At 44.5% G+C, this 231,689-nt stretch overlaps 7 protein-coding genes across 20 annotated transcripts in view; 2 read left to right on the plus strand and 5 right to left on the minus strand.

The window, feature by feature from the left end:
• The window catches only part of PICK1 (protein interacting with PRKCA 1), a 12,276-nt gene extending 6,158 nt beyond the window's left edge, over positions 1-6,118 (plus strand). For all 3 annotated transcript variants that reach the window (XM_081211919.1, XM_081211920.1, XM_081211921.1), the window contains exons 10-13: positions 747-839; positions 2,360-2,410; positions 2,877-3,021; positions 4,362-6,118. In XM_081211919.1, the coding sequence (XP_081068045.1) occupies positions 747-839; positions 2,360-2,410; positions 2,877-3,021; positions 4,362-4,615 (543 nt within the window). In that variant the 3' untranslated portion in view covers positions 4,616-6,118. The remainder of the gene's footprint in view (positions 1-746; positions 840-2,359; positions 2,411-2,876; positions 3,022-4,361) is intronic.
• Positions 6,119-12,360: 6,242 nt separating this feature from the next.
• SLC16A8 (solute carrier family 16 member 8) lies at positions 12,361-22,577 on the minus strand. Its single transcript, XM_081211117.1, has 5 exons — positions 22,064-22,577; positions 18,090-18,363; positions 15,864-16,007; positions 14,256-15,125; positions 12,361-13,290 (listed from the first exon to the last, which is right to left on the minus strand). Exons 2-5 carry the CDS (start codon positions 18,316-18,318, stop codon positions 12,905-12,907), a joined length of 1,629 nt encoding a protein of 542 aa, XP_081067243.1. The 5' UTR covers positions 18,319-18,363; positions 22,064-22,577; the 3' UTR covers positions 12,361-12,904.
• Positions 22,578-29,968: 7,391 nt separating this feature from the next.
• On the minus strand, positions 29,969-55,094 carry BAIAP2L2 (BAR/IMD domain containing adaptor protein 2 like 2). 3 transcript variants are annotated; one of them, XM_081211119.1, is made up of 14 exons: positions 53,035-55,094; positions 51,675-51,750; positions 50,621-50,707; positions 48,798-48,859; positions 47,252-47,323; positions 46,375-46,491; positions 43,890-44,036; positions 42,705-42,854; positions 41,633-41,771; positions 40,664-40,904; positions 39,231-39,302; positions 38,510-38,693; positions 33,374-33,414; positions 29,969-31,050 (listed from the first exon to the last, which is right to left on the minus strand). In XM_081211119.1, exons 1-14 carry the CDS (start codon positions 53,071-53,073, stop codon positions 30,975-30,977), a joined length of 1,503 nt encoding a protein of 500 aa, XP_081067245.1. In that variant the 5' UTR covers positions 53,074-55,094; the 3' UTR covers positions 29,969-30,974. The 3 variants fall into 3 exon arrangements, with proteins under 3 accessions (XP_081067245.1, XP_081067246.1, XP_081067244.1); XM_081211120.1 differs by having other exon boundaries at positions 51,644-51,750; positions 53,035-53,052; XM_081211118.1 differs by having other exon boundaries at positions 51,675-55,094.
• A 121-nt stretch (positions 55,095-55,215) lies between these two features.
• PLA2G6 (phospholipase A2 group VI) lies at positions 55,216-79,767 on the minus strand. Of its 3 annotated transcripts, none has more exons than XM_081211100.1 (17): positions 79,503-79,765; positions 74,820-75,065; positions 73,492-73,707; positions 71,997-72,180; positions 70,577-70,764; positions 69,505-69,601; positions 67,236-67,418; positions 65,878-65,986; positions 65,274-65,411; positions 64,413-64,503; positions 63,873-64,036; positions 62,652-62,802; positions 61,448-61,584; positions 60,039-60,193; positions 59,528-59,695; positions 58,716-58,789; positions 55,216-56,733 (listed from the first exon to the last, which is right to left on the minus strand). In XM_081211100.1, exons 2-17 carry the CDS (start codon positions 75,026-75,028, stop codon positions 56,589-56,591), a joined length of 2,409 nt encoding a protein of 802 aa, XP_081067226.1. In that variant the 5' UTR covers positions 75,029-75,065; positions 79,503-79,765; the 3' UTR covers positions 55,216-56,588. The 3 variants fall into 3 exon arrangements, with proteins under 3 accessions (XP_081067226.1, XP_081067225.1, XP_081067227.1); XM_081211099.1 differs by having other exon boundaries at positions 79,475-79,765; XM_081211101.1 differs by lacking the exon at positions 65,274-65,411 and having other exon boundaries at positions 79,475-79,767.
• A 5,145-nt stretch (positions 79,768-84,912) lies between these two features.
• Positions 84,913-110,061, plus strand: MAFF (MAF bZIP transcription factor F). 3 transcript variants are annotated; one of them, XM_081211906.1, is made up of 3 exons: positions 84,913-85,167; positions 103,796-103,868; positions 106,218-110,061. In XM_081211906.1, the coding sequence occupies exons 2-3, from the start codon at positions 103,833-103,835 to the stop codon at positions 106,629-106,631; spliced, it is 450 nt and encodes a 149-aa protein (XP_081068032.1). In that variant the 5' UTR covers positions 84,913-85,167; positions 103,796-103,832; the 3' UTR covers positions 106,632-110,061. The 3 variants fall into 3 exon arrangements, with proteins under 3 accessions (XP_081068032.1, XP_081068031.1, XP_081068033.1); XM_081211905.1 differs by lacking the exon at positions 84,913-85,167 and adding an exon at positions 85,259-85,593; XM_081211907.1 differs by lacking the exon at positions 84,913-85,167 and adding an exon at positions 85,846-86,353.
• A 4,801-nt stretch (positions 110,062-114,862) lies between these two features.
• Positions 114,863-156,343, minus strand: TMEM184B (transmembrane protein 184B). Of its 2 annotated transcripts, XM_081211123.1 has the most exons (10): positions 156,004-156,343; positions 137,005-137,235; positions 133,551-133,716; positions 129,386-129,476; positions 126,805-126,880; positions 122,564-122,655; positions 121,759-121,928; positions 121,062-121,256; positions 120,184-120,207; positions 114,863-119,110 (listed from the first exon to the last, which is right to left on the minus strand). In XM_081211123.1, exons 2-10 carry the CDS (start codon positions 137,206-137,208, stop codon positions 118,869-118,871), a joined length of 1,260 nt encoding a protein of 419 aa, XP_081067249.1. In that variant the 5' UTR covers positions 137,209-137,235; positions 156,004-156,343; the 3' UTR covers positions 114,863-118,868. The 2 variants fall into 2 exon arrangements, with proteins under 2 accessions (XP_081067249.1, XP_081067250.1); XM_081211124.1 differs by lacking the exon at positions 120,184-120,207 and having other exon boundaries at positions 156,004-156,340.
• Positions 156,344-166,630: 10,287 nt separating this feature from the next.
• Positions 166,631-215,109, minus strand: CSNK1E (casein kinase 1 epsilon). 5 transcript variants are annotated; one of them, XM_081211129.1, is made up of 11 exons: positions 214,940-215,109; positions 202,884-202,971; positions 185,184-185,294; positions 184,914-185,062; positions 184,035-184,263; positions 174,613-174,783; positions 172,895-173,043; positions 171,211-171,403; positions 170,730-170,869; positions 169,425-169,490; positions 166,631-167,683 (listed from the first exon to the last, which is right to left on the minus strand). In XM_081211129.1, exons 2-10 carry the CDS (start codon positions 202,957-202,959, stop codon positions 169,458-169,460), a joined length of 1,251 nt encoding a protein of 416 aa, XP_081067255.1. In that variant the 5' UTR covers positions 202,960-202,971; positions 214,940-215,109; the 3' UTR covers positions 166,631-167,683; positions 169,425-169,457. The 5 variants fall into 5 exon arrangements, with proteins under 5 accessions (XP_081067255.1, XP_081067251.1, XP_081067253.1 ...); XM_081211125.1 differs by having other exon boundaries at positions 166,631-167,781; positions 214,940-215,108; XM_081211127.1 differs by lacking the exon at positions 214,940-215,109 and adding an exon at positions 214,752-214,887 and having other exon boundaries at positions 166,631-167,781.
• Positions 215,110-231,689: the final 16,580 nt, after the last annotated feature.

Genomic DNA, 231,689 nt, shown 5'->3' on the forward strand with positions numbered 1-231,689 from the left:
CTTAAAAACCTCCAGTGAAGGGGGAGTTCATCACCTTCCAGGGAATGTCTGGGGTATTTCACAGAGACTAAGGCAACACTGCGAACCACCCTGAGACCCCCAGGTATAGGGCGGTATATAAATTCAATTAAAAATAAGAATAAGAATAAATGATTTGCAGTCTCCTTTGGAGGGCAAAAGTGAGGTGAGGCAGATAAGGCTCAATAAAAGGGGTAACAGTGTTGGATGACAAAGGATGGCATTAGGCCAGTTGTAGTACAGCTCTTTACTCACTGTTACGTGGGGCTTTTCATCTAGCTCTGCTTGTCTGCTCTCTCCACATCACCTCTCCCAGCTAGGCAGGGACACATCAAGGTCCATTAAAACAGAGGAAGCCAGATATGGGGTAGTGGTGGGGGAAGGGGGGCTCATAGACCTGGAATGCCTTGAACTAAGACGGGAGTAGGTGGAAGTGGCAGAAGGGTGCTAATTCTACGTGGCTTTGTATCGGACCAATAACAGGAGTGGTGAGCAGAGCCTCCCTCAGACTGGCTAATAGATGTGCCACAAATGTCCTATCAGGTCCTCTTAAGTGAGAGGGAGACTCCGTTGTGCATCAAGTGTTTTAACTATGCTGAGAGCTGACGGAAGGGTTGACATTCACAGATCACATCCACTTCTTGAGATTACTAGGCTTGTTGCATGCAGAAGAACCTTTTCTGCTCTGTTTGGTCCTACATTTTTCACCGTTCAGCCTTTCCTTACAGATGCTGACTGACCTGAACACTTACCTGAACAAGGCCATTCCTGACACAAGGCTAACTATCAAGAAGTATCTGGATGTCAAGTTTGAGTATTTGGTAAGCTGTTCATTTGTTGTTGTTAAGAATGCTCAAGAGGGTGGTCGGCATAGCCTGAAATACTGACACTAGTGGGTCCCAGGTGTTCTGGCAGTAGTGAACAAGGAGGAGCAATTACAGAAGGATCTGTTTGCTCACTCAGGCTTCCTAAATGGTAAGTCACGGAAACATTCAGAACAAGTAGACATTTCATGCAAGAGACCTACCGATGGCTTTGCCTTGCACTCCCAGGTCAGATATATCAAGCCAAGGGAAACTGGCAGCACCAGAAAACAGAACACAGCTTGTGTGATTGGATTGTAGTAGCATTCACAGCATGCTGTTGGTAGCTAGACAGGGTGCTGTTTCTTTCAGGTCTGCTCATTTTCCTGTTTTAAAATAAAAACAAGAGCTAGAAGAAGACCCAAGGGGATAGGACAAGGCCCCAGTGCAAACCAGTAGCACCATACAAATATGTACCATTCCAGAGTGTAGTGGTTCTAGGGGTTGCTCATGCGTAAGCCTGTGCCAACACCTGGCCGGGTTGCCTGAGTGAACCTTTCCTGTCCGGATAGCCACTCACCCGTGGCTGTCTCAATCGCTGGCAGAATCCGTCAGTGGGCGTTTCTTAAACTTCTTCCAGCAAAGAAGCTCTTTGACGCCTAGTCTCCACCTAGTCTCCCTGCGCGGAAGCCTTCTGCGCAAGGAGGGCGTAGGCAGCGGAGGACCCATCCTCTCCCCGCTGGTCCCCGGCAAAGAGTCATGTGACCGCCTCGCTGATTCCCCCATCTGCCCCCCTTCTCCACTGGAGCTACGCTGATTCCCTTCCCCAGAAGATGGGCTGCTTCTCCCAATCCCGGGACGCTCTCTGGGATCCCTCTGGAGCTTGCTCTCTCCCTCCGGCACTGATGGCAGTTCCCTGACACACAGCTGCAGCGGGTATATCTTCCTGGCAGCAATTCCATCACAGCATGAATGTTGAGACCTAAGAACTAGCTTTGAATAGGACATGTTTTCTTGTATTCAGGCGCAAATCTTACTTCTGTTTAATTTATTTTCATTCCCTCGGCTTGGGCAACCAGGAAAGAAGAGATGTTGTGAAATACCACCTCCTTTCTTTTTCAGGGTTTACATCTCTCTGGTCTTAGTGTGTGATTTCTCCTCATTGCCAAGCCTGACCATTGAGGACGCAGCACACTGTTACTTTTTGACACATGCGTCCATTCACTGTTTTTCTTTTTGTTTATTGACTGTGGTCTCCCTAGAATAAGTTCCCACGCTAGCATGTGCCTGTTTCCCCTTCCTATGTCCTGGGAACTGTAGTTCATTAAGGATACTGGGAACTGTAGTTCTATGTGGGGTAAGATTTGTTGGGTGCTTTCAATGCATGGTGTGTGCACAGCCACCATTGGAAGAAATGTGGAACTTGGAGAAATTAGAAGTGACAGTTCTGTCCATCCCCACTTAAAAGCACATCCCAATCTGTCTGGATGGATGGTAGGAGTAGTTTGTAACATTGGTTATTTCTTATTCCCTTTCAGTCTTACTGTCTCAAGGTGAAGGAGATGGATGATGAGGAATACAGCTGCATTGTAAGTACTGAGCACTAGCATGCACAGTGGTTACATCCCATCATAGTCCCATCTTTGCTTGTGGGCGCTCCTATTGCCTGCTTGCCTGCTTCCACAGACTTAAATGCAGGGGTGAGTGTACTATGCTCATGCTCACCAAAGTGGCGTTCTTCTGAATCTTGCATTGATGTGCAGATTGACACCATTTATGACAGTTCCCCCCCACTCTAAATTGTGGCTGAGGGAAAGTCAGTTTATGAACTAAGATTAGAACTTACTTCAAGCACTGTGGTCATTTGTACCTTGCCAAGCAAGCAGCTAACAGAATGTATAGCTTTTAATGTTTGGCTGTTGGCCAGCCAGGGTTGCAGCATGATCAAGTGAGAAGCTTAAGTTTGGCCGGGCACATTAGGGAAGCATTTAGCCATACATGAAGGCATTGCACGATTTGTGGTTGGTTGCTACATTGATGTCGTATTTTGGGCAGGCGCTGGGAGAGCCTCTCTACCGAGTCAGTACTGGGAATTACGAATACCGCTTAATCCTGCGTTGCCGCCAGGAGGCACGGACGCGCTTTGCCAAGATGCGGAAGGATGTGCTAGAAAAGATGGAGCTGCTAGACCAGAAACATGGTGAGTGGGGTTGCCTTTTCCAAAGACTAGTTTGTAGAGACACTGATGTCTCCCAACTCCCTTCATCCCTGACCATTAGCCATGCTGGCTGGGGCTGATGGGAGACTCCAACAACATCTGGAGGGCTGCAGGCTCCCCACCCCTGCCCTGGAGCCAATAATGTTCACCTGCCATCAAGCATGCTACTACTTTTTACCTAAGGCTGGCTGTGTTTTTCCCCACCCCGTCTTGAAGTACACCAGCTGCTCAGCCAAATGTGCCATTGCTCCAGTGCAGCGATGGGTAACTGGCAAACCAAGATCCAGATGTTTTATGAGCCAGCACCTGAGCCAAGATGTAGAGAGCCATGTTGGTCTTCACCGGAAACACACCCAGATTCTGGACATTTCTATCACTCTTGTTGTGACTTTTCCAGATCTCTGTGTGTGTGTGACAGATAGAAACTTATTTGCCTGCCTTTGCTGTAGTGGGATAAGAACGTTAATGTCGCTGGAACTAGAAAAGCAGAGGGATATTTCAGAGTAACTTTAGGACATCAGACATACAGTGTGGAGGGAGGTTGAATTGGAGAGGTGTCTTTGTTCTGGGGGAGCTCTCTGAGGTGAAGCTGAAAGCATAGAACACTGTGATGTGTGATTTTTTTTAAAAAAAAACTTTTCTTTTTTTTTTTGAAAAAGTGACCTTAGAGCTTAAGGAGTGTTGAGCAGCATGAACAACTGTGTCCTTGTTTAGGAGGAAGGGTGGGTGGAGATGCACACAGGAGCACCTTTTCAAAATGTTGTATCCAGTGCTTATTTTTCTAGAAAAAGAGGTGGCAGAATGCCTCCCTTGTTCTATTAGATTGCCAATGGTGGCCCCTTGAGACGTGCCGGAACTTAGTTCTGGGTGGAAAAAAAGCCCTGGTTGTATCCCATAACAACACAATAGGGTCAGGTATAATAAGAAATAGCTTGGTGGTGGAGCTGCTTCCTTTTGAGACCCCTGCACCTTGAGATCTCTCCCATGTATGTCAGCTTACCTTCCTTTTGTCTATAAACAACTGCTGACTCTGCTTGGTTGAATTGATCCATTCTGGATCCTTCACTTTGCAGTGCTGTATATATTAGACCAGGAAGTCATATCCATTGAGTTCCAAAAAGCCTATTTCCAAGGGCTTGCTCTTGGTTCCACAATCTTTGGCATTTAGGCCTTTTACTTTAAACAGTAAGTAGCATTTGAACTCATAAGCCAGGCTACTAAAAACATGGGTTGCAGTAACTGTGAGGAATCTGTAAGTTGGGTGCCGGCTTCCTACACACGTGCTGCACCACCCCTTAACCGCTGTCTGTCCTCTCTTGCAGTGCAAGACATTGTGTTCCAGCTCCAGCGCTTTGTCTCAACCCTTTCCAAGTACTATGACGACTGCTACGCAGTGCTGCGGGATGCCGACGTATTTCCCATCGAAGTGGACCTGGCACGCACCACGCTGAGCTATGGCCAGAAGGATGTCTTCACAGACGGTGCAGAGGATGAGGACGAAGAGGAAGGTTGTGGAAGCCGCGAGTGCAACAGGAAGGAGGAAGAGAATGGCGAGAAGCTCATTGATGATGCCTGAGCTCATGGACTTGATGGAGTGGGAAATCCCTTCAGAGACTGATAAATTCTATTTCTCTAGGCAACTTGTCCACATTGACTTTTTTTGTCTGTATAAGCCCAGTTGGGGAATCAAGATTCTGTTCTGGATGTGGGCAGTTGGGGGGCGGGCCTTGTGCCGAAAGTGCTTTTGCACAATCCCTCTTTCAGAAAACCCTTTCCTCCTTCCTTGTCTCTTCCCCAAATCTTACTTCCCATCCCTGGAAGTGGCAGGAAAGAGACAACTACCTGGGAGAACACCCTTGAACCTCATCCCATGGTGGCTCTCTGTGCAGAGAGATTGTGACTGAATGTGCAGGACACACACAAACACACCCTTTCATTAACTAAAATGTCAGAAATGGTTCTTGCAGTCAGCCTGACCTCCTTGTGCATCAGCTAAGTCCAAAAACTTGTCCCCATTCCTGCTTTCCAGTGTGTGAGAAGAATGGAAGTGGATAAGTTTGGTCTCCATCCTTCTTTCTCTTAACTTACCTTGCTGTTAGTAGGCGGGTCTTACAACATGCCCCTTCCCTACTACTAGGCATGGCTCTTATTAGACAAGAAAGGAATCAGGGTGAATGGGAGCTGGGTGAAGCCAGAACGATCAGCCTCTGAGAGACTGAGACCAATAAAGGGTATCGGAAGGACATCCAGGAGAATCAGTTTTTGTCTCTATCATCTCATCAGGATCAAGTCATTATGGACCAGCAATATGGGACTTGACACTGGGGAGGGATTACCCCGGTTTACATTCCCAATCCCCACTGGTTTTAAGGATCTCACAGCCTGCCTTTTACACTATCTTGCATAGGTGCTTTGCTGCATGAAGTTTTCTAAAACTTAAGCCTTATATAGTATTTAAGAAGGTGTTAGATTTGGAAAAGAGCAAACATCTTGGGGTGGGGGAATGATTATCCATGGAATGAGGCCCATAGATTTACTGAGGTTAAAGATCAAACAGCCAGTTTAAGCATTAAAGCTCTCGATTCCTACACCGCACTTTCATTACACCTACACATTTACTTTTATTCCTTTTGAAATGCTGCTTCTGAGGACAGAGAGCCTATTATGCGCCTTGACCAGTGTCCGCACCCCCCTCACTCGCCCACATGAATCTCCCGACACCAAAGGAAGAGGGGCGGGGAGAGAATGCTTGTTTGTTTTCTGAGGAATTATTCCAATCCTGTATCATTCTGATATTTTTTCATGCAATGGAATGGCATTTTGTCCTGATTAGCAAGAGTGATCTTTTGGTAATAAAGGGGTGTTGGTTTCAGCTTAACTCTTACGTAGATTGTGCCAACTGGCAAGGAGAGAAGCTACAGAAGAGCTTAAAATTTATGACATATATACTTTCCCCTTGGTTTTTTATTTCTGTTGTGTCTTTCTCTATGACTGGCCAAGAAAAGACCATGTGGGTCCAGCGTACTCTTCAGAGCGCTTTTATGTGTTGAACTGTGTGACTAATAAAGAAAAATGTGAACTTTGTTGTCTTACCTTTTTCCTCCTGGCTTCTTAAGCATTTGGCTTGTCTCTCCTTGATCCTTTTGTTCCTGGTCACAGGAAGAGACATGAAGGGCAGGCACTATTGATCAATTTTGCAGTCGGAAAGTATGGCACGGAGACCAGTGCAGTTGCACTTCTCCATATACAGTGGCACCTCGGTTCTCAAATGGAATTCCATTCCCGAAGCCTGTTCGGCTTCCAAAACATTCAAAAACTGAGGCACGCCTTCCCATTGGTTGCAAGAGCTTCTTGCACTCAGTGGAAACTGCGTCACACATTCTTGTTCCAAAAAATGTTTGAAAACGGAAGCATTTACTTCCGGGTTTTCGGCTTTCAAGAACCGAAACATAGGACAACGGAGGGGTTCAGGAACCTAGGTTCCACTGTATAGGACTGTCCCTTGGCTTAAAGTTCAGATCATCCCCTTCCAGATCAGGCATTCACCTAAGGATTGCTGTGCAACACCTTTCACTGGCTTAAAAGTTACATATACTTTGAAATGGAACCAATGTGCAAAGGTAAAGAGACCCCTGACCGTTACGTCCGGTCGCAGACGGCTCTGTGGTTGTGGTGCTCATCTCACTTTACTGGCCGAGGGAGCTCGCATACAGCTTCCGGTTCATGTAGCCAGCATGACTAAGCCGCTTCTGGCGAAACCAGAGCAGCGCACAGAAACATCATTTACCTTCCCACCGGAGCGGTACCTATTTATCTACTTGCATTTTGACGCACTTTTGAACTGCTAGGTTGGCAGGAGCAGGGACCGAGCAACGGGAGCTCACCCTGTTGCGAGGATTCAAATCGCTGACCTTCTGATCGGCAAGCCCTAGGCTCTGTGGTTTAACCCACAGTGCCACCCGCGTCCAATGCTTAGCAGTTCATAAATGCTATGCAAGTAAGAAACAAGCTGTCCTAATGTCTTTTGCCATGTTGAATATGCAGCTGGCAGTAAAACTGTGTAAGGAACAAATTAAAATGGCATGTAAGGAGCTTAGCAGAGAGTCTCTAAATCTCATTTCTTAGGAAACCCAACATGGGGTGCGGGATATGGTGGGCACCCATACATTTTCTGCACAAGGATCTGATACTGTTTGGCATCTTGAGAATCTGAACATTTTCAAGCATGTTTGCAGAGAAAATCCTGAGAGAGTATGTCTGTGTGAAGAAAGAGAGATTGGGAAATGAGATGGTGGCTCTAGTAGGCAAAGGCTGTGGCTGTAGTTCCACACTGCCTGCACCTCTCTAAGATTTTGGGCAGAACTGCTGAGACTTCTGGCCATAACATTGGTCTTTGTGAGTAGTGTGTCTAGCTGTAAACTCTACAGAATATGTGTGTGCATGATGAACATGCCCACAGAGGCTAATCTGTCCTCAAGCTCATATCTCATAGCTAGCACTGTAATATCTGCAGCATTCTCTTGGCACCAGGAAGCGGAGACTAGGAGAAACCAAACATAAAGACTTGTTCGTGGAGGCACTAATGACCATATCATAGCCATAGATAGTAACGGGCTTGTGCTAGGTTGTTAGGGAAACTAACAAGCTTTTGAAAGTGTCTGACCTGCTTGGATTCATTTTCATTTCTGCACGATTCTTCAGAGGCGTTTTGCCCTGAAATTCCCCACTAAAATACATTACATCCCCCCCCCCCAGTTCTTAATTGGGCTTTTGATGAATGTGGTGGTGTGCTTCGTCCTGCTCAGAAGGCAGTCAAGTCTGATCACAAAACTTGTTCTGGCCACTCAGTCAACACATCCAAGAACCTTCAGCTTGTGCGGGTCCTCTACTCCTCTCAGGGATGTCTGCAGGACCAGTAGATTGGCTACATGCTGTCAGGGTTAGTTGTCACAGAGGGAAAGGTCTGGGCTTCTTCAAGACACAACCTGCATGTCTGGCTATGTACAAAAGCAACCAAGCAGGAACCCCTGACAATTGCTGAATGGACATCCCCACTGTCTTGCTTGGATGTAAGGGAGCATCATCTTGCCCCTTGCAGTTATGGTGGTGAAAAGCCCATCACATGGGCATAACATTGCTGCTGCTCTTGCTGCTCTTAGAAGCTTTTAAACAGGGGTAGGCAAACTAAGGCCCAGGGGCCAGATCCAGCCCAATCGCCTTCTCAATCCAGCCCACGGACGATACGGCAATCAGCGTGTTTTTACATGAGTAGACTGTGTCCTTTTATTTAAAATCCACCTCTGGGTTATTTTGGGGGCCTGCCTGGTGTTTTCACATGAGTAGAATGTGTGCTTTTATTTAAAATGCATCTCTGGGTTATTTGTGGGCCATAGGAATTCGTTCATTTTTATTATTTTTTTCAAAATATAGTCTGGCCTCCCAAAAGGTCTGAGGGACGGTGGACTGGCCCCCTGCTGAAAACGTTTGCTGAGCCCTGCTCTTAAAGGAAAAAGAAACCTTGTAAAGGCACCATGTGATGAAAACTTCAGTCACCTAGGCTGCCATGTGCTATTTAGTTATTGCGGGAATAATTCAATCTGCTGCACTTCATGGCTTGTTAAAAACGAGCTCGTCGCTGTCTCCCTAGCTTCAAAACACTTTTTGCGGTGGCGGGGGAGAAGGGAGACTTCATTATGATATTTTTTCTGAGTGCCAACATGGCCCAGTGGCACACTCTCCCTCATACTGAGTCTGCCGACCATTGCATTTAGTGTCTGATCCTTCTGTGATGTAACAGTTCCTCTAAGGTGCTGCCCTGGGGCACCTGAGGTCAGGATGCTGAGGCAACCGGAAGGAGGGGATTTGGCAGAGGGTGCCTCTGGGAGACCTGGGAGTAAAGCAGATTAAATGTGATTTAGGCATGCCCAAGGAGGTAGCTTTCCTCCAGAAATCCAGGTCTTTAATGACCTCAGCAGCCCTTAACCTAATTTGTTTGCTGCTCAAGTGCATGGTTTCAGTTCAGCCTCTTGGCTGCTGTTTGCTGGTCACTGCTAACATTGGTTCCTTTATGTAAGGGGGGCGGGCGTGGAATTACAGCTTGTGCAACATTTCTTGGAGTGGATTATCGCTCAAGACATGGGGGTGTCTTCCTTGAGACCGCAGATACTTCTGTTAAGGAATTACCTGTGTGGGATGATTACCACAGAGTAACAAACATGCTTTAAATTGAGATGCAAATGTAACAGTCATGTACCAGTAGATGCTGTTTTCAAGCAGCAGCACTCTGAAGGACAAATGCTCCCACTAAATGTAAGAAGGGAAAATAAAAATGAAAATGAAACCCTCATAAACTGAGTTAACCGTGACAAGACGGTTAAGGGACCGCCAGCTAGTTTTGTTCTAGGTCCCCTTTCTAATTTTCTTTCTTCTCTTCACCCTGATTGTTTTTGGCCATTTTGGGAAGGGGGTACTGGTACAAAATACTTCAAAAATATCAGGCAGACTTCTGTGGCACCTGCCATTCTAGTTTTGTTTTGCACAGTTCATGAGATTTGGTTATTTCTATACATTTTAAGGATAATCTAAGAAAGTGAGAGGCAAGCAAGGACTCCACACAAGACTGTTCTGAAGCTACTGGGTCAATAATATTTACAAGATAGCAAATTACCCATGGCCAGTCCACATAATTAAGCAACAGTTCTAACAAAAGCTGTTCGTACAAAACTTCCTCAGAAGTTATACGTTACTGCCTGTATTGAACTATCATCCTGACAGGTTTGTGCAGGGGTCATAAGACACTGCCAGCATTCAGCTGTTATCTTGCACTTTCTGGTGCAATTTCCCATCCCTTTTCTTATCTGCCTTTTTGTGGTTAAAAAAATGACAGAGTAGTTGCACTCAAAGGTGTCGGATGGCAACCAAATCTGGAGGAAATAAATAGCCCATCTGGAAATGCTGCCACGTTAAAATAATATTTACATTGGGGGTTGTGGTTTGCAGTCTGCTGCTTTTTGTGCCCTCAATTTGGCTGAAGAGATCCTGTTGCCAGGAGCTGCGAAATTGCAAGTGATGTCCTTTCAAGAGGGCACAGCTGTAATGCAGGAGGTACAGCATAGTAATGAATCCCACTCGGTACCCAGTATGCTTATCAAAGCCAAAGCGCCGTATTTTTCACTCCATAAGACGCACCTAGTTTTTAGAGGAGGAAAACAATAAAAAATATATATTCTGAATCAAACAGTGGATGTATGATTTTTGTGGTTCATGCTGTGGCCACAGACATGATATGTGAGTTTGGGGTAGCCCAATGCAAAAATCCTGAAAATCTATGTGGATCTGTGCTATGTAACCATGTTTTTGCACCATTGCGGCCCCACAAAACAGTGGATGCATGATTTTTTTGGTGCAGGCGGTAGCCATGGACATGCTATGTGATCTGCTGGTGAATTTGGGGTGACCCAATGCAAAAATCCTGAGGATCCATGGGCTTTTACCTCCCCTTTCCCAGGCAGCCTCCTTTATCGCTAGAGTCCCTTATCTTCCTCCTGGTCGCTTGCCAATCAGCTGCTCAGTGGCTTTGTTTCAACACCCCCTTCCCTCTTTCTAAAAAAACAACCATGATCTGCTTTTTGCCCCTGGGCAATTTGGCTCCAGGGCCCACGCATTCGCTCCATAAGACACACAGACATTTCCCCTTACTTATTAGGAGGAAAAAATTGTGTCCTATGGAGCGAAAAATATGGTAACTTCAGCTGCGTAAAGGACTGGCTGAATTTCCAGGATTGTCTGGAAATGAGTTGGAATCAGGCATGTTTAGGATGTTGTGGTAGCTGCTGCAGCAGCAGCAGAGATTGTGCCACATTATGCTGTTGTTTGGAGATGCAAATTAGTAGCACTGGGCTGCCAAGAATGAAGGACTTGTCTGTGACTGAATCTTTGGTGCAGTACAAGAATTAAGTTAGGCAATTGTTTTTTATTGGATCTATGATGTGTGTGTGCGTGTGTGCGTGTGTGCATGTGCACACACAAGCTTTCAATTTCCAAAGGGTAATTCTTCCAGTAGAATGGAAGGTAAAGCAAATTCTGAATTGGCATACAAAACAGCACAAATATAGGGCATTACTCATGTGTGCTTAGTATTTCTACCTCTGGCTATAGAAAGGCTACAAGCAGCCCTGCTGGGTAAAGAACCAAGGATAGATTTATGTATCAAAGGCAGGCTCAGAAGATGCACCCACTTTTTCTTAACCCCTGCCCAGACTCCTGTGACCATCTCATACCATGCAATAAAAGGAAAGGCTTTTTTGTTTATAGATGATGGATGCTGCTTAGTTTGGCCTCTTTCCAGCCACAAACCTTTCCCACCAGAGGAGGACAGTAGCACAGTGGGGCAGAGGCTTTGAAGTTAAAAGTAGCTAGAGCTACCCTGGCCTGCGGCAATCCCTGGCCAATGGACTAGGCTGGCCATACTGCAAAAAGAATAACAAGGTTTCTTTCCCTTTAGGAGCTTTGAAAGAGCGCAACAACCAACAGGTACCGTTTTCCCTGCTGTAGCAACACTGAAGAACTTTTACCTGCCGTAGAACACCTTAAAGGGACAGAAGCCCTGTTGTGGATAGAACGCTAAGGGTGCATTTTTTGCCAAAAAAAAATAGAAGGCATTTTCCTCTCATTAGGGCTACATTAGAGGGCTGAGCTAATGGCATGACTTACCTGAAATGTTTGCATTGAACATTTACTTGGCATGCCTGAAAGCGTAATCATTCTACCGTCTTCCATCCCTGTTTTAGGCCAGAGGGAAAACCCCTCTCTCGTTACACAGTCTGGTCTACATAGCAGCCACCTGAAGTCCACTTAGGACTGGTGGAAGTTTCTTTCTCCAACAGAAATGTGGCCAATAGTTGGCATCTCCTTAGCTACATACCTTCTCTCTCGTTGAAGATTTGGCACACAGCCAGTCTTTCAAAATGGATATATGACTTTCCGATCTATATGGTACTCCTCTCCCTATTCTACATACGGAAACTGTTAAAGGCTCTGCATGCAGAAGGTCGCAAGCTGACATCTCTAGGTAGAACTGGGAGAGACCTTGGTCTGAAACTCTGGAGAGCGGCTGCCAGTCAGTGCAGACAATACTGACTGAAGTGGACCCAAGAGTTTGACTCAGCATAAGGCAGCTTGCTATGTTCCTAATATGCTCTACACCTTTGACAAAACTGGGAAACCATGTCCAAGGGTAAGAATTACAATGTGATGGCCTCCTTTGCTGAGCTCTGGATTAGTAGAGGTAGCTTAGAAAAAGGTATCAAAGATAGACTGATCATTAAAATCTCCTAATTTAAGTGTTTGTCAGTACATGGGGGACAACCCCCCGCTGTGTTGAAAAGCATTACATAATTCTGCAAGCCATTCAGGGGAGCCCTGTGGCTTGTATTCCTTCAAATTTCCATTCACAGTATAGTGGAACCTCGGTTTTCGAACTTAATCTGTTCCGGAAAACCATTTGACTTCCGAAACATTTGAAAACCGAAGCATGCATTTCCGGAAGCAATTACGTCTGGAAAACTCAATGCGGAAACCACATAGCATATTCAGCTTCCAAAAAGCATTAAAAAATGGAAGCATTTACTTCCAGGTTCTCAGCATTCAAAAGCTGAAACGTTCGACTTCTGAGATGCTCAAAAACCAAGGTACCACTGTACCATTGCGCCTTTACACATATAAACATCACTATTCTTGAGACTCGGTCTATCTCATCCCAGCATCCAGAAACATCAGTTTTCCATATACGCTCCTCCTTAGGCTGGACCAGACCCCATACAATAGCAACATTGTCTCTTGTTCATCAAAGCTGAGCTCCACATCGCTAAAAACTGTCTCTTTCCACTGTCTGGTCAGCACCGCAGCCCCCCGGTACCAAAGCTACACCCTCCCCTTCCGGCCTGCCAGCTCCATCCACATTCCTGTTCTCTGCAATGTGGTTCACTGCATCACCCCCTGCATTGTTAATGTTACGGGAGAGGTGGTGATTGTCTCCAGGGTGATCCTCTGCTTCCGGGACATCTGATTCTGCTTCCTCTGTTTCACTGCCACCTCCGCCTGCAGGAGGGTTCTCTGGCTGAGAGTTCTTCTTTTCCTTCCGGCTCAGGCAGCAGTAAGAAGCCACAGCCAGGAACAGAGACGACAACACAACCTCTGAGCCAGCCAGGTAGAAGATAACCTCGTATTTCTTGAGCGCATCCACCAATCGTCCTGGGATTTTTTAAAAAGAGAAACAGAGAGAACATAGCATATCTGTATTATAGCAACCTCCCACAATTTCATGTTGATGCCATATGAAAGCACTTCCTCAGAAACTGGAATCTGTGCTGCTTGAAAGCTCACAAAATGTAGACATCAAGGCAGAAAATGGTACCCACAGTCAGTATATTTTCCCCTCTCCTTAGTTCCATGCATTCCCCTGCCTGGTCACTGAAGCAGCAGAGATGGTAGGATACAACTATGGAAGGAACAGGATGAGCAAGTTGTTTCTTTAAGGCAGGGGTAGCTGACTTGTGGCTTCCCAGTGGCACACAATGATGGAAACTGCCATCCAACAACATCTCGAGGGCCACATGTTATCCACCCCAACTTGGTTTGGAAGTGAATCTGGGCTGGCCTGTACGCACACATCTCACAAGCCTCACTTCTAAGTCTTACTCCCCCAAGTTTCTAGTGCTTAACTCTGTTCTCATTGCTGCTTCAGTTAATGGTGATGTTAGGTAGCCCCTAGGGCTAGCAGGAAGAGGGACCGTGTGCTTGTGGAAGAAAAGCAACAAAGGGAGAGTGATGCTGAGGGTTGCAAAGGTAGAGATCAGGGTCCTTGGGCCACCCTGGAACAACACACTTGGTCTTGGGCTAGCCCTTATTTCAGCCTAACCTACCTTAAAGGATTGTTGTGCAAATAAAATGGGAGACGATCAGGCATGAACTCCCTAGAAGAAGAAGTGAGCTAAAAATTTAATAAAAACTAAACCCCCAAACCCTGGCTCCTAACCACAAATATACTGAGACTCATCAGTGGGATGGGATAGCTTTCTGCACATGTTCAAATACACCCTCCTCTTTATTATTACTTTTATGAATTTTTTGTCTTGGGGTTGGGCTCTTTCATGGAAGCCCCACCCGCAATTAAGCTCTGCAGAAATGAGTGCAGGTAACAGGTGCCCAAGACTTACCTGCAGAGGGTGGTCCGATGAGCACAGCAAAGGCCTCAATGAGCAGCACAAGCCCGATGGCGCTGGAGAACTTCTGGGACCCAATGATGGCCATGAGCACTTCAAACTGCAGGGCCCCCACCATCCCATAGGAGATGCCAAAGAAAATGCAGAAAATGACAAGGGCCGTGTAATCGGTGGCCCTGGCGCTGAAGATATCTGTCAAGCCATTGAAGAGCATAGCGAAGCTGAACAAGTAGGTCACGTGGGGCCGCACCCGCTTCAGCCCAGCAAGCACCCCACAGGATGGGCGGGCAAAGATGTCTATGAAACCAATGATGGACAGGAGGAAAGCGGCCTCTTTGTCTGGCACTCCTGAGTCTTTGGCATAGTTGACTAGCAATATGGTGGGCACAAAGAGACCTAAGACCATGATGAACTTGGCAATGGCGTAAATGACGAAACCCCGGTTTTTAAAGATGGAAAAATCCAACAGCTTCTTCCCTTTCTTGGGCTTCTTCTTCTTCTTGGCTTTATTTGACTTCTTGGCGCTCTCCGCGGTGCTGACGGCCTCTTCAGCCCTTCCTCCCATGGGCAGCATTTCTTTGGCTTCATACTTGTCCTGGGCTTCCTCTCCTTTCTTCTTCCTGTTCAGCTCCAGGGGTCTCATGACTGCTCCGCAGGTGCAGCAGTTAAGCAGGAGCCCCCCCATGATGAGGAATCCCCCTCGCCAGCCAAACTTCTCCAGCAAGACTTGGCCCAGTGGAGAGAGGGCGGAAAGGAAGACGGGACTCCCAGCCGCAGCGAGCCCATTGGCAAGAGGTCTGCGCTTGTCAAAGTAGGACCCTAACATGATCAGAGAAGGCTGAAAGTTCAGAGCCATGCCTAAACCTGTGGGGTATAAAGGCATTTGTCAGTAATAGGTGAGAAAATATGATTGTGGCTTTAAGAGATGTACAGTGGTACCTCGGGTTACAGACACTTCAGGTTACGTGATTTCGGGTTACGCACTGCGCCAAACCCGGAAATACTGGAACGGGTTACTTCCGGGTTTCGGCACTCATGCATGCGAAGAGGCACTAAATTGTGCTTTGCGCATGCGCAGAAGCACCAGATCTCGACCTGCACATGCGCAGACGTGGCACTGCGGGTTGCGAACGGTGCGGATTGCAAACGTGCTTCCAGCACGGATCACGTTTGTAACCCAAGGCTCCACTGTATAGGTTTCAAGATCCTGGTATATCAGCTTTACTGAGATCCCCACTGCACAGCCAATTCCTGACTATAGAATTCATCCATGCAATTTATAACACTTCAGAGTTATTTCAGACTATTATTTGAAGTTATATGTCATGAAGACAGTACCTCTTGATTGGGCTCCACTCAATCACAGAATTTGCAAAGCAAACACAGAAGCCTAGCTGATATCACCAATAATGCTCACACGTACCCCAAAGGAGCCCAAAAGGTGCATTTAGCATCACGTGTGTGAAAATGCTGCGAGCATCATGTTCTTTCCTCCCTTTTGAACTTTCACACCACTCTGACAATTTCTCAGGGCATCTCTCACTTCCAGATGCATTCCCACATGGCACTGCTTTCCATCCAGCCCCCTTGCCCAACGCTAACCTGTCAGCACACCAGCCGTCAGGTACAGCTCAATAATGTTGGTGGTGAAGGAGGCTAGAATCATCCCAGAGGAAGCCAGGAGCCCCCCAACTAGCATCACAGGCCGGCACCCAAACTGGTTCACCAAAATGCTGCTCACAGGCCCTGCAGAGAATCAAAGAAACAAGAAAGGGAGGAAAGGCCTGGGTTAAATAAAAAGGGGAGGAAAAAGCGAAGCAACGTGTGATTTCCTGTCACCATGTGATTGGCTGCATTATTATGAATAGAAGAAACATCTGCCATCCTTAAGAACAAGGGTGGAGGAACTTTTTTTCCCTGTTGAAGGTGACATTCCCTTGTGAGTAATCTGTTGTGAGCCACATGCCAGTGCTGGGCAGGGGCAGATCAAATGCTGGTGTAGTTTTCAGCACTACAGGATTATCTAGCTCGCTCTCTAGGCCACTACATAGGGACACGGGTGGCGCTGTGGTCTAAACCACTGAGCCTCTTGGGCTTGCCAATCAGAAGGTTGGCGGGGTGAGCTCCCGTTGTTCTGTCCCAACTCCTGCCTACCTAGCAGTTCGAAAGCACACCAGCGCAAGTAGATAAATAGGTACCACTGTAGTGGGAAGGTAAACGGTGTTTCCGTGCGCTCTGGTTTCCGCCACAGTGTCCTGTTGCACCAGAAGCAGTTTAGTCATGTTGGCCACATGTCCCGGAAAGCTGCCTGTGGACAAATGCCGGCTCCCTCAGCCTGAAAGTGAGATGAGTGCCACACCCCATAGTTGCCTTTGACTGGACTTAACCGTCCAAGTGTCCTTTAACTTTTTTGCCTTTATCTAGGCCACCACAGCTCTCTCCCTGCTTTCTTCTCTCTTTCCATCTCTCCATCCATTTCAGGTTTCTCCCTCAGTCCCTCCTCCATAAACACAGCTCCAAAGTGATTGAAGAAGAGTTTGAATTTGATATCCCGCTTTATCACTACCCAAAGGAGTCTCAAAGCGGCTAACATTCTCCTTTCCCTTCCTCCCCCACAACAAACACTCTGTGAGGTGAGTGGGGCTGAGAGACTTCAAAGAAGTGTGACTAGCCCAAGGTCACCCAGCAGCTGCATGTGGAGGAGCGGAGACACGAACCCGATTCACCAGAATACGAGTCTATCACTCTTAACCACTACACCACACTGGATTTTCAGGGAGATTGCCCCAACCGTCTCAGCTCCTTCCGCTTCCTTTTTCTCCTCCCTCTGGGGTCTCCCACTGCCAACACACACACACAGTGTGCTGAAAGACTCCTAGGCTCGTCATGTGGCTGCTGCATTTCCTTCTCCTCTCTACATACAGTATACTGAAGAGAAAGTGATTCCCAGAGGGGTGGTCCAGGAGTAGGCAAGAGTAGGCACACAACATCCACAGGGCCATATGCCATAGGTCCTGTGGTACCAATCAGGGTGGGCAGAATCTGTCAGAGGAGGAAGAAGAAGATAGTCCCAATGATGGAGATGGGGGAAGCCTGAGTAGCAAGTTGGGAGAGGTCTTAGCTCTGGGATTGCTGGACATCATATAAGGGGGTAGAGAACCATGTGGGCCAGTAAGGTTTTCATGATAGTTGGAGAGACTGGCGTCTAGTCATTGGGGCAGCTGAACTAGAGGTGGAAGGGAACTGGTCAAACAGACTTAATCTTGTTGTTGTGGATGCACTGTCATCTGCACCAGCACAAACAGACCCAGCCCACTCCCCAAATCGCACCGTCGCAAGCTCAGTCATCTTGCTTGGGAGAAGAACTGCATGAATGTCTGGAAGATGCTCTCTGGCACTGTTATACTTCATAGGCAAACAGGAAAGTAGCCTTGCACCTCAGACTTCTGACTGCTGGCTTTTTGGCTGCAAGCCTTTTGTTCTCTGCCCCAGCCATTGGCATTGCAATGTGCAAAGCAATGTCAAAGAATGCTTGCCAACATTCAACCACAGCAACACAAGAAAGTTTACTCAATTAGTTATTTGCTTTCCCGCCCTCCAGATCTGGGGGCCAGAAATGCTGTGGACTGCAGGGGTCTGGGGCACCAGGGCAGCTGAAGTTATAGGAATCCAGGAGGGGAGCTGGGTGAAAGCTCACTCTGCTCAGAAGAGAGGCCACTCACAATAAATCAGTGAGATCCTTGGCTAGATCTTTGCTTTCATGGCTGTGTACATTTTATCAGCACAGACAAGGAAGTGTTTCATGGGACAGAGTCGTGGGATCCTTACCTGTTCCATACAACATAGCCAGCATGATAGATGAGATCCAAGCTGTGTCACTATAGCCCACATGGAAGTCATGCATCAGCTCCTTGAAATATATGCTCACTGCCTTTGGAAAGGCATAGGAAAAGCCAGTGATGACAAAGCAACCAAACAGTATTATCCAGCCCCAGCCACCATCTGGAGGCTTTGCTCTTTCTGGCAGGTGGCCGTCCTCAGCATGGCCTTTCCCCATTGGTCAACCAGGGGAGGAACCCAAAGGCGAGCGAGATGAGTTGTGCTGCAGGAACAGAAGAGAACAGAGGATGCAGATACAGACAAGCAGCTCCCATTGTCTCCCTTCAGCCTCGTTTCTGTTCATGTGCTTCCCCTCCCTCTTTAAATCTGAAGTAGGGCAATAACTATGTCTGAAGGCAAACTCATGCTAACAGTGCTGCTCAACAAGGCAATAGCTGCAGTAAATAAATACTGTGGCATCAAAATGCAGCGTAAAGCAATGGGAACTAAGGACGATTAATTAAGAGTAAAATGCAACTGAAACACAATTTAAAATTCAGTTCAGATGTAAGAGGCCCAGTTTGTGAAACAAGTTGCTTGAAAGGCCTGGGTGAGTAAAAGGATACTTCCCCTTTCTCTGAAAATCCATAAAGGTGGGACCAGCCTAACCTCTCTGAGAAGGCTATACCATAACTGGGGTACCACTACTGAAAGGGGCCTCTTCCTGTTCCTTACCCACTTGGCTTCATTTGCAGGATCACTCAGAACAGGGCCTCTGAAGCAGATCTTAATATTCAGTCAGTATATAAGGGGAAAGTCACTCTTTCAGGGAATCTGGTCTCAAGCCACTTAGGTTTAAATCTCAATTCAACATCAATAATACAACCAAAAACCAATGAATTGTTGTATAACATATAGGACCTCTTCAATTTTTTGAGGGAGCTGGGTATGTTTAGCCTGAGAGGAGATATGATAGCCATCTTCAAATATCTCAAGCCTGTTTTCTTCTGCTCTGGAAGGTAGGGCTTGATCCAGTGGACTCAATTAACAAGAAAGGAGATTCTGACTAAACCTCAGAAGGAACTTTCTGACGGTAAGAGCTGTTCAACAGTGGAATGGACTTCCTCATGAGGTGGTGGACTCTCCTTCATTGGAAGTTTTTAAGCAGAGGTTAGATGGCCATCTGTCATGGATGCTTTAGCTGAGATTCCTGCATTGCAGGAGGTTGGAATAGATGGGCCTCAGGGTCCCTTCTAACTCTACATTTCTATGATTCTATAATACTTTCAAGGAAACAGCAAGAAGCAAAGAACTGGCATTTCTGGCACAGCTACTTCCTCTGGACAGTTAGGAGACATAGCAACGTATCTCCAGCTTGGAGCCGGAATATCTAGGCTCTGACACTTTCTCTTTCCCCCTTGAGTTTATTCCCCTCTGGTCCTTGGATTTCCTCTCCCACTCTTTGTCTAGCTTTAAATGTTAAAGTACCATGATCTGTGGTGTGATTAAAAACCATTAATACCATCTTTTGCTGAAGGCTCTGCATGCTGCTGTAATGCAGAAAACAATGGCCCCTTCTTCTGAAAGACCTTAAACGCAGACAAATAGGCCAAAAGTTGTGACCAAGAGCACAAATTAAGCAATTATTGTGTGAGTGCATGCCAGACAGATTATTTGCCTGTGTGCAATTGCTATGGTTGAGTACAAAAGTGTGGGTGTAAACAGGGGATTGGAAGGGGGCAGTGGAGGTGTCTCAAAGCCTTAAGCTGGTCAAGAATGTCTATGTAAGTTTGCTACCCCCTCCGCAAGTTTTCCAGTGCAACAACACATGACCTTTATGATACTGAGCATGCTGGCAATGGGGAGGTTATTATAGCATTAGCATCAGGAGGCCATGCTGCCAAATCCTGTGGCGTTTCATTGGCTGTGGCAACACCAACAGTGTATCACAGTACCGTAACTACCGTGGTACCTTATCTGTACCCAAGAGGGAGATGTGTACAGCTTATGCCCATTGCAGGGGAACTCCAGGTACTTCCCAGGCACTGGGCTGCCCCAGCACCTGTGGGATCAGCACTGGGCAAGTGCTCTTATGCTACGTTATCTCTGGGGTTATAAGAAGCCATATTTCCCACTTCACTCTCTATTTATCGCATGCAGCTGTGTTTCCATTCTGTTGCAGTTCGTCTTCCACCTATCATGACGTTATTCAGCTCACTGTCCACTACGGTGAAATTAAGTAACTCACGTAATTTATGTAACTAATTACATTTTTTGGTAATTACATTAGCATTGCATTATTCCACCCTATTCACTTCAGTGCAAAGGAAATAGAATGCGAATGGAGGGACGGGGAAACCTAACACCTGCAGTCTGAAAGCACCAGCAGCAGCCAATGCTGATCATATTCCTGGGATTTAATTCCATTCTGGACATGGGACAAATAGTAAGTAAGCATGGGCAATTTCTGCTCTAGTTTCCATTTTTCGCTAGAAATCTCTGGCATCCCAAGTTGTTTCTGGAGGAGAGCCAACACAGCAATACTGATAGAAGCTGCTGCACTGGGACTGGTTTCTGCACTAGATGTCAATTTAATGCTCAGGGCCAGTCCTACCATGAGGCAGAGTGAGGCAGCCACCTCAGGCAGCAAATGTTGATGAGCAGGAAAGAACTGTGTGTGCCTTGTGGCATGCCCTGCACTCTCTAAGCTACAGGTGCCATCTTGTCTTTTGCTTCAGGCAGCCAAATGTATTGGGCCAACCCGGAGGACACTTGTGCATTTTTGCTGTCATGCAAATGATTCAGCAGGGTGGATCCTTTTGCAATGATGTTTTGTAGACCATATTCATGGCAGTTAATACATTATAGTTGCCACACACAAAATTTTCAGTGGCACAATAAAAAAGCACTTGAGCTGCAAAGTTATCCGCTCCACACAAATAACTCGCTGTATTGTGAGCCATCATTTAAAATGGCCTTTGCATGGGATCTATAACATGCAAACCAGGAGTGGGGAAACTATGGACCAGATGTTCCTGGACTCCAACTCCCATCATCCATCGCCACTGACATGCTGGCTGGGGCCGATGGGAGTTGGAGTCCGACAACGTCTGGAGGGCCAAAGGTTCCCCAGACCTGATATAAATCTGCCTTAGAAGCTTGTTTACCCCCCTTTCTCTCAGTTTTGCTGGCCTTCATGGATATAGAGACAGGCTTCCACTTTACTTATAAATTGCCTCAGTCTGAAGGCTCCAGGAATATAAAAATAAGCAACACCTAACACCTGGGCAGCAGACTGAACTGGCACAAAAATCACCAGGTAACAGTCTTCCCCGTTTTGTATGTCTGCTTAAATTATGGTAATTATTTCCACATATGCATATATACATATAGCTCTGCGCATGCCATTTTTCATGCAGATTGGTGTCCTCTTTCGTCATCTTCTTCTTCTTGTTGTTGTTGATGTGTCTCCTCTTTTTTTTTTTTTTTGGCCACTCTGTCTTAGCCAGAGGCCTACATGTACATATCTATAGAGAGCATGTACATGCACACAGTCTGGCAGAAAAATAATCAGACTCCACGGGAGCAGAGATTTCCCTTCAGGTCCAGTAATCAATATGGCTCATATGCGCTCTTTTTAAAACAAGCCAAGACAACATAACCCAAGACACAAGGTTCTGCAAAATAAGGGACTCAACACAAACTCCAAATTTCGTTGCAAGACCCGGGAGGCCAGTTCCTGGGATCCCCAAACCTAAAACAGCAGAGACTCTCCACCTGCATGCACAAGCAGCACAAAGGAAAGCATCCAGGGCAAATTAACTTAGTCTTTAAGAGCATCCCTTGCTCAGTATGTTATGACACCAGTATTCATCCTGAATTGAAACCAGTTGAGCATCCTCCTTGGGTCACTAATTCCCAACGCATATAACAATGCTAACACCTGACATACAAAATAGCATGCTCCATATTAAAATACAGACCTTGGGTGGGCTGTGCCTTCCCTTTCACTTTTTGACTTCCAAGGAGACAGATCCAAGGAGTGCTTCCTGGTGCCTAGGGCTAGTGTGAAGAAGGACGGGACAACCTTTCAGAACTCACTCCATGACAGGCATCCAATGAGAACCCCTGGAAGAAGCCTTCTGATTTCTTGCATCCTTCTTCCTAGCCAGCAAAAACCTCAGCTCTCAAAGATCCCGAAAGCCTGGTGCAGATGGGGTCTTCTTGTGGTGATCAATAGCTGCTTCCAGGCCCTCCTCCAGAGTCCCCTTGGCTCTGCGAAGCCTGCAGCTCAAGCACCAAAGTGTTTACAGCATGGATGTGGGTCAGCAGCTGCTTATGTTTTAAAGTCGCTAAAGAATCATAGGTTGCTGATCTAGCAGAAAGAAACCACTTCTCCACTTTTAAGAGGCTTTCCCAGCCAATGGGAAGGAGCAGAGCCGGCATGCCTGGGCCACAATCCCCCATTAATCCAGCTTCTCCAAAGTGAGAGGTAGCTGGGAGAGGGCAAGAGTCTTTAAGCTTCCTCCCTCTCTGCTCTTGAGGTTTTCCTGCAGGGTTTGAGGAGGGGAGGGCATTGGTTCTGGCTCCCGAGACCAGGGCAGCCTTATGGGACATAATAAAGCTGCAGGAATGATGCTGGAAGGATGCCATCATAGGGCATGACACTGACAAGACACAATCTCAGAGCAGGGAACATGCAGAGGTCAAGATGAACATCCCAGGGAGCCTCATGCTTCTACATTGTCCTATGACAAGCAGTCGTGTTCAGGGTCAGATTCACCATAGCACTAACATCTAGACAACTGTCCCATGCATTCCCTAACCATGCCAATGGTAAGTAAAGCAACAGCTCCATCTGCAGACAATTTAAACAATGACTTCATGTTGCATTTCAGTGCACCTTAAAGGTAAAGGGTAAAGGGACCCCTGACCATTAGGTCCAGTCGTGACCGACTCTGGGGTTGCGACGCTCATCTCGCTCTATGGGCCAAGGGAGCCGGCGTTTGTCCGCAGACAGCTTCCGGGTCATGTGGCCAGCATGACTAACCCTCTTCTGGCGAACCAGAGCAGCACAGGGAAACGCCGTTTACCGTACCTTCCCGCTGGAGCGGTTCCTATTTATCTACTTGCACTTTGACGTGCTTTCAAACTGCTAGGTTGGCAGGAGCTGGGACCAAGCAACGGGAGCTCACCCCGTCACAGGGATTCGAACCGCCGACCTTCTGATCGGCAAGTCCTAGGCTCAGTGGTTTAACCCACAGCGCCACCTGTGTCCCACACAGATGCTTAATTAAGTGTTTTTCTGGATGACCCGTTTATTGAACATTCATCCTGAATTCATTTACGAAAAGCTTATGCCACAGTTGTGGAGCACTTGTGCGTCAGTGGCATTCATCTCTCATTGGAACTGATTTGCCTGTAAGGTGTTTACACACCTTCCTTCAAGTCAGTTGTTCATCCCATACTTTTCAATGTGTTTCCAAACCGCAAAAAGTCAATAGTGATTTTTTTTTATGGATTTTAATCAGTTTGGATTAGAATGGATTAAAACCCATTTGGATGAAGTCACAATTAACTGTCAATAACTCGTGAGAAAAACTGATGAATAGTTCCTTACTGCATGTTTCACATTCATAATATCATAGGGGAGGGGGGGCCAAAATAAGCTTCCTTTCATGGTGTGTGTATGAGAGAGAAAACGTCAAGATCAAAAGAAGGTATCTATATTATATGAATATTCAGAAATGGACAGGTATAGTCAGAAAGTCCATGTTTACTATGATGGCTACAATTAAAATTCCATGGTGTTTGACTCTCTAAAAATCTCCCTATCGCAAATTATGGGCACTTTATAGGCAAAAAACAGTGTCTTTTGAAAATGGTCATTGTTCTTTTCCCATCTCCACAGCAAGCCCCATGGTGCTATAGTATTGTAGTATCTTCGAGTGAGAGCCCTCTCTGAAAATACTAGTTGTATGCATTCATTACAGTTTCCCCATTTTGTGCAAGTTTTTCTTTCTGGTGTATTGCAAGAAGTAGTTAAGATGTCTTCATGTTTAAGTATTGGATGCTGCAATCTGCTCAGAAGTAAGTCCCACCAACTTCAAAATATATTGTGCATGGAATGTGACTGTTAACCCGTTGCAGGAGGGTTGTGGTTGTTGTTTTGCAAGATCAAGGTGTGGAAAAATGGCAGCCCTGAAAAGCGCACCTTGGGAGGGTGGAGAGATTCTGTTGGCACAATATTTCTGAGGGCAAAAGCAGTGGGGGTGAGGTTAGGCCACCGTAGGGGGGGAAAAACCCCAAGCTGGCACTCATGTCACCAATGAGCCCAGGTAGGTTTTAAGACCTACCCTCACAAGTCCCAGAAGTGAAAGGCCTTGGTTTCTAATCCTCGTAAGCTTCTTAACTTCTTTCCCTTCCTCACCCGCTTCCCTATCTATACATTCCTGTCAGGGGGGGGGAGTAAGAGCACAGGTAGGGAAGGGAGCGTGTAGGGGCTTTCAGAGCTCACAGACGGGGTTTAATTTCTATTAATAAGGCTAATCGGCTAAAGGAGCCACAGCAGGTCTCCCCCTGCTCCCCCTTCCACTCCTGGCTGCGAGGGCTGAGGCAACAATGGGGGGCTTGTGCAGAGGCCCACGTGAGGCCTTGAGATGCAGGCGTCTACGAGGGAAAGAAAACAAGCTCCCTTCTCACTCACTCCTCTTGACAGCAGAGAACCCAGTCCCGGCCACCACCACCGGGGAGATTTTCATTAAACCAGGTTTAAAAGGTGACTGACAGGCGCTACACCTGGCGCCACTGAAGGAGAAACCAAACTCCACACAAGTGGGGAGGGCAGGGCAGGTTTGTGTGGCAAGAGAGAGGGTGTGGTGTGCGCCAACCCAGCATAGTCTCTGTTTACTGTAAGGAAAAGGTAAACGTCACATCTAACAGTGGCCGGTTCACCAGCTGCAGCTGTTCCAAGAAAAGGACAGCCTTGCCGCTCTGACGCATGGCGCATAACCTTCCCAATGGATTACTGCAATGCATTCTTTGTGGGGCTGCCCTTGAAGATGGTTCAGACCCTGCAGCTATGGTCAGCTCCTTACGGATCATACAGCATCAGTCCTGAGAGAATTACACTAGCTGCCAACTTACTACCAAGCCAAATTCAAGGAACTCTGGAGTTCTCTCCTATTATTAGTATTAGTATTAGTATTAGTATTAGTATTAGTATTAGTATTAGTATTAGTATTAGTATTCCACCCATACAATGAAAAATATAGCTTGGATACTTTAAAAGCAGATTAGCCAAATTCATGAAGGCTAAGGGTATCATTGGATGACTGCCTTCAGTGCTGCCTGCAAGGGCTGGCAGTCTGAACTTGTTCCTCACCTGGCAATCAGCCAGTTGGACGCTCAACCCTGGTATGAAAAAATCAGCCAAAAATCAAGCCTACCTGCTGAAGCCTAGTTCCCTCTCAAAGTTATGCTTGTTGACTTGCTAACTGGATAGATCAGTTGGTTAGAGCATGATGCTGATAAACAAAAGAGGTTTAAAGACTCTCTCAAGGCAAATGTAAAATAATGTAGTATAAACACCAACAACTGGGAAGAACTGGCTTGCGGGTGCTCCAGTTGGAGAATAGCCTTTACCAAAGGTGTCATGGGATCTGAAGATGCTTGAACTCAGGACGCAAGGGAGAAACGTGCTAAGAGGAAGGCACGCTTGGCAAATCCACATCGTGATCAACTCCCACCCGGAAACCAATGTCCCCACTGTGGAAGGAGGTGTGGATCCAGAATTGGCCTCCACAGTCACTTACGGACTCACTGTTAAAACCGTGTTCATGGAAAACAATCTTACTCGACTACGAGTGATCGCCAAAGAAGGAGGAGGAGGTGCTGATATCTCCAAGGTTGCAGGTTTTCCTGCATTGCAGGGGTTGCACTAGCCAGCCATGTGCACCATGCACCTTCTCCTGGGAAGGAGGTACCATTTGTTGTTCCACCTCAAGTAGCAAAATATCATGGGCTGGCCTTGTAGACATTCCTTAGCAAAGGACCAGCTACAGGAACTGAGAGAAATGGGAAAGGACTGCTAGATTCTGCTGCCACCTGGTGGCGGTTAGACTGAACAACCAAAGGCATGTCAAAGGCACCAGGCTGCTTGTTTAGGTAACATAGGAAACTGCTTTATACAGTGGTACCTCGGGTTAAGTACTTAATTCGTTCCGGAGGTCCGTACTTAACCTGAAACTGTTCTTAACCTGAAGCACCATTTTAGTTAATGGGGGCCTCCCGCTGCTGCCGCGCCGCCAAAGCACGATTTCTGTTTTCATCCTGAAGCATAGTTCTTAACCCGAGGTAATATTTTTGGGTTAGTGGAATCTGTAACCTGAAGCGTATGTAACCCGAGGTACCACTGTACTGAGTCTTACCATTGGTCCATCTAGCTCAGCATTGTCCACCTCCACAACATCCTTTGCTTATTTAGCAGATTGGGAAGAAAGAGAAATACAGTGTCTCTTTCTGCAAGAATATGTTATCATTTCAACATGCAGACATCAGAAACATTATTTCTGTGTGATCCAGTTTTTCATCTTGGTGACATTTTGTCCTGAGATCAGTTTCATCTGTGCCACCATCTGGTGAGCTTTTCCGCTCAGGCCTTCCATGGCAACAGAGTCTCTCTGCTGGACCTTGAAGCTGCCCTGTGAGGGAAGGGGGGTGGTACCTGCACCAGGTAAAAGCAGAAGGGAGCTGTATCAGTCCAAGGAAGTGGAGCGGGTGAAGGAAAATATTGCTGTGAGCTTCAGCTGGTTTTTGTTCAAGGTAAACCTGCTAGGCAGGTCTGACGGGCTCATCCCTTTGTTATGTAAACAACGGGAAATAAATATTGCTGGAACATCTCACTGCTCAGAGAAGTGAGGTGCCACATAACAATATCCAGGCATATTTCTTGTTTATTTTGACAAGACAGGATTTGATCTTATTATTACAAAATACAAAAAAAAAATAATTAAAATGTATTTTACATGTTAAGAGAGTCATCAGGGCAGCATGTTTGAATAAGGTGGTTTGCTGTCCTAGAAAAGCAGATTTGTATCAGAAGATAGATTCTGAAGCAACAGGCAATGAAATGCATAATACAGTCCCAAGGTCGCAGCTGCACCACACATTTAAAGGACATGGCTTTCCTCAATGAATCCTGGGAACTGTGGTTTGTTAAGAGTGGTAGGAATTGTAGCTCTTTGAGGGGGTAAACTACGGTTCCCAGGATTCTTTGGAGGGAAAGCAGTGTGATTTAAATGTATGGTGTGAACATGACCCCAAACCCAACAACAATGCAAAACAATTGCCTTTCGCAGAAAATTTGTATATTTTCCTCTTGTGATAAAAGCAATAAACACATGACAACATGAGTTGTTTAGCTTTTTTTAGTTTTGCCCAAAGTTGTTGAGCAAGGTTGCAAAAAAAGGAAGTTTTTGAGCTATTTTTAAGGAAAATTGTCCAAAATGACATTGCCGGCATAGGTTGCCATGTGTCTGGATTTTCCCAGACATTTTTAGCGGTTTCCACCCGGAGACTGCTTCTGACTGCAGTATTCTGGCTATGTCCGGGAAATTCCAGGCATATGGCAACCCTAGCAAAAATGCAAAAGTCCAGCTCAGGGGCTCCAGGGTCACTTCCAGAGCTTATTTGTTTACTGCTCATTCATCCTGATTTATTCATACAGTCTTTGGGGAGGTTATAAGACGTCTACTGTTTATTGAGCATCTATTCTGATTTGTTTGCAGGGAGGTTACATGACTTTGCGTAAAGAGATTGTGGTTCCACTTTTTCCAATAATTTCCTCGTCACTTTCCTTACTGCAAAAAGTCTGGGGATTTTTAGAAGTGGGTTTGATGCACTGCACAGGATCAACAAATCCACTTTAATTCAGTAACCTTTTTTGTGATATTGTGACTGAATCTCACCCACAAAATACCAACAGTCTGGCAGTAGCCTCGGTGGATTTCTTGGTGTCTTAATTTATCTGTTAGAATGGTTCAAACACTGAGAATCTTCTCTGTGCAACATGCCCTGAATGTTTCGAACACTGCATTTTACATGGAGAGACATGTGCCTAGGGGGTGGGCCAATCAACTAATTTCACTTTCTCTCAGTTTCTCATCTTAAGTTCAGTTCTCCACATCAGTTTGCGATTTTAATCTATTCTTTAAAAAGTCCACATGAAAATTCATCTACATTTCAGTGTGAATTTCTCCTCCTATACAAATTTCTGTATGCAATTTCCCCTAACATAACGCATTGTTGTATGTTTTCTTCAGTAACATGTGCATCTTTATACACACATTATTTGGCTGCAGACATGAACTTTAGGAATTGGGAAAACATGAATTCCAAAGAATTCTTGAGTTTCGGTTTGCATATTGTTTTGGAAAATGCGAATTAGGAAGGTTTGCCTTTGAATGAGAACCGAATCAAATTTCTTCTCCATCCATGACCCAGAATGGGGATGGTTATTCCGCAAAGCCCAGTGGCTAAAGAATATCTCACTGCAATCATGGAAATCACCACTGGAAAGCCCCTGCAGTACCCATGGGTCATGCTTCCAGACAGGAAGCCATGTAACATTAGCCTGTTGCAAAAAACAAAACGACAGAGTCTTGCAGCACCACTTAAGATTATTATGGCTTAAGCTTTTTTGGAGTAGAGTCCGTTCTTTGTGCAAAAACTATAAGGCGCTGTTTGCAGGGTTAACCTTGCACCTTGTTTGGAAACTGCAGCTTGCGCAAAATGCAGCTGCCTGGGTGTTTAGTGGGACACCCAACTTAACACATATTCAAATAACTGTTGAAAGATCTGCACTTGACTGCCTATAAGCTACAGAGCCATGTTCAAGGTTTTGTTCTTGACATCTAAAGCTCTAAAGAACTTGGGGCCCAGTTACCTAGGGGATGACCTTCCTTGGTAGAACAAGTTGATCTTTTAGATCTTCTGAGATTTATCCTGATGATGTTTCCACGACCAGCAGATTGTCTCTTGGTGACGACACAAAAGCAGGCCTCTTTGGTGAAAGCACACCCACCCTCTCAGTGGCCTCCCTCAGGTAATTTGTGAGTCAGTGGCAGTGGCAACCTTCAAATGGCCCATTAAAACTTACATGTTTTCCCCAAGCTTTCCTGAACTCTGACTCTTAATTTGAGCAATTTCAACCACACAAGTTTGAAATTGTGCAAGTTAATTTCACGCAAGATGTGACTGTACTGAACTGTAGATTGGCAGGGACAGGTCAGAGTGAAGTGTGAGATGAAGGAAGCAGCTAGGCACACAGGAAATCTGGCTGCACGTTTCACCCTCTTCAAAATCACCATCCCTTTGCATCTTATTTAGGAGACAAGAGGCAAGGGAAATCAAGAACTGGCAAATCAACTTACATAGGAGGAAGAGGACAATTCTGCATTTCCTCCTAACCTTCTACAGTGGTACCTCAGGTTACAGACGCTTCAGGTTACAGACGCTTCAGGTTACAGACTCCGCTAACCCAGAAATAGTACCTCGGGTTAAGAACTTTGCTTCGGGATGAGAACAGAAAACGTGCTCCGGCAGCGCGGCGGCAGCAGGAGGCCCCATTAGCTAAAGTGGTGCTTCAGGTTAAGAACAGTTTCACGTTAAGAACAGACCTCCGGAACAAATTAAGTACTTAACCCGAGGTACCACTGTAGTTCTGTAAACATTGATACATTTGCCTTGAGATAATACCACTTTGCAAAGTGAAGTAGCGAAGGTGAAAAGGAAAGGTCTCCAACAACCGCAACTTGCTCTTCCCTTTTGCTTTCCGTGAAGTGTGTCTCCCCTCCCTGAAATATGAACTTCACAACCCAAAGGAGATATTTATTTATTTATTACTTTATTCTTTCTTTCTTTTCTTTCTCCCCCTCCCCCCCCAAAAAAACCATTTCTGTTAGTGCTACTAACAGAAATATAGTGGGTGTGTGTGTGAAATAATGCAGTGCAGCTAGATCTCCTCAACAATTTTAGAACTATTCCCAGTTGTGCTTATCAAAGCTGGTAGCACAGTGGTCTGTGATGAATGGGTGTGGGAGAGGAAATCCAGGCATCTTCAAACAAGGATGCCTTTTAAATCTACCAGTGGTGAGGAGCAGACAATTCTGCAAGTTACCTGAGCAAGGAAGTTTACATGGCAGTCTCTCAAGACCGACTTCCACGTAGATTTACTGACTGACCATTGAACATTAATGGTGCCCCTCAATGGTTTTAGAACAAGATGTTTTGTACAGCAGTCATGACTGGTTTGGATTATATCATGTTGACCAATATCGCTTGAGCTGTCCGTGTGGGCATGAAATCAACCAAGTATCCAACAGAAGATTTCTGAAGGCTTTTCCACAGACTCATTCTGAGGGCTCTTCCTAGATTGCCCCTACTTATGTCCTACACCAGATGACTGATCTCTGCTGTAATGTCTCTCAGTCTTCAGTCTGAAACAGTTGTTTCTCTGCCCAGTCCAAAGTCACTTCCAGACAGCCTGTTTACGGTCATCCTCACCCGTTTGCACAAAGTTTGCAGGGAAATTGTAGCGCAGAGCACAACCTGGCAAAATGCACGCTACAAATGGGAAAGAAACACACCTTTTGCACAGATGGGGGGGGGGAGAAGCCTTAAAAGAACAAAACAAAATGACCTTGGGACCTATTGACCACTACAACATGAGCAGGCATGGAAAAGGAGGCTAAAGAATTGCCCTCCACTCAGGCTGGCCACTTGGGGAGAAATAGCTTCCCCAAGAAAATGACAGCCTGAGCTCAGGGATGAGAAGGTTTGTCCAGGACAACTTTCTGTGCAAGCCACCCACCCTCCCCAAACCATAGCTGGCTTTCACCGGATGGCGGGTGCCGATCGGTCGTTGGTCACCGTTGGGCGCAATTTGACTGTAGCAAAAGGATTGGTACCTCTAGGAAGAGGAAAAAGAAAGGTGGAGATTAAATTTTTGGAAATGCATTCAAGCCAGCCACATAACTCCATTACAACATAAAGGCTACCAACACACTGGATACAATCCGTGGTCCTCAGAAAAGTTGCTGGTGTCAGATGAATTACTAGGTTAATAGATATGGTCAGATATTACTGGATATGGTCATAGCTGTCGACTGTCCCTTATCTGGCGGGAAACTCCCTTATCCCAGCGCCGTGTCCCACTGCTGTCCTTTATTGATGATGTCCCTTAAATTTCCCAGGTTTCAAAGGAAACAGCTCCTCTCCCTCCCTCCCTGCTGGCCAGGGTGGAGGGAGGCGCCAACTGTGTTGCTTGGCTGCGTTGCTCACCCAATAAGGAGTCTAAGAACGACTGGGGGGTGGAGCTTGCATGCCTTGTGCCGATCAAATCGGCCACGTTGCCTGGGGACTCGCCTTTGCTCAGCGCTTCCCAGCGGAGAGGTGACGGTGGTTTTCCTTGCTGCATCCCCTTTGCTGGGTTGCTGCGCTGTGGGAACCACCGCTTGAGGCTTCGTTTGGCTGCTGGCTGGGCTTTCTGCCTTTGGCTCGGAGGGGCTCAGAAGTCAAACATACCTGTGCCTGGAAAATCCCTTATTTTGGCTGCTGATCCCTTATTTTCGAGGCTGCTGGTCCCTTATTTTCAAATCTGTAGGTTGACAGCTATGGATATGGTCTTTCACAGAGTGTCCTAGTTTTGATGGACACTCAGGACCACAATATCTCAAGGACCGCCGCTCTCCATATGAACCTACCCAGACCCTGAAATCATCGCCTGAGGGTCCTCCACGAGAGCTCCATATGGTGGCAACATGAGAACAGGCCTTTTCTGCTGTGGCCTTTTCTGATGCCCTTTTAAATGTGTTATGGGAGGAGAATTATTGGGTTATCTTTATTCTTATTTTTATTATGTGTTTTATGTTTCTAATATTGTTATTCTATATTGTGAGCAGGCCTGATATCTACGGATGAAGGGTGGTATACAAATTTAATAAATCATCATCATCATATTCTGGGCTTAATAAGTTAGATGTGAACAAGCCCCTTTACACAAGCCATGTGTGAGCCAGGAAGTCTCTCATTAACCTTAGCTTCCGTTTTAGCCAAACAGTGAAACTATTGTTACTAGACAGTTTTGGAACAATTCAGGGTATCAAACCACTGTGCTTTAATATCCTGGCTTGTTCCAAAGCTGGTGACTGTAGTTTTCTAGTTCAGATGAAATGGGGAAACATGGTGAACTAGATCATTCCTGTTTTGATCAGGGTTTGCTTGAAGGCTCTGCTGCCTGGGCAGCCAAAAGGCTCCTTCATCTCAGACTATTAATCTATGAATATCTGAATGAGGTCCATCTTTTCGTGATATACATTATAAATCATCAAACATCACCATTGAATTAGGTCAACTGGACATCTCCTGCATTGGGAAGTGTTGGGTATTGTAACTCCAGACCCTCCAAGTGTCCCTATTTTCCAGGGACGTCCCTCATTTACAGAAGCCATCCCAGTTCCCAATCTGATCTTGCAGTGTCCCACTTTTCCTTGGGATGTCCCTATTTTCATTGGAGAAATGTTGGAGGATATTGGAGTTATCCAACCCTTGAGCTGTCTGAAGGCAATCCTGTATAGGGAAGGGTTTTTTTATGTTAAATGTTTTTATATATGTTAGAAGGTGCCCAGAGTGGCTGGAGCAACCCAGTAAGATGTGTGGGGTATAAATAGTAACATTATCATTATGGAATGGGTTGTCCCTATTTTCATTGGAGAAATGTTGGAGGGTATGTAACTCTAAGAGGACAAAATAATACTCTTTGAATGTGTGTAATAGGGGTGGGGAACCTCAGGCCCAAGGACTGAATGAGGCCCTCTAGGTCTTTCCATTTGGCCCTTGAGACTCCCTAGGCCATATCCCTTCCCAAACTGCACCTCTTCTCCCCAGACCACAGCCCTTGCCTACCTTCCTTGACTGTGTTTTGCATCACTAGAATGTGTTCTTGAGCTCTGATAATGCCATTCACTTGCCTGGGTGGAGGCTAGGCTAGAGGTGTGTGTGTGTGTGTTGTTTGTGTAGAAACTAGTCTACTGGACACACCCACCATTAACATGTGGCCCCCAGAAAGACATGTGGCCCTCAAGCTGAAAACGACTCCCTGCCCCGATGAGTGAGTGAGATGTGGCATCATCACATAGTCCGAATAAATATAGTTAAAAGCATCTCTTAAAAGAAATGGCCTTAACATATGCAGGGAGTATATTGTTCATGAGAAAAAGGACACAAACATTTACCTGGGAAACAGTTCTGGATGATGTTCCCTCCCTGCTGGCTTCTGCAGTGAAGAAGAAAAGAAAAGGAAAAAGGTGAAGGCTGAGAGAAACAATACCTTATGAATTTTCAACAGAGACAAAATGAGAAAGGGGCATGCGAAGCACACAGACGTGTATAGGTTCAAGTGGTGTCTGCACTAATGGTTCGCAGCAGGTCAGAAGCACATCCAATACACATCCAACCCAATTTTTTTTAAAAAGCAACCTCCAATTTACATTCGCTGATCCATTCCACTCAATATCAAACCAGGTTGTTCAGAGTTTATAGTTTTGCTTTTTTTAAAAAAAAGGTTACTGTTCAGTCGTTGCAATGAAATTTACTGAGGGTGTGTGTTTGCTTGCTCAGTTTGCATATATTCCTATACTGGAAGGGGAAGAGAAAGAAGCCTGTAGATCAGAGGTGGCTAACCTTTGGACCTCCAGATATTGTTAGACTCCAGCTCCCATCGCCCTGGCCATTGGCCATGCAGTCTGGGAATGATGGGATATACAGTTCAGCAATGTCGGTCACAAGTTAGCTACTCCTGCTCAAGAAAGACTTGCCTACTGAAACATGGATGACAAGATTCATTCATCACAGAATGGCCTCCTCCAATCTGAGCAAAAGGGACCTCTGCTGCAAGTCCAGAAAACTTGTCTGAAAAGGGAAGTCATGTCAGAATCCCTCCTACACATGGTAAGCTTACGAAATCCAGATCTTCCACACATGGGAGATTGTGACCTGGGAATACTTTCTCGTCTGTTCAAGCTCTCTAGATGTCTAAACACTTCAGCAACACACCCAAGGCTGTGTTCACACGAACAGAAAGAAACAGCATTAGGCCCTCCAGGCGTGGTTATTCCAGAGGTTGGACTGGTTTTCATTGGCATATGTTCTTCTGGTGCTCATATTTTGTTTATTTATTTGTAATACCTATTGCCCGTCATATATATAAAGGTAAGAAGCCTTCTGCATTCATGATCAGGACAGTTATACATGACTTCACTTTCAATACTGATTATGCCTGCAGAAATTTCCAGGCAACATACTGTTTTCTTTCCAATCAGTGCATTTCCTGCTGAAATTCTGTAACTTTTTACATTCCAAGGTTGTTGAATTTTTGCCCTGCTTTTGTCGTGCTGTAGTGCCCCTCCAGATGGCCATAATACAATAACACTGGGGAAGAATCACAGAGCAACTGGAACGTTGTGTGGATGGTCCAGTATAATTCCACAACCAATGCATTATTATTGACTCAATGACAAGTTGGCCCACAAATGCCAAACTGGGTGGAGACTTGTCGCCATAGCCCAACATAAGTGTATTCTACCTGGCAACAGCTCTCCCGAGACCTGCTGCATAAGGTGTCTAGCATTTGTGGACTTCTTCTTCCTCCATTGCATGCACCTCCCAAATTTCCTCAACTCTCTGGAGTAGATTTTCAGGGTGCAGAAAGGCAGCAATGGATACACCCCTATGCATTCAAACTCCACTAAGCTTTTAGCTCCATAATCAATCATTATTGTGTTTTCTGGTCATTCTCAATTTTTTTAAAAAATGGTCCCAGTTCCATCTGGGCACTGCCTGTCATAGCAGCATTTTATATTTATTTTATATATATATATATATTGCTGAGAGCTGCTTTGGCAGCCAAGGAGAGGAATATCAGGTCTTTGTCTTTTAACAGTGCAGGATAAGTTATTAATCTTCTTTAACCAGGAAGTTGTTAATAATAATAATAATAATAATAATAATAATAATAATAATAATAATTATACCCTGCCCATCTGTCTGGGTTTCCCCAGCCACTCTGGGCAGCTCCCAACAGAATATTAAAAACATTAATATTAAATATTAAAAATATTAAAAAGATCAAACATTAAAAACTTCCCTAAACAGGGCTACCTTCAGATATCTGCACCAACACTTTGAATTGTGCTTAAAAACATACAGGGAGCCAATGTACTTTCCTCATGTCAACCGCTCCAGTGGTGTCCAACTTTAGTAACATTATGAACATGGGAGTGTAAAGGACATCTTTTATTTCATAAAGTACATTTGTTAAATTGAAGTAGCTATTCGTGTGAACATGGCCAAACTCTCATTCCACAGCAAGCAGCAACACTCCCCCAACCCCCTTGTGTTTTCCATTCCTAGAAGCTGAGAATCCGCCAGACCACAACACTAGTTTCCTTTTGCTTCCAAGACAGCCCCTTTGGAAGAGATGCTCCATAATGCTCAGCAGAGGAAGAGAGAAAAGGAAGGCTTCTCCATCAGTTGGCCAGGTGGCCCCACCCAAGCCCACATTCAACACTCAGCGTCCTACTGTTAGCAGAAAGAGCTGCTGCCCCGGAGCCACCAGAAATCAGGCTGAGATGTCATGGAGAAGAGGAGTGAACTGAAGGGACCCTGGGGAGCGAAAGAGAAGGGACTGAGATGCTCCCGCTGTCTGGGTAGCAAAGCAAGGGACCAAGGTGGCTATGGATGAGGGTGGCATGGGATGCTATCCTTTGAGGTTGTGGGCGGCTACTGTAAACTGAAAGAGAAGAACATCTCAGAGAAGGACTGTCCTGAGTGAGGACAATAAGCAGATGTAACGGGAGGAATTGCAGAAGTACTGAGATGTCTATCTAGGACGTCTAACAGAGAATTGCAGGGGATTTCTAAATGCCATGTTAATTCCACAAATTAAATCATGTCCTGTTTGCATCAGAAGGGAAGCCTCCATTGGTCCAACGGATGCTTCCTGTCTGAAGCAAATAGCAGCTTCAGGGGAGATGATTTTCATTAGGAACAGGAATAAACTCTCCCTCCACGCCCTTTGTGGTGCCCTAAGCTGCTTGGACCACTGGTTACCTTTTTAAAACCATGCACAGCCATTCACTCATGTTACACTGCAGGCAGATCCATGCTATACATTTAAAGCACATCTATTGAACATGGCTTCCCCAAAGAATCCTGGAAACTGGTTGGTTAAGGTGCTGGGAATTGTAGCTCTGTAGGGTGGAAATTATGGTTCCTAGGATTTTTTTGTGGGAAGTAAAGGTACATTGAGTGTGCTTCAAATGTATGGTGTGTGGATCTGCCCTCAGTCGAGTTTGGTCCTAATCTTCAGGGTGAAGTACTAATGGTACTGTTGTTGCAAGAATAGGGTACCTATTCTCATCCTAATCCCTTCTTGTTTTCAGAACTTGTCATCTGGTTAGTTTATCTTCTCGTTAGGTGTCATGTCTCGTTAGGTGTCCTTCTCATCAACAAATTCCCAGTGGCTCTGCCAGCAGTTCGTTTTGCTGACCCTGCTGCTGATATTGGCTAGTCAGAGAGAGCTCCTGCCAGCTGCCCTGTTAACCTGTTATCTGCACGAGAGGGAAGGGTGGGAGCAAAAGCTCCCCCACCCAACAGTAGAAACTAAGAGGTCTGTCACTCGTGTGAGAGAACCGCATCCGCTCTACCCAGTGGCAGGAAGACAAGTTCAGCACGCAATGCAGCCTGGAAAACTGGGCCTCTGCTTGCTGCTGAAGGGAAGAGAAAAGGGAGCACTCCAAGCCATAGCACAGGGCATGGGCGAAGCCATGATTTATTTTAGTTGGGGAAGGCTTCAAGTTGGGGGGGGGCAGAACAGAGTTACCAGTGACACAATTGGTCAGTTAAGTATGTTTATTTATTTACTTGATTTAGGGAAGGCAACTGCAAGTGGCTACGCCCATAGGACAGGGGTGGGGAAACTGCAGACCAAGGGCCACATTCCTATCTGGGGGAACCTTTCAGGGGCCACATGTTAGTGAGAAGTCAAAGTGGGCCAAGCAATTGATATAAATTTTATCTTTGTACAGTTGACTTGTTTACACGCACGCACACACACACACACACACTTCCCTCTGTCCTCTCCATCCAGGCATTGTCAAGAGGCATTGAGGGGTGCGCAAAGGAGATGTGTCAGAGGAGGGGGGTTGTGGCCTGGGAACAGTCCCAAGGGTCGCACAGGGAGGCTGCATGTGGCCCCTGGGCCTGTGATCCCCCACTTACCCCGTCGCAGGAGGTAGGTGGCAGATTCATGCCATATGGGGGAAAACATCCACTGAGCTCCACTTCAAATCATAGCATCAATATAAGCAAAAGCAGAACAAGGCCATTGTCTAGATCAGTGTTTCCCAACCACTGTTCCGCGGCACACTAGTGTGCCGCGAGATGTTGCCTGGTGTGCCGCGAGATGTTGCCTGGAGGGAGGCGGGTGAGTCGGGCGGCGAGAGGCGGGGCGGCGGCGGCGAGGAGAGGCCGCCCAGCGCGGGGCTCTCGCCGTCTGCCTGCCTGGCTGCCTGCGAGCTCGGCGGGCAGCGCCTCCGTCCGCAGCGCCCGCCTCGTGGCTCTCATTCCCTGCCAAAGCTCACCCAGCCAAGCCGCGCTCTCCTTCCTGCCTCGCTTTGCTGCCTCCTCCCCCCCCCACCCCCAAAGCTTGGAGGTTCCCCGGCAAGGGGGAGGGAAAAAATTGAAACTTACACTTTCGTGCGTCCCTCCCGGCGTGACGCTGCACGCTGACGTCACGGGGCTGTAATGGTGGTGTGCCTCGAGATTTTTTTCATCAAACAAGTGTGCCTTTGCCCAAAAAAGGTTGGGAAACACTGGTCTAGATCATGTGGTAATTTCCTGCAGCTACAGATCTGGAGCTGAATGGCATACTGGTCGTTTGTTGGCAGCTGGTGCATTGCCTGAGTAACTTGTGAACTGAATCTGAGCCAATTGTCAGAAAGCACCAGGGGTGGGGAACCTGCACCCCACCCCCACCCCATATGTTATTGGACTCCACCTCCCACCAACCCTGACCATAGGGCATGCTGACCAGGGCTGGCTGGAGTAAGGTTACCAGACGTCCCCGGTTTCCCAGGGACAGTCCCCGGATTTACAAATCAGTCCCCTGACAAAATCCATCTATTTAGTAGGAAGTTGAAAATTGTCCCTGGATTCACTGAAAAAAATCTGGTAACCTTAGGCTGGAGCACAACAACCTCTGAAGGGCCAGAAGTTCCTCAACCCTGTTGTGCCTCATTAACTCATCCAAATCTATTGCTCTGTTCCTTTCTCCCACTCCCCAAACACCCCAAAATGGCATAAGCACTTACCTTGGAGTCTGAGGTGGCTGCGGCGCTTGCTGAGCTGCTCCGGCGGCTGCCTGCCCCCAGCAGAGCAGGAGAAGGCCCTGGAGACTGAGGTCTGCTGGGGTTGTGCCAGTAATTGCTGGCCGATGGGGTGCTGGGCCGATCCAGGAGCTCGTCTACGCTGCGACTGCTCCGCAGAGGAAACATTCTGAGAAAGAAGGGGAAAGAAAGGCTAGCAAAAGCTGTTGGGGTGCAGGGGGCACATCTGTTTATTTATTTGGCCTTGACTGGTTGGAGCCACAGTACCTGAAGGACCGCCTGTCTCCACATATACCAGCATTTACGCTGAAATTCCCGCCAGAGGCTAATGAACATACGAAGGATTTTTTCCCCAAGAATTCCACAGGAATTCTCCAAATAAATATATAAATAAATGACATGCCTAACTAGTACCAGGGAGGCAGCCTTTTCAGCAGCTTTTACAATGTTCTTCCTGGCAAGGCTTGCTGGGCAACCGCCGACGTCTTTCCAGAGCTGAGCAAAAACTTGTATTTCCCATTTCCCCAGCCTTTCAACTTTGGCTGACCTGTTTTGCTTTTGATGCCAGCTGTATAAATTTGCTGCTTTTAAAACATATTTTAATCCACGAGTTAATTTATGGGGGGCGCATTCAACAAGACTTTGCCCAAGAGCAAAAAACAGCACATATGAATATCACCATGGATGCAACTCAAGTTCACAGCACCTGGGGGTGGTCTCCTCGGGGTCTCTCGCCTCCTTCAGTGGCTTCACAAAAGCTTCAGAAAACCAGCCACTCCTGAAACCAAAAGCACATGACAACAGTCACCTTTTAGGTCCATTATCACCACACCTTTTATTATGGGAAGTTAGCTCCTCAGGCTTCCTATAATATAAAGGATACAGAAGATACAGTTATTAATTACAGGTCTGGGAGCCCTGCTCTCATTCTGCATTTAATGAGATTGAACTGATGAGATGCTGTGACAATAAAAAAACCTGAATCTCTTGCACTAAGTTTAGATGTTTTCTTTTGTTTTTAAGACTCAGAAACCTGGACCTGGAGAAATCACTATAATTCCTCCATATTTACTTCTTCTTATAAATACGTTCCCAGGCAGCAGAAGGGAAGTATAAAGGTAAATTTACAATGGTAAACTGTCATTGACTCTCCCTTTCCCCACATGGGGCTATCTAGGACTATCCTATAAAGCAGGAATGGGGAATCTGTGGCCCTCCACATGTTGTTGTACTACCAGACCCATCATCCCTGATGATGCTGGCTGGGGCTGATGGAAGTTGGAATCCAACAACTTCTGAAGAGTCACAGAGTCCCCTTCCTTCTTGTAAAGCAGGAATGATGAACCTCTGCCCCATGGGTGAAATTCGGCATGCTAGGCCTCCCCTGCAAGGCCATTTCCCCCCAAACCACACCCACCTGCCCCACACTGACTTCAGAAGTGGGTCAGATAGAGATGTGGCTGGTTGGTTATTCACACAGCCGATCCTTGAAAAAACTAGGATGGTGGGGAGATAAAGATCTCACACAGCAGGCCAAAAATGTTCCCTACGCTTGCTCCAGAGGCTGTAAAAAGGTCCAGGTATAGGACCCCTGGATGGGTAAATCCAGTCAAAGGTGACTATGGGGTTGCGGTGCTCATCTCGCTTTCAGGCTGAGGGAGCCGGCGTTTGTCCACAGACAGCTTTCCGGGTCATGTGGCCAGCATGACTAAACCACTTCTGGCGCAATGGAACACCGTGACGGAAGCCAGAGTGCATGGAAACACCGTTTACCTTCCCACTACAGTGGCACCTATTTATCTACATGCACTGGTGTGCCTTCGAGTGCTAGGTTGGCAGGAGCTGGGACAGAGCAACAGGAGCTTAGTGGGGATTCAAACCGCCAACCTTGCAATCGGCAAGCCCAAGAGGCTCAGTGGTTTAGACCACAGCGCCACCCACGTCCAGAGGCTGTAAAGTGCAATTGCCCCAATCTGAACTGATCCCCTAGATAAGCTCCAAGTCAAAGAAAAACATGTGTGGTGTGCATAAATTCAGAAGCATGGTACAAATTTCAATACGTGGTCCAAAGCCCTTAAAGCCAAGAACCTCCTCAACCTATTACTGTACTCTCACAGATCCATGTCTGAGCAGACTTACGTGGATGTACCTTCCAGCTTGCCATACAGCCAGCCATTTTGTGCTTCTGGTATCAGCACGGTGACTATATCTCCAATGCTGAACTGCAAAAGGGTCCGGTTGGAACCAGCAGAGTGGGGGGCTATGGCTTGGACTCTCAGCACGCTGTTGCTGCTCCCCTCTTTGCCCCCAGCTTCTGCTCTTCCTGCTGCCTGCTCCCCAAAGGAGCTGGAACGAGAACGTTGGCCGGTGGAAACAGAGCCTGCAAGAAATTACGAGAGGCAAGATCTCTTGGAGGATCCCAGCTTTGCTAGAAAAGTGGGCTATATGGTTCACATGAATTTATCCATAAATAGGTCAAATGACACCTGTAAAAGAAACCAAAACAACCCTGGACTTTGTCTTTGGCAGGGGTGGAGAACCTGTGGCCTTCCAGATGTTGTTGGGCAACAACTGCAGTTATCTGTAGCCATTGGCCATGATGGTTGGGGCTGATGGGTGCTGGAGTCCAACAACATCTAGAGAACTCCAAGTTCCTCATCCCTGGTCTATGGATTAGATAAATTGCCATATTTGTCTCTCATATATGTAATGCCACATTTCCTCCATAGAGATCATTGTGGCACACATGATTCTCTCCTCCTCCAACCACTGTATTCTCACAACCACACTGGTTGTTCGTTGGTAGGTTAGTTTGAGAGATAAGGACTGGCCCAAGGTCACCTTAATGGGGGCTGACTGGGGATTTGAACATGGGTTTTGCCAGTCTTAGTCCAACAATTTTGACACTACATTGGTTCTTAAGCGTCCCGGTCCTATGCTTCACCACTGTCTCCAATGAACCTAAGCACATCATGCCTACCCATATATCAGGAATTCCAAGACACCTTGGGGAAATGTTTCTTAATGGAGAGTCTTCATCCACTATCAGATGGGACACCCTGACTCCTCTTGAACCCAGGATTTTCCCTCTCCCCCGAAATCTCTTACCGATAGAGGGAGTTCTTTGCAGGGTTCTCCTCCTTGTTTCTGGCTGAGAGGCAGGCAACATTTCTGCCGTCTCCTGTGGGAAGGGACTGGCGCTTCGCCCTGCTATCACTGGACTGAAATCACCCAGAGGCCTCTGGGGCTGCAACAAGGAAATGAGAGGAAGAGTAGGCACTTTGTGAAAGCAATCCCAGGGGAGAAGATCCTTGGAAGCAATCCTAAAGGCATATTGCCAACTCCTGTGACACACTCTGGGCCAGACACCCATTTCACAACCACTAGAAACCCTGAACCACCAATCAACTTAATTGGGTGGCTGACAGGGAATTCATGTTTTATGAAAGGGGAAAATAAAAACTACCAATTTTCTCCACACCATGCCTAATGTTATTAACTTTGTATTGCGTTCCCTTTTAGGCTGCATATGCAGCATACCTTTAAAACACTCTCTGCACCAAAATAAAGGAAAAAAGGACCCTGGGAACTGTACCTCACACAGTTACAATCCCGCTTAACAGTTCCTGGGATTCTTTGAGAAGGGAAATGTACTTTAAAGGTTTGGTGTATGCATGGGCCAAAGTCATCTTTAAAAACAAAAACCCCAATGGATGGGGAATGTTTTTTAGTCTGAGATGATCTTCTGGGCAACCACCTTAAGTCATATGCCAGCAGTGGATGGGACAGAGGCCAAAGATGATGGAGCAATGAGTGTACATTTTACCTTTATACAGTTTCTACACACGCCCACATGCCTCCCTCTTCATCCTCCTTCTAGGGAAAGCAAGATGCAGTCACAGAGTTCAAGGAAACATTCCAGCCAAGCAAAAACACTCAAGGTGGATGTGAAACAAGGCCAGTGAAGGGTATCACAGAACTAGGGAGGGTGTGTGGCTTGGGAATAGTTTCAAGGGCCAGATGAAGAGGCCCAGAGGGCCACATTTGGCCCACAGGCCTGAGGTTCCCCAATGCAGCCAGAACTGCACACAGTGTCCCAATGGCCAACTTTGATAATTATACCCCAGTTGTGCCTCGTTTCATAAACCCTTCCTGCCCAAGGTTCCTTTCCTCTTCTTACCATCTCGAGATGGGAAGGAGCAGGAGCCAGAGAGCCAGATGCGTGACCCGGGCTGAGCGTTGTGCTGCTGAGCGAGGTTGGGGCAGGATTTCGGGTGGCTTCCAGCTGTTCCTTCCACAGCGGTGCCTTGCTCTGAATGATGGCACAGGCCTTCACAGGAGAAAAGAAGACAATAACAGAGTCTGGGAAGTATAATGACAAAGGGGGAAGCGGGAGGTACGACCCACATCTTATTCAAAACAGCAGTCCCAAAGATTGCAGCAAGGAGAAATCACCACTACCACCAATCTTTGTCTAATGGAAGAGGTCCCACAAATTTCTGCCTGGCAAGTAAAGTTGTAAAAATGGCCACTTGACGCTATATTTAAGAGATTCAGACACAAAACCAAACAATGCATTTGGAATATATACATTTATGCAAACTGGGTGCTTGTTCGTTCAATATTCAGTGTTTGGTTATGTTATTTGTAGGCAATTTGATTTGACTTTGCAGAATTGCTTCCCCTCCTTTCTCCCAGCTCTTTTTACAGGAACCAAAATAAGCCCCGAGACAAGGAAGGTCAGCACTCATAAAATGTTGGTGAGAAACAAGCTTGTAAATCAGGGAAACTAGTACTGAAGAGAAACCGGGAGCTGTGCTGAGTACTAACATTTCATCATCTGGCGATGGATTCCCTACCTTCCCCAGTTTCTGAGCTTTTAGCAAGCAAATAATGTTAGCCATATATTTCCCGTGTCTTAGCTGCTTCCTTAAGGGCTAGAAACTTGATATCTTTGAAATCCGGAAATCAGGGTTCTCAGAGTTCCTCAAGCACCGTCACATTCTAATATTCTATGATTAACTGGGTGATTTGTGGCTATTCACGGTAAGTGCTAGGGTCTCTTGCTATAGTGAAAGCCTCTTGGTTCCCTCCAAGAGAAGGCTTCTCACCAGACTCCCTTTAATACGACAAATGAGGAACCTGCAGCCTTCTGGGTGTTGTTCCACTGCAATTCCAATCGGCCCCAGCCAGAATGGCCAATGATCAAGGATGATGGGAGCTGTAGTCCAACAACACCTAGAGAGGGTCACGAGTTCCCTGTTTCTCCTTTAATGCCAAATTAAGCCATCCCCTCCACCATCAAATCTGGGTTCGCTGAGGCGCCCTTTCCCTACAAACCTCCCTCATATTACATATGTCTTACCCTGGTGTAAAACTGTAGGAAGTTATTGGAGAGTAGCTGGTGCTTCTCAGCTAGGAAGCGGTAGCGGCGTTTCTCCTCCAGCTCAGCAGCCTTCTGGCTCTCGGTGACAAATTCTTGCATCTCGGTGTGCAAGCGCATCATGTTCTCCTGGTGTGAGGGGAGAAAGGATCTATGTCAGCCTTCCTCAGAGTGAGTCCCTGGGGCCCAGGCGTGTGCTCACACCTGCTGCTTCACTGCAGCCCTTTAGAAATTCTCTTTTAATTTTTTTGTTGAACGACTAGTAATTTTACATTTTTACGGCAGTAGCAGCGCAAAACTCTCTTGGGACACCTCACCCAGAATTCCTTATTCTGAAGAGGTACCCCCTTCCTCAGAGTGAGGTATAGGAATGGCGGGAAAGTGCCACAGGAGCTGGGTGAGCAGGTGGCAGCTGCTGGGTAGGTGAACTGGCAAGCCAGGGCCACAGGGGCACTAACTCCTCATCTCCTTGCCCCACACCCAGAGGCAATTTGCTTAATAATAATAATAATAATAATAATAATAATAATAATAATTTATTTATTATTTATACCCCGCCCATCTGGCTGGGTTTCCCCAGCCACTCTGGGCGGCTTCCAACAGAACACTAAAATACAATAACCTACTAAACATTAAAAGCTTCCCTAAACTGGGCTGCCTTCAGATGTCTTCTAAAAGTTTGGTGGTTATTTCTCTCTCTCTTTTTTTTTAATGATATTTATTAGAAGTTTAAGAATTACAGGAAAAAAAGAAAAGAAAACAACAAAAAATTGACAAGACATACATTACAATACCTAAAAAGAAAAGCATAAAAAATACAACAATACAGCAAAAAAGAACAATAACATTAAAACACACATCCAATGTTCCATATCTTTATCTTTCATTTACTTGTTTCATTGACCTCCTCGCACCTCCCTTTTTGTATTCTAATTTAATTAATTGTTTCAGCAAATTCTTTCCATCTTTCTCAATTTTTATTGTGTGATTTATCTTAACGGTCTAACCTATTAATTAACTCAGCAAATCCTTTCCATCTTTCACTATATTCTGTCATTCAATTTACCTTAATTTATTTTAACCTTATCTTACCATAAAAAAACCTTAAAACTTAAAACTTAATACTTATTTGTACATAACTCCTTATATCATTTCTACTAAAGCCAAATAGTTTCATTCCAACATTTTTCCTAATACTCGTTAATTTTACACTAATTCTCAAAATAATTTTTTAAAAACTTTCTTCCAATCTTCATCCAACGTCTCTTCTTCCTGGTCTCGGGTTTTGTCAGTCCTTCTTGTCCATTCCATCTAGTCCATCAACCTGGTGATCTTATGTCCGAGGCTCTTAAGACTTTTCCATGTCCCTTCTGCAGATCTTCTTCTTGTTTATACCTGCCCTTTACTTTGTCTTTTGTTGATCTTTTTCTTAATTTCTTTCCTTTCTCATTGGGGAGTAGAGGTCTCGGGGGGACTCCAATCCAAAAATATCTCCATCTCCCCTCAGCAGATCAGCCCATTCCCCACAGTCCCATTCCCCACAGTCAACACTGTAATCCAGAAAGTATTTAAGAGCATGTTTCAAAGTCCCTCCAAAATTAAGAGCCCTCACAACTCCAGACCCCCCCCCCCGGTCCACTCCAGATTCAAACTTCAAGAACAGCGGCTTATGCTCCTGCAAGGCCTCGGATCTCTCCATTTGTGTTACTTGAGGTTCAACAGCAACCTCCTCCATTATCTTCTGCACTTGCACTTGCCCTGTCAAAACAAGTTCCTGGGTTGGTTCCTGAATGGTTTCTATACGGGTATTCGTGGTGGTTATTTTTCTCTTTGACATCTGGTGGGAGGGCGTTCCACAGGGCTGGTGCCACTACCGAGAAAGCCCTCTGCCTGGTTCCCTGTAACTTGGCTTCTCATAGCACCAACACTTTGAATTGTGCTCAGAAACATACTGGGAGCCAGTGTAGGTTTTTCAAGACCGGTGTTATATGGTCTCAGCGGCCGCTAACTGCCATGTATTTATTTATTTTTGCTTTGCTTTCCTGTCTTTCCTCCAAGGACCTCAAAGTGGTGTCTATGTCTCCCCCCCCCCCCTTTCCAAATTGTCCTCACAACAACTCTGAGAGGTAGGTTGTGTTGAGAGGCAGTGACTGGCCCATGGTCACCTAAGTGAGCTTCATGGCTGACTGGGGATTTGAACCCTGGTCTCCCAGGCCACAGTCCAACACCCTAACCACTACACCACGAGTGCTGAGCTTCAAATGGCAGCACCTGAAGCAGCTATGTCTCACCCACTGGTGCGGACAGACTATAATGGGGTGCATGCACTTTAAAAGCACAAGACTCCCCCCCCCCAATAGTCTGGAAAGCCAATCGCAATTCCACTCCTAGCTTTCAGCTGAAGAGCAACGACTGGGCAGTGCCAAGGGGCCACCCATCTTAAAGCAGCCTCCATATTGTTCCACACCTTCATCTCCCAGACATTCTTGTCTCGCGTTCTCTCCATTCTCCACAGATCCGAAACGCATTTATCTATGTTGGCAGTTCTGCGTCTGTGTTCCTTCTCATATCGCTGCCGGCTATCCTATGAGCAGGCACATTGAAAAGATTTTTAAAATATATACATTTAAAGACAAAAGCTTAAACTCCTGGCTAAGAAAAGGGGGGGGGGGACCAAGACCCAGTCACTGCATAATAGTTTGCTGAAATAAATCTGAATACAGTCAAATCTCGGTTGTCAAACGTAATCCGTTCTGGAAGCCCATTTGGCTTCCAAAATGTTCGACAACCGAGGCACAGCTTCCAATTGGTTGCAGGAGCTTCCTGCACTCAAGCGGAAGCTGCGTTGGATGTTCAGCTTCCAAAAAACGTTTGAAAACCGGAGCGTTTACTTCCAGGTTTTCAGTGTTCGGGAGCCAAAACGTTACAAAATGGAGGCATTTGGGATGCAAGGTTTGACTGTACGTTAACAACAACAAAGTTCTTTTTCATTGCTCCTGAGTCCAGGTACACAGCCACACCATACTTCTAATGTGCTATGATACCACTTGAAACAGTCTTGGTTTCCCCCAAAGAATCCTGGGGACTGTTATATATTAAAGGTGCTGAGAGCTGTTAGGAGACCCCTGTTCTCTGCACAGAGCTACAGTTCTCAGAGTTATCTCTGAAGAGGAATTTATTGTTAAACCACTCTGGAAATCATAGCTCTCTGATAGGGGTCTCCTGGCAACTCTCAGTACATTATTCTGCTATTCTGTGTTGCTGTGCGCAAGGCCAAGGCCAAGGCCTTTCAGGAGCCAAAGGGATGGCTCAAAGCGGAAGACAAGGGCGAGACAGGCACTCACATTGATGAACTGCACATCCAGCTTAGTGTTCTTCTCCATGTGCTGCAGCAAATCTGCATGGAAGGTCTGCGCCTGCTCAGAGAAGAGGAACTTGTTAGGAACCAAATCAGCATCACTCACCTGGCTCAAAAAACTGGGCATTAAGTAGGAAAGCGGTCCTAGCCCAGTGGTAGAGAGAATATGCTTTGCATGCAGATGATCACCAGCATCTCCAGTTTCAAAGTAACAAGTGATGGGGAAGAACCTCCTCTGCCTGAGACCCTGGAGAAATGTTGCCAGTCAGAGTAGACAACACTGGACTAAATGGACAAATAGTCTGAACATGAGCAGATCCCTATGTTCCTAATTATTAGTAGAGCTCAGAAGACCGAGTATGGTTCAGGTAGGGATGGGGAAGAAATGTGATTCAGTTGAAATCTAAAGGCAATTCTGCCTAATTCTCACTTTCTGAAACAACCCAAAAACCAAAACACAGCCATCCTTCAAAATTCACACTTCTCTAAATTTTGCAGTGCAGAACTCCAGTCAAGTAATGTGTACAAAAATGCATATACTGGGCTCAAGCGTGCATTAAAAATGCATATCTTAGCCAAAACAGCACAGAGAAATGCTCTTTATTAGGGGGAAATGCTTTGCAAAAATATGGACATGAGAAGATGCTGCATACAGATGTGGCTATTAGGAAAGAAAATGCACTAAAATGCTGGTGAATTTTCATGATTACTTTTTAAAAATCTCAAATGGATGTGGAAATGTGGAGAACTGAAAGATTAGAGGCAGGGATGGAAAACAGAGAGAAGCTGAAATTGACAGATCCATTCATCCCTGAACTGTGACTGTAGACTAGCCTCTAATATAGAGCTAAATTAGGATGGCCACAACCACGTGCCCCACTTTACAGAGACCATTCCTGCCTATTGATGTTAGGTAGAGAGCCACCCAATATCATTTTAGAGACCAGCCAAAAGCTTTATTTCAGCAAGTCCATAGATATGTATTCTAGATACAGTGGTACCTCAGGTTACATATGCTTCAGGTTACAGACTCCTTTAACCCAGAAATAGTGCTTCAGGTTAAGAACCTTGCTTCAGGATGAGAACAGAAATCGGGCTCCGGCGGCGCAGGAGGAGGAGGAGGCCCCATTAGCTAAAGTGGTGCTTCAGGTTAAGAACAGTTTCAGGTTAAGAACGGACCTCCGGAACGAATTAAGTTCTTAACCCGAGGTACCACTGTAGCTATATTTTTACTTGTTCTACACTGCATAGAGAGTTTTATGACTGAGCATATATGCAAATCTTTCTAAGCATAACTATAGAAATAAAAATAGTGGCAAGCAGTTGCAAATATGTGCAGACTCACACATAATGTTATTCCTTGTGCATGGACAAAATGTGAGTAATAGGCAAGCAAAGCAACAGGAAAATAAATTCTCCTTTCTATTACACACATGAAACTCAACCACCATGTTAGAATCACAAGCATGAGACTTGGCTATTTCCCTATACAACCTCCCATTATTGCACAAATGTCCCTCCCAGATACTCACGACTGCTTCCAGCTTGCGGTTCAAGTTAATTTGGGTGTCAGACATCTGTATCAAGATTTCACCTTCGAGGAAGAAAGAGAATTCTTTGTGAAATTCTTGAGCAAAAGACAAGCCCTGCTGGATCAGGACAAAGTCCCGTCTAGTCCAGCATCCGGTTCTGACAGGGTGACATGAGGAAGAATGAATTTAAGGGTAGATAAAGACTGATGAGGAACTTTGCCCTATATACTGAAAACAATAAATGACCTATTATCCAAGTGCCAGTGATTTATGACCTTATGCAAAGTGTTATCTTGGAACAAAAGTTCGGTTATTATAATTACTTTGATAACCTGTATGAAAAGTCTTTGAGAAGCGATTCAGTATGCAATCTAGGGAAAGTCCTGTTTGACTCCTGCTGAGGCTTACTTATGAGTCAATGTGTGTAAGATTGCACTGTTTGAAGTTCAACCAAAAGTATGGAGGGTGGAGCTAATTTTCTTTTTAGCTGTCTTAAAAATTGAGTTTCTAGTTGAAAACCAGGTTAAAATTTTCTGAACTACATGAGCAGATGAAGAGGAACTGAAGTGGAATGTGAAACATTCTGTTGCTCTGTAGGATATTTTCACACAAGACTCTAAAAAAGCATCTTACATTTCTCACATATCATTTGAATATAAGCCCATTCATTATTATTTCATATGTTTGGTTTGAATATGAACCTTGTATTCTGCTATGGAATATATTTTGCACTATGAATTCTTTTTTTAAGCTTTCTATTAACATTTATATGTATATTATTTATATTTATATTTATATTGCAATGTTATTTTTCTTGTTCTTATTACTGTTTTTATAATTACTTTTAGCTGGATGCTTCATTTGTTTTTTGTTTACCATAAAATAAAATAAAAAAGAACAGAAGTCCAGCATTCACTCAAAGAATGCATTCATTACAAACAGTTCTCTTCTGATTTCTGCCTCAAGCAAGAGTGAAAAATGAACTATGGTTTCGCATGAACATAGAGCTTCGTGGTGAACACTGCCAAAACGTTTTCTCTCCACTCTTCTCCTGGTCTGCTACCGGGAAACAAGCCAGAATCTGGCTTCCTGCGATGTCCAGACCCAGGCTTGTGGCTTGTTTCTCTGTAAACAAATCACAAGTGATAACCAAGGTTCAGGTGACACAACAAACTAGGCTCTGGCTGGATTCCCAGCAGCATGAAAGTAGCAGGAACAGAGCGAGAATTTTTCAGTGCACACTGCACACTCCTGTTAAACCATCGTTTCTTTTAAGCTACGTTTTAATGTGACATGCAAACCCAAACTCTGCCCAGGACCTCTAATGCCTCCACTGTGGGAGGCAGTAAGCCTTTGAATATGAGTTGATGGAAATTCCATTGGGGGGGGTCACTGTGGCCCTTGAGTCTGGCTTGATCTGGTTGGCCACCATGAGAACAGGGATGCTAGACCAGATGGGCAATTGGGGCTGATCCAGCAGGGCTCTTCTTGCATTCCGTCTTATAAAATTATAGGAAAACAACAGGCCAGTTTCATCTCTAGACTAGATAACATTCTGCAGCTCTTATTTTTTATTGATCGAATGAATCAATCAATAAATACCACCCTATACCCGGAGGTCTCAGGGCAGTTCACAGAACAAAATCAAAATATAAAACCACAATATATATAATCACAATAAAAACGACAACCCAGTAACACCCCCTCCCCTCTTAACAAACACAGGAATGCTGGCAGGAAAATATGAGGGGGCAACTCCTGCTCCCACCACTTCAGGGGTCTTGGACCTTCAGAAGAGTAGAGTGCAGCAGCAGGAATCTTACCCAATATTTGTGAAGTAGAGCTCTGCAGGGCTTGCTCCCCAATCTTTTGGATTGCTGTAAAATAGACATCGGCAGCCTCGGATAACGCTGCAGAAATTTCAAAGAGGAGAATTAGGAGGCTTCTTTTTTGCTCCTCCTTCACAGCTCCTCCCCTTTGCTCTCCATTTCTGCTTTCTTCCATTTGCTGCCACCCTCCCTGGCCCACCCCTCCTCACTTCCTTCCACCATCTTCAGAAGACTTGTCAGCAGCACCCAGAACAACCTGTGAAAGTCTTCCCAGACTGGGTGCCCTCCAGTTGCTGTTGGGACAGCTGGCATAGGAGAAGGAGGATGAGCTTCTGATTAGACTTGCTGACTCCTCCCTCAAGTACACCATATGTCGAGCACTGGAGATGACTGTATATACAATGGCATCAGTTGTGTGCTTGGTATGTTACATGTGTACTACATATGCAATTCATGTCTACTGTATACCTGAAGGAGTATACCCAGTATACCTGAAGGAGCGTCTCCACCCCCATTGTTCCGCCTGGGCACTGAGGTCCAGTGCCGAGGGCCTTCTGGCAATTCCCTCACTGCAAGAAACAAAGCTACAGGGAACCAGGCAGAGGGCCTTCTCGGTAGTGGCGCCCGCCCATCAGATGTCAAAGAGAAAACAACTACCTGACATTTAGAAGACATCTGAAGGCAGCCCTGTTCAGGGAAGTTTTTAATGTGTGACATTTTAATGTATTTTTAATCTTTGTTGGAAGTCGCCCAAAGTGGCTGGGGAAACCTAGCTAGATCGGCAGGGTACAAATAAATTATTATCATTATTATTATTATTATTATTACTACTACTACTACTACTACTGTACACAAGTGTCCTTGTGCAGGTGTTCTTCTCTACATGTGGTCCTTGGGCATGCTGAGGAGGCAAAGTCAACAGCCACAATCTTAGTTTCGTCGTAGCCCCAGGTGTACGTCAAACATCTCCATAGGGCTGATGGGCCAACACGGTGGACACGGATATTCACCTCTCACCTGCAGACAGTCAGTTAACATCGCCACTCACCATGGAAAGCCTGCACATACTTGTTACCCAGGTAGACCAGATTCTCCAGAGCTGGGTTAAACTGTTCCAGGATGCTCTGTGAACCATCCACGTGAAGGAAGGATTTAAAAAACAAACACATACAACAGCATATTAGCATGGCTCTCAATCACCCAAGGAAACCTTTTTGGTGGAAACACTCCCTATGGCAGGGGTAGCCAATGTGTTGCTTGCCAGATGTTGCTGGACTCCAGCTCCCATCATCCATGATCCTTGGCCATGTTGACTGGGCTGATGCGAGCTGGAGTCCACTAAAACAGAAAGGCACCTCATTGGCTTCCCTAACCTTGGCAGCAAATTGGAAACACCCACTTTGGGGAACAGGCTATTGTGGAGTTGTGAAAAATTCAGAGGAAGATAACCAAAATGATCAGTACTGGAGGCTTTTCCATGTAGAGGAAAGGCAAGTAAGATAGAACTCTGTTCTAAACGTAAAACAACAGATTCTCGCCTGCAACCGTTTCAGCTCAGCTAGGCCAAATAGTGTAGAAATAGCAAACGCCTCCCAGGATTATTGAAATGTAAAGAATAGAAGTGTTATGTCCATTGCCACCCCATTGAATAACTAGATAGCAACCTTCTGCTTTTAAGATATCGCCCACCCTGGCATCTCCTCTGCTGCCGCCTCTCTCATGTGCTACATCTTTAAGCCTGAAGTCCAAGTCTGTCTTGAATTGGATCTAATTCCCTTATGGAAGGAGTCCCATGTGAGCCTTGTGTTAAACAGTAAAAAGCAGGACATCAGCTTCTGCTACTTCCACCTTGGCCACTTTACATATTATGCAGCAATCGTGACTGTCATGACTACACCAGAGTGAATGGCAGTGGCTTTTTCTGAAACATGCTGTGTACCCCTGTTGGGGCCTATGCCTTGAGAGCTCTCTAGGACACAGCCAGGAGTGTTTCAGAAGCGCACCCACCTCCAGTCACTCCATGCTTGCTTGGAAACTCTAGTATAATGGCAGTGAATATTAATGCTACATAAAGGGTGAAGCAGCTATCAATTTGTCCGCAAACCTGATCAGGTTAAGAGCCTCTTTCAGCGCAAGTGCCACGTGGTTTGTGCTGTCACAGATTGTGACGACTGCCTGTTCCGGGTTCAAAATCCATATCCCTTGAATGTGTGCCTGAGATCTGGATCAGAGATGTTAAGAATGAAGCAAATTCCCCTATTTATTTTTTCCCCAGTGCCAGATCTTTGGTTCCTTTTATCCCTCTCTTGTGCAACCCCCTCATTAAGTCGTTCTAATTCACATTTCCTTCAGACAATCTATAGTAGTTCTTATGTTCCAGAACACGCACGCAAGGAACCAAGCCTCACCTTGTAGATAGAGATGGTAGATCTGTAGGACTGCTCCATACCCTCCAGTGTTTAACAACGACCCGAGAGTTCCTCCCAAGGATCGGAAATGTTGAGGTGGTCTACAGTCCTCAGGAATATGTACTAATCCAGTTCCACACACCCTTAGCCTCGTCTCTAACACCACAGAAGAGATGGCACACTTACTTTGAAAACACGGCTAGTGGGGGTTTAATAATTCACCAGCCAGGATGTTAGAACTTGATCCTTAAGTGTAACCAGATACCAGGTAGGGAGGAATCCTGCTATAACCATGAAGGTCATGTGACTTCACCCTCAATTATTTATTGCCCGTTTCAATATACAGCTCCCTGCATAGCTCTTTATGATCGAGTTGGCTGTCGTCTTGGGTGAAACAACTGCATAAGGCTGTCACCCACCCACAACATGCCTATCTCTTGAAATATAGAATGCATAGGGATCAGCTATACTGTACAGTAAATGTCCTACTTTGTCATCTGCTGTTGTCCACAGACGTTCCAATCTCTTTGATGTGGTTCTAGAACCAATGTTACAGACATGGACATCCATAGGAATATTTAGGAGGGAGTGTCCATGAGCAAGGAGTAAAATACTGAAAGCAGGGAGCAGGCGAATTTCCCATTAAAAATGAAAAGATTGGTATACGTACATTTTTTCTCATACTTCAGGATCTACATATGCTAGAAACTTAACCTTAAAAAAGGAAGGAAGCTGGGAATCTGGGGGTTATGGTTCATGCAGGGAGGGACCCCAACATGGATACCCACGATGTCAGTGCTGCAACTTGTTAAAGTGCTAACTTCAAAAGTGGTGAGATTCTGTTGCCTTGCCACATTTCTCCACTTTTTTATGAAGTTCTAATGCTGAAACTCAATGTTAACATGCACAAGTTAGCCAAGCTATGAACAGGTATGTCCGCTAGCAATTCCTATGTTAGCAGCCCCTGGTGAAGGTGCTGCCACAATATCCATGATGGCCAAATTCACACATGACATTTGTCATCACAAGGCACGTAACACAAGGGGGGGGGGAGAGCCAAGGAAGCTAGCATGGAAGAAAAACACCAAAGTGAAGTCAAATATGAGCCAATGAGCTTAAGTGCGTACAAGCTTGTGTTGGACCTCAGCCTCATTACATCCCAGCCCTTGGTCACTGCGGTCTAAAGGAGGGATGGGGAAAATCTGTAGCCCACTGCCATTGGATTCACATCCGCCTTAGGCAGTGTGGCCAGTGGGCAGGAATGATGGGCATTGTAGTCCAGCAACATCTGAAGTGTTTCTAGTTCCCCACTCCTGCTCTAAAGCAAGTGGTGGTGGTTTGTATAAACAGATTTGCTTAAGGATCATGTATGCATATACTGGATCTTGCATTTAATCCAAGGAGTCAAACACTGGAAGTGATTCTGAGTGTCAACAGCAAATGGCAGAATCACATTGCTGAAATCTCTATATGAAAATATGACTCCAGCTTTGGAAAAAGCTGACCTAGATCAGATTCATGATCAGATTTTGCTTTCATCTCAGTCCTCCATGCCAAGTCATTTAGATGCACCTCCCACCAGCAGCTCCATCACCTTAGCCCATTTCCTCCTGAATACTCGCATGCCGTTCACCCAAACAGTCTATAGGCGGTCGCTATAAACTGGCGAGCTGCAGGCTTGCTATTGGACAGTTACATATAAAGTGATCTTCTGTACAAGGACCCTAATTCTATTTTGCATTAAGAAAAGAAAGAGAGAGAGAGAGAGCTGTGGGTGCTGTCAGCTACTGAGAGCACAGAGGGGGCAACTGTCTCAATTACGGTTTTGGGTGCGGACTTCAGTTGGAGCATGCGACTGAACCGGCAATGCCGTTCTTGTGGTCTTTCAAAAAGGAGCTTGCACTGTCCATGACAACTGCTTGCTCCCTTCCAGAGAAGAGAGTCTCAGACTTGGAACATAGAAACAGAGGAAGCTGCATTATACAAGTCAGACCATTGGCCCATCTGGCTCAGTACTGTCTACACTGTCTGGCAGCAGCTCTCCAGGATTTCAGGCAAGAGGTCTCTCCCAGTCGCACCTAGAGATGCTGGGAATTGAACCTGGAACTTCGGCATCCAAAGCAAACCCTCTGCCACCAAGCTACAGCCCTTCAAGCTGTATTAAGTTCAAGCGCAAGTCAGTTTTCACATCACACATTTCCTTTTATTTAACACTGTGTCAGTTTCATGAAGACATCAGGGTCTATCAACATCACTACAGTTCAGAGTTATATTTATACATTTACAAAAAATGGGGCAGAGGGAGGGGGGGAACACCAATTAGATTTCACATTCTCCGGGACATTTTTTCTGTAGTTCTAGTGCAGTCTATTAAACTAGTCAAAATGCAAGAGTAGTGGCAGTGTTTGCACATTATGGGAAACCATATGTAACAGCTTATCCCTAGAGCGCAGGAGGTTCCTTGCACTTTGTTCTTCCCCTCTAGCCAGTGGGAGCAACAAACCACGATCCCTGGGCTCAGGGACCGTGGTTCATTTCACTCCAAACAGAGTAGGATGTCAAGCCAAGCTTTGCTCTGCATTTACCAATCACAAATTGCTTGAGCAATACAAACAAATCATCCCAGGTTTGGATGCACTGCTAAGCCAAGGACTGTGGTTTGCTGCTCCCAGTGGCTAGAAGGGAAGAGCAAAGTGGAAGGCAAACCATTAACCATGGTTTATTGTGACATGCAAACTGAGCCAATAGGTTATTGTTAGCAGCACTTTCTTGGGGAGGGGGGGAGGCAGCAGCACTGATGGGGGGGATGAATCTAGTAAGGAAACAAATCTATGGGAGAACAGGAAAAAACGGACACTGGAATGTGTGCCTGATCATTGGATCTGATAACTAAAGGTCTCCTCGCTAACTTGGTTTAATTTTTGATCCCCTCTACACTGTTTATTCTGGTTAAGGAAGTTCTTCATAAGCAGGTAGAAGAAGCCTTCCACACCTCTGCTGGTGGGCAAATACCGTCTGAAATAATTTGTCAAACCCAGCCGATCTTTCCTCCTCTCGCCTCTCGGCCACTCAGATCAAGCGAGGAGGAACCAGGAAGAAGGAAGCAAAAAACAACTAGGAAAGGGCATGGGGGAGAGAAACAAGCAATTCATTTTGTTTTAACTGCCCATGTATAATTTTGGACAGAAAGGCACGTTAGTCAAACCCAGAATGTCAGACAATGCATCTGGCCCAATATGCCCAGAAGTAGCAGAGATAGTCCAACTCTGGTCAGTTAGATTCCATGTTATCACACACAAGCCAAGCGAAATGTAGTAAGCCCCTTCCAGCTATAAAGGCAGCTGGTGTACTGGAATCAGGCATGCCGGAAAGAGCAGCCGCAGCAAGTACTTGAACTGGGCATGCTGAAAGACGTTTCGGTGGGTGCTGCCCTCCAATTCTTCCAGTCGGTTTCTGGCCATGAATAGAAGGGGCCACAGGCCAGCGGAATCTACCACTCCTTGCTGAGAATCCAGGGTCGCTGCAGCAGGAAGGCATGGCAGAGCTGCAAAGCATCACGGAACCAGCAGCATATCTACCAGCTGTTGAAATTCTGCCCAGTTTTTGAAAATGTACATCTGAGTTTCCCAGAGAAGGTTCACCAGGATCACATCGCTCACCTCATCCAGCATCACATCCAGCTCCAAAGGAGGGTTGAACCTGCAGGAGCCAAGAATGAGTTAGGGTGTTGCAAGATGGGAACGAGAGCAAGAGTTTGGCCTATGCCTGGCAACTGGAGATGAAAAGGCAAGTCTCCGAGATAGAAGGCAGAGGCAATGGAAAACAAGACAGAAAACCCAATGCTCAAGAGAGTGCTATGGTGCAGTAGAGATGCAGTTAGAGATCCCCAAAGTGCAACGGGTGCAAGGCAATGACAATCTCTATCAGGGGCTCTGGCAGGCAAACTCTTTGGATACCTTTAACTCCATGGTATTTTGCCAGATGCAGTCACATCAGTGCTTTCAGTTTCCTTTCTTTTGCTCTCAGGTGCAACTGATACAGCTGGCCAGGAAGAGGTAGCGCAGTCTCCTACTTGACATGCCCAGGCTGACTTAGTAGCTTCATCAGGTGATGGAAGGGGCCAGTGGGGTTTTAGCTTTCCCCGTAAATGCGTCAAGCCTGCCCCAGTTCTTCAGCCTGAGCCACTCCCCACAGTTAAGGTCTAAGCTCTTGACTCACCCAAACCCTCCCCCTTCTCTCCAGACTTATCTTCTCAGTTAACACCGACCACCAGTCTCTGGCATGGTTAGGTAATTTTAAACTCTGGCCTTAATGGTTTTACATTCCTTCTCCTTTCTGTTCTTCAGGTGGTAATGCACATTACTTCAAAAGCAGGGTTGCACTCGGGAGGCCCTCACTCTGCTTCTGCCCCAAAGTCTTTCTGCCTGCTTCCAAGTTCACTCCTTGACTGCACCTCCATATAATGCAACCCAGAGCACTTTCACTCGGCCTAAACCTGCCTCATAAAAGTGCTGTGAGGAAAGGACTCGCCTGTGTTGCGCAGGTGTCCCAACTGCACAAACCCCCTACATATAAGCAGGGGCTTCTGTGTTAAGAATTTTGCTGCAGAGACCAGTGTGCAATGTGTGGCTGTTACAGGGAACAGACCAGATAGTGGGACGGGGGCTGAAAGTGCAGCCCTGCTCCACTGTCAACACAGTTATACCCTACACAAGAATATTACATGAACTGGGCAACTGCTCTCAGAGGGCTATCAAGGCAGGGACAGATTATCCTTGCCAGAAGTCTGCTTGCTTGCTTGCTTGCTTGCTTGCTTGCTTGCTTGCTTGCTTGCTTGCTTGCTTGGACTGCATAAAATCAGTGCCTCAGCTGACTGCTGCTCTGGAAAGGCAAAATGTAACCCACAGCTGCAGTAAAGCAGAGATGGTTCTAGGATAGGGTGCCTGGTGTGGTTGCACTGCAGGGGGCACCAAAAGAATGCTGTAGAACAAAGTGCGAGAGGCAGGGAAGGGGGTTAACATGCCACAGGGTGCCACTGAAATTTGAGGGCCCAAAGTCCGCCACTGAATAAGGTTCTGCTGTTAGCTTACATAATTAGCAGAGGCACAATCCTAACCATCTCCTGGTTTAGTACAGTGGTGCCTCGCAAGACGAAATTAATCCGTTCCGCGAGTCTCTTCGTCTTGCGGTTTTTTCGTCTTGCGAAGCACGGCTATTAGCGGTTTAGCGGCTATTAACGGCTTAGCGGCTTTAAGAAAAAGGAAACAAACTCGCAAGAACTCGCAAGACGTTTCGTCTTGCGAAGCAAGCCCATAGGGAAATTTGTCTTGCAGAACGACTCAAAAAACGGAAAACTCTTTCGTCTTGCGCGTTTTTCGTCTTGCGAGGCATTCGTCTTGCGAGGTACCACTGTATAACAGAAGATGCTGCTTTACATTGAGTCAAACTTTTGATCCACCTAGCTAAATGTGGTCTACAATGACCAGCAGTGGCTCTACAGGGTTTGGGAAGGGGAGGGGTCTCTCTCAGCCCTTAACTGGAGACGCCAGGGATCGAACCTGGGACTTTCTGTGTGCAAACCACACCCACCCCATGCAGAGTCTCTAAGAACCAGAGATTCGAGGGTTCCAGCCGTGCTCTTTCCAACCTGCACAGAACATCAAGGTAGACAAGTCCTATACCTGACATAATGGGCATCTATCATCTCACACCAGGCTCTTGCACGGTTCACACATGGCCCATCTGGATCAGTGCACTGCAAAGAGACATCAACGCAATTAGGAAGTGACCCATCCTATGACTCAAATACCCAGGACTACAAGGTAAAAGAAGGCTAAAACAAAACAAGCAGGCATTGCACAAATATGGCTTGGAGGGGAAAGTTTCTCCTAAACACAATGCTTCTAGCTTAGCCACAGAATACAAGAAAATGCACTGTTTTCCCTAAGTAGAAACAGAATTTTTTTTCAGAGCCTTCATAATATTCATAATATTATAACGTCTGTATTGTGGCAGCGACTTGCAAATCGGGTCACGAAGGAAAACCTCAGAGTCCATTCACTTCAGCCAAATTTGTCCTTGTGAGTCTACAGTGGTTGTGCTTGCATGTCACATTAAAGCAGGGGTAGCCAGCATGACACCCTCCAGATGTTGCTTTGACACTTCCCCAGAAAATTTTGTTGAAAATATTGGGGTGGGGAGGGCTCCTCCAAATCAATGAATTGACTTTCCTTAGCAATGAGACCCTTATAATAGGATCTGGGAAAGGGCCAGAGATCAGTGGTAGGATGTCTGATTTGCAGTCCAGTCCCCATCATCTCTAAGCAGGGTTGTGAATGTCTCCATCTGAAACCCTATAAGGCAATTCCTTCATCTGTATTGGGAGTCTGAGCTAGTAAATATATTGCTACCTTCCCATCCCCACCAAATGAAGACGTTCTCTGCTAACATCTGGTTGTTCCATTCCACTGATCCATCCACATCTAATACTCACGCAGTCCACCACCAGCTTGCCCAGTTCTTTAGCCCCATAGACAGTCTTGGCCAGCTCCCAAGGGTTTGAGGGGCGGAAGACATCCACAGAGCTCACAGGGACCTGTGGTGCCTTCCCAGTCCCGAGAGAGACCACCACTCCCAGCTTTTTCACCTTGTGACCCTCACCCTGGAAGAATGGGAGGCAAAGAACATCGGTTAGCAAAGCTGAACCTATTCTAAAGCTGTATTTTGTCATCTTTTAAAGCATTAACACCTAGTTTTAGTGTACAATGTATTTTACACTTGGTGCTGTTGTAGGGTTTTTGTTTACTGCATTGTGTTATTTGCTGCTAAAAACTGGTTGCCCCATCTGTACTTTGTATTTATTTTATTTTTATCTGTACTTTGTATTGACTAGGATTATGTTGCATCCTGCTCTGGGTGCTTTTAGCAACGGAGGAAATGCTTCTTCTGTAGGAGCCACAACCCCCAGAATTTCAAGTGCAATGAGGAGTGCCACTTAAGCTTACATTCTGGATTAAGATTTTGTTGCACTCGTTGATCTCAGCCATGGCATCCATGGTGGGGTTGTTGGCCAGCAGACCTCCATCCAGAAAGCGTCCAAAGGGCCGAAAATATGTTGGGGCAGCTCCGCTGGAACGAGCAGCCTGCCACATCAGCTGATCTGTGAGGGGGAAACAAAGAAAGATGTGTCTTTCCCTCCACAGACTAAACTATGTGCATCCAGCTGATTGCTAGGACAAGATCTGCTGCTACTAAGAATGCACATAGTACTGCAGGGCAGGGAGGGAGTCTGTGCCCCTCTAGATGTTGCAAGACTACAGGTCCCATCATCCCTGACCACTGGCCATGATTGTTGGGCCTGATGTTAGTCCAACAGTATCTAGAGGCTCACAGGTTCCCCATCCCTGCTTTAGAGATTCAAAAAGCTTAATGTGCATACATTCTCTCAATAATCCACATAACAAGAATAATCTCTAAAACACATCTGCATTATTATCCCCATATGAAATACGGGAGAGCTGAGGCCAAAAGACCCCTATTAGCTGTGGGTTCTCCAATGCCCAAGTGACAAACAGTGGATCACATCCAAATGACTAAGCAAACACCAAGGGTTCAGAGAACTTTCACACTGACAACCTAGGAAACCTTTTAAAGGCGGCAACAGCAAATAAGGACCAGGAAACAATCAGAAGAATGAAACAGACTGGCCAGAAGTGGCGTAAGAGACAAACTCTGATGCTATAACACAGCTGGCAAAAGCTCATGGACAGAGTGGAGAAAAGGATGAACGACTGTGATTGCACACATTTACAACATGAAAAGTAGGAGTGGACTGACTGTGCCAGCCAACATCACAAATACCTTTCCTGCACAAAGTGAAATGAAGGCAGGGAATATGTTGGTTGGAACGTGCACAGCTGGATTCCAAAAGTACAAGATAAATCCATCGGTAGATTTTTAGCCCAGACAAATGAGGGAACACAATCCTATTTCTGAGACTGCACCTAAACCGTTGGAGAAAGAATAGCAGAGGATGGGTCACTTATCCCGCACTGCATGGTATGCTTCTACTGTGGTACCAAGTACTGCTGGCCACTGTTACCTGCTCCATAAGCTATTTTTTTGGAACAGAAATAACCTCTGAGAAGAGAGGAATATGTACACTGTTGCATTCACAATTGCACAGGGTTTATTTTGGTGCAAGTACACAAGCTAGGGAGACTGATCTGTTCCAACTTCACCCAAGACGTGGTTCGTGCTATATGGAGATCATCATAACATGTATGATCAGTATTGATTGGAGACGCACACACAAAAAACGAGGAAGGGGGAGGAAGAATCCTTGAGTAGGAGCTTGCTTTTCTTCAACAAGCAACTTGACTCCACAAGAGTGCTGTGCAAGCGAGTCTTTTACCTTCTGGCCTGGTCAACGCTTGAAACAAACCCGACGACATGTAACGGGATTTGCCTCTTCCTTCTGGAGGGTTGTAATTCCGGAACAGGTGGAGCTCAGCAGGCTGTCGGTCGCATAGTGTCGCTGTCAACATGAGTCTGTAAGGGATTTTGAGGAATGAAGACAAGATTTCAGCTTGGTTGTAAGGGGAAGAGGCTACAGAAGGTACCAGGTTCAATTCCTGGCATCTCCAGTAAAAGTATCTCAGGATATCTGTTGCTCCAGAGAAGAGAACTTAGAACCAGGGAAGCAAATGTCCAGCTGAATGCAAGGAGGAGATTTCCAATGGTAAGAGTTGTTTGACATGGAACCATCTCCTTGGAAGGTAGTGAAGGCTCCACTGGAGATAGCTGGTCATCTGTGTCAGTGATGCTGTAGCGGCAGCCTGAACAGGGGATTGGGCTCATTAACCTCCAAGGCTCTTCCATCTTTATGATTCTTGTGACTTTGGGCCTAACTACCAACCACAGTAGACTGGCCAATACTGGACTAGACACTCAGCACATGGCAACTTCACATATTATTTTTATATCCCACCTCTCTTCCATGGGATTTTAAGGCAGCACCCCCAGGCAATCCTCCCACCTTGGCACTGAGGTGACCCAAACCTGCTTAGATTCAGCAGAGTAGCAACAACTTTATTATTTGTACCCCATCCATCTGACTGGGTTGCCCCAGCCACTCTAAGTGGCTTCCAGCATATATAAAAATATAATAATATTTTAAATATTAAAAACCATGTTATGTGCTTTCCGGTCCTGCCTCAAACAGATAAATCATAGATATGATCTCCCTCCTCCAGGGACAGAAGATCAGGAAGCCATCATGATAAAGGGCAAAGACAGCATCCCTCTGGTTTTGGCTCAGTGGAGGTCTAGTCCATTAGGGCAAATGGGGCACTGCCCTCCTAACCTCAGTCTGGCCTTAGTCAGCCCCCACCTGCCTGCCTTCTGACTTAAAACTCACCCTGGATGTTGGATTCCTTCTTAGTTTCATCCCTGTAGAAGGGAGGGGGGGTCGGGGACAATACTAGAATTAGTCAGCGTGGCCTGTCACTGGTTTGGAACCGCCTATCAATGGGTCCAGCTCTGCCCACAGTCCCCTCCCCCCCCCGCCTTCCTTCATACTAGTTGCAAAGGGCACCAGTCACCGCTGTTTTACTTACTTGGGTTGCTTGACATCCGTCATTTTGGTATGCTCTCCAAACTCCTTCTTCAGGAATTCCTCAAGGGGTTCTGACTCATAGGGCCGCGACCCTCGAAACACCTCGTCCTTCATGCGGAAGTACAAGCAGCGCATGTATTCCATCGGCTTCCCTGAGAGGCAGAAGGACATTAGTGTTACCCCAAGCCTGTGTGTGTGTGTGTGTGTGTGTGCATGTGTGCAAACACACACACACGTGCTGTTCAGGGCTGTCTTAAGCATATGCGGCGCCGGGGTGCAAAGATCCGACCGGCAAACACACCCCCCCCCCCAGGTTGCCCAGTCCCAGGCGCACAGGAGGGCAGAGCTGGCCGGCCACCTCAGCGTCTCGCTGGCTCAGTCGCCCCCGAACTCGCAGCACAGAGCCACCCACAGCAGAAGAGCCCGCCGCAGCTCTCTTCCCCGGACTCAACTCTCGAGCCCCGGAATCTCAGCCTGGTGCCTCTGAAAGCCCGGTGCCCCGGTGCCCCACACCCATAGTGCCTATGGGTAAGACGGCCCTGGTGCTGTTTCCTCCTCCGTAATGTTCGAAGGGCATTTGGAGTGCTTGGAAACCCAGAAAATAACTTTTTGCGGAAACACGAAGACCCATGTTTTGCTGCAATATACAAAAGCAGCCATAAGGATGATAGAAAAAGTGGAATAAAGGTTAGTGGAGAAGACATGGAAGAGAAAGGGGCAGAATCACCAAAGAACAGGATGTGGGTTATGTGCCTCCCCTATTTGCAAAGTCTGCAAAAATCCAAGCATTGTAAAACCAGACTAAAGCAAACATTTGGGTAGATTAGGATCAGAGTACACACAGTCAGCTTTGCCATGTGGCAGCTTGGACAGAAATGCGAAGCCCACTTCCAACCATCTCTCGTCAAAAGCAAACCCCTTGCTTCTTGAATTATCCATCAGGTCTTTTCCAACCTGGCACCCTCCAGATGTTGCTTGACTCATAATTCTTAGCATTTGGCCATGCAGGGGCTGATGGGAGTTGGGAGTCCAATAGCATCTCCCAGCCTGGGGAAAGCCACAGTAAGTCAGGGCCACTTCTCTCACAGATGGCAGGAACAGTCTTTTAGGCCAGGAAGATATCCAACACTCATCCTTTCTCTTTCACTCCAGAACTCTTCCCCCACCAGGTAGGGAGATTTCCTCCTCCACCTGTGGACCCACACGAGCGCTCTTTCCTTACCTAGTATAACAGACACTGCCAGGATTCCCCCCGTGCTCGTCCCAGCGACCCAGTCAAACAGATCCCGGATGGGACGCCCTGAAGCTCTTTCTATAGCGATGAGGAACTGGATGAGCACCAGGCCCCGGACACCCCCACCATCCAGACTCAAAAGGCGGTCTTGACTAGAGAAGGGGAGAGGAGAGGGAAGAGAGAAGAGAAGGAGTTCAATGTCCCCAAGGTCATATTCACTCCTAAGATTCAGATGCCTCATGGAGCAACATACTAAGCATCAAAATATCTTCCCTGCGCTAGGTGAGGAAGAACTGTAGTTCTTGAAAGGTATGCTGAGGATCAGGTGTGGGGATATGACACTAAGCCAGGTATCCTAGTTTGTTTCTCCTGAATCAGCACACTCAAAGTACACCATTAACTGTGGTTTACTGTGATGATATGCATACAGGGCCGAGGTCTCCTCTCTCTTGAGTCTTATCGGTTTTCACACCAGGACAGAGCATTGCAGACTAAATGAAGTCCATCTTACTAACGACAGCCACTTACCTTTTTTTCCTCTCGGTGGCAAGATCGACCGCATCTTGTTTTTTCAGCAAGGCACCAAGTGCTGTAGAGACATGGATGACGTCCTGGAATTCTAGGGAGGCAAGGAAAAGAAAGGCAAATATTCTGTTCAGCAGGATGTTTAGAAGCAGGTGCAGCAGACTAGGAACCTGAGAGTCTAGGAACTGAGTTCTCCCTCACCCCAATGGCCCTATGCAATAGAAGACAAGGCTCTCATACCTTTAATTGCTGTATCCAAGGAAGATACGTAGCAAGCACACAGTCCATTGCCATGGCCATTATATCATTAAAAACATCCCTATCAAAAGGCACAGGAGCCCTGTCTTCTATTGAACATGGCAACCCTTCCTGCTTCCCCTAAAACACTTACCAGGAGCTACATCATCATTTGGTCCTTTCTGGAATATTAGCATCTTAGCATCACAAAGCAGAAAAAGAAGAGGAAGGAGAAAGAGAGGAAAATGACTGATACTGTCAAGATGTTTGTGGTCACAGAACAGGGATGGCAAAGCTAACTCCCATCATCCCTGGCTATGCTAACAAGAGCTGATGGGGAGCTGGAAGCCAACACCATCTGAAAAGCCACAACTTCTCTGTCCCTGCAATAGAGCTTAAGGAAGAATCCCAGCACTGTGCCATTAGCAACTGGCCATGGTTTCCCCAGCACAGCCGCACTGCAACAGGAAACCTTGGTTCAACCCTCAACTGAGACGATCACGCGCTCAAGTTTCACGTTTATTCCGACATGTAAATGCCTTCCCAGATTGGAAGAAAAAGTGGTCCTAAAACAGTGATAGTGAAGCAGAGACACAGAGAGAAGCACAGGGCTAGCTAGCCTGTTACCTAGGTTTTGGTTAGTGCTCCTCGGGGGCGGTAGTCCTTCCTGGGAAGTGGAAGTAGTTGGTACTGATATGCCAGGTGGGTGGAAGCGGTCAATCCCTACAATTTTCAGCAGGTCTAAGAGCACCTTCCGATTGGCACCTTTGATATGGTGAGAGCGTCACATGCATTAGAGAGGAAAATCCATTAATATAAAGGAAATGGTCACCGCTGCCTGCTGTGAGTCAGACTAATCCCATGTACCTGGTTTGGAAAAAACACAGGGCTGGAGGTGGTTGCCTCAAAGGGGGATGGGGGTGTGGTTTGGCTGAGATTGTGGCCTGGTCCTCAGAATCCTACGCCACAGCTGGGGCCTTGTCTGTGCTCCTTAGGCCTGAGATTCTCACCACCCCTCCACTGGGCAGAACAAATCTGTGCAAGAGGCCACAAGGTCACAAATGGGATTCTCCAAATCTAGAATTATGGGGTATGTTGCCAGCCATATCCTGATGACACACAGCTCTACTTCTCCTTTACACCTGTAGCTGTGGCAGTGGAAGTGCCGGACCATTGTCTTCCACCCACCTCCCACACTTCCCTTTCCCTCCCCACAGGTCCCCCCTCTCACCTTTGCTAATCCTGGCCGCCAACAACCCGGGTGTCTCCCCCAAGTCATTTGGGACATCCACATCTGCTCCAAACACAATAAGGGCCTTGATCATTTCTAGGTGGTCTTGCTGCGGGGAGGAAAAGAGCTTGTAAAGGGAAAGGTGTTGCCAGGAGGTCCCTCCAGCCTCAGCTTCCTGAGGTGGAATGCCGACCCGGCGGCCATCTTGGCAAACACACTGTGAGCTGCCAATATATCCTACCCAAATAGCTAGGTTTCTGTGAGTCTCTTCATGCAGGAGGATCACTTTAACTAGACAGGTTGTGTGCGGAGAGACAGACAAAAATATTCAGGAAAGGAAGATTGAGGCGCTAGGATTGAGGGATGAGAAAACTTTGGCTCATGGGCCTCATTAGGCACACAAGGGTTCTAATTTGGCCTGGGATGTCATTTCCACCAAACTACGCCCACCTGCCCTGCCCTTGATGCTGTGTATGTGATGCCTAGTGGGAGGCAGGGAAAGGTGTGGCCTTCACTTTGAAGTGCATTTGCAAGCAGCTTCCACTGAACCCACCTGGAAACATCCTTCAGATGCGCTGCTGTCACCTCATGTCATATTGATGCCAGGTGACAGACTGCTTGGCTGCCGTGCCCCACCCACCAAACTTGGTCCATGGGGCTTTTGGAGATTAGGATCCGGCCCACCTGGCCGAAAAGGTGGCCCACCCCTGGGCTATGTCTACATATTGAACCAGAACAGATTGTTATGGGACCGCCTCTCCCGGTATGCCCCACGGAGAGCCTCAAGGTCCATAAATAGCAACACCCTAGTGGTCCCGGGCCCTAAGGAAGTTAGACTGGCTTCAACCAGAGCCAGGGCCTTTTCAGCTCTGGCTCCGGCCTGGTGGAACACTCTGCCTCATGAGACCAGGGCCCTGCAGGATCTGATTTCTTTCCGCAGGGCCTGTAAGACAGAGTTGTTCCGCCTGGCCTTTGGCTTGGAGCCAATTTGATTCCCTCCCCCTCTTTCTTTTTCCTTTTTCCTCTCTCCTCCTGTGATGAGGCTGCATTTTAATATTTTAATGTTTCAATATTTTAATGTTGTATTTTAATCTTGTTTTTAAGTTGTATTCATTCAGCTTGTTTTTATTATTGCTTGTTAGCCGCCCTGAGCCCAGCCTTGGCTGGGGCGGACAGGGTATAAATAAAAATTATTATTATTATTATTATTATTATTATTATTATTATTATTACAACAGAAGAATACAAAAAGGGGGGTGTTCTCTGCAGATGTTATGCACTTTTCTCCTTTCTCCTCTCAGCCCCTGCCCCACCCTTCAGTTCTGGGAAAGCAAGCATGCAGCAGATGAGAAGCCCACCTTCATGGCCAGGTGCAGTGGGGTGTTGCCATCTGCCCCTTTCACATTTGCCATGGCTCCATTCGTCAGCAGCACCATGGTGCAATCAAAGCGCCCCCGCCGGGCAGCGATGTGCAGGGCCGACTCCCCTGTCTTGCTGAGGGCGTTCACTTCGCAGCCGTAGTCAATGAGGAGCCGGGTCATCTAGGAGACAAGGGGGAAAGGCACAAAGCCACACTTTGGATCACAAGCGCTTCTTCACCGGGACAGGTGAGGTCGGATTTATTTCAACGATAAAACAAACAAGGTACCTGGGGCATATGGGAAGATACTTTTATGCAAATGAGAAATCACTGCATGTATTAGAATAGGGCTGTGCTTTTTTTTGATTATGTTCTTTTTGAAACAATAAACAAATATTTAAAAAGGAAGATAGCTAGGATTTTGAAAACCCTAGATTTAAGGCCAAAGAGAAGAATTATTGCTCTGAAAGATGAACCCATGCTCATAGAAGCGCAAAAATTATAAGTTTAAGGCTCCTGCCTCAACTCACACATTATCTCACCAATAAAGACATTGTACAGATTTCACACATTGTGCTCGCTTATAAGGCTGGTTCCATCTGCTTCCCTCTGAGCAACAAACACAACAGAAAGAGGGACACCCAATTCACAGTAAATGTCTCAGTTACCATAACAATATACAGTTTTTCCGCTTAACTGCCCCCTTTGGCACGTGCCTTTCTGCTTCATCACATTCTGTTTTGCTTTTGCTCTGCCTCTTGTGTAACATAGGATACTGCAGCCTTGTATAAGGGCTTCTAATACAAAAGTCCTTCAGGAGATCCAGCTTCCTTATAGTGGGGTCTGGGAAGCTTATGTATAATTTAATGTATCCAGCATTTTAATTTTGAAGGAAATGGTAAAAGGTCCTAACTTCTGTCTATGTCAGGAAAGCCTGTATTATGGGGGGGGGGGTTTGCAGCCATGGGTTTCTCTTAGAAATCTACTTTGTACAACTTTGAGGCTGTTTATGTTTGCAAACTCCCACAGCACAGCCCTGTAGAGAACTTAATATTTTGGATACCCAAAGCTCCACAAGGCTAAAGAAATCAGATGACTTTTCTCTGTGCTGATAAAAGCACTACAGTGCTTGTATGGAGATAAATATTTTAGATTTCAGGCCCACCAAAATATTTACTCTAACTGTTACGTTTATGTGAAGAAAAAATTAAGTTAAATACTTGGAAACATTTCAGTCCTACGGCCTGTGATATCCACTTTGAGCATCCTTGCTCCCTTGTGTCTCTTCTCCTGTCCCATAAAACAATGAAAGTAATTTTTTTCAGCTGGCATTGGACTCTGAGGAAGCTGGTTCTGTGTTATATTTGTGATTCTTGCATGATTTATTTTAAGGTTGCTGTTCTCAAACCAATCTATGACCTTATAAACTGGGGGGTTACTGCTTTTTTGTTTGTTATTATTTTGCGTATTTTTGCGTTTTTATATTGTAAACCACCCTCTGATCCTCGGATGAAGGGAAATATAGAATTTTAATGAATACATAAATAAAACTGTAAATCACCTGAGACTGGGAGTCAGATGGGGAGTGTCAAACAATCGAGCAAAAATCAGTTTACAAATGGAACTCTAAAAACCAACTCAAACAAGGCCGTCAAAATAATGACAATACTGGCAGCAAGTGCAACCAGTTAATAAAAATGCCACCCAAGTTCCCTAACTACCTCTAAATGCCATGTTGATTAATATCTTTATTGTCCTTCTAAAAATGAAAAAAGGGTTAGAATCCCTTGGGAGGCAATTCCACATAATGTCTACTGCAACAGAACCCCTATTACTCTCCACAGTCGCCATTGGAGGAGGACTCCAGCTGGAGAGGTCAGGAAGAGGATAAACAGGTCCATATGGAACGGATGCTCTCCAGATTCTTTGGACTACGACTCCCATCAACCCATGCTGGCAGTGGCAGATGGAAGTTGTAGCCCAACAAGGTCAAGATGGGGAAGGCTGCTTTTAGCATCAGGAAGAAGTCAGCAGGTACAAGCTTATCCCATTTCTGACATATGCTGGCAAGAAAAGACATGCCACCATCCCCTCTCCAAGCATCTTAGTGCCCTGCAGGTATTAAAGACCCAGGAGCCAGCAAGCCTACACACAGATCAGAAGGTCAGAGATGGGGAATGGAAAGGAGCTCTTTGTGGAGGCATGACCAGGAGAGCAAGACTCTTTAAAGCAAAGATGTCTAGCCAGCTAGCAGACTACCCGCTTACATCAGCATTTCTGGCCCAGTGGAGTGGCGTCGCTCCATAGCGTGGGTCTAGCAGCTGAATCTGGCTGATCTCCTTATCAAGAAGGGCCTGAGCACATCTGGAAGAGAAGAACAAGAAGGAAAAGAATGAAGGGATACGACAAACACCTGCCCGCTAACTGCATGGATCCCTGAATATTCAGTAGGTAGGGGACACTTCCAAGGCTCCATTAAGCAGCCTGCAGGTGTACACATGCAAAAGAAGAGTGAAGCATGGTGCCTTGGGCCTTGGAAGTGGCAGGTGTGCCAGCAATGGCTCCAAGGAAAACCGGTCCATGGTTCAATCAGGGGATGCAGGTGGCGCTGTGGGTTAAACTACAGAGCCTAGGACTTGCCGATCAGAAGGTTGGCGGTTTGAATCCCCGCGATGTGGTGAGCTCCCGTTGCTCTGTCCCAGCTCCTGCCAACCTAACAGTTCGAAAGCATGTCAAAGTGCAAGTAGATAAATAGGTACCGCTCCAGCGGGAAGGTAAACGGCGTTTCTGTGTGCTGCTCTGGTTTGCCAGAAGCAGCTTGGTCATGCTGGCCACATGACCTGGAAGCTGTACGCCAGCTCCCTCGGCCAATAAAGCGAGATGAACGCCGCAACCCCAGAGTAGGCCACGACTGGACCTAATGGGCAGGGGTCCATTTACCTTTACCTTTATGGTTCAATCATGTATCCTTTTAATATTGTACTGTTAAATCGGAGTGGGGCAGCTGTCTCCTAACATCTCTCAGCACCCTTCACAAACTACAGCTCCCAGAATTCTTTGGGGGAAGCCGTGACTGCTTAAAGTGGCCCCACAGTGCTTTAAATGTGTGGCGTGAACGTTGCCATTTCTTCAGGCAACTCCGAAACATATTCGTTATGAGAAAAGGTGGTTTCTGTTTAAATGTGTTTCAGATGTTGGCCTTGTTTCCTTGCTCACCACCTTGGGCTCCTTTGGGAGGAAGTGGGCTGGGGGAAATAAAAATATAGTTAATGCAAAAATATAGTTATTAGCAAAAATTATTTTCTAGCACTCTTATCCAAATGAAAAAAGCAAACACACCTTTTCTGGGAGTGTTTCATAGCAATGTGGATGGGGTAGCCGAGTGCTCCCATGTTGCTGCACTTAGCATTGACCTTCAAAAGGGCATGAACAGCATCTTCTTTGCCCAGTTGGCAGGCCAGGTGCAAAGGGCTCTTTCCTTCATCATTCACATGGTCCAAAGCGGCAGTTGACCTCTTGCCCATGAGCTGCAACAATTGAACAATGTCACTCAAGTTTGGAGACTCTGAAGGATGGATAAGATGACTCAGCAGGAATACGAGACCAGAAATTGTGTATAGAAGAAAACTGGTGAATGGGCAAAGGCCACTGTCTAACCCTTCCCTCAAGCGCATCTACACACGAACACAGAAACCAGAACTATGGGGCAAGCAAGGGATTGGGAATCTCAAGCATAGTTTTGCCCTTAGCCATGGAAGCAACATTCTTTTCATTTCATTTATTTATCACAGTGGTTCCCAATTAGCTAAGTACTATGGACCCCACTTTTCAACAGCCAAGCCATGGACCCCCTACTTTGAAAAAGCTAATATCTCGTCAGTACAGTGGCACCTCAGGTTACATACGCTTCAGGTTACAGACTCCGCTAACCCAGAAATAGTGCTTCAGGTTAAGAACTTTGCTTCAGGATGAGAACAGAAATCGTACTCCAGCGGCACAGCAGCAGCAGGAGGCCCCATTAGCTAAAGTGGTGCTTCAGGTTAAGAACAGTTTCAGGTTAAGAACAGACCTCCAGAACGAATTAAGTACTTAACCCGAGGTACCACTGTAATTTTTTTGTTATGTGAATGGTGTCGCCATACCCTCCAGAGCAAAACCAGGCTAGACGTCTTCCGGGCCACGCTCCTGCACAAGTCATGTGACCCACATGAGAGCAAAGCACCCAAAAGTGTGTGCTTTGGGGTGCCGTACTCTCACACTATTTTGGACGCAGTGTTCTCCCATGAGAGTACAGCCCCCCAAAACAGGAAGTTCCAGACAGTTGATGGATATGGACCCCCAGGTGGCTTACATGGACCCTCTGGGTCCACAGACCACCGGTTAGGAACCACTTACTTACTGCATTTATATCCCACCTTTTTTTCACCTAAGGAGCTCAAGGTGACATATATGGCTCTACTCTTTCTCCTTTAATCCTCCCCACAACCCTGTGAGGTAGGTTAGGCTGAGAGGGAGTGACTGGTCCAAGGTCACGCAGTGAGCTTCATGGCTAAGTGGGGATTCAAACCCCAGTCTCTCAGGTCCTAGTCTAACACTCTAAACACTGAACAACACTGGCTCTGCAAGAAAAGTCCCATAAGCTCATAGGGAACAGTCTCTCTCCGGACATGGAAAGTTCCTATTTCCTCTGCTTCTGCACCTTTCCCTTCATTTTCTTCTTTCTACCAGGAAACCTACCTTTCTCTGTTAACATCCTCACCTCTATGATGTCAGGGTTGTTCCCTCGGACAGAGTAGTGGAAGACGGTATCTCCATTTTTGTCCGTGACATCGAGACGGGCATGGCACTGCTCCACCAGCTCCCGCAGGCACTCCATGTCTCCCTTTTGGCAGGCCAAGTGCACCGGGGTGCATTCATTGTCGCCGCTGTTGCTGTTTATGCAGCTGCAATGCAAGATGGAGGCATTCTGGGCACACCACCAGGCCCAAGTGCAAAGCCAGCCGGAATCGCATACTCCCACCCAAAACAGTTTGCTTTGAAAAGCTCATTAACGTTACTTTGTGGAACAGCAAACCAAATTCTACTGCTGCTGCGCTTCCAATATAGCACGCATTCAGTGCTCTAGGAAAGATTAACATCTAGGATACAGGGTAAGATCAGTGACTGGAAGAACTGCCACCCCTGTCCTGTTCAATTCCAATAGGACAAGCCAGAGCCACTGAAATCAATCATTAGAGCAGGGACTTTTTGGGATCCACAGGCCTGATCCTTACCAGGTTCTGCCTCAAGGGCCAAGTTTAACAATTGAGCAGGGACACCCACCTGTCCAACTGTCCACTTTGCAAGTCTATCCCAGCTCCCCTTTTAAGTGCTCAATCTCAGAAACTTAAAAGAGGAGCAGGAGGAAAGCTACAGAGCTTGTTGTTGTTTAAATTTGTTTACCACCTATATCCATAGGTCTCAGGGTGGTTGACAACACAAAGGTACCATATATGAAGCATAAAGCACACAATAAGTTTAATCAAAACACAAAGCACATAATAAAAACAAACAATTAACAATACTAATGTATACACACTAATAAACAATACACTCCCCAACAAAAGCCCCTAAACCAGTGGTTCCCAACTTTTTTTGGCCATGCCCCACCTAAGCATCTGTAAAATCCTGGTGCCCTCCTCCCCCGTGACATATATCGTATTTTTTGCACCATAACACTCACTTTTTTCCTCCTAAAAAGTAAGGGGAAATGTCTGTGCGTGTTATGGAGGGAATGCCTACGGGTAGCATGCCTACAGATTTTCCTCTTCTAAAAACTACGTGCGTGTTATGGTCGGGTGCGTGTTATAGAGCGAAAAATACGGTAATTCTTATTTATTCACGTGGAGGAAGCCTAAAAGGCCATTAACTGTTAATAACTCATTCTCAAATTGCCCCCCTTAAAATAAAATTGCCCCCCTGTGGGGTGTGCACCCCACGTTGGGAAACAATACTGCAGCCAAAAAATACAAATTGACATTTAATAACAATTTGAAACAACCCCACCCTCCAAACAAAACAGTTTTGTTAACCCTTAAAACAATAGTAAGTTTTTCCAAGTTTCCCCATGGTTCCCTTTTAAGTCTCCGAGTTTGGGGGCTTAAAAGGAGAGGAAGGGAGATTTGCAAAAGGCTTTAAGACTCCCATTTGAAATGCCCTAAACTAAGTTTGCAATATAAGTCATTCCCCATTAGAAGGAGCCCAAGCTCTCATACCTCAGGATGTGATTGTGACGGAAGCTCTCCAGGAGCCCAACCTCTACCGCTACATGAGCCAGCGACCAGCTAGGGTGGCTGCGAAAACAGTCCGTCAGTTGCTGCAAAACCTCCAGCTGCAAAGGATTGTGGGAACTCTCATAGAAGGGGCGCAACTTCTTTGCGTACAGCTCGTAGTGCTCAAGGGCAAATCCTTCGTGGTCTACCTGGAAGAGCCTACAAAAGGAATTTATTTAGAACGATTAGAGCCTGCTTCTCCAGCTTGCGGTGGGACTCACAACAAAGATAAAAACAATTAAGAAAAATCCAATAAAAGAATATGCCAGACCATAAACACCCACAACCCCCGTCAATCAGGAAGAACTATTAATGTTTTGCTGCTGCTGCAAAATATTTGACTTCACTCAAACTTAGCAGTCAAAAGTCCTATTGGAACAGGACAATTTTATACCCTCTCCAGAAGGTTTAAAGAGATGAACCAATGCACACCTGAGGGATAGTTCGGTCGGTCGGTAGAGAAGAAGCCTCTTAATCTCAGGATCATGGGTCCGAGCCCCACATTAGGTGAAAGATTCCTGCATTGCAGGAGATTGGACTAGATGAGCCTTGTGGTCCCTTCCAATTCAGCCAGCCTGCTTGCCTTCCTACTTGCAACAACTCCAGGGGGTGGGTCTCTATGCCAGCTTTCTCCTCCCTAGTCTTGGTGTTGCCCTTGCAGAACTCAGAAGGGAGGAGGATGGCGACCAAACTGAAATAACTTGCCTCTGCCTGTCGTTGGCTCTGGTCTCCCTGCCTTCCACCCTACCAGCCCCAAAAGTCACCAGCCATCACTGTCCTCCACCCCACCTGCCGAACCTATAACCCTTCAAGAAGAAGAGGAGGAGAGTTTGGATTTGATATCCCACTTTATCACTACCCGAAGGAGTCTCAAAGCGGCTAACATTTTCCTTTCCCTTCCTCCCCCACAACAAACACTCTGTGAGGTGAGTGGGGCTGAGAGACTTCAAAGAAGTGTGACTGGCTCAAGGTCACCCAGCAGCTGCATGTGGAGGAGCGGAGACGCGAACCCAGTTCCCCAGATTACGAGACTACCGCTCTTAACCACTACACCACACTGGCTCTCTCAAGTGCCTGGTGGACAGTAACCATGAAAACCTATGCTATTATAGCAATGTTCCCTCATTCCTGCATAGTCCCCTTGATCCCCTTTCTTCCCAATCCATCCTCAATTTCACCCTCTCCTACTAGGAAGAGGTTTTGTATCAGAGTTTCTTAAGGTCTAAGGAACAGATTGAAGCTAAAATAAACAAGGTCTCCCTGCCACTCACCGGAAAGCAACTTTTTCATTATTGGGGTTAAGAAGAAGGCACTCCCAAGAGTGAGATGAACTTTTTTCATACAGCACTATCCTATCTTCAGACTTCACACGTTTCAGAGATGAATAGTCCGCCAGGGATACCTCCTTGATCCGGAAAGGGTTTGAAAACAAGCCGGTGACATTGTTTAAAGTGTTCATAAGCCGACCAAAGAACTGCATGTCTTTAAAAAGTAGTGCAAGCTATCTTCGTTCAAGGCTGTGGAAAGATCAAAGTTCGAATTCAGATAATGCCATCATCATCCACTGAATGAATCTTCTTCTCAGCATAATCATGTTCCTGGTGATTAAAAAACGTTCTTAATATTGAGTAGACTTCTACGCTACCTTTTAAAATAAAGATATCTACAGATCTATAGATAGCCAAGTATGATAAAACGTTTTTATTCTTTAAAAAACAGCAAAAATACGTGATTAAAATAATAAATTAGAAAGAACTGCAAATCTATTCCATTGCCTGATAACATTCCCATCCCTAAATTCAAAAATGTAATTCATCCCATTAAATATAAGATGTAGCAACTGAATCTCCTAACTAGATTAGGAGCACCTCTGTCAGGAGAAATGTTTCCTTGTTACGTCTCCTTAATCTCTCAGTGGTCTTGATACCATTGACCAGCTGTCTGAGTTAGGGGTGAGTGGCCCTGCTTTGTGGTGGTTCTGGTCCTACTTGGATAGTCGTTTGGGGAGTGCTCTTCAGCACTGTGGAGCCTTCAATGTGGGGTTCCTCAGGGTTCGATTTTATCCCCCATGCTGTTTAACATCTACATGAAACTGCTGAGTGGGGGTCATCCAGAGCTTTCGATTACACTGTCAGCAATATGTTGATGACACTGCCATGTGGCAGTGAATGTGTTGGACCACTGTCTTGCCTCAGTAATAAACTGGATGAGAGCCAAGAAACTGAAGCTCAATCCATATAAGTCTGAGGCACTGTTAGTGGGTAGTTCCCTAGACCGGATAGATGGGAGACTGCTCACTCTTGATGGGGTTACTCATAGAAACCCAAGGAGAAGACCCCAAAACAGCTTCAACAGGACCCAGTAGATCCCTTCTCAATACAGTGGAGTAAGAGGACTTGATGTCTGGGTCACAGACAAGTTTTATTCTAAATTTAGACAATAGAGAAGAGCTGCCTTGTTAGTTCTGAGGGGATTTCTTGACTTATTCTGAAACTGTTTTTACATCTTTCCTGGTAGGGAAGTGATTGTTGCCCAGTGGAAAAAAAAAATCCAGAGTTTTAGCACAGCTGTGACTAAGCAGCAGCAAAGACAAGGAGTTTGTGCCCTTTCTAACTCAGGTTCAGTTTCATGCATTTAAAATTCTTGTTTCTTCTGTATGTAAACATTTCCAAAAAATGCAAATAAAATCCATAATTAGTATTTTCATATTGCCAGTGGGTGGGTGGGCGTCTCTGTGTGACTGAGAAAGCATTGATTATATAGGGCCTACAAAGTATCCCAGTGTTGCTGTACTAATACTGACGGGCTGAGAGAAAGTAGTGTACAACAATGTTACCATGGCATGTAGTCCATTGTTGTTACACAGTTTCTTGGTGTGTTTTTGTTTTGTTTTTAGAGAAATACAGGCGGGACTGTTAAGCTAATGTAGCAGCAATGGGATGGAGGGGTGATTAATTGCTTTCCCATGAGGGAAAATAGGTGCATTCTTGGGCTGTTGCTGTTGGTGTGAAAACTTAAATGGGTATATTGGAAAGATACAAACCCTAAAAATTAAGAGAGAATGGCTGTCTGTTTGACCTATGCTAATAACACTGCTCTAAATATTAAGAGGTATAATTTAAAAACCACCCAAAAAATGCTGTTTAAAAACACTGGTTGCTTTTTAACTGAATCTTGAATGAAAGACCTACTGTAACATAAAAGTCTAGATCATGAAACTAGAATTATTTGTACGGTTTAGGGTTGGCACTAAGCAGGGCGCTCTTGTCTTTCAAAAACTGCATGGCAAGCAGAAATTCAGCAGGTTAAACCTGCTGACATTCTGCTGGTCAGACATCTTATTACCTGGTGTGCAGCCACAGATTTATTTTTGAGTCCTCCACCCGATCAACAAAACAGGATATAAATTTGAATACGACACAAAGCATATACAAAGTTTATGCAAATTGGTGCCTACTTTTGTGAGCGGGGTGGGGAACCCAAGACATGTAGAGTAGTGGGCAAGAAAATACTAGAGGCACCCCATACGGCCAGTGGTTGGGACGATGGGAGTCCAATAACGTCTTAAGGGCCACAAGTACTCCGTTCCTGATTTAGTACAATAGTACTTGGCTTGCAATTTGGAAATCCTAGCTACAAGTCTAGAATCATTATAGCTCAATTAGTAGTCCACCAAGAAGAAATCCTCCAGCTAGTTCCTATACCTCCCTTATAAAACTAGTTTGTGTGTAGTGTATCCTGCTTACTGTGCTAAGCACAATTGAAATTCTGTGTAGCTCAACAACTGGCATTTTCTCTCATCACATGTCAGAGGAATATCTGCTGGGATGCAGAACCTGTGGCCCTCCTGATATTGTTGAACTACAACTCCAATCACCTCTGGCCATTGGCACTGCTGGCTGGGGCTCATGGGATTTGGAGTTCAACTATATCTAGAGGGCCACAGGTTTCATAAATTCCTGGTGTAAGGGAAAGGCAACACATTCATAATATATCTTCAACATATTGGAGCCTACTTTATTAACACCCCACCCAGGATGATCTGTAAGGAGACACATTTATATTCTTTCCACTAACAACTGAAGATCTATTTTGTATTAAAAACATTTCTCCAATGTGCAGATAAAATGTCGCTTATTTTATGCAGCTTCTGGGTAATTTTCAATTGTATTTTTGTAATGCTATTATTTTATTTATTTAAGGCATTTATATATTGCTTAATTATTAAGTCTAAGCAGTGATACTGTTGTTCATTTTTGTATGCTTGGTTTGTACTTTCTCCAATTCACTTTTGAGTGTATAAAGTGTATAAAGGAAAATGGCAAGTAAGTTTATGCTCATTAAGATTTTGTCCCACACCATTGCATGCTAGAGTGGCCAAGAGTGACCAAGAAACAGAACTGAAGATGAAGGGTTAGAGATATTGAGATATGAGGTCTTTATTTAAAATAATAGCTAGGGTTCACCCAAAGCAGATAGTATGTTTAAACTGGCATGTACACAAACAGCTGTTGTATTCCTACAAAGTAGGGAAGATAGCAAAACTTGCCCCTTAACATTGACCGAGAGGGGTGAGAGATGGGCTGTCAAACTGATAACTAAAATAAGCAGTCTAACATTTTTGCATTCAGTCTTTCCTTTTTCATGGTTTCACTTCCAGGAGATAGAAAAGGCAAGCAAGAGAAGCAATATAATGTACTTATATTCACAATATAAATACATATAGAAGGAGGAAAGGAATAGAAAGCCAATTCAATCATATTAAAAACCAACAAAGAACAAAAATTGGCAAACTTTGGAATTTTAAAGTAACTTCCGTTTTGTTACTTCCTTCCACTGACTTTCAGAAAAGGTGCCGTTTTAATGTCTCTAACATTTCCATTTGCTCAACTCTTACACTTTTCTTTACAGTACTGAACCATGTTCATGTTTTCACTATGGCAATTCAGAGCCCCCAAAATCACATTTTCCTGTGGACCTTACACTGTGCTCAAAGTCTGGAGATCTTAACATAGTTTCCAACTCTTGCATATGTGAATCTGTCTTCCACTGTGCAACGAACCAATTTTCCAGCAGAAGTAGAACATTACCTTTTGAAACCCATCAGAGCTGTACTATCACACATTTCCTGTACTTAACTTTTAAAAGAAACTGTACATGACATCTCTTGCATGATATTCCAAGATGAAATGCAGCATTGCATAGGTTCTGCCTGATGAAGAAAGTGTGCATATTCCTAAAATGAATGTGAAGTTCAACTAACAGATAAAAAGGTTGGTTACAAGTTCAAGCTTTTTGGTCACATCAAGTAGCTATCTGATCACAACTCTTTTAATACTTCAAAAATATGGGAGGCTTTAAGCCTTACGTCTTCCACTCAATTACGCACAGCACATGGGGATATCACCTTATTTTTCTGGCAGGGTTCCTTTGCCTTTAGCAGCTGCTGGGCATGCAGATTTCCACTAAGATACAACTGTTTATGAAGGCCAGGAAAACCTCACCTGTTGAATGGCTGCACGATTGTTTAACAGCAGCAACGACTTTTTCTACCTAAACTGGGCTGCTGAAATGATGAGAGTTATAATCATGAGTGGGATTTTGTGTGAAACGACTGTGAGCTCAGTTCAGTTCTGGCACTGGAAGCAAATTCCCGGACTCAGAATGTGGTCAGAGGCGAATTGTAAAACTTATGTCTTTTGCACCTAGTTCCTGGGGTTCTGGTTTAAAGGTGGGATATGGAAAAGAAGTGCAATGGGCGATCGCAGCAGAAAATAAAGCAGAAAGGGGAGCTTCCCACCCACCCTTGCTTATCTTAGACCCAAGAGCCTTTATTAAGCCACTGAGACCCACATTTTAAGGACTAAAAAACACACAGACGAGAGATCTACCCTTCCCCTGTCCTCTAAGACTTGTACACACTCACCTCTTCAATTAGCCCCTACTGTACTCACCCCAACTACTACTTCCGCGAACAAATTCCGACAGTCTCACGTGATCAACGCTCTGCCAACCACAATCCGTCGGAACGACTCCTCCCCGCCGCTTAGCGATCACCTCATTGCTTGGCTAGCCAAAGGATCCGAAGGCGGCGCAGTTGCGTGCGTGCGGCCATTGCCTTCTCGACGTTAAGGAGGCGGAGCGGCCATCTTTGCCTCGGGCATCTGATGGCGCGGTTGGGACGCCGCCGCCATCTTTGTGAAGGGGCAAAGAGTGGCGCACGCTTTCGCTGTTGCCCTTTGCCCGCCTTTAAAGTGACAGTTTTAACTGTCATGTGTTCACTTGTTAGAAAATAAAAAAGGGAGGAGGAGGCTTCTTAAACAAGAGGCGGAGGGCGGGGAGAATCATATTCTGGTCTTCAAAGTGTGAAGACGACATAAGAACCTGTTGCATAATGTGAAACACACACAGAAAATTCCAGCATCAGCCCCTTTCCTTGATACTAACAGGGCCATTTTAGCCAAGTCTACTCAGAATCAAGTCCTACTGGTTTCGCTGGGGCTTACTCCCAGGTAGCAGGGGTTAGCATTTCAGCCTAAATAATGGGGCACAAGGAGGGTGCCCTGCAGTGAAGGAACCGTGCCTTGTTTCTCCTACAGTGGTACCTTGGTTTGCAACCGTTTTTGGATTACAACCACGTCAAGCCTGGAAGTGCGTGTCCCTTTTTTTGGATTACAACCCCCTTTTGGAGGGGATTACAACCCCCCCTTTTTTTGGAGGCCCCATTGGCAAAAGCACGCCTTGGGTTACAACCTGTTTTGGTTTACAACCGGACCTCCGGCACGGATTATGGTTGTAAACCAAGATACCACTGTATTAAACTCTACCAACGAACGGACAAAAATTGTGAGAGAAGATCCGCCATTAGGCGTGGAGGACTTGGAGTCCAAAAAAAGCAAGGAGAATGCAGTTTCGCCTCCCTAAATTCACACGACTGTGGCTAAGGTGCACCTGTGCACTCTTACGGTTGGGCGTGGGGCCTCGAAATCCATTTAACCCCCAAAACTCACCCACACATTGGAATAAATTTAAACTAAATGGAACCTCCATCGTCAAAGGCAGTGTACTGCTGAAAACTAGATCCACGAGGTGAAATAAGATGGGAGGGCTGTTGCCTTCATGCCTTGCTTATAAACTTCCCAGAGCCATTTATGTAGCATCTGTTGTAAACAGACTCTGCTGGATTTCTTATCAAAGACTTGGACTGTAAGCTAATAGTTAATGGTGTCTTATACATACATACTGTACCCCTTCAATACATACATACATTCATACATATATACTTCCAATTGCTGAGTTATGCAGAGACCAGGTGAATTTATGTCTGCAATTTTTTTCCTACCGTGAAAATCAGAAGATTGCAAACTGCCCTGTGATGTTCAGAAGAAGGGTGGTATGGACATTTAAAGAATAATAATAATAAAAGAAACCTTTTAAAATAAAGATGTTTACATTTAAGCACCCTTTGCTCTTTCTGCTCTCCTGAGGTAATTTGAAAGCTGCATACTTAACAGCAAAGTCTTTCAGCAGTATAAAATGATAATAAACAAGGTGGGTTTTTTTTTAAATACTGAAGTCCTTTTTACCCAGTATTTTATCCACTGGAAACCTGGAAGTTTCATTAACCTATACTAGGATGGTGCACACCAGCTTACAATGAACAAGCTGTGCACTTAGTTGTGGTCCATGGGGTGGCTGGTGGTCATAGTTCCAGAAGTCACTGCCTCTCAGCAAAGCACTCACTCGGGGGGGGGGGGGGCTCCCCAGAGCAATTTTGAACAAGTGCAAACTGTTCTTGGCAGCGTGCCCAGGAAAGAAGGAGAAGGCATTTGCAGGCACTAGTGAGAGACTGGGGGAGAGGGAATGAGACCTACCTGCTCTCCCACCTTCCACTAGTTGACTTTACCTGGAGACTTTTCACTTCTACAGCACAGACCAGAAAAGGACCAAGAGGCAGGTGGCAGTAGAGTGTATTTGGCTCTAATCTGTGTTATGTAGTAACAATATAACTGATTAAACAATCGATGGCCTTTTAAAAGTGCTGTGAGAGGGGGTTATTGGTGGTGGTGGTTGTTATGGTATGTATTTTGTGTTTTCATTTTGTATTTTTATGTTGTAAACCGCCTTGTGATCTTTGGATGAAGTTTTGTATAGAAGTTTGATTAATAATAATAGTAATAATTGGGTTGGTTAAAGTGTTGTAAAAGGGGTAAGACTTTTTAACGCATATTTGGCACTTGATTAAATGTGGCATGTTATTCTAATTCCCTTTAGTTATTAGTGTCAAGTCACTAAGATTACTTGCCCTCCAGTTTTTTGATATATGCCGCCCAGGAAATATTTATTGATAGATTAATTGTATACATTTAAATAATTATGTTACGTATTATTCATAACAATAACTAATTAGTGCACATGCCTCCGGCTGCAGCTGGTCTGTCAAGTTGCAGCCAAGATTTGCAGCTGAGATCTCCCCTATCTACTAAATAAGCCAATGCTCACTTGCATATGCATTCATATCTCAAAATGAATGTTCCTGTTGTGTAAGAGTGATGCTTTAAAAAAACAAATTACCTGGCTTGCTATCAGTCAACGGAACTGGTTGGGCTGGTTTCAAATCAGGCATTTTTTAAAGGGCTGTCCATAGGTGAGGCAGACCTGGGTGCAAGCAGGTTTAGGAGACCAGATGTCCGCCCAGATAGCCACTGCTCCATTCCTGCTTCCAAATCCTGGGTTGCCATTTGGTGAGGGTATGAGAGACTAGCAGAATGAACTCTTACTTTAATCCTCTTCCTCCCCCAAGAGAACACTGATGAAAGCAGTGATCTGAAGTCTTATTATCCTCAGAAACTGACATATTTAGGAAGTTAAAGGGGTTCTGAGACAATGTCAGGACATGACTCGTACAAATCTTTTAGGAATAAGTATTGGAAATCCTTTAAAAAATAAACTAGTGCACAGTTCTAGAGCTTGCCTATCAGAAGGTTGGCGGTTTGAATCCCTGTGATGGGGTGAGCTCCCGTTGCTTGGTCCCTGCTCCTGCCAACCTAGCAGTTCAAAAGCATGAAGTGCAAGTAGATAAACAGGTGGGAAGGTAAACAGTGTTTCCATGCGCTGCTCTGGTTCACCAGAAGTGGCCTAGTCATGCTGGCCACATGACTATGCTGGCCACGGAAACTGTACGCCGGCTCCCTCGGCCAATAAAGCGAGATGAGCGCCGCAACCCCAGAGTCATCTGCGACTGGACCTAATGGTCAGGGGTCCCTTTACCTTTACCTTTATGTTGGCTTTGTGGAACAAGCTATCAAAGGTGCAGTAGCCCTGTCCTCTTTTGCATCTGGTCACCCTAATGGCATTGGGGGAAGTTCTGTAGCTCTGTGGGAGAGCACATGTGTCGTATGCAGAAGTCCTTGGTCTTTCTAGGTAGGGCTGGAAACAACCCTTTTGTAAAACCCAGGAGAGCTGCTCCCTGCCAAACTCCAAACTCTACACTGGCACTCTTAAAAGTGGCTTAAACATATCCACTGTAGATTTACCTTCCAATAATTATCCAACTTGCCGCTGCTGCTTTTTAAAATAAACAGTTGGTCTATAAGCTGGATGACTGTATTAAATTCAGTTGTATGATTTAACATACTGTTGTCAGTTTGGAGAGTTTGGTCATTCTGGCAGGGGTCTCACCCATCCCATACATGAATGGATGTGGTTTTCCCCAGAGAATTCTGGGTACTGAAGTTTACCCCTCACAGAGCTACAATTCTGAGCATGCTTAACGAACTACAGTTCCTGGGATTCAGGAATTGGGGGGGGGGCGTGTCATGCGGTTTAAATTTATGGTGTGGATGTGGTCAGAGCAGCTAGGACAAGATAATGGTAAAGGTGATTTCTGGCATGGGCAATTCACCTGTAAGAGGGCAGGGGGTTTAAGATCAGCTCTCTCCATTTTTACAGTCTGAATTTAGAGAACAGAGCCAAGAGTTTGGATGGGAGGAAGCTTGGGAGCTGGCTGCCGCAGCTGCTCTCTCTAGGAATCTGATGCAGAGGTCAGCAGATTTGCTGTTGGACAGCTGTATTTCTTTCTTCCAATAGGTTCTACTTGTATATTTGTAAATAAAGCGGACATCAAGTACGTCTCCAATGTGCTCTCATCTAAAGGAAACTTTGGCACTGCTCCTTGAGCTCCTCATAGCTTAGGGAAGTCTGGTGAGTGAATAACAATATACTACAGTGGTACCTCGGGTTAAACATGCTTCAGGTTACATACGCTTCAGGTTACAGACTCCGTTAACCCAGAAATAGTGCTTCAGGGTAAGAACTTTGCTTCAGGATGAGAACAGAAACCGTGCTCCGGCGGCGCGGCGGCAGCAGGAGGCCCCATTAGCTAAAGTGATGCTTCAGGTTAAGAACAGATTCAGGTTAAGAACGGACCTCCGGAACGAATTAAGTACTTAATCCGAGGTACCACTGTACAGTATTTCTCTCTCTCTTCTTTTCCTGCTCTATCTCACTTGAAGAGGTGTGTTCTTTCTCACCTGGTGAACTGAAAGCTGTAGCAAAATTTAACAGGAAGGGAGCAGGACGAGGCAGACCATCGCTATGAAGGATTTGCAAGAGAAACAGCGGTGGTCTTGGAATGTGTTTGCAGGCCTGTGCAGCAGGCAGAAATTAATCCAATGAAGTTTTCCCACCATGAGTGCTACCTGATGATTTTCGGCTCATCGCAAGTTGTTAAAGCAGGAATGTGATACACCTTGGGCCATGCTGGCTGAGGCTCGTGGCAGCTTGAGTCCAACAAGGTCAGCAGTGGCGTAGCGTGGGTTGTCAGCACCCGGGGCAAGGCAAGTAATTTGCGCCCCCTAACCCGTGGATTTGCGCCCCCGTGGATTTTGCGCCCCCTAACCCGTGGATTTGCGCCCCCTAACCCTAACCCCCAGATGTTGCACCCGGTGCCGCCGGCACCCCCTGCACCCCCCACGCTACGCCACTGAAGGTCAGGAGGGCCGCAGGTTCCCCACCCTTGGGTTAAAGGCTAATTTAGGAAGTTGTGAGTTATAGTGTTCCGAAATAAGGAACTTTTTCAAAATAAGGTGTACAAAAATAGTTGTATAGCTGAAGCTGGCATTTTTGCCTCCTGACTTTCAGTGGCTCCCTCTTTCCCCAGAAACAATCCATTTGTTTGTATCGGGGTGCAGATGGCGATTGAACTGCTAATTCTGGAAAAGGAGCATTCGCACCGGTAAAAGATTTAGCCGCGGATCCCTTTAAGACGAAATGCCCAGCACCAAGATGGCAGCTTCCTTTCACCTCTCTCCTGCCTGTGCCCTTCACTAAGATGGGGAGGGAGGGGAAAGAATGATGTCATCGCATGACTGTGTTTTTATGAATGAAAAGAATCCTGTGAGTGAGTAATTCCAGGAAACTCATATTACAACTCAGCAGATCGCAGCGCAGAGCCCAGCTCAGCCCTTCTCCTCGGAAAACAACAACTTCGTTTACAGAAATAAACAAGGAGATTTGGAGAGCCGAATCGGCGAGAAAAACGCGGGGGATCCCCAAGGAAGGAGAGAAGGGAAGGAGAAGGGCAGCGAACAAAAGGCGGACTCGGGGCGTTCGGGCGAAGTAAGTGGACGGCGCGTTTGCAACTCTGTAGTAGGGAAACTTAGAGACGTCAGAGGACGAAGGGGGGGCCTCTTTCTGCTTCTGGGCGCCCGGGCGCCTTCCTCGCCGGGGCTCCGGGGCGCCTTGCGCACACCGCGGGCGCACCGAGGCTGACGGCTGGGCGGAAAACCGCGTTTCGTGGCTTTATTTTCGGTGGCGAGGAGTGGCTGTTGGTGTCGATTTCCTTCAGGACACGAGAGCGAGAGCCATTATCCACTCGCCAGGCTCTTTTAGGCAGCGTTTTCTGCCCACGAGCGTAGTTTTCGTCTGTGGGGGGTATGGAGAGGAGCCCGATCCAAGAAGGATGTGGGTTCATCCTCCCCCCGTTTTCTGGGTCTCCGTCTTCGATCCACGCAGTTGCGAGGGAGCCGAGACAGCTGCAAAAAGGCAGGAAATCGCTTAATAACATTGGAGTTACTCATAGTTCATATTAACCATGTGTATGCACGTGCTGCGGCCTTGGTCACATGTAAAGATGTCTGTCTGGCACGGACGTGATCTGGGATCTGATGGTGGGTTTCGGGGTGGCAGGGCGGTCTCCGCCAGAAAATCCTCTGGTTATGTGTAGATCCGACTTCTGTTTTAGGGTTGTTTAATCTCTCCCCCCCCAACGCCCCCACGCCAAATCGCGTAGTTAAAAAAAGCCAGTTATTATTTTCAGAGAACGGCGTACTGGCTTTGGCGGGCCGGGGGAGACGTGTAGAGGAGGAGGGATTCCCCAAGCAGGTTCCCTGACCCTCCGGAAGGGGGCTGGGAGTCTGGTGACAAGAGGTCAAGGAATGGGAACACGGAGGGGGGCTTTGGGAAACTTCCACAGGAGAGTTTCCAGATCAGCATTTTTTAAGGACAAAAATAAAACGGGAGTACTCCGGTCTGGAGCAGTGCTGTGTGAATGTTCTCTCTAGAATAAGGCTGGGTGGTTGTGAGTATCCTTTATGCCTGGGGAGTCCTGACTAACTATTTGGGATCAGGAAGGAATCCCACCCCCTCGAAAACTGCCGAGATATATATATATAGAGAGAGAGAGAGATCACGAAGGAGAAACCTGTGGCCTTCCAGATTTTAAAGGACTCTTAACTCCAGTTCCTATTCACACCAACGGTTGGGGATGTTCAAGGTTTTTCCAACAACTGCTGGAGGGCTGCAGGTATGTAAAATATGATATAAAACATTGTCAGTTGTTTGAAAGCAACAAAATGAGCATCTGTTACAAAGCTCAAACAATGGGGGGGGGAGCAGAAGCAAAACAGCCACATCAATTTTAAGAATAATTTTGGAACCCAAGAGGCTGCAAGAGAATAATGTGGTTTTCGCCCAGTGCCTCAAAAATGCCAGAGTAGGTGGCAGGTGGGCACCAGGAAACCTGTCTTGCAAGCTACACCTACTGATATTCCGTCTTCTATGCAACTATGAAAGAAGCAGGAGTCACTGCCCCCTGTTGAATCTGGCCACCCTACTAGCATCTAGCATGAGCTTGAGAGTAACCAGTTCTCTATTATTTGACACTACCCACTTTATATTATTTGACTAGTAATTTGATTCTCTTTGGGCATTTTCTTAAAAATATTATTTTTATTCTGTATCCCATTGTGTAGTCTTGCCACACACTGCTGGACTGAGCCTGTCCAGCCGAGATGGCTACAATTTTTCCAGTGAGTTGGGTGGTGGCTGTACATGTAGGTGACAGATAAAACGCTTCAGAGAAAGAAAAGAGAATAGAAGGTAAAAGGGGGACAGTTGAAAGAAGAGGAAAAAACTGTAGGTTGAAAGGCAAAGGTTACCCAATAGATATCATAGTTAGGAAAATTACTAAATCCAGGGGGTGAGAAAACAGGCAAGGACCTCAAAAGATATAATCACTTGTGAGAAAACTGTAAAAACAAGTGAGTCCAGCATTGAAGAGGGTTGGGCTAGATTACTCGTGGGGTCTCTTCCAACTCTACAATTCTTTGATTCTTTGTAATGTATTGTTTCAGTTTTCTTAAGCGATGATACAGTAAACAACAAAACAGAGCACCTCCCTCCAGGCAGGGAACAAAAATAATGATAATTCCCTGGCTGCTAATTTTTATTTTGATTCATTTAGTATAAAAACAGGAAAACAACATCATTCAAGGCATATAGTCAGTTGTCAATTGTTTGGCACATTCAAGTTCAGGGACTCACAGGTCAGAATTTCTAAGACTGTAAGGTGCTTAATAATAATAATGTTATTTATACCCGCCCATCAGGGTATAAAAAGTTACCCACTATAAATATAGTGCACATATTTAACATATAAGTGGAAAACTGTATTTTCTGCTTTTTATAAAGAGGGTCTGATGTTTGTATATGAATGCCTACATAGTATAATTTTTTAAAAATGAATATCCAGGAGTAAGTAAGAATAACAATATTTTGGGAGCCCAATTAGCTGTTGCGGTTTTCACAGAAACTTTTGCCACGGACAAGTACTCTGTGGTTCCATCTCTGGCCTGCTATAAACTCTTTGATGCATGTTTATGGCTTCTGAGGAATGTAATTCTCCAACTAATGGCTTGGTCCACAGGCTAGTTATTACTCTGCTTAGGAAATTCTTTCATTAGGCCTACGTTTAGTAATGCTTTCTGTGCACAAAAAATCTGGTGCTTGTTGTTTCTGAAGATAACGTGTGCTGCACCAGGACTTTGCTAACCTTTTTCTCAGCCACTTTCAAGGTTGGCCAACCCTCTGAAAGCCCCCAATCCAACGCTGGTCACGCCAAAAGTAACTGTGACCTCTGAACGTGTCCTCCTACATGCATACACAGATCACATACAGCTACACTGCAGCAGGTTTCTCTCAGATGCAGGTGGGAAGAGTCCAGGAGAGCTAGAAAGAGGAAAGCATTGGTCAGAGTTGGCTGATATTATCTTTAGCACCATCAAGATGTGCAGCACTTCAAAGAGAAACAGAAAGATGGGTATCTGTCCCTAGAGAAGCATTTGACAGGGAGGAAGAGGCGAAATAGATTCAGGAGGGTGGTGTGTAACTTGTTTTTAGACTCTGTGGGGCAGGTGTGGGGAACCTTTGCCTCCCCCCCCCCCATGTTGCTATAAGACACCTCATATCATCTCTGGCCTTTGGCTTTGCTTGCTCAGGCTGATGGGGGTTGTCACTGAGCAAAACCTGGAAGGCCAAAAGTTTGCCACCTCCACTATTGGGACAGAATAAACCGCGAATACAAAACTTTCTTATTCCAATCCAAACCATTGGTTGGTCTAAACCAGTGTTGTCTTCACACACACACACACACACACACACACACACACACACACACTGACTGGCAGCAGCTGTCATTGTTACCTGCAGGTTTTTATTTGGAGATGTTGGGAAATGTACCTCTTGGCCTATGGAACATGTGCTCTGGCCCCACCCCTCTCTCTGCTGAGGGAACTTTCCTGTGCTGTGGTATATATATGAATGTCTGGACTTGTTCAGCTGTCACACATTGTTTATTTGCATAACTGCAAATCCTGATGATGATACTTTAACTGTACATGGACTCCCGCGCATACCTGTGGTTCCCCCTTCCCAAGCCAAAGTATTGTTTTGGTTCCCGTAACATGAATGAGGAAGGGAAGATGTTGCTGGAATAGGGGACAAGTCAAAGGACTTGTGCTTATCTGCTAAACCCTACGCTGCTTAGGAGCGTATAATGTTGCTTGGTTTTTTTAAAAGGTGCTGCTCTTTATCACATGAGAGTTGTATTTTATTGTGTTATTGTAAATTGCCTTGGAGGCTTTGCTGAAAGGTGGTATCTATTAAATAAATAGAAAACTGGCACATTTATACTAAGTGCATTTCCTAGATAGGGTGGCCAGATGAAGAAGAAAAAAGCTAATGTGCTGAATCCTGCACCTTTAATAGTTGTGTAGAAGAAGGGATTTTAGCAGGTGTGATTTGCCATGCTATCCTTAGGGTTGCCATCCCATTCAGATCTACTGGGAAGTAAATACCATTGAACTTGATGGAGCAGGTTCTGAGTAAACGTGAGTAAACGGGCTGTAGTTGTCAGTTTCACTTGCAATCAATGAGGCTCTGTTCCAAGGAAAACTGGGCTGTTAGCATTAATAGGTTTTTGTTTGGGATGACTGACTCATGACATGTGAAAGGTATCAAGTCAAAGGACCAGTTTAGAAGCAGCCTCTCTATCTTGAGTTCAAACTTGAGCTGTCAGATATAAAGGAGGACAGGACTAGACAGGAATACACAACTATTAAAGGTGCAGGAACCCACTACTATCTCCTCCTCCTTCTCCTCATTATTATTATTATTTAGATTCATATACCACCCTTCATCACAAGATCTCAAAGCAGTCAGTGACCTGATTCAGATGTCCACAGTCAGGCTTTCTGGGTGGATTTGCAAGCTGGCAACTGCTGTCTTATCTGAAGTTATATGAGGCAGCTACTTGACTGAAGCCAAGTTGGTCCGGATCTGATCTGTGCCTGGTTGAGTGACTTCCTGTGAACCACTTGTGTGCTGCCTTAGACTCCATGATAAAAGAAAAGTGGAGCATAAATATAAGAAAGTAAAAAATAAATGAGTGGCTAGTCCCCCATGATAGCTGCAAAAATCTGCACAGACAAAGGTAAAAAAGTATGAATTCATGTGTCCAAATAACAAAAAGGTGAACAGGTCACCTAAAGCATGACGGAAAGCTGAGTCTGCAAATTTGAGTTGTGAAGCCAGGGTGTAGCCGGGCTCCCTCTGAGCCTGAGGGACTTGCTGCGATCTTCATTCACCCTAGTGAGTCTTTATCATTTTCACGTGGCTGTTACTCTGTCCTGTCTCACATTAATTTAAAATTGACATGGAATTAAGCGGACTAAATTGTATTTCATGTGAAAAGGGGAGAAGCGTAGAAGGGTGGGAAAACTAATCTTTAAATACCACTCGGGTTCAGAGTTTCCTTTCTCTTCTCTTCTCTTCTGCCTGCCACAGATAATACGCTAGTATGTGTCAGCCCTCCTCTAATATGTAGCACAAAGACGGGAAACCTGTGTGGACTTTCAGATATTTTTGGACTCCCATTCTCATCATCCCCAGCAAGCACAGCCAATGGCCAAGGATTATGGATGGTGAAGTCTAAAAAATATGAAGGACTACAGGTTAGCCACCCCTATAGGCATGAGACTGTTGCAACATTGGATTCCATCCTAATGGAAAGTGAAAGTTCAGACCGACATAGAGACAGAGATCTTAGCTGCTATTGTTAAAGCTGAGCTGGCTTCTTTCAGAGAATAGAAATTAAGCAAATAATTAACTCTTTCTTATAGATTTCTCCATACCACGTCACAATATCCTCAAATCACTATGTCCGTTTTTTGATTTAGATATAAATTTGGTTCATGGACCATAAAATGTATGGTCTTTTGATCCATAGGTCATAAATTTATATAGCAGCCCCTGTTGACCTGGGGCAATCTTGCAATAGTACCCAGAGAGACCTAGTAACCCTCATCTCCTAAATTCAGAATTATCAGAATCCTATCAGATACCTGGTTCTCTCTGACCTAAAATCAGCTTTAGGTCATATTGAACTAAGGTTATGTTGGCAACAAGTCAACAGTAGAATCATAGAATTGTAGAGTTGGGAGGCACCACAAGTGTAATCTAGTGCAGGAAGCTTTTTGCCCAATGTGAGACTTGAACCCATAACCCTGAAATGAAGAGTCTCATGCTGTAATGACTGAGCCAGCCCTCAGACTATTCTTATTTACAGTGGTACGTTGGGTTACATACGCTTCAGGTTACAGACTCCGCTAACCCAGAAATAGTGCTTCAGGTTAAGAACTTTGCTTCAGGATGAGAACAGAAATCGTGCTCCGGCGGCGCGGCAGCAGCAGGAGGCCTCATTAGCTAAAGTGGTGCTTCAGGTTAAGAACAGTTTCAGGTTAAGAACGGACCTCCAGAATGAATTAAGTACTTAACCCGAGGTACCACTGTATTTTGATTTCTCACCTATCCTTTATCAGAAGGTCCCAATACGTGTTGCAGAAATAAAACATACAATTACAAAACAAAACAGTTGCAAGCAGAAAAGTTTAAAAACAGTTCCATACGTCAAACCATTTCACGTAAAAAAACAGTTAAATATAGTTCCAATACAGATGCAGACTAGGATAAAGATAGCCACTTGAAAGGCTTGTTTAAAGATGGTGTTCCGTAGGCACCAGAAAGACAGAGATGGTGCCTGGCTAATGCCCTTTGTAATTATGTTCCATTACATATCATATTCTATAATATAGGCTGATACCAAACAGATCCACATTAGCACTTGATCACATTAATCTATTTGTATCCTCCCTTTTCTCCCACCTCCTTTGTCAACATTTAGATTGGAAGCAGGATCCTGTCTCATTGCACACACTACTTATGAAAGAGCCATGTACACTGAGTCTACTCACAAATAACAGATAATTGACACGGGTCCTTTTCTACCACACTGATTTCATTCAGTGTTGATCTGAGTGAAACCAAGCTTTGGAAAACAGTTTGCAATGTTTTGGCCTCCGTTTAGCATAGTTCCTGACACGGGTAGTTCTTGAAACTTGATGGACGTTGATTTGGAGAACACAGTGGGGAAGGCATTCTGGGTATATAAGGCAGCGCTGGCAAATCTACCTCCCTGCAGATGTTGTTGCACCCCCAATTCCCATCAGCCCCCACCAGCACAGCCAATGGTCAGGGATTATGGGAGTTGTAGTCTAGCAACATCGGTTATGAAGGGGTTTCAATAAGTTGCTGCTTGGTGGGGAAAGTGGTAATGTAAACCTTCTGTTTCTTGTTGGCTTAGAAAGCACAACTTGGTGTCCTACGAGGAACTATCTTGAGCATTTGATACTATTATGCTGGAGTTCAGCTGTCTGCAGATGTTTATGCATATGCAATTATAAGCCGCCTCTGCTTTTGAAATAGCATACACAGCATTGAGAAGTATCGGCTAGTTTTGAAGTAGCAACTCTCTAGTGAGGTGAGTAAGCTTCATTAGAAGTTGGATGCCAGGTCTACGACAGTGCACATCTTGAAATGCTTCTCTTAATTTATTGCCATAATAATGACTTGTGCCAGCAGGCAAAATATAAGGACTATCTCCTGCCTTAACTCCTCTAGGAGATGAGTTGGCAACTCCCAAGTTTGAAAGGCTTTGAAGCTTATGCTGCAGAGTTTACATAGAGACGGTGGTAGGCTCAGTGAACCTGATGCAAAATGGGGTGAGAGTTTTTATTTTGATCTCTGCCACCACCCACTGAGTTGTCTGGAGCCCCTATGCCATTTATTGAAGGTGTTGTATTCTTCTGGAGTTGTGGTTGGACGAGGATTGGTTGCTTATCAGTATTGTGGCTGGTTGATATTGCACACTAGGGGGCCAAGTGGAAAAAGAGGACTGGGGACAGCCAAAGCTCAGTGGTAGAGCAGCTGATTTGCATACAAAAGGTCTCAGGTCATCCACTGCGATGCCAGGTATGGCTGGGGAATACTCCATTTCTGAAAACGTGGCGAGCTGCTGTCAATCATCGTGTGGGCGCTAGAAGGGCCAGTCATTTGATTCAGCATATGGCAGCTTCCTATGTTCCTAACAGGGCTCTGTCCTCTCTTCCATCTGGCCACCATTCTGCATCCATTTCTACTTTCTTGACTTCTAACCCATGTTCCTGCTGAATCTTATTATGCATTTGTGCTGCTATTCCTTAGTCACCCAGTGATGATGTCATTTCTGTGAGTCCCCGTGCAGTTCGATCTTGTGCACTATTCCTCAGTTGCACGGTGCTCAGTGGGGCTTATTCCCCAATAAATGGGTTTAGGATTGTAGCCTTAGGGTTCTAGGCTGTGTACTCACCATACATTTAGAGCACATTAAGGAATGTGCTTTAAATGTATGCTGTGTACACAGCCCATCTCAAAGTAGACCCATTATGATCGGTGATGCTAAGTTAATAATGTCCATTATTTTTAATGGGTCTACTCAAATGTCGAATGCAGCACTTAAAGGTCTTTGGGTTGTGCTGTTCTTCTCCACCTTGTCTGCATCTCGCTTTTGCTTTCAAGTTCAATTAACATACTCTTCGGGGACAGAGAAAAGTACACAGAAATATGCAAATGCCCTGTTGCAAACCATCTCTCAAGCTGCGTTGAGGCCAGCAGTCCCACTGAATTCTATGGAGCTAACTCGGGTTTCAGTCACAGTGCTTCATTGCACAGAGGGTGGCTGATGTGTGTACTAAATTGGCAAGTTAAGGTAAACAGATGTTTATATTTCAGAGTAATCCCTTTTCTCTCCTAGCTGTTTGCAGCCTCTTTCCTCAAACATAAGAAGAGTGGAAAGAAGCTGCCCTCCAAAAGAGGGCAGGAGAATGATCACAAGCCCATAGACCTATTTAAATATCCTAACACAGGGTTGCCATATTTCAAGAGGTAAAAATCTGGACACAAAAGGTTGTTGAGTTTTTTTAGGGCAACTTCCAGAGCCTGAACCACAGCCACCCACATACACACAAATTTTAAGATCCAGGACATTTGCTTTCAAATGTAAAATTGCCCCTGGATTGTAGGACTGCCAAAAGAGGACATGTCCAGGAATTCCCGGATGTACGGCAACCCTATCCTAACATACACCTCTTATTTGTCTTTAGTTTCCTGATCCTGAGAAGTATAACACCAAGGGCACTTGCTTGCTACAAACCGTTCAGGCTGCTGTGCGCTTCTAAGCCTTTCCAATGAATGGCTTTATTAATTGTTATTCTGTTTACTAGTTAGTTGTATGCAGACTACCCATCTGTTCTTTATGTCCCAGCGAGGTGAGGAGAGCAGTACTTCCCCCTAGTCCTCCTCCCCCTTCCACCTACTCTGCTTGCTTCATGGAATGTGGTTGCACAAGTGTCATGGAGACTTGTTGGACATTCCCTATGATGCAATTATGGTAGTGATGTCTGGCACAAATCACTGCCCCCCTCTCCGTCACACACACAGTGGCCTGCAGCACTCCGTGAACTTCCTTAAAGATAAATTCTCTCAAGTTCATGAAAGGGTGAGACAATATATATGGGGTGGGGATAGCTGCACTTCTGTTAAATGAGAAGGAAAATGCAGGTTTAAACAGCAGCAGAGGTTTGAGTAAAAGTAGGCAGTGTTAGAAATGCAGGTTTATAAGCTACCGGTAGGTGCCAAATAGCTCCTTAAACCAAGGTATCAGTCACCAAAACGTAATATCTGTTTGCCATTTTGGGGCAAGACGGCTCTCAAGTCTTATTTTTCAAATGATGGACTGACTGTGATTGATTCTTAGTTAAACATCTGGCTAGTTCAGATGACAACCTTGAGCTAGGTTAAGAGCTTTGAGAAGTTAAGGGAAAGTTGTTCGATCCAAGGACAGTCCCATATATATTGGCCTATTATGACCTCTTCTTAACAGTGACTGCTCCTGCTTAGGCTGCACAGAAAAAGCAATTCAGTTCCAGAAATTCATTCCAATTGTGTGGATAAAATATAAAGGATAGCATTCTACAGGATGGGGTATTAGTGTGTGAAAACAGTCCAGATCCAATGATTCCCAGGCATGCACCTCCAGATGATTGCAAAACAGAGTGATGATCAGTTGGGAATGTAAGGGGTAGACAGTCTTTTGGGTATCCTAGTTCCCAGCTTCAAGCTGAATAGGGCTTTGTATATCAGTGCCAGCACCTTGCACCTACTTTGGCGGCTAATTGAGAGCTAGTGCAATTCTTTCAGCAGTGATGTAACATGACGTTGATATTCCACCCCTGTGAGCTGTTAAGCCACCATACTTTGTACTAGCTGCAACTTTAAGCAACATTATAATCTGCGCATTGAACTACATTATAAAGATATCTGAGCCTGGCGTTTCCTTTTCCACCCTTCCCTCTCTTTTGTGCTGGAGCACACATTTATTTACACTTTAAAATTGGAGTGGGAAGGTTGCACTGAGGATAGCCCAGCCCCTGCAAGAAGCTTCCTCTGCTGCAAGGCTTCTTCTCATCCTTACCCACTGGGATGAAATGTGGTGCTACTATAATATAGGAGTATTTCACAGAGGCTGAAATGTGGTTGTGGTCAGCATTCCTTAGTTGTACAGAAAGGCCCTGACTCTCTCTAGTATTATAGAACTATTTTTTCAAAAAAATTAAAAACCTTAGCATCTGTGTAGCGCTTCAGTGTATGGAACATGCGCTAATTTTCACGAAAACTCTAGGGTAGATCAGTGTCGTCATCCCCATACTGCAGATTGAGGTGGGGAACATGCCTGACAGCGCAAATTTTACAAATGTACATGGAAGCCAATTCCACTGTGTCCAGTGGAGCTTACTCTCTGGTACATGCATTGAGAATTTCAGCTTGAAAGATACTGCCTTACCTATGGCCACCTAGAGAGTTCAGGGGAGAGGATCAAGCAAAGGCTGGTGTCAGGGTCCACACTGATGGGGGGTTCCCAAGATCCACTCCCTACCCCATTGTGGGCTGTCTTTCCCTCCCCCTCAGTGACCACTCTTTTTCTGTCAAGTGAGCAGATTGTGACAGTGGCAAGGGAGAATAGGTGGTCCCATTGGTAGATAAAGGCCCATGGAGGATGTTTGCCTAAGCTGTCCAAAATCTGCACACAGCACTGATTGTGAACAGAGGACTTCCTCGTTCAGAGTTTGATTTCAACACTTCACTAGCCAGCCACCCCTTGCTTCAGCTCTCGTTTCCAGTCTCCTTTCTTCTTTCTTTTCTTCCCAGTGTGTGGGGTGTGGAGGCTGAACACATGATTCATTTTGTGTCCTCTGTTACCTGTTGATTCTGGAAGTATACCTTGGCTGCACCTGATGTACACTGGAGCACCTGGTTCTCCTGTACCCAAGGCGCAGCGGCGTAGCATGAGTTGTCAGCACCCGGGGCAACGCAAGTAATTTGCGCCCCCTAACCCGGGGCAAGGCAAGTAATTTGCGCCCCCCAACCCCTAACCTGCGAGTTGCCGCTGGCGCTGCCGCCCAAACGACGCCGCTTGCCCGGAGGAGGAGGCGGGCAGAGAGGCGAGGAAAATGCAACGGCCCAGCAGCTGCAGCAGCAGCGGCGGAGGCGGGGCTGTGAGGAGGGGCTGCCTGGTGCGTCCTCCGCGGCGAGCGCTGAGAGCCGCTGCCTGCCGGGCGCCTTCAGCCGGGCGCCGCGAGACATGCGGCTCTGCTACAGCCTGCGCCCGAGGCTCTTCGGCGACTCCGGAGGCAGCGAGCGCGCCCCCCCAGATGTTGCGCCCGGTGCGGCCGGCACCCCTGGCACCCCCCACGCTACGCCACTGCCAAGGCGTCTCCAATGTGATACCTTCTAAATATTACTGGATTCCCAACTCCCATATTTCCTGGCCATTGGCTGTGCTGATGGGCATCGACATCCAAAACGTCATGGGTGGAGGCAGCGCACGCCAGATTGGGAAAGGTTGGCTTACCGTGCCGTTTCCTCTGGCACGTACAGTGCTCCCATACCTCTGAGTATAAGCCCAGAATAAAAGCCAGGGACGTTCTCTCTGTATTGCAGTCCTATGAGTGTTTTGTGCTGCTTCCTCTTCCAGAACATCTTGACTCCTCTGCTGTCATTGGCTGGGGAATCTCATCCGTCTCCCATCTGCGCAAACCCTGACACGCCACATCTTCTCGTGTTTTCCTTTACCTGTCCTGGTTTACCTTGTGGCTTCTCCGTCAGCCCTGCTTTGTGCATGGGGGCTGGGGGGGGGGGCTTGCATGCCTGGCTACTTTGCAGCAGTCCGCTTCAACCTTCGGTACCGGTGGACTGCACAGTGGAGAGGGCAACACGGATGGCCTTAGCAACCTGTTTCTGCTGATTCACAGTGAGCCGGCTTTTCTCCCGCCCACGTTCCTGCTGTCTCTGGCCTATCAGTCCTCCTCAAAGGACTCTCCCTCCCTCTCTCCCTCTCTCTCTTATTTATTTAGATGGATAGCCAAGCCCGTCTGAATGGCTTGGGGCAGATAATGATTAAAAAAAAGAATCAGGTTGGCTAAAGAAGAAGAAAATACCATTCCTCTTCTGTCTTAATTAACTGTGCAAGTTTAGCCCAAAGAGGACTTTTAACACTTCTGCAAGATTCTCCATCTAGAGGGGTTGTAGGAGTTAAGTTCCTGTGGGACAGCCACCAAAAAAACTCCTCTCTGTGTGCAAAGATGGTATTGTTGTTAAAAGTGTGTCCTTAGTTTCAGATGGGATGGGATGTTGGGGAGGAGACTGACTGTATGCTTCTTTGGGGCTTGTTCATAATTCTAAGGCTACATTCACAGACAAATGTTGGTTTGTTTCCTTTTAAAACCACTGTGTTAGCAGCACCCAAGTGGGGTGCAAGCCTGGGCTGTGTGTGTGGAGGTCCTAAATGGTGGGTTTATTTATTTATTCGCTTGTACTCCATTTATGCACCAGCCAAGATGAGGTTTCAAAGCAACTTAAAATTGAATTCGCCCTCAAATGGGTAATAGAAATATTAGAAGTAACTTTACATGCAGATGGGCGTTCTCAAACTTTGTCGCAGTGACATTCCCTGTTACAGGGTAAGAAGGGTCCTGGATGAGGCAAATAGAAGGCCGAGCTTTCATTATTAACTCTTGCTGAGCTTTCAGTGTTAACCCTTGCCTTTACCAAAGCAGCAAGATGGTTCAGAGGGGATACATTACATGTATTTAGGTAGCAGAGAGGGAAAGCTTTGCAAAAATGGGATGGTTCATCCCCAGCGCTGGCAATCAACACAGTGATTGATACACATTTCCATGTGTTCATTGAAATGGGTAGATGCAAATTTAGAAATAAGTGGTGTTAAATAGAAATAAGTGGTTTAAATAGAAATTTTTAAAAAATGCACTTTGCTGTAGTGGGGAAGACTGTTACTGAGGCAACTGTGTGCCTGCTCAGTCTACAGTCCAGGTGCTGCCAACTGTTGAGGGGCAACTTTCAAGATCCCTGCTCTGTTGCTCTCCTTTTCATAGCTTCATAGAGTTGGAAGGGACCACGGGGTCATCTAGTCCAACCCCCTGCAAGAATGAATCTTTTGCCCCATTGGGCTTGAGCCTATGGCCCTGATATTAAGAGTCTTGCGCTCTACGGACGGAGCTATCTAGTGTTCTTTATCGTTTAAACTGGACTTGGGCCAGGCAGCCCTTGAAAGAAAGCACTGTCCTCTCTAAAGTAGGGCACATGGCCACCCTGATCACGTTTTTTGGGGGGAGGGAAACCCTGGGGTGCCTTGCTAACTATTTCTGTGGCCTGCTTGGCAGTTAATATTGCTCAGTCCGGAGCAATGAATCCGGAGGATTAAAGAAAATGCACCTAAGCTATAGATTGCCTCCCAAGAGAGGTCCACTTGGCTCTGTGGCGCTTGGCCTTCTGTGGAGTGGCAAAAAGTTGATTTATTTTGGCAGGGCTGTGCTTAAAGTGGGAGTGGGGTTTTCCTGTCTGTCCTTTCTTGTTCATTTTATAGTGCAAGGCCCCTATGGGTCCTGGAAAGGAAGAATCCAAAGCAAACTGTCAAATCTAAAGGCCTGCTACATTGGTGTAGCGGGGGGGGGGGCAATTGCCCCCTAAATAAAAATAGGTACCAAACTGATGTTCTGCCCGCCCCCCAACAAAATTCCTGGCTATGCTCATGGCCTGCTGGGCTGTTGTTAGTGGGGTGGGTTTCATTCAATTTTTTTCAGGTCCCCCTCCTCCACTTCAGTTTTCTTCCTTCCAAGGAAAATAAATACCCCAGTTCCATAGCTGACATACATTTCAGCCCTCATTTCAGGGTGTGTTGGTGGAATGAGAGGGCTTTTGGTGCAGCAGAACTCTTTCTCTATTGGAGGAGAGGAAAACCTGGTTTTCCTTTTAGCCCGTGGGACACTCTTCTCAGAACAACAGGATTGCATCCTGATTTTCCGTTGTTGGTACAGTGGTACCTCGGGTTACAGATGATTCAGGTTACAGACTCCGCTAACCCAGAGAGAGTACCTTGGGTTAAGAACTTTGCTTCAGGATGAGAACAGAAATTGCGCGGCGGCAGCAGGAGGCCCCATTAGCTAAAGTGGTACCTCAGGTTAAGAACAGTTTCAGGTTAAGAACAGACCTCCAGAATGAATTAAGTTCTTAACTCGAGGTACTACAGTACTCTTTTATTTTTGCTGTGAACAGCTTTGAGAGACCCTGGGCTGGAAGGCATGGTAAAGATGCCTTTCAATTTCTCTTACAGCTGTACTCCCAGTGGAACTACTTCAACACAAGGATATAATCATAGATAAATAGAATTGTAGAGTTGAAAGGTGGAAGACAGAAGTGCCTGGCATGCTCTGGTCCATGGGGTCACGAAGAGTCGGACACGACTAAACAACAATAACAAAGAGTTGAAAGGGACTCTAGTCCAGGGTTTCCCAAACTTGGGTCTCCTGTTGTTGTTGGACTACAACTCTCATCATCCCTAGCCAGCAGGACCAGTAGTCAGGGATGATGGGAATTGTAGTCCAAAAACACCTGGGGACCCAAGTTTGGGAAACCCTGATCTAGTCCAGCCTCCTACAATGCAGGAATCTCAACTATAGCATCCGTGACAGAAAGCCATCCAACCTCTGCTTAAAGACCTCCAATGAAGAAGAGTCCACCACCTTCTGAGGGAGTCCGTTCCACGGTTGAACAGCTCTTACCATCAGAAAGTTCTTTCTGATGTTTAGTTGGAATCTCCTTTCTTGTAACTTGAATTCATTGGTTTGGGTCCTACACTCTGGAGCAGGAGAAAACAAGCTTGCTGCATCTTCGTGTGATGTCTTGCCCCCACAGGTTGCTACTGAGTGGTGCAGATCCATAGTCTTGTTTTTGTTTTATTTTAAGGTGTGTTGTGGCCTGGTTTGCATGTAGTGTTAAGCCACAAGTTTCCCCACAAACAAACAAACCAGCCTCCTTTGTAGTTTGGCAAGTGTCTGGGGTGAGATGGTGAAACAAACCCTAGTTAGGAAAGGGTGCTGGTTTCACACCTAACCCCATCCCATAGTTAAAACAAACCAAGGTTCGTAATGTATGTGGGATGTATGTATATGTACTGGAGAGGATAGCTGTATTTAACAAAGGAAATTAAGTAAGAGACTTGCAGAATGCCTGGGACTCATACGAAGGAAGAATATTCTTCAGTGTGCATGCAGCTGGCTGGCACAAGAAGGGGAATGTCCAGCCCCTAAAGCGTTAAAGATGAAAAATATTTAAAGTATGACATTAGCAAGGGAGTTGTGTCACGGGGCACAAGCACCGTCCAGAAAAGGGGAAAGGTGCCTGGGACTCCAGCAACAAATGAGTTACAATGTGCGATGGTTAGATGAAATGATTGCCCAAGAAGGTCTTTATAGAGTCACTTCTTTTTCGATATGCTTTTTTGAACCAGCAGCATAATTGGGCCTATTTAGTTATACCTGGATAGCTTCGTGCCTGCTGCTGCTGGGGATACTGGCAGGAAATGTATTAGCTCATGGTTCCCCTCTGCCTCCCATCTTGAATGTCATTTGACTGTACAGACAGGTACTGTTTGTCCTCCCATGGAAACACGGCTGCCCTGAGGGTTGAAAATGGTGACTGACTAAGCTGCGGCAACAGAAGCCAAACAAAATGAGTGTATTTTCTGCTTGCTGAGCTGAAGCTGCTGAGTGCATGTGTGGCTAGGTTTCTATTCCTAGAAGAAACTTTGGCCTGGTTCTGGAGGGGCAGGTTAGCAGTGCCCCAATCCAAGCTGGCATTGTGGGCCACTTCTGCCTTCCTCAAACAGGCAGTCCTGTTTGTTCTCCAAGACTTGGGAACCTGTTGTTTCTCTAGCTGCTGGGCCTGTGCCCATCGCCGTTGCATCTGTCCCCAGTCTCCTGTCTAGGCATGTCTCAGTATGAGCAAAACAAACAGACTTGAGTAACTTTTTCCCTCCTCTACCTCCTCCTCTCATTCTAAGGGGAATATACATCTGGCCGTTTCTCTGGCCAGGGATCTTCCACAAATACATTTGGGCCCTAACCGTGTGTGTGTGTTTTGTGTGGTGAACATGACTCTTAGGAAAATTACTGCGGATTTGAAAGAACGCCACGCCTGAACTTCTGCCTCAGGTTTCATTCCTGGGGCTTTGATGCTCCTGTGAGGGAATGTGTATAAAAATCCTGCAAAAATAAATTGCTGACCTCAGGTGCTGAAGCTGACATGACTAAATTTGACCTGACTGAATTTGCCCTTTCTTTGGGATCAAGGAAGTATAGCTCCCATCAAGTTTTAGAAACAGAGGCAAGGCGGATCTTACTTTGTGCTTTTCTCTTTCCACACAAACACCCAAATTATGCGCTTAGAATAAATTCAGGCTTCATTGGTCTGTTTCTGGAGCCCCCTTCCCTTTAGAAGGGAATCAACAGTTTTCAGCCAGCATGTTGGAAATTGCTTTCATAGGCTTCTGGGGCAGTAGGATAAGTGGGAATTTTTTTGTGGTGCCTGTTTGGATCGAATTGTCCCTATCCCCAAAGGCTCAAAATGCATGAGAGTTAAAAATGAAGGACTTAAATGAAGGACTTAAAAATGAAGGACTTAAATGAAGTCCTTGCTGATCTCTAGCACCTTTTTAAAAAATGCTTTTATTCTCTCCTCTTCAAAAAAAAAAAGTTTAGGGCCATGGCCATGGTTTCCTTCCATTTACCTTCCCAGCAACCCTATGAGGTAGGTTAGGCTAAAATAGTAACTGGCCCTAGGTGAGCGAGGGCTAAGCAAAGATTATGAACTCTGGCTTCCCCAGTCCAGCATTTGTACATAGCAAGGTTTGGGCTCACATGCCTGATAGCTTTCCAGTCTTCTGCATTGAGAATAGGAAACCTGCTGTAGCTCCACAGACGCTTCGAACAGACACCTTGTACCCGCAGATAGCTGCTGGTGGTGTGGTACCTCGGGGCAGTGCTGAAACGTATGATCTGGCCATGCCCTATAGTGGCGCTGATTTAGATGGAAGTTGTCGTCAGTATAAACTTGGACCTGGGAAAATCCCTAAAATTCTCAGGTGCCCATGGTACACTTAGTTATATTCCAACATTGTGCGCCTTGACAGAAGGGCAGTGTAGTTGGACTTTGCACGTCCTGTCGGTGGCCAAAAGGCTAGTTAGTGTTGCAATGCTGGGAGGGAATTGCGTTTCCTCCCCTGATTGCCCAGTGGTTGGAAGACTTATCTGCTCTTGCAGCATATGCGAAAGCTACGCTCAGCAAGTGGCGCAATGAGGAATAAACACTCTGGCATTTGGGGTCTGTACTGCTGCAGCCTGTTCCTCACATACCAAACTCCCTTTTAGTTTTGCTCTGGTGGCATTAATTTTTAATTGTATGATACTGCAGTACAAATTGCTATTATCCTTTTGTTGTTTCTCTTGGTTGATTGTCTTGTTAAGGGGAAAACAAGAACCAATAAAATATTAACAGGTGTTTTTGTTGTCCTTTTAAGGGTGGCTAGATCCAGCCAATGGGCACTGCTGAGGGAGCTGGGTCAGAATAATAATAATAATAATAATAATAATAATAATAATAATAATAATAATAATAATGGGGTCCAGGACAGACAGCAGCAGCGGGGCCTTGCCAGGGTTATCATGGTAGCTGGTGAACGGTGCCAACTGCCCTTTTTGCTGCAAAATCTTTTAACAAGAAATTCTTCAGGCTACCGGTGTCAACGCAAAGGCTTCTGCCAGTCGATATAACTGAGACAGTCCTTTTCCCTAGTGAAACAGCTGGTCCCCAAAATGCACAGACACCTGGCTGCAGGCAGAGCTGCTTAATGCCTGATCCCCTAAGGAGAGCCGATCTGTATGCATCTGCACTTGGGGGGTGTGGGGATTCTTGCTTATTAGGCACCGGCCGCCAAGTGGCCTGAATACCTCTGCTGTGCACGTAAAAAGAGATTGTGTTGATTCTCTCTCCCTGGTGGCTTTCTAGGCACTGTGGCATGTCAGAGACACACCCGCCAGCTGGCTCCCCACCGCTCTGTTTCCTCCCTCTCCGGAAATGTTTGCCCTTGTGCAGTTTCCGGTAGCTGCAGGACATGCCCAGTGTAGAGACGCTATTGCGAGGTGTGTGTGTGTGTGTGTGTGTGTCTAGCTTTTTGGGGAGGTAGGTGGGCTAGTGTGTGAGAGCATCAGAAAATCAGGACAGATTTTTTAAATGTATACACACACACACACACACACACACACACACACACCAACACCAACAAGCATGACTCATTCTGGCACTGGGTCAGCAATCTGGTATCTCTCCTTTGCTCTACTGGACCAAAGAATTGTGGAACATTAGAAGAATCTTTCCACCCACCCACAAGGATGGTTTTCTTAGGGAAGAATCCAAGTGTCTGTTCTGTGCCTGTGCATTTGGCACGACGGCTAGGGGGGGATGGGGTTGGGAGACCCAAGCAGGGCAAAAAGGAAGGGGTACGTTTGTGTGGCAGATGTTGCCTCTCTCCACCCACCCCACCCCCCAGAGAGCACAAAATGCAGAGGTGGATAGAGATCACAGGCTTATTTTTATTTTATTTTTCTGTTCTGCTCAATTACAGACTCTTTTCCGGGGGATCGGTGGGAGCGCGACGTAAAATGTCATCTGACAGCTTGTCAAGCAAAGCCCTAAAGGTAAGAGTGTCACTGCACCGAAGAACATGCTTCTCCCACCCCTTGTTTTCATAGATCTCTAGATCTATGAAAGTCAGGCCTGGATGGGAGGGTGAGAGAGGCTGATCCATCCCATAACTGCGGGTCAGTGTGGGAGACTGGTCATTATGCAGGTGAGCAACTGTCCATATGTTTAAATGGAAAACCTGGCCCCATTTGGAACAATTCAGAAATATGCAAAAGCACCTTTGCCCAGCGTTTCTGCTGTGTATTTTCTGTAGCTTTTCCCCACCTCCTCCTTTACTCTCCCTTGCCTTCCACTTTCCCTCTTTTCTCTGGGCCCTCTATTTCTTATTTCACAACTCTGCTTCCTCCCTCTATTACTGCCCGCTTTTTCCTGTCCTACTCCCCGAATGTTCGGAGCCAGTAAATATACGTGCAGAAGTTAGTGTGTGGAATTAGACTTTCTCCCCTCCCACCAGCAACAAGCACAGGAGGATCCTGAGAATCTGGACTTCCTTAAGCTTTTTGAGAAACGCGAGTTTCTAATCCTCATGGTGGGCAAAAATATGTTTTGGAAAGTGGCAGCAGACAGTGTCTGCAAAAGATTCCAGTCTGGGTGGAGCCGAAAGGGGAAGGATATTCTGTGCTCTTCCTCTGGTACTTTTCCTCTGAGGGTATGATCGCACTACATTTTGTTTTGTTCAATGTGATCTGCCTTTTACTACCAGGATTAGTTTGTGCTGCATGCGCTCACCTTGCCTGTTGTATCGGAGTCTCTCCAGGCCCCATCCGTATTTTCTTTCTTGGTAACATCAGTCTGATGTGATACCTTGGCCCCATGTTCCTTAAACCATGTCAGGGCCTTCCCCATATATAGAGTTAAAAGGCTTCCCCTTGCACACAACTTGACCCAAGTTGTACAAGAAGTTAGCTTAGGAACAGGAAGGAAAAGGAATGTCTTAACTGGAAATTATAACACTTGTTTTCCCACTTGCTGGGACTATAATGGAAGGAGAAGCTGAGCAAGCCGGTTTCCTGAGAGATTTCTCGCGAAACAGCCTGTAGGGGTGTGTGGTAGGTGAGCACACCCGTGATGTTTGAGGAAACGAAACAATAATAATAAAGCACTGTTGAGCAATTGGTGTTATTTGTCAAGAGGCCTTGAGGCTGAGCAGGTACTGAAAATAGAGACACCTGATTCCTTATCTTGTCCAGGTGTCCCTTCCTAATGCTAGCCATCAGCGGCCTGAATTTTACTGCTTCTTGTTTTGGTACACCACTTCTCTATTCAAAACAACACTACTATAAATCTTTTTTTGGTTCACTGTAATTGCCTTGAGGTTTCGTGTGGTTTCAAGGGGTGCGGAACTGAAGCTTGTAGGTTAAGGCAACCAGGGAGTGGGGGGCACTCTACAAGGTGACGTTCCTGTTTTAATTGTCTCACACCTCAAAGTGTGCTGGATATCAGATTATAGAAAGCCTATGCTACACCTGTTGCACCAGTTACTGATTTGTTATGCTAATCATTTCAAAGTCACTGAGTTGAATCCAGACTAAGTTAGTCATACTTTCAATCTCATTGACTAGTCCCACTGAAAGCAATGGGTTAAATTAGTCATGAGTCACTTGTAAGTCCTATGGACTTTGATGGAACTAAAGCATAGATGTGCAGCGTCAGATCCGGACCAAGTTCAGTACTTTTAGTTAATTTTAAAAACACACCCATATTTTAGACATAATTTGTGAGCACTCTTGAATATCTGTTAGAAGTACAGCGGTACCTTGGGTTACAGATGCTTCAGGTTACAGACGCTTCAGTTTACAGACACCGCTAACGCAGAAATAGTACCTCGGGTTAAGAACTTTCTTCGGGATGAGAACAGAAATCGCGCGGCGGCGGCAGCGGGAGGCCCCATTAGCTAAAGTGGTACCTTAGGTTAAGAACAGTTTCAGGTTAAGAACGGACCTCCAGAACGAATTAAGTTTTTAACCTGAGGTACCACTGTATGTGTAAATTACCACAGAGCTGTGGAACCTGTGGTCCTGTCGAGGCCTGGTAGTTAAAAACGATACCTCCCATCATCCCTGACCATTGGCCATTCTTCCTGGTGCTGATGGGATCTGTAGTCCAACAACATCTGGAGGGCCACAGGTTCGACATCCCCAAATAAACATAATGTATGCATTTTATAATGTGCATCCCTACTGTCAGAGCACTTGGGTTTCCTTGGTGCAGAACGTTGCCAGACCTGCTCAGCTTCCTCCTTGGCTTCTTGCCTTTCTGAGCTGCTCTCCCTCACCTCATGTCCCTTTTTCCTGAGCTTTTCTGATGCTCGATACTCACCTGCTCCTTCTGCTCACCAACAGATCAAACGGGAAATGGGCGAGAACACGCCACACCTTTCCGACGAAGAACTAATGGGTTTGTCGGTGCGAGAACTGAACCACCACCTGCGGGGCCTGTCCAAGGAGGAGGTCGCGCGGCTGAAGCAGCGCCGGCGCACGCTGAAGAACCGCGGCTACGCGGCCAGCTGCCGGGTCAAGCGGGTGTGTCAGAAGGAGGAGCTGCAGAAGCAGAAGACGGAGCTGGAGAGGGAGGTGGATAAGCTAGCGAGGGAGAATGCCGCCATGCGCCTTGAGCTCGACGCCTTGCGCGGCAAATACGAGGCGCTGCAGGGCTTTGCCCGCACGGTCACCGCACACGGCACTACTGGCAAGGTGGCCACTGCCAGCGTCATCACCATCGTCAAATCTGGCTCCAACCAGGCCACATACTCCTAGTGTCCGTAAGCCCGTGTCGCGAACTGAGTCCTGTTGCCATGCCTCTGCCCAGCTCTCACCTAGAATGGCTGTAGCTGCACTGGCCCCTCTCCCTTCTTCCACTTTTCTTCTGCCATCCAAAGGAGACAGAATCAACTTGAAGACGAAACGGCTGAATGTTGAACTTCCTCCTCTGTCCCTTAACCTTCATGAGGAGAGGGTGGGAAGGTGGTGCCCGACTTGCGTAATTAACTGTTGATGTTTATCCGTGGATTGAGATGCAGTGGCCAGTTATCCCCTTTTTCCTCTCTCCTCCTCCCCGTTTTATGTTTGCCAGGTTTCTCTCCTCTTGCCTTTCTGCGTACCCTTGCCCCCAGCTGATGCAATGGGGTGGGCCTAGAGAGGGCTTCCCTGCTACAAGCTGGGAACACAGGCTCGGAGAACCTTTCGGCCGCAAGGGTTAAAAAAGGGAAATAACCTTCCTGTGAGAGGGCAAACTAGGTAGAAGCCGCCATGTTGTCAGTGAGAGCTGCCGCTGCAGGAACCATCCAGGATGAAGCAAGGTTCTGGAACCCTTGTCAGCTCACCTTTCTCATCCTGGCCCTGTGTTTGTCTGTGTTGTCACTCTGCCTTTCCTCTTCATTGTATCTCACAGCCATGCACCCTTTGGCTCAGATCTCTTCAATTTGTGGGTGTGGTTTGAACCGGCTGTAGCAAGAGCAGCCCTAATTAGACCTGGGCCTTTGGTATGTGGGCAGGCTCAATAACAATAAAGAGGGAACTAATTGCAGCAAGGGACAAGGAAGGAAATTATTGCTGTACGGTCGTACGAACGATCTGAGGAAGGGGTCACTGAGGTACATGCCGAGAAGACTAGGTCAGTTGCTGGTATCCCACTCTAGCATGCTAGAATACAGCGCACCGCAGTGATTTGAAAAGGCAGCTGCTGTCTCCAGCTGCGCAGGTGTGCGTGACGCTAGTTCATGGGACACTATGTTGTAACGGTGCTCTTGGGCTGAGGTTGCAAGATCTCTGACGTAGAGTGGAAGCAACGTCCTAAGGAGAGGGAGAGCAAGCTAGGAGAAAGTGAGGAGGGGAGTGATGGGGCGAGGCAGGAGAACGAAGGGTAAAGCATGTGAAATACTTGAGATGGGGAAGGGGAAACAGGATTATAACTGAAATCCTGGGAAAGCCATTTGGTTCTAGTGTGAATAGTTTGCAGAGGCATCGCTGTGGTGGCCCCTTGCCCAATTTTGCAGTATTCCTGCTGAGTGACCTGTATGATAATTTGGGGACAAAGAGGAGGCAGTCAGAAAGAAACCCCAGCATGATCTGCAAAGTGTGTCTAAATCAACCTGTTTGAAAATAAATGGCAGATGAGGTATTGCGAGGAGAGAAACTTCCATATTTACTCTCCATCTTCCCTGTGTAGTGGAAAAAAACTAGGCCCAGAGCATCAGGAAATAATTTAACATCAATGTTACAAAAATTGAAAAGCATCTACTTTCAGGAGAATTTAAGTATGCAGAGGACTGGCCCAGCCCCAAAGTCAGGAGGATTCTGCAGATTCTGCAGCAGGGATGGGGAACCTGTGGCCCTTCATCTTTTGTTGGGTTGCAACTCCCATTGTCCTTGACCTTTGCTCATGTTGGCTGAAGTTGGTGGGAGAAGCAGCCGAACAACAGCTGGAGAGGCGTCAGTTCCACTTCCCCAACCTAGACTAAAAGAAAACCCTATGAGCCCCTTTGTGCTCCCTGTAAACAAGTGGGGGGGGGTGTCCATTCACTCTGGTGGAGGAAGGAGAAGAAACTGAACGTGGGAACACTCATCAAACAGGGATGCCACACCATTCTCTGGCCTGCATCCCCCTTCTCTTTGCTCCATTCAGTTGTATGGAAGAGGGGAGGGGGCACTGCAACTGGTGTAGGGAGGGGAGGGCGCAGAAGAAACACAATTTTCTCAGCCCTGTGCAAGCCAGCAAATGTATATTGAAAGATTAATTTGCACACGGCAGTTTAAAATAGCTTAAAGCAATCCTGGCTACACAAACCAAAACTGAGAGCTCCTCACCAAAAACAATTTCTGCCCTAATGAACTACCCAGATAAAAGTTGGTTGGAGAAACTGAGGTGAAGGGGAAGCTGAGCTTTGCTCGGAGGAATTAAGAGCTCACAATATTTATCCCAGCATCCTTTTAAGGGTGCAATCCTGGGGGTTGATGGGAGTTTGAGTCCAAGGTTTATTTGGAGGGCATGACATTGGTTAGCCTGATACTAGATGCCCAATTCACCCGGGAGAATAAGCCCTACCAAACTATGTAGGACTTCCTTCTGAATAGACACACATAAGGTGGCACTGTAAATAACACTGATTAGCGAAAGTTATGCATTGCTGACCAGTCAGCATTTGAGTGAGTTTTTCCTCCTCTGAAGTTTAGGTGTCCCTCTAGATTACTGCTCTTCCACTGGGAATGAGCAGTGGTGCCATAAGAAGCCCAGCAGAGGCTCAGTTTAAATGTGATGCTAAGTGGGTTTAAAAATATATGTGCTGAGCCAGGCTTCAATAAAGCTGCTGTTCCCTTTAAACCGGTTTTGGGATGGAATTCATGGGATTCATGTGGCACAGAGATGTGCTAATGGTGCATGCAGGAACCCAGCACCCGATTAAAGCATAATACTCGCCTCTAATCCACCGGGGAAAATCGGTTTTGGCCCAAGCTGGGAGCATAAGAAGGGGGGAAAGGAAACGTACACCACCTACAATCTCATCAGCCCTGGAATGCTAGGTTCACCACCTCGTTGATGATGTTAAGATGTTGACAAGGAACAAGTCAGGGTTGGCTTGAGTGCAGGTAGCCATGAAAGGGTATGGAGGGTTAGATTAGATGAGTCTTGAAGGTCCCTTCCACCCTTAAATATATGTGCTAATATAGGAACCAGTGAGTATTTGTGGGCAGTCACTTCCAGGCATGTACCACAGTGACTTATTTATATGGCAAACAATTGACCCTTTGATTTCTTTAGACATATGGTTGGGTTCACCCATCCTGCAGCTTACAGTGACATCACATCCCCCTCCATGATGGAATCAGCTTCCAAACCAGTGTTGTCTGTCTATCCGTCCGTCCATCCTCCCCCTCCACCCTGTGATGATGCTTATGGGGGTTCCCTATTTAGCATTTCCCCTTCCCCTGTTTCCCTTTGTCCCTACCTGTGATTTATTTATTGCACGAATATAAGTTATTTTTCACGTCCTTTATGCCATTCCGCCTTGTGGCACGGCCAGGATGTTGGTACAGAGCCGTACTTTATATTTTATATATGCAAATCACATTTTATCTTCTATAGAGCAAGAAAAGTACTTATTTATTTTCTGACTTACAGTAAGTGTCCTGCCAGACTCCTCTGTATTTTGTAGACTTTACAAATAAAGCCAGATTTTTTTTTTCAAAACGGAGAAGCTAAAAACAAGATGTTTGTGTTTTTCTCAAAACTGTCTTTGCAGTAGCGAGAGGTGCCAGGTTGAAGCTATAGGAGGCAGTTTTCGGGATCTTCTGCACCACTGAAAAATATTAACTCCAATCTTTGAGTGACAGTAACACACACCCTTGAAAGACAATAATGTGGGTGCATTTCACACCAGTTTAGAGGGAAATTGTATACATGAGAACACACAAGTGACCTCATAGAGCTAAAAAGAATTAAAAGTGAGGTCAGTGATAGGGAACCTATAATTGCTAGACTCCATCACTCATCAACCGCAGCCAGCATAGAAGGAATGATCCAAGTCCAACAGCTGGAAGACCTCAGGTTCCCCATCTTCTAGCTAACTGATGTTCCGAACATTCCTGCACTAGAGAGGTAGAGTAGAAGGAAAGTGCTCCCCCTCTATACCACAATGGGGATTGGGTACGAGGAGCACAAAATGAAGTGGGGATGGGAGCTGGGACTGTTGCCACTCATTGATACTCACATCATAGGCAAATAACCCATTTGGTGTCGGTGGCACCTTTACAACCACTTTCTTCATGTCAATGGTAACAATAACAGATATGTTGCCTGGAGTTCCAAGATGCAGGCCAGCTGCTACTGGGGAAGCACGAGTCACTGCAACAGATTTACAACTGCAAATGGGGGCGGGGAGCGGGGAGATCAGGCTAGCAATGCTTCAACAAAACCAAGACACATTAGCCTGCCAAAAAGTATGGATTGAAGGCTGCTTTAGCCAGAATTTGGCAATGTCAAGGATGCAAAGGAACTGCAAATGTAAGCGTAAGTTGTTAGACGACTTTGGGTCTGGCTGAACTGTGCTGAAGACCCTTCAGTTGCAACGGGAATTATTTACGCTCATGCTTAACTCTTCTACAGTGGAGTACTAAACAACTGGCTTAGTACTCCCTTGGTACTCCAACTTTTATAGATTGCTGCAAGAAGCATACACATCACGATGAATTTAAAACACACTGAGGTTTCAATTGGTCTGCTCAGAGTATGACTTGGTGTGGTATCACCCTAAGCCTGATTCACGGTTTCTTATGTGTCTTATAACTGCATATTCTTTATTAGCCTTCCATTGTTCAATTATGTTGCAAAAATTGGGGGAGTGGGGTGGCTCAGAGGAAGGGTATATGCTTTGCATGTTCCATCTCAGGCAGGGCTGGAAAAAACTTGCATCCAAAGCCGTGGAGAGCCACCAGCAACTACAGTGTAATAGATAAGAGTGAGCTAGATGGACAAATGGTCTTACTTGGTATAAAGCACTTCTTAAATCGATTTGTGCAGTGAAGCAATTATACAACTGCTTCATCAGGCGGCACAACATGCAGCAAGCCAACTTTGGGAAGCCTTGCAGTCACCTGATAAAAACAAGAGCTCTGAGCTGAATTGGTGGGGAAGCAGGCACACGACCCCTTTAGCACATACTTTAAATTATTGCATATCGCACATCTGTATGGATCAGGCTATACCACTTAAAAATCTCACAAGCCACTTCAGCTAGAGCATTTCCACTTATCAGTTCCTCTCTGCTGTGTGTATGTTTTCTGAATGTGAAGACTTTGGAATCCTTTCCTGATGTACAAATCTAGTTTCACTGACACAGAGCGCAAGTTGTTTTAACAGAGAGTAGACTGCTTGTATACACCAACCTAAGTTCTTTAACCCTGGAGGGGGGGAAATACAATTGCAGCTTCTCCCATCATCCCCAACACACCCTTTAGGGTCATACAAGCAATGCTAATGGCAACTGCCATTTCCACACACATGAGGAATCCTACAATCACAACAGGGACTTTTGCCTGTAAAAGGCCACAGAAAAACTCTCTTAAAATGAGAGTAAAATACCAAGCAGGGCAGCTGAAGCAAGCATGTGAAAGAATCCCTGGAATGCTACCTGGAGGTCAGAGAGTTTGGCAAGTAGCCTCACCCATTCCACATTCCAGAGCATTGCCATCACTGCAACGCCAGGATTCTCTTCACACTAGAAAACAAGCAGCCATGTCAGTTACTAGGAGACTAGAGGAAAGGGGAAATTAGATAGCAGTTCAGGATCACTAGGTCTGAAGGCAGTGCTCCATGAAAACTGATACCATAATACATTTGTTGGCCCCAAGTCACTTTGTTGTTTATCCACTAAGACTAACACAGTCTACCTGACCCCCACCCCACTGCAAAAAGGTTTCCAAGTTAACTGAGCTTGTCCCATTTAGTTGCAACATGCCTACACTGGGGACAGGCTGCTGCCTTGATTTGGGAGCATCTTGTATCAGGGATGGGGAAACTTGTGGCTCTCCAGATGATGTTGGGCTCCAATTCCCATCACTCCTACCAGCATGCCCAATAGCCAGGGATGATGGGAGCTGAAGTACAGCAACACCTGGAGAGCCACAGGTTCGCCAGCCCTTGCCTAGAAAAATCTACTGTTTTTGTTTTCTCTCTAAAAGCATTAGGTTTTAGCTGCATTGTTGCCACTTCAACTCTGGTCTGACAACATGGTTATCTTTTACTCATGTGGTTAGGGCAAATTGCCTGGGAATATACCAAAGAAACAAAAACACAAACATACAAATCAAATTATGAGATCAAAGCCTAACTCTGCCCAAGTTTCTGCAGAGTAAGCTAGATCTTGATATTTCAAACACGTGAGCTAAACCACACAACAAAGGCAAAAGAAACATATTCAAAAATGCAGTGCCAAAATCTAAGCAATGTTATATCTAAATGTCATGCTGTTTGCTGCCAATTTTGGGAAAATCCAGAATGCACAATCTACACACAAGGTTTAAATGTAATCCTCCTCTGATATCCAGAAGTTGAGCACAAGATAACTGCTGACACCAGGCTTTCAGGGAAGTGAAAGTGTAGTCTCACCATGAGCTGGCAGACTCCAGAAATAGCTGTCAACCTTCTAGGACATGGGGAAGTTTATACAAAATCACTCCATTAATGTTATTGCACAGCAGGGAGGGGTACTGACTCTACCACTCTGAGGTTATGAGACATAGGAACCGGGTCTGTGCCAAGGGAGGGCAGTAAAGGAGGCAAGGGTCCAAGTTGAGGGGTGCGCCATGGAGGCAGCAGGTGGCCCTATCTTCCTGGCATCCAAACTTGAAACGGAGGAGCCCAAGGCTACAGACACTGCATCCTAAAAGGCTACCTGAGCCAGGAGCAGAGACAGTAACCAGGGCAGCAATGTTGTGGCCCTCCAAGATGTTGTTGGACTCCAGTTTTCATCCATCTTAAGCCAACATGGCCAATGATCGGGGTGTGTGTGTGTGTGTGACAGGAGTTGAGAGTCCTCTGACATATGGAGGGGCCACCAGTTTACCACTCTGGACTATAGCAGGTCAGTATAAAGACTTTGTATAAGCAAAAGGCTTGTTGAGCATGCGAAAGTAAAGATTGAACAGGAAACAGCTGCAGCTTGGAGTGCTGCCTTTAAGAGTCAGGGGAGGGTAAGGAAGGCTGGCTCTCCTGAGATTCCCTCAAACTCAAAGGAAGCATTTGTGGCAGACTAGATGAGACGTCATAATATGCAACTAGCAATCACATGAAGGGCTCTTTGAAGTAAATTTCAGCCACATCCAGACAGGGACCCTGACATGATTAGCAGGGCACCCCACCTGCAGAACCAACAGCCTCCTTCTTTCCTTCCTCTTGCCCCTAACCAATTGGTACAATCAGGAAGGAGTCCAAGAGTCCCATGGGGCAAGGTGTGCTGAAGCTCAACAACTCTCCCTTACACATGCACTTATCCACTCTTTTCATGCAGGCCATGGTTGGTATACACAACTATTTACAGCAGGCTTCCCCAACATGGTGGCCTCCAGATGTTTTGTACTACAACTCCCATTAGCCCCCGTCTACATGGCCAATGATCAGGGATGGTGCATGTTGTAGTCCAACAACATGCAGAGGACACCAGGTTGGAAAAGGCTGATTTACATCATTTTCTGGAAAAAAATATCCTACTACTTCCAGCAAGAAAACTACTTTAGACATTAGACATATCACAGTACACAATGGGCAGTAGTTCAATCCTACAAAATGGATACATGCCAAGTTACAATTCTACTCTCCAAGACAATTGTGCTAAACCAGTATCTCTCTCGCTAATGCTCATTTGAGCCAGTGTTATTTGCCACTGATATTACATAGCCACAGCAACCTCCTAAGCAATTATTTCCACCGCTAGAAATAATGATAAGATCAGCCTCTGTCTCAAGCCCAAGAGAAATGTGGGAGTGTGTGGAATGGAGAAATACAATATCCTAGAATAGGAAAGGAGATAAAGATTGTTACCTATGCTCCTTGTGACTTGGATGTTGAAAGATGACACCCACAAGAGAATAGACAAAGGGTGAGCAGAATGTTAGGCCAGAGAGAGAGATGTCAATTTGAATTTGTACTGAAAAGTTTCCATGTCCTTGTTCAATGGTAGTAATTTAGGCTTCAATGCTCCACACTGTGTGGCCATTTTCATACTTACCTCTAACAAATGAGAACATTGTAGCAGGAATCGCTGTGTGAGATGGAAATTGAATTCATGGCTATGGGCACCTTACATTCTATGGTCCCCCATTTTTGCTCTCTATGCTCCATGTAATTCTTACTCCACCCATCAAAATATGTAACTGGAACATGTGCAAAATACAGAATTACACATTAACTGCATTTTATTTTAAAGCAGAGAATTCTAGACCATGAGAAGTGAAGCAGGGAATATCCATAAATCAGTAACCAGAGACACATTAAGTACAATCTAGATTATCTCTATATTTTTATTTGTCGTATTTGCTTTTTTCCGCATAGCAGTATAACATCACAAAGATCAAAATAGAGACGATATCTTGTCTCTGAGCTCACATCAGTTATTACACAATAGGTACAAAACTAGGTAACTCTGTCTTATCATACAGCGTATATTTCCCCAGTCATTTATATACAAATAACTAAGCTACATGGAAAAATAGTAAAAACAAAATTCCAGAGGGTATGTTACTTGGTAAAAAAACAAGGTTGGGGGAGGAAAGAGAAGGCAAGGAAGGGAGCAGCGCTTAGAGTATTCTGGTGGGGTTGATGTATATGAATGCATATTAAATGATTAGCCCCTAAGAATCCCTAATCAAGGGCCTAGCCAACACAGCAGCTTCCAGGAGCAGTAGTTGGTGTTGTAGGGCTACCCTGACCTGCCAGCTTTTGAGTAGCTGCAGTTTATTGGGAGGCAGCAGGAGGGATAAGGCAGCAACAAGATCAGCATGGTGCAAATGCACCAGCAGAAGCAGCAGATTGTCTCTACTGGTGTGTTTGCACTGTGCTGACCTCACTGCTGCCTCGTCCTTCCCCCTCCCAGTAAATAGGAGGTCAGGTAAGTAGCACAGCCTCACTCTGCCAACTGCTACTGTCCCCCCAAAAGATGTTGCTGGACTCTCAATCATCCTTGACCATTGGCCATGCTGGCTGGAGCTGTAGTCCACCAACATCTGGAGGGGGTAATGTTGGCTACCCCTGCCCTGATGGGAATGCAGGATCACTGCTGCACTGAGGGTCAAGTTTTTTGGGCCTATCACTTTCCATCTTGTGGGAGAGCAAAAACACCTTCCCTCTATTAACAGCTTAGCACTGATGCCTTTCCATGTCTCCACTTTGAAAAAAGCCACATAGCCTGAGACCTTTTGCTATTACTGGACCTTGTACATAGCTACTTGAAATTGCTACTCATAAGAAGCTCCAAGAATAACCAACTTCTATGCACAATATGTATTTATATATAGCTTATGTTAAAAATTATTTTTAAAAAATATAGAATTTTTCCCAACACGGAAATACCGGCAAGTCAGCAGCACAGACTTCAGCCACATCCTTCACCCAACCCATACAAAAAGGGAACTGGCCGTGAAGATTCGTTACAAATATGTGTAAATGTGTGTTGGAAGTGGTTGAAGAGTTGGGAAGTAAATGAGTCCCATAAAAACAGGCAAGAGTAAACTATTATCTCCTTCTCCAAAATTAGAAGTAAAAAACAACAAAACAAAAAAGGGTGAAAGGTCATTTCAAAGGGCTCTTTGAAATCCATTCTGTTTCATGAGGAGGTATGTCATACTTCTGGATGAAGAAGCCCTACTGCAGGCACAAAGGGACAACTATTTTCTGGTGCAGGGACCTGACTCCAAATCCACAGCTGGTACAAGAGCAGCCCATTAGTCTTTTTGAAATAAGAGCTGCATCACTGTGAAAGTGTGGTTGTGCTGCACTGGAAAGGGAAGGAACCAGAGCCCTCTCCTGTTCCAGTTCTGAAAAGGTGGCGCACAGCAGCTCAACAACTGGCTACATCTAGCTCAAAAGAGGGTCAGAATGAGGGCTTACGAGCATGCTTCAGCTACGGTGGCACAACTCACTGCTACAGCTTAGTAATTGGAGTGCCAGTTACAAAGAATAGCTATGTAGGTCTGAGGGTTCCCTTTAAAGCAGCAAAAGGATTTTAAAAGCCAACCCACAAGAATATATTGCACACGTCTAACTGCAAAGAGAGGGATGGTTTTTTTATTTACAGAAACACGTTGCTTTTAAATATCTTTTCTTCTACTTCCTTCATCAGTCCCTCAGGCTATTTCAAGCAGGGGATATGAATGGAGCTGTTGTGTTCCAGCATCCCACCTCCTGTCCGGTTTCTTCTGGAACATACAGTGTGAGAGTGCAAACCGCAGCAGCACAACCGTCCCTCTTCCTTCAAGAAGAGTAACCACAAGTTTCAGAAAACCTGCCTAGCCCCACACAAACACTCTTGTCTAACCAAGCACAGCTTGGATGAAGGATGCTGCTGCTGTCCTTGAGCTCTGCATTAACTACGATGTGATGCATGGGTGAGAGAGAATATTAAGGCACAGAGAAAAGGAACAAAAGAGTCAAACCCCAGAGATCCTCATTTCAAGACTCTTCACAGGAGGGGTTAAAATCACCGTAAAAGAGCAGGTGTCCATTAACCACAGCAAGCTGTGGGAGAGACACATATAGCAGCGTAGACCAGAACAAGCCTTACTGGTAGTGAATGGGGAAGAGGAATCGAGAGAGGTGTCAGGAAAGGAAGAAGTCTAATGTTATTCCCCTTTTTTTGCGGGCAGTATTAATGCAGGCACAATTAACCACAACGGCAGCAGAGAAGTACAACACACTGCAATTAATTCTATTGCCCTTTCCAGCTTTAAATCATCAAGCAAACCAAGGTGTCTGGTAAATTCAGTGACTGATAGGCTTTTTTAGCTTGTAAAAGGGGCCTTGTGATTCTCATTTAGTGAACTTGTGCAAGTACAGGCCAGGCCTAGAGAGGTTAATGGAAAACCAATGCATTTTTTAAATCACGTGGACTGAAGGGAATGTAATGGCAAGGTAACAAATGCGCATCACAGATATGTTTACATCTGCTGGCGAAACTGCAGCCAGTCCGGTACAAAAGCAAGGGAAGAGAAGGTGGAATGCTCACCATCCCAGGCAAGCTCTATCCCACTGGCACTTAAAATTAACTATTAACAAAAGTAAAATATTGATGACAGCAAGAAGAATTGGTAATTTACAACACATGTTCTGGAATTTTAAAACACACCAGGATGTAAATGCCTAAGGAGGAGGATAGATGTGATAAAGACATTTCAGTATTAGGAGTTGCAGAACTACTCCTCCACAAGAGAAGTTACAAAAGAGAATGAAAAGAATGATGTGTTCTGCCTCTTAAGTGAGTGCAACTAGACATCACCCAACAGGTGGTTCCCAAGCGCCCACTCGAGAATCAGCCAGTGTGGTCCCCCACCCACAATGGATGAGGATGTGCAGCTTGACTCAACAACCTGACTGGAATGTACATCCTTATCCAATGTCCTGAACAATTGTGTGTGACTCTCTGAACAGTGGGCATTAGCTTCTAGCAAAAATGTTTCCAAAGATGGGGCAAATCCTATTTTCAGAAAATGCATTGTATTCTCTTCAAGTGTTGGGCAAGGAACCCATCAGAAAAGCTACCTTCCGCCTGAACAAGCATATTTCACTTAGGCTCACTGTTCCAATCCAGAAGGTGTTTTTCTTCTTTTCCCTCTATCATACTTCTCCTACTCTAAAGCAGAAAACCAATCCCTTCTGAAGCACCCAATGCTGATCATTAGCAGAGGCAGAACATAAATGTGACTGTATTACTATGGAATATACTGTGCCTAAGGGAATTCTGGTCACAAGCCAAAAGTTGTTCAAAAGTTAATACTGGGACAACAGTTAGAGACAGGGTTCAACCTATATACCAAATTAGGTCTAACAGGTGTCTAGAAGTGCATTTTAGTAGTGCAGTTTGGGGGAGGAGATTGTTTCTGCTACTTTCAGCCAGCCATATTTGAGACAACTTAGGTAAATGGGTAAAGATACAGCCTTATTTTTTCAAGCTTCCCTTGTCTGACCCTTCTTCCATCTGCCTTCCCCATTAACAACAGCAGAAACCCAGCATACAGAAAGTGTGGTCCCAGATCTTTGTTGTATTCTATGCCAGGTGTATTTAGTGTTCCTTATTAAGTGATATCTGCTCCAAGTTAAGCCTTTCAAGAAGAAACTAGGAAAAGACAGTCCAAACCACCTGCATTAGTCACAATGGTCCATGCTCACAATTGGCAACAAGAAGTGCCCATTCCTGACTTGAGCACCATATTAAAAAAGGGATATGACCTGTGTTTCTGGTTCAATAAATAAAGGGAAAGTTCCAGGCTGGGCCATGCTTCATCATCTGCTTAGAACTCATCATCTGAGCTCAGGAGTAGGGTCTTCTCATTGTCACGAGCACCAGAGCTGCTGTGGGAGTGTGAGATCGTGTGACTGCCATTACGCCAAGGTGGTCCATGTTCTAGGGTAGACTGCTGAGTGTACTGCTGGTAGGCAGGGGAGAAATTGTGGATGGCATCCTGCACAATGTCATGGGGGTTCATGGTCTCCTTAAGGCTGCTAGAGATGCTCTTCATAGGGGCACAGCGGCCTAGAGAGAGAGAAATTAAGAATGACTGAGGATAGAAGTCTTCCTCTCCCCCCCCCCCCGCCCAAATATCCCATTAATGTGAGCAAAAGCTGCTTGTGGTGCAACTTTTGGCAGTTAACGGACTGGTTACACCAGCCTGGAGGCATGCTAAAGCAAAATGAGTGACATACAATATGGTGGCAACTCTGGGGAGGCAGCAGGAGCAAGAGATCATCACCTAGGCTGCAATGGGCTGCTTTCAAGGATCAGGAAAGGTTACACAACAGAAAGGTATAACTAGAGGGACAGAAAATCCGCTCAGGAGGAAAAGTAACTTATACTAAGTGGCTTGAGCAGCTTGTGGTCTGAAACAATGGTAGGAGAAAGATAGCAAGAGAAAGGGAAAGAGGGACTCATGCCCAAAGTAGATCTTCAGTTTCTGCTGGCAATAGGAAGCAAAGATGGAAGTCAGATCAAAGTGGAAGTCACACTTTAGGGTAGGGAATGGAGAAGATGAGCCATTGCATACACCACATACCAGTGCAGAAACTGCTTCCAGATGTTACTAACTCTGTCCCAGGAAGCAATCTGATTGTAACTGGTACCAACTTACTCCAATACTTTTACTTTTAAATTACTATAAAACATACAGTTTGGACAATGTATTGTGGATAACTTTTCTTTTAGCAGGTTGGGGGTGGATGGGTGACAAAACACAAGTATACTAATGGCCTAGTCAACAGATTGAAGACAATAAGTCAAATAAACCCCCCCCACACACACTTGAGACCCTCATGTGCAGCTGGAGGCTTCTTTAAAGTTTCTATCACAGCAATTTCCCTCTGCTGAAGAGGCAAGTCCCTTCTGCTTTAAAAACAACTTGGCTCTTTAGTAACCAGAGCAGCTTAGACAAAAACTTCAAAGCCACCTCCCCTTTCATTCATGCTTCTCCTGAAGTACACATACGTGCATTTGTTATACCTAATGGTATGCACACAGGACAGATAATGCAGGGAGCTGAAAAGAGTCACAGTAGCAAATAGCGTCTCAACAAAGAGACAGAGAAACAAATGAAGAGAGAGCAAGTCACCTACCATATGGCCCATATGATGGAACAGCTGCGCCAGACACCAGAGCCCAAAGCAAGGGAAAGAGGAAAGAGGGGGGGAAACAAGAGAGGAAGATATGGGAAACAACAGTCTGAAAAGGCATGTTATTCTCAGGCTCTCCACCAGGAAATTACCACAATATTCATCTCTATAGCAAACCAAGTACAATTACTATAAAATACAAGATTTTAGGGGAGACTGTCTGTAAAACTCTGCTACTTGGTTCTCCCCTGCCAAATATCTACAAGTGGGTTTCCTAGTCCCAGCTGTGCTCTGGACCTAGTCCCCTTCCCCTAGTCCAGACAGACAGAACTGATACAGTGAACTTTGTTTACCATATCTAAGAAATGGCTCACCATCCCAAATTTTAGCATTAAGAGGAGGAGAAATGTATAGGAACATAATCACAGACTTTGTGTGCAGACTTTCCCAGCCTAGATAGGGCTGGGAAAGACCACAAACTCAAACTCTGGAGAGCTGCTGCCAGTCAGTGTAGACAGCACTGAGCTAGGTAGAAGAACAATCTGACTTGGCCAGCCTCCTGTGTTCTAAAACCATTACTTCCAAAGGGAAAACTTTTTATGCGGAAATTACTTCTATTCTTGCGTGCAGGGAAGCTCATAATAAATGCAGGGGAAGGACTCTCAAGAGAGTGTCTCCCATAATTCAACAGAAGATCGTCTTTCAGCCTGTACAGCTAGGGAAAATGAAAACCAAATCAGGTGATGACCAGTGTGCAAATGTGGCAGATTGGAAAATGGTGTTCAGTTGCCCAGCTGAGGAATTTACACTGTGAACAAGCTCAGCTGGGAAATCTCCCTTCTTTCACCACAGGCCCAGAAGTAAGTACCCTGCCTCCATACCTTGCGCATCAAGACGCTTGTCTGCATAGACCTTGTATGTGAACGCATGGCGCAGAGCAATGGCTGCAAAGAACATTTCCACGCAGATGATGAAATCCTGGTAGCCAGCAGCCACGGTCCCCTTACCCACAGATACATTGGCTGAGTTGATCTTTGGGATTGCACCACACCTCTCCAGAATGGCCAACAGCATCCCTGAGCAAAGCAGAATCAAATTGTAAGACTTAAGGGAACCTCAGAACACTCCACAGAACAACATACTGCAAAAAGGCCCAGAGATTAGTGTAGATAAGAAGCTCTTTGTTGCCACCTCGTTTTAATCTTTCTTTGTTGCAACATTTTATCATTTTACTCAGATTTTGTTTGTATTTTTCTTTCTTACGGTAACCTGTTTGGAGAATATTTGTTGAAAAGCAGGTTACAAATTGCCAGTCCAAATGATAATAATAAGTCTACACATAGGACACAAAAGGAGAATGGCTAAGTATGGGTATTTCAGAATACACAATATTAATAATTTTCATTTCTCGTACAAGGCAGAATCTGCATTTCACCTACAGCGAAAAGGCAACACTGATGAAAAGAATCCTAAACCAAATAGAAGAAAAATGTGTTACGTGTCATTAGGTTTTAATTGTCTCTCAGGCATTCCCAGTTAAATCTACTTGTGGATTAAAGGCATGTGTGCTTGTCTCACCTTGCCAGAATGACAGGAAAATGACAGACTTGACCATGAAGAATTTCAGGACAGGGCTGTAGGGACTGAGAAGTTCACGTGTGGCAAAGTAAAAGAGGAAGAGGGCATAGAGGGCCAGGCTGACAGAAATATTGTAAATTATCGTCACATAGAGATACCCATTGGTGACACTGTAAGGGAAGAAAATATGAATGCTCAGTTTCTCACATACAGTGTTTCTTAGCTCATGCAGTGCTTTAAAGACTTATCCCTGCTCCCAGCTCCATCACTAAACAATAACCCAATGCCAACAGGGAGATTATACTACCATTACAACCAATTACAGCAACCTCCATTTCATACAACATACAGAGCTTTTTTACATTGAGAAAACATGGTAGTTACAGGGAAAATGTATGCAAGCCGGCACATTTGTGGGAATGCTTTACCAAAGCTTTTCCTGTGACTGCAGAGGTCAGGGGGCCATGTTAATAGGCTCTTATTTGTATTTTGTTTCCAACTTCCTCCTCCAGTGTTTTGTGGCAGCATACCATATGTTTTGAATTTATACTCACAGCAATTCTGTGAAGGTGGCCCAAAGCAACTAGCTTAAGGTTTACCCTGGGAACTTTATAGACTCTGATTTCAAGGTTCTGAAGCCAAATCAATCCACCTTTTTGCAGCCATGACATTACTGCATTCTCCCAGTTCTTATAATAGGTAAGTCCTTCCTTTTCAGTTAGACTCCTAGTCCCTCACAGGACTGTCAGATAAGTGTTTCGTGACAAAGAAAACTCTATAATTTAGAAATAAATTATTTACTTACTCAAAGTCCCCATCCTGGTACTTGCCAAATGCCTGGAGGATGACTGTAATAATTGCCATGAGGGGCTTTACCACACAGAACTGCAGAGTGGCCTGGAAGAGAGTAAAAGGAGGAGGAAGGCAAGATGGGTATTGAGAAGAACAAATGACCACAACCTTCAGGCTTTGATCTCTAACCAGTCAGTCCCATTCATCTAACTGACCAAAAAAAGCCGCACCATCAACTTGGAATTATGACTGTCATTCTGCTTCTTGAACAGGGATGATAATCTGTTCATTAATTAGCCATGTTCAGAGTAAAAATATGTTTAAACATGGTTTCTTCTGTGTCTAAAAGCTGTCCAAGAGGCCACCCAACCAAAGGCTGGGTGAATGGACATCTGTATGCAGACTGGACACAACTCTTATTTCTCCTTTTCGTATAATACTAAGGAAGCTGTTGGGGTTCGGAACTGATGCCTGAAAGTGGTAATAAACTGTAGGACACTTAAGCATATTGAAGCACAATCCAGACAAGACATACGTGCTCCTGGTTGGGAGTGAGAGGGACACAGGGTGAAGCCATGGATAATGGTAACAAGAGCGGGGTCACCTCAGTGGCTGCAGCAATATTGTGGCGCACAGCCCAAGAATTGTGGTGACCCTGTCTCTGGTGGGTCAGTCAAGGCATTTTTTAATTCCAGGAGACTTTTCCCTAAGTATCTGCTGTTGAGAGAGAGAGAGAGAGTATTCTGCAGTCTGTGCCTTTGTTACATTTTTATTGTAACATTTTAATGTATTTTTACTGGGTTGTGCCCAATTAAGTCCTACTCAGAGTAGATCCATTGAAATCAGTGGACCTTACTAAAGTCCACTGATTTCAGTGGGTCTACTCTGAGTATGAGTTAGATACAATCTACTGTATTTTAAGCATATATTCATTGTCTTGCATGATTGTGATTTTATACTTTTGTAAGCCACTCTGAACAGTATACAGTCACTAAAAATATGGGATAGAAATCTCTAAATAAATAAATAAATGTATATTTGAAGCTCCCTCTTGGCAAAGGAAATGGCACATTTGCTTTCATAGACAGATTGTGAGCTAGGCATCATGTTCAGAGGAGGAAAAGCTAGTGGAATTTCAGCAGGAATCTCCTGCTTTGTAGAAAGCACCGAAGCAGGAAGAACCAGCCTTGCGGTCATATGAAAGAGAAAGCCAAAAGAGGGGGAAAGATTGCTTGTGATAAGATGCTCTTGGGTGGTGACCATAAAACTTCAATGAGATTAAAAAATCCCAGCACAATCCAGCTGATGAGTCACTGCCATGATGTGAACTGGAAAAGGTCAAGCTAATTGTTAAACTTGCTTCTAAGCTTCCTCTTCTCCATTCTGGGGGTTGTTTAATCATTTTCCTGCAGCTCAATCCCACAAACTTTTATTTTTAGACACTTCCTGGTGAAGAAAGTGTTAAGACATTACAGGGACAGCATGTGGGTGATGTGACCCAGACAGTTACTCTGTCACTGGGCAGAAGTCTAGGGGAGGACAAACAAATCATCAAAATGTGGTATGGCGCTAGCCCTCTTCTGAATCATATCTCAGACACATTTAAGCTCCTGTCCAGTGGCCTGAGAATGTCACATTTGCCCCAGGCAAACAGAATGCTAGGAGTAGGAAATGTAGCTCCTTCTTCACTGGAGTGGAACATTGGGGAGAAGGGGAGAAAGTGTTCTCTGATCCAGTCAACCCTGTTGTTTCAACTGCAATTTTCAGAGATACATTATGATGTGCAGATGATGATGATGACTGAATTTATATACCGCCCTATACCCGAAAGTTTCAGGGCAGCTCACAGAAAATATTAGCAATCCCGATATACTTCTTTATTATCACCTCCACAGAATTCAGAAGAGACAGCCTCCTGGGTTGTAAATATGGACAAAAGAATTCCAAAACACTTGCTCTTGGATCTCTCAAGGACATACTGCTGTACATACACAAGCACTCCAACATCGACAGTGAAATTGCTCATGCTAAATGAAGTTCCAAAGTTAACATATTTTCACCATACACTCCCAATCCCAGGCCTGTAGCCAGAAATATGATGGCGGTGGCAGAGACACCATTTACAAATCCTTCAAAATCTAAAATGCTGGCAGTCAACAACCATGTATCTAGACCGTGCTCTGTTTAATATATTTTGTACTGCTTCCATTTAAAACATTATTTGATCTATAATATAATTTTAATAAAAATAGGAATTCACACTAAAAATAAAATGAAATTGAAAATAGCAAATATCCAAGAGGTTGTCAGGTAGCACAATGCATTAGCATTCACTGGCCAGGCTTCTGGAAGGGAGAAGCTTTACTTCTTACTAAGCAAGAGAGAATACATTGCCTGCACATTTCCCCCTTGCATCTCCATGGGTAAACAAGACTAGACTACACTAGGCATTCATTCATTCATTCATTTATCTGAAAATTCAAGGAAGAGGCCCGGACTATCCTAGTGGGAATGAACTATTCTTTGGTAATGGACATTCATTCTGATGCCAAATTTCCATGCGGAATAGATGGACCCGAGAAACAGTAGTGTTTTGAGAGAAGACCTGTCTTCTGTGAGTCCTACTGTACTACTATTAAGGGAAGGGCAGGGGAAAGAGAAACTTTATCAATAGGATTGTGTAGTAAAAATGTATCAAGAACCATTGTCACTTCCTCCTGACAGTTTACACAGAGCTGGCTGCAGCATATCAGGTAATTTATTCTCTACAATTAAACTGGGAGAGGTTCCCTTGGTGAAGAGTTGTGGCTCATCCTTGACTGCGTCCTCTGCAAGACCCAAGTAGGAGGACTCATATGAGGAGCATGTGACATTTAATCACATACAAGAACCTGTTGCAACTAATGATCATCATGAGGTACAAACAAATTATCAGGACAACTGAGTCAGATATTTACACGTCTTGATGCAAACAAAAAAAAGTTGCTCGTTGCCTAACACCATACACAGACTAAAAATAACCCAAGTAGTATCAGAGTCACACCCCCACTTCCAAAAGCATTAGATCACACAATGTTCCCTCACACGAGCCAAATTTGAACCCTTGGCCACATCGCCTCTTTTTCTACACTCAACTATTTCTAGACTCAGCATGAACTGAAGGAACATTCAGCAGCTTTTTCTAATCTGACCCTAAGGTTATATTCTCCCTATGCCTTTTACTGAGTTTCCTACTATAGCTTGCCATTTGTGTCACAATTGCACACCAGTCTTCACTCACAATCTCCTTTACCATTTTTTAAAAAAGAGGTTATCAATATTTATACAGATGATTTTTTTCTATTACATCTGGGTGATAATGTGCTTTAGGTGTTAACGCTGCCTTTGCTCTCAAATCAAGTTTTATAAAAATGGGATAAATCTGTCGGGGGGGTGGGAAGTAGTGGGAGAAGACAATCAGCGCATAGCTCACAATGTGCTGGTGCCTATTTACAAGGACATGAGGCAGAAAGGGCTTCAGTTATACCAAAAGTGATGGGTAAATACCTGAGGTATATAAAACCATATAAAGAACGAGACACTACAGATCACAAGGTCAGATAAACAGGTATATCCATGACACAGCAATGCAGTGTGGTTGAAATAGCCCAAATTAATAATGTCATAAAAGTTATAAAATGTGAACAAACCATGCATACTTTCTACACTCCCAGTTAAACTGACATTGCGGCAGAGTCAATAATGCAGCTAGGTACTGATACTTTATTTGATGCTAGCATTCTTGTTGTTACTGAATCAATTCTCTCTAAATAGTTTTAAGCTCATACAGGTTCTTTTACTGCAGAGCTGGGCCTTGGCTGAAAAGTGAAGTGGCAAGTTACGTAACAAGGGCAAGTGAGATTTCAGTTCAATGTTTCCTGTTCCACAGCTCACACAAAACTTCCCCAAGGCTACAAGGCTAAGTGGAACTAAATTCTTCTTTACTTCTGTCTCTAATTTTCAAAAGGTTGGCAGAATTGACAGGCCTAGAAGTGATGTGTGTGTTCTGTACAGATAAATAAAAGAGAACAAGCAAAGGGTCGGGGGTGGCGGGGGGCACATACTCATCTTAACTGACATCCTCACTCACACTTTCAGCAGTGTCCTAAAACTAGTTTAAGGGAGTCCCTGCAGATTCTACTTCCGAATAATCCTATGGAGAGAAGCATCATGTGGCAGCATCTAACTCTCCAATCAAGTTCTGTCCTTCCATACCTGCTTACAAAATCTCAGAAATCCAATGGAATACGTCTTTCCCCATAAGCAACAGGTTCCATACATACAGCTGGACCTAAAAGCAAGATAGCAAGACAGCTAATCAGAAAATAATTAGATTTCATTTTTAACTTTATTATTATTATTGGGTTTTATAAACAAGAATGTTATACAAATAAGTATACCAAGTTTTCTCATGTTATTTTTATATCACAAAAATAGCATAATAAATGTGGGAAAATATATACAACATATGTTTCATTATTAGTGGTCAATGTATAAATAGATTTCATTTAAGATTGTTTTATAAATAAGGCGTATAAGTATTTATGATGTTTGACAGCAGTTTAACTGTTTTCTCCTGCTGATATCTAGAGTGGATATATAATATTAAACACTTTTTAAAAGAAAAGGATCAGACAGAGCACCTCAGGGTATGACAATAATATCTCTTTTAGTCTTCAGAGAAAGTGGAGTTAAACAACCCACTGACAAACAAGCAAGGAAGCAAGCAAGCAAACAAACAAACAAACAAACAAGCAGGCACACAATTTGTTCCCCACATTTTCTTCCCAAATTGCTTTCTCCACACATTTATGCTAAATTACAGCTGCAAGATTCAACCCACCTCCCACTGATGTTAATAGGTGCTGTTGCTTCCCAAGTACTGCAGATTTCACAATGTCTTGTTGTGTGAAGAACAATTGTGGTTAATTTGAAATTAGGACAGAAATGCCTTAGGGCAACAACAAAACTATTGCCAGTATGACTAAAATGAGCTTGGAGGAGAACAAGGAAAATAAGGCTGGAAGTGCAATTCACGTGTGACCAAATGGTCTCACTCAGACTGGTGTGGAAATTGGTAAACTAGATGAAGGGGCCTTATTCAACGTTAAGGCATACTCATCTCACTGAAGAGTTTCCAGTGGCAGAGGCAGAACAAGTGCTATGATAGATGCCAGCCTGCACTCAAGTCTTTCCCACCAAAGAGATAAAGAAGATAGATACAGTGGTGCCTCGCAAGACGAAATTAATTCGTTCCGCAAGTCTCTTCGTCTTGTGGTTTTTTCGTCTTGCGATGCACGGTTTCCCATAGGAATGCATTGAAAATCAATTAATGCGTTCCTAGGGAAACCGCCTTCAGACCAGGTCCGGGGACAGTCTGTCCCCGGACCTCTTCTGAAGGCTGGGGGGGGGGGGGGACAAGGGCTTTTCTTCTCACCCCCAGCATTTTAAAAAACCCTGGGACAGCGGAGGACTTCTCCGCTGTCCGGGCGATCTTAAAATGCTGGTGGGCGGCATTTTAAAATCGCCCCGGACAGCGGAGGACTTCTCCGCTGTCCGGGGCGATTTAAAAGCACCTGGGAAGGCAGGCAGGGGGGGACAAAGACTTTCGCCCCCCGCCCGCCTTCAGAAGGTGTTCCCACCCCCCCGCCCGGCTTCGCAGCAGCGCTACGAAGCCCGGCGGCTGGGGCAGGTGCTCCCGCCCCCCCACCCCGCTTCGGAGCAGCGTTCCGAAGCGGGGTGGCTGGGGCAGGTGTTCCCACCCCCCCGCCCGGCTTCGCAGCAGCGCTACGAAGCCCGGCGGCTGGGGCAGGTGTTCCCACCCCCCCGCCCGGCTTCGCAGCAGCGCTACGAAGCCCGGCGGCTGGGGCAGGTGCTCCCGCCCCCCCACCCCGCTTCGGAGCAGCGTTCCGAAGCGGGGTGGCTGGGGCAGGTGTTCCCACCCCCCCGCCCGGCTTCGCAGCAGCACTACGAAGCCTGGCGGCTGGGGCAGGTGCTCCCGCCTCCCCACCCCGCTTCGGAGCAGCGTTCCGAAGCGGGGTGGCTGGGGCAGGTGTTCCCACCCCCCCCGCCCGGCTTCGCAGCAGCGCTACGAAGCCCGGCGGCTGGGGCAGGTGCTCCCGCCCCCCCACCCCGCTTCGGAGCAGCGTTCCGAAGCGGGGTGGCTGGGGCAGGTGTTCCCACCCCCCGCCCGGCTTCGCAGCAGCGCTACGAAGCCCGGCGGCTGGGGCAGGTGCTCCCGCCCCCCCCACCCCACTTCGGAGCAGCGTTCCGAAGCGGGGTGGCTGGGGCAGGTGTTCCCACCCCCCCGCCCGGCTTCGCAGCAGCGCTACGAAGCCCGGGGGCTGGGGCAGGTGCTCCCGCCCCCCCCACCCCGCTTCGGAGCAGCGTTCCAAAGCGGGGTGGCTGGGGCAGGTGTTCCCACCCCCCCGCCCGGCTTCGGAGCACGGGGAGATCGCTTCTCCCCACCGCCCCTTGCTTCAAAAGAGGTCCGGGGGCAGCGGGAAGCGCTCCCGCTGCCCCCGGACCTCTTTTGAAGCAAGGGGCGGTGGGGAGAAGCGATCTCCCGCCTGCCCCTTGCTTCAAAAGAGAAGACCCGCTGTCCCCGGGGCAAGCTTCGTTTTGCGAAGCAAGCCCATAGGGAAATTCGTCTTGCGAGGCAACTCGGAAACGAAAAAACCTTTCGTTTTGCGAATTTTTCGTCTCGCGAGGCGTTCGTCTTGCGGGGTACCACTGTAGATAGATAGATAGATAGATAGATAGATAGATAGATAGATAGGACACACAGCATACTCACTCAATGGACTTCCCTCTAATCTCAGACATGATGGAGCTCTCTCCGCCAAGGTACTCATAGCAGAGGCTAAGGAAGTTATAGATTACAAAAGCTGCAAAAAGAGATGAAACCAGCAAAAATCACTAAATATACTCCAAGGGTTTCAAAGGAACCACGGGGGGTGGGTGGTTCTAGCTCAGCAATTCAAAAAGAATCCCACAATGCACTACCAGATCTGTCATTTGATTAAAGACATTTTTATTGATCGACTATTTGAGTTTATTTGAATCAATTAAGATCTACATATGAATAAAGCAGCAAAAAAGGGGGGACCCCACTGTTTTTAGAATGTACACAAATATGTCACAGTCTAAACCACTTCAGAAGAGGTCTTCTGTCCTTTATGAGAGGAAGAATGCTGCTTCTAAGATATTCTCTGTCATCCAGTACTTTATCTTATTTATTTTATTTTTAAAAATCTGCTCCAATTCACTGGGGATAATTTTTTATTTATCAAAAGATTCTCAGTTGAGAGAGGAATGATGGGCTGTGCCAGGATGCAGGCAAGATAATTTGCTTCATATACATAACAGGAATATTATGCTAATAAATTACTTATAGTACAATCCACTTGCAATGCTTCCACTCCAGAGCACAAATATTCTTTTTACCATTCCACCTGCAAGCCATTCCGCCATGCTTATCTATGGAAGTTGTTCAGAGCATTTTATATGTCATTTCTAGACTCACAGTGCTCCCTAGTGTCATTCTGGGACATTGATGGTGTACTAGATGGGGAAGTTCCCATGACAATTCAGTCATGCAACTTGCTTGTGCTATTTCTGTTTACTTTGAAGGTCTCACATGCAAATACTGACCAGGTGCCAAACTGCTAAGCTTGACCAAGGCGATGACAAACACACACTCCCTAGTATGAACCAATGGGTTTCCAGCTCTGTAATCACATTTTTAAAAACTGAATGATAAGCTTGGTACTCAAAAGCTCTGTTCATGTGAGGATCATTACCAGATTCTTCTTGCCTACGATATCACGAACTGTGGCTGAACCTCACCCATGAGAATACACTAGGACAGCTGTGAGTGGAGTTCTTCCTGGTTCAAAATCTCAATGCAGCTGTGAATTTTAACAGCACTTGTGGAAATGAGATGATTTCATTAGGACTACAGCAGGAATCCTTTTTACTTTGAAGGTCTCCAATTCAAATACTGCCCAGGCATTAAGATCACCTAGTCCAGTTGAAAATTAAAGCCTGTGCTATTAATTTTGTTTTTTAAAAAACTCAGCATGGTTACTAAATAAACATTTAGTGTCACATCTACTTTGATACTGTGAGTTACAAAGGTTCTGTTTTGGTGAGAGTAAGAGTCTTGCCTTTTGTGAACTGCTCTTCTGTTGTTCTGTGGTGGTATTCAAGATCCAAGTCAAGTGTATTCCTTTCCCCCCCTTCTGCACTGCTTTTTGACTTTGATAAAAGTCAAAGATCATAATTCTAGCCTAACTTTTTGTCTAGAGTTACATTTGGGTATTATTTACTCCCATGTTCAACACACAGAAGCACGCAGCAAGGCCATACAGAGTACTCCCACCCTTCCAACATCCCACGCTCTTCTTTTGACATCCACATATGCAGGGAAAACACTTTCACACATACAGTTGTACATACAAAGGCTTCACTAGAATCTGGAATCCAAATTGTTCCAGATCCCAAGGATGGCTTCATGCATACAATTACATCTGTAAGGAGGTGGTCCTTACAGATGTCTATGCAGTGTATGTGGACTCCAGGGAAGAAGAGTGTGGCCTGCTTCTTGCTCTCATGTTGTATATCATGTCCCAAAAAATGGTGACTGGCATACCATTCCACTTCAGGTCACCAAAATGAAATTTGGTATGGCATAATGGTTAAAGAAGCACTCACTATGCTCATTGGGTGATCTCCAGCCAGTCACTATCTCTCAGCCTATCCTCAACCCAAACTCAGTGCCACAATCATAAGGGTTTATTTGGATAAAAGGTTCCTTAAAATAGTAATTCAGTAAAAACTACCAGAGAGCTTCTTGTACCCAATTCCATTCACAGAATTCTATAGGAACCAATCACTTATATAATGCATGTCTTATTACACAGAGTGAAGTCTTGCTCCAGTCAACAATCTTCCTGCATCTCCAGATGTCTACAAAACAAGTTCAGTGCTTTTGTGGGAGGAATAACCAAAAGCACACTGCTGTTCCAGAGGTTTCCGCCCTGCCCTCTGATACAGGAAAGGCTCATTATAGTAGGAGCTGCCTATTCTGGGACCTTGTTTAGGAGAAGATGAAATTAGGTGGAAGAGAACAAAAGCGTTTCCAACATTCCTCAAGCTCCTCATGGAAGTACATTTAGGTTGCACACGCACACCTATGCAAATTTATCTTGGAATAAGTCCCATTTAACATGCACTTTCTTCAAAGGAGACATGCATAAGATTGTGCTGAAGTCTCTGGCTAGTGCTCTACTGCCAACATTTCCAGTTGGAGATGTTATTTAAATTCTCAAATAAGACTACCAACTTTAAAAAAAATCAAACACTAAATGCCACAGATTCCAGCTGTGTATTTTCTTTAACGTTTTCCAAGGGCAGACTTTCCCAAGGGAAAAATCTCTTTTGAAATGAAAGGAGATTCCCACCCCCTCCTGTTTTCTGATTTTCGTAGACATAGTTTTAACTATAGAAAGTACGAAAGCAGGGAGGGGGACCCAAACCTATTTGCATACAGGCCATCAAGCTGGCAAACTTTAGAATGTGGGCTGACCCTCTGAGCAGATGTTGTCATGTTTGCAAACTCCCTAGGCGAGGCGAAGGGGATAATAGCTGTTGCTAGGAGATGAATTTCACAGAGCAGCAGGCTTCCAGCTACGCAGCTACGCCTTTATATACACACTCAGCAAAGGCAGAGGAAAGGGAAAGCCAGGCCAAACAAAGATGGCCTCTGGATTGTGTGTGTGTGCATCTGCCATCTGCTAACACATCCCAATGTATTGTCATAGGTGTGAAAAGCCCAGTGATCCCCTAACCACAGTTGTTCATGAGCAAATATTGCACTAGTATCATATAAAGCATATTTTCATATGGCTATGAAACTCAGCAGGAGACTCTCTTAGTATGGCTTGCTCAAAAAAAAAAAAAAATCTCACAAGATCCACAGACTAAAACATTTTAAAGTACAGCAAGTGCTGCAGGGTAATTTTTTTGTCTCATCCAAATCAGTGTGTTCTACCTAAGTAACCAGAAAAAGAGTATTTTCAACTTATTTAAATAGGAATCTTGTTGAAGGTTGTTTTTCAGTTAAAGATAAAGAAACTCTGCAATGAATGCATCATAATCAGTTTAAATTTGTCACATGCTCTCTAGCACTGGAGCAGGAAATCTTGTCATGAGATCATTCACATATTTGTCCTTCTGAACAATTTCAGGAGATTGTATTAAATAAGCCATAACTGCCCTAATTTAAAAACAAAACAAAACTGTATTTACATGTTTTTATGAAAACCAGAGGAATGCAAAAGTCTTTTTTCACATGCTTCCTAGAAAGCATCTTTCAGGTATCTGGGATCAGTAGCTGGACAGCTGCAGAATTCTACCAGTAGTCCAAAACTTTTGGTGGTCCCAAATTGGCGAAGGCTATCCTAGAGCAACTACTCAGGTTGATTTAATAGTAATCTGCTGAGAGAACTCACTCATACATTCTCTTTTCTTCTTTGATGGAAAATTACTGGCATAATCTATTGAGTGAATCACCAGAACCAAAGGAGTCATACCTATTTGCATGGTTTCTTGAGTTCTTGTATCTAGGCTTCTGAATTCTGTGCCAATATTATTTTTCATCATCTGAACCTTCTTATATGATGGGGAGAATGTCCACAGATTCTAACAACATATTGCATTTATTCCATCCCTATATATTCGTTCATATACAGATTCCTTTTCTGCTGTAGCGAGCAATATCTATAGCCAGCAGCTTGGCCTATCATTGCCATCATTGCCATAGACTTCCTGCCACTTCTCCATATTTAGAACACAACCCCATATTTAACTAAGACCCTTGTGTAAGGGTACTTCCTTCAGGCTCACATCCAAAGCACCACCTTCTCTCTAGCCTGTTTCCATGCCTTCCAGCACCTTACCTTCATAGCAATCCCGCACTGTGCCAAAGTAAACATAGTACTGGTCATTGGTGAAGAAAAGGAGGCTGAGCCATGAGTCGACAGCATAAATGGGCACAATGAAGAGGATCCGGACAATATAGCGTTGCTCATTGGGGCAACTGTAGCAACGAAGGTGCATATAGATCTGGATGAAAAACATGGTGAACAGGATAATGTCAAATTAGAACAAAAGTAAGCTAAGGAGGAAGAGGAGTGATAATGGGAATTTAAGAATGCAATGCCATACACAACACATAAGCACTTTTTTGCTCTCATAAGGCTTTCTTACTGAGTTTATAGCTTAGTAGGATATATTTACTTGGTTTTTGCACTGTAAGGTCTATGTTTACTCTACATCTGCTCTTTATCCTTAAACAAGAACAAGGAATAAAATTCATTTACAAAGTAAAGGTAGCTTATGAATATATAAATTGCTATAAAATGTAATGAAATGAACATTCTGTACTATATTTACTGTAAGATAAAAAGCAACTGTCCCACAGTATTTTTTCTATCCAAATGATAAGAATAATTTTAGTTTTTTAAAAAAGTACTAGGCATCTGAATGACATACTTTTCACTTGAGATTTACTTATTTTAATTACAAACTGATTTGGTTTCTAAATGTAATGTGCTGAAGTGGTGAAATGGCTACAATAATGAAGCTATCCTGTGCTATCGTTCACATTCATTATCCAGATGTCTACATTTCACAGCTTCAATATATTACTTTTAGAAACCAGATTTAAGCACATACACATGACATATATGGCTCATATGTTTTCAGTGCAATACAGTAGCAGAGCCTTCTGTAATGTCATGATCCCACACAAAAATAAAGTTTTTGGATCTATAAATATAAGACAACCAAAGTGAGGACCAGCCAAAAACACAACTTTAATCTGCAAAGACATATAAGACGTCTCTCAAATACAAACTCTATCGTGCTTTCTAATAACAGAAGAGTACACCAATAAGTTTTGCAAATGAATCAAATCTCATCTTTAAAATGTTTTGTTTTATATGGTAGCCTGCCTATCCTACAAGTTAAAATCTTTACTGACTAGAAACAGACTGGATGGAGAGTGTATTAGAATGTTGGTTATGAACAGTAATTTTGAAATAGTGCTTTTCTTCGCCCACAGGGTGTTTCCAGATAGCAGCAGCACCGGGAGTGCAAACACAGGAAATTCTTCAAAAAAGGAGGCATTTCCTAGGGTTTTTTTCTTTTGCAGAGGGAAAAGTTTTGTATGATTATGACTAGTTGGCTTCAATAGAACACCCTAGCTGCTCTTTGTCTTATAATCTAGTTTTACACAGCCAATCATATAATTCAGTGCAAAGATATTGAGCATTTTTAGTCAGCTTCGTAACAGAGCTCAACTGATCTTTGCAAGCCATTCTGGAGGCCTTTTTCAGTTGAAGAGATACATAAAAATTCTTCAGATACATAAATAAGAATGCAAGCAATCTACGGAGTCAACCTTACAGCTGTAATGCATGAAACAGTTATACTACTAAGAGAAAAGAGTCCTGCTACATCAGACCAAAGGTTCATCTAATTCCCCAAAGAAGCCAGTCAGCAAGATGCCTTGAGGAAACTCACAAGCAGAACATGAAGGCATCAGCCCTCTTATTTGTCCCTAACATCTGATATGTTGCCTGTTATTGCAGAGGATTCACTTAGCTATCGATTCTAACAGCATTTTGATAGAGTCATCCTCCATGGATTTCTCTCCTTTAAATCCATCTACACTAGTGCTCATGACTACGTTCTGTGTCCATTAATTCCATAACGACACAGTAAGACTAGAACTCTCCCTTTGTACACTCTGGGGGCCAACTGTTTACACACCAAGATCAGATGGCGCTATTCCAACAGACATGCAGCAGATGACCAATTAATGTTCTAAAGAAGAAGAACTAATAAGATTCATTGTTGCTGCCCAAGTAAATGTCAGGTAAGCTGCTATTCTGATTCATAAAGTAGCTAATCCCCTTTTGAATCTCACACAGCCAGTTTCATTATATAATACTCTGTAGCTCTCCAATGGATAGTCACTTATCTATTCATTAACCCACAGGTGTTAAACACAGGTTGATGAAATTGTAGGGTTTGCATGTGTTACTCATCATACAAGGACACTATTAGACAGCATTACAAAGAGGATGCTAAATTTGGTTTGTACCGTCACCCACCAACCTGATGAAATACAGCAGCCAAGTCTTACAGCAGAAAAGCTGGCGGCAGGAGGAGAGGAAAATGCCTCTGCCGCCTCCTCCTCACCGTGCAACCAGGTTCGCTGAAACCATTTGTACAGAGTGTTCATCATCATGACAGACATTTTGGGCAGAAATTTAAAATGATAAATGGCTGTTTATTCCTTGTGCTAAGAACAGGCAGAGCTATGAAATTGGAAGATAACGCCAAAGGGTTATTAAACCCCATGAATCATGGTACATCATTATTACATAGCCTTCTCCCACCCCCACCCCAATGAAACACACTTAATTAAATGTACATCATTCCTAAGCCAATCAACTGCATTACTATGAGGGAAGTGTGTTGTCTGCATACCTCAGAAGTTGACGGACTAATTACTACTTAGGATTCTGGAATAAAGGCCCCAGGGCCTATCACAGCAATCCACCCCATAGTATTAGCAGTCTGACAGGAAAGATGCTTGATCTTCTATAGTTTTGACATTGTCCTGCTTTTCTCTACAAGTTACTGCCTAGATTTATTGTTAGGCAAGACACGGGCACCATGAACTTAATGGCGAGCTGAAGAGATTAATTTGTAGACAGCTTCCTGGCAGCTGCAGCCTTATGTATATGCTGGCACTGTCTGAACAGCTCTGAGGTTTGCTTGTCTCACACACAATGGGATGGGACAGCAAAGTCCTGCATTCCCCCACCCTCCATACTCTAGCTGTTTTTAGCCACATCATTTCCACTCTCACTACTCTATGAGAACAGACTCATCGCACCACAGCAAATACCTGATAAACATCTGTATCACAACTAAAGTAAAGACACACTCTCCTCTCCTTCAAGTTACATGGGGGCTTGTTCAACGGTGTTAATCCATAGGTGCACCTGTATACACTGTGCAAATGGAGTTGGAGATTGCTCATGTATGCTACAGGCCATAATGTTGCATAAAGTGATCTGTAGCTTAAAACAGAAGTAGCGGTAACCACTTTGGGCCACAAGCTCCATCCACTCTACATGATCTAATGATGGCAGAGAGTAGAACAGGTAAGGCTACAGCAAGCTTAACTGTAGTCAGCACAGTAAATTTAACAGCTCTCTCTCTCTCTCTCTCTCTCTCTCTCGCTCGCTCGCTCGCTCGCTCGCTCTCTGGCTGCAGTAGAAAAGGTGCCTTTACAAAGCACCATTCAAAATGCTAGAAGTATTTGATTTTGCTTACCTGATGGCAAGTAATAAGCAAAGCAGTCCACACGAAGAAACCTGAGATGGCCTGGGCAGCTGTAGTCATTAGGAATACTGGTTGCTCCACAGCAGTGGGAGTGCCAACCTCAGACATCCAGGATAAGTTGGGGGCTGCAGCAGGAGTGCTGGCTGGGGAGCCCAGCTCAGGCACAGACATGACTCCAGTCACTACAATCATCATGTCCTCAGAGTTGTGGGTCCTTCAGATCTAAAGAGGAATTTTATATATAGAGAGAGAGAGACAGAAAAGTTTCAAAATAGCAGAAACAACCTATCATAGCCAGAACACCTCACAGGTATCCCAGAGTTTTGCTAAACATTTCTGTCAAGTGTAAAGGTCTTCAGTAGCAAAGGTAAACAGGAATAATTTGGGAGAAATCGATCATGTTCCTATGGTATCAAACACAGCTACTCTTTAGTCACTGAACAGTCAGAAAGAAGGTCAGACATGTGAAAAGCAGTTCTAAATTTAAATTGCAGAGAATTCTGGAACACTGCCTAAAACAATCGCGCATTTTTGATACTCTATTAACACATTCAATTTTATTCCTTTCTTAAGTGGTTATACAAAGAGTTGCAATAAGTTTTTTCAAAAACATGGGGCACAACATTTTAAGGTGACTGTTTTGAGACCGCAGGAAGAAGCTGGCTGTTTGTGCATCTAGTGATCTCTTCTCTCAAGTCCACCCCATGAAGCAAAAACTTCATACAGAACAGAAGGTAGTGAAAAGCACCAATACTTGATAGAAATGTATTGGCTTTACATGGTATATGTGTGTCCAACCAATATATAGATGTGCTAGCCTGGTACTGACTTAAAACCTTCCGTCTGACTCTTGACTGTTCTGACAGAATCAGAAGTACAACTGAGCAGAAAAAATCCAAACATTTATGGATTAAATGTTCATTATCATTAGCTACGCTCATTATACAAATTCAAAAACTGACAAACTGTCAGCAGTGAAGAAGATCAAGTAGTCTGGAAATGAGATCATAAGCAAGTACTCTTGTCTCTAAGAAATGGGGGGATGAACTGAAAAGCCAATAGGTAAATTATCTAAGTTGTTAAACTGAAATTATGAAGCACAACTATGCATGAATTACGAAAGTGATACACACAGCAGGAAAAATTTTGGAGAACCAAGTATTTCTATATGAAGTCTTTTCATTTATCACAACCAGACCAGTAGACTATAAAAAGAATCAACATGTGATTTTGTTTTCCTCTGGCCTTACAAGAAAAGAGCAAATAAGGTAAGCACGTGGAGAGTCCCCTTTCAACATAGATCTTTTGACTGTTCTAGCTGGGCCAGCCGCCATTCTAGTTACATAACAATTCCTACTTCAGTTTGTTTTAATACATCATTCTCATTGCTGAAATAGCCACCCAGTCTGAATATATGATAAAAATACCCAATGGTAAAAATACTTTACATTCTGCAGGGAACACAAAGCTATTTTGAAAACAATAGAGACTGACAAACCGCCATAGTGCACAAAGAACAAGGAGATGGTATATAGACCAGTGGTTCCCAAATTCGGGTCCGCGGAATACACCCAGGGGATCCACGGTCCCAATCCTTGCCTCCCCCCCACTAAATTTTTGTCATTTTTGCACGGCTAATATCACAAATCTTATGGTCTGTTTTAGCACCGTATGATTTTTCAATATGCTGGCCAAAATCAGTTTTGAAATTCCACTGTGATAACTATTTTGTTTTTTTGGTTTTTTTATAAAATTTTTATTGGTTTTACAAAATTTTATAGAACAAACAAACACTTAAAAAGACAAACATACACGTATAATTTCATATCATAATTTCATAAACCTCTTTTCTGGGACTTCCCCATACCCCCCCTTTCTGCATCCCAATGTCCATAATTTTATAGCAACTCCCATTTGTTACTTTCCAACCTCTGTCATCTTAGTCATCTCCATATTCTGACCTTATATCACTGTATCCCTTTGTTCCTGAAAACCGCAACACTCTAACATTCATTAAGTTTATAATAGTCCTTAAGATAACTTTTAAATTTTCTCCATTCTTCTTCCGCCGTCTCTTTTCCTTGGTCACGGATTCTGCCTGTCATCTCGGCCAATGTCATATAGTCCATCACTTTCATCTGCCATTCTTCCAGAGTGGGTAGATCTTGTGTCTTCCAATACTTTGCGATGAGTATTCTTGCTGCTGTTGTCGCGTACATAAAAAAAGTTCTATCCCTCTTTGACACCAATTGGCCGACAATGCCCAAGAGAAAGGCCTCTGGTTTTTTAGGAAAAGTACATTTAAGTACCTTTTTCATTTCATTATAGATCATTTCCCAGAAAGCCTTAATCTTCGGGCATGTCCACCAAAGGTGGTAGAAGGTACCTTCAGTCTCTTTACATTTCCAACATTTGTTATCGGGCAAATGATAAATTTTTGCCAGCTTGACTGGGGTCATGTACCACCTATAGACCATTTTCATAATATTTTCCTTTAAGGCATTACATGCCGTGAATTTAATACCGGTGTTCCATAACCATTCCCAGTCAGCTGACATGATGTTATGACCAACATCCTGTGCCCACTTAATCATAGCCGATTTGACTGTTTCGTCCTGTGTATTCCATTTCAGCAACAAGTTATACATTCTGGATAAATTCTTAGTATTGGGTTCTAACAGTTCAGTCTCTAGTTTTGATTTTTCCATCTGAAAGCCAATTTTCCTATCCTGTTTGAAAAACTCCATTATTTGATGGTATTGAAACCAATTTTGTACTTTATGTTTCAATTTCTCATGACTTTGTAATTTCAACTTATCTCCATCCTGTTCCAAAATTTCCCAATACTTCGGCCATCCGACCTCCATATTGAGTTTCTTCACTGCCTTGGCCTCCACTGGTGACACCCATCTGGGGGTTTTGTTTTCCAACAGATCTTTATATCTTATCCAAACATTGAACAATGCTTTTCTAACAATGTGATTTTTAAAGGCACTATGCAGCTTGATTTTGTCATACCATAGATATGCATGCCAACCAAAAGCATTGTTAAAACCTTCCAGATCTAAAATGTCTGTGTTCTCGAGGAGCATCCATTCTTTCAGCCGGCAAAAAGCTGCTGCCTCATAATACAATTTTAAGTCCGGCAGGGCAAAACCCCCTCTTTCTTTAGCGTCTGTCAATATTTTAAATTTAATCCTGGGCTTTTTGCCCTGCCAGACAAATTTCGAAATATCTTTCTGCCACCTCTTGAAACATTCCATCTTATCAAGAATCTGCAAGGTCTGAAACAAAAATAACATTCTAGGCAATACATTCATTTTAATCACTGCAATTCGGCCTAACATTGACAATTTCAAATTTGACCATATTTCTAGATCTTTTTTAATCTCTGACCAACATTTTTCATAGTTATCCTTATACAAATTCGCATTTTTGGATGTCAGATAAACCCCTAGGTATTTCACCTTCTTGACCACCGTCAAGCCTGTCTCCTCTTGGAATTTCTCTTTTTCCATATCTGTTAAGTTTTTCCCTAAAACTTTGGTTTTTTGCTTATTCAACTTAAATCCAGCTACCTGGCCAAACTGTTGGATTATTTCCAGGACCTTTTTTGTACTAGTGTTTGGCTCTTGCAAAGTCAGTACTAGGTCATCTGCAAATGCTCTTAACTTATACTGTTTAGCTCCGACCTGCACTCCTTTAACCTGCTGGTCATTCCTAATCATATTCAGCAACACCTCCAGAACTGAAATGAAGAGTAGTGGGGAAATTGGGCACCCCTGTCGTGTTCCTTTTTCTATCTTAAGTTCCTCAGTTACTACATTATTTACAATCAATTTAGCTTTTTGTTCTGAATATATTGCAGCCATACCATTCTCAAAACCTTGGCCTACCCCCATCCCATGAAGATTCTTTATCATAAAGCTCCAAGAGATATTGTCAAAGGCTTTCTCCGCGTCCACAAAAATCAGTACTGCTTTAGTATTTATATTCACCTCTAGCTTTTCCAAAATGTCTATTATATTCCTTACATTGTCTGCTAGGTGTCTTTTTGGGAGAAAGCCTGCTTGGTTCGTATGAATCTTCTCCATCAGCACTTTTTTAAATCTTTTTGCCAAAATGTCTGCAAAAATTTTGTAATCCACATTAAGTAGTGATATTGGGCGGTAGTTCTTCAGTTGAGTCTTTTCAGTCTCTGTCTTTGGTATGAGTGAAATATATGCTTCTTTCCACGATTCAGGTGCCTTTTTTCCCTCAAGGATCTCATTACAGACTTCTTTTAGTGGTTGAATCAACCATTCCTTCAGCGATTTGTAATATCTTGAAGTCAGTCCATCTGGTCCTGGAGATTTGCCCAGTTGCATGTTCTGAATGGCAGCCTCTATCTCTTGTTCTGTTATTCTCTGGTTCAGATCCATCTTGCTTTGATGAGAGATTTTTTGTAATCCATATTTATCAAGGAATTTGTCTATATCTTCTTCATTTTGCGGGCCTTGAGTATAAAGTTTTTTAAAATAACTCAAGAAGCAATTTCTAATTTCATTAGGTTTAGATATATTCTTTCCATCCACTTCTAGGCTTGTAACTGTATTTAGTTTCTGCCTTTTCTTCAATTGCCATGCCAGAAGTTTGCCACATTTATTTGCTGATTCAAATGTCTTTTGTTTCATCTGCTTTATCTTCCATTCAATCTCTTGGTTCATCAATTCCATATATTGTGTTTGATATAACTTAATCTCTCTTAAAATCTCCTGGGACTTTGGTTTTGCTCTTAGTTTTTTCTCTCCTTCCTTTATCTTTTCCATAATCTTTTCTTTTTTCTCATTTTGTTTTTTCCTCTTTATTGAGTTTTGTTGAATCAAGAAACCCCGCATCACCGCTTTGCTTGCGTCCCAGATCACTCTTTTCTCCACGTCAGCCCTCAAATTTATTTCAAAATAGTCTTTTAAAGTTTTTTGGGCCTTCATAAGGATCTCCTTGTCTCAAAAGAGGGTGTCATTCATTCTCCATCTAAATTGACCAGTTGTTGTAAGTTTCATTTCCATCTTCACGGCGTTATGGTCGGAGCAAGTTTTTGGGCAGATTTCTACCTTCTTAATCTTTGGAGCCATACCACTAGTAATCCAAATTTGATCGATTCTGGTCCAGGTCATCATTGCTTGGGAGAAAAAGGTTCCCTCTCTCTCCAGAGGGTTCCTTGTTCTCCATATATCTATCAAGTCCATGTTTTCGGTCATTTCAAAAAAGGTCCTAGGAAGTCTCCCTTCCTTGGTAACTGTCAGTCTTTGTGCCTTGTCCATATTAGTGGAGACCACACCGTTCATGTCTCCCATAATTATCATATTGTAATCCAAATAGTCCGTCAGAGTTTCATGAAGTCTCTTGAAGAAGTCAGATTTACCTTCATTTGGTGCATAGATTCCAACAACTAAAAATTTTTCTCCTTGTACTTGTATTTCCACTGCCAAATATCTCCCTTGCTCATCTTTGAACATCATTTTTGGGGCCCATTTCTCTTTTACATAAATCACAACTCCTCTTTTTTTTACTTTGTCTGATGAGATAAATTCTTGTCCTAGTCTTTTGTTTGTAAGTAATCTCCTATGAGCTCTGGTTATGTGGGTTTCTTGTAGACATATCAAGTCCAATTGTTCTCTGTTCAAAATGTGAAAAACTTGTCTTCTCTTCAAAGGCCCATTGAGCCCATTACAATTCCAGCTAAAAAGTTGCAGGGCCATTTTGTTATTTCTCTGACACTCCTCCAACAGCTCCAAGTTGTTGCTCTTCCTCTGATGGTGGTGGTTTGTGTCCAAGTGAGAGATTCAGAATGTCTAGTGCTCTCCTCTGTTCTGCAATTGGGTCCACAGTCCCCTTCTGCAGGTCCTCTTGATTTCTTTCCAAAAATTTGTCTTTGTCTTTAATAGTCTTTATTTTCACCTTCTTTCCTTTGTAATCAAAAGACAGTCCCTGTGGAAATTCCCACCTGAAGCGGATGGAGTTTTCCTTTAACAAAAGAGCTAAGTCCTTATAAAAGCTTCTCAAATCCAAAATATATTTTGGGATATCTTTGAAAATCTGTGCAGCTGAGTTTCCAATTTGCAAGGCCTTTTCAAAGTGTAGTCCTAATATTTTGTCTCTTTCTTCCTTAGATCTAAGTGTAATCAGGCAGTCTCTCGGGGTCTTTCTGTCCTGCTTTTTGCCCAGTCTGAAGGCTGTTGTAATTTTAAATTCGTCTTCCTCCAGATCCCAGCAATCAGCAAACTCCTGTGTTAAAAACTCCGCAAGGTTGTCACTTTCGTTCTCTGGAATCAGTCTCAATTTCAAATTTCTCTCTTTTCTCTGTAATTCCCACAGAGCCAAAGTTGCGTCGTGTTCATGGACCTTCTTGGCAATCGGTTCTAAATTCTCTTGTGTCTCTCCAGGGATAGCTCTCGCTTCTTCGGCAATTTTACGTGTAGTAGAATTTTCCTCAACCAATTTGTTTATAGATTCTGTGTTCTGGTTTAGTCTTGCTGATATTTCTGTTAATTTTTGTGTATTTTCTAAAGTCTGTTTTGTCAGGGACTCCAGGGATTGATTTATCTTAAGTAGAGCTTCTGTCACGGCTTCCATAGAGACAGCTGTCACTTTTTCTTGTCCTGTTGTTCCTGCAAGTCCGGCAGTTACGCCTGTGATTGAGCCTCTTTTCTTTAGCTGTTGTTGCTGCAGCTGGTGCTGTTGCTGTTGTTTGGTCTTGGCTCTTGTGACTATCTCTTCTTGTGAGCCACTCATGTCAAGGTCGTTTCCCACGGGAGCTGTTCCCCACTGGAAAATTCCACTGTCTTAGGCTGGGCCAACCTTTACTTTACCCTCTAGGGGGAGCAAATCAAAATGGCCAAATATAAAATGTCCAAATACGAAGGCAAGGAGAATATCCAAATACGTAGGAAAGGGAGAAAGAGAAAAATTAAAGCAAGTGTGGCTGGAGACTTGTAACTGCAAATTGCCACAATTTCCCAGTAGATACTGTCTCTACTTACTCTGATGTACTGTATCCAGTCAATGCAAAAACTTTGTATCACAATGTAACTTTCACAGGGAAAAGTCAGTTCAGTGTCCTATTGTCCTAAAAGGCAGATCGTTGCATGCTCTTAAACAGCTGAGGCAGCAGAGGATTTTTTCTTTTAAATAAATCATGCAGTTGCCAAAGTCTCTTTTGCCTCCCCTCTGCCCTGCTAGCTAGAGGGGAGATCTAAAGTCCAAATGTCAGGTTTGGTTAAATAAAAACAAAGTCTTTAACGGATGCAGCTTTAGAGTTCCGTTGCTTTCACTTTCATGCAGTCGGGGGGAGGCAGACTTCCTTGATTTTAACCTCCCCGCTTTCAACCAAATCTCCAAATTTTAGATCCAAATAAAAGTTCCGTTTTACTCACGGGTTTTTTCTGTCCGTAATTTACAGGAAGGAATCGGCGCTCTCCACTAATAGCGACGCGGCTTCACCCTGCGGGCTGGGTAGCGATTCTCAGCACCGCGCTCCCCCGATGTCGTTCCGGAGCCTTTAAAAAGGCTCTTTCTGCGGTAAAGGGGGGGCGCTTTTGGTGCCCACCGAATCTCCTCGTTCACAGGCTTCCGCGCCTGTGATTTTAGGGGTCCCCCGCTTGCCGTAGCGGGACAGACCCGAACTCGCAGGGCAGTCCTTCTCCGGAGCTCGGAAAAAGGACCGCCATTAGCGCTGGCGCCGACCGGAAGTCCTCCCACTGTGATAACTATTTTGACCTGGCAATATGCAGCAATATGTTGCTTCTTGAGCAAGGGAGAGCAGGGCAGCTGATTTCAAGGCACCGCCAATATGCTGCTGATCTGAGCTGCCTTCCCTCACGATGAAAACAGGGCAGCAGATTGCAAGGTGCTGCCTTCCCCTCACACTGATGGAGAACAGGGCAGCTGATGGCCCTCACTTCAGGGCACTGTGGCACTACCTTCCCCTGGCACTGAGGTGAAGCAGCTTTTCTCAGTCAGCAGGAAAGTAACAGCAGCCACAGTGGATGTGCATCTTCGCTGGCTCAATGGCTTGATGCACCCCCCATTTCCATCCCCTCCCACTCAAACCATGCAGTGGAGGTGATTCTGCTTCCTCTCCTCCCTGCACCCATCCAATCTCCGTGACTGCTTCTTCCTTCATCTGCAGGCACCCTACCCACCCGACCTCTGTTGCTGCTCCTTCCCTCATCCCCACGCCTGATCTCCAATTTCAGACGTTGTGATATATCGGAATATCGTGATGTTTAGCTGCTGATATATCATGATGTTGAAAACCAGATATTGCTCAGCCCTAGTGTGTTTTTTAATATACCTAAAATCCTTTGCTTATTAGGGGCTACCCCACATTTTGTTCAAAAAATTGCTCTGCAGAGGTAACTACCATAGAGTTATCAAAATTTTCAAAAGTAGGGGGTCTGTGGCTTGGCTTTTGAAAAATAGGCGGCCCTCAGTAATTAGCTAATTGGGAACCACTGGTATAGACCACTGTTACCAGACTTGGTGCCCTCCAGATGTTGTTGGACTCACAACTCCCATAAACCTCAGCCACATGGCCAATGGTCAGGGATTATTGCTGTCAAAAGCAAACTCAAAAGGTCTGCATTCGCATGAGAAGTGGGGTTTGAGGGGAGATCTGTGGAAATGCTAAATATAATATGAAGACTGCACTTAGAAAGAGAAAAAATCCAGATGTGCATGAAGCAGAGGAAGGAAGGAAGGAAGGAAGGAAGGAAGGAAGGAAGGAAGGGAAGGAAGGAAGGGAAAGAAAGAGAGAAAGAAATTCTATAGAAAAAGATGACACTCAGGAAACTGAAAACAGGGTGGAGTTTGAGACGCCTTTGCTGCTGAGTCTGGAGGAAATTGGTTTCCGTCTGACAACATTCTACACACCACAGGGCACAAGTAAGAGGTTTTTGCTAAGCTTATGAAATACACATGTAGGAAGGATTTACCACAGATGTATGCCTAGCCAATTAAGCTTGAATGAAAAGGTGAAAGAAATTATCAGGTATCTGTGAGGCTGAGGAGAGAAGGATATCCATTCCTATTACAATGTAAAAAGAGATACTGGAAATCACAGCAATGCCTACAATAAATGAGGATAGTTTAAAAAACAACAACACACCACCCCTAGTCTACACAAACACTCCCCTTTATGATCAATTCACATGACTGCTAGATATAAATACCAAAGCAGGGGATTTGTCTGCAATTTATAACAGACGCTTTATTAAAAACCTTCTTATATGAGAGCCTTTCTATCAAGAAGCCCAAAAGAATGAACTGGACTTTCCATTCTTAGTGCTAAAGTGGTAGTTAAAGGATGCAATCCAATGCCTACTTAGTAAAGGTAAAGGGACCCCTGACTATTAGGTCCAGTCATGGACGACTCTGGGGTTGCGGCGCTCATCTCGCTTTATTGGCCGTGGGAGCCGGCGTACAGCTTCCGGGTCATGTGGCCAGCATGACTAAGCCGCTTCTGGTGAACCAGAGCAGCGCATGGAAACGGCCTTTACCTTCCCACTGGAGCGGTACCTATTTATCTACTTGCACTTCGTGCTTTTGAACTGCTAGGTTGGTAGGCGCAGGGACCGAGCAACAGAAGCTCACCCTGTCGTGGGATTCAAACCACCAACCTTCTGATAGGCAAGCCCTAGGCTCTGTGGTTTAACCCACAGCACCACCTGCGTCCCATGCCTACTTACTTGGCAGTAATCCTATTTGAAAAAATCAAGACTTTTGAAACATGGATAGGAAACAGCTGAAGAGACACAGCTCTGAAGTCAAACCTTTCTTCTGAAAAGTTCTGGAGGACTCAAAAGCATGTACACTATTTTATGCTGTTTAGGTTGTCCTAATAAAATCCTTGCCTTAATGTGATTTTGAAACTTAGTTTGATTATTAGGCAAACCACTATCTTTCAGTTTCAACTCTGTTTGCAAATGGATATGATAACATTTGCAAGGATTGTGGCAAAGATTACTGAGATAGAGAGTTCTCAGTGCTTCATATACGGTAATGTGTTATTATTATTTAAACAGATTACAGAACCTATAAATCTACATACCCTATTCTAAGTGCAAGCCAAGATTTTAGAAGAAAGCAAAACAAACCCAACGGTGCCATCAGAAAACAATATTCAGGCAATGGTCCAGGGCCCAACTGAAGAGAATGAGCGGGAACACCTCCAAACATAGCATGGCTGGCTTAACACATTTTTAAATAAACAAAAGATTACACATGAAAACCAGAGTGTAAAATTACCTAACTGCACCAGTGGACAAATCACTCCCCCTCGCCCCCACCAGGCCCAGGCCCCACCAAAAAAACCCCTAAGAAATGTAAGGGAAAATGCATTTTCAAATGGCAGGTGTCTAGACAGGCATTCAAAATGCAAAGAAACAACACATGAAACATACACTGCCCCCTAGTGCATGCAACCAGTGAAGAATGCATCTGACTAATAAAGCAGTCAAGCATATCATTCATCCCCAAAAATTTTAGAATGTGTGGTATGTTTTCCAATAATATTTTCCTCCCCTTGCTTTGAATTATTTTTTTAAAAAGCACACGCTTTAATTCTACCAGAGATATACCAACAATCTCTACATAGCAACATGTAAACTGCTTTGAGTTTTGCGTGTGTGTTCACAATCAAGCAGTGTATAAATTTTATGAAATAAATAAACAGGTCACCATATATTTCAGGTTTGTGACCTATCCGAGGATGAGGGTCTACCTCTTCAAGGAATTGTCGCTCTACTAACATAAGAGTGGGGAACTGTTTCCAGCCAGCAGGCCGCATCTCTGTGCACCTCTGCAGGTCACAGTGATGTCAGGTGTTTCATTTTTGCCTGCATGGTTTGAAATTAAACTGTGTGGGCAACAGAATGTGTGTGCAGCAATCAGCTGATTGTAAATACTTGGGAAGTACTGAGCAAAAGCCAGTGTTTAGGAAACACTATGCAAGGGGCTTTCCAAGCACCTCCATCCAGAACACCTTTTGTCAAAGCCCTGCCTTTACCTGCACTTCAACTGACACCACATATGGCATCAGGTTTTGGGCAGGTGGCTGAGGCTTGGCCAAAATGGGCCTCACAGTCCAAATGGGAAGGTCTGGTGGGCCTAATTAGGCTCACAGACTAGAGGTCTAAAGGTTGTTGTTGTGGCTAAGGATGCCTTTTTTATTCAATACACTGCTACTACTCACCATTCTGAAACTGTTATCTTGACACCATTAATTCATGCATATCTAAATGGACTGGAATAACTTAATATTCTTTGCAAGTATTGAAAACTGGCGCAGGGGCAAATCTTGAGTTTGAACATGAATGGCATAATTGTGTTTTAAATGTGTGCACCAACTTTCATTCTGATCTCTCTGTCTTCAAAGGAGACATTACAATTTGTTTTGCACCTCCTCCCCCCCCACTTTAAAAATACATGTGTGGACTGAGTTGGCTTTTAAAATGTAGGATTGTGCCCTGAACTTGTGTACTGAATTTGGACACTTCAATATTTAGAGTTATCATATAGGTGACAAATTTATAACTGAAATGCTGAAGTGTCAAAGTGTCAAATGAGACCAAAGGCCTCATTTGCTCTATCAATCAAGTGCTGAATGGAAATAGACACAATATTTTCCAGCAGCTGCTCCATCTATATATTTCTGGAGGCAAGTCAAGGTGCTGGTTCCCACTTTCTGAGCAGTGCTCTCTGTAGGCAGAGAGGGCACTAAGCAAATCACTTTTGAAGACCAAGGTCAGAATGAAAAAGAATCATGGTACAGGTTCCATATTTGATTGACACTCATAGCTTCAAGAGAGTAGAAGTTGTAGACTTTCTTTTGGTTTTTATTAAAAGTGAATTTCATTTAAAGCCAAATTACAATTTTAAAAGAGTCTTAATATAACTGTGTTAATAATAATAATAATAATAATAATAATAATAATAATAATAATAATAATAATAATAATAGCAGCTTTATATCCATCTGCTAGTCCAGGGGTCGGCAACCTGCGGCTCCGGAGCCGCATGTGGCTCTTTTACACCTTTGCTGCGGCTCCGGGGCGGATACTAGCGAGGGGAGGAGGTGAATTGTGCGCCCCGAAACTCCCCACTGTGGCAGGCGCTGTACTGGCTGTGAGGTCGCATGGGGGTGGTGCGTGTGTTAGTCACGCACCGTCCCGACGTCACCTTCCCGCCCGCTGTCAGATCGCAATGGTTTTGCGGCTCCCAGTTCTTTTTTTCTTCGGAAACGGGTCCAAGTGGCTCTTTTTGTCTTAAAGGTTGCAGACCCCTGTGCTAGTCCATACCAGGGCCATTACAGGGTCATTTACCTTTTTTAAGAAGAAGAAGAAGACAACACAAAAAGCAGTAGTTGCACAAGCCCCCTGCTGCTAGTATCACCTCTTCCTCAACTTTGGTTCAGTGCCGAAATGCTAAAATGCCTTGCTGAAGTGCCTTGGGCGAAGCTCTCCTTTAGTACAGTGCTGAAGTGCACTAAGGGAAGCTCTCCTTAAGAGAAGCCTCATGAAACCAGAGGCCTTTCTCTTGGGCATTGTCGGCCAATTGGTGTCAAAGAGGGATAGAACTTTTTTTATGTATGCTACGACAGCAGCAAGAATACTCATCGCAAAGTATTGGAAGACACAAGATCTACCCACTCTGGAAGAATGGCAGATGAAAGTGATGGACTATATGACACTGGCCGAGATGACAGGCAGAATCCGTGACCAAGGAAAAGAGACGGTGGAAGAAGAATGGAGAAAATTCAAAAGTTATCTTAAGGACTATTATAAACTTGATGAATGCTAGAGTGTTGTGGTTTTTAGGAATAAAGGGATACAGTGATATAAGGTCAGATCACAGAGAAGACTAAGATGACAGAGGTTGGAAAGCAACAATTGGGAGTTGCTGTAAAATTATGGACATTGGGATGCAGAAAGGGGGGGTATGGGGGAGTCTCAGAAAAGAGGTTTATGAAAAAATGTTATGAAATTATACGTGTTTGTATGTCTTTTTAAGTGTTTGTTTGTTCTTTAAAATTCTGTAAAATCAATAAAAAATTTATTAAAAAAAAAGAGAAGCCTCATGTGCATTCAAGCCCCATGTTAGGCAAAAAGATTCCTGCATTGCAGGGAATCTATGATTCTATGATTCCAAGTTGCTTTCTATAAATCTATGTCACTCATGTCCTGCCTTAAGATGGGTCTGAAAAGCAACATCATCACTGCATCTCTTTCTTTATTCTGAGAAGTGGGGGAGAAGGAAAGTCAAACATATAAAGTAATATACAGGAGCTTCATGTTTAAGTTGGGACTAATGATAGGTCCTGCATCTGACACAATGTTGTAGAATGCTATACTGCCTCAAGGGCTGTTGTGTCATATGTCATGACATCATGGCACATGGAACAGAAGTCCAATAACCAAGCAGATGGCAAGGCTGTACTTACTTTGGTTACTGAACAAAAGAATGCTCAGTATAATGAGCTGCTGTGTCAATGTGAAGGGAATCCAAGTTTACCTTAAAATTCTGTTAATTTACTGTATACCCTAAGTTTTGCGTTCACTGGTGGTTAATGTGTTACTGCCTCTTTAGGTAAAAGCAAAGTGAAGTCTCGGGAAAAAGAGAGGAACATCAGCAGGTACTCTTTACCTGCCCCATATATTTTGGGATCTCATTCCATGCTAGTTTACTTTTGCTTCTGGTACGCAGAATAAGAATTTTGTTCACCCACACTGAAGAAGGCTGCTTATTAGTGATATAATTAAGCTATCAGTACAACAAAGCATCATCCAAACACAGCTTTTGTAGTTGTACTGTGGGAGACTGAATAGCCCAAATCCTCATGAGAGTTTTGCCTATTCATCATTTTTTATCCAAACAGCTGGCTGTATGCTCAGTGAAACAAAAGACAGAAAACGCCACTCAAGATGTCTTTCTTTTTATCAAAACAAAAAGTTCTCCACTGTAAATGGTAAAAACAAATGACTATGAATAACTTTTTTTAGTAAATGATAAGTTCTAAACAGTTACAACATTTTAATTAAATATATATTGAAAAGTTCTGTAAAATTTAGATCGGAGACAACATTTATTTCCAGATTTTAAGTTTCTCGGTTTATTCTAGAATGGGAAAGTGCAACTCTCCTTACCTTACTTTCACAGAAAACAGCCCCTTCTTCTCATCCCTGTAGCTGCACCTTTAGTCTATTCCTTCCTTTGCCTTGTTCTTAAATATTGTCCTATACCAGGTCAACCAATTCACTTGCAAACACCCATCATCCACCCTAAATCAGATGTGCAGATCAACAATGAAACCCTTTTACTATGAACAACTATCTTTCTCCAAGAGAGTTTTTCTGCTCTATTAATTTCTTCAGTTTCCTTCTCCATCTTTTGTGTGTGCGTATGCGTGTGTGTGGACTGACCCACATTATAATAGGTCAGCATACCACAGCAAGACTCTTTTTTTGGAATGAGACAGGAAACAAGAGGAAAGGGAGGAGGCTGTTTCCAGCATACCACTCTTCCTTTGAAAAATAGGATCAAACACTGCAGTTCTAGGATGGGTCACCTTCCCAGAATCGGTACCAGAATTAGCCTCATACCCATGATCTCACTGCTGCTTGCCATGCAGCTCTTCAGGGAAAGGGAGGCGCGTATCGCCCTGAAGTAGCATTTCTTGAACGTTGAAGTTTTGAAAAGACAGAGGTGAGAGCTGAGTTTAAAAGGGATTTATTTGAAATAGCAATGGAAAGTTGCAAGTGAAAAATTATTTTCATACACTAATGTACTAGGAAAGTAGATAAAGCTTCACTTGTATCCTATTCATTCAGAGTATTGCCCTTTTTTTTTTTGAGACAACCCACCAGAAAGCCATCTAATGCATCTGTGGCTGAGCTGAGATTTGAACCAGTGACTTCACCAGCTTTCAACTACATAGGTGCACAGGGATTGCTCTGTTAGCTGTGGCAGCAAACACGGAATCCTTTAGCATATTAATGGGAGGTGGGGAATCACACATCAATGATACGCCATTCAATCACATTTTTAGTTATGAACATGCATTTCAGTATTTAACTGGAGCACAGAGACAGGAGTGTGGCTCTCTAATTCTCCAATGGGTAAAGATACATTAATTATGTCCTACCTCTCTGCAAAGATACACCCCCCTCCAAAAGTACTTGCAACTGAAAGAGCAACATTTATTTATTTTTTAGTCCTTCTTCTGTTGTCAAGCTTTTGTTTATTTTTAGACCTTAAGCCCTTTGGGACCAGTATCTATCCTTTCTATTATGCATATGTAGATTGTCTAGTATTAATAGTATGCAAAACAACAACAATCTGAATAGTGCTTGTGTCACTAGGCTATAGGTATATGAGGTCTTATGTAAGTGTGCTTCTGAGGTGCATAGTTTGAGAATGAACAATCCAATGATCTTTAAGTTTCTACAACTTCAATATACCAATAAAATACTTCACAAGCACAGATATCTCTAAAAACCTTACAATAAATATTTAATATAAAGTTACCACACACAAAAAGGCTACACAAGATAAGGGAGTTGATTGCATTGGTCAGCTAGAGATAAATCATGTCCGTAATAAAACATTAAATGTCTGTCTCAAAGGGATCGCACAATGGCTTACATTGTCTTCTAAAAGCCTATAGGCTTATGCTCTAGTGTGGATGGGTGGCAACAACATTAGTCCTAGTTTGACCAATGAGCACTGTTGATAGATAAGGCAGATGCAGCAAAAACTGGAGAAGCCATGGAAACAACTCACTTGCAAGAGAGAGAACATATGGAACTGCTGCATGATACAGCAGCTTAGGGCATTCCACATACACCTTATGGTGGAAAAGCATAAGCCATTTCCGCATCCCATGTGCAGTAGCTTTCACTAATATGACAACCATTCCTGAACGGTTTGCTATACTGTACCACAAGGCTAAAGGGGTGCTCATTCCAATTACGGTTGTTACATTTTAAAGAGCGTACCGTGCAGCAGGTGAAATGCGTTCGCTAATTCTCCCCTCCCCTCTTTGCTTCCTGTAAATTGCATCCCTCTGGGGTTGTTAAAATGATCACCACGCTGCATTACAGACTCAAGTGTTGATGTGCTACTCCCTGGGCACAAGGTGATCTGTGCCTTCCCAGTCACGGTTTGCACTGAAAAACAAAGCCAGTGCTCTGTGAACACTCTGCAGTGAACGCTCATGCAAAAAATATATATTAGTAAATGGAGGAGAGGAGCACATCCTCTGAGTTGAGCCAGATCACAAGTACTAGCAGTCAAGAACCACACATTAAAACAGACTACTCTTGACAAAGTGACTTCCTGTCGCTGGAAGGATCCCTCTCCCTCCCCAATTTGTAACTCATACTGGAAATGCTTTCCTAGATATTATTTTCAATATCATATTTTAAGAGCTATTGTAGCTAAAAGCTTTATGTATTCCATTTTACTACTGCGACTGCTTATAGATCAGTTTCTTTAAAGACACCCAAGGGGGTTTGGCAGGATTAATTATCTTGGCAGGAATCTACTCTTCTATTACCAAGCTACAGCTCAAGGAGTGCTGAAAAGATGATGTGGTCCTATAGCGACAGAGGAGGAAAAACAACATATGTAGGCATGGATGGGTCAGGGAAAATCAAGCCCCTGCCTTCACATCTTAGGATCTATATAATATCTCATTATTGTCCTTCAAACCTTTTCCTCAACATCCTATGTGATAGTAGGCAGCAATTTCAAGGAGTTACTGCAACTGACAATTAAGGTTTGCTCCTAGGATTTAGGTATCAGACGATTTATAACTAAATAATACATAGCAATTCACTCCTTTGAATGGATTCATTTCCATTCCGTTCCATTCTCATTGAGAAATTACTCTTCAAATAACTGAAGATGCTGAACTACATTAAGCATGAAAATGTCACACACTGCATGTAAAAATTATAGAATATAAGTTTAGTACACTTCACCTATTCAGTCTACAGGGAGGCTACAAATATTACAGTCTTCCTTCGTGTGTTTTGTATACTAGAGAACTCCACAGTAACGATGCCATGTTTTTAATACTACAGAACTACAAAACATCCCATAGCATTTCAAGATGGAACTGCCAACCCCATCATTTGAAGATATAAAATAATTATTTCTGCCCTCTCATAAAAAAATAAGCTATGAACCTTGTGCAAAATACATACTGTACTACCAATTCACACAACTTTTAGAATTTGGTCATAATTACACATGGAATCATTATCTATAAATGGTGCATACTTTATTTAAGGAGGCAGATTCTTACACATAGCAAAGAAGGAATCCTTTCCTGGATGCCAATAATTACAGGAAAATATAGTCATGCATATGTGTTTGTACAATTCACAACTGATAACACCAGATGTATGTTTAGGCAAAGTAGCAAATTTCAAAAGTGTTACCTGGCTCTTGGAGTTAACTTCTCATTGGGGGTTAAAAATGCATATCAGTCTTTTAGAGTGTGATGTAAATTACAAATAAACATAGATGACTGTTTGAAATTGCCTCCTACTACTATCTGCACATAAATTTCAGCAATAAGAAATGCTGAAAGACAAGCAAAAAGGAAAGTGATTTAATGCTGAACACAAGTTGATGGAATATAAGGTGAAATTTATCTAATAAGTATCTAATAATTATACAAAGACATCCAACCACACAAATAGCTTAGGGCCTCAAACCTGCTTTGTAAACTCATAAAACCTTTGGCCAATATCATCTAGTTTTAATGCTTATAGTAAATGCTGGATTTTAACTGATATGCTACTCAGCAGGCACACTTTAACACTACACTTCTCCTCCTAAAGCTACTAAGCTCACACCATATTACAGCACTGTACCTAGTGCCACATTCAGCGTCAAAGCACCGTAAGGCCCACATCATGCCACTCAAGATGACATGCACCACACGCAAACTAAGCACAAACTATGCTATGTGTTTCTGCTATTCAGCAAAGCATTACTGTGTTCCCTATAGTTCTTCCCATTTTCAGTGCCAGATGTGGCAGGATGAGTTGGGTTTCTACAGCACACTTGCCACGTTCAACATCTTAGCAGCATCACTAGGACACTGACCGGCATCAAATGTGCCACATCTCCCACAACTTACCCATTTCTGCACAATGCTCAAAGCCCACATTCATCCTCACCCAACAAGGCCGTGTTATTTAAGCACCCTGTGGCATGACGGTGGCACCTAGGACTACCGCTATGTTATGCGCTCAAGTCACCTTGCCTATGTCCAAGTAGAAAAAAGATGATCCGTAAACTTATGTACAGTGGTATATCGGGTTACATACGCTTCAGGTTACATATGCTTCAGGTTACAGACTCCGCTAACCCAGAAATAGTACCTCAGGTTAAGAACTTTGCTTCAGGATGAGAACAGAAATCGTGCTCCGACGGCACAGCGGCAGCAGGAGGCCCCATTAGCTAAAGTGGTCTTCAGGTTAAGAACAGTTTCAGGATAAGAACAGACCTCCAGAACGAGTTAAGTACTTAACCCTAGGTACCACTGTAAATTACAGAAACAAAACACCCCCACCATCACACTCTGCACCCCACCCACTGGCTAAGGCCCAAGGACCTGATGTCATATATGGTGGCAGAAAGGACGGCGTGGCAGATGCCACCCCTTGAAAGCCACATCCCAGGGGGCCACCATCTCTAGGCCATGCCACCAGGACCCAAAAGACGCTGTGCGCAGCTTTTGAAGGCGCTGAGGTGCCACCTGGCCTGCGGGAAAGGGCGAAGGGCCGTTCCCCTTTCCGCACCACACGCCTTCACACCCCTTTCTTGCTTCGAGGGCCACCCCTGCCAGGCGCCACCCCAAGTGCCCCGTGGCTCCCTTCGCCGCGCCACTTGTGCCCTGAGGCGCTGTTCCCGGCAGCAGCCGCCCTCTCCTCTCACCGACTGGCGCTGGCGGGGTTGTCGTGCTCCCGGCTCCGTTTCTTCCTCCTCCTCCGGCGGCAGGGGCAGTTCCGTCACTCGGGGGACCGGGCAGGAGGAGAGGCCCTCAGGAGCACCATGGCCAGGCCGGGGGTTCCGTGGCCGCTCAGCCGCTCCGTCGCGAACACCTGGCGTGGCGGGGCCGCTTCTCAGCCCCGGACTCGGGCTTATTGCTGCTGCTGCGGCCCCAAACAGACGGAGGCGGGACGGGGGGGGGGGGCAGAGAGCAGCTGAAGGGAGAGACTGGGCAGGCGAACAGTTCCACGCAGGCGCGAAGCTCGCGGGCTAGCTGGCTGCCCGTCTCTCTCTCTCTCCAGCGCGCGCTCCTGCCAGAGAGGCAGGAGGAGGAGGAGCCGCGAGGCGGTGACGTAACCAGTGGCCTCAGGGACAGTGACGTCCCCATCCCCCCGCCTTCCACAGATAGATTCTAAGCTCCGCCCGAACAGCAGCGACGGCGGTCGCTTTAAAGAGACAGAGTCGCTTTTCTTTCCTTCCGCTGTTCCAGAGCCGCACTTTGCTTCTAGCTCCGGACTTTCGGGTTCTAACCATTTGCACAATAGCAGCTGGTCTTTTTCTAGATCAGGGGCCCTCCCTGATGATGCTGGCAAGTACCATCAGCTCCGGGGGGGGTGGTTTAAGCTGGCATCGACAAGCATTACACGTGTGCGTGTGAATGGGCGGAATGATTTGGATTTAGGAATTCTGAGCCATAGGCAGTTAACTGGGTGACTTGTAGCCCTCCAGATGTCTCTGGACTACAACTCCCATCATCCCTGCATTGGCCATTGGCTGACGGGAGTCGACGAGCATCTGGAAGGCCAAAAGTTCCCGATCCCCGCTCCGTGGTCATTTTTATTTCTCATGAAGACGAAGATTATGCATGGACAAATTTGTTTGGAACGTATTTGTCGAAACCATAGTGATATATGGATTAACATATACCTGAGGGAAGCAATAAATTTATACATCAACATACATACTATATAGTTTGTAGCCTTAATTATATTTTATGGTTATTTTGTTATGGATGTTTTCCTCTGCTTTTTTAAAAAAAGAAAAATGAATTCTCTTTCCCCCTTTTTCTACTCTTTTTCTTATTTATTTTAATTCACTATAATCTCAATTTAATTTTATTTTTTAAAATTATCCTTATATTTCAAAACATAATCCCTTTCTAAACTTTGGACATTTGTTCAGTGAACAAAAAACTTCGGCAGCAAAAATAGACCATCAGTAGACAGGAAATGCTTGCTCTTGAAATGTTTGTCTAATAATATTTGGGGGAGGTTGTTTCCTGACTTAACGGAGTTAGGAATTTACTGACTGCTGGAATAATAAAGGTAGTATTTCTTGCTGTCCCTCTTTCAACAAAACGCTAGGGGGCACCGTTTGTTACTTAAATCCAAATACAATACAGTATATCAAAAGCAGGAATTTGCTTAAGATTGCCTGCTGCAGAGGCGGGTGGAATTTCTCCATCACACACACCCCGTTCAACATCCTGTTGCTATGTTTACTATTATGTTTCTCCAGTTATTGTCTTCTCACTATTCATTTATTTTCCTTTCCACATGCTATGAGACTGCTCTGGCGCTGCATACACTTAAGCAGTCAGTTGTTCCAAGAGATGGCTTACCTTCTGTGTAAATCCAATTAAATCTTTTTAAATTTACTTTTTTAATGGCAAATTTATTAGAAAAATTAAACAGGTGTACAGAGTGGAGCAAAACAACAACCTAACAGCTCACATTAACAACATGATAACCATCAATACATCCATCTTTGTTTACACATATAATTTGATAAATGCCCTCCAAATGTCCAAATAGGTATCCAGACAAAGTTGGTGCTTGTAAAAAAAAAGTGTGTTCAGATGTAGCAAGGGTGTTTAGGTCTTGTGTAACAGATGCTGTGTGTTTATCCTTTCATGCTCAGAGTAGAAGTCTTTTGGCGACCACAAAAGTCTCACAAAACATCTCCATACTACAGGAATATAATTTAAGAGCACATGGACGTACACAAATATAAATGATTTTGCTAATATAAAATTGATACAATGGCTTCTGACCAGAAAGAAAATACCACTGGACATGCCCATATCACATGCCTCGGTGAGGCAGTTCCAGCATTACACTTCCAGCATCTATGTCTATTAGACTATGCCTTCCTATAAATATGTTGCAGAGTCCAATATACAGGGTGGTGCTGTGGTCTAAACGACTGAGCCTCCTGGGCTTGCTGATCAGAAGGTCCCCACAACGGGATCAGCTCCCATTGCTCTGTCCCAGCTCCTGCCAACCTAGCAGTTCGAAAGCACACCAGTGCAAGTAGATAAATAGGTACCACTGTGGCAGGAAGGTAAACAGCATTTCCGCGTGCTCTGGTTTCCGTCACAGTGTCCCATTGCACCAAAAGTGGTTTAGTCATGCTGGCCACACGACCCGGAAAGCTGTTTGTGAACAAACACCAGCTCCCTCAGCCTAAAAGCAAGATGAGTGCTGCACCCCATAGTCACCTTTGACTGGACTTAACTGTCCAGGGGCCCTTTACCTTTTATAGTACCTAAAACAGGCTTCCTCAACCTCGGCCCTCCAGGTGTTTTTTGGCCTACAACTCCCATGATCCCTAGCTAGCAGGACCAGTGGTCAGGGATGATGGGAATTGTAGTCTCAAAAGATCTGGAGGGCAGAGGTTGAGGAAACCTGACCTAAAACATATATTTTAGCTGAACACACAATTAAATCTTGCTGTGTAAATTCTACGGGAATAATCTGTTCTTCCCCTTTTACACATAATTTATAATATGCATTTTTGAAATTAGTATGTTCACTCCTTTTTCAGCAGAACAGTTGTCCACCCAAACACCTTATGCGTTCAGATTACGTAAACAGCCACTTAAAAGGTACCCATCCACCCACCCACTAGAATGTCTGCATTCAGATGTCACTTCCAGCTGACTTTCAAAGGTTCCTTTAACTTCAATAAAAGCTGCTGTCTAGAATCAGTCAGCATTTATTTTGTGGCACCTCTGGAGCACGTTCCATTTTAAAAAGTCATTGAATATGTGAGTTGTCCTACTATACAATGACAGGTAGTGACAGAGCTGGCTTGCATATTGCAATCTTTTGCATTTTCAGCCAAATCCTCCATGCAGAGACATTACAGGGGATGGTCAATTTGCATAATGGTGTTCAGTATTTAGTAATCAAAATCACACACCCATCCAGATACTTTTCAGTGCGGGGGCGCGGGGGCGCGGTGAGGATTCAGGAATTAGTTCACACATTCAGCTGACTACCAGTGTAGCATATTGGTTGGACTGCAACCTGGGAGACCATGATACTCCTTGGGTGAGTTTGGGTCAGTCACTACCTCTCATCCAAACCCACCTCAAAAGGTTGCCAGGATAAAAAGGGAGGTGCAGAGCTGTGCATGCCACCTTGAATTCTTGGAGGAAAGTGGGACATAAATGTAATAATCATCAAAAATCAATGAGAAGAAAAATACACACACAAACTGACATATATTTTATTGTAATGTAGTACTGCCCTGGCTAGATTAGCTTAGTTCTTCCTACGCCTACTACAAGGGTTGTTATCTTCAAAAGTTTAAGGGAAAGTTTAAGTTGTAAGGATTATAACTGACTAGGTAAAAAGTTACATGGCATTCTGTAAATTCTGAGGTGTAGGTGCTCTTCCTGACAACCCCCCTAGCCAGGCCCTTATCTAAGAGTACACAACTAAAATGAATTTTAGACCAATGCAGACATAATGGCTTCTAGATACCAAACCTGTTTTTTCTTACATTGGTCAAATCCAGCCTGATGAAGAATTTGGTGGACTCAAAAAGAAACATCCATTCTTTTTTCTTTGACATGTTGGTTAGATTTAAAATATGAACTGTCAAAAAAAAATTAAATGAAAATTGGGAGTGCATGTTTATAGAACTTCTATCATCCTCTGCTTAAGTTATTTGGTAGGCTTCTGACAAAAACTTTTGTGTACAAAGGATTGGCAATAGCACCCCGGGAGATATTATTGTCTTTGCTGTGAAATAATGGTGCTTCCCCCCCCCTTCCCATCCCTGCTCCATCACACTATGACTCTTGAGGCGGTTTGTGTTGTAATTGTGGCAACCTACCCTAGGAGTCGGGACGCGGGTGGCGCTGTGGTCTAAACCACTCAGCTTAGGGCTTGCTGATCAGAAGGTCAGCGGTTCAAATCCCCGCGATGGGGTGAGCTCCCGTTGTTTGGTCCCAGCTCCTGCCCACCTAGCAGTTCGAAAGCATGTCAAAGTACAAGTAGATAAATAGGTCCCGCTCTGGCGGGAAGGTAAACAGCGTTTCCGTGCGCTGCTCTGGTTTGCCAGAAGTGGCTTAGTCACGCTGGCCACATGACCCGGAAGCTGTCTGCGGACAAACACCAGCTCCCTTGGCCTACAGAGCAAGATGAGCGCTGCAACCCCCAGAGTCGTCGGCAAATGGACCTAACGGTCAGGGGTACCTTTACCTTTACCCTAGGAGTAATGATGAAAGGCTGGTAAATAGTAACAGCAACCTTCATCACTACCAACAGCAGCTGGTATTTGGCAGCTTGATAGGTTCAGCCCTAGTCGCCTCTCCTCTCCACCCCCACGTGCCCAACCAGTGACTTAATGCCAAAAGAAAGGGTCACACAGCACATAACCCTTCTGGGCTTCTAGTAATGCTCAGGCTCTTTGTTTTCAAAGTCTGGGAATTTGACCAAATCCAGCTGATCTTGAGACATTCTCTATTCCTTTGAAGTGCTATTTACCTTAAATCAGTTCCTTGTTCTTTAGCTAGGCAAATATGCATTCTTCATCTGCATTATAGAAGCTGTTAAGGCAGATCTGTGAGTGTTCACACTAATCCCTTTACATGGGATTGCTTGGGATAATGACTCCTTGAGGCTCTCTCCACTGTTTAGGACCCAATTTTTAAACACTGACTTCTGAAACAATTAGAGCAGCTTTTTGCCAAGCCATATGTGTGTGTGTAATATGTTTAATATATTAATACTACATATATATATATTACTACTACTATTATTATTTCATATTTTTCACCTACCCTTCCTCCCAAAGGAAGGCAAACAAAACAATATTCACATACATACATGCATTTAAAAAATCAAAATACAAACCAAATATCCTCAGAAATAATAAGTTTAAAGTTGCTAGTTCAATATGCAACAAACCTGGCAGTTGTTGAAAACATTGTGATACAAAAGCATCATATACACAATCAAGTGCTCCTCCTGTTACTCAAGGGTCAACAGCATATAAAGACCTGCATTGGTACCCCTAGGCTTGAGCTTTCTTTAACACATATCAAGCCCTCGTGGAAAGTTATGAAGCAAAAAGTGCAGGCACCCTTCTAAGCTATTTCTGTGAAATGAGCCAATCTGGAATACATTTTCTATTAAGAAACATGTGATCTTTTATTGAAACTTTAAAAACAAAACAAAAACAGAACTATTACCCTTCCCAAACTTATGAATAGACAAGACAGAAACAAAATTATTTATTTAAAGCATCTGGTAGTTATTACAGTAAGATCTCCTCCATTGCCCAGGGCTTGGTATCTCTTAAGAGCCATACTATAAAAGTGAGATGAAGAGAATAACTTCCTGGTATGAAAAACTGCTCACCAGATTGGACCACAGAAGAAGCTGCCCTCATAATTGCTGTCTTGGCAGATCTCACAACTGATGCCATACTTAGTCACACAGCCAGCTAACTCTTGCTGGAATGCGGGGCCTTGCTGAATCAGTTGTTCCAGCAACATCTTGCAAGAGCAAGCTCTGCACTACAGGTTTAATGGGAAACATAGAATTGAGATGATGTGTAACAGTCAGCTGAGCACAAGGGTGTGGGCATAATACCATATCAGTTTCATGATCATTGACATTGGAACGGACTCTGTAGGAAACATAGCTCAAATTGTCTACCTTGCACAGTATGTGTGATTTTAGGGGGTGAAACTTAATTTTTGCAAATTTCTTCAGTGAGGGGGAGTCTTAAAAATATGTTTTGGGGTGTGAGGAACTCAAACCTGCTATTCTTTTTGTGACTGGACATCATTTAGCTTGGTTAAGTCTACATTTGATGAAGCAGCACCATAAACTGTTTACCTTCTGAAAATGTCAGGTAATGTGCTAAACAATAATAATATTAATATATAACTGCAGGTATTTGGTAATCATTTGTAATGATTTCTATTCAATTTTACAGTCATTTGGTTTACCAAGCAAAACGAAATTATATCAATTTAGCCTAAATACCTTTTGAATTCCCAAGTCATATTACAATTTTTTGGAACCCCTCATTTTTTAAATTTGAAAGTTGAAAAATTCAACATGCCCTACTTGCACAGGATACTGTATACCAAAAACATCCTCAATGGCCTCTCTCAAATTAAGGATTTTATATCTATGGAGAACCATTCCATGGTCTCTCTTGGAAAGCCATCTACTTTGCTGAGCTGCACTTGTATGCACCAGGAATTCTTGCCTGATATTTTAACAATGATAAAAGCACATTTCCTTTTCATTCACTTTTAAAAATGTCTCCTCTGCCTTACACCAGAGCAGATTCCAGGTTAATGTATATATAACACAGATAAATCAACACTACAACCGCCACATTGAGATTTAGTAAGCACTAGGAAATCCCCAATCCAAATGGCACCTAAATTTAAATCATTCCCTCTAATTCCAAAGTTCAGAGGTCCTAATTTGGGGGAATCCCCAGAAACAGCCCAATGGAGGAATGAATGCACTCAATGGTTAAGAATGCTGTTTGTGGGGGAGAAAATAGGACGGATTATCGAGGGGGGGGGGAGGACACATGGCTGACTGGAAGAGTGAGCAGGAACACTACAGACTCCAGCGTTTTGTGGCCAATCCCACTTGCTATATATATGTGTATGTGACCATATTCCTGACCCTCCCAATCCCTTTTTTCTCTAGGTTTTTAAGTATGGCATGCCCAGCATCAGAGGTCTGATCTGTTTTGCTGAAATGTCATGCCATTTTAAAATGATGCTTTGTTCTATCTATTTTAAGGGTGATTTTTATATTGCTAATTGACTCTCCTGGTTGTACATTGCCTTCATAGGCTTGCCAACCAAGTGGTCCAAAATATCTTTTTAAAAGAAATAAATTCTTTTATATGACTAAACAAAACTGTTTTCTACTGAGTTAGTCTGTTTAATCTGGTGCTGCTTGCTCTGACTGGCAAAACTGGTCAGAGTTTCAGGAAGGTCTTTCCCAGCCCCTCACCTTGCATTACCTTTTCAACTGGGGCTGCCGAGAACTGATATGATACCAAGTATATGCCATACTCTCAACATATGCCCTTCTCCCAAATTTCATAATAGGAACATTTTTTTAGGATCAAGTAGTACAAGACACCCAAGCTTCTCGTCTAAAGGAGTTTGATCCTTTCCCAATGGTCATTTGGATATTTTTCAGAGAAGACAAGCCGTATTTCACAGCTATAAAGGCATAGCCTGCCTTCACAATTGAATATCCATTCCCAATTACAAAAGGTCTCATTTCTTTATTCTTCTATGGAACACAAGGAAACATTAAAGGGGCTTTCACTGTCTTCCACACAAGCACTAACAACACAGAGACCTGCTTCGCTTCAGCCAGGTTAGTACAGGAGTGAGCAGACTTGTATCTGCTTTTGTTTTCTTCAAGAACCTAAGATCCACCAGCACGTTTCCCTGAAGTCCTGAAAGGAAGCAGCAAGTGTTCCCAACTTTGAGGAACTTTTTTGGGGTTTCGTATTTGTTTTATGACAAGCGACTGTTAGCCTCTTTCTATAATAATCATCTGTTTTTCCTTTTGTTTCGCATTTGAGGAAAATGGTGTCTGGATGTGACTCCACATCATTCCACATCCCAAACCTGGAATATATTCCCCCACATCTCAGACAGAACAGAGGTTGTGATGAACTCTGCAAATGTGCAGAAATGAACAGTTCACATTTTCAGAATTGAGCCATGCATTGCAAATATGTTTTGCTGTGCTCAGAGATGCCATGGTTCAGATGAACTCATTATTTTTGTCTGTTGGTTGGAATACTTTGTTCTTTTATAATTTAGAGGGGGAAAGTGTTTTGGGAAACAAATAGTTAAAACTGATTTATTTATTTTTTGCGGGGAGGAAAACATAATGCAATTAGAGGCAGGTTTTCCTCACTTTAAAAAAGTTTGTGTGTGTTTAGATTTTTGGCAATGAAATATGTAGGTGAAAATACATGAATTCAAAAACTTATGTGGTATGGTGTCAATCTTAACTGGAAATCATACTTAGGCACTCTTACGTGGAAACTTTTTTCCCTGTCCATATATGTGCAGAAAATAATAGAGTGGTTTTTTAAAGGGAGGAAAACAGTGGCACACTGCACATATGTAATGGCACAATTTCCTGAATAGGTTCTGTACAAAGTCCTATTGTGATGGAAACAGCAAGGTTACAAATTGCAGCCCTACAAAGCCAAAATGCTCCCACAGCTGCCACTGGGACAAGCTACTACTACAGTAATGGGAGCCCTCTCCCATACTAAACACAGCATCCTAGGATTAGCATCTCTCAAAGTAGATTACAAACCAGGAAGGAAAGAAAGCCTCATAGCTCTTTGCAGTAATATGCTTTTGATAAGCTAATGCCTCTTTTCAATAAGGTAAACATTAGACACCTTTAATTCTGATGCGCAGTCCCACATCTGAATACAGATTTGCTAACCACAGTACATGTTCAAATAGAATCCAGCCCAAAGGACTGTATCCAATCACTTTCACACAAAATGTCTCAACCCAAACGTTGCATGCCACCCGATTTCTTCTCTAGCCAGGAGATATATTTTTAGCATGGGCACTGGAGCTAAGCAAGGTGCGCAACTGAAGCCTGGTTATTTCTGTACTGCTTTTCAGCAAAAACGTGCCAGATTCTTGATCTCACTATCGTTTCCACAACTGCAGAAAGGTCTGGGACTTTGCAGGGATGAGATTTTGGTTCAGTCTCTGGGACCTCCACACAAAAGGATCAGGTGACCTTGCCCTGAGACACTGGAAAGCTGTTGTCAGTCAAGAGGCAATTCGTGGTTAGATAAACCAATAGTCATGACTTGGTATAAATGCAGCTTCTTATGTTCCAGACTATGAATGGTGGCTCTCAGTGCTACCCCATCAAATTTCATGGCTAAGAAAGAATTCAAAACTCCCTATTTCCACATGCACACAAAAACAGCGTATTAGCCCCATTTTTATAAATTAACAGAAAATTGTTTCTTTAGGACATAATAAGGTGTAAAGAAATAATTAAACTTACCTGTTGTCACTATAATTTTTTTAAAAAAATGTTGCTTAAAATAATTTAATTTGTATGACGTTAACCCAAGATGAAAGCAAAAGGTTGTCGAAAATGCATCAACAAGAGATGATTCAATCTCAATACAAACGACGTATTCTCAATAAATCTGCAGTTGCCTGGCTAAGTTTTGGTTTAAAATGTGCATCCAGATTCAGCTGAAGAGTCTAGCAGCATTAGCTTAAAAATCACACGCTTTCCATGGCTGAACCGAAATTACTAGTGCTCAATGACATTTTTGCTCTTTAACTTGTGACAATTATGCAATTTAAATTCTAATGGAGTTCACGGCTGCAGGCTTGGAAGTGTCATTTTGAGTGTGTTGGTATTTGTGGTACTGGCTTGAACATCTGGAATTCTAAAAGAATAGAGAGCGAAGGGCCCTTGAACCAAATTGGAGATTCCTAGTTCTGCACACTATTCTTCCTTCAAGCCCAAAAGGCAGGCAGGCATTTCTTCAGTAGCATCACATTTCAGATGACTCTTCTGCTATCAGACCAATATCAATTATGAACCTGAAGGCCAGATCAGCTTTATTTTTAGGTGTACAAATGGTGTACATTCTCTTCCCTGCCAATCTTTTTCCTGGAACTTGGAAACAGAGCAGGAGGGAGGCTATATTTAAGATGAAACTTCCTGCCGACATGACATTATCACAGCCAGGTTGGAAGGGGAAGAGGAGAAGAAAGAAAAAGACAGATGCTTCCATCACTTTATCATTTTCTACTTTATTACTTCAAATTAACAACCACGATAAAGCTCAAAAAAGTCCAATATTTACACAGGAAAAAAGTACAAAATCCCCCCCAAAGTTCTTCAAGGTTTTTTGTTTTTGTTTTTTTTAAAAGTAATAAAAAGTTTTGTTTTTTTTACTTTAATTAAAAAAAGGAGAGAGAGAGAGAGAGAGAGAGAGAGAGAGAGAGAGAGAGAAAGAGAGAAAGGAAGAAAGACACAGTAAGCAGGGTAAATAAATTAGGGGGGAAAATAAAAAGAGCTGTGTGTTAAATAAAAAGAACCAAATATGCCAAGCCCCACCCCCACTTCCAATGGTTCCACACTGTCCAAAGTAAAAAATAAAATTAAGAAATTGTGCCAAGCAAGAGGCTGCAGGGCATGGTAACGACTGCGGCGATGCACATCCCAGGATGGATCGGTTTTCTTAAGGAAAGCCTAAAGTCTTTATTTTAAAAAAAATAAAATAGTAATGGGGGGTGAATACAGAGGGTGGGAGACACCTTTTCGTGAGGAGAGGTTGTGCGTCTGAGCTGGGGTGGTCCTTTAGGAAACTGGTGGTACACAAGGCTCAACCCCCTGAAGTAAAAGCAGGGACTCTCCCCGCACTGTTATTTTCACATACCTCTCCCCCTTTGTCCTCAACACCCTCCCCAGCTCCTGAGGAAGTACAAAATAATAATTAAAAAAATATAAACTAAACACACGCAGTTTTGTTTCAATTTTTTTAAAAAAAGAAGAGACGCCCACCCACCCCCACTGCCTGCATATGAGGCAGGCAACAGTTCCACGTCCTTCACATTTGCTCCTGCCTTGCGCAGCACATGCCTCAACCCCATATGCACTGCCGCTGTGCCAGTACTGTTCGCCTCGTTGGTCTGCCCGCGGCATCTCCCAACATTCCCGTGAATGCACAGAGGGGCAGTGGTGTCTCCTAGGGAAAGGATGCTTCTTCCACCATTGCCCCACCCCGGCCCCTGCCACCCACAAAGGCAGCACCTGCTAGAAACCGCAGTTCACATTTAAAATGAATGTTAAAGCCAGCTTTTGACTCCACTCTGACCTGGAACTGTAAAAGTCTGCTGCAAACATCCTCCTCTGCCTCCTCCTCCTCCTCCCCCCGACCCTCCCCTCCCCAAAAACCCCCCACAATCCCAACGGAATTTAAAATTATGCTGGAAACAAATTTCATCTTACACAAACCGAACTTTTTAAAAATATGGAAGTCGGGGGTTTGATTTTTGTGTTGTGTGGTTTTTTTTCTCCTTTTCCCAACGATACAAACAGATCAAAAAAAAGGGAGTGAGAAGCTGAGGGTGGCTGGCCATAGCCTGCTGGCGTGAAATGGGGCAAGGCCTACGGAGATGAAACTGCGTGATGGCAGCAGAGGTGTTTCGGCAAGGCTCCTCCTGCGTCTGTGACTTTGTCCAAGGCAAGTTGGGCTCGGGAACGCAGGCAACGATCTCAGAAAAGACATGGACGCCAGCATAGGGCAGCTCCTCTCCTTGTTGCTGGCAGGGGGGGGAAATTGGGGTTTTTTTTCGTTTTTTTCTTTTTTTAAATTTGTTTTTGTTATTTTGTTTTTTAAAAGAAAAATACAGTGAAGACACTAGAAAAAGAAAAGGGGGGAAAAGAAGAGAGCATTGTTAAAAACGTTTTCCCCCATCCAACAGTGGAGACCCTACGACAAATCTTACTAATAACTACTACTAGTACTACACACAGCAGCAACACGATTGTGCCACTGACCCTCTTTAGAAAGGACATTTGTGAAACAGTATACATGGTGCTTCCTGTTCCTTCCCTCAGCTTCACAACCTATCTGCAACGTGGGCGTGCACTGCTTTATCCTGGAAGCAGCCCCAAAACTGAAAAGATGCTCGCCTTAGTTAATGCTGGAAGCATCAGACAAGGAGAGTTAGCCTCTTCCCACCTCCCAAAGAAAAGTCAAAATTCTACACAGCAAGAAAGGCGGGTTGAATCAGAAGGGTGTTGCGATTCCAGGGGCACACTCCATGGCCCCTCTCCTTCTATAACAACACCATCAACACTCTTGCAGCTTTGAACAGGTTGGGGGCTGAACTTCTGCAATCGGCAGGCTGCTCTGCTCCACAAGAGGCTCCTGGCATAACTGAAAACCCTGATAGATCAGGGTTCTAGTTACAGGTAGGTAGCCGTGTTGGTCTGCCATAGTTGAAACAATTTTTTTTAAAAATTCCTTCCAGTAGCACCTTAGAGACCAACTAAGTTTGTTATTGGTATGAGTTTTTGTGTGCATGCACACTTCTTCAGATCAGGGTTCATAATCACAGAGGGAGCCTACAGAAGCAGGGCAGGCTTCCTGATTCAGAAATTCAGCCCCTGTGATGTGGTGGGGAGTGATGGGGAAAGCTACAATAATGTAATTTTTGGGGGTGGGGAGGTGAGGCCAGGGAACATATCCGCACTCTCTCCCCGCCACCCACACAATGGTAATTACACAGGGAAGAACATCCAAAGAGCGCTAGAGAGTTAGGGCCAAGTCCAGTAAGCTACATAAAGGCCTGCTTTTAAAAACAGCAGTGGCTTACTTCTATATCAACATCTGCATGCTTTTGGGAAGAGGACTCAAGTCACTGCTCTTCCCCCTTAACCTGCCTTCCTTCACCCTCTGCAATAAAGGCAAGTAGCAACCTGCCTCATATTCCTTTCCAACCAAGTAAGGAAGTGCAGAGCAAGCTGTTTTTGGAAAAAGCATTCTGACCAACTGATTTCACCCAAGGGGCCAATAAAGCAACCTATGGCGTGCTAAAGAATTGTGCACATTGCATCTTTCAAGAGTCCCATGTGAGTGAGACTCAAGGGTGAGGTCTACAACTGTTACAAGCAGTTGAGCTTGTAGGGTGAATGCATTCCTCAACAGGCATCTCTTAATATATGCCTAGGGTTACATGTTTCCACAGCAATAAACTATATGGTTTGCTAATCGTGGCATGTTAGCCAAAGTTTAGCCATGCCCATTAATGTTCAAAAATGGCCTTGTGATACTGGTTAGGCCTGGAACATTTACCAACCAAGAGACACAGAGAGAATGAATGTTTGGATCTCTCTGTCATAGGTTCTAAACAGCTGGGGCTGTTCAAACATTCCACTTGTGCCATTTCTATAACCATGGGGCATTATGCTGGGGTTACATGCAGAAAGGAAGCATATCAACCCATGAAGATCCACTATCCATGTAGACAAAAGAGAAGGGGTTAGGTAGAGACTCACCTAAGCAAACACTGGTCCGGTGGAATCCTCTCTTCACTTCCCCAGGTGATCAAATGGCACACTTGTCTACAAACAAATAGAGAAGTGAGTAGGCTAAAGAAGAGGACTTTAGCAAGGGTGAGTAAAGAGATGTCATCCAGGTTCTTTCTCCCACCCTTGTCTCAGCAAGACCCCACCCCCCCACCCCCTTCCAAGGAGTACATTCAACTACCTACAAACACAGGATAATTTTCATCAAAGTACTGGTAGATGGCTTGCCACTGAATGCACTTCAACCTTATTTCCCAGTTGACTTCTTTTTCAGCAGATTCAAGCATTGTTTAGCTCATGATTAGTTAATAAAGCTAAAACCAAATCCACAAAAAAGGAGGCAATGATGACGACTGATGGTTCCTAGATTCCAAGGAGACAGTGTCACACATACATATTATACCTGTCAATGTTTCCCTTTTTTTAAGGGAAATTCCCTTATTCCGAATAGGATTCCTCGCAAGAAAAGGGGAAAGTTGACAGCTATGATACATATCCTTTGGCTGATCCTGTTCCCAGTTTGGGGAAGCAGGCAATTGCTGCAGCCATGAGTGCTTTTCTACCAGTTCCAGCTAGTCCAAGGATTTTGTCCTTTTTTCCCTGGTTAAAACCATCCATATTTGTTGTTGACTTGAATAAATCACTGCAATGGGTCTGTGTCTTTGAAAAGAATCGGGAAGTTCAACTAGTATGGAACGCAAGAGCCTCCTATTGACATCAGCAGACAAGAATGCACATAGGCTGCACTGCAACACTGACTCCCAAGCATAATTCAATGTACTATTATTAATCTACAAAATACCCCATGGGTCTGAGCCATATGTATCTTGGCGGGAGAAAAGCAGATTAGCAGCCGTAATTTATTTTTGCTGTACATATTTGGTGGCTCGTGACTATTCTGATAGCACTTCACACAAGAATTCAGACTAAAGATTCTTTTTTTCACTTCAGCGTATGACAAGCCCTGCAACACAGCTAGCTTAGCTGTTCTGCTTCTCACGCTGGGCTGCCAGAATGTTTAAATTCTCAACAGCTGGAAGGTTGGTAATTTCTCCCCTTTCACACAAGGATGTAATTGACATCGTTTTCAGAGGAGCAGGCCATTTTTAACGCAGTCCCACAAAGAAGCAGAATAAGGATTTGCACCAACTGGGTAGCTACCAGATTAGCATGACCTGGTGAGACTCTTAACTCTACTATTTTCTTAATTCTAGCCACAGCCCACAAGCAGATGGAAGCAGTTCTGGCCCTACTTGGCCGCTGGTAGGAACCCACCTGTGACGCTGAAATTCGTGACACCTCTTGCCGCCCTGTGAGGTCAGACGAGGAGATGTTTGCAGGGGCTCCTCGGTGTAACCTCATGCTGACCTTCCGCTCCCTGTCCACCCGTGAAATTGCCCTGGGGGACGTGTTTCCTGGCAAGGGGCAAATTACTAACTTGTAAAATTGATGCTTTTTGCAGAGCAATGTAAGAAAAAGAGGGGTGAGGAAGAGTCTGTTCCGCTTGGAGCTTAAACTCTAAATTTTGAACAGGATAAAGGCAGGGCAGAGACGGGGCAAGAGTCCCACAACCACCACTGCTAGAGGGGGGAGGAATGGGAAAGGAATGGGAAAGGCAAGAGCAAGCAGCCGTGAAGAAGGTGAGCAGCTGTAGTTACACATACGGAGGATTTACTTTACTTAGGAACGAGCCCATGGCTGTGCAATTCATTGCTATGCAGAGAACAGGTTTGCAGGTGACCTTCCCTCTACTCACCAGATTGCTGGATGCGGGAGGTGGGTGTGGAGGCCATGGGCTCAGCGACATTGCGGAGGCGGTTAGCTGTGGCTCCAGCAGGAGGTCCAGGGGGCAGTGCCCGCGTAGCTGAACCCCGGAGCTGCCCCATCCGCTCCTCTCGCTCGTGTTCTCGCCTCTCCCGATCCATGTCCTCAGGATTCCGGGCTGCTCCCTGGAATATCAAACACCCCAGAACGCATCCAGATTTTAGAAGCAGGTTAAAAAAAGGGAGGGGTAAAAATCACTTTATTCATATGCAGAATTAGCTGCACATGCAACAAGATAAGAGTTATGGGGAGGAGGGAAGGAAAACTGAATCATACAGGACAGTTTCCATATGCTGGTTTATTTTGCTTTCTTTATTTCTTCTAACCATGACAGGGAGTGTGGGCGGGTGGACAGTGAACCCCCTTAGGCTCCTTCCTTGAATGTTCAGTTTTCCTTTTCTTTCTTTTTTAAAAAAGTGGAATGAGTTTCTACCCTTTTCACGCTGAAAAGAAGTCAAAGTTTAGGCAATGTTCTACTGCTGCTGCTCAGTAAATGGTAACTTGCCCTGTCTTCCAGTGTTCTGGACACAGAGTGCAAAGGCACTTAGATGAGACACAAATGCTTGGAATTTATGCTGCAACCACAACTCATGGGGGGCAGTGGTGCGGCTTAGTGGAGTGATGCAGCCAGCGCTGCATCCACAGACCTGATGATCATGCCGGGCAGGACAGAAGGTGGTGGTAAATGCCCGTTCGCTGTGCCAGCTCCCAGGCTGTTTGGGCAGATGCATGAGGTTGCTCCTCAGCAGAAGGGCTTTCCTGCTGATGAGTGAAACTTCCTTTGCAGGAGGAGGCCAGGCAAGGCCAGGTGCAAGTGTACAACTGCCCCCTCCGGCCTGCTAGATCAGGGGCTTGGTTTGTTCTTATACTGTTATCTAATATCTAATCAACTTACGTTTGAGGACAGAGACTGATTTCACTTAAGAAAAAAGAAAGCTGAACATTCAGGGAAGGGAAGTGAGAAGGTACACCACCCACCAGCCCATGCTCCCTCTCATGGTTAGCCAAAACTAAGAACACAGCAACTAAATAGTTAAGTTTTCCCATCAATTTACAGTGCCACTTCAGCATATCTTTAGGCCCCATCACAACAAGATTTGGCTATGGCCCAACAAGGAACAGTGCAGAACAAGAAGCCCCATCGTGTGTCTTCTCAGATTGTGGTCCCATCCAGATCATATGTTTAAAACACATTTCCCAAAGAATCCTGGGAAATGTAGTTTATTAAAGGTACTGGGAATTGTAGCTTTGTGAGAGGCAAGCTACAGTTCCCAGGATTTGTTAGAAGAAACTACGCACTTTTAATATTATTTAAATGAATTGTGTGGGTGTGATCTTTATGCGCTTGTTTCCAAGCTTATTTCTACAGCCATACAGGGTTTTGAACATGCTTTTTATTTGAAAAACAAACAAACAGCAGTTGAGGTCAGGACACAGAACTCTGCTGCTAAAAAGAATGTGTAGTATAATGTGTGAACACAAGAGTCCATCAATAAAAAAAGAGACCCTCAAGCATGGCCATCACTGTTGTTCACCCCACTCGCCTCCACTTGCAGCTCACAAGCACGCGCAGACTCCAGGACACAACAAAAAGGCTCAGAACTGGAATTACTCACAAACTTGAGCATGTTCCAGTCGAACACGTAGTCATAGGAGAAACCCTGGCGGTGGAAGAGGTTGCGGAACAGCTGCCTCAAGTAAGAGTAATCTGGTTTGTCATCGAACCGCAGCGAACGGCAGAAGTTGAGGTATGTTGAGAACTCAGCTGGGAGAAAAGCAGGGAGAGATTATTAGTTGCCATCAAGCACAGCAGTCCCCCCAATGAGGCACTGCTGTTCCCTTCTTTGCCTTCATAAAGTCTTCGTGTTATAGATTACTAGAGGGGCCTTTTCGGAGGTGCCACTGCAGTTGTGGAATGCCTTCCCTTGAGACACTCACCCGGCACTAAGTTGTCAACTTTTAGCACCAGGTGAAGCCTTTTTCGTTTCCCCCGAAATTTCACCAGCCTTAATATCTTTTAATGTCTTTTAAATCTTTAGATATATCATCTGCTGTTAATATTACTCTATTACGGTTTGTTATTATGTTTTAGTTTTCCTGTTTGTCTTTCTATTCTATGTATGTTTAAATTTTTTTAAGTATTTAAATAAACAATGATAAATTCTCCAACTTCAAAGAGCCAGAGCAGCATGAACGTATTATATGGTTGTGTTCATTTCATATTTTGGCTATTTCTTACACCACCTGGTGCAAAAACCCTTTTTATTTCGTCCATTTGCAAAGGTAACAGGTACATGACTATTCCTACCCCTTCTTACTCCAGTTCATTCCCACAGAAACCTGCCAAATACATGCCCCCAAATTCACCCCCCTTTTCCCCAAACCAGAGAGAAATAACCTACGGGCAGGCTTGCATGCCACCCCTTCCACTTTCCTCCCAGATTTTCAGTCCTTCCTCTCACAAATACAGGTCGGCCCATTGAGACTCAGGACTTGTATATTGGGAGGGCATGCACCTCTGGTATTGGTGCTGTACAGGGAGAGGCCATGCTTTAAGCAGGAAAGACAGAGTGCTGTGCATCTGTTCATAGGCAGTGAAATTTGTCCCTCACACTCTGCGACTTAACATACTTGAATACACACATTTAAGGCTTCCAATTCCCTCTATAAAGGGAATAGCATATGGACTTAATCCTGCTCTGCGTAAGCCCCAGAGGCCTATATTTGGAGACTCTGAAATGAGCTTGCCCAACATATACCCAGCGGACTGCTTCAGGTACAAGCAAGGCTTTAGGAATATAGGAAGCCACCTCATACCAAGTCAGACTGCTGAGCCATCTAGCTCAGTAGAGTCTACACTGACTGGCAGCAGCTCTCCAAAGTTTCAGACAGCTCTCTCCTAATCTTACCTGGGGATTGAACCTGGGACCTTCTGTATGCAAAACTGATACTGTACAGCTATGACCCTTCCCCAGGCTTGTCCTTTACCTCTTGAGGCAGCCCTTTTAGCTACAGTTTTTAGACTACTGGGGGCAGAACTTGCTGAAATTATTATTATTATTATTATTATTATTATTATTATTATTATTATTATTTATTTATTTATTTGTAGCCTGCCCATCTGGCTGGGCTTCCCCAGCCACTCAGATTGTTCACCCAATATTTTGCAATCAGAGGAACAATGTTCATCTCGATCCTAAATAAGTAGCAAGGTCACAGAGCACATGCAATGACGGCAACTAGACAAATTTGAGTATGTTTATGGAGAAATGAATCTCTAAGTGTAGGAGATGCAAGGGCACGTGCAAATTGTGCATGCAAAGGAAGAACTTACAAGGGTAGCCTTTGCAGAGCACCTCGATGGGCGTCGACATCTTCTTCTCACTGATGCGCTCATATTTCTGGCGCTTTGTAGCAGCCTTCAGGCCTTGCCAAGGCAGTGAGCCAAGGTTAAAGTACATCAGCACATAGCCCAAGCTCTCCAAGTCATCACGGCGACTTTGTTCTGGAAACAGATGCACACACATGCATGAAGCAGAGCTATTCCAGCAATAGCTTGCATTACGTCAGAAAAGTCAAGGTGATGATATAGACAAGCTACAGAACAGAGAATTTGGCTTATCCTGCCAAGAAATGAAGATTCGTTTATATTTATTATTTTAAAAAGCAGGCCCAGCGCTCATCCCCTCTGACGGAGTCCTGCAAGTATGTGGCAAGACTGAGATCCAGGCAGGGCTATGTGTTGCACAAAACCATGGAAGGGAAAAGAGGTACTGAAACTGGTACACAATTCAAGATCTTTGGAGTTTCAGCTATCTTCCTTTTTTCTTTTGAAAAAGTAGGCACTCAAGACCGCAAAGAAGAGATTCTGAGGAAACTGCTATAGGCAAAGATTTCCTATAATCAAGGCTTCGATAGTTACTTTTCCCCATGACCAACAGAAGCCAAAGTTAATAATCCAAAGTAAATGTATAATTAGGCTTGTATTTAAGCACTTGCCTAGTAGCCATGGGTGACAAGGAATAGCATGCAGATAACGGATCAGGTTGGTGGTGCCCAGTAGAAAACAAACAGGCGGCCAGAGGAAGAAACCCATCTCCTCAACTCCCATCAAAGCAAGGTAACAGGCTGCTGGAGGAGGGCGACAGAGTCATCTCTCCTCTGCTAGCCCTTAGCAGGCCCATTGTCTGTGTATTTGGTGTGTGTGTGTGTGTGTGTGTGTGTGTGTGTGTGTGTGTGTGTGTATAGAAGGCTTGTAACTTTTCTGAGCTTATTTACAAGGCTCTGTACTAACTGATGATACAAATCAATTCTAGATGCTTTTTAGAATTCAACTTATCTTTTGTATATGATTTGTCCTTCCTCAGATTCTAAGAAGGACGGCACTCCCACATTTAGCACTGGTTTCAGGGCGGGGGAAACTGTGTGTTATGTTAACGCATGTGGGTTTGGCCTGTCTTTTTGAAATAGCAGCCACTGTCTAAATGCAAACTAAACTCCCTCCTGATGCAAATAGCAGCTTTAAGGAAGTGATTTTCATCAAGACCACAGTGTGTTGATAAAGGGATAACTTCTGTCTGCCTGCCCTATTTTAAATATAAATATAAATATAAATAGAGAGAGAGAGAGAGAGAGAGAGAGAGAGAGAAACACACACATGACCAAAATGTATGTTTTGCCTCTTGTGGATCCTTGTGGCACCAAGTGTCTATCCTTCTGCTTTTTCATGTTTCCTGCTACCTAAAGTTTCAGCTGACCCTGCCTTTTTACCCTACCGTATGCCAGAATAGCTGAAAAATTCTCAGATAGCACTAGTAATGTAAAAAACAAGAACAGAACAGAAACCTTTCATATTTCAGTGTGCAGCTGAGGAGAAGAAAAATAAAATCTAGTACAGAAGTAAGCACTCTTAAGCTCATTGATATCAAATGGGCTTAAGCATGCTTAACTGTGATGGACTGTGGCCCTGACCTTTATTACTTGGCCTCTAGCGTGCATTTGGCCGAAATATCTTTCTACTGTGGCTGGATTTCTCTTCCCTGTATCTGTGCCATTTCCTTGTTTGGATCGTATCTGGAACGTGGGGGGGGGGGGAATGTTACTACGGAAGAAGCTCCTCCCTGAAAGATTTGTCCATATAGAAAAGAGCTTCCTGTCCAAAAGATCTATTTAGCATACAGACTGAGCAATACTCATCACACTGTCAGTATGAAAAATGATACAGTATTCCCTTTAGCTGTTTTCTTGTTGTACTAATTTCTCCAGCATTCCCTAATAACAACTCAGCTAGCTTATAAGGGTTCAAGGCAGGTTACAATGCATCTTGATCCAATTTTATCCTCAGCACCCGTGCTGCGGCTAAGTAGCAGCAACGACCCAAGTGAATTTTTAATCACTGAGAAAGGATTTCATTGTCTCAAAGTGAAGTACTGTACAGCCATTCTGGTTCTAATCCACCCATAGTCACAAAGCTCACTGGGTGATTTTGGACCAGACACTATCAGCCAATCCTACCTCACAGGGTTACTGTGAGGACAAAATACGCAGGGAGGGGAATTGTGCGCACTCCCCTGAGCTTCCTAAAAGAAAGGAAGGTTACAAATAAGTAAGTAATCAAAACCAAATATTCTAAAACAAATGCTACCATACAAAATGCTATAAGCCGCCACAAATTAAACTACTAAAGTTTTACAGATACAGGGGGGAAATACAGTAGGAGAAAAGCAGCTTGCAACTTTTTCTTTTTAAAAAAACAGACCACACAAACCCCAGAGAAGTACCCATGTTTAGCATTTTACATCTTTTGGAACTCATTTGCGTTTCATATAAGGCAGGCATGTCTTCTCTATCACCCTTTCAGTACCCACCAAAGACCTTTCTCCCCAACTACTGGGTATTTTAAAAAATCCAATGTGTCTCCCTACTGGACTTGAAACTTGTTCTTGTATTTGTTTTTATTGCTGAAGTGTTTTGGGATGCTTCATGAGAAGCAATTCACAAATGAAATGAACAAGCTAAAAAACAAGTTTATCACTGTTAGCTGCCTTAAGCACTATTTGGTGGAGAGGCAGAATAAAAAAAAATTGTAAACAAAGAAGTGAAAAAGTTGTTAGGTGCAAAGGGAACAGAAATGTGAATCTTGAAAAGTGGGGTTGCCCCAGTCATATATAAAGCAGAGGTATGTTTGTGTGTTTCTACCTATCTATATGCATATATATCTTCTATGCACCTTCTAACATAACATAATGTTACCTGGACAGTTCGTTCTCTCTCTCTCTCTCTCTCTCTCTCTCTCTGTGTGTACATAATATAAAGAAAAATGCCACAGACATTTAAACCGCACCCCGAGAGGTAAACACAGATAGTCCAGGTTTCATAAGACGTTTTTTAAAGGGCTTGGGTGAACACAAAGGCCTTTACTTGGTGCAAAAGGAGACCAGAAGGATAGTGCCTGGGAATCTTGTCCCCTTGCCAAGATGCTACTCCCCCCAAAAGGGTCCTTCTTCATTTGGCAGGGGGACCCTGAGCCTGAGCCTGCCACAGCCTCTCCCCCACTCACCCCAGCGCTTTTTTTCCAGCTGAGCTCACGACTAGCACCAGAGCTCTCCTCAGAGAAAAGCAACAGAGTTCAGGGAGGTGTCTCGAGGGGAAGTCTCAGCACCTGCGCACCCTTTGGGCTCCTGGGTGGAGACTTTGTGTTGTTATAGAATCATAGAGTTGGAATAGACCACAAGGGCCATCGAGTCCAACCCCCTGCCAAGCAGGAAACACCATCAGAGCACTCCTGACATATGGTTGTCAAGCCTCTGCTTAAAGACCTCCAAAGAAGGAGACTCCACCACACTCCTTGGCAGCAAATTCCACTGTCAAACAGCTCTTACTGTCAGGAAGTTCTTCCTAATGTTTAGGTGGAATCTTCTTTCTTGTAGTTTGGATCCATTGCTCCTGTATTCTAAACACAAGCTTGCCTCCTTTGGTTTGTTTTTGCTACAGCAGAGGACCAAAGTCCTGAGGCACATTAAAGGATGCTAATAAATTTGTTGTGGCACAACTCAAGTCATACAGCTCCTTCAGCTGAACAGACGGGTTCAACTGTCTGTGGAGAACAATGTTAAATTAACACATTAACAGGGAGGAGCAGGGTTTTGTTTTTGTTTTTAATGTAACTTCTGAAAGTTTTATGTTTATTCACATTGACTTGGCCTCAGACACTGTAGGTGGTTTCACCATGGCAGCGGAAAAACCGTGAGAAGCAGGTGTGCACCTACTTTTTCACTGCTTCCCACAGCACCAGAAGCTATTTTGAATCATAAATCAGAATGGACCTTTGGAGTGCTTGGGGCCCAGGCTCATGATTAACCATTTTGCCACTTGGGGAAGTGCCGCCCTGCCCCGCCACAGCCACCTGCGCCACCCACACCCCACTGGAGAAGCAGCGGCAGCATCAGGCAACATCTCACCAATTTGGGGCTTGATCCTGCCTGCTGATGACTGGCATTAAAATCAGAGAAATCAGTAAATTTTGATTCCCTGACCTGGAGTGTGTGGATAATGCTTTACACTTTGGCATGAAATCAACTATAGATGCTAGAAGGGAGGATCAGCAGGAAGGCTCTGGGGCCCAGCTGGAGCAAGGAGAGGGGAGGAATATTTATCGGATATTTATGCCCTTCTCCTCCAGCTATTTAGACAAAGTCTGTTACAGGCCATCTCCCTGGGCACTTCTGGGTGTCTGTTTCTGGGTGCAGGATATGCTGGAAGACATATTTTGAGCATGTGAAAGTTGACTGGAATGCTTGATTCCATGCTGACTAGAGAGCTGCCTTTTCCAAATTGTTCCTCCTAGTAATATTTCCTGCAAGGTCCAGGTGAAGCGCTCGACTCAGTGTTTGAATAGATACACACCCAGCATGTCCTCTGGACACTGTAATCACTGCACTGCACATTCAAATTTAGAATACTGTAGCCAAATTAAGTTCAACAGAATGCATTTCCCCCCTCCTCCCTAAAACATCAAACACAAGTATACTACAGAATAAAAATGTACTAGGTCCATTCATTAAAATCGCTGCTAAAGCTGGGCAGCCAAAATGAAGTCAACCAGCCACATTTGCCAATTCAGAAGGTGGTATTTTTAAAGCACAAAATTCTAGACTCTGAATAATGGCAAACTTGTCAAACGTCCATTTAAAAGCTTTGCCGGCTCCAATTATAGCTCCTGCCTAGACTCCTCACAAGACTTCAGACAATCCACTAGGCCTTGCGTACAACAAGTGCCTGAAGCCCATTTTATTTATGAGGTTTCAGCAGTGCAGAGTTTATGTTAACACGGAGGGTCAGCCTGGGGGCGCGACTATCCAGCCCCAGACCGCCAGCAATCTATGACTGGCATGCTGCATTTGGTCCAGGGGCTTCCAAGTTGGTAGGCCTGCCTCAAAATAGATCACAGTACATAGTACTGCACATAATACTGTGTCATAATCTAACATGAGATTCTGGTCACTAAACTTCTTTTTCTTTAAATGAAGAACTCTGACTGTAATTGTGCATTTAAAGTAAAATACAATTCCTGCATAGTAAAGTGAAGGTGTTTTACACCCTGCCTTTCAGTACCACAATATCCAAACATAAAAGATAATAAAAAATAAAAGATGCATTTCCAAAATCTGCATGCTCAATGTAGCTTACGGATTTACAGCTTCCTGAGTTTGATTTCTCCCACCACAGATTTTTTTTTTTAAATTTAGAGCTTCTGATTACTTAGCCTTGCAGGAATTAGACAAACCACTCATTTAAATGAAAAACAAAAAAGCAGAATTTCCAGCAGGTTACTATTTAAGGTTGAAAGATCTAGATCAGTCAGGTTTATACAGTATGCCTTTCTAAGAGGAATGTCAAAACATTCATTACAATACGCAAGTCAGACTGCTGAGTCTTAAGGTCCCTCCAATCAACATGCAAACACACACTTTAGCTGCTTATTTGCCAAGTCCAAAAGATCCATTCATGCAAACAGCAGCTGGGACTGATTTATGCATGGCTACTACATACACAGTCTAGCAGTTAGCGTTGCTGAAAGAACCTTGACTAAGGAACCCCTCAGCCATGAAAAAATTCTTACACGAAAAACACCACGCAGGAAGTTGTACACAACCTGCATGACAATTGTAAACTTCTTAATCTTGCTGCATGTACACATGGCCTGCACAACAGGCGCAGATAAAGACCAACACACATTTTATCAATCCAGGCAACTTAAAACAGGCAAATCTTGCTTTGCACCTGACCATAGTTTTGTGGGTGGGTGTGGGCGCCCTTCATCCGCAGATCTCAGGGCGGTTCACAACTATGGTTTGGGCTGCTTATCTGCTTTCATTTTCAGTCTATTCAGCATCCCCATTTGCAGGCATAATGAGCTCTGGAGGCAGATCAGAGACCTTAACTATGGTTGGCCAAGGGGGACACAGCATGCCAAAAAACAGCGTGAGCCACAATTTCAAACCACGGTTTCAGATTCTAGTTTGCTGACTGATCACAAACCGTGGTCTGTCAGCTCTTTTCATAAACTACCACAGACCACAACTCAAGATTATTATTTGTATTCTGCTTTTCTACAGAGGGTACCCAAAATGGTTTACAATGAGAAGGGAAAACTCCAATGTGCAAAGCACAGAACATCTACACAATAAATAGGAGAGAAATATATACAAATAGCAACCATATTCTACCAATACCCCTCAATGCTTTTTTACAAGCATACACAGCATCCCAAACAATACTAATCTACCAACTAGTCTCTCACATTCATGCAACTGATTAGATGACTAATTTATTAGGAAAGTTCTTTATCAGATTCCTGTTTGAATCAGTAATAAGCACTAGTCCTCACAATATAGTTGTGTAAGACTCGCCATACCATTTAAAAAACAGTAATTTGCTTTTTGTTACATACTGTACTGCTATCTAAAAAATACCAAGCTGTCTGAAATTTCAGTCTTTACAGAGCATGTACACTGCAGTAGCCAACAAGGTGCCCTTCAGATGTTGCTGGACTACAACTCCCATCAGCCCCAGCCAGTACAGCCAACGGTCAGTGATGATGCAAGTTAAAGTCCAGCAACATCTGAGGGCACCATGTTGGCTACTGCTGATGAAGCTCATCGCTGTAAGATTCTTACAGATGCACTTTATCAAAAGAACACAGCAACCAACCAAATGGCACGAAGACAATTTGCCATGATGACAAAAGCAAATCCCTAGTTATGAGGTTCCACATTTTAAGAGTCTCCATGAGCTAGAATTTCATACAAAAAGCCAAAACTAATATTACTCTTAAGGGACCGGTGATGGGGATGATAATACTATTTTAAAGCTCTACTCCTGGGAACTCCATTGTTCCCTAGGAGCTTATTAGGATTATTTAAAGCTGAAGAATGGATTGTCCCCCATTACCAGTGGACACTGGTACTAGACACATTCTGTCCAGAATTGGGTCAGTTTTGCTCAGCTGGTAAATATGTTAACAAACACTATAAACAACAACAACCACTTATTCAAGGAAGAAAGAGTGAAGCCCACGCCCCACGCTTCCAATCACCCAAAAACAGACCCAACTAAGGGAAATGCAAGTAAATGTCTCTCAAAACACAAAGCATTTGAAACATTTCCCTCTTATTGATCTCAATGTGATGCAGAACATATTTACAATACTGGGATCCTCCAATCTTCCACGCAGCAACACTACTGCTTTGTTGTTTTTAACACAATGGGGAGGAAGATATTCTGCAGGTCAATGGCTTTCCTGCAGCTATAAAAAATTATTTGCATGCCTAAAAATTATTTGCACTTTCCAATTTCCCGGGGGGGGGGGGCAACAGCAGATCTTGAGGCATGTGGTATAAGCTAGCTCTCTCTCTCTCTCTTTTGGCAAGGCAGCAAAAGGAAGTCATCGTGGCAGATAAATTTTAAGACTGTTTAACATTTGACATTTAATCATGCGCTGGCCAGGTCACTGGCCAAATGTCCAGAAGCTTAAGCTGCCAAAGGGCCCAAAAAACATGTTCTACTGTTACTTCAGTTCTGCTATGCATTCCTTTCATCTTCAGCAGCACAGTTAAAGGCTAGCAGAGGATGGGAATTTCCCACAACAACTTGCCTTTCTGAGCCACACTACAGATCCAATGTCCAGCAGGATGCCCCTTGTAAGCTTCCAAGCAGAACATGATGTTAACAGCTATACCTTGTTGGTAGGAAATACCATTTTTAGCTTTCATAGCTGATTGCCATTCAAAGACTCCACACGTTTGTCTAATCCTCCCCCCCCCTAAAAATGCCATCTGAGCAATTAATCCAAAGTTAATTATGCATTGCATGAACATAATTAACCTTAGGTGGATTTTTTAGCAACCTGAAGAACCTGAAATATATAAATTATCAGTACTCTGAAAGATATTAATTATCAGATTCTCTCGAAATGATTCATGATTTTATATCCTCTCCTGTGTCCCCTTAGCCATCCTTTCCCCCTAAACTAAAGGTGAAAAAGTACTCCAATCCTCCAAGTCCCTGGTCATTTCAGTTGTGCTCTCCTTAAGCCTTCCCCAGCTCTCTTAATTCCTTTTTTGAGACAGGGCAACCAGCATAGAACAAAATGTTCTGCCTAACCGCTGGACACTGTGACTAAGTTCATAGGATGGGCTGCAAACTTTGATTAATGAGCACAATCAACTAAAACTTAAGAGAGAAAACATTTTCCCTGAATAACTGGGTGTGGCTAGTAAGACCTCTAGAACTCTTGAAGGACCAGCCTACATAGAGTACAGAGATCTGCTAGTCCATTTCCCCTGTGCCACTTTTTTGGGGAGGGGGAGTGGGGAGAAATTGACATTATTTCCCTGGCTCTATCCAAACACTGGAAGGCATTCAAAATAGTTATTTGGCATTTCAAAAAAGACTGCCTCACATGACGTATCAAAAAAGCGCATTAGAATTCTTTTCATTATGTAAAATTTGAGTAATCAATTGCTTGAAAAGCTGAATGGTTTACACCATTTGAAGTTTCAAACACAGACCTCATACTGGATACTAATGCCATGGGCTTCCATTGCTAAGTGTTATTAGTTATTAGGTTGCTAGCTCACACATTACCTAGTAGCATCACAAAGGAGTCTGCAAGGAGCCAAGTAAGAGAATGCCCTCGGCCTACTGTACAAAAAAAGGTGGCCTCATATGTCTGGGAAATGGGTCGGCAAGGTTTACCTCACCTGGGCAGGTTCATTCCAGGAGAGATCCCTCTGTGGGCTGGATCACACGCGCGCCCACAATTTCCGGCGTCTCTGCAGATGCAATTTCTGGCACCGCAGAAGAGAGTCCCTGCACTATGCTGGTTTAGCGCAGCGTGCAGAGACTTGCCGAGCGGGCGGCTCGGTTTGGGGGCAGCTCGTGGGCCGGTTAAATGACCCCTGGTCTGGGCCATGTCAGAACTTCGAAAAAGCACACAATTGCAGACCAAGAAAGCTCAGCTCAGTGTTGAGTGGTACCTTGCAGTTATTACACAAGTTTGCAAAACTATAACTACTATTAAATGGATTACTGTTTAACGCAAAGCTGGAGACCATGTGGATCTAAGGTTCTCATTATCCCTGCCCGCTGGCTATGCAGGCTGATGGGAGTCCAGCAACATATAGAAGGCCACAACAACTTTTCTCCACTTAACCATGTTCTCCATAGTAACAAGGAAGTATAAGACAAGCTTACCAATTCCAAGGTGAGTATTTATAGAGGCATAGCGGGCTGTGCCAGTCAGGTTTTTGTTTTCCCGATAGGGGATGTGTTGGTGAGTGCGGGCATCTCGGTACTTCTTGGCCAGGCCGAAGTCAATGATGTACACAAGGTTGCCCTTCTTGCCGAGCCCCATTAGAAAGTTATCTGGCTTCACATCTCGGTGGATGAAATTCTTGGAATGAATGTATTCGATACGGCTGATCTGAAAATGGGTTGGGAAATGGTGCCAGGAAGAAGAATATACACAGAAATTTGTGAAACCAAAGCCACTAATAGCACTGCAAGCTACACAGCAAACCACATACACACAAGAGGGTTAACCTGAAGTCTCCTCTAACTTGCAATGTTATCTCAAAGAGAAATCAGGGAACCTGAAGTTTTCTTTTAATCCCAACTTTCTGTCCTTCGGTAGCAGGAAAGTGAAAATGTGGGCCTAATCACAGGACCTCTGGAGCTTAATAAGTTTTCAAAAGGAACATTTCAAATGCATTTACTTGGGAGCCAGAAGAAGAATTTTCTTGCTGCTGCTGCCAAAGAGGGTGTGTAAACATGTACTCAGAGCACCCAGGTCTAAGTGCATCACAAACTACCAACTCTAGCAACACACCCCATTGCCCTCAGCATCTTCCAGCACTGGCCAATAGCACATACACTACATACCCCCCATCTCTCCTACATGAGGATTTATGCTTCTCCTGCTCTTGCAGAACAAGACACCCTTTGTGCACATTTTCTCCATTCCCCACTCAAGCGTAATAATTTAGGATAATTAAATCTTGAACTACTGCTACAAAGAAGGGAACTGAGAAGAAAGGCACACGTGAGCATAAAGAACAGATTATAAGAACTCACCATCTGATCTGCCAAGAGCAGAACAGTCTTGAGGCTGAACTTGCGAGAGCAGAAGTTGAAGAGGTCCTCCAGGCTGGGTCCCAGAAGTTCCATCACCATCACATTATAGTCGCCCTCTGCTCCACACCACTTAATGGAAGGGATGCCCACTAAGAGGGAAGAGAAACACACATACCCCTTATGAGACACCAAGAAGCAGGCACCAAAGTTTAATATCCAAACTCCACTGTACCTCACAGCAACTCGTATTTCATTATTCGCTGAATTTACCTCCTCCCTGCATCATCTTGTAAAATTTGCTTTCGATGTGGAGCTGCGGGTGCTTGGTTTTCACACATTCCAACTTAATGGCTACCTCTTCCCCAGTGGCAATATTGGCACCTGCACGAAAACAAAGAGGGGGGGTGACTATTTATTTAGTACATTTCTTTCTCATCCATCCTGGGAAAACAGCGCCAAATGGGTGGGGTGTAAATATCATCACCATCATCATTATCATCCAAGGAGCTTAGGGCAGTTCTTTCCCCTCCCCTGTTTTATGCACACAACAGCCCTGTGAGGTAGGTTGGGAGGGTGCTACATGACTGGCCCAAGGTCACCCATCAAGCTAAGGCTGGCAAGCGATTTGAACTCCCATGTCTCCTTGGTCCTATTGGCACACTTCTTAATCTCACTCCACACTGGATCTCCATTGCACATGACCTGGGTGAAAACGCTTATATTATTCACAAAATAAAGGTTATGGTGCTAACCTTTTTAATATTGTGTAGCAGATCCACCTTAAGAATTTGAGGCAAATCTTTTGTTTTATAATTAGTCAAGCTAGGAGGAGATTAAGACCCTCAAGCCAAAGCAAGCATTTGATTAAAAAAACACATTCGAAACCTCAGGTGATGAACTACTCACCGGATGGAGCCTTCCGAATGTGAAAAGTATAAACAAACAGTTGGCTTTTATTAGCTAAATGTTTGTTTGCACTTTTCAGCCTCAAATGGCATGGAAAGCACAGAGGCTGTTTGATGCAGTGAAGGCTTTAGCACATTCATCATAAGCCATGTATCAGCTGCAATAAATATACCACAGCCAAAAGAGACATTTAAAGTGTTGGGATACCATCCATGTAAAGAAGCCATTCCTAAAAGGATGCATCAGAGGCCACAATCAGAGATCTGAATACATGTAAGTGGCTCACCAGTTTGCCCACAATTACTAAAAAAAACACAGCCCAAGGTGCTAAATTTGGTCAAGCAGATAATGCATGAACCTAAATAAATAACTAGATTACAATCTCAATTTAGCCAGGAATTCTTAGGTCGGCACTGGACAAGGAAATTACCTAGCTACACAGAGTAAAAAAAACTGGAACTTCACACATTGCATTTTATAAGTGTGAAAGAGACACATTCATCACGCCGGGACACTTCTCAGGAAGATGCAACTGGTTGCACACCTTACTGCTGAGTGTCTTATTGAGGGCAAACCTACACTCGCCGTTGTGCGATGCACAAAATGGCCTTCAGGGATGAGAGCACACACCAAAAAGAGGGCAAGTGTTTTCACATCAGGAGTGTGGATCAGAATGGGCAGCAATAAGGGCAGAGGACAACATACATAAAAGAGGGAACCAGCAATATCATGGATCAATAATTGACAAGACTGCAGACACACCATGCTGATGTACCCCAGAAATGTATGAAACACCCCATTTTTGCCCACTGGCAGCAAAAGCACAGTAGCTTTGCAAGCACTGTAAACACCACAATTCTCTTAGCACCGAGGTATCCTTCTGGCGGAGTAGCTCTTGTTCACACACCTTGTATCCTAGGACTCTTGCCACTGCCATCAAAACAATGTGCATATTATTATTTCTGCAGTGAAACCATTTACAAGCAAGCCAACAATCAACTGGCTTCTTTTTGTTAAGTCCCACAATCAGTCCCACCTGCTCCCTCTCTTCAGGTGCCCTCCTCTTCAACGAAGCATGCAATTATACTTTTGGAAATATTTTTTAAAATCCCATTTGGTTTATCAATTAACTCACACACTCTGAATGAAGAAAAAAGATTCACTAGCAAATTAAACCACACAGGGACTACGACACACAGGGTGCCATTATATTTCTCATTTAATTAAATGTTGACACGGGTGGAGCTAAATTTAGCTGCCACCAAAACAAGAAATTGCTTAAGTGCTGCACACAACCCTATTTTATTTTTTACATAAATCATTTTTGTTTTGCTCTTTTGGTTGCGAGAGAAGAGGGTGGAGCATGCCATTTCCCCCCCTTATGGGAACAGAGAGGTTCCACCAGCCAAAAATTACAACAGCAAGATTTGCACTCAGCCTGCCTGCAATGATTACGCCACCATCTCCTTCCCAATCTCAGACTTGTCAAATACGTTGTTAAGAGATGGCTTTTATTTCAGGACACTCCAATTCTGTAAGTCAGAAGCTAACAAAAACTAGAGGGTGAGTGTTGTTAGGCCTCACTGTATGAGGCTCCACAGCATACCTGAATACAGTAGCCCCATATCCTTGGGGAAGTTTTGCTACACCATTCCAAGCCCACCCATGTCTCTCTGTGTCTTGTCACCTCCCAATCACATGTAGCCATTCTGGGCAGTGTTAATTCACAAATTAGGCAAGCAAGTGGCTGTCGCTCCTGTTCAAGAGAGACCTTGGGCCAGTAATATCTAACCCTATCAACTCAAGTATTTGCTTCAACACCCTCAGGCCATCAACTCCTCCAAAACCCACTTCCATCTTACTCTCACATAGCCCTCTCAAAGCATATCAACATTTTTCATCCTCATTACTCCTAATCTGCTCAACAGCCTACCCAAGTCTTAACCAAATAAATCCAAGGGTGTACTAAAATACCTGCTTCCATGCACACATTCCCACAGCCTTCAATCTTTCGCTGAGGCCCTAATTTGGTTGGTGGCTAAGCTGTCATCTATAAAGAACAGAACCTTACCAGTGGTCGTGCCTTCCCAATGGAATTTTCTTCCCAATGAGGTCTACCAGACTTGCTCTGACAAGGGGCTAATCCAGACATCAATTTATCTTAAGAAGGTTTTTATTCTTTTTTCTTAGTTTTTAAGCACTGCTGCAGAGGCACATTTTTAATCAACTGGTTGGATGGAAGGTTTTAGAATAAAGGTAACATTCAACCCTCTATACTTCTGGTGGAATTTGCTGATCGAGATGCTCTAAGCACAGAAAGGTTTTTATTTTCTATTTCTTTCTCACTCCAACTCTCAAGAAAATTTTTTTAATTCATCTCCCATCACTTCTTCTGCCTTTCACATTTTAATTTCACCCTATTCCCTCTCCCTGCTCTTTTAACATCCACTTTTTCCTCCTACAACAGCTTTCCTCTCTTAACCCCTGCCTCTCAATGCACTGTTTCTTTTATTTTAAAAAATAATAGATATTAACCGTACCTCTTTCAAAATTCCTTCACTGCTTTCCTGGCTCTTTTTCCTCCAGAGGCTTCTTTTTCTCTCCCTGCCTACCCATCCTTTTCACCTACTTCCTTTCCCCTTTCCTGACCACTCTGACTGTTGCCCATTTCCTGTCTTGCCTCCTCTTCAACTCTGAAGGCTACAGTCTCTCTTGCCTTGATCTCTAACCAATTCTCCTGGCTCCTAGGTGCTCCTAGGCAGTGCTCATGTAAGGAGCCAGGTGCAGCTGAGGGCCAGAACTGAGGCTTACTTGAATCTGGGCCGAGGCTCTCTGCTGCTCTAAAAATAGTTGTTCCAGTGATTTCCCGTGTAACTCCTTACCATTTCCCATCAACAAAATGCAAAATTTGCCCGGGTGGCAGACCTCCTTTTTTCTTGGTGCCATTTATTTTCAGTTTATATACTAAATTATGTCCAGCTATTTAACAATTAAATGTTAGGACCGTGCTAAATTTGCATTCCCAAAAGTTTGAGGCAAAAGCAGAGCTTTTAGAAGGTGAAAAACATTTTTTGAACATTCAGAGGTGGAATTCTAACCCAATAAAGCGGCAGATCCCCAGCCAACACATACATCCAATTGTCTTTCCTTGTGGGCAATCATTGAGCATAAGGCATCCAAGCTAAGAAATAATGGATGGTATTAAACAAGGCTGTACTCAAGAGTAGACCCAATGAAATTAATAAACATGATTAAAGTAAGCCCATTAATTTAAATGGGTCTAATCTGAGTAAAGCTTAGTCGAATGCCGCCCAAATCAAACATACATAGGACAAAACATCTATAGCATTTTGGAAGCTGTTGAAGTAATGGTGTGTGCATATAATTTTTTGATTACAATAAATTGATGAAAGTTAATTCTCTAAGTATTTCAGCTTCCCCCTCCCCTTAAACAAAAGGTTAAACACAAAGACCCTGAGACCAGGACATCCTTTTGGCATGTACAGTGGTACCTCGGGTAACAAACACCTCAGGTTACGAACACCTTGGGTTACAGACTCCGCTAACATGGTAGTAGTACCTCAAGTTAAGAACTTTACCTCAGGATGAGAACAGAAATCGCATGCTGGGGGCGGCGTAGTGGCAGCGGGAGGCACCATTAGCTAAAGTGGTACCTCAGGTTAAGAATGGTTTCAGGTTATGAACAGACCTCTGGAATGAATTAAGTTCGTAACCAGAGGTACCACTGTACCAAGACCCCTCCCTATATACTTATTTGGGTGGAGGGAGCCCACCCCATAACATAACAAGGCAGGTCGGGCCTACCTAAGTCCCTGACTGAAATGCATGTATATAGTATCTTTCTTGGTTCTGTTGGTAACGGTTCACAGCTCTCAGTTTATTCTTCTGCTGTGCTGCCATTGCAGCTGGGTGGGATAGAGGGCTCTGCTTTCTTCTTCTGAGTGATCCCAACCAGTTAGGAATCATGTAGGGAACATAACATCATGGGGCTATGTACCCATGTTTTGGCTCTGTGACTTTGAAGGCAGAAGATAGTCAATGCTTTGCGCCCTCAGCACAGGGAGGGAACATGCCAGTTGTCATGGCAACCGCACTATACTAGTAAGGCAGAGCATTGCCCCAGTTGCTTTGGAAACAGGGATGCTTCCCACCTCGCCACACTGTGCTGTAGTGATTTCACTGCAGCATGATGCAGAATATCATCCCATTCATTTTGGCAACAGGCTCGTCGTGCTCATCAGGAAGAGCAAACAGAGAGAAGGCCCCAATGAAAGAGATTCCAAAAGGAATTGATTTGTCACCTTGTGCAAAACTAGCTCTGTTTCAGTTCATCTGTATTTAAACAAGCAAGATTCGTAATTAAAATCAGCACAGGTCATGCAAAATTGTAACAAAGAAGCAGATTTCTCTAGGACAGGCTTCCTCAACCTCAGTCCTCCAGATGTTTTGAGACTACAAGTCCCAGCATCCTTGACCACTGGTCCTGCCAGCTAGGGATCATGGGAGTTGTAGACCAAAAACATCTGGAGGGCTGAGGGTGAGGAATCCTGCTCTAGGATGTGTCATTCAGAAGTCATGGGGATACGTTCCAGCATTCTTGGAACCTCAGTATCTGCATTGTTTTAAAAGTGTTTTATGTTTTAATGGTGTACGCTGTCCTGACATTTTATGATATAGTAGTATAGAAACACTTTTGTAAGATATAAACAAACATCTAACCCTGATTTACAAAGAATCTAGGGAAGGAAGAGGAAGTGAGACTCTGGAATATGCTTTTTATGGCCAGGAAACCATTTTCACTCTTTGCAGTCTCCACTCTCAGTTCCCCTACCTACCACTTATAAAAATTATAATTAAATCACCTTTCTTCTCCCGTTCTGGTCCTGCTTTATTCTGTAATCAGTATTGGTTTACCTAGCTCGAGCGGTTTGGTGCCAGTTAAGCTGTTAGCCTGTCTGTGAATGCTGAGGACAGTGTTATGTCAAAGAAATCAGTTATTGCAAGATCAGAAGCACCACTTATTTTGCTTATAACAAGCTTACACAATTAGGGCTTCCGGGGTTGCAAAATCTTAACTTTATAGTCTTGCCACAAATGTGTCAGGCTTGTTACACTTAGCAACGCTCAGCGGCTAAAGAATGCCTATACAAAGGAAGTAGCATTCTAGAAGTTGGATATATTATGCATGTTTTGCATATCTTATTCTGCCCCAAATAAGGCAAGTGAAAGAGGAAGATGTTCTAAAGAGGTCTGAAACTTAGGCCCTCAGCCATAGGAAATTATGCACACAGAGCTTCCTAGACCCCTCTGCTGTCCTATAGCTTTTTTTTTTATCCCTCTTAGAATACTGGAATTTGCTCCATTTCCAAATCCCATGTTGGACATAGTCACTGAGAATGCACAGCTCTGACTATTACAATCAAAAGTTACATTTAGATATGGCCAAAGCGAGAGGTTGTATGACACCTTGAAGATTATACAGTGGTACCTTGGGTTAAGTACTTAATTCGTTCTGGAGGTCCGTACTTAACCTGAAACTGTTCTTAACCTGAAGCACCACTTTAGCTAATGGGGCCTCCTGCTGCTGCTGCGCCGCCGGAGCACGATTTCTGTTCTCATCCTGAAGCAAAGTTCTTAACCTGAAGCACTATTTCTGGGTTAGCGGAGTCTGTAACCTGAAGCGTATGTAACCTGAAGCATATGTAACCCAAGGTACCACTGTAACAGGTTTTATGGATTAGCGTCCACTTTAGATGCATGAAGTGTTATCAACAGACAGCAGAGATAATTACACACAAACAAACAATTCTGGTGGGGTGGCCTGGAGCACTTTTTTTGGTAAAAGATCATTAAATGAGTTTCAGATCCTGCAGCCTGAGGACTTGGAGAAGGTACATGGTTAGGTTTGTGCAACTACTTGCATTTTGGACTCTTGTCCCTTTTGGCTTACAAAACCTGACTGGGAGGGGGCAGCTGGCTGGGCCAGGGAGGTAATTAATGCCTGGGCCACCTGAAGAAGGTGGTGGTGGACTACTCCTAAAGAAACCCCTGGATTCAGAAGTTCAAAATAGTTTCAGAATAGCAGCAGAGGTTCCTTTCTGGGAAAGTTCCTCAAGAGGATGGTTGCCAAGCAGATCCAGGCACTCTTTGGAGAAGACTAATTTTCTACATCCATTTCAATCAGGATTCAGGCCCAGTATGGGTACAGAAATCGTCTCAAGTCGCTCTGGATTATGACCTGTGTTGAGGGGGGGTGGAAACAGGAGGAGTGTGACCCTTTTGATGCTCTAGTCTCTCAGCGGCTTTCAATACCATCAACTATGATATCCTTCTGGGATGACTTGCTGGGCTGGAGGCACAATGCTGCAGTGCTTCCACTCCTACTTGGATAGTTGTCTCCAGGTGGTGGTGCCTGGAGAATACAGCACGCCCCTGTGGGTTCTCCAGTGAGGGGGTCCAACAGGGCTGGTTCTGTCCTCCATGCTATTTAACATATACACAAAAGCAGGAGTCATACAGAGCTCTGAAGCATGCTGTCACTAGAAACGGCCTCATTTCTAGTTTGCCTTTTCATCTTCTGCCGGTGAGGCAGTGATGTGCTGAATTGCTGCCTGGTTGCAATAACCGACTGGATGAGTGTCAATAAAGTGAAGCTTAAACCTGATGACGCTGAGATGCTGCTGGTGGGTGGTTCACCTGTTCAGCTGAGTGGTGTGCAGCATGCTGGAGATGGGGAGCTCTCTTTGAAAGAGCAGGTTCATAGTTTTTGATCCACTGCTGTTACTTGAAGAGGTAGCTTCAGTGGTGTCAAATTCCACCTTCCAGAAGCTTAGGCTGCTGATCAGCTACAACCCTATCTGAACAGGTATAACCTGGCTGCACTGTGCTTTACATGAGGCTGCTTTGGAAAACTGTTCAGAAACACCAGATAGTACAGAATGCAGCTACCCAATTGCAAACAGATTTGAGGCAAAATGATCATATAAAGCTGATATTGGCTCAGCTGCACTGGGTGCCTCTACATTCCAAGGCCAATTCAAAAAGTTGGTTTTGATCTTAAAGCCTTATACAGATCTGGACCCCAGTATTTTTCAGAAATGTCTGTTCCAACATGACCCTATAGGGGCTCTTAGATCTGTATCAGAGGCCCTTACCTGGGTGCCTCCTCGCAGAGAGATTTGAGGAATGGTAACAAGGAAGAGGTCCTTTTTGGTTCTGGCTTCCTGTCTGTGCAGGGGGTCTCCCCAGTAAGGTCTGCCTGGCCCAGTCATTAATGTCTTTTTGCCACCAGGTAAGAACTTTTGTCCCAGGCATTTGTCTGATTCTGATTATTTTGCTTGATAAGAAATTTTGCTTGTTGTTGTCGTTTAGTCATGTCCGAGTCTTCGTGACCCCATGGACCAGAGCACGCCAGGCACTCCTGTCTTCCACTGCCTCCCGCAGTTTGGTCAGACTTATGTTTGTAGCTTTGCTGCTACTTTACTGAGTCTATTCTACAAGTTTTTGGGTTTTTTAAATTGCAATGTATTGTTGTTATGCTATTAAAATGTTGTAAGGTGCTTAGAGACTATGTAGCAAGTGAAAGGTAAGAAAGCTAGGAGCAGGGAAGGCTGCAAAGGGTAAATATATATTGTTTATATTTTTATTAAATTACATATTATGCATGTTTTTATTTTATACACATATGGGTATAAGAAAAATGCTGTAAACAACAGAGCCCGAGGCCATGGAATGCTATCAGGGACATTTCTATGCAAAGCTCAAAAGTGACCTAGACCCTACACTTCACAGTCCAAAGTAGTTGAATGTAGTTGAAGCTTGGTACTGTTTCTTTCAAATACAAATTGCAGTGCTTAATAAAGAATGACCCATGCAAAACAGAGGCTTGGCAAATCAACAGGCCATAGGATAAGAGAACAGTGAGAGCAGCAATATTTGATTTAACCTCCCTTCATGAACAGAAAGGTAAGAGGAGGTGCACTGCTTTGAACACAAATTGAGGTTTTCAGGCTTACCATAAACTGGTCAGTTGCCATTCTATATATTGTAATGTCACTGCTTCTTGAACTTTCAAAGTCTGAGTGACCTTCTATAGGCAGAATCATGATCATGCAAGGGACATGTTGGGGCAAGTTTCCAAGAAAACAAATCTAGTTTGGGGCTTCAGGAGTGATCCACTTTGCCAGTTAGCCACTCACCCTAAGGTGCAGAAACTCCCACTAGACCTACTCAAAGGAGTAGAGCTTAGTAAGCCTTGGGGCTCCCTTCACTGCGTATGTGCAGCAGTTCCCACCATTCTTCTCCGGCCTGATCTCTGCCCTTCTACTTTGAGACAAAGCATCATTTGCTGTTGTATTAGAACCACAGTTTTCACTAAACTTGCAAACCAGGATTGAAAATCAGAATTTGATCCCGATTCCAATATTGCAGGGATATAGAGCCCATGACCTTCCAGATGCTGCTGGACTACAACTCCCATCACCCCTGAACCTCGGGCCATGCCGGCTGGGGCTCATGAGTGTTGAGTCCAACATCTGGATGGCTCCCTGTCATGCAACACAGGGTTGTAGGGAAAGAACACACTAAGTACCCAGTGGGAAAAACAAGCTATGGGAAGTGCCACACTGAAGCAGCATGAGATTCCAAGCCATCTTTAACTGCTCTTTCATGTCGGAACAAACCATGGTCTGGCATTATGTGTGAACCACCTCAAAGTCATCTCACGACACTTATGTGCACAGGTATGGCAGCACAGAGCAGTTTGGACCAAGGAAAGCCCTTTTAGCTTGTGTACAGTTCTGGGAAGTTGGTACTGACAATGTGAAGCAATAAAAAACACCTCTATGTATGTGCAGAGTGCAACAGCAGCCTGCTCCTATGCATCTGGGAATAGGGGGCAGTATTTCCCTACAGGGTTGAACCCTATTGGCAAGTGACCTAGTAAAAGACTTCTGTCCTTATCTACACTGCAGGAATAGCCAACAAGCACACAGTTCTGCAATTGTGGGCAAAAATGGCCAAAGCAAAAAACAGCAACAGCCCCTATCTTGCTCTGTGTTCATCAGCAACATTCTCTCTCTTGTGGAAATAAAGAACAAGGCACAACAGGCTGGGAATATAGTATGTTCTGATATACCAGCCAGAGAAAGGAAGATTTCCATTTTCCACAGGAACATGTGTGTGAAGCAATCATTTGAACAGGTCGGGGGGGGGGGAGAGAAGAGAAGCAAACATCCACAGAGACAAAAGTACTGCCATCACCAACCTGTCAGTGAACTTTGTTTGGCAAAGCAGTTGCACTCCATTTTAGTCATAGCCCTGAGGGCAAGGTGTAAATTCAGGGATGTGATCCACCAACTCAGTTCTTCACTTGAATAGGATAGTGCATGGCACTTGCATAACACATATTTCCGCTTTTAAATTCTCAGCCATTATCTTATCATCATGCCCGGCATTACTCATTAGGAAGATACGTTCCCCCTTAGGACCAGAGTTATACAACCTGCGGTGCCTGCCTCTCTCTGTATCTCTCTCTCTCTTGCATTTCCTTCTCTGTAGGAACTCCTAGTCCTCTCCCCCCCCTTCCCATGGGCTTTATTCTCACTCCATCTGCTAAAATGATCAGCAAACCAAAGTTAATGCTGACATTTAAAGAGTGTTGTCACTAGGCTTTAAAGCTACAACCCCAATGAGATTAGCCGGGAGGAGGGAGGCTGTGGGCACATAGGAGCTGACATCTGAGTCACAGCTTCAGGTCTGTCGTCTGCAGACTCAGGAAAAATGGCATCCATTTATAACATCAGTGGCCACACGCAAGGTATTTTTGTAAGCTGGTCTAGAATCCTACAAGTGTTAAGGCAGTATTGAGAATGCCATGTGAGAAGTTGTATCAAGAGGCCTCTCCTTTAGGCTGGAGGCCTCACACACATCTTGAAAAGGGGGTACCTGGTTTTTTCCAAGCAGCCATTCAAAATAGTCCTCTACCTCGAAAGAATCTGTAAGCAGAATGTAGAAAGCTGCTCTAGACCAGGCCAGCTAATTGGTCCATTTTGCCCAGCTTTGTCTGCTCTGAAATGGCAGGCAGCTCTCTAGACTCAGGATGAGCTTTCTTTCCAATCACCTGCTACCCAAACCTCTTTTTTCCCTCCTGGAGATACCAGTGTGAGCAACTGTACCTTTGCGCATACAAAGCATAGTGCTCTGTCCTCATGCCATGGTGGTCCTTCCCCAACACAAGTTGTATGCAAACTGCTTATTTAGCAATCCTCGCCAACATCTTACTACTACTACTACATAAGCTGCCTACCTTTTCCTAAAAACTGTATTTTAGGCTGTGACTCACTAATTAGATTTTTTTTTAGGGCAGCAGAGCATACGGGGAGGATAATATATTTAAAAAGCCTCACAAGTCAAATCCACAACAGGAGGTGGTGTCATTATCTCACTCATACATTCTATGTATCTATGTAGCATTCATTCTTTGGAGTGGTTTTGTCTCTGGACTGCTCAGTCAAGGAGCCCAGAGCAGTGTGGACAATACAAAAGGCAGCAGGCATGAGCAAAGACCCAACTTTCTTTCATAGCCAAGTCCAAAATCTTCCTGGTCCCATCCAGTTATGCATGACAGAAGCCCCTGCCGCCTACACCAGAGAACAAGGTAAGAAGAAGACTGAATTTAATGCCGCTCAGAGTACAAGAACTCTTACCTATTTGGAGTAGTGGTTAAAGTGTTGGACAAGAATCTGGGAGATCTGGGTTCAAATCCTGAACCCAGCCACGAAGTTCACTATCACAGTTTCTCAGTGTAATTCTGCCCCACACGGTTGTTGATAAGGTAACATGGAGAGAAGGGGAAACTTTTGTGTGTCACTTTGATCTTTTTTGCAGTAAAGGTGGGATATAAATGTAATGATAAATAACCACTTGCCTGCTAAAAGTCAGAAATGCTTTCAAAAACAAAGACTACATTAAAAATGAAAATAGCATACTTCTCCCCATTTCATACCCAGGTCTTTAACCATACTGGTGCTTATACCTAAGGCTCATTTATAAAGCTTATTTCCATTTAGGTTCCTCCTCGAACCCCAGTTCTTCAGCCAGCCTTTTCCTGAACCCCCAACCGCCTTACTTTACCTGCAACTCCCTCCATTGCTCTCCTGTCTTTCCCCAGCCCATCCCATAATCCCCACCTCATTGTTCAAACACAGAAGGAAGAGTCAAGTGAACACCAGGCACCGTCCCCATACGAGATAAATCCCCAGGAAACCATATCCAATCATAATCATGCCTTTGCTATTACAAATAAGATTATGAAGCAGCCAAGACAACAAAGGGTAGTTAGAAGCAATCCCGTTCCTTTGCCTCATTCCATATAGATACAAATGCTACCAAGACCTTATGCTTCAGTGATCTGAGAAATCTGGAAATCATCAACAATCCTACGCAGCATCCACCCCCTGTCTCATTCAATCGTGTGGGCCGCGTACTTCAAAATCCATTTGTTTCAAACTGCTCAAATGTGGGGAGGTGGGGGTGGCATGACGGAGAAAGTCTTACAAAAAGACTGATGCCACCAGCCTAAGTGAAAATGACAGTCTTCACGAGGGGCCCTTTTGGAAAATTTAGATGCACGGACTTGTTGGGGGCACATAAATACACTCAACACACCCCTATTGGCATTCAAGAGCAGAACGACATTTTGCCACCACCTTTCCTCCCTGTCATTTTTTGTTACCGAGCGGCGAAAGAAAAGGATGGGAATGGAGCAGATGGGTGAAGTCAGGCAGGGAGAGAGAGAGTTAACTAGCTAGGAAACAAAGGGAACGCACCCCCTCCCTCCGAGGGAGGGGCCTGCCATCAGGAACTGTCCAAGCAGACACCACCAGCTACCCAGCATGCCCTGCTTTGCCAAACAGCCTTCCGTGTCTGATGGAGAAAAATCTCTATTCCAACCTGTAGCAACTCCTGCAGATAAAAGTTCTCCCTCTGGATCCAATGACAATACACACACACCCCTCCCAAGCAGTTACTGTGTTCAGGATCACCCACCTCTCCCCCCCCCCATTGGTTCAGCAGTGTTGCTCAGTTGAGCCTCCCAAACCAAACAGTCTTCACAACAGAAAGCAAAGTCTCCACATTCCAGACGTGTGTTTATAAAAGCCATTGAATTACAGAATCATAGAATGCAAAAGAGGCTTATAGGGTGTCTAGTCCAGGACACCCCAGTCTCTCGGCCTGATCTCCAATGCTCTTTTTTCCAATACCAGGCCTGCCAAGCAACAAGCAACCTCCCTCTGGGGTAAGTCACTCCAGTCTGATTTGCACAACTGGGCTGGCATCCTGAGAGCACAATTTCAATAAATCCACACGGTGGTTGGCATGTGCAGAAGCAGCCAGCCAATTTTTGATTTACCTACTTCGCTTTCAGTTATTTTGTGGTGGGGTAGGAAATACAAGTGCTTGCATTTAATGAAATACACTTCACTTAGCACTTATTGGACAGAGAAATAAAAAAGGTGGAAAGACCAAGAGGAAGGATGCAAGTGGAGAGAAAGAACAGTGGGGGCTGAGCTGACTGAGACATTTTCAAATCCGCTCATGTTGACATTGAGATGAAACTATTGAATGGCTACTGGATCTTGGGAAGGATTAAATACACCAGCTCATCAGACATCAATTTTTGAAGCTTTCCAAAACTCATGGTTGGCCAGAGAACTGGTGCCCCCCATCACTTGAGCAGCGCCACAAAATTCAAAATAGGAGGAATGAAAAAACAAGCTGCCATCACCTAAGAGTCTGTTACTTAACAGAAAAACTATAAAGAAATACTCCTAATCAAGAATATGCAGCGTTTATCTTATACTGCAAAACTGCAAAGGCTTCAAGCCAGACATATTCCATCTTTGCCTATGCCCATACTTTCACAACTGCAAGAAAAAGGGATGGACAGTTCTGCCATCTTTATTCCTAGAGGGCACACTGCACCTTGCTTCATCTCTACGTTCAACATGGCATTGCCCAAAGTATACTTGCTGACCCTCATCTTAGAAGCAATCATGCATTTGCAGTACAACCACTATATGTGCAGTGTCAGTGACCACCATCCCTTGCTTGAAGCCTGTCAACCCTGTACCAAAGGCTGAACTTAAAATACAGGCAATAAATATTGTAGCTCCCCACCTGTGCACCAGTTCTGGAATAGCAGAAAAAGCTAAAAAATATGTAGCTGCCAGCAAAGTGCTACCAAATTACCATAATCAATTGATAACTACAAATTACATATTACTGAACACTGTAGCAGCAAGTTCCTAACTGATGCACAACAGACCATGGAAGTACTTTGTAAGCAAGGGCTTGCAAACAAAAATATACAGCCAATACAGGGCTGGGAATAAAAGGGATGGATGAACATTTCAGAGGCGATGAAGGAAATCAGCAGGCATTCAAGGTGCAAGCAGAATAGGGCCCAACAGCTCTTGCTGAAGTAGCCTGTTAGGTGGGTGGGGGTCTTCTTTCAGGTTTAAGAAAAAGCTAGTCCAGTTGGATGCAGTTGGAAAAACATAGGGCTTGGACCAGAGGGACCTGGGTTCAAAGTTGTGTTTATTTAAGCCAGTGGTGGAGAACCTGTGGCCCTCCAGATGTTGAACTTAAGTCGCATCATCCATGACCACTGGCCATGAGGCCTGGCGGGAGTTAGGAACCTGTGGCTCTCCCAGCACAGACGGACTCAACACCCAATTTAAATGTTCATATCCTGCTTCATTCAAAGGTATTCTGAAAACAATTTGCATCAATTATTAGGCACACAAACATATAGGGTATTATTATTATTATTATTATTATTATTATTATTATTATTATTATTAGATACTACTATTGTGGGGGGAACTGCTTTTAAAATCCATGTCACTTTATGTCACATCCGTTTCCAGAACCTCATTAAAAGAGTAGATCAGAAAACCCCACTGCAAGTATGGTCCAAACCATACTCTGCAGACACAGAGAAAGTTGCATCCTTGCGGGGCCACAAAGCTCACCAGGGGCTTAGACAAAATCACTTGCAGGATAGACTACTTCACAGGGTAAAAAGGGATAGTGTGAGAAAACTACCCTGAGACCTTGGAAGGAGAGAGAAATACAAGTTTGGTTGCTAAATAGGTATGGCAGATATCCAGTTGGAGCAGAGGGCTTTTGACAAGTGGAAACCAGAATCTTGGAAATAAATAGTCAAAGGAAAAGGTGACAAGATGGGGTACAAGTTAACAGGCCTAAGCATAGAAGGATAGAGCCAGAGACACCATATCCACCACACTCAATACCATAACAAATTGGGTTTTAAAAATATTGTTTTTTAAACTTTTCATTTGTTTTTAAGTAAAATGAAGAGGATATAAAATTTTAAAATCAAACAAGCCCATTTCCATGGTGTCAGAGAGGAACAGGATTTTCCAGTGGGCAAAGAACACAGGCCCAGTATTATGATCCACCCACAGGAGGACTCAAAACACAGCCAGAAGGATGACAACACAGGCTAATGTGTATTGTTTCAATTTAGTTGTATCCTTAATAACTGCATTGTCACCTGCCACTTTGAGGACTCTTTTAGGTGGAAAAGCAGCTTATAAAAATCTGAATATGTATAAATATATCAATAAAATAAGCAGAAAATGGAAGGTTTACGCTGGAAAACTAAGGCAGGGCAGCTCAGAAGAAAACAACCCAAAGCAACCACACTCAAGAGGAGGCATCTGGGAAACAGTGGGGCTGGCAAATCTTGTGGCAATGCCAGAGTGGAAACTGGAGATGGGAGGTTGCAATGTGACACCCTGCTAGAAGCTGGGAAAGCCAGATACATGCTACACAGAAGCTATGCATGCAGAGGCATCACCTTACAGATCACTCAGAGGGTAGCCCTTTCGGATGCAGCCCTGGGAAGGGAAGCCGCACCTAGGACTTTTTATTTACCTCTAGGCACACCATTAAGTGAACACACACAAAAAAACCCCTACCCCACCCTCCCACTATATATAAGGGTCTGGTGACTTCTGTTTCAGTGTATCTGAAGAAGTGTGCATGCACACGAAAGCTAATACTGTACCAAGAACAAACTTAGTTGGTCTCTAAGGTGCTACTGGACAATTTTTTAATTTTTTTATATATTCCCACACACACAAAAAGGTAGGGTCATTCAGAACAATAGATAGTTTGGACTGATTATGAGAAGAGATCCCTGGGTTGTCAAGAGGAAGACATGAAGCCTGGCAGTATAAAAATAAGCCAAAGCACTGACAAACATAATTAAGTCCACATCCTCAAAAGTAAAAAAAAGAAAAAAGGCAAGCACCCCCCCCAATTCATAACCTAAGGGGTATCCTAAAAGAATCTCCCCCTTCCCAATCAGAGAAATACAGGAGGTAAGCATTTGAATTCTTTTCTCTGGCCCTTGCACACCCTCAGTGATCAGAACTACACGAGACATATAGGAGGAGGAATCCTTAAGACCGCCATTGTCATAACCTTGCAAGCATACTCTACACCAGGGATGTGCAACACAGCAGAGTGGCAAAGCACGTTTTGTCACACAAGCCAGTTTTCCCGAGAGCAGCCAGCTTCGTAGCCTAGTTGCCACAAGCTAGCAAAAAGGGCTTCCCAATTAGGGAACAAACGCACGCAACACAGCGTAACCCCTACAGTCCTGAACTGGGTGCCCCCACTGTCAAAGGGGACAGGTGAGCTAAGACTAAGGGCAGGGCTTATTTTCTGCAGGAAGACCCACATTTGATACTTGGCCTTCTATTTTTTAGATGTCAAGTCCCAGTATACTCTCACAACTTTTCGGCCATTAACATGTCATTGATGTTTCTTGCCTGCCTATTTTGCTGCTGCCATTTCCATTGTTGTGTGGTGTGTTTGTTAACAGATTGCTTTGGATTATAAGCTATCTTGAATACCTTGCAGTAGAAGGGTTACGTGGATATAAAGGTTTTTAAAACAAGGTTACCTGAAAACCACCTGCCCATATACACAGACCTGCTAGATTTCTTTATCTGAGGATTCCTTACCAGTAGCACCATCATTTGGTAGCAACACCACTACCCTGGCACTCTTCCTTCTGCCATATGTGTTGCCTTTTCTTTTCTTTGTTTTAGACATCTTTTTAAAGACCTATTTCATTTGCCCTAGCTTTGCTAGACATGGCGCTACCAGCAAGGACTCTGATCTAAGTAATCCATCAGGTTGTTGAAAGCTGAAACCTGTACCAACTATTTTGACTTTACCATTATTATTATAATGTGGAGATTAAAGAAAACATTGTTGCTTTTATATATCATGTTTTATACACTGCTTGAATACTTTTATATTCAGCTGGTTATAAATGTTCATAAAATAACGAACATGTACTTTATATACAAAATCCAAAAAACAGATACAAGATTTTATAGCACCTTTCCCCAACCAGATGTCCTCTAGACGTTGTTGGACAACCTCAATTATCCCCGATCATTGACAACTCTTACTGACTGATGAAAGTTGAAGTCCAGAACATCTGGAAAGCACCAGGTTGGGTCAGACTGTTATACAGTGCTGAACATATTGCAGCTTGAGAACTTCCACCACCATCTTTGTTAATGAATACAGGCGGCGACTATTTTAGGTGCGTCCAATTCGCACAATAGCCAGTGCATGGTCCTTTTTGACCCAGAAGAGGGAAAAGGAGGGCACATTTATACACACTCCACCGACACGAATGCAGGGGCCAGGAACAGAAGCCCTGTGAGAAATGCTTGCCGTCTTTACAGTAGTACAGAAATCTTACCACACCTCAGTTTTTAAAAATAGTATGAATTCCAGGCATCAGATAAAAAGAGTATGTCCCCCCGGTCTCTGTCTAAAGGAGTTGTTTTTCCTCTGGCCCTTAGCCTCCTTAGTTAAGAGGAGAATACAAGGCTGAAGAAACACATAAGAACCAACACACACCAGTTCACTATTCCAAAATGTTCTAGGCTATTAGAAGATGCATTCCTACAGTTAGGACAAACTCACCCAAATAAATATCTCCAAAGGATCCACTACCAATTTTTCTTCCCAGCCGATACTTGTTCCCCACTCGAAGCTCCATGATTCAGTTGCTCTGGGAATAAAACAGAGGACATACAGGGTAAGATTAGAAAGATGACCTAAGTCAACACATTCAGCTACCATATGAGAGACCCAATAATTATTTCTGGTGTGGGGAACTCCTCATCAACCCTGGCCACTGGCTATGCTTGCTATAAGTGATGAGAGTTCAGCAACATCAGGAGGCTCCTACCCCTGGTTTATTCCTTCTTCAATTAAAGTTTTTGGGTCCAGTTTTGCTGCCTAAACCCTTGGGACTCTCTCACTGTCATAGTAAAACCTTCAATTTAGTAAACAGTAGTCTGATATTTCTTAACAGTTTTTTTTCCAGGCTGGGGGGCATTCAGAAAATGTGGTGAAGTAACAGTTCAACCAAACCAGTCACCTAAAGTAACCTTGACTGCAAGGCCAACTTTGGCTGCAACGTTACCTAGAAAAAAGCCTCAATGAAATCAGTGAGACAGACTTGAACATAAAACACACTTGGAACCAGGAAGCAGGCCTCTGGCTAAAACAAAATATATAGCAGAGAACTTTATGGTGGAGAAAGTGAACCCATCTCAAGGACAAGCCAGAACCCTACACCTGGCATGCGTTCCAATGAACTGGGATTTGGGGCTCACAACATTTCTACTCTGCTTCACTTTCCTTCTGGGCAGTAGCATGGTAGTACAGGACAAATTCCTCAATCGCATGGTTCACAACCAGTTACTGGGCCCAAGGTGCACATCTGCATGCCACATTTGACACTAGGCACACCATATGTTTCCACACATCACGCTCATGAACATGAGAGATCCATCCAAACCCCAGCACTACCACCTTCACTTCAGCCACGCATGCCAACTTCTTCCTTTAGGCCTGTGCCAAATGTTGTTCTGGAGACTCCCAGCAACATCCTCTCCCAAAAGACCACCATCTTGTGTTTCTCCTGTCTCCTTCTGCCCGCCCCACCACTGTTCCAGTAACGTGGATCTGTTTGAAAGACTGTGGCTCTTTTTAAAGGATGCTGCTGTATGGTTAATTTATGTAATGCATATTTATTAATGTACTGTATGCAGGCTTTGCTCTCCTGGGTGGGTAGACTGCTTGAAAGAACAGGCAAGGATTAAGCAGACAGGGGGTCCTTTCGCTTGATGGAGTCTACAGCTTCCTTTCTGCTGCACCCCAAGGTCTACAATATGCCAGAATAAGCAAAGTAAAGCGGAGTTCTAGTCATATCCAAACTAATCATGTACTGCAAAAAGAGAAGTGGTGGAGCTTAAAGGCACACATTTCACTGTAAGCTTTAACAGGGCATCATGAACCCTAAATACCCAGTTCCAATTACTCAAAGCACAACAGAAGGCAAATTCCCCTGCTAAAACATGTACCCAAGCATGCAGGATTGTTAATCTGCAAGGACTACAGAGTTATTCTCTTGTCTTAAAATTCAAGCAGAATACACAGCTCAAGTACAGCCCTGGGGAACAAACAGGAATCAAGAGGTTATATTCGAGCAAGAAGATAGGATTGATCCCTTCCACTACCCCAATTAAACTAGGAATGTAACTGCATATACATTTGACTCATACTCTAACTTGCTCTCCATACAAGATAAGTTTTTTTTATTCCTATAAACACTGGTGACACACGAACCGGAAGGAGCCAACAGTTTTCAGAAGTTACTCTGGAGATGCTTGATCCCTAAAGGTTAGGAGTTTCCTAGGTTTCTCTGCCAGCTCTCTTCAACACATAACCCAAGAGGACAGACAGAAGCAGGGACCGGCATATCAGCAGCTAGTAACCCATCTAACTCAGGACAACACTGGGCTCAAGCAAGCAGGGGCCCAGCTGCTCACAGTGGTTTGCAGTTAGTTGTGACCTTTTAACTTCCTGCAAGAACATTAGGGCTTAATTTGGAAGTACCCCTCACAGCTTTACAGCTGACTGGCCTTCAAACTCATTTTCTAAAAAAGCAGATGTTGTTCAAGGGGGGGGGCGGAGACAAAGAATGAGATCTCCCAATTTCCCTTTCATAAAGATAATAATGAAGCACACACCTAAGTACCTCCAGTTTTATCAGACTTGCTTCCTAGTAAGCATGCATATGATTGAAACATTAATAAGGCAAGCAATGCTTTGGACAGAGGGGTCGGAGAAGGCAGCAAGACCAGTTCATGCCAAGGGCAACAACAAATCAACCAGTCACCTTAGGAATTGCTTCCAGGTGCTGGGGATGGGAACACTTACCCACCCACCCTGCTGCCACATCAGTTTCTCTCCAAACTCTCAGGCCTTCACCTCCTCCATCCAGAGAGACAGAAAGGAATTAAGCCAACTCTATGGCCTTCCTCAAACTAGAGCAACAGCCCCAGGCAGTCAAGATGCCAGCCAAGAATTCCCTCTTCATGAAACCAGAAAGACTCCCACACACTCTAATGCATATACTCTGCATGAGTGGATGCTTATACTATATTAATAGCCACTTCTATCTCTCTCCCTCTTTCTTTCTCACACACACACATTCTAGAAAGCTGTATTCGAATCAGCACCACACACAAACCTACTCTACATTATGTAAATGCAATCATAATAAAAATATGTGTGCAAACACACAGCAGGCCCCACACATCTGGCATTCAGCACTTTACAGTACAGCATAGGCAACCCCCCCCAAGCAATTATTGTAAACAAGAGGACTTCCATACCAGCTTTACTTGATTTGCTAGAAATCAAGGATGCATGGAGGACTACAGTAGGCCACACAGTGCGAGAGCTGACCAGATATATAATGGATGCTTCTGGGTTTGAAGAATTGGGGGGGGGGGGTATTCCATATCAGCTTCAAAGGATTGGGGGAACAGGAGTGTGCACACAAATATAGCAATACTTTTCTAAAAAGCAATGTGCCACAACAGAGATATTTGCTTCCTTCTCTCTTTCCTCTCCATTTCCCTTCAGAGCAGTTACCAAAAAAGAAAAGGAGCTAAAGAAGGCAGATCAACCACACACAACAAATGCAAGCATTAAAAGGAAGATAAAAACTGATAAGATCATCTCATCACTCAGCCACAAGTATAACTTAAAATTAAATCACCCTCTTCCAGCGCCAGAAGCATCTTATAAAATAGAGAGGGGGGAGAATAATGCAGCGAGGAATGAGAATTAGGCAGCAGAAATAGCAGCAAAACTTCTATTTACTATGCAATCCTCATTACAAATCCCTGAGCTGGTACAAAGAAGCAACATTTCAGAAAAGATGTGGGGGTGGGGGTGAGATCTTGCCCCCCTCTTCACCCCCTCCCTACAATACCGAACCTTCCCAGTGCACAAAAGGAGATAGTGATTTACAATAACAGCCACTTCCTCCCCCCTCCACCTCACAATACCCACCCTATTTGTCAAATATAACCTTTTTAGAAATTCAACAGTGTTTACTATTGGTGTCCCCCCCCACCCCACCCCAAAAACCCCCCTCACAAACAGCCAAAGGTTGGAGCCAAGGGGGGGGGGAGAGGAGAAATGAGAGATACCCGTTACTCACTACCAATTGTTTGTGAAGCCATACACAGATGTTAAGTATAGGAAACGAAAAGGGAGAAAGGGGGGGGGGAGAAGCAGCAGCAATCACCCCCTCCTCTCAAAAACAAACAAACACACACACACTGACTTGGACATTAGGTTGAGCATAAACCCCAGTAAGTAAAATTTAAATATATATATAAAGTCAGTGGAGCCATTTCTGCATGTAGACAGCAAAGGGGGGGGGAGGAACGGGGGGGGGGAGAAGCGATACAGGAGCCCCTCAATGTGTCCTTCCGAAAGTGAAGCCGGGAATGGGGGGGGGGGGGAGATGCCTGCATAATCCTTTGTCTCCGTCAAAAATTAAAACACACACACACAGAGAGAGAGAAAACGAGCCTTTTGTTGTCGTCCCCCCGTTTCGGTTACAGCTTCCTCCTTCGCCTGTCACCAAATTCCACGGGGGGGGGGGGCCAGCCCTATGCCAGCCCAGCCTTGTGTGCGCCGTGTTGTGTAAGTGTGCGTTGTGTTGTGTATGTGCGCGTTGTGTGCTGTGTGTGAGCGAGCGAGAGCCTCTTCCCCCTCCCCCCCCCCCGCCGCCTTATCCTCCTCTCTCAGCAGAAAAACAAAGGGACGGAGGGGCCGCCTTTCCCCCCGGATTTGCACCCCAAAACCTGCCCGGATCCCCACAATATTCACCCCGCCTGGAAGGAGCCTGTCTGCCGCTTCTGCTCCCGGGGCTGTCAGGGAGGAAAGGCGCCGGGGAAGGAAGGATGACGGAGGATTGGGAAAGGCGGCCGTAGCCAGCTCTGAGCGCCGCCGCCGCCGCCGCCGCTTCCTCCTTCTCTGCGCTCTGCCTGCTCAGCTGCCTCCCTCCTTCCCTTCCCCTCCAGCCTCCCTCGGTGTGTGTACAGCCGAGGCTCTCGCTCATTGAGTTTCCATTGAGTCTCAGGGCCAAACCCACTGATGTCATCCTACAAAGCCCTGGGCCCTCCCTCGGAGGTTTAAAGGGGCAGCGGCTTGTTTTTGTTGCTTTCTTTGCGAGGGCTTCCTGGTCGCCCACGCTGGCAACCGCTTTTTTTGAGGGGGGGAATAAACGCGCGGGGGACGGGGGTTCTGAAATGACCCGCTACCCATCTCAAAAAAATATGTACCGGCGCAATTTTGTGAAAGTTGTTAGCAGCTGTCTAGCTCACACCTGGACCGCAGTGCATCGCTATCGCGTTGCGCGGAATCCAGAAGAACGGCCGCCAAATGCCTCTCATCTGGGTAAACGAAAAGGCGCCCATTGCTCGGCTCAGGACAAGAGAGGCTGCAAGCTTCTGCACGTATTAAGCTGGAGGGGAAGCTGAGCTCATCCTAACTTTCTGGGTAGGCGTCCAAAGCATCCAGCTCTGTTGCACAGCTCAAAGCTTTTTAGCAAATCCATAATCCACAGACAGATAAACACCTCAAGATCAGAAAAGTTATATTTTGCGCACTCTGGACAAAGGGCTGAGATGTGGGAGCTTATAGTCCTAAAGCCTGGCCCAATGTAGTTAGTGCATTAACAGCCAAAACTTCCACTCGTTTTCTTTTTGTAAATCCCATTAAGACTTCCTACCAAGCCAAACATGCACAGGATCCAGCTGGAAGTATCCCTCTGACAACAAAGGGCAGTGTTCAGTAGGACAGCATCTGCACTGCATGCAGAAGGTCCCAGGATCAACCCTCAGCATCTCCAGGGGGTAGGGCTGGGAGAGAGAGACCCATGTCTAAAACCCTGGAGAACTGCTGCCTGTCAGCACAGGCCATTGTGCTGAGCTGCAAAGGCCTCTAACACAGTGTAAAGCAGCCTCCTGTGTTTCCTAAAATCTCAAGATTGTGGCTTGCTTTGCATAACATCCAGCCTGTACAGTGGGACCTCAGGTTACATACGCTTCAGGATACATACGATTCAGGTTACGGACTCCGCTAACCCAGAAATAGTGCTTCAGGTTGAGAACTTTGCTTCAGGATGAGAACAGAAATCGTGCTCTGGCGGTGTGGCGGCAGCAGGAGGCCCCATTAGCTAAAGTGGTGCTTCAGGTTAAGAACAGTTTCAGGTTAAGTACGGACCTCCGGAACGAATTAAGTACTTAACCTGAGGTACCACTGTATTCTGGAGAATGTGAGATGTTTCTTTCAAGTCTCCACACCAAAATATTTTTAACACTCTAGACTCATTACAACATTTATTTGCTTTTGTTTACTTATTGGACCCTGAGCCATTTGCAAGTGCTTGTTCTCAGACATGTCTGTGCAGCCATCATGTGCTGCCTGAGGCAGTTGCTTCAATCTGCCTCATGGTGCTTGGTGGAACATCCCAAGAAACTTGCTTAGGAATGTGCTGTATGCTTGTCTTCAAAACTCAGCTTAAAGTCAAACCCAAAATCCAAACCATAAACATTTCAGGCTGCATTCTGTCATTTGCATTGCCTGTAAAATGGCTGTTCCTCTCCCTCATATCTTCCAGCCAATAGTTTTATCAAACAACATTTACTTGATTAGAACCATCAGTCTTTGGATCATTCATATACATACCTGTATATGAATGTTCTGAAATGGTTCACATTTCTCTGGATGCGTTTGATCAACGGTCACAAGACAAGCAATGACTACTACTTCCTGAATACTGTGGATCCAGTTCTGTGAAATTCCCCACCCAGGTGATATCAGACAGGCCCTCTCCCTGTTGAACTTCCGGCACTTAATTTCAGCAAGCAATTTAAGTTTTCTGATTTTTGTTGTCTTTAACTGATTTTACAGTATCTTTATTGTATCTTTTGTAACCTTACTATACACCACTTGGAGATTACGGTCACATCCATACCATACATTTCCCAAAGACTCCTGGGAACTGTAGTTTGTTAAAGGTGCTGGGAGTTGTAGCTCTGTGAGGGGCAAGTTGCCCCAGGATTCTTTGGGAAAAAACATGTACTTTAAGTGTGCTTTAAATGTATGGTGTTGATGTGACCTCTCCCTTAACAAAAGTAGAGCAGATGAAAAGGTTGGTAGCATCTATCATCAAATAATTGCACAATACGGCAATTGTATGCTCTCATACAGCAATTGCCCTGGTTAGGGTCTTGCTTAACTGGAGGTGCTGCGTAGCTTCCTAGAACACAGCCTCTCTCAGCTTGGTCACTCCAATTCTAGCTTGGCCATCCTTCCAAACCAAGGAGTGCGTATCTATGCTCATGTAATTCGGCTGAGGTGCCCAACCCTTGTTCCCTTTCCCTAAGCACCTGGGAGTGGCTGCAGCCTGTGGTAGCCAGAGGAAGCCAATGCGGTAGAGTAGTGTCAGACTAGGACCTGGGATTGGGAGGGGAGCCATGTATGTCACCTTGCGCTCGCTGGAGAAAAAGGTAGGATATAAATGCAATCAATCAATGGCCAAAGTAGGATTCCTACAAAAACAACAACAACCAGTGAAGACACAAAGCTTAGTCTGGATTCAGCAAACCCTGTTGCCTGTGGCTAATATTTTGTCTGGTGACAAAACTCAACCTGGGTCTCTAATGTGTATGTGTGTTAGTACAGTGATGATTCCACAATGGTGTCCTTGTAGCCACACAAAAATGAAATTAGTTAGCAAATTTATAAAATGACACTTGAGGTTCAAAGTGGATAGAGGGAAGTTCTCCCTCTGTCAAGGACCCGCTTCATGTGTTATACATGTGAAAATAGCTTCACACAATGGCTGTAAAGCCACCTGTCAATGATGCTGCTGTATCACCCTGTGTTGCGGATCCTGCACCAGACAAGAGGCTGGACTTGCTAGATAACTTCAAAGGTTAGAATCTATGATTCTAGCTGATTGACAGTGGCTACTGGACAGACAAAGGCTTTACTCACACTGTTTCCCAGTGTTTATTTTGTTTCCCAAATTGTTAATTTCCACAGTATATTTGAGCTTTCCCACAGTGTAAAAACCACTTGGGGAAATATTGTACTGTAGAAGGTTTAGCACCCACCCATTTCCTTGTTATTTACATATGTGTGTTTTTTCTGGAAGCAAATAACATGGGCACAAATATTAAACTTGCACTATATTCTGCTATATTTCCAGAAGTGGCTTTTATGTGGTGTGACAGTTCATCTATAACACAAAAATTAACTGGTTAGGGAAACATCAGGCAAATGGAATAAACTGTGGTGTGAATGCACCCCAAAAAAGGGTATTATTTTTTTTACACACACATAATTAATTCCTCGAAGTCACTGCCACATGGATGTGGTCACGGCCAGTAGCTTTGATGACTTTAAAGGGGATTTGACAAATTCATAGAGGATATGTCAAGGCTGATAGTCAAGCTATATATTTAAATTTGTATGCAGCTTTTCCATATAAATATATGCTGAAAGTGACTCACAACAGAACAACAAAAATGCAGATCAAGATATCATTACAGTAACAAAATACTAAGATGACATTCACACCAGACATTTCAAACACAGTCAAGACTCAAGACACATCGCTTTCCCCATGGAATCCTGGGAGCTGTAGTCAAGCCTCTTGCAGAGCTTCATTTCCCAGCACCTCTAGGAAACTAAGAGTCCCAGGATTTTCTGGGAAAGATCTGAGCTTTCAGTGTGTGAGGTGGATGTGACCCATATCATTTTGTGACATAACATGACAATCCAACAAATAACTCATGTTAAAGACATTATAAAACCAGCTATCCACCAGTGGCTAATATGGGGATATTTTGGTTGCCCTGTTACATCTGGAACAATTCCAGACTTCTTCACAGCGCTTTGCATTAGTTTTCTGGGCAACAGAAAACTGAGGTGACAAGTATGTCATGTGTTGACAAAGCTCTAAGAATCCACTTGGATTTCTTTTACTCAGCTTTACGCTTTTTAAGCAGAGAAAGAAGATTCTTGAGTAATTTAAAGATATCAGCAAGCAGGCTCTGTTATCAGCACCCAGAACCCCTCATTGGTTGGCTCGTATGCAAGCTAAGCTGGCCTCAGACAAAATTAATTACAGCCACACCTACAGGAAAGTAATGCTGCAACAATTTACTCTGTCACCTCCCAATGTTCCTAAGCACCTTTTGCCCATGGGAGTATAGCAGCTCACACAAACTCCAGAAACCCATCTGTTATTAATTTGTGCAACACATTCATCTAACCAGCAGAGTCCACGGAATTGTGTAAATGTGTCAGGGTTGCTCTAGGCAAACTTTAGGATATATTGACCAGACCTCAATAAGTTTGCTGACAAACGCTAGCCTTTGGCATGACTAGACTGAGAAGGCTATGCATTAGATTTTGGCAGGAAGGCAAGGAAAAGTGCATTTCCCCCCACCCATCGATTTCCCCACTCTTTTTTACCGTATGGTTTCATTTTACTTCAAACTTATGATTTTCAGGTGCATGCATTCAGTTTTAGGGACTCACACTGTACCCTAAGATTTGTCACTGTGCTCTACTTAACACAAAGACTTGCACAGCATTGAACAAAAGAGGCAAAAAGTTCGCAGTCTTGGATTGTCCCTCTAATTGCCTGTTGTCTTGTCCTTGGCCCAGAATAAACAGATATTTTTCTTTTATTTTTTAATGGTAAGTTTGGACACTGTTACTTTTTTTCTGCAAATTCCTTTCACAAGAAGCTAAATCTGACTCCTGCACTACCCTGTCTTAAGGTTTCGTGCTCCATGCCTTTTACTTTTTAAAAACTGGATCAATTTATTGAGGGACACGTGGGGGAAAACACTAGGGAAAAGGATGGGATGTACGATAGCTCAGTGGTAGTTCATGTGCTTTCTATGCAGGAGATCACAGCTTCAATGTACAGCATATCCAGATGGGGCTGAAAGAGCCCCTGTTTGAAATCCTGCACCGTCTTATGCAGCTATAAAATTATGCCTTTATTAATAGGTTTTTTAAACAAAAAATAGCATTGCAGCCCTAGGCGTGTTTACTCAAGAGTAAGCATCAATATGTTCACTGAGGCTCACTTTCTAGTAAATGGGTTGCAGTGAACTAAGTTCTACTCAGAGTAAACCCACTGAAATTCATGGAGCCAAATGAATTGCGGCCATTAATTTTAATGGGTCTACTATGAATATAATTCACCCATTGTGTTTAGGGTTTCAGTCTAAGGCTACAATGTTGTGTACACTTCTCAGGGAGTAACTGTCATTGAGCTAAATGGGAATCTGCTTCTGAGTAGACATGTATAAAATTGCACAATAACAAGCCCTAACTCAGAATTATGAGAGAAGGAAACATGAAAAAAAATTATTGAGGGACAAAATCAACATGAAATTCAACGTGATAAAAGGGCATTTTGGTGCACCCTTAAAATTTGAAACAGAATTGCAGTCTAACATCACTTTGTAAGCCTGACTTGACTTGTGTGAACTTGTTCTTTACAAGCTCAGCCCCCGTGCTTAGAGCTATTTCACTATATTTTGTATCCCAATATTTCTGCCTGTGTTTACTTGCTGCTGCATGGAATAACACATGAATATGGCATTTGGAGTTTGTAATTATGTGATTTTAAACTGCTGGGGGTGGTCTCTTGATAGAGAGTATGTTTAGCCTTGTGCTTTAGACCTACGGATCCAGCCAATTGTTTTATTATTTACCCCACACAGGTGATCTATATCTATTTCCACCCCACAATTCCAACATGTGGCTTCATTTCAGGAGTGGCAGACTGGATGCTGCTAATTTATTAATAAGGGTATAAGGCAGCATCTTATGCACCTATAAAATTACGTTTTTATTAATGTGTGCGTGTTTTTATAAACAAAAATAACATTGCAGTCCTAGGCATGTTTACTCAAGAGTAAGTGTCAATATGTTCAATGACATCACTTTTTGAAAGACACCATTATATCAATGTACAGAATGTGGAACTGAATAAGAGGCTTAGAACAGCAGTCAAGGATTGAAACTTGGAGACACACAGGGAAGGCACAGGTTAAGGGAACAGCTACCGGGAAGTGATTCAGCACAGAAAGTATAAAAAGAGAGAGCAGGATGTTCAGAGAAAGTTAGGAGTTAAAGAAAGCTTGTTTAAATAAAGTTATTTGTTTCATAGAAGACCTTAATGATAATTAATACCACAATTCTATGATTCTACGACACAGATTTAACAAAGAAATGCTAAAATTCAATGCCTTTTCTGAAAGGTAAATTAAAAAGTGTTTTAGTGCCAGATTAGAGGGGAACAATTAACATGATGCTAAACTGGCTCATCTATCTAGTTTGTTATTGTGCACATCAAAACCACATTTCTTCAAAAGGATGGAAAAGGAGCATCAAGGTGATCTACACCTGTAGAGATGTTGGACTACTGTTTTTTTAAGATCTAAAAGATAGAAAGAACATTGGGAGAGAGGGGACACACAAGAGGACAACAATGTGATTATGATGTCATGTTGATACCCCATAAAAAGTGACTGAACAAAGGATGCCTCCAAACCCAGTATTTTGTAGAAGAGATTCAAGTGTATACCAGTAAATTTGTGCAACTGAAGCGAATTAAATCATTCTGTTGCCCCTAGAACAGTAAATCCCCTTTAAAAAAATTAAAATTTACTATTTGTAGTTAGGAAAGTGATGGGCAGTGCACTGAAAAGTGTGCAGAATGAACAAATAATGAAGGGCAAATTGAATAAATGCCCCACAAGCAAATCAGAGTGACTATTCATTGTCATATAACCTCTGCAAATATATTGGAACAAATGCTCAGCAAAGACCAGATACAATCTGACATTCACAGAAACTTTGTGCAAGCAAATAAGGGTGAATGCTCAAGACACGGGTTGTCTGGAAGAGCACAATTCCAGTGGGTGGGAGTTCCGCTGTAAACGTCTAGTGGGGAAGGACCCCCGGCCAGTGACGACTGCACTAATAGTGCACTATCCTACCTGAGTTGAAATTTAAATTATTATTATTATTATTATTATTATTATTATTATTATTATTATTATTATTACCATCATCATTTCTATACTGCTTTTACCCTCTGCCTTAAGGGACATCTTTTGTCTTTTGTGACAGACAGATGCCCACAATGTTACTCTACACAGCTTTATATTTGTAAGGGAAAAAAATCTCAAAGCTGCTTACAACTTACATAAACATAAAAGTTCCACCAAACATAAAATTTAACATTCCATCTCTTTCCACACCGCCTACAGTTGGCTCATGGCCAAGCTGAGTGAGACTCAACTATCTCAGCTACCCAAGACCAATGATTTCTTGTCCTCTTAATCTTTCCATTTTTAAACCCGGCTTCTTAGATACCTTTCTCCAGCCTTTTATCTTCTGCAATGAGGGCTTGGGGATTCAGTGTACTCTAGGTAGTCCTCACAGGCTAGGAGAAAGCCAAGCTGTCAAGCAACCAGCAATGGACAACATTACCTGCCCTAGTCAATATTAAGTGGTGTCATAGAGGCTGAGTTTACTTCATCAGTAGCTTAGGCCTCACTCACCTGACAAAATGGCTCTTCATTTGTGAGGAATCGGTGAGGTGGCCTCATTTCTGAAGATCTGAGCTCTTCCATCATAACAAAGGCCAAGCCGGGACTGGAACATTCCTAGTTCCTTAGTCAGAGCAAAGTTGTCTATTCCAGACTTTTCATATCATGGAGTCTTTCTGAGATAGAGCTCACAGCCCCCCCCCCCCTCCAGACTCCAAGTCACAATCACAATCCCTATGGCAACTGTCATACTTGGTGAATTTGTAGACATGAAGGTTAGGCAACAGTCAATAGATCTCTGCCTCATGGTTTGTCTGTGAATTAATGGATTTGGCCTCCACCCCACCTTCCTCTTGTCCTAGGCCCCCGCTTGAGAAATTTACTGAATTGTTTTATAGTTCTAGCCTCCAAAATGTCACTGTGGTGAATCCTAGCACTTCAGTCAGCTATGTGGACCACTGTTTATAACCTGGACCATCCCAAACAATGCTTTACCAAAGTGGAGCAACAAATAAATTGTCCTTCCAGCTGACATGGAATCCAAGTATCTTTAAGATCTAGTCACATTAAAATCCCATAATACCGAAATCCCAGTTTCAGCATCTTAGCAATTCTCCTCAGGGCCTCCCTGCTGGGTTTTGATGGGTCATATAATCTAGAGACCAGCACCTTTTAATTCCATAACATCCAATTTCATATGCTGAATGCTCAAGTAAACTTCCTTTCTGAGTACAGTGGTACCTTGGGTTACATATGCTTCAGGTTACATACGCTTCAGGTTACAGACTCCGCTAACCCATAAATAGTACCTCGGGTTAAGAACTTTGCTTCAGGATGAGAACAGAAATCGCGTGGCAGCGGCACGGCAGCAGCAGGAGGCCCCATTAGCTAAAGTGGTGCTTCAGGTTAAGAACAGTTTCAGGTTAAGAACGGACCTCCGGAACGAATTAAGTACATAACCAGAGGTACCACTGTGTGTGGAATATGTTGTCTCAGTACTGTACAGCTGTGAATCATCAGAAAAAGGGAGTATTGCCGGTCAGGCCAACTTGGAGACTCAGAGGCATCCACTGGGAAAATAAGGAGCAATTCACCAGTTTTCTCCCACTTAAACTTCTTATGCTGCTACCTTGAAGAAGTCCCTTTATGGAAGACCCCTTGTTCTTAAGGGAGCAAGAGTTTCAGCCTCTGGTCATGTACTTACCAGGAAGTTTAGGAGCTGAAGCAAAATGGAGATGGCAGTAGTGGAACTAGTTATAAAGTGAGCACTTACTACCCAGTGTTTGTAGGTACCCCAGTGCTTTTCATCAGACTGTGGGGTACCAGCAGAAGTATGCTGAGGAGTGTTAAAGGAAAGGGCAATAGTTCAGAGGAAGAGCTTCTGTTTGTATGCAGAAAGTCCCACTTTTAGTACTTGACATCTCTGAAACCCTAGAGCAAAGGTGGGGAACCTCCAGACCATGGGCCAATACTGGGCTCACATTTGGCCCATGAGGCTCTCTTCCCCAAACCATATCCATCTCGCCCCAGATATGCGGCGGGTTCACAGGCAGAGGCACAGCTGGTAGAAGCACAGCTGACATTGCAAAATCTGGAACCTTAAAGTGTGCATTGGCAAGGTAGATCAGGCGTAGGCTCCAGTGCCCATCACCTTCAAAATAGTGCACAAAGCTTTTTGCAAGCCAATCACCAAGTGTCAAATCACCCACATGCCAAATTTGGCCCCTCGGGCTAGGCTCTGCTAAGAATCTGACCCACAAGAGCCAAACGGTTTCCTCGGCTCTGCCATACACAATACTGAGCCGGATGGGCCAATGATCTGTCTCAGTACAAGATAGCCTCCTATGTTCCTATGGGGGCTGTCCAATCAAACAAAATGGGCCCTCTCAGACAAAGGAATTACTGTACAGAGGGATCCTGGAACCTGAAGCTGTTGAATTACAATTCATCAAGAGGTTCAGTTCCAATCACTTAAGGGCTGAACTGAGATAAAGTTTTTATAAATCAGTATTCACATGCTAATTAGCTGCCCAGGATGTCTATGTTATCACCAGCCACTGTTTTGTGAATTGCCATTGTTTAGCGCAAGTATCATTGTCTGTACTTTCTGTGTTTCATTTCCCTTTGACCTCGCTATTTGCAATGCCACCCCACCAACCTGTGTGTGTATATAGATAAGCTTATATGCCATAATAAATGGGTTAGTCTTTAAGGTGCCTTAAGGCTCTCTGTTGCTTTTGCTGCAACAAACTGGCATGGCAACCCCTTTGGAAAATGTTTCTCCTATTCTGAATTAAAGAAGAGCCCTCTTGGATCAGACCAGTGCCTGTCTAGTCCAGTATACTGTTCTAACCAGATGCTTATGGGAAGCCTGCAAGCAAGAAATCACTAGCTCTCTCTTACACTTTGTTCCCCAGCAACTAGCATCTCAGTCATATCGCCTCTGATTCTGGAGATACAGTCATCACCCCAGTACCAGACAGTATAATGGGGCAATGGCACTTGCCTGACCTCCTGACAGCTGAGTCACTGCTGCTTACTAGGAAGGGACAAGACAAACACAAGGCAGTGGGGAGGCTGGCATGGTGTGAACGCATTGGTGGAGCCAACCTGTTGCTCCTGCTGGTGCATTTGCACCGCGCTGATCTTCCCTGCCACCTTGTTCTTCCTCACCCTGGTAAGCAATAGCAACTCAACCATCAGGAGGTCAGGCAAGTGCTACTGACCCAGCATACAGTCCGCTACTGAGTCATCCTGATTGTAGCCACTGATCACCTTATCCTCCCTGAATTTGCCTAATGCCCTTATAAAGCCTGCAAGTAAGTAGTGATTGTCACAACTTCTTGTGGAATTGAGTTCCATTGTTTAACTATACATTGTGTGAAAAATACGTCTGTCCTGAATCTCTCAACATTCAGCTTGGTTGGATGGAAGAGAGAAAACTCTATCCCTATAACTTTATTCATGCCATGAATAATATTATACACTTCTGTCATGTCCCCTCACTTGTTCACAGTTGATCATACGTGCACCCCTGGATTATTTGAGGGCACCTGCTCCTAGGAACACGTGAATATAATTTCTGCCATCCTCCTAAATCCTTCTTTTAAAAGAAATGCACGCAAAATTATGTAACTGGGTCATCACGTCCACTGATAAATAAGCACCTTGGCAATTTCAGAGCTATATCCCATAACAGGGACTCCTGGGACTCTTCTAGTGAATTTTTACAATTCTACCAACTAAAAGTTGTGGGGGGAGGGGATACATCTCATGAATCTTCATTTCTGAAATAAGGCATAAACAAAAATGGGAAGGGGAAACAGTAAACACCAGCCATGATGTTAGACCCTTTAGGACTCTGAAGGGTTTTCAGTTTGATTTATTGTCTTGATTCTGTCTGGGCTTCAAGGATAAGTGCTGGCAGGATGAAGGCTGAGTGCCTGTCAGCAGTAGTACACCTGCAGGATTAATTAACTGTGCTGGCTCCTGTCTATTGGCCTATCTCACCTGGCAGGTGAGGTAACATCCCTCACACTATCCCAATAATGGCGTCTGGAACAGGTGTGAGGCATTTAGGATATCAGGCCAGCCAGCACATAACCACTAAGGGTCTAATGTCTTGTTATAGATTTGGGGTAAACCCTAGAAATTAATAAATGCCAGGAGTTTCATTAATTGGGATATGGATTTATGTGCACAACTGTGCCAGACAGGGAATTCCTGGAATTCCTGGGCTAGTTTATGCAAATCAGCCTGGCCAAGCTAGGACCATTAAGGGAACAATAGAAGGCTGTTGAGGATAATTGCCAATGGAAGAGAACTTACCCCTGCCCTGAGGTTTGAAGGGTTGCCAAGGTGATGGGGTGCATTTTTGAGCAAGGGTTTCTGGGAGGAAGTAGGCGGATGAAAGAGCTGAGATCCATCTTAGAGGGGGAAGGTTGTCATGCTGTAAGAGCTGGACTTCCTACATGCAGAATGAAGGTGTAAATAGGTAAACACACCATATTTCTTAAAGCATGACAGTCTCCGCCGTGTCTTCTGTTCCTGTTCTCCAAAGGGACACAGACCCTGTGTGTGTGCCTGGGACCCCACTGGCTCTTGCCACTGCTTGGTAGAGAAAGGGTCTGGCACCCGGCTTCTGTAAGAATATATAACTCTCCCTGATGGGGTCTCTCACATTCAAGATTTGGTGTAGGCCATGACTTCTTGGGTGCCAGCTGGAGTTTCTCTGTTGTCATTCCTTGGAGCTCCTGATAATAGAACGGGGAAGTATTTTATCGTCCCTATGCTGTGTTATTCTGGTTTCATTGCCTTTTATTCTGTACTGAAGCCTCGTACTTAATAAAAGCACCAACACTCTCCACTACTGTTATTGCCACTGAATCCAAAACAACTACAGCATTGCATTTGGCAAAACAATAATGCATAAGGATATATAAATTTAGTATTTTCTCATTATGAAAATATAATGCCACCCTTGGAATGTCACTCATGTTACATTTCAGACTGGCCAGAATCTTATAAGCCGGAAGAAGACTCTACTGCCTTTTCAGCAGCTGGGTCCAATTAAGACAGGCATGTTCCCGCCGCCGCCCCCATGTCTTCTTAAGTAAACAAAATGAAGACTTGCTTTTAAAAATAATTATAATGGAAGGTGAGAATTTAGGGAAGGGACTTCAAATATCTGCAAAGTGTACTAATTGTAGCATATGTTTGTTTTTTTGTTGACATGGAGAGTGTTCCATAATGTCCTTGTGTAGCAGCAGGACAGTAAAAGAAAGCCCCATTTTATTCCTACAGTCGCGATGCTGTTATGATTTAAGTGAGACAGTAGTGCAAAACTGTACGTGCTGAGAGTTTCTTTTCTTTTCTTTTTTTGGTCAGGTTTGGCAAATTGTTCTTATTTGTTACTCTGAGGTATCAGGAATGTAAAAAATGGTCCAGTTACAAAAGAATATAATGGTGGTGGGAAGGGAACAAAAGGGAATGTTAATTCACCACTGTGCATCCACAGGGTTGTCCAAAGCAGAAGGGTAAGGGGCTGTAAAATCATGAATTCCAGGGACCAAAATTACCTCCTTGCAGCACTGTGCCAAGTAGACTTGTGCCACTGGGACCGCAACCACCAATAACACCTGTCTGTGCACCTTTGCTGTTCAAAAGGAGTGCGCTGATGGGTCTTGGGAACAACAATTCCATTTGGTGCTGCTCTGGGGATTCAAGGCTGGCGCCAAGTCTCCTCATGAAATCCTCCTGGGGACAGGAGGGGCCTGCAAGGCCCTTGCTCAAGCGCTGCAGCTGAATTCATGCTTGAATGTGGCAAAGCTGTGATATTACCGCACTCTGCTCACGCTATCAATTCCCTTGGGATTCAAATTGTGGGATGGGAGAGCTGCTGTTACAAACCAGCCCCCTCATACAGGAAAAAAACTAAGTGATTTGTCCTAAATTGTGTAAGTTAGTGGGTGGCAGTAGAAATAACAAGGGGGAGGGAAGCGGGAGGGGGTCCCATCACACCAGACATATAAGGGTTTCTTATACTGTTAACGGAGAAATCTGAGGGCTCCCTTGGACAAAAAACAAGGACACCAGCCAGGAATACCAGAGCAAAACAGCAGCCAGTAGGCTTGGTCTTTATTGAAGGCTGTCGCGATAGGACTCCCACCTGCCACAAGATGGAACCCCCAAACAAAAGAGCCCCCAAACTTTTATTAGCTGCTAATCCCCATGTTACACCCCCCCAAACTACATCACTAATACATCATGGTTACATCATGAAAGGGGAGGTCTGGTGGCAGTAATCTAATCATCCTGGACCCTGCCCCATGGTTCTCCTTGCCCTCCACCAAACACCCATCAAGTGTAAGAAAAGAGATATTTACGGTACATTTCCCTGTTTTCCAGCCAAGTTAATCACACCCTTTTGTCTTCATCTGGGTTTGTTATTTCTGGAATGGCTACCTGTCTGGCACTCAGGTATCAGGATGCCCGGAATTATCACTCAGGCAGAGGGGCTGCTGCGTAGCTGAACTCACATGTCTATATGAATTTCTGAGGTTTTCCCTGTCAGCCAGTACATAGATACATTTATCAGTAAATTGTTACATTTGGTATCGTGCAGCAAAGGCCCTTTGAATAGATAGGATGAAACTCTGATGAAGTGTTTTGTGGGGACAAATCACAAAAGTCACAAAAGTGATTGTGCTGATTTTGGTAGTGGGCTGCATGTGCATATCTGCTGGAGGGACAACTCCCCACAACCTATACATAAATTCCTGCAACAATACCACTTTAAGAGCCTCGGGGAATCCTGGAAACTGTTAAGGGTGCTAGGAATCGTAGCTGTGAGCCAGCTATCTTTAATGAACTACAGTTCCCATGATTCTTTTGGGAAGCCATGACTGTTAAAGTGGAACAGGAGTGATTTAAATGTATTGTGTGAGTGTGACACCGGTGTCTTTTGCATGCTGGGCTGTCATTGTTTCCACCACGGCCTTCCTCTTCCCCCACCTCTCCTTCCCCTTTGCCCTCTGTGGGCAAAGATGATTAAGGCACTAACTCCGTCAGTTTAAGCCTTGATCCACCAGGCTGTGTGTTTTAGCGCCGACTAGAAATAGCAACCAGCCCAGCTGTACCAATGAGCTGGGAGATTTCAAGCGTTTTTCGCATACATGGCAAATCCCTTTGGTCATAATAAGGGTGAGAGCATCAAATCTTGCCCCTCAAAGATGCGGCAAGAAGGCCCCAGTTTCTCCAGGTGTGAGGGGCTGCAGTTCATCATCCTTCCCCCATATCCTGGAGGAACCCTCGCCAACCCCGAGCCATTGATGCTTATTACACCAAAAGGGCATTAAACATCCATTAATCTTAAATCAAAATACTTTGGCTTCAGAGGATATTGCAGATATTTTAGCTTCCTGTTTAGCAAGCTGCATTTGCAACAAAATGGTGCCATGTAAAGTCCTTCTGTTAAGGATTTATTCCCCTTCCAGGATATTCTATTCCAACCCCTGCTTTCCTCCTTTACTTCCAAGGAATCCAGGGAACTGTAGTTTATGGGTGCTGGGAATTGCAGCTGTGTGATGGGTAAGGTCGAAGCAGAGAGGCTTGTAACACCAGCTAAAGAGGCCTCTCCCTTCTGGAAGAGGCAACTACTAAGTGTGATTTTTACTGCCTTCAGGCATACCTTCCCCTTGGCCAGCCGCACTCTACAGATAGCGTTGTGTATGTGCCAAGAATGAGATTCACTATGTTCTGATGTTATTTTGATAAGCACTTTCTCGTTAGTAGCTCCTTTCAACCAATCTCCAAACTGCTGTTTAAGAGTTTTAAGAAACAGTCTGGGGAACCAACGCAAGAAACAACAAAGGGGAAATTTGACTAAGTACGGGCATCACCTCCTCACCCCCTACCCCAGGAGCACTTCTATATGGACAGCGCATGTGCTGTGTGCCAAATGCTCAGAGTGTCAGCAGCCTTTTGGGGAGTCAGCTGACAGATAAAGCATCCTGCAATCACTCCAGTGAGTCACGCTTTTGTGCCTGAGGTTCACACCCTGCTTTCACGATCAAAAGGCTGGTAAATATTATTGCTAATTGTAAAGCAATTCCATTGGCATCAGTTAGCCGTGGCTGTTATTACTGTGCGACTAAACGATGCTAGCAGGATTCCCACAGGTTGGCCACCGTGAGAACAGAATGCTGGACTAGGTGGACTATTGGCCTCATCCAGCAGGCTCTCCTTACATTCTTACCAACCGTTTCTGAATTATTTCCTTTGTGGCTTTGATATGTTTCATTACTGCTTTTGCTACTTGGACTGGAATGCTATTTGATATAGCTGCAAGCTGATTTTGTTGCTGCAAGCTGATTTGGGCACAGAGTGGTTGTTTTTTCCTGCCGGAAAAGTGGCATACAAATATTAAAGCAAATCGTATTGGGAGGACTGTGCATAAAGCCTGACACATTTTACTGCTTCAGTTGAAAGGCGATATGGGGCCTCCCACTCTTTTCCATACACAGAAGCTAATTCCATTGGGAACTGACTCTTAAGTCACACTGCCTGATGAAGAGGACAGTGTCCTCATATGAACATAGGAAGCTGACTCATACCGAGTGAGACCATTGGTCTATCTATTATCTGCGCTGGCAGGCAATGGCTCTCCAGGCTTTCAGAAAGGGAGTCTCTCCCAGCCCTACTGAAGATGCAGGGGATGGAACCTAGGGAGTTCTGCATGCAGTGCAGATGCTCAACCTCTGAGCGACATCTCTTATTCCCCTGCTCCTGGGGCAGCAGGCTAACTTAGGGGCTACAGGGCAGACCATGTGGCCCACAGCTCTACGCTTTTCATTCCTTGCTGCCACTCTCCACCCTTTGTCATCCGCCTCGGCCTACCGGTAGGGCCGTGAGCATCATGTGTCCATGTGCTGAATTCGGAGCAAGCCGTTGCAGCTTTGAAAGGAGTATGTGATGCACATGTGATTCACGTGCGCAGCACATTTGTGAAGCGGTGAGCGGGGGGGGATGCACGTTTTAACAATGAGCATCTGTGCGAGAATGCGGATTTACTGACTAGCGAGCGGCAGCAGCAGCAGCACATGTGTGCTGTGCGTGGGCGGGCAGTGATGCGCAGAGCTTCAGGGTGGTGGCTTGTTTGTTTGTTTCTCATCGGCGAGTAGGCCAGGCGCTGAGCTTTGGGGGACTTCCGTGGGCATGGCTGCCCCCATGTGGATTGGATGGGGCAGCACATGCTGTTACGAAACCAGCCAGTTCAGCGAGGAGACAAGCACACATCCTTCCGCGGGAAGAGCAGCAGCAGCAGCAGCGATAAGCATATAGGCGAGAGGAGAGGGAGAAAGGATGGCTTTGAAATGTGCCTTCCCAGCATGCTCCAGTGGATTAGCCCAACATCATTCTCAGCCCAGCTTAGATTTAATTCTTATGCAAGGGGTTTCCGCAGAAGGGACAGCTTGTCCTGGCCAGCTAAACAAACTGGCCGGGCCGGGATGAGGCACCAATTAAACAAAGGGCCTCTCTTCACTGTAGTAGCTGATGGACGTGGGATGGGAGAAGGAAGGAAATTGCTTTCTGCAAGTGGTTTATGACGGATCATCCCCCCCGCCAACCTGCCCAATCTAAAATAAATAAGTAAATAATCATTTAGCTGCATGCAGGCTCCCCATGCTGTCCTTTGGGGTCAAGAGGACAGATCTTGGAGCCTTTCCATTACCTCAAACCTGAGAACACCTAGAAAGGGTCCAGTTTCATCCTGTGCAGAATTAAGCCCCTTTTATATACTGAGGGACGCAGATGGCGCTGTGGGTTAAACCACAGAGCCTAGGACTTGCTGATCAGAAGCTTGGAGGTTCGAATCCACGCGACGGGGTGAGCTCCTGTTGCTCAGTCCTTGCTCCTGCCCACCTAGCAGTTTGAAAGCACGTCAAAGTGCAAGTAGATAAATAGGTACCGCTCCGGCAGGAAGGTAAACAGCGTGTCCGTGCGCTGCTCTGGTTCGCCAGAAGCGGCTTAGTTATGCTGGCCAAATGACCCAGAAACTGTACACCGGCTCCCTCGGCCAATAAAGCGAGATGAGCACCACCATCCCAGAGTCGGCCATGACTGGACCTAATGGTCAGGGGTCCCTTTACTTTACCTATATACTGAGGCTGCAAACTTAAGGCAGGGGCTACTGAAGGGAGTATGGCTATCTTACCCCATGCGCTGCTGAGTTTTGCAGCCCTCTTATCTGTTTCCAGGCAGTGATTTGAGTCATGGGGAGGGTGGAGAGTGTGTGTATGAATGTAGTCCTGCTCAGTTTACTTTGTTGGTTGCAGTTTTGTTAGTATTGTTTTATAGATTATAAATGCTGAATTGACTGGTTAAACATATAATATGACTTCTGCTTTAATTGTGATGTTTAGCTTATTTTTTGTTGTTCCTTTGTTAACAGTGTTTCATAGATTGTAGAGGTAGAGGATGCAGCTGGCGCTGTGGTCCAAACCACTGAGCCTCTTGGGCTTGCTGATCAGAAGGTCGGCAGTTCAAATCTCTGCAACGGGTTGAGCTCCCATTGCTCTGTCCCAGCTCCTAGCAACCTAGCAGTTTGACTTGGAAAGCTGTCGGTGGACAAACGCCTCCCACGCTGCAACCCCATAGTCACCTTTGACTGGACTTAACCGTCCAGTGGTCCTTTACTTTTTTAAAAATAGATTGTAATCGATTCACAGAATATTTGTTAATTATTCTATACAATTTGTGCCATATTTGTGATGTTCTATCCTGTTATTGTTGTTTCTTGGTTGTAAGCTGCTTTGGGATTCATTTGGATGAAAAGCGGAATAGAAAAAAAAAATAACCAAGTTGAGGAAGTCTGGTTTAATGGGAGGGGAGGGGGAGGGGAAGTGTTAGTGGTGAGTCCTGCTGGAGAGGCCAGGAATTGATCCTGGGACCTTTTGCACACAAGGCTCAAGCACTGAGTTATTGCCTTCTTTATTGTATTTTTGTTTTGTAGTTTGTTTTGAATTTTCCTTAAAAATATATTTTAAAAACCCAAACGTTTGTGACAGCCAGCTTAGCAGCTTTTGTGCTGATAGGGGAGACACAGATGTTGATTTTGATTTTTAAAGAAATCTGCAGTAAACCAGTCTCAGCAATTCTGTCCCAGGAAGTTTTTTTTGGAACCAACAGGGCTTGTGGCATCTTGTGCAAGAAGCATGTGCGGATGCAGTACAGGGCAAGGCTGCTGTACCTTTTATAGTTATGCTCTGCCTGTCGAGATTCTCTCCTCCCATCCCCCCACAACTAAAGGTCCTGGAACCCTGACATTGGTTGCAGCCAGTCATCCTTTATATAGAATTGTGGGCTAAAATCCCTTCTGCTTATTCGGTGTCTGCTTCTAATGTGATGGTCATCCTGCCCAAACCATTCTATCAGAACATTACTTTCCATTTCAGAACACCTTTAAAAGTACAGTTCCTCACCTATCCTTTCAAAATATATGCCACTAGCAGCCCCATACACGGCAATGGTTGAGAATTCTAAGAAACAACAACAAAAATCAGTGCAGTTTTAATTCAAAATGGCATCTAAATATACAGGAAAACATGCCCCCTGAGGAACCGTCACACAAAATTTGGTTATCTTAAGATGTAAGTTAAGATTTTAATATCTGATGCATTTGGACACCTCTTAAGATATAAAGAACAAAAAACTTTCCAAAATATATAGTCTATTCTGATACCCAAATACTGACAAGGAGCATGTGTGTGTCTCATTCCGCTCTCCCTCTCATAACACTTTTCTTTCCCCATGGAAAAAATAATCCTGTTCCAAACATTACACCAACCTTTGCCATCCTGGTGCCCTCTATAGGTTTTGGACTACATCTCCCATCAGGCTCATTCTGTCTGGAGCGGAAAGTGAGTCGTAATCCAGTAGCTATGGGGGGCACCATGTTGGCAAAGGCTGCATTACATCATCTGGAGTGTGTGCCGTTAATTCTCCACTTATATGTGCAATGCCCCTATTGGCCACTAGGTGGTGCACTTGGGACAATCAAGCAGGCCTGCTTTCCTCTTACCCATAAAACATCACTCTTAGTATTTTGTTCCTTGAGTACAAGGCAGGGAAGCAATGTCCAATTAGAAGGATGATTTGCATCTCATCAACCCGGTACTTCAGGTGTTTGACCTGAGTGGGAGTGAAGGGTGGGTGGGAAAGCTGAGCAATCTTCCTGCTGTCAGCTCAAATTAAACAAACGAACCTGCCATCTACTGAGTCAGAGTCCGTCTCTCATCCGTTATTGGTTGCTCTGACTTGCAGTGGCTCTCCAGGGTCTCAGGTGCAGGCCTTCAACTCAAGATGCCAGAAACTGAATGTGGGACTTCTGCATGACAGAAAAATAGTGCTTTTCTGCTTCAATGTGGAGCACTGTGGACCTATTTTTACATTTTGCCAGGAACTCCTCTTCAGTCTTGCCTGTTTATTGAGGGTTTATCCTAATTTGCTTGCACATAGATCATGTAGAGGGTTAGGCTGTACCTGATCTTTATTCAGCTCCATCTGGTACGCAGGGTGAGACCCTACCTGCCCAAGGACTGTCTCGCCAGAGTGGTGCATGCTCTAGTTATCTCCCGCTTGGACTACAGCAATGCACTCTATGTGGGGCTACCTTTGAAGGTGACCCAGCAACTACAGCTAATCCAGACTGCGGCAGCTAGACTGGTGACTGGGAGTGGTCGCCGAGACCATAAAACACAGGTCCTGAAAGACCTTCATTGGCTCCCAGTACATTTCTGTGCACATTTCAAAGTGTTGGTGCTGACCTTTAAAGCCCTAAACTGCCTTGGCCCGGTATACCTGAAGGAGTTTCTCCACCTCCATTGTTCTGCCCGGACACTGAGGTCCAGCGCCGAGGGCCTTCTGGCGGTTCCCTCGCTGTGAGAAGTGAGGTTACAGGGAACCAGGCAGAGGACCTTCTCAGTAGTGGCGTCTGCCCTGTGGAATGCCCTCCCATCAGATGTCAAGGAAATAAACAACTATCTGACATTTAGAAGACATCAGAAAGCAGCCCTATTTAGGGAAGTTTTTAATGTTTGATCTTTTATCGTGTTTTTAATATTCTGTTGGGAGCCGTCCAGAGTGGCTGCGGAAACCCAGCCAGTTCGGGGTCTACATAAATTTTTATTTTTATTTATTAGTTCTGATTTGTTTGTGTTGTTGTTGTTTAGTCGTTTAGTCGTGTCTGACTCTTCGTGACCCCATGGACCAGAGCACGCCAGGCACTCCTGTCTTCCACTGCCTCCCGCAGTTTGGTCAAACTCATGCTGGTAGCTTCGAGAACACTGTCCAACCATCTCGTCCTCTGTCGTCCCCTTCTCCTTGTGCCCTCCATCTTTCCCAACATCAGGGTCTTTTCCAGGGAGTCTTTTTTTCTCATGAGGTGGGAAAGTATTGGAGCCTCAGCTGATTTGTTTACAGGGCATTAATATGAGAGTGAGCATTCACCCTGATTTGCTTGTGAAGTATTTATGATTATTCGCATTTGTTCATCGCTTACTGCACAAAATGTCTCGAAACGATGTACAATTATAAAAGCATACTGTACATCTTTTGATTAAGTTCTGTGTTCAATCCGCCCTTTTCAGTGGATTTCCCTGTCATTTTCCTAACCACAGGGAAACCTGTTTCTTTTCTTTAAAAGTGGATTTGTTGTGAAAGGGCGACAGAATGCTCTAATTCACTTCAATTGCTCAGACCTAAATTTCCACACTATGCGCTTGAATCTCTCCAGCAAAAACAGTGGCAGTACGGAGACACCCCAAGCCAGGTTTGTGAAGTCTGCAAACACCACATCCCTCCACCACAGAACTCTTATGCTGCATTGCTGACGCTTACCGATAGGAGGAGCATGGCAGTGAGAGCTTGTTGCAGTGCGCATGCAGCAGCAGGCGCAGCAGATTCATTCTGCCGCAGTGCCCACACCACACTGAGTTCTCACTGCCTTGCCTCTCTCCCTCTTGTTAAGCAGCAACTATGCAGTCAGAAGAGAGGAAAGCAAAGCAGTCCCACCCGCACAACCCCACCAGCCATTCCTGGGTATTTATATGTTTTCCCATTAATCACTCCACACTTTCTAATGCATTTTCCGGCCACCTTCTTAATCACAAACAAATAAGTTTTTTGTAAGGTGGGTTTGTTGCACTAGGGCCAGAGAGTCCTTTAATCCACTTTAATTGCACCGAACCTCTCAAGGTCACTGGCCCCTGTTGTGCCGGATTGGTTCCTTTTGTTCTAACTGGTTGTGTAACCAAAGGAAAAGGTACATTTTCTACTTGGTAGAGAGGCAGTGTGGTGTAGTGGTTAGAGACCAGGGACCTGGAGACCAGGGTTCAAATCCCCACTGAGCCATGAAGCTTACTAGCTGACCATGGGCCAGTCACGTCCTCTGAGCCTATCCTACCTCACAGAGTTGTTGTGGAGAATAAACGAGGAGGGGGAGAGCCATGTGTGTCACCTTGAGCTCCTTGGAGGAAAGGCAGGATGCAAATGTAACAATAAATGAAGAAATTAAGTGTGTATTTTGAAAGGGGCAGCACCAAAATGCATCGGCGTGTGAGAGATACCAGCCTCATGACTACCCAAATTCAGCTGCACTCAGGTGGAGATCTCTTCCTTCGTTGCCCCCCACCTAGGCCTTCCACAGCTGGTTCCAGTGACACAATGTAAGGCCTTCTAAATAAAATTTAAAAAATTGTCCAGTAGCACCTTAGAGACCAACTAAGCTTGTTCTGGGTATAAGCTTTCATGTGCATGCACCCTTCTTCCGATCTGACCCTGTAAGGCCCTATATGCCTCCCAGCAAGATTTGAAGCATCCTAGAAAGGCTTGAAATGTACAAGTTAGCCCTACCGGGATGGGAGAGATCATGGAATTGCAGGGCAGTGGCAGTGTTTGGGTGCTGATGCCAAAGGGACCATGACAGAGAGGATGCAGATCTTACTGGAGATCATGGATTCCCTAGGATGTTTCTCAGAGCTTTGAAGAGGCTGAGATGGAGTGACCTGCATCACATAGGCCTCCTGCACCCTGCAGTATTCAGGACAGCCATTGCACTGCCCTCCTCCTGCATTTGCATAGCCTGTATATTTCTGCACATCCAGAATTATTCTCCCATCCCAAGGCCTGCACATCTGCATGCTTGAAGCATTGTCCTCCTTTTCCCTTTGTTTGCATGTGAGATCTTCCTCCATCTGTTTGTGGCATGGGAAGATGGTTAGCATAGGCCTTTGGCACACGATGAACCTCGGCAAATCTCATGACCGTGCAGCCAAAACACATTACCTCTATATGGTACAGTTGGTGTGCACTGTTATGCAGCATGCATGTGCAAATCCATCAGGCTTCCTATCCTGATGCCCACCTTCCTGAGTCAGGGTGTTGGCGTATATGTGTCTGATGGGGAGTTGGGGGGGATAGCAGTAATGTGTCCTGGATTCCCGTGTCCTCGTGTACAGAGCCCTTCCTTCTCAGTCCATTAGTTAACTTTCCAGTACAATGCCCCAGAGACGAGTGCCAGCCTCTGAAAGCTATATTAAAAGCCAAGTCAATACTGGCCCTCTCTCATGCCCTAAGAGAAAAGACTTCATTAATTATCACAGGGGAAGGAAAAGGTTGTGAGGGACGGTGAGGGTGGGGTCTGGCACGCAAATGGATCAGCATCAGCATGTGAGGCTGTGTGTGAGACAAGCAACGGGGAAATTCAGAGTAGTAGCACCATTTAATCCCTGTGTGGCTTCTACGGCCAATTAGCTGCAATCAATTGCGAGAGAATCATTGCTGACGTGTTTATGTGGTATGGGCGACCATCTAGGTCAGATGGTGGCCCTGCAGATGGTGTTGGGCTCCACCTCCTGTAGGCCGCAGCCCATGGCCAGGGATGAAGGGAGTCAGAGGATTAGGATTGTCTCGATATCCCTTTACTATCCCTGTTCTGTCTTGGCCATGTGTGCTCGTGTGTGAAATATATTGTTGGTGTTCTTTTCCAAGCTGCCCCATGGTTTTCTGTGTTTTGAGGGTTTGGAGATCAGAGGCGTCTGTGTGCCTCTTATCTAGCTATTCTTTGTCCCGGTGAGCCGTTTGGTGGGTCGCTGGGTGAAACACGAAAATTAAATTTTTATTTTTGAAACTCTCTTTAGCAAGAAATCGGAGTAAACATCCCAATCTTGAGAAAACCTGATTGATGTTTTCTCTGATTTGGTAAAAAAAGACTAGGTTTCCTCGGCCGTTGAGCAAAGACAAGTCTAGATGAGCCTTTAGTCTTCCTTGCATCTTCCTTGGCCATGCTCAAATCACTCCCATCCCCTTTTCCTTTCCCTAGCTGGCAACAGGATGCCAGGGAGTAGAAAAGCAAGATCAGCCCGTTTAGTATGCGTACTTTACAGTGGTACCTTGGGTTACATACGCTTCAGGTTACAGACTCCGCTAACCCAGAAATAGTGCTTCAGGTTAAGAGCTTTGCTTCAGGATGAGAACAGAAATCGTGCTCCAGCAGTGTGGCGGCAGCAGGAGGCCCCATTAGCTAAAGTGGTGCTTCAGGTTAAGAACAGTTTCAGGTTAAGAACGGACTTCCAGAACAAATTAAGTACTTAACCCGAGGTACCACTGTATAACTCATGAGCAGGAGTTTTGTCATTATTAGTAAAAACGGAAGTATTTAACCAGTGCCGAACAAATTAAGAATGCCTTTGTTATCTCTGTGGACCCGTACTGAAGTCTTTCATCTGCGGGGTTCTCATGAATTCCGATAAGAACATAATAACCTTTATCTACCAGTGAGCTAACGGAAAAGATACATTTGGTTAATGAGGCAAGGAAGGCCAGGTAATTAAGCAGCTGCATCTTACCAACCTTCTGCTGAGTCCATGCAGGGTGTTCAAGTTACTCAAAGCTCTTCATTAAATGTTGCTTCTTTCTCCTCATAGATGTGAAGCCCACAGTTTACCTTGGAAATATCCAATGCATCACATTAACTGTCTTCAATTCTCATTTTCATTTCTTGTGCTTGTCATATATCTGGCCTTTTCATAACCTGTTATTTTCTTTTTATCCACTCCTGGCCTATGGTGTACGTATGCGTATATAACATACTCCTACCCCTCTTTTACCCTAATTTAAACCCATATGTCAGCATGTCTAGGTTGTAAGCTTTGTGGGGCTTGGCATATTGGTTTGCTTGTGCTGGCTAAGGCTGATGGGAATT

This window comes from Podarcis bocagei (genome assembly GCF_964188305.1).
Source record: "Podarcis bocagei genome assembly, chromosome: 10".
Lineage (NCBI taxonomy): Eukaryota > Metazoa > Chordata > Lepidosauria > Squamata > Lacertidae > Podarcis > Podarcis bocagei.

Excerpts from the sequence above, each read along its gene's own strand:
- SLC16A8 (XM_081211117.1), bottom strand. The coding sequence starts at position 18,318 with ATGGGGAAAGGCCATGCTGAGGACGGCCACCTGCCAGAAAGAGCAAAG. Across the intron at positions 16,008-18,089 it reads GGCTATGTTGTATGGAACAG|GGCCTGTGAGCAGCATTTTG; the intron begins GTAAGGATCCCA and ends GATTCTCTGCAG. Across the intron at positions 13,291-14,255 it reads CATCGGACCACCCTCTGCAG|GACGATTGGTGGATGCGCTC; the intron begins GTAAGTCTTGGG and ends AAAAAATCCCAG.
- CSNK1E (XM_081211129.1), bottom strand. The coding sequence starts at position 202,959 with ATGGAGCTTCGAGTGGGGAACAAGTATCGGCTGGGAAGAAAAATTGGT. Across the intron at positions 173,044-174,612 it reads GCTCTGCAAAGGCTACCCTT|CTGAGTTCTCAACATACCTC; the intron begins GTAAGTTCTTCC and ends CTTTTCTCCCAG. Across the intron at positions 170,870-171,210 it reads CTCCCGCATCCAGCAATCTG|GAAACACGTCCCCCAGGGCA; the intron begins GTGAGTAGAGGG and ends GCCCCTTGCCAG.
- PLA2G6 (XM_081211100.1), bottom strand. The coding sequence starts at position 75,028 with ATGCAGTTCTTTGGTCGGCTTATGAACACTTTAAACAATGTCACCGGC. Across the intron at positions 65,987-67,235 it reads CACTGCACCTGGCCATGAAG|CAAGACCACCTAGAAATGAT; the intron begins GTGGGCTTCTCA and ends TCCTCCCCGCAG. Across the intron at positions 56,734-58,715 it reads ATAGATGCCCATTATGTCAG|GTTCAACCCTCCTTTGGAGC; the intron begins GTATAGGACTTG and ends TGGCTCCTGCAG.
- MAFF (XM_081211905.1), top strand. The coding sequence starts at position 85,511 with ATGTGGGTTCATCCTCCCCCCGTTTTCTGGGTCTCCGTCTTCGATCCA. Across the intron at positions 85,594-103,795 it reads GCCGAGACAGCTGCAAAAAG|ACTCTTTTCCGGGGGATCGG; the intron begins GCAGGAAATCGC and ends GCTCAATTACAG. Across the intron at positions 103,869-106,217 it reads TGTCAAGCAAAGCCCTAAAG|ATCAAACGGGAAATGGGCGA; the intron begins GTAAGAGTGTCA and ends GCTCACCAACAG.
- TMEM184B (XM_081211123.1), bottom strand. The coding sequence starts at position 137,208 with ATGATGATTGTAGTGACTGGAGTCATGTCTGTGCCTGAGCTGGGCTCC. Across the intron at positions 133,717-137,004 it reads TGCTTATTACTTGCCATCAG|ATCTATATGCACCTTCGTTG; the intron begins GTAAGCAAAATC and ends TTTTTCATCCAG. Across the intron at positions 121,929-122,563 it reads TACCAGGATGGGGACTTTGA|TGTCACCAATGGGTATCTCT; the intron begins GTAAGTAAATAA and ends CTTCCCTTACAG.
- BAIAP2L2 (XM_081211118.1), bottom strand. The coding sequence starts at position 51,813 with ATGCTAATATGCTGTTGTATGTGTTTGTTTTTTAAATCCTTCCTTCAC. Across the intron at positions 42,855-43,889 it reads TCCTACAGTTTTACACCAGG|GCCTGTGCCATCATTCAGAG; the intron begins GTAAGACATATG and ends TCTCCTGTGAAG. Across the intron at positions 33,415-38,509 it reads CAGCCACCTCAGACTCCAAG|AAGCCAGCAGGGAGGGAACA; the intron begins GTAAGTGCTTAT and ends TCTTCACTGCAG.